This window comes from Pseudophryne corroboree, chromosome 9 (genome assembly GCF_028390025.1).
Source record: "Pseudophryne corroboree isolate aPseCor3 chromosome 9, aPseCor3.hap2, whole genome shotgun sequence".
NCBI classification, from domain to species: domain Eukaryota; kingdom Metazoa; phylum Chordata; class Amphibia; order Anura; family Myobatrachidae; genus Pseudophryne; species Pseudophryne corroboree.
The window spans coordinates 139,544,720-139,788,976 of record NC_086452.1 but is presented as its reverse complement, the minus strand read 5'-3'; the positions used below and the strand labels follow the sequence as shown (position 1 = coordinate 139,788,976).

Here is a 244,257-nt window from a genome sequence, read left to right as displayed (position 1 = left end):
GGGGCATGAGATGCCAAGGCACAGCCCTACCCCCGCCAGTATAAATATTATGTGAAAAATCTCTGAGGAGAAATGCGCCATTGCGGGGGCGGAGCTTCCTCCTCAGTCAGCCAGAACACTGTTCAGCGCCATTTTCTCTCATTCACAGACTGCAGAGAAGAAGCTGGTCCTCCTACACTTCTGAACAAGTATCAGGGTGAAAAAAAGGGGGAGCCTGGGTGCTAATACATATTGTGCATAATATAATAGCGCTTAAAGGTTTCTGTGTACGGAGTACGCGACGCAGGGATTTTGCCTCTGTGTACAAAGTACGCAGCACAGGGATTTTTTCTTTGGCGCTGGGTTGTGAACTGACTGCTCCTAAACTGTGTCCCTCTGACAGATTTTACACCTCCTATCTTTATATTGTATTATAGATAGAAATATTTGGACCATAATTGGTCGATATTTTAAGGAACAGAATAAATGTTAAGTTTTAGATTATTCATTTTCACATCATCATACTGTATATCATGATCTAATATCATTATAATTTTCAATTAAGAGTGCTCCCAAAAAGGATTTCTTTTGTCTTTCCTTTCCCTTTTTTGGTGTAGATTTTCCTGTGGGTCTGTCACCTATAAGTCCCAGTGTGTCTGTGAGTGTGTGTTGTACACGTGTGTAAAACATGTCAGAGGCAGGGAGTTCCTCCCCGGAGGAAGGCATTTTAGGGACACAGAGTTGTAATGTGGTGGCGCTGCCGGTACACCAAGAGCCTGCATGGGTGAAAGAAATACTTGATAGTATGCATCATATCAATGGGAGATTAGATACGTCTGAATCTCATGCTGAGTGCTGGAGAAAATCTGTGGAGGATGTGATTTTTCAGGGCTCTGTTCTTCCATCCGCAGGCGACCCCTCTGGGTCAAATAAGAGACCATTTGCGAATAATTGTGCATACTGATACCGACACGGACACTGATTCTTGTGTCGACGATAGTGACTCCAGAGAAATAGATCATAAATTGGCAAAAAATATACAATATATGATTGTAGCTCTAAGGGAAGTTCTGGAAGTCACTGAAGCCACTCCTGTACCTCAAGAGAAGACTTATTTCTATAAAGAAAAGAAATCCAAGGTCACCTTCCCTCCTTCCCACGAGCTTAATACTCTCTTTGAAGGGATGTGGGTGAATCCCGAAAATAAATTTCGTATTCCCAAGAGAATTCAGATAGCTTATCCTTTCCCGGTGGAGGACAGGAAAAAATGGGAGTCACCCCCTGTGTTAGACAGTGCTCTGTCCAGGTTGACAAAGAAGGTAATTCTCCATGCACCTGGCACGGCTTCACTAAAGGAGCCAGCAGACCGCAAAATGGAGACTACATTAAAATCCATTAATGTTGCCAATGGTACGCTGCTCAGGCCCACAATTGCTTGCGCGTGGGTGAGTTGCACTATTGAAAAATGGTCAGAAAGCGTGTCATCAGAAATTGACACGATTGATAAAGATGAGATACTCCTTAGGTTAGGGAATATCAAAGACGCTGCCGCATACATGCTAGAAACGATGAAAGATATTGGACTCTTAAGTTCACAAGCCGCTACCATGGCAGTATCGGCTCGGCGGGCGTTGTGAATTCGCCAGTGGAACGCGGATGTAGATTCCAAAAGAAATATGGAGGCTCTCCCATATAAAGGTGAGGCCTTATTTGGCGATGGACTGGATGCGTTAGTCTCAGCGGCTACCGCAGGTAAGTCGACATTTTTGCCCTCTGCGCCTGCAATGGCAAAAAAGACATATCACCCGCACATGCAGTCCTTTCGGCCTAATAACTACAAAAAAGCGAGAGGTTCCCCCTTCTTTGCAGGTAGGGGAAGGGGAAAGGGACAGAAGTCCACAGCGGCTCCAGGTTCCCAGGAGCAGAAGTCTACCCCTACTCCTGCTAAATCGAGGCCGCTCGGGTGGGGGCACGTCTCAAACTGTTCAGCCAAGGTTGGATTCTGTCTGGCCTGGATCCATGGCTTTTGCAGATAGTATCCCTGGGGTTCAAGCTGGAGTTTCAAGACGAACCCCCATGCCGATTTTTCAAATCGACCTTGCCAGCTTCTCTTCCGGAAAGGGAAGCAGTAACAGCGGCAATCCAAAAATTATGTCAGGATCAGGTTATAGTCCTGGTACCTTTTGTCACAACAAGTTCCGAAGCTGGGCGGCTTGGTCAGACCGATCCTAAACCTAAAAAATCTGAATCTCTACTTGAAACGATTCAAGTTCAAAATGGAATCACTGAGGGCAGTGATTTCCAGTCTGGAGGAGGGAGACTACATGGTGTCTGTAGACATAAAGGATGCTTACCTGCATGTTCCCATTTATCCTCCTTACCAGGCTTATCTGAGATTCGCGGTTCAGGATTGCCATTACCAATTCCAGATGTTACCTTTTCGGTCTCTCCACGGCGCCGAGGGTATTCACCAAGGTGATGGCAGAGATGATGGTTCTCCTGATTCAAAAAGGAGTCAATATAATTCCTTATCTAGACGATCTCCTGATAAAGGCGAGATCCAGGGAGCAGTGGTTACAAAACATCACACTATCCCTGTCAATACTCCATCAACACCAGTGGGACCTGTTGGACAAGTGGTCGGGATCCCACCTACACATGCACCGGAAGATAATCCTGTCGTCAAAAGCCAGGATTTCGCTCCTGTGGTGGCTACACAGTTCTCACCTACTAGAGGGACGCAGGTTCAGGATTCAGGACTGGGTCCTGGTAACCATGGATGCAAGTCTCCAAGGCTGGGGAGCTGTCACTCAGGGGGAAAAAACTTCCAAGGAAAATGGTCAAGTCAGGAAGCCTGCCTTCACATAAACATGCTGGAATTGAGAGCCATTTACAACGGCCTTCAACAAGCGGTACATCTTCTTCAAGATCATCCCGTGCAGATCAAGTCGGACAATGTAACAGCAGTCGCGTACATAAACAGGCAGGGTGGAACGAAAAGCAGAGAGGCAATGGCAGAGGTGACGAAGATCCTCCTCTGGGCAGAAAGACATGCAAGTGCTCTGTCAGCAATTTTCATTCCGGAAGTAGACAACTGGGAAGCGGACTTCCTCAGCAGACGCGATCTCCATCCAGGAGAGTGGGGCCTCCACCGAGAAGTCTTCGCAGAGGTGACAAGTCTTTGGGGAGTTCCTCAAGTAGACATGATGGCATCTCATCTCACCAAGAAGCTTCAGAAATATTGTTCCAGGTCGAGAGACCCTCAAGCAATAGCAGTGGATGTGCTAGTGACCCAGTGGGTATTCCGGTCAGTGTATGTCTTCCCTCCATTTCCGCTGATCCCAAAAGTTCTCCAGATCATAAGAAGAACAAGGGTTCGAGCAATCTTCATTGCCCCAGAACTGTCCAAGGAGGGCTTGGTACCCAGATCTTCAGGAGTTGCTCATAGAAGATCCTCGGCCTCTTCCTCTTCGCGAGGACCTGCTGCAGCAGGGGCTGTGCGTGTATCGGGACTTACTGCGGCTACGTTTGACGGCATGGCTGTTGAGCACCGGATCCCAACCCGAAAGGGTATTCCTAAGGAAGTCATCCACACCCTTATTTAGGCCAGGAAAGGAGTAACATCAAAACATTACCACCGTATTTGGAGAAAATATGTGTCTTGGTGTGAATCCAAGAAGGCTCCTACGGAGGAGTTTCAGTTAGGACGTTTTTCTCCATTTTCTGCAGGCTGGTATGGAGGCGGGCCTCCGATTGGGGTCAATCAAGGTCCAGATTTCGGCCTCTCTTCCAGAGGTTCAGACCTTCGTGAAAAGGGTTTCTGCACATCCAGCCTCCATTTGTGCCTCCAGTGGCACCATGAGACCTTAACGTGGTGTGGCAGTTCCTTCAATCGGATTGGTTTGAGCCTCTACAAGAGATAGAGTTGAAGTTTCTCACTTGGAAAGTGGTGATGCTTTTGGCATTGGCATCCGCACGGCGGGTGTCTAATTTAGGGGCCTTGTCCCATAAGAGCCCTTACCTGATCTTCCATGAAGATAGGGCAGAGTTGAGAACTCGTTAACATTTTCTTCTAAAGGTGGTTTCATCTTTCCACAACCTATTGTGGTGCGTGCCAGTAATTACTGACACGTTCACTGAGTCAAAGTCTCTAGATGTGGTTAGGGCTTTGAAGGTTTATGTCGCTAGAACAGCTCGTACACGGAAAACAGAGTCTTTGTTTATCCTGTATGCTCCCAACAAGATTGAGTGTCCTGCTTCCAAGCAGACTATTGCGCGATGGATCAGAGGTACGATTCAGCATGCTCATACTACGGCTGGATTGCCATTACCGACGTCGGTGAAGGCCCATTCCACTAGGAAGGCGGGCTCGTCCTGGGCGGCTGCCTGGGGGGTCTCGGCATTGCAACTTTGCCAAGCAGCTACTTGATCGGGGTCAAACACATTTGCTAAATTCTACAAGTTTGACACCTTGGCCGATGAAGACCTCAAGTTCGGTCAATCGGTGCTGCAGGGTCATCCGCACTCTCCCGCCCGTACTGGAGCTTTGGTATAAACCCCATGGTCATGAAGTGGACCCCAGCATCCTCTAGGACGTATGAGAAAACAGGATTGATACCTACCGGTAAATCCTTTTCTCCTAGTCCGTAGAGGATGCTGGGCGCCCGTCCCAGTCCCGTCCCAGTGCGTACTTTACCTGCAGTTTAGTTATTAGAGTTACACAAGTTGTGTTATATTAGTTTCAGCTTGTTGCTGTCATTGATTCATGCCTGTTTGCGTGTGTTCTGTTGAATGCCATGTTGTATGGCATGGTTGAGGTGTGAGCTGGTATGTATCTCACCACTAGTATTAAAGTAAATCCTTTGTCACGAACCGGTCTCTTACCTCTGCGGGTTCTGGGGTTCATCCATTGCCAGTGCGGTTGCTCACGGTGCTGTGTGCCCGTGTGGGGACGCGGCGTGATCAATGGCACAGGTAATGCAGAGGCTGGGAACTGTGAGTGCGGGGACCAAATGGCCTAAGGCACTGCAGTGTGTCTGCTGTATAGGAGGTGGCCATGTTGGAGACCAAATAGCTAATACAGAGCACTTGTGAAAACACCTGTGGGCAGGTGTAAGCCAATCCCGTGCTTGTGCTGCCTTTAAGTAGGCTGGGATTATGTTACTCTGGGCCAGTGCTTTGTTGTATCAAAGCTGTGCTCTAGCTCTGAGCTCTCTCCGTGCATTCCTGTGTGATTCCCGTGGTCCAGATATCGCCTCCGTTCCCAGAGGTCCGTCTGCAGCCTTCACTGCTGAAAGATCCACCGGCTCTCTGCTGTGCTGTCAGTTAATTGCACTCCTATTGGAAATAGTTGGATTCCCAGTGTCCTGCATGAGGTTACCTTGTCAGTCTGCCTATCATTCAAAGTCTGGAGGATTCTGTTTCTCTCAGCTGTTCGTTTGTTCAACTCTGCATTTAACCCATTCATCACCTTGTCTTCTACTACAGTTTCACAGTGATCTCCGGAACCCGCAAGTAACCCAATTCAGTACTTTTATTTGCTATGTTGTCATTACAAGGATCATTCATCTCAGTCTCTCAGTTAACTCTCAAAGCTCCATTGCCAATTCTTACAGTTAATTCTCCATGTCTGCATTAACCAGTTAAACACAATCTGCAGTTCAGCATCAAAGCTTGTTTATATTTGCTATGTTGTCATAACAAGGATAATTCTTCAGTCTCTCAGTTAACTCTTTACTGAATTGTTATTTTGAATAAATATATGAATCGGAACTTTCTTCGTCCTCCCTGCTTTCTTCATAGCCCAGCACCTACACCTGTGGTTGGTCCCGGGTTAACGGTTTCACAAAAACACCCGGGCCTGACAGTAAGCACTGGCCACATGGATCCGTCAAGTGACCAATTCGCAGGAGGCGGTGCTACGTCAGATATCCTTTCCCGTCTGGAAAACCAGGAGTCTATACAGACACAAATAGTGCAGTTTATGCAAACTATGGCAGACCGTTTAGAGACTCTTCATACGGCTATTAAAACGTTCCAAGTCCAGATTCCAACCCCAGATGTCCCAGTTACCACTACAGCTTCTCCTGTGACGCTGCCTACGTCCCGCTTGCAGTTACCCTCTCCGAGTAAGTTTGACGGAACTCCAAAACTTTGCAGAGGATTCCTGAATCAATGCGAGATCCAGTTTGAACTGATGTCTGCCAGTTTCCCATCAGCTCGTTCTAAGGTTGCATATATTATTGCCCTCCTCTCCGGTCAGGCTCTGGAGTGGGCATCACCATTATGGGAGAGAGGTGATCCTATCCTCTCTAATTACAAAGAGTTCGTATCTTCCTTCCGGAGAATCTTTGACGAACCAGGCAGGACCACCTCAGCATCCTTGGAGATTCTCCGTCTACGTCAAGGTTTACGTCCTGTCAGTCAATATATTATTCAGTTTCGCACGTTGTCTTCAGAGTTAAACTGGAATGAGGAGGCCCTGATCGCCGCGTTTTGGAATGGACTTTCAGAAAGAATCAAGGATGATTTAACTATCCGGGATGTGCCAATTAAACTGGATGAATTGATTTCTCTCTGTAACAAACTTGATCTACGTTACAGGGAGCGATGTTTAGAGAAATCCAGGGCAGAGCGATCCAGTCCACGTGATCATCCTAGACCTCGACAAGATTCTTCATCACAGTCTCCAGTAATGACTGAAGAACCTATGCAGATTGGGCACTCTCGCCTCACAGAGGAGGAACGACTTCGTCGTCGACAGGGTAACCTCTGCATGTACTGTGGGTCCTCCGAACATTTAGTTAAATTCTGCAAACTCCGACCGGGAAACTCTCGCCTCCTAGCTTATTCAAGAGAGGTTAAGCTAGGAGTTACTTTAGAATCACGTTCTGGGAATGAGCCAACCTTGTCTATTCAATTAGAAGTTCCAAGTTCTACAGTGAAAGTTTCAGCCCTCCTAGATTCCGGGGCAGCCAAGAACTTCATCTCCTCAGCCTTTGTCATACGGTCTAAAGTTCAAACCATGCCCCTGGAAGCAGCAGTTGCTGTTACAGCAGTGGATGGAAGTCGAATTCCAGATGGTATAATTACTCATCGAACCGTATGTCTCAAGATGAAAGTTGGTGAGCTCCATTCCGAATACCTCTCCTTCTACGTGATTCCCAAAGCCTCTCAAGATGTGATACTTGGTTTACCTTGGCTGCAGAAACATAATCCTCAACTTAATTGGCAAACCATGGAAGTCCTTTCATGGGGTAAATCTTGTACCAATGACTGTGTAGCTGCAATTGTACCTCTTCGGTCAATTAGCCTTTCCGATCTACCTCCGGTGTATCAATCCCTTGCGGATGTTTCCAGTAAGCAAGCAGCAGACTCTCTACCTCCTCATCGTGAATGGGACTGCCCAGTCGTCCTGGTTCCGGGCAAGACCCCTCCTAGGGGACAAATTCATCCGCTATCCATCCCAGAGACGCGAGCTATCCGGGATTGGTCCACTCCTACAACTCTTAAGGGGATTCAGCGATTTCTTGGCTTTGCTAATTTCTATAGGAGATTCATTAAGCATTATTCTACGTTAGCTGCTCCTATCATAGCCCTAACTCGCAAGGGAGCAAATCCTATGAACTGGTCTTCTGAAGCAATCAAAGCCTTCTCTGATTTAAAGCAAGCCTTTGTGTCAGCCCCCATTCTTCGACAGCCTGATTTGAATCGTCCCTTTCTACTAGAGGTGGATGCATCTACAGAAGCAGTAGGAGCTGTGTTGTCACAAGTCTTTGAAGATAAAAAGGTCCATCCCTGCGGATATTTCTCCCGTAAGTTCCTCCCGGCAGAACGTAATTATACAATCGGTGAGCAAGAGTTACTTGCCATCAAGTTGGCATTTGAGGAGTGGAGATACCTTCTAGAAGGAGCTCAACATCGCATTACAGTTTATACTGATCATAAGAATCTTCTGTATCTGCAGTCAGCTCAGTGTTTGAATCCACGACAAGCTCGATGGGCGCTTTTCTTCTCACGATTTGATTTCAAACTCACCTATCGTCCAGGGTCTCTGAACAAAAAGGCAGATGCCCTTTCCCGGTCCTTTGCTTCTTCTGAATTAAATGATGCTACCACGAATCAAGCCATTGTGAATCCTACGTCCTTTTTAATGACTCGAACCTCTCCAGTTCCTCCGCCTGGCAAGACCTTTGTCGCCACAAGTCTTCGAAAACGGCTGCTTACCTGGGCTCACTCCTCTTCCTTCATGGGTCATCCTGGGGTTCTAAAGACTCTCAAATTTATTCAACAGTCTTATTGGTGGCCACGTCTCAAAGCCGATGTCCAAGAGTTTATAGCAGCATGTCCTAAATGTGCCCAACATAAGAGTCCAAGAAGTTCTCCACCAGAGTTTCATCCATTGCCAGCCCTAGAGGTTCCAGCAGCAGATCAAGAGCTTCAACGTCTATCTAGCATCTGGAGTTGTGTACGTAAGTCCTTGGTCAAAACTTCCGCTCGTTATAAATCTTTTGCAGATAGAAAACGTAAAGCTGTACCGAATTACAAAGTGGGAGACCAAGTTTGGATTTCTACGCGCAATCTCAAGTTCAAAGTTCCTTCTAAGAAATTTGCTCCCAAGTTTATTGGTCCATTTCCCATTGTTAAGGTACTCAACCCTGTGTCATACAAAGTCAAGTTGCCACCGTCTTTGAGAATTCCTAACGCCTTTCATACATCTTTACTGAAGCCTTTGATTCTCAATAAGTTCCGTACTACCCAGTCCAAATCTCCTAAAGTTCACTCTTTGCAGAATGAGGAATTTGAAGTTAAAGAGATTGTGGACTCACGTTCCCGATATGGACGTTTACAGTTTCTGGTCGAATGGAAGGGTTACGGTCCAGAGGAAAGATCCTGGGTTTTCTCTGAAGATGTTCATGCTCCAAGACTGGTACAGAAATACTTCTCCAAAAATCCTGATAAGGTTCAAAGGTGTTCGGAGACCACCCTTAGAGGAGGGGGTACTGTCACGAACCGGTCTCTTACCTCTGCGGGTTCTGGGGTTCATCCATTGCCAGTGCGGTTGCTCACGGTGCTGTGTGCCCGTGTGGGGACGCGGCGTGATCAATGGCACAGGTAATGCAGAGGCTGGGAACTGTGAGTGCGGGGACCAAATGGCCTAAGGCACTGCAGTGTGTCTGCTGTATAGGAGGTGGCCATGTTGGAGACCAAATAGCTAATACAGAGCACTTGTGAAAACACCTGTGGGCAGGTGTAAGCCAATCCCGTGCTTGTGCTGCCTTTAAGTAGGCTGGGATTATGTTACTCTGGGCCAGTGCTTTGTTGTATCAAAGCTGTGCTCTAGCTCTGAGCTCTCTCCGTGCATTCCTGTGTGATTCCCGTGGTCCAGATATCGCCTCCGTTCCCAGAGGTCCGTCTGCAGCCTTCACTGCTGAAAGATCCACCGGCTCTCTGCTGTGCTGTCAGTTAATTGCACTCCTATTGGAAATAGTTGGATTCCCAGTGTCCTGCATGAGGTTACCTTGTCAGTCTGCCTATCATTCAAAGTCTGGAGGATTCTGTTTCTCTCAGCTGTTCATTTGTTCAACTCTGCATTTAACCCATTCATCACCTTGTCTTCTACTACAGTTTCACAGTGATCTCCGGAACCCGCAAGTAACCCAATTCAGTACTTTTATTTGCTATGTTGTCATTACAAGGATAATTCATCTCAGTCTCTCAGTTAACTCTCAAAGCTCCATTGCCAATTCTTACAGTTAATTCTCCATGTCTGCATTAACCAGTTAAACACAATCTGCAGTTCAGCATCAAAGCTTGTTTATATTTGCTATGTTGTCATAATAAGGATAATTCTTCAGTCTCTCAGTTAACTCTTTACTGAATTGTTATTTTGAATAAATATATGAATCGGAACTTTCTTCGTCCTCCCTGCTTTCTTCATAGCCCAGCACCTACACCTGTGGTTGGTCCCGGGTTAACGGATTCACAAAAACACCCGGGCCTGACATCCTTTCCTCGAAATGTCCGTCTCCCTGGGCACAGTTCCTATAACTGAGGTCTGGAGGAGGGGCATAGAGGGAGGAGCCAGTTCACGCCCACTGAAAAGTCTTAAGAGTGCCTATGGCTCCTGCGGAACCGTCTATACCCCATGGTCATAAAATGGACCCCAGCATCCTCTAGGACGTATGAGAAATCTGCAGTAGATGTCGCCCTGGGCCGGGGAGAGGCTACAGGTCAAGCGCCACCTCCCCTTTGCTGGACTTCCACCCCAGGTACTAGCGAGCCTTATTAAATGGGGCGTTAGTACACCTGACCTGTGCTCTATTACCCTGGTGGCCTAGTGGGGTCCCTGCTCAGTGACAGTGTCCACGCCAGCGCTGTGACCCATCTACCTATGTCCACGTGATTTAATGGCGGGTCCCGCCTGGGGGACCCTCTTACCTCTTCCCCGTAGCAGCCATGCGAACCTTGAGTCCGACCGTGACCGTGTGCATAAAACTGGAGCGTCTCCGCTGCATATAACCGCAAACAGGCTGCGGGGGTATGCAACGCCGCTTGGGAGGTGATGAAGCTGCAGCGCTTAAGTGTTACCATGACATATTGTGCTGACAGCCCAGTTTTGAAGATATTTTCTGTCAGAAAAAGCTTTTTCAGGGCAGCCCAGTGTAGCCCACCTGCTGCAGACACCATCTGAAAACTGAGCTCACAGTGCCTGGAGGCGGGGTTATAGTGGAGGGCCCAATGCATCCTGGGACAGCCTAAAGCTTTAGCCTGTTGGTGCCTCTGGATCAAGATCCACTCTACACCCCGATGTTTCCCTGTGGAAACCAATGTAACCTGCTGCAGAAAATATGTTACAGAAACACAGCAGATTTTGCTGCACAATTCTATAGGCCTCAATCAGAATTTGCTATGTTGGTTGCCGCAAGAAATAGTCCGAACACAGTCACCCACTGTCATCACTAACAATTAAATCGCACCCTATTAATTTTTAAACCTGCACAATATACAGAATATTTTTTTACTGCACTACTAAAACTCTTGATCGTGGCTGTTAATTGCTGTCAGAAAAAGCTTTTTCAGGGCTGCCCAGTGCAGCCCATCTGTTAAGTGACCTGCTGCTGCAGACACCATCTGAAAACGGACTAGGAGAAAAGGATTTACCGGTAGGTATCAAAATCTTGTTTTCCCACCCTGGAGCTGCCTCACACTCTCCCTCACTCCCTGACTGAGACGCTGGGCACCATCTTATAAGCATAGTTGCGGCTAGTCTCTGGGACTGCAGGGCAAGGTCTACCTTGTAAAGCCGCCTGTATACAGCGCTGTGGCTTTACAGACACTTGAGTATTCCACGTGTCTTTATACAGCGTTAGTTTAGAAAAAGTGTACCTATTACAGGATATATTTTGTACAAGTATTCTGATACACACCTCGGGTCCATATATATATATATATATATATATATACTAGTCCAGTGCAGTTTTATTGTCATAATAATTATCTGCATTGCCTGTGACTGTGTGTGCCTGTATCTGCTGTGTGGTTTCACTTTCATTGTTTCCCAGATATATTTATCACTATATTCTGTAGCCTAGGGGACTAGGGGGCTAATTCAGACCTGATCGCTGCTGTGCGTTTTTGCACAGCAGCGATCAGGTCTGAACTGCACATGTGGCAGCACCGGCGCATGCCAGACAGCCGACGGCTATCTCAGCCCTACGATGGCCTCTTCCTGATTGACAGGCAGAGGCGTTCGTTGGGCGGGAGGGATTGGACCGGCGGCGTTTGGCCGCCGTTTAGGGGGAAGCTACTCATCAAGTACAAAAGCATCGCCACCGTGTGATACTTTTGTACTTGTGTGGTGAGGGGGTAGCCCTGTGCTGGACATCCCCCCACATGTCAGGGAAGCTGATCGTGGATGTGCTAAATTTAGCACATCTACGATCAGGTCTTAATTACCCCCTAGGTGCGTCAGGGTCATATATATAGTGTGGCACAGTATTTACCTATTACGTGAATTCTACTGTGTACTCAGCCATATAATACCGGATTTATTCGCTGGTGTTGTGTTCTGTGTCTACAGTCATATACTAACGGATTTATTTGCAGGTATTGTACTCCTGGCTTTATCGTACTAATTCGCTCTGTTGTTGCATTTGTGTACAATGTCTAACAAGAAGGACAGTAAGTGTGTGGACGCGTCTGCGCCAAAGATTTACCAAAGGGGGAAGCTGTGTATGATGGTCTGTGTACTATGTGTCATACATCTCTTAGTCAGTCCGCAGCTCCTGTAACCAATCAGGAGCCACCCTGGGCTGCATTCACAAACCTACTGGGTACTCTGGTGGAAAGCCTTATGCCCCCTATGGGACCACCTGTGCCATTACAGCCACAAATTGTCCCTATGGTTAATCCACCTTGGGCGGAAAATTTGTCTAAATCATTCCTTGGTCAGACAAAAATCTACTCCAGGTCACTCTAGTGTCTCTGGGTCATCTAAGCAGGCTGCTTCCTCCTCACAATCCACGAATCTCTCAGATGTTTTATCTGAAGAGGAGGGGGAGCATACTGTCCTTTCAGACACTGAATCAGGTGTTTCTAAGGAGGATTCTCCATTGCAAATTGATGTCCCTGCCCTTGTGGTTGCTATTAGGCAAATCCTACAAATCACTGATGATGAGGATTCCACTACTGTGGCTAAGAAAACTGATATGTTTAAACGGCAGAAGGTGGTTAAAAATCTATTACCCCATTCTGACCATTTGGTGGAAGGCAGGAACCCTGGTCTAATCCAGGCAATACTAATCCTTCGGCCTCAAGGGAAAGCAAAAGGTCATGCATACCCGAGACAATCTCGTGCTCCCAAAACTACTCAGCCCAAGGCAAAGCAGTCCTGGGCGGCCCGTCAGCCTGCTTCTAAACAAGACAAGCCTGACACACGACGGGATGGGCCTCCCCCTTCGGGGCCCCAGAGTGGGAGGTCGACTTCTGCAGTTCACCCAGGTCTGGTTAATGACCACTTCAGACGCATGGGTGCGAGAAGTTTTCTCTCACGGGTACGCAGTCTCTTTCAAGGGACGTCCCCTCGCCAGTTTTGCACCACGGTTATCCCTTTGGATCCATTAAAGGCGCAAGCTTTGCAAAAGGTTGTGAGTTCTCACCTGAATACAGGAGTGGTAGTGCCAGTTCCTCTGGCCCAGAGAGACAGAGGTTACTACTCGACCTTGTTTCTAGTTCCGAAACCCAATGGGTCTTTCCGGCCTATACTCAACCTCAAATCACTGAACAAGTTTGTGAGAGTGTCCCAAGATCCGTATGGAAGCACTGCGCTCAATTATACTGGCTATGGATCCCGGAGACTTTATGGTATCCCATGATATACAGGATGCGTACCTGCATATACCTATTGCCATGTCGCATCAGCAGTACCTGCGGTTTGCTATTGGCAACCTCCACTATCAGTTCCAGGCTCTACCATTTTGGACTGGCTACGGCTCCTCTAATTTTCACCAAGGTCATGGCCATAATGACGGCCCATCTCCGTCGCCAGGGAGTCAGGATCCTGCCGTATCTGGACGACTTGCTGATTCTGGCAAGCTCCCACGATGTCCTCCTTAGTCATCTACAACTGATGGTAAGCTTCCTACAAGCCCACGGGTGGCTCATCAATTGGAAGAAATCCTCCCTGGTCCCAGCATGGTGCATGATGCACCTGGGGGCACTCCTGGACACATACAGTCAATGTGAAAAAGTCCTGAGACTTCAAGACAGGATAAAAAGCTTCCTTTGTCAGCTCAGAGTGTCGATACACTCGGCGATGCAAGTACTTGGCCTGATGGTGTCGGCATTCGACATTGTAGAGTACACTCAATTTCATTCTCTGCAGAGGTTAATCCTTTCCAAGTGGGATGGCCTACCTCATTGGATTAAATCTCACATGATCACTTTGACTCCAGAGGTTCTTTTGTCGCTGGCCAGGTGGCTACAGGACCAGCAATTGAGCAGGGGCCATCCCTTCTGGATCCCCGACTGGGTCCTGCTGACAACGGACGCTAGTCTGAAGGTATGGGGTGCGGTGTTGGAGTAACACTCTTTTCAGGATCGTTGGACCAAGGAGGAGTCACTCCTCTCAATAAATGTTCTGGAGTTGCAGGCGGTGTTCAATGCATTGACTCTCGCCCGGCCTCTGGTACAGAACAGACTGGTACAAGTACGGTCAGACAATGCCACTATTGTGGCATACATAAACCATCAAGGCGGCACTTGAAGCCGCATGGCTATGATGGAAGTGTCAAAAATCCTTTGTTGGGTGGAACACCATCTGCCAGCAATATCGGCAGTGTTCATTCCGGGCATCCTAAACTGGGAAGCGGACTTCCTCAGTCGCCAGGATGTGCATGTCGGAGAGTGGAGTCATCATCCAGAAGGCTTTCAACTCCTAGTGGACAATGATGGCGTCTCGACACAATCACAAGGTTCCGGTCTTCGAATCAAGGACCAGGGATCCTCAAGCAGCATTCGTGGATGCACTGGCAATTCCATGGAACTTTCGGGTGCCCTACGTGTTCCCTCCAGTGTCACTCATGCCCAGGGTCCTGCAAAAGTTCAAACAAGAAGAAGGATTTCTATTTCTAGTCGCTCCAGTGTGGCCCAGATGGCATTGGTACTTAGACCTGCAGGGTCTATTGACAGAGCGTCCTCTTCTACTTCCTCAGCGCCCAGACCTCCTCGTACAGGGCCTTTGTCTTTATCCGTACCTGGCCAGGCTGGCTTTGACGGCTTGGCACTTGAGGCAGCATCACTCCTGAGAGACAAATGATTCTCTGAGGCGGTCATCCAAACTATGTTAAAAGCACATAAATTGGCTTCAGCTTGGATTTATTACAGGGTCTGGAATTCTTACTTCACCTGGTGTGCTGATAAGAATTATGATGCATTCAGATTCAGATCTTCCAGAAGTCTGGCTTTTCTGCAAAGAGACCTGGATTTAAGTCTTCATCTGGCCTCCCTCAAGGTTCACATATCTGCCTTGTGGGTATGGTTTCAGAGAATAATTGTGTCTATACCTGACGTTCATGCATTCACTCAGGGTGTCTTATGGATTCAGCCTCCCTATGTCCCTCCTGTGGCTGCATGGGATCTGTCTGTTGTCCTGAATGCCCTGCAAGAGTCTCCATTTGAACCTCTTGAGACGGTGGACCTTAAATGACTCACGGCCAAGGTCTTGTTTTCATTGGCTATTGCCTCTACAAGAAGGGTGTCTGACTTAGGCGCATTGTCCTGTCGTCCACCCTTTCTAATATTTCATTGTGACTGGCAGGTTATTTACCTAAAGTGGTGTCATCTTTTCACCTTAACCAAGAGATTGTGGTTCCGGCCTTTATCTCTTCTGATTTGTCCACCAAAGAGCGGTCTTTGGATATGGTACAGGCTCTCCGTATATATGTGGAAAGGACTACCTCTATCAGGAGGTCAGATTCCATTTTTATTTTGTTTGGTTTTCACAAATGTGGCTGGCCTGCGAATAAGCAAACCTTGGCCAGATGGATTAGAATGTAACATAGTAACTAAGGTTGAAAAAAGACAATTGTCCATCGAGTTTAACCTATTTGTGGTCTCCTATGCAGTCTTATTATAGGACTAGTTATTTTTATGTTAGGACTAGTTAAATTTAACTATAATGCGTGCCTACGCACCATAACCCTGAATATCTTTATCCAATAGGAATTTACTAACCCATTCTTAAAGGTGTTGACTGAGTCCACAGTTACTATTCTCTCAGGCAGGGAATTCCAAACACGTATTGTCCTTACTGTGAAAAAACCTTTTCGCCTCAATGTGCGGAAACTCCTCTCCTCTAACCTAAGCGTGTGACCATGTGTTCTCTGTGTTGATCTTATAGAAAACAGGTCCCTCCCAAGCTCTGTGTATTGACCCCTTATATATTTGTAGATGTTAATCATGTCCCCTCTTAGTCTCCTCTTTTTCAATGTAAACATGTCTAGCCTTGCAAGCCTTTCATCGTATTCCAGCGTCTCCATGCCCTTGATTAGTTTGTTCGCCTGCCTATGAACCTTTTCTAGCTCCAGGATATCCTTTTTGTAATATGGTGCCCAAAATTGCACACAGTATTCAAGATGTGGCCTCACTAGTGATTTATATAATGGGAGTATAATACTCTCGTCCCTTGCATCAATTCCCCGTTTTATGCATGCTAATATCTTATTAGCCTTCTTTGCTGCACTCCTACTTTGGGTACTGCTGCTTAATTTGTTATCTATGTGAACCTCTAAGTCTTTTTCCAGTACAGAATCCCCTAATATTACCCCATTTAGTATGTAGGTGTAATTTTTGTTCTTGCCCCCACAGTGCATTACCTTACACTTGTCTGTGTTGAATCTCATTCTCCATTTTGCTGCCCATGCTTCCAGTTTAGTTAAGTCGTTTTGAAGAGACTCAGCATCCCCCTCCGTATTTATAACCTTACACAATTTGGTATCATCTGCGAAAATTGATACCATGCTCTCTAGACCTACTGTTAGGTCGTTGATGAAAAGTGGTCCAAGTACAGACCCTTGTGGCACACCACTTAGTACTTTAGTCCAATTTGAAAATTATCCATTGACCACAATGCGCTGCTCCCTATTATCTAACCAATTACTGACCCAAGTGCATATTGTGCTCCCTAGCCCTATTTCTTGTAGCTTATAGATAAGACGCATGTGTGGTACAGTGTCGAAAGCTTTGGCAAAGTCTAAAAAGATTATATCCACCTCCTTACCCTGATCCAGGTTCGCACTTACTGTTTCATAAAAGCCAAGTAAGTTGGTCTGACATGATCTGTCCTTCACAAATCCATGTTGGTTCCTTTTAATGACCTTATTTGCTTCAAGGAACTTTTGAATACTGTCCCGTAGAATACCTTCCAATACTTTCCTCACTATAGATGTAAGACTAACTGGTCTATTATCTGGTTCAGCTTTGCTCCCCTTTTTAAATATCGGCACTACCTCCGCTATACGCCAGTCCTTGGGAACCATACCCGATTTAACCGAATCCATGAAGATCAAAAATAGATGTCTTGCTAGTTCAGCGTGCAACTCCATAAGAACCCTCGGGTGAATTCCATCGGGACCAGGAGACTTATTAATCTTTAACTTTTTTAATCGGTCACAGACTACCTCCTCACACAAATAAGCATTTAGCAGTGGGACATTATCTTTGTTGAGATTTTGTGTTAGACCCAGCATTTGGTCCTCTCTGGTAAATACCGTTGAAAAAAACTTGTTTCGTTTGTTTGCTATGTCATTATCATTTTTGATTAAGACTCTCCTCTTGTCCTTTAAAGGGCCTATACTCTCCTTCTTTAGTCTCTTACTGTTGATGTACTTAAAAAAAATAATTGGGATTCGCTTTGCTTTCCTTTGCTACTAGTCTTTCAGTTTCTACTTTAGCCGCTCTTATTCCTTTTTTGCATATTTTGTTACAGTCCTTATAGTGTTGAAATGACTCCGCATCCCCCTCAGATTTGTATTTTTTTAAATGCTCATCTTTTTTTGTCCATGAATTCCTTTATATTTTTGTTAAACCACATTGGTTTGGGATTTTTATTCCTTTTTTTTGCTGCTGGTGGAATAAACTTACGAGTATTATTAATTAGCAGTGATTTTAATACATCCCATTTCTCTGTAGTATTTTTTACTTGAAACAGAATTTCCCATTCAATGTCCCTTAATGCTTCCTTCATCCTGTCAAAGTTGGCTTTGCTAAAGTTTAGAGTCCTAGTTGAGCCAGTATAGGACTGCTTATGAAATAGTGATTGCACAAGCTTATGCGCAGGCTGGTCTCCCAGCTCCTGCTGCTGTTAATGCCCATTCTACTTGGTCTGTTGGACCTTCATGGGCGGCCCGCCGTGGTGCGTCCGCAGAATAATTGTGCAAGGCGGCTACGTGGTCCTCGGTGAAAACGTTTCTTAGGTTCTATGCCTTTGATACTTCCGCCTCACGGGATGCTTCCTTTGGACACCTGGTTCTCATACCCACTAAGGCGCGTCCTCTCCCTTGAGGAACTGCTTTAGGACATCCCCGATGTTTCCCTGTGGAAACCAATGTAACCTGCTGCAGAAAAGGAGAGCTATGATAGACTTACCATGGTTAACGCTTTTTCTGCAAGGTACATAGGGTTCCACAGGGCGCCCACCTTGACGCACCTAGCTTATATGGGTTTGTATGGCATTAGCCGCTGGTCCCTTCTCCTGTCGTTAGAATGTTGTTCTATGTGACTAACATCTACCTTCTCTCTTACCTGCTCCAGCATTGGACTGGTTAACGAACCTGAGCTCACAGTGCCTGGAGGTGGGGTTATAGAAGAGGCCCCAATGCATCCTGAGACAGCCTAAAGCTTTAGCCTGTTGGTGCCTCTGGATCAAGATCCACTCTACACCCCGATGTTTCCCTGTGGAACCAAATGTACCTTGCAGAAAGAGAGTTAACCATGGAAAGTCTCCTTTTTTTGCACTTTGTACTAATTGCTGAGATGGAATCGCCCTGAGAAATTGAAATAAATAAAATCTAACTTTAGGTGTCACGTTCCCGATTAAACTAAAACCATAGAATTCATTCATGATTCAATTATGATTTAGGGGCTAATTCAGTAAGGATTGCAAATTCTGCTAATTAGCAGAATTTGCAATCCTTTTGTTAGCATGCTGGGGGCCGCCCATCGCAGGTCAAGGTCGCCTAGCATGCTGGCTGCCGCTTCTTTCCCCCTTCAACAAGCAGAAATTGCAATCACAATTTCTGCTTGTTAGCAGAAATTAAGGATGCCTCCTGCCAACGTAGCTTAGCTGCACCCGCAGGAGGCCCGCCGCCATATTCCTGGGCATGGCGGCTGCGTGTTATGTCACGCAACCGCCACGATCTTGCCCCCGCACCTCCCCCCGTATGCCGTCCTCCGCCCTGCAATGCTCCGTCTCCCCCCTTCGTGGCTGCCTCTGCCTGAATGAGAGGCAGAGGCGATCGCATTTTCTGTGGCCCCCAGCAGAAAATTTGGGCACATGCGCAGGATGGGCGCTGCGCATGTGCCCGCATTTTTTTCTCAGTTTTTGCAGTTGGATCACACACTGCGATCCAACCTGACTTAGGCCCTTAATGTAGTTCAAAAGGTGCATTTTAACATGTTGTATTATGTTATTCCACCAGGTGGTGCCACATGTACACATCAGTTTCTGTCATAAAAATTAGAAACTTAAATTTGGCAACTGTTTGCAAATCAGGTAAAGTATCTGATGATAATAACACAGTTACTACTCATCAAAATAATGGAAACAACAGATAGCATTCTGCGGCTGTGGCACTGTTATCATTGTTTTGTTGGAAAAATAATGAGGTCTAAAAATAAAGACACACAATCAAGGAAATAATGGCTACAAAGTACTTTAAAATACGTTGTTTCCATACATTAATGACGTGCGTTGAGGTGAATGGCTGTGGAGGAACACAAGGGGATGAGTCTGAATGCTGGGAGCCTGTCTCACCACCTACTCACTAATGCCCCTTTCACACCGCACAAATAACCCGGTATCGACCCGGCATATTGCCGGGTCGGCGAGCGGTGTGAAAGGGGTATTGCCAAAATCGTGGGTCGCCTGACCCGGCAATGTAACCCGGGTATAAAGCGGTGTTATACCCGGGTTGAATACCGTGTCAGTGGCTGCATAAACGGGCTCCCGGGTTGATGCGACCCGGGACCCGTTTACTAGATAGGAAGAGGCGGCGCAGAGATGAGCTCATCTCCCAGCGCCGCCTCCGCCCCCGCCTCCCACTGCTATGGCAACCCGCCTGGCTTATTGCCGTGTCGGGGAAGCCAGCAGCAGCTGCCAATGCCGGATCCCACCCAGGAAGGACCCGCTTCCAATTCCCGGGTGGGATCCGGCATTGGCAGTGTGAAAGGGGTATAACTCTCTCCCCTCACTGCACTAAGCTACAGTGGGGGTCATTCCGAGTTGATCGCTAGCTGAATTTGTTTGCAGCGCAGCGATCAGGCTAAAAAATGGCTGTTCTGCGCATGATTATGTGGCGCAATGCGCACACGCGATGTACGGGCACAATGAATGATGTAGTTTTGCACAGGGTCTAGCGATGCATTTCAGTCGCACTGCTTGCCGCAGAGTGATTGACATGAAGTGGGCGTTTCTGGGTGGCAACTGACCGTTTTCAGGGAGTGTGCGGAAAAACGCAGGCGTGCCAGGAAAAATGCAGGCGTGGCTGGACGAACGCTGGTCGGGTTTGTGACGTCAAATCTGGAACTGAATAGTCTGAAGTGATCGCAAGCGCTGAGTAGGTTTTGAGCTACTCTGAAACGACACAACATTTTTTTGCAGGCGCTCTGCGATACAACCGTACGCACTTCTGCTAAGCTAAAATACACTCCCAGTGGGCGGCGGCATAGCATTTGCGCAGCTGCTAAAACTAGCTAGTGAGCGATCAACTCGGAATGAGTCTCCTACCTGCATCCCTGTGTCTTCTCTTGTTGCTGCTGACTGAGCTCCGACTACAGTGCACTTCCTGGTCACATGACACATTCAAATGTCCATCAGTTCACAAGGCATACCCCCACACTCAGAGACATGCCTCTATTAGCTCCCATTCTGTGCAGCTTCCCAGCTGTGGTGTGGCCCCACCCCTAGCTCTGTAAAGCTCCCAAACACCGAAAAACAGACAAAAATGGTAAATCAGACAAATTGGTTAAATACATTTGATTTAACCAATTTGTCTGCATGACTGTTGGTCAATTGTCATTTTCAAAATTTAAAATCCCACATTTTTGGGTCCCCTACTGAGATAATGAGATATATATTATGTGTCATTATCTCAGCAGGGGAACAAAAAATGTGTGATTTAGAATTTTGGATAAGGGATACACTCAACCTGTACAAGGAACAGAGCTTCAAGCCATTGGGCCTGATTCAGAAATGGACGCAGTTCACATTGCTGCTGCATCCAAAGATGTGAAATATGCTAATGCCACGGGGGCATCTGAGGGACAAACCCGCGCCCTGCCAGTGTCACAGATCCGAGTGTTTTGTCCTAAGAAGCAGCACCGATCGTCTACGAGACCATCGGCCATCTTAGTAACCCTGAGGTATTATTCATTTTCTTTAATAAACTTGGTTATAAAAAAAACATTTCCAGAACAAAGTGCAAACATGATGTACAATAGTTTCTTCATGTAATATTTAAACCAACATTTAACATGTATCCATATTTACACACTTTTCCCCAGTCATCTTAGGACTCACTGCAGGGGGCAGAGTGGAGGTTAGTCACCACAGCATATGCACCAAGGGCCTAATTCAGATCTGATCACAGCAGCAAAATTGTTAGCTAATGGGCAAAACCATATGCACTGCAGGAAGGGGGGGGGGGGGGAAGGGGCAGATATAACGTGCAGAAAGAGTAGATTTGGGTGGGGTGTGTTCAAACTGAAATCTAAATTGCAGTGTAAAGATAAAGCAGCCAGTATTTACCGTGCACGGAAACAATATAACCCACCCAAATCTAACTCTGCACATGTTATATCTGCCCCCCCCCCCCTGCAGTGCACATGGTTTTGCCCAACTGCTAAAAATGTTCCTGCTGCGATCAACTTGGAATTAACCCCATGGTTTTGCCCATTAGCTAACAAATTTGCTGCTGCGATCAGATCTGATTTAGGCCCCAAGAGCGCTGCCATACTTGTTCTCAATGATTGCTATGAGTCTGTAATGTTGGGAACCAAGCTCTTAAGCGGAGATGTGCCAAACCTTCAAGAGAGATAAAGTGGAGAAGTTGCCCATAGCAACCTATTAGCTTTCTAGCTATCGTTTATCTAGCACAGACAATAAAATGGGAAAAGCTGATGAACTTCTCCACTGTATCTCTCTTGAAGGTTTGACACAGACTGTACATCTCGTGTTTGATACATACAGTACATCTTCTTGTGTATGATACAGACTGTAAATGTCCTTGTGTCTGATACAAACTGTATAGCTCCTTGTGTCTGATACATACCGTACATCTCCTTGTGTCTGATACAGACCGTACATCTCCTTGTGTCTGATACATACCATACATGTCCTTGTGTCTGATACATACCGTACATCTCCTTGTGTCTGATACAGACCATACATGTCCTTGTGTCTGATACATACCGTACATGTCCTTGTGTCTGATACATACCGTACATGTCCTTGTGTCTGATACAGACCGTACATCTCCTTGTGTCTGATACAAACTGTATAGCTCCTTGTGTCTGATACATACCGTACATCTCCTTGTGTCTGATACATACCGTACATCTCCTTGTGTCTGATACAGACTGTACATGTCCTTGTGTCTGATACAAACTGTATAGCTCCTTGTGTCTGATACATACCGTACATCTCCTTGTGTCTGATACATACCGTACATCTCCTTGTGTCTGATACATACCGTACATCTTTGTGTCTGATACAGACTGTACATCTCCTTGTGTCTGATACATACTGTACATCTCCTTGTGTCTGATACAGACCGGACATCTCCTTGTGTCTGATACATACCATACATGTCCTTGTGTCTGATACATACCGTACATCTCCTTGTGTCTGATACAGACCGTACATGTCCTTGTGTCTGATACATACCGTACAGCTCCTTGTGTCTGATACATACCGTACATCTCCTTGTGTCTGATGCATACCGTACATCTCCTTGTGTCTGATGCAGACCGTACATCTCCTTGTGTCTGATACATACCGTACATCTCCTTGTGTCTGATACAGACCGTACATCTCCTTGTGTCTGATACATACCATACATGTCCTTGTGTCTGATACATACCATACATGTCCTTGTGTCTGATACAGACCATACATGTCCTTGTGTCTGATACATACCGTACATGTCCTTGTGTCTGATACATACCGTACATGTCCTTGTGTCTGATACAGACCGTACATCTCCTTGTGTCTGATACAAACTGTATAGCTCCTTGTGTCTGATACTGACCGTACATCTCCTTGTGTCTGATACATACCGTACATCTCCTTGTGTCTGATACAGACTGTACATGTCCTTGTGTCTGATACAAACTGTAATGCTCCTTGTGTCTGATACATACCGTACATCTCCTTGTGTCTGATACATACCGTACATCTCCTTGTGTCTGATACATACCGTACATCTCTTTGTGTCTGATACATACCGTACATCTCTTTGTGTCTGATACAGACTGTACATCTCCTTGTGTCTGATACAGACCGTACATCTCCTTGTGTCTGATACATACTGTACATCTCCTTGTGTCTGATACAGACCGGACATCTCCTTGTGTCTGATACATACCATACATGTCCTTGTGTCTGATACATACCGTACATCTCCTTGTGTCTGATACAGACTGTACATCTCCTTGTGTCTGATACAGACCATACATGTCCTTGTGTCTGATACATACCGTACATCTTTGTGTGATACAGACTGTACATCTCCTTGTGTCTGATACAGACCGTACATCTCCTTGTGTCTGATACATACCGTACATCTCCTTGTGTCTGATACATACCATACATCTCCTTGTGTCTGATACATACCATACATGTCCTTGTGTCTGATACAGACCATACATGTCCTTGTGTCTGATACAGACTGTACATCTCCTTATGTCTGATACATACCATACATGTCCTTGTGTCTGATACATACCGTACACACCTTGTGTCTGATACATACTGTACATCTCCTTGTGTCTGATACAGACCGTACATCTCCTTGTGTCTGATACAGACCGTACATCTCCTTGTGTCTGATACAGACCGTACATCTCCTTGTGTCTGATACAGACTGTACATCTCCTTGTGTATGATACATACCGTACATCTCCTTGTGTATGATACAGACCGTACATCTCCTTGTGTATGATACAGACCGTACATCTCCTTGTGTCTGATACAGACCGTACATCTCCTTGTGTCTGATACAGACCGTACATCTTCTTGTGTATGATACAGACTGTACATGTCCTTGTGTCTGATACAAACTGTATAGCTCCTTGTGTCTGATACATACCGTACATCTCCTTGTGTCTGATACATACCGTACATCTCCTTGTGTCTGATACAGACTGTACATGTCCTTGTGCCTGATACATACCGTACATCTCCTTGTGTCTGATACAGACCGTACATCTCCTTGTGTCTGATAGACTGTACATCTCCTTGTGTCTGATGCATACCGTACATCTCCTTGTGTCTGATACAGACCGTACATCTCCTTGTGTCTGATACAGGCTGTACTTCTCCTTGTGTCTGATACATACCATACATGTCCTTGTGTCTGATACAAGGATGTACATCTCCTTGTGTCTGGTACATCTCCTTGTGTCTGATACAGACTGTACATCTCCTTGTGTATGATACATACCATACATCTCCTTGTGCATGATTCAGACTGTACATCTCCTTGTGTCTGATAGACTGTACTTCTCCTTGTGTCTGATACAGACCGTACATCTTCTTGTGTCTGATACAGACCGTACATCTCCTTGTGTCTGATACAGACCGTACATCTCCTTGTGTCTGATACAGACTGTACATCTCCTTGTGTATGATACATACCGTACATCTCCTTGTGTCTGATACAGACCGTACATCTCCTTGTGTCTGATAGACTGTACATCTCCTTGTGTCTGATGCATACCGTACATCTCCTTGTGTCTGATACAGACCGTACATCTCCTTGTGTCTGATACAGGCTGTACTTCTCCTTGTGTCTGATACATACCATACATGTCCTTGTGTCTGATACAAGGATGTACATCCCCTTGTGTCTGGTACATCTCCTTGTGTCTGAAACAGACTGTACATCTCCTTGTGTATGATACATACCGTACATCTCCTTGTGTATGATACAGACTGTACATCTCCTTGTGTCTGATAGACTGTACTTCTCCTTGTGTCTGATACAGACCGTACATCTCCTTGTGTCTGATACAGACCGTACATCTTCTTGTGTCTGATACAGACCGTACATCTTCTTGTGTATGATACAGACTGTACATGTCCTTGTGTCTGATACAAACTGTATAGCTCCTTGTGTCTGATACATACCGTACATCTCCTTGTGTCTGATACATACCGTACATCTCCTTGTGTCTGATACAGACTGTACATGTCCTTGTGTCTGATACAGACCGTACATCTTCTTGTGTATGATACAGACTGTACATGTCCTTGTATCTGATACAAACTGTATAGCTCCTTGTGTATGATACAGACTGTACATGTCCTTGTGTCTGATACAAACTGTATAGCTCCTTGTGTCTGATACATACCGTACATCTCCTTGTGTCTGATACATACCGTACATCTCCTTGTGTCTGATACATACCGTACATCTCCTTGTGTCTGATACATACCGTACATCTCTTTGTGTCTGATACAGACCGTACATCTCCTTGTGTCTGATAGACTGTACATCTCCTTGTGACTGATGCATACCGTACATCTCCTTGTGTCTGATACATACCGTACATCTCCTTGTGTCTGATACATACCGTACATCTCCTTGTGTCTGATACAGACTGTACATGTCCTTGTGTCTGATACATACCGTACATCTCCTTGTGTCTGATACAGACCGTACATCTCCTTGTGTCTGATACATACCATACATGTCCTTGTGTCTGATACATACCGTACATCTCTTTGTGTCTGATACAGACCGTACATCTCCTTGTGTCTGATAGACTGTACATCTCCTTGTGTCTGATGCATACCGTACATCTCCTTGTGTCTGATACAGACCGTACATCTCCTTGTGTCTGATACAGACTGTACTTCTCCTTGTGTCTGATACATACCATACATGTCCTTGTGTCTGATACATACCGTACATCTCTTTGTGTCTGATACAGACTGTACATCTCCTTGTGTCTGATACAGACCGTACATCTCCTTGTGTCTGATACATACTGTACATCTCCTTGTGTCTGATACAGACCGGACAGCTCCTTGTGTCTGATACATACCATACATGTCCTTGTGTCTGATACAGACCGTACATCTCCTTGTGTCTGATACAGACTGTACATCTCCTTGTGTCTGATACAGACTGTACATCTCCTTGTGTCTGATACAGACCATACATGTCCTTGTGTCTGATACATACCGTACATCTCTTTGTGTCTGATACAGACTTTACATCTCCTTGTGTCTGATACATACCGTACATCTCTTTGTGTGATACAGACTGTACATCTCCTTGTGTCTGATACAGACCGTACATCTCCTTGTGTCTGATACATACCATACATCTCCTTGTGTCTGATACATACCATACATGTCCTTGTGTCTGATACAGACCGTACATGTCCTTGTGTCTGATACAGACTGTACATCTCCTTATGTCTGATACATACCGTACATGTCCTTGTGTCTGATACATACCGTACACACCTTGTGTCTGATACATACTGTACATCTCCTTGTGTCTGATACAGACCGTACATCTCCTTGTGTCTGATACAGACCGTACATCTCCTTGTGTCTGATACATACCGTACATCTCCTTGTGTCTGATACATACCGTACATGTCCTTGTGTCTGATACAGACCGTACATCTCCTTGTGTCTGATACAGACCGTACATCTCCTTGTGTCTGATACATACCGTACATCTCCTTGTGTATGATACAGACCGTACATCTCCTTGTGTCTGATACAGACCGTACATCTCCTTGTGTCTGATACAGACCGTACATCTCCTTGTGTCTGATACAGACCGTACATCTTCTTGTGTATGATACAGACTGTACATGTCCTTGTGTCTGATACAAACTGTATAGCTCCTTGTGTCTGATACATACCGTACATCTCCTTGTGTCTGATGCATACCGTACATCTCCTTGTGTCTGATACAGACTGTACACGTCCTTGTGCCTGATACATACCGTACATCTCCTTGTGTCTGATACAGACCGTACATCTCCTTGTGTCTGATACATACCATACATGTCCTTGTGTCTGATACATACCGTACATCTCTTTGTGTCTGATACAGACCGTACATCTCCTTGTGTCTGATAGACTGTACATCTCCTTGTGTCTGATGCATACCGTACATCTCCTTGTGTCTGATACAGACCGTACATCTCCTTGTGTCTGATACAGGCTGTACTTCTCCTTGTGTCTGATACATACCATACATGTCCTTGTGTCTGATACAAGGATGTACATCTCCTTGTGTCTGGTACATGTCCTTGTGTCTGATACAGACCGTACATCTCCTTGTGTCTGATACAGACCGTACATCTCCTTGTGTCTGATACATACCGTACATCTCCTTGTGTCTGATACATACCATACATCTCCTTGTGTCTGATACAGACCGTACATCTCCTTGTGTATGATACATACCGTACATGTCCTTGTGTCTGATACAGACCGTACATCTCCTTGTGTCTGATACAGACTGTACATCTCCTTGTGTATGATACATACCGTACATCTCCTTGTGTCTGATGCATACCGTACATCTCCTTGTGTCTGATACAGACTGTACATGTCCTTGTGCCTGATACATACCGTACATCTCCTTGTGTCTGATACAGACCGTACATCTCCTTGTGTCTGATACATACCATACATGTCCTTGTGTCTGATACATACCGTACATCTCTTTGTGTCTGATACAGACCGTACATCTCCTTGTGTCTGATAGACTGTACATCTCCTTGTGTCTGATACAGGCTGTACTTCTCCTTGTGTCTGATACATACCATACATGTCCTTGTGTCTGATACAAGGATGTACATCTCCTTGTGTCTGGTACATCTCCTTGTGTCTGATACAGACTGTACATCTCCTTGTGTATGATACATACCGTACATCTCCTTGTGTCTGATACATACTGTACATCTCCTTGTGTCTGATACAGACCGGACAGCTCCTTGTGTCTGATACATACCATACATGTCCTTGTGTCTGATACAGACCGTACATCTCCTTGTGTCTGATACAGACTGTACATCTCCTTGTGTCTGATACAGACTGTACATCTCCTTGTGTCTGATACAGACCATACATGTCCTTGTGTCTGATACATACCGTACATCTCTTTGTGTGATACACACTGTACATCTCCTTGTGTCTGATACAGACCGTACATCTCCTTGTGTCTGATACATACCATACATCTCCTTGTGTCTGATACATACCATACATGTCCTTGTGTCTGATACAGACCGTACATGTCCTTGTGTCTGATACAGACTGTACATCTCCTTATGTCTGATACATACCGTACATGTCCTTGTGTCTGATACATACCGTACACACCTTGTGTCTGATACATACTGTACATCTCCTTGTGTCTGATACAGACCGTACATCTCCTTGTGTCTGATACAGACCGTACATCTCCTTGTGTCTGATACATACCGTACATCTCCTTGTGTCTGATACATACCATACATCTCCTTGTGTCTGATACAGACCGTACATCTCCTTGTGTATGATACATACCGTACATGTCCTTGTGTCTGATACAGACCGTACATCTCCTTGTGTCTGATACAGACCGTACATCTCCTTGTGTCTGATACAGACCGTACATCTCCTTGTGTCTGATACAGACCGTACATCTTCTTGTGTATGATACAGACTGTACATGTCCTTGTGTCTGATACAAACTGTATAGCTCCTTGTGTCTGATACATACCGTACATCTCCTTGTGTCTGATGCATACCGTACATCTCCTTGTGTCTGATACAGACTGTACATGTCCTTGTGCCTGATACATACCGTACATCTCCTTGTGTCTGATACAGACCGTACATCTCCTTGTGTCTGATACATACCATACATGTCCTTGTGTCTGATACATACCGTACATCTCTTTGTGTCTGATACAGACCGTACATCTCCTTGTGTCTGATAGACTGTACATCTCCTTGTGTCTGATGCATACCGTACATCTCCTTGTGTCTGATACAGACCGTACATCTCCTTGTGTCTGATACAGGCTGTACTTCTCCTTGTGTCTGATACATACCATACATGTCCTTGTGTCTGATACAAGGATGTACATCTCCTTGTGTCTGGTACATCTCCTTGTGTCTGATACAGACTGTACATCTCCTTGTGTATGATACATACCGTACATCTCCTTGTGTATGATACAGACTGTACATCTCCTTGTGTCTGATACATACCGTACATCTCCTTGTGTCTGATACAGACTGTACATGTCCTTGTGTCTGATACAGACCGTACATCTTCTTGTGTATGATACAGACTGTACATGTCCTTGTATCTGATCCAAACTGTATAGCTCCTTGTGTATGATACAGACTGTACATGTCCTTGTGTCTGATACAAACTGTATAGCTCCTTGTGTCTAATATATACCGTACATCTCCTTGTGTCTGATACATACCGTACATCTCCTTGTGTCTGATACATACCGTACATCTCCTTGTGTCTGATACATACCGTACATCTCTTTGTGTCTGATACAGACCGTACATCTCCTTGTGTCTGATAGACTGTACATCTCCTTGTGTCTGATGCATACCGTACATCTCCTTGTGTCTGATACAGACCATACATCTCCTTGTGTCTGATACAGACTGTACTTCTCCTTGTGTCTGATACATACCATACATGTCCTTGTGTCTGATACATACTGTACATCTCCTTGTGTCTGATACAGACCGTACATCTCCTTGTGTCTGATACAGACTGTACATCTCCTTGTGTCTGATGCATACCGTACATCTCCTTGTGTCTGATGCATACCGTACATCTCCTTGTGTCTGATACATACCGTACATTTTCTTGTGTCTGATACATACCGTACATCTCCTTGTGTCTGATACAGACCGTACATCTCCTTGTGTCTGATACATACCGTACATGTCCTTGTGTCTGATACAGACCGTACATCTCCTTGTGTCTGATGCATACCGTACATCTCGTTGTGTCTGATGCATACCGTACATCTCCTTGTGTCTGATACAGACCATACATCTCCTTGTGTCTGATGCATACCGTACATCTCCTTGTGTCTGATACATACCGTACATTTCCTTGTGTCTGATACATACCGCACATCTCCTTGTGTCTGATACAGACTGTACATCTACTTATGTCTGATACATACCATACATGTCCTTGTGTCTGATACATACCGTACACACCTTGTGTCTGATACATACTGTACATCTCCTTGTGTCTGATACAGACTGTACATCTCCTTGTGTCTGATACAGACCGTACATCTCCTTGTGTCTGATACAGACCGTACATGTCCTTGTGTCTGATACAGACCGTACATCTCCTTGTCACAACAAAACAAAAATAGCAGCGCTAATGTGTGGATAAATTAAAAATTAGGATAAGAAGGATTGAGTGAAAATTTCCATTTAATAGAGTATGAAGTTAAAACCAAATAAAACCATATATATGGTAATAGCTAGCAATTGTTACTAAAAGCCAACCTGATGTTATTTATATTGTGTCACTGACAGCGCTTAGAACACGTCTCCACTATTAGAATCTCGCGTTATCTGCGGAGAGACGGCGGTCATGTGACTGGCATCACATACTCAGGAAGTGACTCTGCTTCCTGTGTTCACCTCGTGGAACGCAAAATGCGTTTCAAACAACGGCGGTGTCGTAATCCACAAGGACCAGGAAACTATCCCCTAGCTTTAGATACTCTAAAAGAATTAAATATTCTACAACTGTGACATCTAATAGCCAGTTATAGGAATGATGACTGAACGATGTTTATTTAATTTTTCGGGTCAGTGTGGAGATATGGCTTATCATACCAAACCATATGTCCCCCGTGACCCGGAAGTAGTACAAGTAAATATTGAATTTATTATTAAAATACAAAGTGTTATGGTCTAATAATGCACAAAATAGAATCTGCTGAGCTGAGTCTGTCCTAGGGTTATGCCCATATTGCAAATAAGGTAAAAGTTTACTGTTTTTAAGGATTTTTAAGTTAATTTGAAGGATTGAGTGAACAGCTGTTGTCTGTTGAGTAATCAATAAGGGTATAAATATCTGGTCAGTGTACCCACACAAATCACCTTTGATAAAGCTGCAGTACCTGCAGCGACACGCGTCAGGAAGCCACTTTTGGGGTCACCAGCTGTACTCATCATATTGCCGAACTGTATCCGGACCAACACTGGAGTTTTTGAACTTTGCAGCAAAACAAAAGAGACATCTAACCCACTGGGACCATCATCAATCCTTCAAATTCAAGGAGGACACCGCACCTATTGAGGACTTTCATAACCAGGCCGGTTCTTGATCTGATGTAAGAGACCTTCTCATGGGACTTTACCTCTAGCGGTTGTTTGGTTAAACTTAAGGGTGAGACTGCGCCGTCAGTCTGTCTCTATTTTCTGCTATCCAGGTTATTGATAATAGGAACGTGATACACTGATATTGGCATTTATCATTGTGACCCCATTTTTAGTAACAATTGCTAGCTATTACCATATATATGGTTTTATTTGGTTTTAACTTCATACTCTATTACATGGAAATTTTCACTCAATCCTTCTTATCCTAATTTTTAATTTATCCACACATTAGCGCTGCTATTTTTGTTTTGTTGTGTTATTGTATGGTTTGGACGTGACTATCCCAAACGTTGTTAGCAGCAGCATTAGAGACACAAGACCCAGTAGCGCCCGATTTTCCAGTTTTGGTAATCCGTTCTTGCTCGTACATCTCCTTGTCTGATGCATACTGTACATCTCCTTGTGTCTCCTAGGAGTCAATCCAATTAGCTGCGAAGGGTGCGCTGTGCCATTGCCGAGCATTTCAACGCCAGCAACGGCACTCAATCTTGTATCCGTTGTGGGCTGGTTTCAGCCTGAATTTGCACAAAACTGCTTGGAGCCCTATGGGGCAGCGAACACTTTTGTGCAAATTCTGGCTGCCGTAAGTGCACCTGCTGCCTTGATCACTCTCACCCGCGAGTTCATAGCGGCTGATTGGATTGATACCCTTGTGTCTAATATACTGTACATGTCCTTGTGTCTGATGCATAATGTACATCTCCTTGTGTCGCATGTGTGAGACATGAGCACAGTCTTCTTATTTCAGAGACCAGAGTCACTATTAGCAGAAGTGAAGGTGCATGGACCACCTCACTTTACAGCTAGATAGACTTGGGCTGATTCAGAGTTGAACACGAGTCCGTTTTGCAGACAGATCTTGAGGTTTTCGCAGTACACTTGCTATGGAACCAAGCACGCATGAGGCTTATTCATACACACCCACATCACATCTCTATTTGCGGCTGATGACGGTAACGGGCATCTGAATGTAGGCAAAGTCTAGAGAGGGCACCAGGGATAGGACTGGTGCAAGTGCACACTAATGATGATGACTATGAATAATAATGCTGGCGGTCCAACCCTATACAGTCGAACCTGTATAAGTGGGAAACCTCTATTCCTGGGAATAATTGTGAAGTGCTGGCATTTTTTAACTAAAAACCTCTTTATTATTAGAAATGACTTTCATAGACACTCAAACCCCTTTCACACCGCACAAATAACCCGGTTTCGACCTGGTATATTGCCATGTCGACAAGGATCGCTGTGCTGTGTGAAAGGGGCCATGGATGAATTCAAAGGTCGCCTGACGAGGTAATTCAGCTCGGGTTATAAGAAGGGTTATTCCTGGGTAATTACTGGATCAGGCGCAGTGTGTACTGATTACCTGGGTCGATGCAACTCGGTACCTGTTCACTGCATAAGATGAGGCGGTGCGGAGATGTAATCTCACAGCGCCACCTCTGCCCCTGCCCCCGATACCGGCTCCCTCCCCGCCCTGGGTAGCAACCTGCCCCGGCATATTGCCGGGTCGGGATTGCAGTGTGTAAGGTCCAATGCCGGGTCGCACCTGGAAAAGACCCGTTTCCAATTCCCGGGTGGGAACCGGTATTGCGATCTGAAAGTGGTGTTAGTGGAAGGAATTATCACCCAGAAGGTGGCAAATGTAAGCAACATGTGCACAGCCAAAGAATGAAAGTGAATCTAAAAAGAGGCTTTTGGATGTGGAGCTGAGGAAGCCCAGAGAGGGACTGAGATAGAGAAGGACTGCTGTGATGCAGGGTCCAGTCAGTGTGTGTGTGCTGAGGAGACAGCAGTGTGACTCATAACTTGATTTGCATTGTTTTGTATGTAATACATAATGTTTGTTTGTAAATACAGGTTTTTGTTAAGAATACATAATGTACATATTATTATTTAGCATTTAGGCACCTCTATAAGTAAAACAACTACAGTTTCAACCAGCATAAGTGAGAAACCGGATAAGTGAGATACCTCTTTAAGTGAGACTAAACGTGCCGTCCCTTAAGATCCCACTTAACCAGGTTCAACAGTAGAAGCGTATAACTCTCGCACTACACTTGCTGTGGAACTGAACATGCATGAGACTTATTGATACACAACAGCATCACATCTCTATTTGTGGCTGAAATGATGGTATTCAGTGTCTGAACGTAGGCAAAGTCTACAGAGGGCACCAGGTATGGGACTGCACACTAATGATGATGACTATGTAACCAAGAGTACAGGTGCTGGTGCTCCAGCCATATACTGTAGATGCATAGATGTGCTAAATATAGCGCTTCTACAATCAGTTTCTCAGACATGTGGGGAGACGCCCAGCACAGGGCTAGTCCACCCCGCATGTCTGGCTCTTCCCCCTCCCCCGCACGGTGGCGATGCTTTTGCACCCGGCGAGTAGCATCCTGCCAGCGCAGCTCCTGCATGCTGGCAGGCGGCTACCCGCCGTGTCCCAGGTCGCAGCAGCTGCGCGTGACGCCACGCAGCCCCGGTGGCCTGCCCCCGCAACGGTCCAGATACGCCAAGGTTTCTATGGGGTATGCGATGCAGACCGACGTATCAATGTCAATATTGGCAACTGCAGCCCCTATGGGCTACACATAGCGGGATGTTGTTCTGGCAGAATTCCCTAGGAACCCTCCACTGGAAATGGCCCCTGTGCATGGCGATGAGAATTACTGCACATGTGCAGAGGCTCGGACACCATGTTTGGAACATCGCAGAGATGGGCACCATCCCGCTGAAAGATCCCGCCCAGATCACATGCATTATATGATCTATGATAATTGCCCCCCCCCCCCCATCATGTGTCTCCCATTACCTTTAAAGTTTATTACATCTATCATATACAAGAAATCAAGTACTATTACTCTTCCAGTCATTCTAGTTTAAGAGAAATTTTTATTGCATTCATTATTCAAAATAGCATAATAAATCTGAAAAGGGCCCTACGTGTATACACAGAATAGCCCTGTGTGGTGCAACATACCTAGACAAAAATAACATTTAACCTTTCAAAATGTCATAATCCATTGCATCCAAGTAACGGTTTTATTGGACATTAAGAGATTAAGAAAATAAAATCTCTGTTTATTTATTGCCCTCCTATAATTAGGAAAAAATAATCAAGAATATTATTTTGTGCGCAGACACAAAAATATCAAGTTTTATGTTAACTGGTGCAGTTTTACTGCTCCTGTAGTTTTGTGGAACAAAAAGATATCAAACCATCAACAAATATGAATCTATTTACATGTTACCATCAAAGCACTGTAATCAAATAAATAAAACTGAATCCCCTTTAGAGCTGAGTCTATGCGTAACACAACAGAAAATCTTCAATCGATGTGATGGAAAATGTTCTAATTGCCCTCCAATGTAAATGAAGGTGAAATTCATTAAATATGCAAAGCAATATTAATTATTTAGGATCAGTGGAGTTCTACTATTTAACATGCTAGGATTATTCCTACCTTCTACTAAAACCGTTTCAATAGTGAAGTGCATAAAAAACACACTATCAAAAAAACCTGAGTGAATATTTCAGAATACCTGCTGGAAATGCCATGTAACAGATTTCTTCCTCTGTCTCATTTAATAAATTATCTGAGGCTAAACCTGTGCCAAATGAATTATTCACAATAGGAGACATTGGAATTAATATGCAAGGCACACCTGTCTTTAACACTCGATGACAAAGAATGTGCAGTCAAAAGGCCAGATTAACGTTTGAGAATGGGAGGTGTATCTGTGTTTTATGATTAATGAAATACACTTTGAATTATTAAAGACTAGATATTATACGCTTCCTATGAGCTCTAGTAATACTGAATTGTTTTTGTGTTTTTTCTATACATAGGCTTGCAGAAAATTAATTTAGAAGAGTATGCCTTATTTATTTGGAATACAGGCAGGATCCCGGTGGTGGCGTTCCCTGCTGTCAATATACTGACGCCGGAATCCCGATACTGCCGGCATCCTGACTAGGTGCACAATCCCGGTACCGGACTCTCGACCACCGAGATCCAGAACGACTTTTTGACCACCCGCCGGATTACAGATCCTTTTTTCTTTGTTTTTTTTGACCTGTTACTACAACTTATTTTTTTCTCAGTACTAAAGCCAATCCAATTTGAGTTCAGTTCTCCCTACAGTTATATTATGCTTTTAGACTTTCAGTTCATCCGGTAATTGAAAGACGTAGGACATCAGTGTAGGCAGTTTTACTCAACATATTGCTCTTTACTTCAATGAAGAGGTAAAGAACCTGTTGTTTAGGTTTAGTTTGCAGCGAATGCAAGATGACGGAGGATTGCAAAGTAGCAATTGCAGGATCTAATACAATCAGAAAATGTTTTTTTTTTCCAAACCAATTCCCTATTTATCCACTAAGTAGGCAATAAGAGGATCAACTAATCCCACGGAGACTATAATTGGCACGTCACTGCAACCTTTTTCTATATCAAATTTGCTCTACATTGGTTAATAAGATGTTGGTTGGCTTGCACCTCTGCACCTGTTTTAGTTATCATCACCAACTTGTATGTGTATGTCTCTTAATAGGTATATGTATATTTTTGCACATCATGAGAAGCTGCCCTTGCATCAACGGCGTAGCTACCATAGGTGCAGACAGTGCAGCTGCTATGGGGCCCAGAACTGAGAGGGGCCCACCTTCCTTGTCAAAGTTACATGTGTTATATAAATTTTTCACCATTGGGTGGTATGTAGAGGTCCTTGCAAACTTTTTAATTGGGGCCTGCAATATATCTAGCTATGCCCCTGGACCTGCTCATTGTAGTGTGGTATAAACTGAACCGGAGGGCATTTTAATGTTATATAATATGAACCGGGGCACTGTAATGAGGCACAATATGAACGGGGAGTACTATATATCATAATGTGAATTCGGAGTACTTTGCAGCATAATGTGCACTGGCAGCTATGAAATGTGACATAGGGTGAAGTTAAGCACTACTACGATTCATAAAAGAAACTAGGGCACTACTATGGGGCATAACATTAAATAAGGCTCTACTATGGTTCAGAAAATGACCTAGGGCACTATTATCAGGCATAAAATTAACAACTGCTGCAGAGAAGTGTCTCTCTAGAAGCATTTGGATGGGGGCCCCTTCAAAATGTTGCTATGGGGCCCAAAAAGTTCTGGCTTGCATAAACATGTCTTTACTGCACTTGTCCTGCAATACCCCACCCTGCCCTGTGCCGCTCTTCCAGTCATACTGAGTTGTGTGAGATGAGTGCAAGTCTGCAGATGCACATGTGTGTTTTGCTTTATGACACTACAGATGGTTTAATGGTCAGCATTACTGCCTCACAGCACTGAGGGCATGGGTTCGATTCCCACCATGGCCCTAACTGTGTGGAGTTTTGTATATTCTCCCCTGTTTGTGTGGGTTTTCTCTGTGTACTACGGTTTACACCCACAATCCAAAAATATACTGGTTGGTTACTCTCAACAAGTGTGCGTATGTTGATGGGCAGACTAAATGGGCCAAGTGGTTCTTATCTGCCATCAAAGTTTGTTTCGGTAGTTCTATGAACATGCTAAGAGCAAATGAAAGCAAACCAGCATAGAACACACTCTGCATCAGCCCCAATGCCATACTATGTGCTGTGCCTACAAATGTCCCAAAAAATATGGTGCCTGCCTATTTAGTTTACCAAAATGGGTATTGGATCACATTCAACTGCAGCAATTCTGTGTCTGATAGTTGTTAGTGCACAGGTTCTCAAACTCGGTCCTCAGGACCCCACACGGTGCATGTTTTGCAGGTCTCCTCACAGAATCACAAGTGACATAATTAACTCCACCTGTGGACCTTTTAAAATGTGTCAGTGATTCATTAATACACCTGTGCACCTGCTGGGTTACCTGCAAAACATGCACTGTGTGGGGTCCTGAGGACTGAGTTTGAGAACCACTGTGTTAGTGCATGGTATTAGGCAGTGGCAAGCAAGGCGTATCTATCACAGAACTAACATTCCCAATTCTGTTGGGTAGAAAAGAGAAACACTATTAACAAAGAGATATATCCATGCCCTGAACACTGGGCACCGTATAACAAGAATAAAGGTCCCACACAGCATTTTTTATGATGTGACCATATTAGATGAGATATTAGATTTTACTAATAAAAGGTGGAGAAATGACATTGCTACGTGTGTGGCCAGATTGAGCAATCCTAGTCAGGGGATCTCTTTTCTGCCCGTGTCTGCCATCAAGTGTCTCAGATTTAGAGCATTTTGTGAGAGGACAAATAGTTCCATGAAAAGATTGTGAAATTATTTTTTAACCACGTCAAGAATCACTGCATACAGTGGGGCAAAAAAGTATTTGGACAGCCACCGATTGTGCAAGTTGACCTACTTAAAAAGGTAAGAGAGGTCTGTAATTTCCATCATAGGTACACTTCAACTGTGAGAGACAGAATCTGAAAAAAAAACCTAGGAAATCACATTGTATGATTTTTAAACAATTTATTTGTATATTCTTGTGGAAAATAAATATTTGGAATAATCAAAAAGTTTAACTCAATACTTTGTAATATAACCTCGGTTGGCAATTACAGGGGTCAAACGTTTCCTGTAGTTCTTGACCAGGTTTGCACACACTGTAGCAGGTATTTTGGACCACTCTTCCATGCAGATCTTCTCTAAATCTGTCATGTTTTGGGGCTGTCACCGGGCAACACGGACTTTCAACTCCCTCCACAGATTTTCTATTGGGTTGAGGTCTGGAAACTGGCTAGGCCACTCCAGGACCTTGAAATGCTTCTTACGGAGCCACTCCTTAGTTGCCCGGGCGGTGTGTTTGGGGTCATTGTCATGCTGGAAGACCCATCTCCAATGCCCTTACTGAGGGAAGGAGGTTTTTGCCCAAAATCTCACGATACATGGCCCCATTCATCCTCTCCTTAATACAGATCAGTCGTCCTGTCCCCTTTGCAGAAAAGCAGCCCCAAAGCATGATGTTTCCACCCCCATGCTTCACAATGGGTATGGTGTTCTTGGGATGCCATTCATCATTCTTCTCCCTCCAAACACGGCGAGTGGCGTTTATACTAAAAAGTTAGATTTTGCTCTCATCTGACCACATTACATTCTCCCAATCCTCCTCTGGATCATCCAGATGGTCACTGGCAAACTTTAGACGGGCCTGGACATGTGCTGGCTTAAGCAGGGGGACCTTTCGGGTGCTGCAGGATTTCAATCCATGACGACGTAGTGTGTTACTAATGGTAACCTTTGTGACTGTGATCCCAGCTCTCTTGAGGTCATTGAACAGGTCCTCCCGTGTAGTTCTGGGCTGATTCCTCACCGTTCTCAAGATCATTGATGCCCCACGAGGTGAGATCTTACATGGAGCCCCAGGTCGAGGGAGATTGTCAGTGATCTTGTATTTCTTCCAGTTTTAATAATTGCGTCAACAGTTGATCTCTTCTCACCAAGCTGCTTGCCTATTGTCAAGTAGCTCATCCCAGCCTTGTGCAGCTCTACAGTTTTGTCCCTGGTGTCCTTAGACAGCTCTCTGGTCTTGGCCATGGTGGAGAGGTAGCAGTCTGACTGTTTGAGGGAGTGGACAGGTGTCTTTTATACAGATAACCAGTTCAAACAGGTGCCATTAATACAGGTAACGAGTGGAGGATAAAAGAGCTTAAAGAAGAAGTAATAGGTCTGTGACAGCCAGAAATCTTGCTGCTTGGTAGGTGTCCACAATAATATACAAGTAAATTGTTTAAAAATCATACAATGTGATTTCCTGTTCATTTTTTTCAGATTCTGTCTCTCACAGTTGAAGTGTACCTATGATGGAAATTACAGACCTCTCTCATCTTTTTAAGTGGGTCAACTTGCACAATCGGTTGCTGTCCAAATACTTTTTTGCCCCACTGTATGTGGATAACATATGCCTGACATGCGCTGTGTAATGCTCTTACAATGGTGAAATTGACTAAATGTGGGTGAAGGGCCCATGGGAACCATAGAACAGGTTCTAGACATGACTTTAATACTGTCAGTATAAATGGAAAGAAGTGAGATCCATGGAACATTTGTGAGGTTAGCACTAGGAATATGTCTGAGCAAAGTGGTGCCTACACTGTGACCCTACTAAAAAACTACTGCATCCAATTATTTTTGATTAAGGCATACTTGTCAATATTATTAAAATCCCCTCCAGGACACTTCCACAGAAGAGCGGTGAAGGTGGTCACTGTGGAGGTGAGAGGTGGTCAATGGGGTCATTTGGCCCTGCCCTCATGTTGCAAATTGAGGCCTCACATACAGGGGCTATGATGATGCGTTTCACTGAGAATTGTGTCATATTGCCACTCATCCAACCTATTTCACTAGGAAGTGCCCAACTCTTCTCTGTGGGTCTTGACAGAAGTTCTGGAGTCTCACAGACATTCCGGTAGAGTTGTCAAGTATGACTTAAGCATCTCTCTGTATTCAAGGATAGAAGGTCCCTTTAGTTCTACCCACCAATTCCTTTCCAATGATCTGCAAGCACAGGAGGTAAATATTCACTCTTTTGGGCATTCATTTTAGTTAATTCTGCTAGCTGAATATGAAACTTGCTTTGTTTAATAAAGCCAAGCCAAGAAGATCTGTCAAATGGGCGATGTGTTTCCTGTCGCTCTTTTAAAAAGACCTGTATCCTTATATCAGCATACCAGTATTACAGGATGCTTAGTAAATCAGACCTAAAGCTTGCTGCTGATTAACAACCTGGAATATCTAAACGGAAAAAAATCTTCTCTCACTCTTGGACTAGTGAGTTAGTGGAAGCTCAGGGTACAAGATGGACATTACAAAGAGGTAATAATGGAAGTTCATTAAATTAAAATGCATTTTATGTCAGAGGGAAAATAAAGAGACATGCGGGTTGATGGATGGAAGACACAAGAAAATATGTTACTTCTATTCAGCTTTCCCATTTTTCTGCGTTTTGGTCAATATCCCATCAGTGTGATAGAGGACTTTGTAGCATCCCTTTGTAATTTTCATCATCCACATGACGTTCATTATATCCAGGGAGATGCTGGAGATTATCCAGGCACACTGTGCACCTAGACCCAGTCTGTGAAATGCCTCCGTCCCAAAGGTGGAGAAGACACGCCCATAGTAAGTGGGTATGACTGCTATTCTGACAATGAAGAAGACGACGGTCATCAGGACTCCATTTAACATGTTAGGCAGAGTATGCTTGGGGTATCCCAAAACTTCAAAGAACCACCTGCGAAAATTCAACAAATGTAACAAATATAATGCTTTACAGATCTGATGGATAATTAAAAACAACAGAAACATCTAAAGAATCACACTATAATCTGCTGGGACATTAACATATGTTCAAATAGTTTCTTTAAAGGAAATTTACATAAAATAAATTAGAGGATTTCTGAATGTTAAAGTTAAAAAATAACTATGCATTGCTCATGTCTTAAGTATCAGTATACAGCAAATTAATAGGAACCCTGCTTGATGCTGGTCAAATGCTGCTCTGCACATCTATGAGTTCAAGTTGAACCTCACTGCACCAGCAGGGTGCATTGAGAACACAGGGGCAGATTTATTAAGCCTGGTGAAGTGATAAAGTGGAAGGTGATACCAGCCAATCAGCTCTTAACTGTTATTTTTTAAACCCAGCCTGTGACATGGCAGTTAGAAGCTGACTGGCTGGTACTTTATCACCTTCTACTTTATCACTTCACCAAGCTTAATAAATCTGCCCTACAGTTCTGAAAGGCACCAGAATTTAAATGACTGACCATGGTAGACATGTGACAGTACACATGAGCAGTACATAGTTAGTTTTTAATTTCTGTGTGGAGACATCCTGTAATTATCTTTGATTATTTACTTGTTTTTTCTTGAGTGCCAACAGTCTTCGATGCAGCTAGGTGCATAACGTAGGCAGTCAAATGACCGCCGGTCGGGATCCCGGCAATCAGGATACTGATGCCAGAATCCCGACACCAGCTGGAATACCCGCGGTCACAGTCCCAACCGCCGGTTAGTTCCCCCACTTGGGTGGTGGTCCATGCCACCACCCGATGGGGAATATATATATAGTGTTCCTTCTAGGACTAATATGGGGCAGGGCGCCGGACTCTGGGGGCATATTGGCGCACGCCCGAAACGGGGGCACGGCCATGTAAATTAGGGGGCGTGGCCACGCTAACGTCATTTTAGTGGGCGGTGCGGCCCACAGACGTTGCTATAGGGGGCGTCTGTGGCCGCCGACGTCACTGTTGGGGGCATGCCCAGCACCTCCGTCGGTGCTCGGCTTCCCCCAGCTCTCTCCCATAGCGTGAATGGATGCCGTGTGCATGCGCACGGCATCTTTACACGCTGGGAGGGCAGGAAGCGGGCGGCTGTTCTAGCAGGGCGCCGCAAAAGGGGCAGGGCGGATTTTGCCTTTAAAAAATTGGGCAGGGCGCGGCGCCCTGCTAAAACAGCCTAGAGTGAACACTATATATATATGTGAAAGCCTTCACTCACTCGCTCACTGACTGACTCATCACTAATTCTCTCACTTCCCGATATGTTAGGAAGCTGAAATTTAACATAGGTATTCTGCAGGTGGGAAATAGGAAAACTTTATAACTAGAATTTGAATAAACCTCCCCTAGGGGGATAAAAAGGGTGTTGACATAATGATGTCATAACCAATGCGTGGCTTGTGTTGTGGGAAAGATAATGCCCAAATGGACAATCATATTAAAATTTCGATTGCACCTCCAGTGTGTGTAGAATGTAATAAACTACAAAAATTAGAAAGCCCTCACTCACTGACACATGCACTGACTGATCACTAATTCTCTTACTTCCCGATATGTTAGGAAGCTGAAATTTAACATAGGTAGTCTGCAGGTAGGAAATAGGAAAACTACATAATTATAATTTTAATAAACCTCCTCTAAGGGGATGAAAATGGGGTTCATGTAATGACGTCATTACCGATGCGTGGCTTGCGTTACGTGAACAATAATAAGATTTTACTTACCGATAAATCTATTTCTCGGAGTCCGTAGTGGATGCTGGGGTTCCTGAAAGGACCATGGGGAATAGCGGCTCCGCAGGAGACAGGGCACAAAAAGTAAAGCTTTTCCGATCAGGTGGTGTGCACTGGCTCCTCCCCCTATGACCCTCCTCCAGACTCCAGTTAGGTACTGTGCCCGGACGAGCGTACACAATAAGGGAGGATTTTGAATCCCGGGTAAGACTCATACCAGCCACACCAATCACACCGTACAACTTGTGATCTAAACCCAGTTAACAGTATGATAACAGCGGAGCCTCTGAAAGATGGCTTCCTTTAACAATAACCCGAATTAGTTAACAATAACTATGTACAACTTATGCAGATAATCCGCACTTGGGATGGGCGCCCAGCATCCACTACGGACTCCGAGAAATAGATTTATCGGTAAGTAAAATCTTATTTTCTCTATCGTCCTAGTGGATGCTGGGGTTCCTGAAAGGACCATGGGGATTATACCAAAGCTCCCAAACGGGCGGGAGAGTGCGGATGACTCTGCAGCACCGAATGAGAGAACTCCAGGTCCTCCTTAGCCAGAGTATCAAATTTGTAAAATTTTACAAACGTGTTCTCCCCTGACCACGTAGCTGCTCGGCAAAGTTGTAATGCCGAGACCCCTCGGGCAGCCGCCCAAGATGAGCCCACCTTCCTTGTGGAGTGGGCCTTTACAGATTTAGGCTGTGGCAAGCCTGCCACAGAATGTGCAAGTTGGATTGTGCTACAGATCCAACGAGCAATCGTCTGCTTAGACGCAGGAGCACCCATCTTGTTGGGTGCATACAATATAAACAACGAGTCAGATTTTCTGACTCCAGCTGTCCTTGCAATATATATTTTTAATGCTCTGACAACGTCCAGTAACTTGGAGTCCTCCAAGTCACTTGTAGCCGCAGGCACTACAATAGGCTGGTTCAGATGAAATGCTGACACCACCTTAGGGAGAAAATGCGGACGAGTCCGCAGTTCTGCCCTGTCCGAATGGAAAATCAGATATGGGCTTTTGTAAGATAAAGCTGCCAATTCTGACACTCTCCTGGCAGAAGCCAGGGCTAGAAGCATGGTCACTTTCCATGTGAGATATTTCAAATCCACCTTTTTTAGTGGTTCAAACCAATGAGATTTTAGGAAGTCCAAAACCACATTTAGATCCCACGGTGCCACTGGAGGCACCACAGGAGGCTGTATATGCAGCACTCCCTTAACAAAGGTCTGGACTTCAGGGACTGAAGCCAATTCTTTTTGAAAGAAAATCGACAGGGCCGAAATTTGAACCTTAATAGATCCCAATTTGAGACCCATTGACAATCCTGATTGCAGGAAATGTAGGAATCGACCCAGTTGAAATTCCTCCGTCGGAGCACTCCGATCTTCGCACCACGCAACATATTTTCGCCAAATTCGGTGATAATGTTGCACGGTTACTTCCTTCCTTGCTTTAATCAAAGTAGGAATGACTTCTTCCGGCATGCCTCTTTCCTTTAGGATCCGGCGTTCAACCGCCATGCCGTCAAACGCAGCCGCGGTAAGTCTTGAAACAGACAGGGACCCTGCTGAAGCAAGTCCCTCCTTAGAGGTAGAGGCCACGGATCTTCCGTGATCATCTCTTGAAGTTCCGGGTACCAAGTCCTCCTTGGCCAATCCGGAACCACTAGTATCGTTCTTACGCCTCTTTGCCGTATAATTCTCAATACTTTTGGTATGAGAGGCAGAGGAGGAAACACATACACCGACTGGTACACCCAAGGCGTTACCAGCGCGTCCACAGCTATTGCCTGCGGATCTCTTGACCTGGCGCAATACCTGTCCAGTTTTTTGTTGAGGCGAGACGCCATCATGTCCACCATTGGTCTTTCCCAACGGGTTACCAGCATGTGGAAGACTTCTGGATGAAGTCCCCACTCTCCCGGGTGAAGATCGTGTCTGCTGAGGAAGTCTGCTTCCCAGTTGTCCACTCCCGGGATGAACACTGCTGACAGTGCTATCACATGATTCTCTGCCCAGCGAAGAATCCTTGCAGCTTCTGCCATTGCCCTCCTGCTTCTTGTGCCGCCCTGTCTGTTCACATGGGCGACTGCCGTGATGTTGTCCGACTGGATCAATACCGGTTTTCCCTGAAGCAGAGGTTCTGCCTGGTTTAGAGCATTGTATATTGCTCTTAGTTCCAGAATGTTTATGTGAAGAGACGTTTCCAGGCTCGTCCATACTCCCTGGAAGTTTCTTCCTTGTGTGACTGCTCCCCAGCCTCTCAGGCTGGCGTCCGTGGTCACCAGGATCCAATCCTGTATGCCGAATCTGCGGCCCTCCAATAGATGAGCACTCTGCAACCACCACAGAAGAGACACCCTTGTCCTTGGAGACAGGGTTATCCGTAGGTGCATCTGAAGATGCGACCCTGACCATTTGTCCAACAGATCCCTTTGGAAAATTCTTGCGTGGAATCTGCCGAATGGAATCGCTTCGTAAGAAGCCACCATTTTTCCCAGGACTCTTGTGCATTGATGTACAGACACCTTTCCTGGTTTTAGGAGGTTCCTGACAAGCTCGGATAACTCCTTGGCTTTTTCCTCCGGGAGAAAAACCTTTTTCTGAACCGTGTCCAGAATCATCCCTGGGAACAGCAGACGAGTTGTCGGCATTAACTGGGATTTTGGAATATTCAGAATCCACCCGTGCTGTTTTAGCACTTCTTGAGACAGTGCTAATCCCATCTCTAGCTGTTCTCTGGACCTCGCCCTTATTAGGAGATCGTCCAAGTATGGGATAATTAATACGCCTTTTCTTCGAAGAAGAATCATCATCTCGGCCATTACCTTTGTAAAGATCCGAGGTGCCGTGGACAATCCGAACGGCAGCGTCTGAAACTGATAGTGACAGTTTTGTACAACGAACCTGAGGTACCCCTGGTGTGAGGGGTAAATTGGAACGTGGAGATACGCATCCTTGATGTCCAAGGATACCATAAAGTCCCCCTCTTCCAGGTTCGCTATCACTGCTCTGAGTGACTCCATTTTGAACTTGAACTTCTTTATGTACAGGTTCAAGGACTTCAGATTTAGAATAGGCCTTACCGAGCCATCCGGCTTCGGTACCACAAAAAGAGTGGAATAATACCCCTTCCCTTGTTGCAGAAGAGGTACCTTGACTATCACCTGCTGAGAGTACAGCTTGTGAATGGCTTCCAACACCGTCTCCCTTTCGGAGGGGGACGTTGGTAAAGCAGACCTCAGGAAACGGCGAGGTGGATCTGTCTCTAATTCCAACCTGTATCCCTGAGATATTATCTGCAGGATCCAGGGATCTACTTGCGAGTGAGCCCACTGCGCGCTGTAATTTTTGAGACGACCGCCCACCGTCCCCGAGTCCGCTTGAGAAGCCCCAGCGTCATGCTGAGGCTTTTGTAGAAGCCGGGGAGGGCTTCCGATCCTGGGAAGGAGCTGCGTGTTGCTGTCTCTTCCCTCGACCTTTGCCTCGTGGCAAATATGAATAGCCCTTTGCTCTCTTATTTTTAAAGGAACGAAAGGGCTGCGGTTGAAAAGTCGGTGCCTTTTTCTGTTGGGGAGTGACTTGAGGTAGAAAGGTGGATTTCCCGGCTGTAGCCGTGGCCACCAAATCTGATAGACCGACTCCAAATAACTCCTCCCCCTTATACGGCAAAACTTCCATATGCCGTTTTGAATCCGCATCGCCTGTCCACTGTCGCGTCCATAAAGCTCTTCTGGCCGAAATGGACATAGCACTTACCCGTGATGCCAGTGTGCATATATCCCTCTGTGCATCACGCATATAAAGAAATGCATCCTTTATTTGTTCTAACGACAGTAAAATATTGTCCCTGTCCAGGGTATCAATATTTTCAATCAGGGATTCTGACCAAACTACCCCCGCACTGCCCATCCAGGCAGTTGCTACAGCTGGTCGTAGTATAACACCTGCATGTGTGTATATACTTTTTTGGATATTTTCCATCCTCCTATCTGATGGATCTTTAAGTGCGGCCGTCTCAGGAGAGGGTAACGCCACTTGTTTAGATAAGCGTGTTAGCGCCTTGTCCACCCTAGGAGGTGTTTCCCAGCGCTCCCTAACCTCTGGCGGGAAAGGGTATAATGCCAATAATTTCTTTGAAATTATCAGCTTTTTATCAGGGGCAACCCACGCTTCATTACACACGTCATTTAGTTCTTCTGATTCAGGAAAAACTATAGGTAGTTTTTTCATACCCCACATAATACCCTGTTTAGTGGTACCTGTAGTATCAGCTAAATGTAACGCCTCCTTCATTGCCAAAATCATATAACGTGTGGCCCTACTGGAAAATACGGTTGATTCGTCACCGTCACCACTGGAGTCATCGCCTGTGTCTGGGTCTGTGTCGACCGACTGAGGCAAAGGGCGTTTCACAGCCCCTGACGGTGTTTGAGTCGCCTGGACAGGCACTAATTGATTGTCCGGCCGTCTCATGTCGTCAAACGACTGCTTTAGCGTGTTGACACTATCCCGTAGTTCCATAAATAAAGGCATCCATTCTGGTGTCGACCCCCTAGGAGGTGACATCCCCATATTTGGCAATTGCTCCGCCTCCACACCAATATCGTCCTCATACATGTCGACACACACGTACCGACACACAGCAGACACACAGGGAATGCTCCTAATGAAGACAGGACCCACTAGCCCTTTGGGGAGACAGAGGGAGAGTTTGCCAGCACACACCAAAAGCGCTATATATATATCAGGGATAGCCTTATAATAAGTGCTCCCCTATAGCTGCTTTGTTATATAAAAATATCGCCATAAATTTGCCCCCCCTCTCTGTTTTACCCTGTTTCTGTAGTGCAGTGCAGGGGAGAGACCTGGGAGCCGTCCTGACCAGCGGAGCTGTGAGAGGAAATGGCGCCGTGTGCTGAGGAGATAGGCCCCGCCCCTTTTCCGGCGGGCTCGTCTCCCGCTATTTTGAGAAATCAGGCAGGGGTTAAATATCTCCATATAGCCTCTAGGGCTATATGTGAGGTATTTTTAGCCTTTATAGGTACTCATTTTGCCTCCCAGGGCGCCCCCCTCCCAGCGCCCTGCACCCTCAGTGACTGCCGTGTGAAGTGTGCTGAGAGGAAAATGGCGCACAGCTGCAGTGCTGTGCGCTACCTTTAGAAGACTGCAGGAGTCTTCAGCCGCCGATTCTGGACCTCTTCTGTCTTCAGCATCTGCAAGGGGGCCGGCGGCGCGGCTCCGGTGACCATCCAGGCTGTACCTGTGATCGTCCCTCTGGAGCTTGATGTCCAGTAGCCAAGAAGCCAATCCATCCTGCACGCAGGTGAGTTGACTCCTTCTCCCCTCAGTCCCTCGCTGCAGTGATCCTGTTGCCAGCAGGAATCACTGTAACATAAAAAACCTAGCTAAACTTTCTCTAAGCAGCTCTTTAGGAGAGCCACCTAGATTGCACCCTTCTCGGCCGGGCACAAAAATCTAACTGGAGTCTGGAGGAGGGTCATAGGGGGAGGAGCCAGTGCACACCACCTGATCGGAAAAGCTTTACTTTTTGTGCCCTGTCTCCTGCGGAGCCGCTATTCCCCATGGTCCTTTCAGGAACCCCAGCATCCACTAGGACGATAGAGAAAATGCCCAAACGGACAATCGGATTTACCAAATTTTTAACACTCATTTATATTTACAAACGTGAAACTCAGGAACTCCCATGCAAAGAACGGGTAGAACAGCTAGTATTTAATAAACAGTACTACACACAGGCCCATACATTTTTAATACACATTTTTCATTCTCTATCACATTTATATCCTTTGTTTTATTTCTCTGTTTTCTCATTCCTTTTACTTTAATACGTATATGGTACTACATTTTTTTATTAATCTTGCAATAAAAGTTACATTTTAATCTCTCTCAAAGTGAACCAACTACAGACACCCCTGTCCGCTCCTTAGAATTAACTTTGTACTTGTGACTGTCCCGCTCACCAATCTGGTAAACATGCACACTTGCCAATTGGATGATATCATATAAATTTGCCCGCTCAGTTGTGATGTCATTGTTGTCAGTTCCTGCAGACATCTGCCATGGTGCAGTTCCGTCGTGATATGTCTGTGAACAACGCAGTTTACAGGCATATCGGCTGCACACACAAACCGATGCACTTAGCGATATATCATTTGTCAGCTGTACTAATGATATATCACATAGCGTGTACCCAGGCTTAGACAGATAGACATGTCTCCACAATGATGCCATTTTCTATAAATTGGTGTGCGTAGGTATAAATCAGGCACATAAAGCAGATGCAGGATGCATAAATAATCCCCTCTCAATACAAAGGACAGCATGATATAAGAATTGTACATTACATTTAGATATAAAGAAGGTTTCTACCTACCGCTGATTGACAAAGGGTGTGGAGAATTCGGCTAAGAGACGGAAATTACCAAAATATGGCAACATTCCTTCACCCTAGAAAGTGAAGAAAGGATGTAAAAATATATGCTGCAAACGTATAATATACAGTGTTCCCTCTTTCTACCACCTACTTTATACCACCTGCTTATATCACAGATTGAAAAGAGTAGTGCATGTGAGATAAATGCTCTCCCAACTGTAAATTATAAGGCTAATTAGAAGTCAATGACATGTTCTGGCTATAGGCCAAATGCTTTTATACGAGTCATATAAATCTTTATAAAGACTTCCAATGTTATATAATAATTATCTCCAAGGGTGAACATTGTTACTTTTTTTTTAATTATTCCTTCAATGCCACAACAAGAACACACAGATGAAAAATGTCTCCATCAGTACTCACTGCCTATACATATATAACCTATAGGAGGTATATATATGTATATGATCTTAATACACTTTTTTGTGTTTTGTGCATAGCATATACAGTACCTGGTGACAAGTGAGGGTGGCATTATAAAGAGGAAGCACTGTATAAACAAGATAAATAATAACACACAATAGGGTAACACTGCAGGATAATGACATACTATAATGTAATTAGTTGTAAATAAGATCTGATGTTAGAAGTAACCAAAGCCCATACGTACCTACTTTGTGCCGCTCCCCTTTAGGAGAGACTGGTGGAGGGGGAAGACACACGATGACACATCCCTGTAAAAGTTGTGGGAGTGATAGGAAGCGGGAGTTGTGATATCACAGGCCCGCAACCTTCAGCAAAATGCTAAAATGTGATCAGTGGGAGACTAAGTTATAAGAGTGCATTACCTACACCAAAGTCACTAAATTTGTGAGTCTCCCAGTCATTATTGGAGGGTATAAAAGCAAATCAGGGAAAATTCATGTGCGCAGCAAACAGAAAACATGCAGCTATAATACCACCGAAGCAAGAATCACACCAATAACTTGCAGTAAGTACATGTAAATATGAAAACTGTAGGTTGGCATATATAAGCGCTCCTTTCCAAAAGATGCATACTACCTTCAGTTTAGCATATCACTATGTACTGTATCAAATTTCAGCAACAAGTACACTATGTTGATTTAAAAAGGAAAATACATTTATTCAGCATAACAGTGGCAAAGATAAGTGCAAACGTCATAAAATACGTAATAATTACACAGATAAAGTGCAACAGTGAAATAAGGGAGGTCCTCCTGGCTCATACCATTAATGGCTGGTGGTGTGAGCAAGCATAAAGGTAGCTAAAGGTCCAGATAGTAGGCAAGCTTAGCTACACACCACCTAGCTTAGGCTGATCATCTATGGAGTCCAATGTGGGGGGATCATTCACCATAGCAGCAATATATAGGCATAAATATAGTGCAACAATGACAAGATAAGAATGGGAATCCTCTTGGCTGATACCCTTAGTACCTGGTGGTGTGAGCAATCATACAGGTAGCTAAAGGTCCTGGATAATAGGCCAGTTTAGCTAGGCTAGCCTGGTCATCTGTGGAGTCCAATGTGGGGGTCCATTCGTCATAGCAGCAGCACAATGCGTTTTGGATGCAAATCCTTTTTTAGGTGCAAGATGCTATGTGTTTACCTACTGATTGGTAGTTAAAGGTTAGAACTGGAAATTGGGTCCAAAAGATCTGTTGTGGATTCCCGCTGTTTGACTTCCACCACGGGAACTGGAAACCGGAAGTCATCACACAGAAGTCGGAATATGTAAATTGCATACATGTTTCGTAAAGGAGCACTTATATATACTTATATATCCTTTTCATATTTATTGGAGGGTATATAAAAAGCCTGATCTCACGGTCACATGACAGCACAAAGCTAAAGCCCTTTGGTGGCAAAGGAGGAGAATTTCCCCTTTACTTTAATGTGTCCTATGGGAGCACTTCAATGCTACTGAATGCTGCAAACAAATTTTGTACCTCATGTGGACTTTCTGTAGTTTACCAAATGAATACCTGTCTGGTATACTGTGTTGTGTGAGATTCTGTGCATATATGGTGGTCCTGTACTAAAATAGTAAGTCATTGGAAGGAAGTTATTAGTCTTATAAATAGTTTACTTAATACTACTGTTCCTTATGACCTTAAATATCTTCTTCTTCCTCTGGATCTCCCTACACCAAAAAAACCTGATGCTTCATGTTGTCTTTGCAATGATGTGTCAGTTAACGGCTGATTGCAAGCAAATTGCTTCTCCTCCTATGCAGTCTACTTTATCCCACATCTGGTACGTCTACCGCGTGGAATACATAACTGGCATCTTTTATCATTCTTCCAATTAATTTGATAAAATATGGATCCCATGGTTAGATCCTTAAAATACCCCATCCCCTTTCGCCTTGTAATAGTTAGCGTTGCATATAGATTTAATTAAATGCCTTTCTTTTGTTTTCTCTTTAGGTTTAGTCAGTAGACTCATCCCATGGATTCATCTCTTCTTTCTCCTTCTCATTTTTTTTCTTTTTCAGTTGCTTTTTCATATTTCTCCAGCCTGCCTTGCCTTTGCATAAGTCATACTTGCCTACCTGACCCTCTCCATGAGGGAGAAAATGCTCTGTTCCTGGACTTTCCTGGTAATGTATGATTGCCATCACCTGTGGTGAGCTAGTTAATTGATAAGAAAGGTGTTTCACCACAGGTTATGGCAATCATACATTACCAGGAAACTCCAGGAACAGAGCATTTTCTCCCTCATGGAGAGGGTCAGGTAGGCAAGTATGGCATAGGTGGACATTTTTTTTCTCTTCTGTTCTCAAATTAAGGTTTAAAATTGGATCATATCTATGTTTCATTGTGTATGGACCCAACGTTTAGTCTGTTTATTCGCTGTAATTTTATGATGTGGATACTTTGGTCTCTGTTGTAATCTTTGATCTACTTAATATTAGAGATGAGCAGGTTCGGTTCCCAGAGAATTGAATTCCCCCAAACATCCTGTTTTGAGCTCGGATACGAGTCCGGCTCGGGACTTCCCGCCAGACTCGGAAGCAGAACGAGGCAAAACGTCATCATCCCGCTGTTGGATTCGCGCTGGTTTTGGATCCCATATAAACAGCCGCGCATCGCCGCCATTTTCACTCCGGACTTGGAGAGTGAGGGAGACAGACTGGCTGTCACTGGTGTTTCATTTGCTCTTACGGCCGGGTGCTGCAGCTGTACATGGGTGTTGCTGTCCTGGCTGTCACTGTGTTGTACAGGGTGCAGGGGCACTGTCCTCCTCGTGTATGCTGTAAAATATAGAGGTGCTATTGGCCCTGTATGTTGTAAAACTTCAGGGGTGCAGTTGTTAAAAAATAAAAGCACACTGCTTCTGTATGCTGTAAAATATAGGGGTACTGCTGTTCAAATAACATTACACTGGCCCTGTATGCTATAACAATTCAGGGGTGCAGTTGTTAAAAATTACAAGCACACTGCTCCGGTATGCTGTAAAATATAGGGGTGCTGCTGTTCAAATAACATTACACTGGCCCTGTATGTTGTAAAAATTCAGGGGTGTAATTGCTAACAATTAAAAGCACACTGCTCCTGTATGCTGTAAAAATAGGATTTTAATTACCTACCGGTAAATCCTTTTGTTGTAGTCCGTAGAGGATGCTGGGGTCCACATTAGTACCATGGGGTACAGACGGGTCCACTAGAGTTTTAAGAGTTTGAGAGTGTGGGCTGGCTCCTCCCTCTATGCCTCTCCTACCAGACTCAGTCTAGAAAATGTACCCGAGGAGACGGGCAACTTCGAGAGAACAATTTTACACAGATAGTGGATATTCACACCAGCTCACACACAAGGCAAACCAAGCTAACTAGTCTGAAACATCAGCAATGGCTGAACAATATTACTTACCAAGTAACAAAACAGTATTTAACCAAGAACTAAGCAGTACTGAACTAAGGGGGTAATTCCAAGTTGATCGCAGCAGGAATTTTTTTAGCAGTTGGGCAAAACCATGTGCACTGCAGGGGAGGCAGATTTAACATGTGCAGAGAGAGTTAGATTTGGGTGTGGTGTGTTCAATATGCAATCTAATTTGCAGTGTAAAAAGAAAGCAGCCAGTATTTACCCTGCACAGAAATAAAATAACCCACCCAAATCTAACTCTTTCTGCACATGTTATATCTGCCTCCCCTGCAGTGCACATGGTTTTGCCCAACTGCTAAAAAATTTCCTGCTGCGATCAACTTGGAATTACCCCCTAAGTACTAACTAAGTACTGCAGGATCACGAAGCGCTGGGCGGGCACCCAGCATCCTCTACGGACTACGAGAAAATGATATACCGGTAGGTAATTAAAATCCTATTTTCTCTTACATCCTAGAGGATGCTGGGGTCCACATTAGTACCATGGGGATGTACCAAAGCTCCCAGAACGGGAGGGAGAGTGCGGAGGCTCACGCAGAACTGATTGACCACACTTCAGGTCCTCACAGGCCAAAGTATCGAACTTGTAGAACTTTGCAAACGTGTTCGACCCAGACCAAGTAGCCGCTCGGCAAAGCTGTAAAGCCGAGACACCCTGGGCAGCCGCCCAGGAAGAACCCACCTTACGAGTAGAGTGGGCCTTAACAGACGTAGGACACGGCAATCCTGCCAAAGAATACGCATGCTGGATAGTGAACCTGATCCAGCAAGAGATTGTCTGCTTAGAAGCAGCACACCCAAGTTTCTTGGGATCATACAGGACAAACAGAAGAGTCTGAATTTCTGTGACGAGCAGTCCTCTTCACATACATTTTCAGAGCCCTTACAACATCCAAGGACTTTGATGAAACTGAGGAGTCAGTAGCAACTGGCACCACAGTAGGTTGGTTGATATGAAATGCCAACACAACCTTCGGAAGGAACTGCGGACGTGTCCGGAGCTCAGCTCTATCTTCATGGAAGCTCTTACAAGACAAAGCCCCCAGCTCCGACACACGTCTAGCAGAAGCTAAGGCCAACAAAGTGACAGCCTTCCACGTGAGAAACTTGACCTCAACCTGCAGTAGAGGCTCGAACCAATCCGAATGGAAGAACTGTAACACCACATTAAGATCCCAGGGCGCCGTAGGCGGCACAAAGGGAGGCTGGATGTGCAGAACCCCTTTCAGAAAAGTCTGAACCTCCGGGAGGGAAGCCAATTGTTTCTGGAAGAAAATGGATAGGACCGAAATCTGGACCTTTACGGATCCCAACCTGAGGCCCATATCCACACCTGCTTGCAGAATGAGTAGAAACCGTCCCAGTTGAAACTCCACCGTAGGATTTTTTTGGGACTCACACCAAGATACATATATTTTCCAAATGCGATGGTAATGTTTAGACGTTACTCCTTTCCTAGCCTGTATCAGGGTAGGAATAACCTTGTTCGGAATGCCCCTCCGAGCTAATATCTGGCGTTCAACCTCCATGCCGTCAAACGTAGCTGTGGTAAGTCTTGATAAGCGAACGGCCCCTGCTGCAGCAGGTCCTCCCGAAGAGGAAGAGGCCTCGGTTCTTCCAGCAGTAGATCCAGAAAATCTGCATACCAAGCCCTTCTTGGCCAGTCTGGAGCAATGAGGATTGCCTGAACTTTTGTTCTCCTTATGAGCTTTAGAACTCTTGGAATGAGTGGAAGTGGAGGAAACACGTACACCGACTGGAACACCCACGGAGTCACTAGGTGTCCATCGCCATGGCTTGTGGGTCCCTCGACCTGGAACAATACCACCGAAGCTTCTTGTTGAGACGAGAGGCCATCATGTCTATTTGAGGTACACCCCAAAGATCTGTTACCTCTGTGAACACCTCCGAATGGAGTCCCCACTCTCCTGGATGGAGATCGTGTCTGCTGAGCAAGTCCGCTTCCCAGTTGTCTACTCCCGGAATGAAGATTGCTAACAGCGCCAATGCGTGTTTTTCTGCCCAGAGGATGATACTTGTTACCTCTGACATTGCAGCTCTGCTCTTCGTTCCGCCCTGTCGGTTTATGTAAGCCACTGTCGTTACATTGTCCGACTGCACTTGAATGGCTCAATCTCGCAGAAGATGAGCCGCTTGAAGAAGACCGTTGTAGACGGCTCTTAGTTACAGAATGTTTATAGGTAGGCCGGCTTCCAGACTTGACCACCGTCCTTGGAAGGTTTCCCCTTGAGTGACTGCTCCCCAACCCCGGAGACTTGCATCCGTGGTTAGAAGGATCCAGTCCTGAATCCCGAACCTGCGGCCCTCCAGAAGGTGAGGTAATTGTAGCCACCAAAGGAGTGAAATCCTGGCCTTTGGTGACAGACAAATTCTCTGGTGCATGTGCAGATGAGATCCCGACCATTAGTCCAGGAGATCCAGTTGGAAGGGTCGAGCATGAAACCTCCCGTACTGCAGAGCCTCGTAAGAGGCCACCATCTTCCCCAGAAGTCGAATGTACTGATGAAGCGACACCCAGGCTGGCTTCAGGACATCCCGGACCATTGCTTGTATCACCAACTCTTTTTCCTCCGGGAGAAATACCCTCTGCACTTCCGTGTTGAGGATCATTCCCAGAAAGGACAACCTCCTGGTTGGCTCCAAATGTGATTTTGGAGGATTCAGGATCCAACCGTGCTCCCTGAGTAGGTGGGTCGTGAGAAGGATGGACTGTAACAGCTTCTCCTTGGACAATGCTTTTATCACCAGATTGTCCAGATACGGAATTATGTTCACCCCCTGAGAACCATCATCTCCACCATCACCTTGGTGAATACCCTCGGTGCTGTGGACAGGATGAATGGCAGGGCCTGGAACTGAAAATGACTGTCTAACAGTGCGAATCAGAGAAAAGCTTGATGCGGCGGCCTAATCGGAATGTGGAGGTACGCATCCTTGATATCCAGTGATACCATGAATTCCTCCTCTTCCAGACCTGATATCACCGCCCTCAGAGACTCCATTTTGAATTTGAACTCCCTCAGAAAGGGGTTTAGCGATTTTAAGTTCAAAATGGGCCTGACCGAACCATCCAGTTTTGGTACCACGAAAATGTTCGAATAGTAACCCTTGTTGCGCATATGAGGTGGAACTGGGACAATGACCTGTCACCCTTCCAATTTTTGGATGGCTTCCAGTAGGATTGCCCTGTCTGCCAGCAAATCTGGCAAGCCTGATTTTAAGAAACGGTAAGGAGGGAGCTCTTAAAATTCCAGCCTGTACCACTGGGACACAATATCTTGCACCCAGGGATCGAGGCCCGACGCTACCCAAACGTCACTGAACCTTCTGAGCCTCGCGCCCACCGGTCCTTCCTCCAGGCCGTGCGGTCCACCGTCATGCTGATGATTTTGATGTACCAGAAGAAAGCTTCTGGTCCTGGGAGCCTGCAGTAGCAGGTTTTTTGGATTTTGCCTGCCCTCCTCTAAAGAAGGTGTTGTGCGGTTTATTCTTTCTTGATATAGGAGTCCAAAAGGACTGTGACATAGCTGAAGAAAAGGGTTTCTTCGTAGCAGGCGCAGCAGAAGGATGAAAAGTTGACTTACCCGCAGTTGCCGTGGAAATCAACGCATCTAGCGCTTCCCCAAATAGAGCCTGACCTGTGTAGGGTAGGTACTCCACGCCTTTCCTGGATTCCGTGTCGTCAGACCATTGGCACAGCCAGAGTCCTTTACGAGCTGAGACAGACATGGAAGATATCCCTACAGCCATCGAACCCAGGTCTTTCATGGATTCCACCGTAAATCCAGCTTTAGAAATCCATGCACAGGCAATGGTAGGCCGTAGTATCGCCCCCGAAGCCGTGTATATGGATTTGAGCGTAGTGTCAATCTTGCGATCAGCCGGTTCTTTCAACACGGCAGATCCCGGGACAGGTAAAACCACCTTCTTTGACGGTCTGGATACAGATGCGTCAATTATGGGTGGGTTTTCCCATTTCTTTTTATCCTCTCAGGGAAGGGCAAAGCAACCAGAGCTGTTCTTGGGATCTGGAATTTTTTCTCTGGGTTTTCCCAGGACTTTTCAAATATAGCATTTAACTCCTTAGATGCATGAAAGGTTAGCAAGACTTTCTTATTGTCCGTGAAGTAAGCCTCCTCAGCAATATTTAACACATCTCTAATGGCTTCAATCATCAACTACACCCCTTTTGCAAGAGATGCCATCCCCCTCAGCACGTCCCCATCACCGTCTACTGTGTCAGAGTCGGTATCTGTGTCATCTTGCATAACCTGGGCAAGAGCACGTTTTTGAGAGTGAGTGCCAGGAGGCCCTGAAGGTGCCGACCCGGACCAAACAGCCATAGAGTTCTGTAAAACCTGAGTTGCAGTTTCATTCTGTGCTACCCTAGTAGAAATCTGAGAGATCATACCCTTAATACAGGTTAACCACTCAGGTTCTCTTATTGGAATCTGTGCTAAAACAGAGGAATCCTGATTACATGGAATGGGATCATCCTGAGAGGACATATCCTCTGCAGCATATGACAGAGTCCCTAGACATGGCGTTTTGTGAGACAACACACACACACACACACACACACACACACACACACACACACACACACACAGACACAGACACACACACACACACACACACACACACACGGAAATGGCAGTTTCCCCCCAAGAATGCCAAGAGAGACACAGAGTTTAGAGCCAACCCACACACAGCGCTTTTTAAGATAAACAACACCCCTTACCAGCGCTAACTGTGCACCTTAATAGGTTACACAGTCTATTACACCACCTCCTCTCCTTCTAGGGGGCCGGTGACTAACTCGCCACGGAAGTCTTCTGGCTCTGTAAGGGGGTTGGCGGCATGCTGCTGGGGTGAGCAATCCCCTGTGGCGGCGAACGTTCGATCCCCTCAGGAGCTCAGTGTCCTGTCAGCGGAGATAGTGGCTCAGACTCCTTAGGGCGGACACTACTCCCCCCCCCTTACTCCCTCGAAGCAGGGAGGCTGTTGCCAGCAGCCTCCCTGTGCCTAAACTCTATTGAAAAAAATAAAACTAAAGAAACTCCTATGGAGATTCCCTAGCTGTGACCGGCTCCTCCAGGCACATTTTCTAAACTGAGTCTGGTAGGAGGGGCATAGAGGGAGCAGCCAGCCCACACTCTCAAACTCTTAAAGTGCCAGTGGCTCCTAGTGGACCCGTCTATACCCCATGGTACTAATCTGGACCCCAGCATCCTCTAGGACGTTAGAGAAATATAGGTGTGCTGCTGTTCAAAAAACTTTACACTGGCCCTGTATGTTGCAAAAATTCAGGGGTGCAGTTGTTAAAAATAACAAGTACACTGCTCTTGTATGCTGTAAAATACAGGGGTGCTGCTGTTCAAATAACATTACACTGGTGATGTATGCTGTAAGAATACAGGGGTGCTGTGAAAATAAAGGGGCACTGTTCTGTGTGCTGTAATAATAAAGGGGTGCTGTCCTGTGAAATGGAGAACAACAATTTGGAGAAAAAAATAGTGGAAGATCAGGAATCACTTCCAGTTCCTAGTACTAGTGCTGAAGCTGCTGCTGCCACCAGTCATGACATTGATGATGCTTTTCCATCAATGTTGTCTGCTAAGGCCGATACCCAATGTCATAGAGGGCATGTAAAATCCAAGAAGCAAAAATTAATAGTCAGAAAAAACAATTATCTTCCGAGAAACGTAAAATTGGCAATATGTCATTCACGACACGAAGTGGCAAGGAAAGGCTAAGGCCTTGGCCTATGTTCATGACTGGTGGCTCAGCTTCTCATGACAATGGAAGCCCTCCTCCCTCTCAAAAAAAAAATACGCTTGTTAAAGCACAGGAAAAAATAAGAATTTACTCACCGGTAATTCTATTTCTCGTAGTCCGTAGTGGATGCTGGGGACTCCGTAAGGACCATGGGGAATAGACGGGCTCCGCAGGAGACTGGGCACTCTATAGAAAGATTTAGGACTATCTGGTGTGCACTGGCTCCTCCCCCTATGACCCTCCTCCAAGCCTCAGGAACTGTGCCCGGAAGAGCTGACACAACAAGGAAGGACTATTGAATCCTGGGTAAGACTCATACCAGCCACACCAATCATACCATATAACACGTGATAGGAACCCCGGTTAACAGTATGATAACAAATGGAGCCTCTGAAGAGATGGCTCACCACAAAACCCGATGTTTGTAACAATAACTATGTACAGGTATTGCAGACAATCCGCACTTGGGATGGGCGCCCAGCATCCACTACGGACTACGAGAAATAGAATTACCGGTGAGTAAATTCTTATTTTCTCTGACGTCCTAGTGGATGCTGGGGACTCCGTAAGGACCATGGGGATTATACCAAAGCTCCCAAACGGGCGGGAGAGTGCGGATGACTCTGCAGCACCGAATGAGAGAACTCCAGGTCCTCCTCAGCCACGGTATCAAATTTGTAGAATTTTGCAAACGTGTTTGCCCCTGACCAAGTAGCTGCTCGGCAAAGTTGTAAAGCCGAGACCCCTCGGGCAGCCGCCCAAGATGAGCCCACCTTCCGTGTGGAATGGGCTTTTACAGATTTAGGCTGCGGTAAGCCTACCGCAGAATGCGCCAGCTGAATAGTGCTACAAATCCAGCGCGCAATAGACTGCTTAGAAGCAGGAGCACCCAGCTTGGTGGGTGCATACAGGATAAACAGCGAGTCAGATTTTCTGACTCCAGCCGTCCTGGAAACATAAATTTTCAGGGCCCTGACTACGTCCAGCAACTTGGAATCCTCCAAGTCCCTAGTAGCCGCAGGCACCACAATAGGTTGGTTCAAGTGAAAAGCTGAGACCACCTTTGGGAGAAACTGAGGACGAGTCCTCAATTCTGCCCTATCCATATGGAAAATCAGATAAGGGCTTTTACAAGACAAAGCCGCCAATTCTGAAACCCGCCTGGCCGACGCCAGGGCCAACAGCATGACCACTTTCCACGTGAGATATTTTAAATCCACAGTCTTAAGTGGTTTGAACCAATGTGATTTTAGGAATGCCAAAACCACATTGAGATCCCAAGGTGCCACTGGGGGCACAAAAGGAGGCTGAATATGCAAAACTCCTTTGACAAAAGTCTGAACTTCAGGCAGTGAAGCCAGTTCTTTCTGGAAGAAAATCGACAGAGCCGAAATCTGGACCTTTATGGACCCCAATTTGAGGCCCAACGTCACCCCTGCTTGCAGGAAGTGCAGGAATCGACCCAGTTGAAATTCCTCCGTCGGGGCCTTCATGGCCTCACACCAAGCAACATATTTCCGCCAAATGCAGTGATAATGTCTTGCGGTGACATCCTTCCTGGCTTTTATCAGGGTAGGGATGACTTCCTCCGGAATACCCTTTTCCTTCAGGATCCGTTGTGTTCAACCGCCATGCCGTCAAACGCAGCCGCGGTAAGTCTTGGAACAGACAGGGTCCCTGCTGCAGCAGGTCTTGTCTGAGCAGCAGAGGCCAAGGGTCCTCTGCAAGCATCTCTTGAAGTTCCGGGTACCAAGCTCTTCTTGGCCAATCCGGAACCACGAGTATGGTTTTCACTCCTTGTCTTCTTATTATTCTCAGTACCTTTGGTATGAGAGGTAGAGGAGGAAACACATAAACCGACTGGTACACCCATGGTGTCACTAGAGCGTCCACCGCTATCGCCTGAGGGTCTCTTGACCGGGCGCAATATCTTTTCAACTTCTTGTTGAGGCGGGACGCCATCATGTCTACCTGTGGTTTTTCCCACCGGTTGACCAGCATTTGGAAGACTTCTGGATGAAGTCCCCATTCTCCCGGGTGGAGGTCGTGACTGCTGAGGAAGTCTGCTTCCCAGTTGTCCACTCCCGGAATGAACACTGCTGTCAGTGCTAACACATGATTCTCTGCCCATCTGAGAATCCTTGTGGCTTCTGCCATAGCCATCCTGCTTCTCGTGCCGCCCTGTCTGTTTACATGGGCGACCGCCGTGATGTTGTCTGACTGGATCAGTACCGGCTGGTTTTGAAGCAGGGGTCTTGCCTGGCTTAGGGCATTGTAAATGGCCCTTAGCTCCAGGATATTTATGTGAAGAGAAATCTCCTGATTTGACCACAGTCCTTGGAAATTTCTTCCCTTTGTGACTGCCCCCCAGCCCCGAAGGCTGGCATCCGTGGTCACCAGGACCCAGTCCTGTATTCCGAATCTGCGGCCCTCTAGTAGATGAGCCCTCTGCAGCCACCACAGCAGCGACACCCTGGTTCTGGAAGATAGGGTTATCCGCTGTTGCATCTGGAGATGGGACCCGGACCATTTGTCCAACAGGTCCCACTGGAACGTCCTTGCGTGGAACATTCCGAATGGAATTGCTTCGTATGAAGCTACCATTTTTCCCAGGACTCGTGTGCATTGATGTACCGACACTTTTCCTGGTTTTAGGATGTCTCTGACCAGAGATGACAATTCCTCTGCTTTTTCCAGTGGAAGAAACACTCTTTTCTGGTCTGTGTCCAGAATCATTCCCAGGAACAGAAGACGTGTCGTCGGGACCAGCTGTGACTTTGGAATATTGAGAATCCAGCCGTGCTGTTGTAGCACTTCCCGAGAAAGTGCCACCCCCACTATCAACTGTTCTTTGGACCTCGCCTTTATCAGGAGATCGTCCAAGTACGGGATAATTAAAACTCCCTTCTTGCGAAGGAGTATCATCATTTCGGCCATTACCTTGGTAAAGACCCTCGGTGCCGTGGATAACCCAAACGGCAGCGTCTGGAACTGATAATGACAGTCTTGTACCACAAATCTGAGGTACTGCTGGTGCGGAGGGTAAATGGGGACATGCAGGTACGCATCCTTGATGTCCAGGGAGACCATGTAATCCCCCTCCTCCAGGCTCGCAATAACCGCCCTGAGCGATTCCATCTTGAACTTGAACCTTTTGATATAAGTGTTCAAGCCTTTTAAATTTAAGATGGGTCTCACCGAACCGTCCGGTTTCGGTACCACAAACATTGTGGAGTAGTAACCCTTTCCTTGCTGAAGGAGGGGTACCTTGACAATCACTTTCTGTGAATACAGTTTTTGAATAGCCACCAACACTGCCTCCCTGGCATAGGAAGTTGCCGGCAAGGCAGATTTTAGGAAACGGCGGGGGGGAGACGTCTCGAATTCCAGCCTGTACCCCGGAGATACTACTTGAAGGACCCAGGGATCCACTTGTGAGAGAGCCCACTGTGTGCTGAAAAACCTGAGACGTGCCCCCACCGTTCCCGGTTCCGCCTGAGCAGCCCCAGCGTCATGCTGTGGACTTACCGGACGCAGGGGAGGACTTCTGCTCCTGGGAACTAGCTGTGTGCTGCAGCTTTTTCCCCCTTCCTCTGCCCCTCGGCAGAAAGGATGAGCCTCTAGCCCTCTTATTTTTCTGGGGCCGAAAGGACTGTACCTGATAATACGGTGCTTTCTTTTGCTGTGGGGTAGCCTGTGGCAAAAAAGTCGATTTCCCAGCAGTAGCTGTGGAAACGAGGTCCGAAAGACCTTCCCCAAAAAGTTCCACCCCTTTATAGGGTAAAACTTCCATGTGCCGCTTGGAGTCGGCATCACCTGACCATTGCCTAGTCCATAACCCCGTCTGGCGGCAATGGACATAGCGCTTATTTTTGATGCCAGCCGGCAGATATCCCTCTGTGCATCACGCATGTATAAGACCGCGTCTTTTATATGGTCAATCGTTAGCAAAATATTGTCCCTATCCATGGTATCAATGTTTTCCGACAGGGAGTCTGACCACGCAGCTGCAGCACTGCACATCCAAGCTGATGCAATAGCGGGTCTCAATATAATGCCAGTGTGTGTGTGTATATAGCTTTTAGGGTACTTTCCTGCTTTCTATCAGCAGGTTCTTTTAGGGCGGCCGTATCCGGAGATGGTAATGCCACCTTCTTTGATAAGCGTGTCAGCGCTTTATCTACCCTAGGGGGTGTTTCCCAGCGTGACCTATCCTCTGGCGTGAAAAGGGTACGCAGCCATTAACCGTTTAGAAATGATCAATTTCTTATCTGGGGAAGTCCACGCTTCCTCACACACCTCATTTAATTCGTCAGATGCAGGAAAAACTACTGGTAGTTTTTTCTCACCAAACATAATACCCTTTATTGTGGTACCAGGGGTATCATCAGAAATGTGTAAAACATTTTTCATTGCCTCAATCATGTAACGGGTGGATCTATTGGAGGGTACACTCGTCTCATCATCGTCGACACTGGAGTCGGTATCCGTGTCGACATCTGTATCTGTCATCTGAGGTAGCGGGCGTTTTATAGCCCCTGATGACATTTGAGACGCTTGGACAGGCACAAGCTGAGTAGCCGACTGTCCAATGTCGTCAAACCTTTTATGTAAGGAGCTGACAATGTCACGTACTTCCTTCCATAAGTCCATCCACACTGGTGTCGACCCCGCAGGGGGTGACATCACATTCACAGGCATTTGCTCCGCCTCCACATCATTATCCTCATCATACATGTCGACACAGCAGTACCGACACCCAGCAGACACACAGGGAATGCTCTTACAGAGGACAGGACCCCACAAAGCCCTTTGGGGAGACAGAGGGAGAGTATGCCAGCACACACCAGGGCGCTATATAACACAGGGATACCACCTATACAGAGTGTTTTCCCTTATAGCTGCCTATATAATATATATACTGCGCCTAAATTGTGCCCCCCCCTCTCTTTTTTACCCTTTCTGTAGTGCAGGACTGCAGGGGAGAGCCAGGGAGCTTCCTTCCAGCGGAGCTGTGAGGGAAAAATGGCGCCAGTGTGCTGAGGGAGATGGCTCCGCCCCTTTTTCGGCGGGCTTTCTCCCGCTATTTTATCGTTTCTGGCAGGGGTTAATATACACCTATATAGCCTCTGGGGCTATATATGGTGTTAGTTTTGCCAGCCAAGGTGTTAATATTGCTGCTCAGGGCGCCCCCCCCCAGCGCCCTGCACCCATCAGTGACCGCAGTGTGTGGTGTGCATGAGGAGCAATGGCGCACAGCTGCAGTGCTGTGCGCTACCTTGGAGAAGACAGAAGTCTTCAGCCGACGATTTTCCGGACCACCTTCTTGCTTCTGGCTCTGTAAGGGGGACGGCGGCGCGGCACCGGTAACGGACGACGAAGTCGGGTCCTGTGTTCGATCCCTCTGGAGCTAATGGTGTCCAGTAGCCTAAGAAGCCCAAGCTACCACCAGTTAGGTAGGTTCGCTTCTTCTCCCCTTAGTCCCTCGATGCAGTGAGCCTGTTGCCAGCAGGTCTCACTGTAAAATAAAAAACCTAAACTATACTTTCTTCTAGGAGCTCAGGAGAGCCCCTAGTGTGCATCTAGCTCAGCCGGGCACAAGAATCTAACTGAGGCTTGGAGGAGGGTCATAGGGGGAGGAGCCAGTGCACACCAGATAGTCCTAAATCTTTCTATAGAGTGCCCAGTCTCCTGCGGAGCCCGTCTATTCCCCATGGTCCTTACGGAGTCCCCAGCATCCACTAGGACCTCAGAGAAAACAACTGTGCGTTCAGAGATATCACAAATCACCAAGGAGAGTCCAAGTGTGTCCCCGGTTGCGATGTCTAGGCCTGACTTTCCCAAGACTGTATGGAAAGATTAGGATCCTACCACCATTTACACGCCCCCTACAACAGCTGGGAAGAGCTCCTCCAGTCCTGTTGCTGATATTGAGATTGAGGATGTCACTGTAGAATTACACCAGGATGAGGAGGATATAGGTGTAGCTGGCGCTGAGGAGGAAGTTGATGAGGATTCTGATGGTGATGTGGTTTGTTTGAATAAGGCACCAGTGGAGACAGTTGTTGTCCGTATGATGAGAAAGCCCATTGTCATGCTTAGGCAAAACCCCAAAAAAGCCACCTCTTCGGTGTGGAATTATTTCTCCACAAATACGGACAACAGGTGTCAAGCCGTGTGTTGCCTTTGTCAATCCGTAATAAGTAGGGGTAAGGACGTTAACCACCTAGGAACATCCTTCCTTATACGTCACCTGCAGTGCATTCATCATAAGTCATTGTCAAGTTTAGAAACTTCGGGTAAGAGCGTAAGCAGTCCACTGACACCTATATCCCTTCTTCCTCTTGTACCCAAGCTCAGGGCTGCCAAGAGAAATCATGGGCACCAGTGCAAAAACTCCCCCCCCCCCCACCGTGGGTGTGGACACAGGATGTATATTTATCTATTTCTATATATACATACTTACTTCCCAACATTGAGGAAGGTGTAAGCAGGACTCCGGCATGTGCGTGGCCTAGGGAAAAGGGGGCATTGCTCAGCAGGGATGATGCGTCTGCAAGCAACACCTCTCAAATACGTCACTTAGGGGGCATGGCCAGCGCTCTGTGAGCTGCTGCCATGCCCCCAGCCCCTCTGTCTCCCGTGAATAGCAGAGTGCCAGGAGCCTCACAACTGCCCCACCCCCACTGCGGGACACTGTGGCCCACAGGGCAGTCCCCAAAAAATGGGACTGTCCCGTGAAAATTGGGATAGTTAGGAGGTATGTATATACAGTAGGTAAATATATATATCTATACAATATATATCTATATAGAAATATATATAGATCGATCTCTCTCTCTATATATATATAATACTAACACTAATGGTAATGTATGGATGCATGTATTATAGAATATTTATATAGAATTTATAAGACAGTCACAGTTCTCAGCTCACAGTGTCGCAGCATAACAGACTAGCTCCCGACGAGGTGAGCAGCCTAGCTGCATATTCTTACAACTGAGCTGCGACACTTCTTAAACCCATTGGCCACGCCCAGCCAGCTGCATGCCTGCCTCTCCCAGTCCCTGCCCACCTCCCGGAGCTTGCTGATTTTGAAGAGGCGGCTGCAGAGACTGACTCGCTAGCAGCGGTGCGGCGGCTGGAAGTGGCTGTGAGGGACAAACAGCCAGGTGAGACATACATACATCCCCCTCCTGACCACTGCTCGCACGCCCGTCCACTGATTTATAATAAAGAAAAAAAAATATCCCACAAAAAAAATGGCTACTGGTGTGCTCTGGCCCGGGCCCCCTGGCATGCCCGGGTAATCTGTACCCCATCCCCCCCTCTCTCGACACCACTGCCCAAGCTCCTGCAAGCTACAGCACCAACTCCCTCAATGTCAATTTCCTCCTCAGTCAGGAACGTAAGTAGTCCTGCAGGCCATGTCACTGGCATGGCTGACAAGTCCTCTCTTAATCTGGAATCCTCTGGAAGATCCTTAAGTGGTACACCTTCTGCTGCTGATGCTGCCGCTGCTGTTGTTGCTGCTGGGAGTTGATCGTCATCCCAGAGGGGAAGTACTTGTATCAGCTAAGCAATTGACTGTCCAACAGTCCTTTGCAAGGAAGATGAAATATGACAGCAGTCACCCTGTTGCAAAGCAGATTACTGAGGCCATAACAACTATACTGGTGTTAGACGTGCGTCCGGTATCTGCCATTAGTGCAGTGGGATTTAGACAGTTGATTAACATACTGTGACCCCAGTACCAAATCCTGTCTAGATTCCACTTCACTAGGAAAGCGATTCCCGGACTGTACAGGGACATTAAGAAAAGTGTCCTCAGTGTCCTGAAAAATGCGGTTGTACTCACTTAACCACGGACATGTGGACAAGTGGAGCAGGGCAAACTAAGGACTACATGACTGTGACAGCCCACTGGGTAGATGAATTGCCTCCCGCAGCATCAACAGCAGCGGCACCAGTAGCAGCATCTCACAAACACCAACTCGTTCCTAGGCAGGCTACGCTTTGTATCACCGGTTTCTGTAAGAGGCACACAGCTGACAACCTCTTACGGAAACTGAGGGACATCATTGCACAATGGCTTACCCCACTTAGACTCTCCCAGGGATTTGTGATATCGGACAACGCCACCAATATTGTGCGTGCATTACATCGGGGCAAATTCCAGCACGTCCCATGTTTTGCACATACAATTAATTTGGTGGTGCAGAATTTTTTGAAAAACGACAGGGGCGTGCAGGAGATGCTGTCGGTGGCCCGAAAAATTGCGGGCCACTTTCGACATTCAGCCACTGCGTGCCGAAGACTGGAGCTCCAGCAAACACTCCTGAACCTGCCCTGCCATCACCTGAAGCAAGAGGTGGTAACGAGGTGGAATTCAACACTCTATATGCTTCAGAGGATGGAGGAGCAGCAAAAGGTAACTCAAGCCTATACATCCCCCTATGATATAGGCAAAGGAGGGGGAATGCACCTGACTCACGCGCAGTGGAGAATGATTTCCGTGTTGTGCAATGTTCTCCAACCCTTCAAACTTGCCACACGTGAAGTCAGTTCAGACACTGCCAGCTTGAGTCAGGTCAATCCCCTCATCAGACTTTTAGAGAGGCAGCTGGAGAAATTGAAGGAGGGGCTAAGATAGAGTGATTTCGCTAAGTATGTGGGACTTGTGGATGGAGCCACCGTGCTCGATCCTAGGTTGAAAGCCTACGTTGTATCTCTCTTTTCGGCAGACACAAGTCTGCAGAGGTTCAAAGACCTGCTGGTGAGAAAATTGTCAACTCAAGCGGAACGTGACCCGTCAACAGCTCCTCCTTCATTTTCTCCCGCAACTGGGGCTGCAAGGAAAAGGATAAAATTTCCGAGCCCATCCGCTGGTGGTGATGCAGGGCAGTCAGGAGCAAGGGTTGACATCTTGTCTGGACTGAAGGAGCTGCCGACAATTACTGACATGTCTACTGTCACTGCATATGATGCTGTCACCATCGAAAGAATGGTGGAGGATTATATGGGTGACAGCATCTAAGTAGGCATGTCAGACAGTCCGTATGTATACTGGCAGGAAAAAAGAGGCAATTAGGAGGCCCTTGCACAAACCCTCCAGTGTGTACTCCGAAAGAGAGTTTAGTGCAGGCGGTAACCTTGTCAGCGATCGGCGTAGGAGGTTACTTCCACAAAATCTGGAGAAGATGCTGTTCCAGTGGGGACAAATGAATACTCTGTGAGGAGGAGGATGTACACACTGAAAGGGGTGAGGAATCGGAGGATGAGGATGACATCTTGCCTCTGTAGAGCCAGTTTGTGCAAGGAGAGATTAATTGCTTATTTTTTTGTGGGGGCCCAAACAAACCAATCATTTCAGCCACAGTCGTGTGGCAGACCCTGTTGCTGAAATGATTGGTTTATTAAAGTGTGTATGTCCTGTTTATACAACATAGGGTGGGTGGGAGGGCGCAAGGACCTAGAAACCTAGAATTTGACGGCAGATAATAACCACTTGGCCCATCTAGTCTGCCTTTTTTTAACCCATATTTTTATCTCAAAACTTATTTGATCCTTATTTCTTTGTAAGGATATCCTTATGTCTATCCCATGCATGTTTAAATTGCTCTTCTGTCTTAGCCTCTACCACCTCTAATGGGAGGCTATTCCACTTGTCCGCTACCCTTTCTGTGAAGTAATTTTTCCTCAAATGTACCCTGAAGCTCCCTCCTTCAGTCTCAGTGCATGTCCTCGAGTCCTATTGCTTCTCTTCATTTGGAGAATGTTTCTCTCCTGGACTTTGTTAAAACCCTTGATATATTTGAAAGTTTCTATCATGTCCCCCCTTTCCTTTCTCTGCTCCAAACTATACATATTGAGATTTTTTTGTCTTTCTGGGTACGTTTTGTGATGTAGGCCATGCACCATTTTAGTTGCCTTTCTTTGTACACTCTCTAATGTATTAATATCCTTTTGAAGATATAGCCTCCAGAATTGAACACAGTATTATAGATGAGGCCGTACCAAATAGCTATACAATGGCATTATTACTTCTTTCTGCTGCTGATTCCTCTCCCAATGCAGCCAAGCATCTGACTAGCCTTCCTCATTACTTTGTTACATTGCTTACCTGTCTTTAAGTCACCTGAAATAGTGACTCCTAGATCCCTTACCTCCTCAGTAGATTCCAGTATAGTGCCATTAATACTATATTTAGCCTTTGGATTTTTGAGACCCAAGTGCATGATTTTGCATTTTTTGGCATTAAACTGTAATTGCAACACTCTTGACCATTCCTCTAGTCTACCTAGATCCTCAGTCATTTGTTTTACCCCACCTGGTGTGTCTACCCTGTTGCATACCTTTGTGTCATCTGCAAAAAGGCATACTTTCCCTTTAATAAAGATATTAAAAAGCACTGGTCCAAGTACAGATCCCTGGGGTACTCCACTGGTAACATTTCCCTCCTGTGAATGCACTCCATTTACCACAACCCGCTGTTTTCTATCCTGCAACCAAGATCATATCCATTCAATAATCCTAGTATCCAATCCCGAATTTCCAAGTTTATTTAGCAGTCTGCGATGTGGAACAGTGACACAAGCCTTACTAAAGTCTAGATAAGCTATATCCACGGCTCCACCTTTATCCATTACTTTAGTCACACAGTCGAAAAAGTCAATAAGATTTGTTTGACATGATCTCCCCCCAGTGAATCCATGCTATTTGGTATCCTGTAAATTGCTGGATTTGAGATTATCTACAACTCTTTCTTTTAAGAGTGTTTCCATCAATTTCCCTGCTACTGATGTAAGACTCACTGGTCTGTAGTTGTTTGCCTCTTCCTTGCTTCCACTTTTGTGCAGTGGGACTACGTTCGCTCTTTTCCAGTCTTCTAGAATTACTCATGTAGCTAATGACTGGTTGAATAATTCTGTCAATGGTGCTACCAGCACCTCTTTAAGTTATTTTAGTATCCTTGGATGTATCCCATCTGGCCCCATAGATTTGTCCACTTTCAGCTTTGAGAGTTCTGTTAGGACCTTCTCCTCTGTATATGTACTTGATTTATTTTCCTGAATATCCCTGCAACTTAACTGTGCCACCTTCCCCTCTCTTTCAGTAGTGAATACTGAGCAAAAATAATTATTGAGATGATCTGCTATTACATTTTATCCCTCAACAAGACTCCCAGTCTCTGTCTTTAGTTTTATAATTCCACCTTTTGTTTTTCTCCTTTCGCTTATTGTTATGAGCCACGGCTGTGGCTCATTCCTGTTTTGCATTTTGGTTATGTATTTTATGTTTATAGTTGTCTTGCAGGCCAGGATTTCCCGTTGCTCTGGTTTAAGAAGACTCTTGTTTGCTGCCGGTGGTGAGTCTGTGTAATTGCAGCTTGTTCCCATGTGTTCAGCCTCACCTGTCTGTTAATAATAATAATAATAATAATTTTATTTATATAGCGCTCTTTCTCCAATAGGACTCAAGGCGCTTAACAGATACATAGCATAATATAGTACAGAAAATAATGAAGTACATTTTCATAAAATACAGAAGCATGAAGATACTAAAAGGGACATTATGGAAATGCTTGAGTAAACAGAAAAGTCTTGAGTCTACTTTTGAAGGATTCTATAGTTGGGGCCTCTCGCACTGTGCGGGGAAGTGAGTTCCATAGAGTCGGAGCCGCATGACTAAAAGCTCGACCCCCGGATGAATTACGGTAGATTCTAGGTACTGCTAAAAGTCCTTCATCTACAGATCGCAGTAATCGAGTGGGGCAGTATGGGGTCAGAAGCTGTTTCAGGTACCTTGGGCCTTGGTCATGTAATGCTTTGAAACTCAGTAAGCCAATCTTGAAGATGATTCGCCATCGTACAGGCAGCCAGTGAAGGGAGTAGAGGATGGGTGTTATGTGGCTAGAACGGGGCTGGTTGGTTAATAGCCTGTCAGCTGTGTTTTGCACCAGCTGTAAGCGCTGCAATTCTTTTGCTGGTAGACCAAGGTAGAGGGCATTACAGTAGTCTAAACGAGATGATACAAATGCATGTATGACTTTTGGCATATCATCTGAGGGAATTAGGTGCTTGATTCTGGCTATGTTTCTCAGGTGAAAGAATGAGGATTTGATTGTGGCTGATATCTGATGTTTAAGTGTCAAGCCACCATCCAGGACAACGCCAAAATTCCGCACACGATCACTGGTCTGTAATTCTGAATCCCCGAGTGTAAGTCCAGTTGGTTGGCTATGCTGCAGTCTTGTCCTTTGATGTTGCGGTCGTATCATAAGGACCTCTGTTTTATCCGGGTTCAGTCGCAGCCAACTGGCGCTCATCCACTCCTGTAGTTCAGCTAGACAACCATTTAGGGTTGCTATTGGGTTATCAGTGCCCGGAGCAAAGGACAAGTACAGTTGTGTATCATCTGCATACCAGTGGTAGACCAGGCCATGGCGCCTGATTATTTCGCCCAATGGGAGCATGTATACTGCACCTCTCAGTTGTGCAGCAGGGCAGCTGCACGACATAATTAATTAGGACTCTCTGTTATATTCTGGCTCAGTGCAATACACAGACGCTGGTGATAGTTCTTGAGTTCTGAGCTAGTCCCTGCCAGTTCCTGAGCTCCTGTCTAGCAGTGTCTGTCTAGCTGCTTCCAGTGTCGGTTCCAGTGTCTGATCCCTGTCCTGCCGTGAAGCGTTCCTGTCCAGAAGTCCTGTGGCTTTGTCTGTGCCTGGTCGAGTATCTGGCTTCTTGGTGTCCACCGGTCTGTCATTTGGGATTCTGCCTGTCCTCCGGTTCTGAGAGTCTGTGTCGGCTACATTGGGGGTTCCTGTCCATTTGCCAGTATTTGTACCGGTTCCGTGAGTAGCGGCTTTGCAGCATCCGTCGGCCTAGGCCGCAGTACTCTTTGGTTATATTTGTTACTGGTGTTTTGCAGAGGGTTCTGCTTATGCTGTCACCGCCGGTACACAACAGTATTATGTCGGCGTGTGGACAGCATTTCCTTTGTTGTTCTTTTCCTTTGGCGGCGTGCCGCACATATATTTAGTTTTAGGGTTGTTAGTAGCCCCTAGCCTTCTGTTTGCTTTAGTTAGAGGTCCCCTTGTTATTATCCTGTCTCGGTTCACGCCTTGTCTCACTCTAAGACCTGGGGGCATCGGAGTTGGGCAGACCTAATCCGCCCTTCAAACGCGGCTGCCGTGGGCCCAAGAAACCATAGTCACTCAGGCGTGAACTGACCACACGGGTGAAACAATGGAGGTAGGGTGCTAGGGGCTATTTCCACACCACACCTTATTTCAGCGTCACATTCTGGTGCTCTGGACTCACTACGCAACATCTTCCTTGTTCTGAGCACCAGGAACCTAACACTTATATACCTAAAAAAAAGTTTTGCCTCCTTTACCCACTGACTGGGCCATTTTCTCCTCAGCTTGTGCCTTTGCACATCTGATTACCTTCTCGATATATCTCTTTGTCTTCATTATTTTGTGTCTGCTTATATTTCCTAAAAGCCATCTTTTTTTTCTTTCACAATATTTGCTACAGTACTTCTTTCGCAAACCACACTGGCTTCCTTTTCCTTGTGTTTTTCCTAACACTTTTGATACAAGGGTCTGTTGCCTTTAATATTGCATTTTTTAATGTTTCCCACCTCTCCTGCACTGCTTCCAAGTTCCTCCACTCTGCCAAAGAATTGCTTACACATTTTCCCATCCCTACAAAATCAGCCTTCCTAAAATCCAACACCTTTGTTTTTGAATGGGATGAGTCAGTCTCTGTCTTTATGCTGAACCATACTGCTTGATGATCACTGGATCCCAGGTTTTCACCCACTTTTATGTCCGATATTCTGTTTCCATTTGTAAGTATTACGTCTTAAGGACAATTCCATCTTGCATCTCTTTTATTTTCTTTGCATTATGTGCTCTTTGGGGCCTAGTTTTTAAAACTGCTATCCTCTCTGCCACTGCAGTGCCAATCCTTGATGGCTTAGGTGTTTGTGCCGCCCACTTGTGTCGCTTAGCTTAGTCATCCAGCGACCTTGATGTACCTCTTTTTTTTTCTTAGCACTATGTGCTCTTTGGGGCTAGTTTTTAAACCTGCCATCCTGTCTGCCACTGCAGTGCCACTCCTAGATGGGCCAGGTGTTTGTGCCACCCACTTGTGTCGCTTAGCTTAGTCATCCAGCGACCTCGGTGAACCTCTTTTTTTATTTCTTTGCATTATGTGCTGTTTGGGGCCTAGTTTTTAAAACTGCCATCCTGTCTGCCACTGCAGTGCCACTCCTAGATGGGCCAGGTGTTTGTACCGCCCACTTGTGTCGCTTAGCTTAGTCATCCAGCGACCTCGGTGCAACCTTTTGGCCTAAAAACAATATTGTGAGGTGTTCAGAATTGACTGGAAATGAGTGGAAATGAATACTACTGAGGTTAATTATACCATAGAATCAAAATGACCCTCAAATTCTGTGATTTTAGCTGTTTGTATGTTTTTTAAAAATCATTCAGATCAAAATCCAAAACCCGAAAGGGTGGTTTTGGCAAAACCAATCCAGAACCAAAACACGAGCAGGGATCCAGATCCAAAACCAAAACACAAAACCCGAAAAGCATCTGCCGCATATCTCTACTTAATATATATTGTTTCTAAAAAATAAAAAAAGAGTGAAGAAGTAAGCCAGTGGAGACCTTGCCAATGGCAACCAAGCAGCTTTGAACTAACATTTATCATGTACATTCTATAAACTTATACGTAACAGCTGAGTGGTTGCCATGTGCAACTTCTGCACTGACTCACTTCTCTAGTCTCCTCACTGCTTCATAGGTCTCCTCCATTGTTTCCTTTACAAGTTTTGATAAATATGCCCCAAAGTTCTTTACAGATGATTTCATAAAACTCCAGTAACTGTTTTCTACTTCAACTAACATTGAAAGGTCAAATTGTAGTAAACATCGATGCCACGTGATTCACTACAGGTAATTGTTAGATGTATTGATAGCTGATAAAACAAGTATGGTGTGAGCTTTGGCATGAACTGTAACAGATCTTATTTGTAGTCTTGACCTTTTGAAAAGGCTACGCTTTGTAATGACTTAATCATCTGAATTATTTTTCACCCAAATAAAGATGCATTTCATTGCGAGTTAGTTAAACAATTTTAGATGACCATTATTTTCATAGCAGTATATAAATGCAGTAGCAAGAGCCTGAAGATAGAAGCAGTTGTGAAACAGATCTAATCATCAGGGCCGTAACTACGTGTGTGCCAAGTGGGCTTGGCACACAGCGCAGTTGCCCTGAGGGCGCACGGCCAGCGGCATGTAATGAGTCAAATTGACTCATTACATGCCGCCTCTGAAGTCTGCGCCGTGCACCGCCGCCGCGCTGTGATGAAGAGAGCAGCGCTGGGCAGGTGAGAAGGAGGAGGAGGGAGGGGGACTGGAGCCGCAGCAGCGCTATGTCATTGGTAGTAAGCGCCGCTGCAGCATCCCCCTCTCCTTCCGTATAGGCTGCCCGGCGCTGCTGTGGATGCGGTTCCTCCATCCCAGCATCCACAGCAGCGCCAGGCAGCCTATACGGAAGGAGAGGGGGATGCTGCAGCGGCGCTTACTACCAATGACATAGCGCTGCTGCGGCTCCAGTCCCCCTCCCTCCTCCTCCTTGTCCGATGCCTGCACAGAGGGAGATGCCAGCACGAGGAGCCTGTTAGCGGGGAGAAGGTAAGTCTCTCTCTCTCTCTCTCATAATGTGTAAAAAGGGGCCTGGCTGCCGCAATGTGTAAAAAGGGGAACTGGCTGCCGCAATGTGTAAAAAGGGGGACTGGCTGCCGCAATGTGTAAAAAGGGGGACTGGCTGCCGCAATGTGTAAAAAGGGGGCCTGGCTGCCGCAATGTGTAAAAAGGGGCCTGGGTGCCGCAATGTGTAAAAAGGGGGACTGGCTGCCGCAATGTGTAAAAAGGGGGACTGGCTGCCGCAATGTGTAAAAAGGGGGACTGGCTGCCGCAATGTGTAAAAAGGGGTCCTGGCTGCCGCAATGTGTAAAAAGGGGGCCTGGCTGCCGCAATGTGTAAAAAGGGGGACTGGCTGCCGCAATGTGTAAAAAGGGGTCCTGGCTGCCGCAATGTGTAAAAAGGGGGACTGGCTGCCGCAATGTGTAAAAAGGGGGACTGGCTGCTGCAATGTGTAAAAAGGGGGACTGGCTGCCGCAATGTGTAAAAAGGGGGCCTGGCTGCCGCAATGTGTAAAAAGTGGGACTGGCAGCCGCAATGTGTAAAAAGGGGGACTGGCTGCCGCAATGTGTAAAAAGGGGGACTGGCTGCCGCAATGTGTAAAAAGGGGTCCTGGCTGCCACAATGTGTAAAAAGGGGGACGCTGTCTGCTGTAATGTTTAAAAGGGGCTCAACCTGGTGTAGTGGCGCTACTGTGCAGCGTAATTTGAATAATGGAGACTACTGTGCACCGTAGTATGAATTGCTATTATTTTGTGGCCACGCCCCTTCCCCATGAAGCCACGCCCCTATATATTTTTCTATCTTGCATGGGGGGGGGGGGGGGGGGCGCCAATGTCGTTTCTTGCACACAGCGCTAAAATGCCTAGTTACGGCACTGCTAATCATTATGGACTGGGTTTATTAATTATTCCCCACATTGAAGAGCACAAACAAGCTAACAACCGTTTCCCTCAGACAGACAGACTGAAAACAACACAACGATCACTTACAGCTAATAAGAATAAATAGTAGTGAAAAAATATAAAAATATTCCCAAGGAATAAACACCCGGAAAACAGAAGATACTCGTACAAAGTGCTGACAGCAATGGAAAGACAATTCACAAGCAGACAGATATTTGAGGTATACGCACAGAGAGGAGTCTGATTTCTTCAATATGAATTGTCTATATGGGCCTAGAAATGACACACTAGGGATCCCTGGTGGGATGTGGTCAAAGTATCAGCTCCCAGCAGGATGCAGACAAAATATCGGCACTATCGAAATCCTGACAGTCAGAAGACCAACAGCGGGATCCTTATGGTCAGAATTATGATGAATCCCGGAGGTAAGTACATGGGTTAGGGTTAATTACTAGGGGGAGGGTTAGGGCGTGGGGGTGGAGAAGGTTAAGGTTAGGTTGCAGGGGGTGGGGGTTTAGGATTAGGCTGTGGGGGGGGGTAGGATTATGCTGTGGGGGGGTAGGGTTAGGCTGCAGGAGGAGGGGGTAGGATTAGGCTGTGGGAGTTGGGTAGGGTTAGGCTGCGGGAGGGGGGGTAGGATTAGGCTGTGGGAGGGGGGGTAGGGTTAGGCTGCGGGAGGGGGGGTAGGATTAGGCTGCGGGAGGGGGGGTAGGGTTAGGCTGCGGGAGGTGGGTAGGATTAGGCTGTGGGAGGGGGGTAGGGTTAGGCTGCGGGAGGGGGGTAGGGTTAGGCTGCGGGAGGGGGGTAGGATTAGGCTGTGGGAGGGGGGTAGGGTTAGGCTGCGGGAGGGGGGTAGGATTAGGCTGCGGGAGGGGGGGTAGGGTTAGGCTGTGGGAGGGGGGGTAGGGTTAGGCTGCGGGAGGGGGGGGGTAGGATTAGGCTGTGGGAGGGGTGAGTTAGGGGTAAAATGCTTATCACCACCTGTCGGGATTCTGGCTGCAGGGATTACGTTGTCAGTCTTCTGACTGTCATTATACCGACTGTCAGGATTTCGTACACAACCCTCTCCAGTCGATGTTGAACTAAAACCTCCATTATCCTTACCCACGTAGTACTTCAACAACAGCTGTCGTAATGGTGGGTACCCAACCTGGATCCAGGTGGCCTTATTCTCCTGCCACATAAAAAGGCTGCTACCCTAGAAAGGCATACTTACAGCTCTGTCAGTGGATACACACCTAAAAAGCAAGAGGTAACTCCAACAGATATGAACAGTCTTTATACCAGTACTTTTACATACTGGTAAATCCACATTGTCAAACACTGAGGCTGCTTGGCTTACACTATTAGTATTACACCTAGACAAGTCAGTAACTGGCTTATTATGTTTGTGGAAGCTGAATATAAGAGTTAAAGAACAAACAACATAGGCCCTCATTCCGAGTTGTTCGCTCGTTCTTTTTCATCGCATCGCAATGAAAATCCGCTTAGTACGCATGCGCAATGTTCGCACTGCGACTGCGCCAAGTAACTTTGCTATGTAGAAAGTAATTTTACTCACGGCTTTTTCATCGCTCCGGCGATCGTAATGTGATTGACAGGAAATGGGTGTTACTGGGCGGAAACACGGCGTTTCAGGGGCGTGTGGCTGAAAACGCTACCGTTTCCGGAAAAAACGCAGGAGTGGCCGGAGAAACGGTGGGAGTGCCTGGGCGAACGCTGGGTGTGTTTGTGACGTCAAACGGGAACGACAAGCACTGAACTGATCGCACAGGCAGAGTAAGTCTGAAGCTACTCTGAAACTGCTAAGTAGTTAGTAATCGCAATATTGCGAATACATCGGTCGCAATTTTAAGAAGCTAAGATTCACTCCCAGTAGGCGGCGGCTTAGCGTGTGTAACTCTGCTAAATTCGCCTTGCGACCGATCAACTCGGAATGAGGGCCTTAGTGTTCTTAAGTTTAGTATTGAGTACTGAGAGTGGGGACATTAGTTGGGGTTAACACTTTTAGAGACACGTTCACTCAGTCCCCTGAGAAAACAACTAATGATATTTATAATTCTATAACACAAAAGTGATGTCAAATATCTATGCAAAATAATATCTGTATAATCAATGAGTCCAGATGTCACTTTAGTGTTCATTAACCCTGAGAGAATCTTCTAAATTATAATGAATAATGCACCCTTTACTGTAACTTATTACAGATATTAACAGTAATCCTGGATGTTTAAGGATTGTGGCCTTGCACCCTCATGCAGTATAGTCACAGCAATCTGAGACTTGTAATCATACCTGTCCACTTTATGGACTGATCCATGCCGAGATCCTGGAGGGGAGGAGTGACAAGTGCAGGGCAGTGGTGCATTTTACTAATAAATTGTGTAAAATAGGGACCGACCTGCCACTTTACTAAGAAAGTAGGCAGGATGCGGGAGGATGGCCTTCCTACTCGGACGTACAGTGTGAGATTCAGAGTTGATCACAGCCATGCAAAATTTTGCAAGGCTAAGATCATTTACTCTGACATGCGGGGGGACACCCAGCATGGGGCTAGTCCGCACCGCATGTCAGGCCCCCCCTCCCCCCCGCACAAGTACAAAAGCATCGCACAGCGGCGATGCTTTCGTACTTAACAAGTAGCCCTCTACCTGCACAGCTCCTGCACGCTGGCAGGGAGCTACTTGTCGCATCACGGGTCGCAGCGGCTGCGTGTGATGTCACGGTCCGGGCATGCCTGCGTTGCCCAGACCGTGCCCCCCAAATGGAGGCCAAACGCCTTTTCTCGTAGTCCATAAGGGATATTAGGGACAGATTATTTTGATGGGGTATAGACGGCTCCAAAGAAGCCAGTACACTTTAAATTTCTTCCACTGGATGTGCTGGCTCCTCCCCTCTATGCCCCATCCCACAGGCAGTTATAGGTAAAACAGTGCCCGAAGGAGAAAGGACTTACTTGAGAGAAGGAACATAACAATAAGGGTGGTGAGATTTACACACCAGCACACTATAATATAACTGGGCCAGCAACGTCTGGCAACAGAAAACAGCAACAGCTGAACAGGAAACACATAAGCGAGAACCTGCAGAAAGTCACCACACAGAGGCGGGCACCCAATATCCCTTATGGACTACGAGAAAAGGATTTACCGGTAGGTATTAAAAACCTATTTTCTCTAGCATCCATAAGGGATATTGGGGACAGATTAGTACGATGGGGACGTCCCACAGCTTCCAGAATGGGCGGAGACTGCTGCAGCACCGCCTGCCCAAACTGGGTATCCTCATTGGCCACGGTATCAAATTTTTAGAATTTCACAAAGGTGTTCTTCCCCGACCAGGTAGCCGCTCGGCATAGTGGCAAGGCCAAGACTCCACAGGCAGGCGTCCAGGTAGAGCCCACAGACCTTGTAGAGTGGTCCTTCAGAGACTTAGGAACAGGAAAGGCTGCTGACACATAGGCCTGTTCGTTGGATAGTAAGCTAATCCAACGTGCAAGAGACTGCTTTGAAGCAGGAGAACCCTTTTTCTGCGCATCATAGAGCACAAACAAAAAATCTGTCTTCCTGACCCGAGCTGTGCGCCTGACATAGATCTTCAAAGCACGCACAACATCCAAATACTCCGGAGGAGCCGAAGCGTCAGAACAGGACGGAATCACAATAAGTTGATCCAGATGAAAAGCGGAGACAACCTTCGGCAGGAACTGCTGTTTAGTCCGGAGCTCCTCTCTGTCCTCGTAAAAGACCAAGTAGGGACTTGTACATGATAAGGCCCCCAATTCTGAGACACGTCTAGCAGAAGCCAGGGCCAATAACATCACCGTCTTCCATGTGAGGTACTTGTCTTCTACCGTCATCAGAGGTTCAAACCAAGAGGACTGTAGAATGCGTTAACACCACATCCAAATCCCAAGGTGCCATTGGCAGCACAAACGGAGGTTGTATGTGAAGCACCCCTTGCAAGAAGGTCTGAACTTCAGGCTGGTTAGCCAACTTCTTCTGAAAGAAGATGGAAAGAGCTGAGATCTGGACCTTAAGACATAAGTCTTTATCCACTCCAGTCTGTAGGAAACGAAGGAATCTTCCTAAGTGGAATTCTGCAGATGGATATGTGCGTTCCTCGCACCAAGAAACATATCTCCGCCAGATATGATGATAGTGTTTTGACGTCACAGGTTTTCTGGCTTGCACTATAGTGGCAATTACTTTTTGGGAAAGCCCTTTGTGAGCTAGGATGTTCCGCTCAACTTCCATGCCGTCAAACAAAGCCGCCGTAAGTCCGGGTAGACGAACGGTCCTTGATAAAGAAGATCCTTTCTTAGCGGCAGAAGCCATGTCCAGAAGAGCCGCGTACCATGCTCTCCGGGGCCAATCCGGTGCAATCAAGATTGCTTGTACTCCGTGATGTCTGATCTGCTTGAGCACCCTTGGGATCAACGGAATCGGAGTAAATAGGTAGACCAGCCGGTAAGGCCAAGGCGACATCAGCGCATCCACTGCACTCGTCTGAGGGTCTCTAGTTCGCGAGCAGTAGCAGCGAAGCTTCTTGTTGAGGTAAGACGCCATCATGTCAATCTGCGGGCATCCCCACATTTCGACGAACTGTTGAAACACCTGAGGGCGTAATAACCACTCCCCCAGTTGTCCACTCCCGGAATGAAAATTGCGGACAGTGCTCTTGCATTTCTTTCCGCCCAGAGAAGTATTTTTGACACTTCTCGCATGCAGGCCTTGCTTTTTGTCCCTCCTTGTCGATTGATGTACTCCACTACCGTGGCGTCGTCCGACTGAACCTGGATCGCCTGATCCCTGAGTAGAGGGAGGCCTGAATCAGAGCATTGTATACAGGCCGAAGTTCCAGAATGTCGATTGGAAGTAGGGCCTCTTGGGCAGACCACCTGCCCTGTTACTGTGGCCCCTGGGTGACAGCTCCCCATCCTCTCAGGCTCGCATCCATCGTGAGGAGGTTCCAATCCTGAATCCCGAAGCGTTGACATTCCAGCAGGTTGGAAGACTGTAGCCACCACAGGAGTGAAATCCTGGCCTGGGGTGACAGCTGAATCATCCGTTGCATCTGACGATGTGAACCGGACCACTTGTTTAGGATGTCCAATTGGAAGGGTCTGGCATGGAACCTTCCGAACTGTATCGCCTCGTACGAGGCAACCAATTTTATACAAAGATGAATGGAAAGTCGAGCAGGTCAGAGAACCCTGCGAACCATCTCTTGAAGTGTTCCCACCTTGTCCTCTAGGAGGAACACTCTCTGAGCTACAGTATCCAGTATCATACCTAGAAACAGGAGCCATTGAGACGGTTCCAGTTGTGACTTCTGTAGATTGAGGATCCACCCGTGGTGAGACAGAAGTTGTATAGTGCTATCTATATGGAGCAGTAGAAGCTCCCTGGAACTTGCTTTTATCAGGAGATCGTCCAGGTAAGGGACAATGTTGACCCCCTGGACTCTGAACTGCAACATCATTTCCGCCATCACCTTCGTGAACACCCTCGGAGCTGTAGACAGGCCGAAGGGCCACGCCTGAAACTGGTAGTGATCGTTCAGGAGGGCGAACCGCAGATAGGCCTGATGAGGCCAAATGGGAATATGAAGGTAGGCGTCCTTGATATCCAGGGAAACCAAGAATTCCTGTTGTTCCAGGCCTGCGATCACTGCTCTCAAAGATTGCATCTTGAATTTGAAAACCTTCAGGTAAGGATTCAAGGACTTCAGATTCAAAATGGGTCTCACAGACCCGTCTGGTTTTGGCACTACGAACAGACTGGAGTACTAACCTTGTCTTTGCTGTAGCAGGGGTACTGGAACAATGGCCTGGACTGGACCAACTTGTCAATGGCCAGTAGTAGCGTAGCACACATATTTTCCAAAGTTGGCAAGCTTGAATTGAAAAATCGTTGGGGAGGAGTACTGTCGAACTCCAGCTTGTAACCCTGAGAGATAAGGTCCCTTACCCAGGCATCTTGGCAGGAACCGTCCCAGATGTGGCTGTAGTGACGTAACCGAGCTCCCACCACGAGATTCCCCTCGGGGTGGGTAGGCACCGTCATGCTGAAGTCTTTGTGGAAGCTGAACTGGTGCTCTGTTCCTGAGAGCCGGCAATGGCTGGTTTCTTAGGCTTACCTCTGGAGCCTCTAGCTGCGTTGGAGGCACCCTGGCCCTAGATCGAAATCTGGAGGGCCGAAAGTACTGAGTAGACGGTCCAGGGTAGGTACGCATAGCAGGCGGAGCCCCTGAAGGGAGAAACGTGGATTTCTCTGGAGATCCATGCGTCCAATTCACCTCCGAAGAGCCATTCACCTGTGAAGGGAAAAGATTCCACATTACGTTTGGAGTCAGCGTCTGCAATCCACTGACGCAACCACATGGCTCTGCGTGCAGACACAGCCATAGAAGTGGTCCTAGCATTAGTATTGCCAATCTCTTTAAGGGAGTCACAGAGGACTCTTGCCATGTCCTGAATGTGTTTTAGGAAAGTTGCAGTAGTAACCAAGGTCATATCACCCGAAAGACCCTCTTGAATTTGAGTAGCCCACGTATGAATGGCATGTGTCATCCAGCAACCAGCAATGACCGGTGTTTGAGCTACACCTGCAGCAGTGTAGATAGATTTCAGAGTGGTCTTAATTTTCCTATTCTCAGGGTCCTTTACCGTAAAAGAGCCCTGGAGCTGGGAGCACCGCCTTTTTTAGAAAGGCGAGAGACTGAGACGTCTACTGCTGGAGATTCTTACCAGAATTTCCTGTCTTCAGGTGCAAAGGGGAAGGTATGAAAAAATCTTTTGGACACCTGACATTTTTTATCTGGATTTTTCCAGGCTAATTTAAATAAATCATCCAATTCCTTGGAATCAGGAAAAGTGACTGTCAGTTTGTCTTGTGGGTGGAAAAATGACTGCTGATTAGCAGCGTCCTCCAGGGGGAGCTTTAACACATCCTCTATAGCCAATATGAGGGGTTCAATACCCTGTGTAGGGGTGGAATCCCCACTAATGGGATCCACATCATCCCCATCAACCTGTACATCATCATCAGAATCTGATAGAATTGCCGGTAAAGCAAGTTTCTGTGCACCTGTAGTAGACAGTGGGGGATGGGAAACGTCAGCCTTGGCAGTAAGGCTAGCCACTGCTTGTTGCAGTTCTTGTGTTTTATTGGCATTGGCAGTGAGCTGAGATGACATATCAGACATCATAGTTTTGATAGCCCCCAGCCAGGAAGGCTCTGGATTCTCCCCCACATTGTTATCAGCATCTTGTGATGACTGACTACACTGCTCACATGATATGGAGCCATACGAAATAGGGGAGAATCTGACATTACATACACTGCATAACTTCTGTTTCACCATTATGAAATACAGATACAATACACATACAACACAGACTGAATACAATACAAGCCTGCCCTATTGCATGTGAGAGGAGACACAGAAGAGAGGACACCAGCGCACCCTACGCTGTACAGTCCCAGTGAGACTGTCAGCGTTTTATGTATATTATATAACAGTGATACTGTCTGTACAGAGAATTCCCCAGGGGAATGTAAACTGTGCACTAATAGCGGCTCTCCCCCTCTACACCCTGTACCAGTGATCCAGCGTGTGAACGTTTAGAGGAGCTGTATGAGGCTGCTGTTGCTGCTTATGCAGAGGAAGGCATCAAAATGCCGCTGAGCCCGCTCTGATGTAGCTCCACCCCCCACAATGGCGCCGGAGCTACTAATAAAGTTTATACTGGCTATGTCTCCAACACCCTTTGTAGCTTCACATAAATGTTTGGTACAAAACCTCCAGCCAGTCTCACGCAGGGGCACCCGCTGGTCCCCCCCAGGAGGGACCCGTACGCCTCACCCGCGCCTCTGATGCACAATGAACCGGGGGACTCCCTAGCGGGGCCCCCGGTTTGTACTCACCATCGATGATCACCTTCAGGCTCTGTTACAGGTGTGCGGCATGCTGCAGCTGTGACAGCTAAGGTGTAGTGCCCCGCTGAACAAACAGCCCCTCAGGATGGTGGTCCTGCAGCGGAGAAGCGGCTCTGCACCTCATGGGGTCGGTGACCGTCCCCCCCTAACTCCCACGGCACAGGTAAGCTGTTGCCCAAACAGTATACCGAAAATAAGCAAAAGTTTAAAAGAAATTGAAGAAAAACTCTGGAGCTTGCAGAGTGTGCATCCTCTCCTGAGGGCACTTTTTTCTAAACTGCCTCTAGGAGGGGGCTAGAGAAATTGTGTGCAAAAGATGGGCATGCAGTCAAGTTGGTGGGCAGTAAGATAAAAATGCAGCCACAAATGAAGTTATATGGAGCTGGTATGGTGATATCCAGAAGGAAAGGGTTCTCAGATGGGGTATCCAGTCTCTAGGTTGACAGTGTCTAGGTCGACCACTATTGGTCGACAGTAAGTAGGTCAACATGGTTTCTAGGTCAACAGGGACTCTAGGTCGACATGTTCTAGGTTGACATGACAAAAGGTCGACATGAGTTAAAAAAAAAATAATCTTCATTTTTTTAACTGTTTCATACTTTACGATCCACGTCGACTGCAATTGGGAATGGTAACCTGTGCCGAGCACAGCGGTAGCAGAGCGAGGGGACACTGTGCACTAATTGGGGTTCCCGGTAAACTTAATGAAGAAAACGACACCCAAAAAAGTGAAAAAACTCATGTCGACTTTTTGTCATGTTGACCTATTACATGTCGACCTAGAGTCCCAGTCGACCTAGAACCCATGTCGACCTACTTACTGTCAACCAATAGTGGTCGACCTCGACACTGTTGACCTAACCCTTGTTGACCCTCCATACTACACCCCTCAGATGGATAGTTAAATAACAATTTGTCTTATAGTTTTTAAGCACGCATTCCAATCTGTTTGTCTTGATAAAGGCCAGTACTCACGGCCCGATGCTGGAGATGTGTGCTGAGCTAACAGCTCAGCACACATCTCTCCCGGCGCTCAGCACAGCGTGATCTGTGCTGAGCGTGCGGGGGGAGACGGGGGGGCCGCTCACTTCACCCAGCGGGTGCATGCAGGCCAATCTAGCAGCAGCGATAGCGATGCGCGGGGCTGCGCATCGCTATCGCTGTTAGGGCTACACACGGAGCAATCTTGCTGAAAATCTAAGCAATCTAGTCAGATTGCTTAGATTATCGCTCCGTGTGTACCCCCCTTAAGTGTTACTGACTTCCTGAAAAGGATCCCAGTAAAAATAATTGTTTCGAAGTCAACTGTCTATAAAACATCTTATCAAAGCTTTGCTTGTGCAATCTATACATTCCTACAGGACTCTGACCTTTGAATGTAAACAGCAATGCCTCCATGTTCGGTTATCTATAACTAAGGGAACGCTGAGAATGTATTCCTGCAGCTGCAGTGATCGATTCCAGGTAATGACACCACTCTATCATTCAGCAGAAAGAGACCCATAACCCATTTTGTTAAAACTATAATTTGACAGCAACTAGTCAGTGGAAAATTAGCAGCCAAGCAGCAGTGTATGTTCCCCTGGTATATATCGCATCCACAAACAGGGGGCCTAATTCAGACCTAATCGCTGTTGTGCGAAATCGCACAGCAGCCGATTATGGAATGACTGCGCATGCGTATGCACCGCAATGCGCACACACGTTGCCAAACAGGGTCATGAGGGTGCAAAAATTTTGATCGCTAGGCGTTCGCAAGGTGATTGACAGGAAGGAGACGTTTGGGGGTGGTAAGTGGCCATTTTCTGGGAGTGTCCGGGGCTGCAAATGATCAAGGGCCTATTGTGAGAAATTGAAGAGGTGTGGCTAATGTGTGGGTGTGTCCAGTGGCATATGGGCGTGTACCCTCCCTACATCATGTCTCCCAAAATACGTAAAAGTAGAAAAACAGCATCCCTTTGTGAGGAAATTCGTAACATACTTTTAATTCTTATGATTTATGGCAGCCGTGTGACCAGCTGGGCAGTTAATCATCATCATGCTGTCATGGTGATGGGCCTATATTTATCTGGGGCCTAGAGCTCTAGCTCCATCTTCCCCATTGTTAATCTGGCCCTGCCTACCGTTAGAGAAGAGCTAACTCTTGCCAGTGTCAGCAGTCTCAGCATAGAGAGTGGAGTCTGACAGAAATTATAACTGGTGATGACTGTCCAGTTGAGTTGCCCCATTAAAGCAGCACCTGCAGAAGTCAGCATTCTAACTTTAGTTTGTGTTATCTAGAGCCTGTATAGACTGGTCATAAGGCCACTGCGGAATTGTGGGGGTAATTGTTCAAATAAACATTTTGGGTTTTCTTTGATGCCCTTCTCAGCTACTTCCAGTCTTATTACCAAACTATTCCACTATACAGAGCTATGAGTTTAACACTCTGTTTATGAGCATTTCAAACACCCTATGCAACATGTCATAGCACAATGTTGTCTTGAAGATGGCCAGGAACCAGTGTTGCATAAGTTACATGAATCCATACATTACTATTTCTATTGCTAATCAGATTCATCAACAACCAACATAAGTCAACACGATACAACACAAAGCTAAAATACATCCTATAGTAACTCAATATATCATCCCCTGCACGCAAACACATGGCTCGGTAGATATACAGGAACATCATGGCGCTATTGTAAGGACCTGGACAACTAGGGGAAAAGCCCACAGTACAGCTGAAGAAAACACGATTATGAGTTGGGCCTAGTGAATTCAGCACCACAATTTTTTGCACTTTGCAGCATTTCTGTACAACATAAAATACAACAGGTACATATTTTTAAATAATATATATTAAATTTTACAATAAAATCGCCATCAGCAATTCACGCTTGTACAGAGAAGGGCTTCAGCACATGCACGCCTGGCACTATTTACTACAATTACTATCTCTACTTATACATGCACACATATAGGTTTAGTGGCAAAGTACTCCAAGGGGTACATTTACTAAAGTTTCTATAAAGAAAGTGAAGGTGATGCCCACAACAACCAATCGGATTCTAGCTATCATGCATTTAGTAGAATCTAGCTAGAATCTGATTGGTTGCAATAGGCAACACCTTTGCTAATAATTTTTTAGTAAACCTACCCCTAAGTATTTTAAATGCAATACACATGCAATTAAATGTCCTCTAGAATACCACTACATTGCTATCATGCAGACAGTTATTAGTACATTTCATAGGAGGCAGAAAGAAAGAAATCCAGCATTCCATGCAAACATTCTCCATTAGTTAACTACCAGGATGGACCAAAATGCATTACTACGCAAGGCATTCCAGGCCTGGTCTGACAGTAAGGGATAACTCAAGCCAAATTAATAAAGAACGACCAAGAATGAGCTTTTGGGCACATTTGGTTTTTTTTAATTATAATAAGAATTTACTTACCGATAATTCTATTTCTCGGAGTCCGTAGTGGATGCTGGGGTTCCTGAAAGGACCATGGGGAATAGCGGCTCCGCAGGAGACAGGGCACAAAAAGTAAAGCTTTAGGATCAGGTGGTGTGCACTGGCTCCTCCCCCTATGACCCTCCTCCAAGCCTCAGTTAGGATACTGTGCCCGGACGAGCGTACACAATAAGGAAGGATTTTGAATCCCGGGTAAGACTCATACCAGCCACACCAATCACACTGTACAACCTGTGATCTGAACCCAGTTAACAGTATGATAACAGCGGAGCCTCTGAAAGATGGCTCACAACAATAATAACCCGATTTTTTGTAACTATGTACAAGTAATGCAGATAATCCGCACTTGGGATGGGCGCCCAGCATCCACTACGGACTCCGAGAAATAGAATTATCGGTAAGTAAATTCTTATTTTCTCTATCGTCCTAGTGGATGCTGGGGTTCCTGAAAGGACCATGGGGATTATACCAAAGCTCCCAAACGGGCGGGAGAGTGCGGATGACTCTGCAGCACCGAATGAGAGAACTCCAGGTCCTCCTCAGCCAGGGTATCAAATTTGTAGAATTTTGCAAACGTGTTTGCCCCTGACCAAGTAGCAGCTCGGCAAAGTTGTAATGCCGAGACCCCTCGGGCAGCCGCCCAAGATGAGCCCACCTTCCTTGTGGAATGGGCATTTACATATTTTGGCTGTGGCAGGCCTGCCACAGAATGTGCAAGCTGAATTGTATTACACATCCAACTAGCAATAGTCTGCTTAGAAGCAAGAGCACCCAGTTTGTTGGGTGCATACAGGATAACAGCAAGTCAGTTTTCCTGACTCCAGCCGTCCTGGAACCTATACTTTCAGGGCCCTGACAACATCCAGCAACTTGGAGTCCTCCAAGTCCCTAGTAGGCGCAAGGCACCACAATAAGCTGGTTCAGGTGAAACACTGACACCAACTTAGGGAGAGAACTGGGGACGAGTCCGCAGCTCTGCCCTGTCCGAATGGACAAACAGATATGGGCTTTTTTGAGAAAAAAACCACCAATTTGACACTCGCCTGGCCCAGGCCAGGGCCAAGAGCATGGTCACTTTTCATGTGAGATGCTTCAAATCCACAGATTTGACTGGTTTTAAACCAATGTGATTTGAGGAATCCCAGAACTACGTTGAGATCCCACAGTGCCACTGGAGGCACAAAAGGGGGTTGTATATGCAATACTCCCTTGACAAACTTCTGGACTTCAGGAACTGAAGCCAATTCTTTCTGGAAGAAAATCGACAGGGCCGAAATTTGAACCTTAATGGGCCCCAATTTGAGGCCCATAGACACTCCTGTTTGCAGGAAATGCAGGAATCGACCGAGTTGAAATTTCTTCGTGGGGCCTTCCTGGCCTCACACCACGCAACATATTTTCGCCACATGTGGTGATAATGTTGTGCGGTCACCTCCTTCCTGGCTTTGACCAGGGTAGGAATGACCTCTTCCGGAATGCCTTTTTCCCTTAGGATCCGGCGTTCCACCGCCATGCCGTCAAACGCAGCTGCGGTAAGTCTTGGAACAGATATGGTACTTGCTGAAGCAAGTCCCTTCTTAGCGGCAGAGGCCATAAGTCCTCTGTGAGCATCTCTTGAAGTTCCGGGTACCAAGTCCTTCTTGGCCAATCCGGAGCCATGAGTATAGTTCTTACTCCTCTACGTCTTATAATTCTCAGTACCTTAGGTATGAGAAGCAGAGTAGGGAACACATACACCGACTGGTACACCCACGGTGTTACCAGAACGTCCACAGCTATTGCCTGAGGGTCTCTTGACCTGGCGCAATACCTGTCCCGTTTTTTGTTCAGACGGGACGCCATCATGTCCACCTTGGTATTTCCCAACGGTTCACAATCATGTGGAAAAACTTCCCGATGAAGTTTCCACTCTCCCGGGTGGAGGTCGTGCCTGCTGAGGAAGTCTGCTTCCCAGTTTCCACCCCCGGAATGAAACACTGCTGACAGTGCTATCACATGATTTTCCGCCCAGCGAAAAGTCCTTGCAGTTTTTGCCATTGCCCTCCTGCTTCTTGTGCCGCCCTGTCTGCTAACGTGGGCGACTGCCGTGATGTTTTTCCCACTGGATCAATACCGGCTGACCTTGAAGCAGAGGTCTTGCTAAGCTTAGAGCATTATAAATTTACCCTTAGCTCCAGTATATTTATGTGGAGAAAAGTCTCCAGACTTGATCACACTCCCTGGAAATTTTTTCCTTGTGTGACTGCTCCCCAGCCTCTCGGGCTGGCCTCCGTGGTCACCAGCATCCAATCCTGAATGCCGAATCTGCGGCCCTCTAGAAGATGAGCACTCTGTAACCACCACAGGAGAGACACCCTTGTCCTTGGATATAGGGTTATCCGCTGATGCATCTGAAGATGCGATCCGGACCATTTGTCCAGCAGATCCCACTGAAAAGTTCTTGCGTGAAATCTGCCGAATGGAATTGCTTCGTAGGAAGCCACCATTTTTACCAGGACCCTTGTGCAATGATGCACTGACACTTTTCCTGGTTTTAGGAGGTTCTTGACTAGCTCGGATAACTCCCTGGCTTTCTCTTCCGGGAGAAACACCTTTTTCTGGACTGTGTCCAGAATCATCCCTAGGCACAGCAGACGTGTCGTCAGGATCAGCTGCGATTTTGGAATATTTAGAATCCACCCGTGCTGTTGTAGCAGTATCCGAGATAGTGCTACTCCGACCTCCAACTGTTCCCTGGACTTTGCCCTTATCAGGAGATCGTCCAAGTAAGGAGTAATTTAAGACGCCTTTTCTTCGAAGAAGAATCATCATTTCGGTCATTACCTTGGTAAAGACCCGGGGTGCCGTGGACAATCCAAACGGCAGCGTCTGAAACTGATAGTGACAGTTCTATACCACGAACCTGAGGTACCCTTAGTGAGAAAGGCAAATTTGGGACATGGAGGTAAGCATCCCTGATGTCCCGGGACACTATATAGTCCCCTTCTTCCTGGTTCGTTATCACTGCTCTGAGTGACTCCCTCTTGCTTTGAACCTTTGTAAGTGTTCAAATTTTTTAGATTTAGAATAGGTCTCACCTAGCCTTCTGGCTTCAGTACCACAATATAGTGTGGAATAATACCCCTTTCCTTGTTGTAGGAGGGGTAATTTGATTATCACCTGCTGGGAATACAGCTTGTGAATTTTTTTCCATACTGCCTCCTTGTCGGAGGGAGACCTTGGTAAAGCAGACTTCAGGAGCCTGCGAGGGGGAAACGTTTCGACATTCCAATCTGTACCCCTGGGATACTACTTGTAGGATCCAAGGGTCCTGTACGGTCCCAGCGTCATGCTGAGAGCTTGGCAGAAGCGGTGGAAGGCTTCTGTTCCTGGGAATGGGCTGCCTGCTGCAGTCTTCTTCCCTTTCCTCTATCCCTGGGCAAATATGACTCTTATAGGGACGAAAGGACTGAGGCTGAAAAGACGGTGTCTTTTTCTGCAGAGATGTCCTTTATACGGCAATACACCTTTGTGCCGTTTGGAATCTGCATCACCTGACCACTGTCGTGTCCATAAACATCTTCTGGCAGATATGGACATCGCACTTACTCTTGATGCCAGAGTGCAAATATCCCTCTGTGCATCTCGCATATATAGAAATGCATCCTTTAAATGCTCTATAGTCAATAAAATACTGTCCCTGTCAAGGGTATCAATATTTTTAGTCAGGGAATCCGACCAAGCCACCCCAGCTCTGCACATCCAGGCTGAGGCGATCGCTGGTCGCAGTATAACACCAGTATGTGTGTATATACTTTTATATGATATTTTCCAGCCTCCTGTCAGCTGGTTCCTTGAGGACGGCCCTATCTATAGACGGTACCGCCACTTGTTTTGATAAGCGTGTGAGCGCCTTATCCACCCTAAGGGGTGTTTCCCAACGCGCCCTAACTTCTGGCGGGGAAGGGTATACCGCCAATAATTTTCTATCGGGGGGAACCCACGCATCATCACACACTTCATTTAATTTATCTGATTCAGGAAAAACTACAGGTAGTTTTTTCACATCCCACATAATACCCTCTTTTGTGGTACTTGTAGTATCAGAAATATGTAACCCCTCCTTCATTGCCCTTAACGTGTGGCCCTAATAAGGAATACGTTTGTTTATTCACCGTCGACACTGGATTCAGTGACCGTGTCTGTGTCTGTGTCGACCGACTAAGGTAAACGGGCGTTTTAAAACCCCTGACGGTGTTTTTGAGACGTCTGGACCGGTACTAATTGTTTGTCGGCCGTCTCATGTCGTCAACCGACCTTGCAGCGTGTTGACATTATCACGTAATTCCCTAAATAAGCCATCCATTCCGGTGTCGACTCCCTAGAGAGTGACATCACCATTACAGGCAATTGCTCCGCCTCCTCACCAACATCGTCCTCATACTTGTCGACACACACGTACCGACACACAGCACACACACAGGGAATGCTCTGATAGAGGACAGGACCCACTAGCCCTTTGGAGAGACAGAGGGAGAGTTTGCCAGCACACACCAAAAAACGCTATAATTATATAGGGACAACCTTATATAAGTGTTTTCCCTTATAGCATCTTTTTATATATTTCTAACGCCAAATTAGTGCCCCCCCTCTCTGTTTTAACCCTGTTTCTGTACTGCAGTGCAGGGGAGAGCCTGGGAGCCTTCCCTCCAGCCTTTCTGTGAGGGAAAATGGCGCTGTGTGCTGAGGAGATAGGCCCCGCCCCTTTTTTGGTGGGCTCGTCTCCCGCTCTTCAACGGATTCTGGCAGGGGTTAAATATCTCCATATAGCCCCCGGAGGCTATATGTGAGGTATTTTTTGCCAAAAAAATAGGTTTACATTGCCTCCCAGGGCGCCCCCCTCCCAGCGCCCTGCACCCTCAGTGACTGCCGTGTGAAGTGTGCTGAGAGCAATGGCGCACAGCTGCAGTGCTGTGCGCTACCTTAAGAAGACTGAGGAGTCTTCTGCCGCCGATTCTGGACCTTCTTCTCTTTTCAGCATCTGCAAGGGGGCCGGCGGCGAGGCTCCGGTGACCATCCAGGCTGTACCTGTGATCGTCCCTCTGGAGCTAATGTCCAGTAGCCAAAGAAGCCAATCCATCCTGCACGCAGGTGAGTTCACTTCTTCTCCCCTAAGTCCCTCGTTGCAGTGATCCTGTTGCCAGCAGGACTCACTGTAAAATAAAAAACCTAAGCTAAACTTTTCTAAGCAGCTCTTTAGGAGAGCCACCTAGATTGCACCCTTCTCGGCCGGGCACAAAAATCTAACTGAGGCTTGGAGGAGGGTCATAGGGGGAGGAGCCAGTGCACACCACCTGATCCTAAAGCTTTACTTTTTGTGCCCTGTCTCCTGCGGAGCCGCTATTCCCCATGGTCCTTTCAGGAACCCCAGCATCCACTAGGACGATAGAGAAATTTTATTATAGAAATTATGAGTGAGTGTTATATTCGTATAACGTGTGTCAATATAATGTTCACACTCCGTTCCAGCCTCATGTACTGGCATTCTGTACTACTAACTGACATTTATTTCTGTTTTTGGATACCGGAACACCAGGTAAAAGATGTATGTATATGACTGAAGCAATCAGTTCATAAAATCCGGCTTTACAAAGTGCTTTAATCACCCTGTTAATCTAATTAGGATTTAAGGTATTATTTGGCATTATGTGCTCTAAGGCAATGTTGATCTCACATCAAATTAGATCACTGTACCAAGCAAGTTCATTCATGGTCAATCTTTCCAACTTGTCTGCTGTACTACTGCAGTATAAGCTAATATAGCACTCACCAGTACATAGTAGTAAGCATACAGAGCTGCCACATGATGGGTCACAAAATATTTATCGCCGATCGCCTTCCAGTAATAAATTATAAGCAACAAGTCTGCAAAAAACAAACAAAAAACATAGTAACTTACAAAACACAATGAAAGCATAATAATATTTACAAACAAATGAAACTACTGCTTTGTTTTAAAATAACATAAAAATAGTAAAATACACAGAGACATAGTTGTTTTTTTGTTAATCCCTATTGAAATAAATGTGAATATAGCCAAATCTGCTTTAACATAGATACTGTATGAAAGAGGGCATGAAAACTGTCCACAAATGGGGTGATACCCCTGCCAGGACGCTAAGCAACAGATTCCCTTTTCAGACTCAGATGCGGCTCTTTGACAATCTGTAACTGGTTCAGTTTGGCTTATACTTGAAGTAATAGAAAAGACAAAAAAAATAAGAATTTACTTACCGATAATTCTATTTCTCGGAGTCCGTAGTGGATGCTGGGGTTCCTGAAAGGACCATGGGGAATAGCGGCTCCGCAGGAGACAGGGCACAAAAAGTAAAGCTTTTCCAGATCAGGTGGTGTGCACTGGCTCCTCCCCCTATGACCCTCCTCCAGACTCCAGTTAGGTACTGTGCCCGGACGAGCGTACACAATAAGGGAGGATTTTGAATCCCGGGTAAGACTCATACCAGCCACACCAATCACACCGTACAACTTGTGATCTAAACCCAGTTAACAGTATGATAACAGAGGAGCCTCTGAAAGATGGCTCCCTAAACAATAACCCGAATTAGTTAACAATAACTATGTACAAGTATTGCAGATAATCCGCACTTGGGATGGGCGCCCAGCATCCACTACGGACTCCGAGAAATAGAATTATCGGTAAGTAAATTCTTATTTTCTCTATCGTCCTAGTGGATGCTGGGGTTCCTGAAAGGACCATGGGGATTATACCAAAGCTCCCAAACGGGCGGGAGAGTGCGGATGACTCTGCAGCACCGAATGAGAGAACTCCAGGTCCTCTTTTGCCAGGGTATCAAATTTGTAGAATTTTACAAACGTGTTCTCCCCTGACCACGTAGCTGCTCGGCAGAGTTGTAATGCCGAGACCCCTCGGGCAGCCGCCCAAGATGAGCCCACCTTCCTTGTGGAATGGGCCTTAACAGATTTAGGCTGTGGCAGGCCTGCCACAGAATGTGCAAGTTGAATTGTGTTACAAATCCAACGAGCAATCGACTGCTTAGAAGCAGGCGCACCCAACTTGTTGGGTGCATACAGTATAAACAGCGAGTCAGATTTTCTGACTCCAGCCGTCCTTGAAATGTATATTTTTAAAGCTCTGACAACGTCCAACAACTTGGAGTCCTCCAAGTCGCTTGTAGCCGCAGGCACTACAATAGGCTGGTTCAGGTGAAACGCTGATACCACCTTAGGGAGAAAATGCGGACGCGTCCACAGCTCTGCCCTATCCGAATGGAAAATTAAATAAGGGCTTTTATAAGATAAAGCCGCCAGTTCAGATACTCTCCTGGCGGAAGCCAGGGCCAGTAACATAGTCACTTTCCATGTGAGATATTTCAAATCCACATTTTTTAGTGGTTCAAACCAATGGGATTTGAGGAAATCTAAAACTACATTTATATCCCACGGTGCCACCGGAGGCACCACAGGAGGCTGTATATGCAGTACTCCTTTGACAAAAGTCTGGACCTCAGGGACTGAGGCCAATTCTTTTTGGAAGAATATTGACAGGGCCGAAATTTGAACCTTAATAGATCCCAATTTGAGACCCATAGACAATCCTGATTGCAGGAAATGTAGGAAACGACCCAGTTGAAATTCCTCCGTCGGAGCACTCCGATCCTCGCACCACGCAACATATTTCCGCCAAATGCGGTGATAATGCTTCGCGGTGACTTCCTTTCTTGCCTTAATCAAGGTAGGAATGACTTCTTCTGGAATGCCTTTTCCTTTTAGGATCTGGCGTTCAACCGCCATGCCGTCAAACGCAGCCGCGGTAAGTCTTGAAAGAGGCAGGGACCCTGTTGAAGCAGGTCCCTTCTCAGAGGTAGAGGCCACGGATCGTCCGTGACCATCTCTTGAAGTTCCGGGTACCAAGACCTTCTTGGCCAATCCGGAGCCACTAGTATCGTTCTTACTCCGCTTTGCCGTATGATTCTCAATACCTTTGGTATGAGAGGCAGAGGAGGAAACACATACACCGACTGGTACACCCAAGGTGTTACCAGCGCGTCCACAGCTATTGCCTGCGGATCTCTTGACCTGGCGCAATACCTGTCCAGTTTTTTGTTGAGGCGAGACGCCATCATGTCCACCATTGGTCTTTCCCAACGGTTTATTAGCATGTGGAAAACTTCTGGATGAAGTCCCCACTCTCCCGGGTGAAGATCGTGTCTGCTGAGGAAGTCTGCTTCCCAGTTGTCCACGCCCGGGATGAACACTGCTGACAGTGCTATCACGTGATTCTCCGCCCAGCGAAGGATCCTGGCAGCTTCTGCCATTGCACTCCTGCTTCTTGTGCCGCCCTGTCTGTTTACATGGGCGACTGCCGTGATGTTGTCCGACTGGATCAACACCGGTCTTCCTTGAAGCAGAGGTTCCGCCTGGCTTAGAGCATTGTAGATTGCTCTTAGTTCCAGAATGTTTATGTGAAGAGACTTTTCCAGGCTCGACCACACTCCCTGGAAGTTTCTTCCTTGTGTGACTGCTCCCCAGCCTCTCAGGCTGGCGTCCGTGGTCACCAGGATCCAATCCTGTATGCCGAATCTGCGGCCCTCCAATAGATGAGCCCTCTGCAACCACCACAGATGAGATACCCTTGTCCTTGGAGACAGGGTTATCCGCAGGTGCATCTGAAGATGCGACCCTGACCATTTGTCCAACAGATCCCTTTGGAAAATTCTTGCATGGAATCTGCCGAATGGAATTGCTTCGTAAGAAGCCACCATTTTTCCCAGGACTCTTGTGCATTGATGCACAGACACCTTTCCTGGTTTTAGGAGGTTCCTGACCAGGTCGGATAACTCCTTGGCTTTTTCCTCGGGAAGAAAAACCTTTTTCTGAACCGTGTCCAGAATCATCCCTAGGAACAGCAGACGAGTTGTCGGCATTAATTGGGATTTTGGAATATTCAGAATCCATCCGTGCTGCTTTAGCACCTCTTGAGATAGTGCTAATCCCATCTCTAGCTGTTCTCTGGACCTTGCCCTTATTAGGAGATCGTCCAAGTATGGGATAATTAATACGCCTTTTCTTCGAAGAAGAATCATCATCTCGGCCATTACCTTTGTAAAGACCCGAGGTGCCGTGGACAAACCAAACAGCAGCGTCTGAAACTGATAGTGACAGTTTTGTACAACGAACCTGAGGTACCCCTGGTGTGAGGGGTAAATTGGAACGTGGAGATACGCATCCTTGATGTCCAAGGATACCATAAAGTCCCCTTCTTCCAGGTTCGCTATCACTGCTCTGAGTGACTCCATCTTGAACTTGAACTTCTTTATGTACAGGTTCAAGGACTTCAGATTTAGAATAGGCCTTACCGAGCCATCCGGCTTCGGTACCACAAATAGAGTGGAATAATACCCCTTCCCTTGTTGTAGAAGAGGTACCTTGACTATCACCTGCTGAGAGTACAGCTTGTAAATGGCATCCAAAACCGTCTCCCTTTCGGAGGGGGACGTTGGTAAAGCAGACTTCAGGAAACGGCGAGGTGGATCTGTCTCTAATTCCAACCTGTACCCCTGAGATATTATCTGCAGGATCCAGGGATCTACCTGCGAGTGAGCCCACTGCGCGCTGTAATTTTTTAGACGACCGCCCACCGTCCCCGAGTCCGCTTGAGAAGCCCCAGCGTCATGCTGAGGCTTTTGTAGAAGCCGGGGAGGGCTTCTGTTCCTGGGAAGGAGCTGCCTGTTGCTGTCTCTTCCCTCGACCTCTGCCTCGTGGCAGATATGAATAGCCCTTTGCTCTCTTATTTTTAAAGGAACGAAAGGGCTGCGGTTGAAAAGTCGGTGCCTTTTTCTGTTGGGGAGTGACTTGAGGTAGAAAGGTGGATTTCCCGGCTGTAGCCGTGGCCACCAAATCTGATAGACCGACTCCAAATAACTCCTCCCCTTTATACGGCAAAACTTCCATATGCCGTTTTGAATCCGCATCGCCTGTCCACTGTCGCGTCCATAAAGCTCTTCTGGCCGAAATGGACATAGCACTTACCCGTGATGCCAGTGTGCAGATATCCCTCTGTGCATCACGCATATAAAGAAATGCATCCTTTATTTGTTCTAACGACAGTAAAATATTGTCCCTGTCCAGGGTATCAATATTTTCAATCAGGGACTCTGACCAAACTACCCCAGCACTGCACATCCAGGCAGTCGCTATAGCTGGTCGTAGTATAACACCTGCATGTGTGTATATACTTTTTTGTATATTTTCCATCCTCCTATCTGATGGATCTTTAAGTGCGGCCGTCTCAGGAGAGGGTAACGCCACTTGTTTAGATAAGCGTGTTAGCGCCTTGTCCACCCTAGGAGGTGTTTCCCAGCGCTCCCTAACCTCTGGCGGGAAAGGGTATAATGCCAATAATTTCTTTGAAATTATCAGCTTTTTATCAGGGGCAACCCACGCTTCATCACACACGTCATTTAATTCTTCTGATTCAGGAAAAACTATAGGTAGTTTTTTCACACCCCACATAATACCCTGTTTAGTGGTACCTGTAGTATCAGCTAAATGTAACGCCTCCTTCATTGCCAAAATCATATAACGTGTGGCCCTACTGGAAAATACGGTTGATTCGTCACCGTCACCACTGGAATCAGTGCCTGTGTCTGGGTCTGTGTCGACCGACTGAGGCAAAGGGCGTTTCACAGCCCCTGACGGTGTTTGAGGCGCCTGGACAGGCACTAATTGATTGTCCGGCCGCCCCATGTCGTCAAACGACTGCTTAAGCGAGTTGACGCTATCCCGTAATTCCACAAATAAAGGCATCCATTCTGGTGTCGACCCCCTAGGAGGTGACATCCCCATATTTGGCAATTGCTCCGCCTCCACACCAATATCGTCCTCATACATGTCGACACACACGTACCGACACACAGCAGACACACAGGGAATGCTCTACACGAAGACAGGACCCACTAGCCCTTTGGGGAGACAGAGGGAGAGTCTGCCAGCACACACCAAAAAAGCACTATATATGACAGGGATAGCCTTATAATAAGTGCTCCCTTATAGCTGCTTTATATATATCAAAATATTGCCATTAAATTTGCCCCCCCTCTCTGTTTTACCCTGTTTCTGTAGTGCAGTGCAGGGGAGAGACCTGGGAGCCGTCCTGACCAGCGGAGCTGTGAGAGGAAATGGCGCCGTGTGCTGAGGAGATAGGCCCCGCCCCTTTTCCGGCGGGCTCGTCTCCCGCTATTTTGTGAATCCAGGCAGGGGTTAAATATCTCCATATAGCCTCTGGGGGCTATATGTGAGGTATTTTTAGCCTTTTAATAGGTTTTCATTTGCCTCCCAGGGCCCCCCCCCAGCGCCCTGCACCCTCAGTGACTGCGTGTGAAGTGTGCTGAGAGGAAAATGGCGCACAGCTGCAGTGCTGTGCGCTACCTTTAGAAGACTGCAGGAGTCTTCAGCCGCCGATTCTGGACCTCTTCTTACTTCAGCATCTGCAAGGGGGCCGGCGGCGCGGCTCCGGTGACCATCCAGGCTGTACCTGTGATCGTCCCTCTGGAGCTGATGTCCAGTAGCCAAGAAGCCAATCCATCCTGCACGCAGGTGAGTTCACTTCTTCTCCCCTCTGTCCCTCGTTGCAGTGATCCTGTTGCCAGCAGGAATCACTGTAAAATAAAAAACCTAAGCTAAACTTTCTCTAAGCAGCTCTTTATGAGAGCCACCTAGAATTGCACCCTTCTCGGCCGGGCACAAAAATCTAACTGGAGTCTGGAGGAGGGTCATAGGGGGAGGAGCCAGTGCACACCACCTGATCTGGAAAAGCTTTACTTTTTGTGCCCTGTCTCCTGCGGAGCCGCTATTCCCCATGGTCCTTTCAGGAACCCCAGCATCCACTAGGACAATAGAGAAATACCTTTCACTGCTAATTATCCAATACCTAATAATCCAATAATACATGATTACACAATCCACCACTGATGTCGTATGAATTGCCGAATTTCATTATTATTCTTGTTTGGGTTTGTGCTGTAATGATCTTATTAAAAGTGTATCATTCCATAAGTGAATCAAGTCAGCGCGTGATTTTCATGTGTCTACACTGGCTTGTGTAAGTAACCAAAATAATATATATAGAACAGAATGATCCAGCACTCGCCCCGTTCCCCAATGGCAAATAATCTGCTCCTGTGCCCTCCAGAACAGGAGCAGTTCCTTCGTCAGCTTCAGAAACAGGCAGCACTGGGAGACTTTTTAATCACGATGCATAAAGTGCTTTAATGCAGTAGTGTCATTAACAGCAGCGTTTCGGGGTCTCAGCCCCTTCGTCAGGAGCTGTCTGGCTTAGTCAAGGACGGGTTTGGTGCATACTTGCCTACCTGACCCTCTCCATGAGGGAGAAAATGCTCTGTTCCTGGACTTTCCTGGTAATCTATGATTGCCATCCCCTGTGGTGAAACACCTTTCTTATCAATTAACTAGCTCACCACAGGTGATGGCAATCATACATTACCAGGAAAGTCCAGGAACAGAGCATTTTCTCCCTCATGGAGAGGGTCAGGTAGGCAAGTATGATTTGGTGGAAGTCCCAGATTTTTTAATTGTGTCGGTGGGGGAATCCCTGAGAAAAAGAAGTAATAAAAGGTCCTTAAAATGTTGGAAAATAATTCAAATCTACCAGGACATTCCCGGTAGATTTGAATTATTTTCCAACATTTTAAGGACCTTTTATTACTTCTTTTCCTTAGGGTTTTCTGCTGTGCGCAGAGCTAAAGATTACCCCACTCAGACCTACAGAACAGATGGTGCTACACTCTCTCTCCAATTCAGGTATTCTGTCTTAACTCATTCCCTGCAAGCAGCATAGAAGCTGAGAGAAGATACAGGACTATATATTTAACATTCAGTGCCTGCTCCTTGTAGAAGCTGACAGCAGATGCAGGACTATACATTTAGCATTCAGTGCTTGCTCCGTGTATACTCTCCTTTCCTCTTCCTCTGCACAGCTGTAGTGAAGCAAGAGGAGGGGACAGCAGATGTTTGGGAACAGTGCTCTGTTTCTTTTCCACACTTCCTGACTCTTATCTATATTTCCACCTCTAATCCATGGCATACAGGGGTCAGGTGCACTCATTCCTTATTCTATGTCTGTGACAGATAGGGAACAGCAGTTACAGGATACCTGTCTTGTGGAATCTCTTCGCTCTAAAATCGTCACAAGCACAGATATAATGGACTTATTGATACTAATTACAAGCCATTTGCTGCAGAGGATTGCTATGTATTACATAGGGAGATTCTATGTAGTCTAATTCATGTGTAAGAGAATAACTGCGTACTGCTTCTAGGTAGAAAACAATGCATAGCAATGTGTTTCTTCATTTATTTTTTGTGTGGCAAATTAATAATGACAAATGAATTGAACATTTTGATGCGAAGCAGAAGCACTTATTTCTGTTATATCAGTTTGAGGACTGTCTGATATAATTTAGGAAGTTATCTTTTACTCTTACACACATTAACTAGGTGTATACAGTATGTATATACCCATAATATCATGCATGACGTATTCCCCTGTACCTTGAGTGACTGTAAAAAAACACCCTGAGGTACATTTGCCCTCATTTGTTGGATTTCACTTTATTTATACATTATGTATTTGTGTTTGCTTATTTATTTATTACCAGTTATTTATTTAGCGCACACATATTCCGCAGCACTGTACAGAGAATATTTGCCCATTTACATCAGTATTGTTATTTTGTGTTCAGCTTTTAATGCATACCAATAAATCTCATTGTTTTTTTAGTTTTATAACAGTATACTCTTTAAGAGTGCAGTTCCCCCAAATTCCCCCAAGACAGTTTCTTTTGTCTTTCTCCGGTGCACTTCCACCAATCTGGACAGGTCTAGCAGTAGATGTTTTAAACAGTGTAAAAAAAATTACTGAATAGCTCAGTATATGATATATACAGTTAAAATTACCTGAGATGAGGTAGCCTGAGGTGATTGCAACATTTAACTTGACCATGTAAGGGTCTCCCCTAGAAAATAAATTGGTTAGATTGTGACACATAAAACAATTGTCGCAATGATAAGTTATATGTTTGCTTTCGAGAAATGACTTGATTGTTTTTACATGCTTTAAAAAAAAAAAAATATATATATATATATATATATATATATAATGTGGCTGTGGATGGCCCGGCACTCCTGAACGCCTGTGTAGTAAATGCTACGGTGCCCTCCGGGTGACTCCAGGTCACTAATATATGGTGTAGATGAACGGCGGCACTCAGACAGACTCCTCAATATGCAAAAATCAGGTCATTTATTGAGACCGTGAAACCGACATGTTTCGGGGCAAAACCCCGTCCTCAGGGTCAAACAGCAAGCTTGCTGTTTGACCCTGAGGACGGGGTTTTGCCCCGAAACATGTCGGTTTCACGGTCTCAATAAATGACCTGATTTTTGCATATTGAGGAGTCTGTCTGAGTGCCGCCGTTCATCTACACCATATATATATATATATATATATATATCTACAGTATATACACACACAGTGCTCTGCCCATCAGCTATATATATATATATATATATATATACTGTATATATATATATAGCTGATGGGCAGCTGATATATATAGCAATAGTATAGAAAACAGATACCAGTGACAAGGGGCGTAGAGAGGGTTTTGTGGGTCCCATAGCAAAATTTTTAGCCTCCCACCCTAACACTTCTAGTGCAACACCTATCTCTGCAGCAGTTGTTCATTTTGTGAACCATAGTAGTGCCATAGTTCACATTATATCACATTGTATGGCTGCCAGTACACATTATGCCATACACTGACCCCAATTCACATTATGCCAGAACATATTATGCCATTGTTCATAATATGCCACATTGTAGTGCCTCCAGTTCAGAATATGCCACATTGTAGTGCCCCCAGTTCAAATTATGCCTCATTGTATTGGTCCCAGTTCATATTACACCACACTATAGTGCATATTATATTATGTAACATTGCAATGCCAAGTTCCGATTATGGCACATTACAGTGCCCACTTACCACTATAACATCCACTACACAAGCAACTTACTGAAAATAAAATGTCAGATAACGGGCTGGACCCAATTGCTTAGCAGACACTTCCGGTAACTTAGACAACTATATCCCCTGATCCGGGACCCTCTAAACCTCTGGGCCTCATAGCAGTACAGCCAATATACCAATCATTATATATGGGATGATCAAAGCACTGTAGAATATGGAGATACTCTATAAGAAATATTCTTCTTCATCATCATCATCATCATATATTTGCCAATATTTAATACACATATGTAGTGGCTGTGGATTATATTGATGATTCCAGGCCAGTGTAATGATTGTATGTGAGATTCAAAAGAAGAAACAGGACAGATACTCAGGAATGTATGTTATAGGCTATTTGCGCAATGTTAATACAAAAGTATGTCTATAGCAGCTTCCTATCATTATCTTTATATAACTACAGACAAGAATTGCAATCGCTCAGCAAATCTAAACTAATCACAGTTCCATGTCACGCACGTTACAGATTATCTGTTGTATCAACATGTACAATGTAACAGTGTACGCAGGCAATGAGAACCATCAGGCAGAGTAATAAAGAGATCTGTGACTTGCACGCAGGATTAATGGGATTTACAAAGATCCCCCGGCCTTTTACTTTCATTGAGTATGATATATGCCTAGAAGGCACACCACTAGTTTGTTACAGACTGCATGCTGAGGGCTGGACCTATTTTTAGGTTTATTAATTTTTAGATTTATTCATTAGGTTTATACATTTAGGTTATACATAGGTTTATATTAGGCTATACATTAGGTTTATACCTATATTTAGGATTATACATTTAAACCACTGTACAATAGACCTATATAGTTCAAAACTGATATAGGATATAACAAATGTATTGCATGAACAAAGAAACAATGACATCATTATATTTAGCCATTCCATTACATGGCAGATGCTGACACTTTGATACTGTGAGGGGAATTCAATTAGCCATGGTTAACTACAGCGGCCAATTGATCCCGGGGGGAAAGGGGGTGGGGGTAATTCAATTGTCCCCAATAGCCGGCATTAGTGGGATTTTGTTTCACCTGCCCTAAGGCAGGAGAATCTAAATCCCTGATAAGTACCAGTTTTTCGAGACTGTGATCGCAAAAAAACACATGGATCCGGGAAATTATCCAGGATCCATGTGTTTTGGCATGAAAAGGGTCAATTTTCCTCCGAAAACAATGGCCTAGAATTGAATGGCCTGATAACACCACTGGGCAAAAAATGTAGATAACACAATTTTTTTCGGACAAAAAATTAACGGGAATAATTTAATCAAATTATGTATCAACTCAACTCTACATTAAAAAGATTCTCCATTTCTGGACCTCAATAGTGTAAACTACAGCTATTGTAGGTATACACTGTGCAATAATCAAGCTGGTCAGTCTGATAATCTCAGTGTGCACAATGCACACAGGGCCCATAATTATCATTTCAAACCAGATGATTGGGTCTGACCTGCTGCATTATATTTGTTCAATATGATGAACCGTTCTATGCACATTTTGTAGTGTGTATGTATTTCCGATCATCTATCCTCGTCTGGTCAGGTCACCGTTCTGTCCCTCTCACCAGGCTGATGAGAGGGACAGAACGGCGACCTGACCAGACGAGGAGAAGATGGGTGATCCATTCTTGGAGCTGGAATCTTCCCTGGGGATTTTTTGGAACATCTATTGGTTCCTTTTATGTGCACCTTATACTCCGTAAATCTGGTAGGAAGCCACCCTCATAAATGTTCGTATGGATGTAACATCTGTGGATTATTCATCATTTCCTTGCCTGGATATTTTATGACGAATTTTTATTATTAAAAAACCTGTTTTTAAGAAATATATGCTTATCTGTTATGAGTGAATCACAGGTTGATAAAGTTATATGACTGATATCGCTTGCAAAATATGCTACACTAGATTGCTCTTTTCTATTTTTACATGTTTATCTATCTGGACACCACATCTCTCATTAATTAAGAAGAAGTTAGCAGATTGAGAGAGCTCCGCCCATCCATAAGTTAAGTAGAAACATATGGTATTAATTTCATTAGGAGGCGCAGAGAAGGGGTTACCCCATTTTTTCTAAATTAATATATCTGAATTATACGTTCTGAAAGATTGTTTTATCACTGAGAAAATCATAAAGTTGGCCGGATCATGAGTGAAATTGTTCAGGTGCAGGGAAGGGTTGGGATGGAAAACTTGTCCGGGAAATTTCTTCAAGCAGCCCTAATGGAGGCGGGGTCTGTTGAAGGGGTTGGGTTTGTTAAATGGCCGGGATCCCTCGCATCTTTTGCTGCAGCTGCGACGTTATTATAATGCCGCTATAAATCGCTTTCCAGGTGTGTAGCTATGCGTCCGAATGTGTGAGGACAGAGACGCCCACTGTCAGTGTCTCCAGATGCTGCAATCAGGCTTTGTGTATCTTTATTCAGTGCGAGCGGCCGCTCCATTAAAACTTGCACCAGCCCCATGCAATGTGCAAATCATTCCTCTGAATATGGCCTCCAATGTAAGTGATTCAGTATCTCTATACGCAGTCACTATCAGCAACACGCACATGTCACTCCAATAACACGCCCATACTGTGTTACATCTGCGTCTGATTATCAAATCCTTGTAAACGCCAAGGAACGCCCAACATATTTCTAATACACTTCCAGGTGCATACATCTAAAAATGTATAGCGACTCTGTACAAACACCATCGGGACCAGCGGCAGCTGCTGCCCGAGCTGCAGCCCCGACCAAAGTGTGCAGGGGGGAGCTGGCCAGCACATATAAACATACATGTGAAGTTGTATGTAACATATGTGCTGGCTTCCTTACCCGGGGATCGGCAGCAGCCGTACGCATGGAAGAAAGACACACAGTGCTCAGCCTATCTATCATCAATAAGCCCACCCCCAGACTCCCGTTGGTTGGTTTCACAGGAGTCTGGGGGCGGGCTTATTGATGATAGACAGGCTGAGCAGTGTATGTCTATCTTCCTTGCGTGCGAAGCCAGCACATGTTACATACAACTTCACATGTATGTTCATCTGTGCCAGGCCAGCTCCCCCTGCACACTTTTTTAACCGGCGCTACAGCCGAGGGGCAGCAGCCGCCGCTGATCGGGACACATGCGCGGTGCAACTGAGACACATGTGTAGTTGAAAAACATTGCAAAATAAAAAAAATAAAAACACATTGTTACCCAGAGGGTGGTGTATGTTACGTATATTCCGGAGGTCAAGGGGGGAGTGGAGGAGGTATTTTATGTAGTGAGCCATAGGAGTGGGGGTGTAAGGTGGGTAGCTTATGTCCCTGGAGGCGGGGGGTATGGTGTCTAAGTCCATGGTTCAGGGAGGGTACGGTTGGTATAGCATGGACCAGGAGGGGGTAGGGTGGGTAGTGTATGTCAGGGGAAGGGAGGGTTTAGGACAGGCAGTGTTGGTCCCTTTGTCCAGGGAGGGGGGGGGGGGGGGGGAGTGTATTTTCCTGGGGCCAGGGGAGGGGAGGGTGTCTACTGTATGTTACAGATGATCTCAGGCTTTGTACATCTACTTTTACTAAGGCATACTGTGCAAACAGCACTTTCCCTATCTTCAGTAATGCCAGCTCTCTGACAGACAGTGTCACCCAGCCAGCCAGTCAATACTTGGTCCAGACAATATCTTCAGCCTGCCAGTGGTGTGCGTCTTATAGAAGCCGGGAGTCCCGGTTAATGGTACCCAGAAGTGTCTGCTAGCCTGAACAGGTGTCATCTTCCGGTCTGCATTCCACAGTGGAACGTTAATCCCAGAATCATGGCTGCCTGCCCAGCAGACGCTTGATTCGGTCTGTAACAATATTAGGTGTCAGAGGCCTAGGCCCTCATGTTTATGCAATAAAAGATAGATATGGTTAATATGAATAAAGAAAAATGTATATATACAAATACAATAGACAATATACAAATAGCAAATATACTCCAGATAAGAATAATTACAGACTTGGTCCAATATAAATCAATTTAAAGATAAATATGTACTTTGGAATATGGCAATAAATTGATTTGTAGTAATCAGCAACATATACTGAACAGTCATATAGTCTGAAAGGATAATTATACCCGGTAATGAAGTGTGGAGCCGCAGGTGGTATAAAGCAGGGTGTGTTCTGGATACGCACCCTGCAGAGCTCCAAAGCTTGTAACCATGTAGAAGTTTCATAGTGGCAGTAAAGTACCTCCTGGCACAGTGGTACGCCAACGCTTTTCGAGCAGCAAGATCTTTATCAAGGCAGAACGAGGGTTCATTGTGGGGAACACCTTATTTATACCTGCTAATCTGGGCATTAAATAGCGCTGGTTGGAAGTCCACAGTGCCACTACTTCCGGTCCATGGGACTTCCGGTTGATCGTGATCATCATCGGGACACACTTGCACCAACTAATATATTTGGGGGAATAGATTATATATCCAGCTAAATAATCCGCACATCTGTTGGTATGCTCCTTCTGAATGTAGCCTGTATCAGACTACCCCCTTGCACCTCAATGATGCCAAATTTGAGATGGCTGTGAGAGGGGTGGGTTAGGGATAAAATACTTACCGGGATCCTTTGGGATGTCCTATCGGGATCCCAATAACATTCCGTTACAAGGTGCCAACATAATTCAATGGCAACTATCAGGTTGGTGAACTACTGGTCCCAAGAAGGCGCCAGGACATGATAGCAATTAAAGAACCACAAGTGCCAGAATGCACAGGCATCATGGGACCACTGGTACTTGTGTCCCAAAACAATTTCACACTGGCCAATGTGGACCGAGAATGATGGCAACTGGTACCTGAGGTCCCAGAACAATGGCCCATTCATACTTGGGGTCCAAGAAGAATGGAAAACTGATACTTGTGATCCTAGCTAAAGAATTATTGAGCTCTCTTGGCGTATCAGAAACACAGCTTGTTCTATGCAGAAACGTTTTATTGCAAGAACAGCACATAAATAATTTAGAAAGAGGTAGAACGACTAATTTGATGGTCTCAAAACAACTTATTTTTCAGTCAGGCTACAAAGCACATAGAACATGTATAAAAGACAGTACCACTTACCAAACTGGGTCCTCATTGACAGCATCATCATACACTAAAATATACAAGCAGAAACATCCGACCACCAGCGCATGGAATGTTGATACAGTCCTGGGGAAAGGAAACAAAGTGAATGTAAGGTTGGAGGACCTATTTATGATGTCATGTAATTTACAGTACTTGATTCTTGAAGCAAAATTGAAAAAATGGCTACAAAACGGAGGTCAATATGCACTGTAAACATAGTTTATTTCTTATACCCCTTTCACACCAGCACCTCTGAACATGGGTTTTTGGCAAATGAACACGCATAACCTGTGTCCATGTGCGGTGTGAAATGTGCCAGGGTTGAAATACCAGCTCGAGTGACCCGGTATTTAAACCCTGCTCTTGAGCAGGGTTGAACTCGCGTTCAACCCGGCTCACTGTATGGTGTGAACGAGAGCCAGGTCGATGCGACCTGTTTCCCGTTCACTCTCTATGAACGGGCGGCGCTTGGACATCATGTGATCTCCAAGCGTGCACCCGCCGCGTCACCGCTGACGTCAGCAACCCAGCAATATGCCGGGCAGCTGATTGCGGTGTGAAAGGGGCCTGAGGCGGGTCGCACCCTGGGAGCTCCCGTGTCAGGCTCCCAGGTGCGACCCACCTCAGGCGGTGTGAAAGGGGTATTAGACATACAGAGTTAGTACTTTGTTGGGCCACCATTTGCCCTTAATATGTCTTCAATTATTGTAGACATGGATTCCACTAACTGTCGTATGTTTCCTGGGAAATATCAGCCCAAGTGCGATGAACTGTATCTCCATAATGTTGCCTCCACAGTCGCAGTTAATTTCTCAACGTTCGGGATTCCGGCAGTCAGAATCTCGACAAATGCTCGGTGTTCCCTCTCAGTTGGTGGGTCCACGAAGCAAGCCACCAAAGTGTGGCGTGCACACTATGAGCCCGCGAGGGAACTCGATGCGCTGCTGTTGGGATTCCGGCGTCAGAATTCCAGCGTTGGGATTCCGGCATCGGTCAGGATCCCGGTCATCTGGAAATCATAATGAATCCGCCTCCACAGCCTGGAATGTTGTGATGATGCAAGAATGGTCCCTGCTTCCGAGTTGTTGCCTCCATATCCTTACTGCACTATCTGCATGGTGTAATTGAAAATGTGATTTGTCAGACCACATGACCCATTTTCAATAATTTACTATCCAATTCCTGAAGTGATTGGAGGTGTTTCACCTTCTTTTTTTTTTAGCAGATAGCAAGACCGGCCTATACAATGTAATGTATGGTGTACTGTTCGTTGCGATCATCTTTACTTGAGGCCTTATTCAAGTTTGTTAGCAAACCAAAAAAGTAAGCAATTGTGCAAAACCATGTGCAGTGCAGGTGGGGCAGATGAGAGAGAGAGAGTTAGATTTGGGTGTGGTGTGTTCAAACTGAAATCTAAATTGCAGTGTAGAAATTAAGCAGCCAGTATTTACCCTGCACAGAAACAATATAACCCACCCAAATCTAACTCCCTCTGCACATGTTACATCTGCCACACCTGCAGTGCAACATGGTTTTTCCCAAGTGCTTACATTTTTACTAATAAACCTGAATAAGGCCCTTGGTGCACTGTTTCCCGTCCGTAGGACTGAACAAGTCTGCCCAATCTCTGTTCAGCTCAAGTATCCAGTCGCCGTTTGTGACCATAGAGCTCGTGCTCAGACCCAGTGTTTTGTCTGCTGGACCACTTTGTGCGCACTTTAGCGACTGCCGCCCTCAAACAATTCACCAGTGTAGCAGTTTTGCATGCTTGCACTGCTGCTGTGATTGCCAATGATCATTCCATGCTCATGGTCGGTCAGGTCACATAGTTTGTCCATTATTTTATACGTGATACTTTCATTAGTCTCTGCTTACCTTCACCTTTCTGTTGTTGTACAGATTCAAACATGCTATGTCAGCATTATCTCCAGCAGAGTTCTCAACCTCAACACTCAAATTTTTCTAACAGGTCATGTTTTGAGGGAATACATGCGGGGGACCGGCAGACGGAATGTCGGCTGTCACTATACTGATAGCGGCATCCCGTCAGCGAGTCCCCTTGCGGGCTCGCTGCACTTGCCACAGGTTATATGCCATGGACCCACCACTGGAGAGGGAATACCGAACTGCGGACACCGGAATTTCCCCCGCTGTCAGGATTCCGGCATCAGTATTCTAACCGCATCCCGTTTTGAGGATTTCTGTCTGCGGAGCAGGTGGGCTAATTAGTGACTCAGCAAAATCGATGATCTCACCTGTGCATGATTAAAGAAATCCCCAAAACATGACCTGTTGGCGGCAGTTGGGGACTGGAGCTGATCTGCGGCATAGCTACTTTGCATAAAATGTCCTGGTAGTCATGATAATTTGGCCATTCAGTGTATTTCACCGTTATAATGAACGTATTCACTAAGCTGTACATTGGGATTTAGACAAAATAAAAAATGATAAATCATTAGGATTTGACAAACTCTATGGAAATTGATTTTGTATATAGAACATACTCCAACTAAAATGTAATCTGGAAAATATAATATAAAATTTAGGATTTATTGTCAGAATTGTTTGTAAATGGATCCTGTTAACACCTGGGGTGTCAAAGTGTGGTGAAATAAATACATAACATAAAACAGCCTATTTGTCAAGTTTTTTTTACATTAAATTCTAATATGTTTATTCAACTGCATTTAATACATAAAATAAATAATAAGATTTTACTCACCGGTAAATCTATTTCTCGTAGTCCGTAGTGGATGCTGGGAACTCCGTAAGGACCATGGGGGATAGACGGGCTCCGCAGGAGACTGGGCACTCTATAAGAAAGATTTGGTACTATCTGGTGTGCACTGGCTCCTCCCTCTATGCCCCTCCTCCAGACCTCAGTTAGGATACTGTGCCCGGAAGAGCTGACACAATAAGGAAGGATTTTGAATCCAGGGTAAGACTCATACCAGCCACACCAATCACACCGTATAACTCGTGATACTATACCCAGTTAACAGTATGAAATATAACAGAGCCTCTCAACAGATGGCTCAACAATAACCCTTTAGTTAGGCAATAACTATATACAAGTATTGCAGACAATCCGCACTTGGGATGGGCGCCCAGCATCCACTACGGACTACGAGAAATAGATTTACCGGTGAGTAAAATCTTATTTTCTCTGACGTCCTAGTGGATGCTGGGAACTCCGTAAGGACCATGGGGATTATACCAAAGCTCCCAAACGGGCGGGAGAGTGCGGATGACTCTGCAGCACCGAATGAGAGAACTCAAGGTCCTCCTCAGCCAGGGTATCAAATTTGTAGAATTTAGCAATTGTGTTTGCCCCTGACCAAGTTGCAGCTCGGCAAAGTTGTAAAGCCGAGACCCCTTTGGGCAGCCGCCCAAGATGAGCCCACTTTCCTCGTGGAATGGGCTTTCACTGATTTAGGATGCGGCAATCCAGCCGCAGAATGCGCCAGCTGAATTGTGCTACAAATCCAGCGAGCAATAGTCTGCTTAGAAGCAGGAGCACCTATCTTGTTGGGTGCATACAGGACAAAAAGCGAGTCAGTCTTCCTGACTCCAGCCGTCCTGGAAACATAAAGTTTCAAGGCCCTGACTACATCCAGTAACTTGGAATCCTCCAAGTCCCTAGTAGCCGCAGGCACCACAATAGGTTGGTTCAAGTGAAAAGCAGATACCACCTTAGGGAGAAACTGGGGACGAGTCCTCAATTCTGCCCTATCCATATGGAAAATCAGATAAGGGCTTTTACAAGACAAAGCCGCCAATTCTGACACACGCCTGGCCGAAGCCAAGGCCAATAACATGACCACTTTCCACGTGAGATATTTCAAATCCACAGTTTTAAGTGGCTCAAACCAATGTGATTTTAGGAAACTCAACACCACATTGAGATCCCAAGGTGCCACGGGAGGCACAAAAGGGGGCTGAATATGAAGCACTCCCTTTACAAAAGTCTGAACTTCAGGCAGTGAAGCCAGTTCTTTCTGGAAGAAAATCGACAGGGCCGAAATCTGGACCTTAATGGAACGCAATTTTAGGCCCATAGTCACTCCCGACTGTAGGAAGTGCAGAAACCGACCCAGCTGAAATTCCTGTTGGGGCCTTCCTGGCCTCACACCACGCAACATATTTTCGCCAAATACGGTGATAATGGTTTGCGGTTACTTCTTTCCAGGCTTTTATCAGCGTAGGAATGACTTCCTCCGGAATGCCCTTTTCCTTTAGGATCCGGAATTCAACCGCCATGCCGTCAAACGCAGCCGCGGTAAGTCTTGGAACAGACAGGGCCCCTGCTGTAGCAGATCCTGTCTGAGCGGTAGAGGCCATGGGTCCTCTGATATCATTTCTTGAAGTTCTGGGTACCAAGCCCTTCTTGGCCAATCCGGAACCACGAGTATCGTTCTTACTCCTCGCCTTCTTATTATCCTCAGTACCTTTGGTATGAGAGGCAGAGGAGGGAACACATAAACCGACTGGTACACCCACGGTGTCACTAGAGCGTCCACAGCTATCGCCTGAGGGTCCCTTGACCTGGCGCAATATCTCTTTAGCTTTTTGTTGAGGCGGGACGCCATTATGTCCACCTGTGGCCTTTCCCAACGGTTTACCAACAGTAGGAAGACTTCTGGATGAAGTCCCCACTCTCCCGGGTGTAGGTCGTGTCTGCTGAGGAAGTCTGCTTCCCAGTTGTCCACTCCCGGAATGAACACTGCTGACAGTGCTAGTACGTGATTTTCCGCCCATCGGAGAATCCTTGTGGCTTCTGCCATCGCCATCCTGCTTCTTGTGCCGCCCTGTCGGTTCACATGGGCGACTGCCGTGATGTTGTCTGACTGGATCAGTACCGGCTGGTTTTGAAGCAGGGGTTTTGCCTGACTTAGGGCATTGTAAATGGCCCTTAGCTCCAGAATATTTATGTGCAGGGAAGTCTCCTGACTTGACCATAGTCCTTGGAAGTTTCTTCCCTGTGTGACTGCTCCCCAGCCTCGAAGGCTGGCGTCCGTGGTCACCAGGACCCAGTCCTGTATGCCGAAACTGCGGCCCTCTAGAAGATGAGCACTCTGCAGCCACCACAGTAGAGACACCCTGGTCCTTGGAGACAGGGTTATCAGTTGATGCATCTGAAGATGCGATCCCGACCACTTGTCCAAGAGGTCCCACTGGAAGGTCCTTGCATGGAACCTGCCGAATGGAATTGCTTCGTATGAAGCCACCATTTTTCCCAGGACTCGTGTGCAGTGATACACCGATACCCGTTTCGGTTTTAGGAGGTCTCTGACTAGAGATGACAGCTCCTTGGCTTTCTCCTGCGGGAGAAAAACTTTTTTCAGTTCTGTGTCCAAAATCATCCCCAGGAACAGTAAGCGAGTGGAAGGAACCAGTTGTGACTTTGGAATGTTTAGAATCCTGCCATGCTGTTGTAGCACTTCCCGAGATAGTGCTACTCCGACCAGTAACTGCTCCCTGGACCTCGCCTTTATAAGGAGATCGTCCAAGTACGGGATAATTAAAACTCCCTTTTTTCGAAGGAGTATCATCATTTCTGCCATTACTTTGGTAAACACCCTCGGTGCCGTGGACAGTCCAAACGGTAGTGTCTGGAATTGGTAATGGCAATCCTGTACCACAAATCTGAGGTACTCCTGGTGAGGAAGGTAAATGGGGACATGCAGGTAAGCATCCTTGATGTCCAGGGATACCATGTAATCCCCCTCGTCCAGGCTTGCAATAACCGCCCTGAGCGATTCCATCTTGAACTTGAATTTTGTTATGTAAGTGTTCAAGGATTTCAAATTTAAAATGGGTCTCACCGAACCGTCCGGTTTCGGTACCACAAACAGTGTGGAATAGTAGCCCCGGCCTTGTTGAAGTAGGGGTACCTTGACTATCACCTGCTGGGAATACAGCTTGTGAATGGCCTCTAGCACAGCCTCCCTGCCCGAGGGAGTTGTCGGTAAGGCCGATTTGAGGAACTGGCGGGGGGGAGGCGCCTCGAATTCCAGCTTGTACCCCTGAGATACTACTTGAAGGATCCAGGGATCCACCCGTGAGCGAGCCCACTGATCGCTGAAATTCTTGAGGCGGCCCCCCACCGTACCTGGCTCCGCCTGTGGAGCCCCACCGTCATGCGGCGGATTTGGAAGAAGCGGGGGAGGACTTTTAGTCCTGGGAACCTGCTGTGTGTTGCAGCTTTTTCCCCCTTCCTCTGCCTCTAGACAGAAAAAACCTGCCTTTTCCCCGCCTGTTTTTCTGGGGTCGAGAGGACTGTACTTGGTAATACGGTGCTTTCTTAGGCTGTGAGGGGACATGGGGCAAAAATGCAGACTTCCCAGCTGTTGCTGTGGAAACAAGGTCTGAGAGACCGTCCCCGAATAACTCCTCACCCTTATAAGGCAAAACTTCCATGTGCCTTTTAGAATCTGCATCTCCTGTCCACTGCCGAGTCCATAAGCCTCTCCTAGCAGAAATGGACAATGCACTTATTCTAGATGCCAGCCGGCAGATCTCCCTCTGTGCATCTCTCATGTATAAGACTGAGTCTTTTATATGCTCTATGGTTAGCAATATAGTGTCCCTGTCTAGGGTGTCAATATTTTCCGACAGGGAATCTGACCAAGCAGCAGCAGCACTGCACATCCAGGCTGAAGCAATAGCTGTTCTCAGTATAACACCAGTGTGTGTATATATAGACTTTAGGATAGCCTCCTGCTTTCTATCAGCAGGTTCCTTTAGGGCGGCCGTATCCGGAGACGGTAGTGCCACCTTTTTAGACAAACGTGTGAGCGCTTTATCCACCCTAGGGGGAGTTTCCCAACGTGACCTATCCTCTGGCGAGAAAGGGAACGCTATTAGTAATTTTTTTGAAATCACCAATTTTTTATCGGGGAAAGCCCACGCTTCTTCACACACATCATTCAATTCCTCAGATGGGGGAAAAACTATTGGTAGTTTTTTCTCCCCAAACATAATACCCTTTTTTGAGGTACCTGGGTTTATATCAGAAAGGTGTAATACCTCTTTCATTGCCTCAATCATGCCACAAATGGCCCTAGTGGACATTAAATTTGACTAATCGTCGTCGACACTTGCATCAGTATCCGTGTCGACATCTGTGTCTGCCATCTGAGGTAGTGGTCGTTTCAGGGCCCCTGACGGCCTTTGAATCGTCTGGGCAGGCACGAGCTGAGAAGCCGGCTGTCCCGCATTTGGCATGTCGTCAAATTTTTTTATGTAAGGAGTCGACACTTGCACGTAATTCCTTCCATAAGTCCATCCACTCAGGTGTCTGCCCCGCAGGGGGTGACAACACATTTATAGGCATCTGCTCCGCCTCCACATAAGTCTCCTCATCAAACATGTCGACACAGCCGTACCGACACACCACACACACACAGGGAATGCTCTTAAAGGAGACAGGACCCCACAAAAGCCCTTTGGGGAGACAGAGAGAGAGTATGCCAGCACACACCAGAGCGCTATAATAATGCAGGGACTAATTGAATTATGACCCTTTATAGCTGCTTATTGTATTAAACTGCGCCTAAATTTAGTGCCCCCTCTCTTTTTTACCCTTTCTGTAGTGTAGACTGCAGGGGAGAGTCAGGGAGCTTCCTTCCAGCGGAACTGTGAGGGAAAAATGGTGCCAGTGTGCTGAGAGAGATGGCTCCGCCCCTTTTTCGGCGGACTTTTCTCCCGCTTTTTTCTGTATTCTGGCAGGGGTAATTACCACATATATAGCCTCTGGGGCTATATATTGTGGTTATTTTGCCAGCCAAGGTGTTTTTATTGCTGCTCAGGGCGCCCCCCCCCCAGCGCCCTGCACCCTCAGTGACCGGAGTGTGAAGTGTGTATGAGGAGCAATGGCGCACAGCTGCAGTGCTGTGCGCTACCTTGGTGAAGACTGAAGTCTTCTGCCGCCGATTTTCCGGACCATCTTCATGCTTCTGGCTCTGTAAGGGGGACGGCGGCGCGGCTCCGGGAACGAATACCAAGGACGGGTCCTGCGGTCGATCCCTCTGGAGCTAATGGTGTCCAGTAGCCTAAGAAGCCCAAGCTAGCTGCAAGCAGGTAGGTTCGCTTCTTCTCCCCTTAGTCCCTCGATGCAGTGAGCCTGTTGCCAGCAGGTCTCACTGTAAAATAAAAAACCTAATTTAAACTTTCTTTCTAGAAGCTCAGGAGAGCTCCTAGTGTGCAACCAGCTCGGGCCGGGCACAGAAATCTAACTGAGGTCTGGAGGAGGGGCATAGAGGGAGGAGCCAGTGCACACCAGATAGTACCAAATCTTTCTTATAGAGTGCCCAGTCTCCTGCGGAGCCCGTCTATCCCCCATGGTCCTTACGGAGTTCCCAGCATCCACTAGGACGTCAGAGAAAATAGGATTTTAATAACCTACCGGTAAATCCTTTTCTCGTAGTCCGTAGAGGATGCTGGAATCCATTTTAGTACCATGGGGTATAGACTGTTCCGCAGGAGCCTTCGGCACTTTAAGACTTTTCAACAGTGTGAACTGGCTCCTCCCTCTATGCCCCTCCTTCAGACCTCAGTATAGGAACTGTGCCCGAGGAGACGTACATATTCGAGAGAGGATTTACTAACAAACTTGTGGCAATATTCACACCAGCTCACACCATATACAAAAAACATGTCGGCTAACATGGCCTTTAACATAACTCATGCCAACCAGCATGTATAACGTAACAGCAACAGCTGTCAACTTCTAAACACAAGTGTGTAAAAAATTTTTTAAACGTACTCAGCAGGAAAATGGAGCACTGGGCGGGAGCCCAGCATCCTCTACGGACTACGAGAAAAGGATTTACCGGTAGGTTATTAAAATCCTATTTTCTCTTACATCCTAGAGGATGCTGGGGTCCATTTTAGTACCATGGGGGTATACCAAAGCTCCCAGTATGGGCGGGAAAGTGCTAATGTTCCTGCAGAACTGACTGACCAAATTTTAGGTCGTCAGCAGCCAAGGCGTCAAACTTATAAAACTTAGCAAAAGTGTTTGCACCTGACCAAGTAGCAGCTCAGCAGATTTGCAATGCCGAGACACCCCGGGCAGCCGCCCAGGACGAACCCACTTTCCTTGTAGAGTGGGCTTTCACCGAAGTCTGTAACGGCAATCCTGCCATGGAATGAGCGTGCTGAATGGTACCCCTGATCCAGCGCACAATAGTCTACTTAGAAGCAGGACCCCCAATATTGTTGGGGTCATAGAGGGCAAACAAAGATTCTGTTTTCCTTACCCTAGCCGTTCTTGCAACATAAGTCCTCAACGCTCTGACGACATCCAAGGACTTTGGGATGGCTGAGGTGTCAGAAGCCACTGGCACCACCACTGGTTGGTTGATATGAAAAGAAGACACAACCTTCGAAAGAAAGTGCTGACGTGTTCTCAGTTCAGCCCTATCTTCATGAAATATTAAGTAAGGACTCTTGTGTGACAGAGCTCCTAACTCAGACACTCGTCTGCCTGAGGCGAAGGCCAACAGCATGACCACTTTCCAAGTGAGAAACTTCAACTCTATCTCTTGTAGAGGCTCAAACCACTCCGATTTAAGGAACTGCAACACCACATTAAGAACCCATGGCGCCGCAGGAGGCACAAAGGGAGGTTGGATGCGCAGAACCCCTTTCACGAAGGTCTGAACCTCAGGAAGAGAAGCCAATTGTTTCTGAAAGCAAACTGACAAGGCCGAGATCTGAACCTTGATAGATCCTAATCTCAATCCAGCATCCACACCCGCCTGTAGAAATAGGAGAAGTCGTCCTAATTGAAACTCCACCGCAGGAGACTTCTTGGATTCACACCAAGATACATATTTTCTCCAAATACGATGGTAATGTTTGGACGTTACCCCTTTCCTGGCCAGAATAAGTGTGGAAATGACTTAATTGGGAATACCCTTACGGGCTAGGATCTGGCGCTCAACAGCCATGTCGTCAAACACAGCCGCGGTAAGTCCTGATAAGCTAACGGCCCCTGCTGAAGCAGGTCCTCGCGAAGAGGAAAAGGCCGAGGATCTTCCAGTAATAACTCTTGAAGATCTGGATACCAAGCCCTCCTTGGCCAATCTGGAGCAGTGAGTATTGCTCGAACTCTTGTTCTTCTGATGATCTTGAGAACTTTTGGAATAAGTGGAAGTGGAGGAAACAGATACACCGACTGAAACACCCACTGGGTCACCAGTGCATCTATCGCTTTTGCTTGTGGGTCTCTCGACCTGGAACAATATTTCTGAAGCTTCTTGTTGAGGCGTGATGCCATCATATCCACTTGAGGAACGCCCCAATGACTTGTCACCTCCGCAAAGACTCCTGGATGGAGAGCGCCTCAATATTTCTTTTGGATTCTGCGTCAGCATTCCATTGGCATATCCAGAGCGCCCTGCGGGCTGAAACCGCCACAGCAGAGGCACGTGAGCCCAGTAAGCCTACGTCCTTCATAGCCTCAACCAAATAACCTGCAGAATCTTTGATATGACCTAGAATTTGCAGCATGTCATCTCTATCGACCGTGTCAATATTAACAATCAAGTTATCTGCCTACTTTTCAACTGCGTTACCTACCCACGCAGAAGCAATTGTGGGCCTGAGCAACGTACCCGTAGCAACATAGATGGACTTTAAAGTCGTCTCTAATTTGCGGTCAGCAGGTTCTTTTAATGAAGCTGACCCTGGGGCAGGTAAAATGATTTTCTTTGACAACCTAGAAACTGAGGTGTCTATCATTGGGGGTGGCTCCCACTTACGCCTATCCTCTTCTGGGAAAGGGTACGTTACCCGCAACCTTTTAGGGATGGCAAATTTATTTTCCGGGTTAGCCCAGGATTCCTCAAAAATTTATTTAAGTTCTTAGATGGAGGAAAAATCACCACCTGTTTTTTATTTAATTTAAAATAATCTTTTTCCTCAGGTGGAGGTGTTGTGTCAGGAAATTCCAACACCTCTTTTATGGCGACTATTATACACTGAATGCTCTTAGCCAGTTTGGGATCTACCCCCCTAAAATCCCCAGTGTCGACTTCAGTGTGTCAGTGTCCCTTTGCATAATTTGGGCCAGGGACCTTTTCTGGGAACTGGAGTGGTCCCGAGTGGATGATGTGGAACAATCAGCAAATAGAGCATCTTCCACAGACTGCCTCCAATGCTTTGTCTGTTCCTCAGACTCAGAGAATTTCTTTGCTAGTTGAGCCATATTACTCTGCAGCTTTCTCACCCACACAGGCTCAGAACACTCTTGTGCCTCTAACATGGGTTCCTCTGGGAAAGAGCTTTCTCTAGACATGTTACACGCGTGTATAATCACACCACTCACACAAACATGGGAGCTAATGGGGACAGACCTACACTAATGTCTGTCAGCGGGACCCAGAGGGAATTGCCATTCCACACCACGCGCCCTATATGTATTACATACAATGAATATACATATATACCAAAACATCGCTTTTAATCCAATGTGAAGCCCGCAGACTTCAACAAATTATGTGCTCCCCTCCCCTTCTATAACACCCTGGTATATGTATCAGCGATGTGTGAGGAGAAGTAACCTGCAGGATCAGCGCTCCGGCGTCTCTGTGAGGAGAAAATGAGTGTTACAAGCAATTCTGAGGTGAAGCCCCGCCCCCTGTAATGGCGCGGTTCAGCCACAGTAATATTTATACTGGCGGGGGTAGTGTACATCAGCGGCTTACATGTATGTACATTTTGCCAGTGAGAGTAAGGATTTATCATGCCCCTCAGAACGCCCCCCCCCCCCCCCTCGCGCTCTGCACCCTGTGCTGAGAGACATGTTGCTGCGCAGCGTCCCGCGCTGCGCTGGTACCTTTATGCCGCCATGATGACCGGAGGGCCCCTCTCTGCAGGTCTCCGGTAAATACTCACCAGCCTTCTGACTTCTGCTCTGTTAGGGGGTGGCGGCAGTGCTGTGGCAGTGAGCAGCAGCCAGGCAAGGGCTGTGTTCAGTACCCTTCAGGAGCTAAGGGTGTCCTGGTAGCGGAAGCAGAGCCATTGAACTGATGGAGAAGTTGGTTCCTACTCCCCCCCCCTAAGTCCCACGAAGCAGGGAAGCTGTTGCCAGCAGCTTCCCTGTAAAATAAAAAACCTAACAAAGTCTTTTCCAGCAGAACTCTGTAGAGCTCCACTGGTGTGCATCCAGTCTCCCGGGCACATTTTCTAAACTGAGGTCTGGAGGAGGGGCATAGAGGGAGGAGCCAGTTCACACTGTTGAAAAGTCTTAAAGTGCCGAAGGCTCCTGCGGAACAGTCTATACCCCATGGTACTAAAATGGACCCCAGCATCCTCTAGGACGTAAGAGAAAAAAAACTCTAGGGAGTTGCCACTTACACCTCAGCAAAATCTGCATATCTAGAAGTAGAGATAAAATACTGGCGGCGAGATGTAATGGAGTCCGCGATCGCTGGAGGTGCGGGGTGCCAGACGATATTGGACTTTTTTTTAAAGAGGCAATCACATACAAGGCAAAGCCATGGCTTGTAAGTGATTGCCCCTTTAAAAAACGTTTGAGATAGGCCGGTTATCTCAATCATGGGGGATATTGAATTGTCCCCACTAAATTTGTAAATTTTTTTGCAATTTTTACCTGATGTTTCGCATTTCGGTATTCAAAAGGTGGCGAAAAGTCCCCGAGAAGTGCTGCTGGTGGCCGCACTTTGGAGACAGTTGAATATCCCTGATGAGGTCAATTAGCTGTGGTGAATTACCGCAGCTAATTGAATATCGCCCTATCTAATGCACAATACCAATATGGGGTCAAGTGCACAATGTCTTTACATATGGGGACGACATGTTTCTGGAGGAAGTTCTAATAAAACTGTTCATTTTATTGCTTTCTAAAACCAAAAAGTATAATCCTCCTTTATATATCTGGTTCCAAGAAGGCCCATATACCAGCTACTCCTTCTCCTTTCGTCGCTCTGTACCGCAAAGCATCACATAAACCTGCTTGTGGTTGCCAAGAGAGGGGAACGCTGAATTCCCCACAGGCACATCAGATTACTCTCAGAGATACCAGTCAGTGAAATTCAAAGCTTAAAAGCATATGTGCATTGCAAGGAAAGTCAAGCCAAGAAATGTCTTATTATAAAACTTCGGAAGTTCCCGGATATTCTGAGACCCAATCAACATCCCATATGGCACAGAAGATCCACGTACTGTATTCAGTCTGTGCTAAATAAAGAAAACGTTTACAGCTTCTTCTTCATATACAGAACTAGGCATACAGTACAGTGGATTATGCATGCAGGATGTTATTCACTGTCAGTTAATTATTACTGCTGCTCCAGCTGTGAAAGGCGACATATAATCAATGCAAACTATGTTGTGCTAATGCAGCTCAGCTTGTAGTACGGATAAAGGTCTATTCTAAACTGGAATGTACTATGGGACTGAGCATAGCGATCATGTAGCCTTATGGAATAAACATGCAAAATATGAGGTCTGCATGCTCCATGATCAACGAGGTCAACGTCAGCAGACCACGTACTTGTCATCAATGATACCAAAGACCAACTGCATTCCAGATGTATATGAGATGTGGATGCCCCGCAGCTGGAACTTGTAATAACTGTAGTAGGGTGATGTAGTTAATATCTTTGCAGTCACCATCCTGACTGTCAGAATCTCTATGGTAAGTACTGGGGTTAGGGTTAAGCACTAGGGGGAGAGTTAGGGTTAGGCTGCAGGGAGGTGGATAGGTAGGGATAGGCTGCAGAAGGGGGCCGCTAGGGTTAGGCTGTGGGAGGAATGAGTTAGGGTAAGGGTTAAAATACTCACTGGGATCCGTCAGGATTTTGACAGATATGATGCCGCTGTCAGCATTCTGACCGTCGGGATGGTGCCTGCCGGAATATCAATGCCATCCCGTAGTAGGCTCATTGATTCCATTTTATAAATAAAACCACTACATAGCTTTAACCCATCTGTCAGATGCACTCTCCAGTGGAGTTGTATCTAACATTTACCTAAACTCAAAGCTGCCAGTTGCTGTATTTGTGATGAATACTCTCCGCAGACACAGCGGTATATGGTATACGTGCCTCTATTGTTGCCTCATTGTGCCGACATCTGCAGATTTCAAATGCACTCTGCATAAGGTGTTGTACTAGGGAAGTATCTAACACATGATTAGGGGGGGGGGCGTGCAGGAAACAGACATAGATATCTCCTGCTTTCTGGCCACCAGCCCTCACAGCAGCTGCCCCCATAGTTTTCTATGAGCACCTTAATGCCTGCATTGGCAAACGTCATCTTCAGTGGCGCAACACTGCCAAAGAGGGGTCTTGCAAATCCTACTCCTGTGGGCTGGAGGACATCACCATACACATTGCTGGCTCTTTCCCTTTCCACATGCACAGCTGGAAAGCCTCACATGCGGAGTGGATGCATGGTGGTCCATATGTGGGACAGACTGCCTGATGCAGTGGATGCATGGAGGTACATAGGTGGGACAGACTGCCTGATGCAGTGGATGCATGGAGGTACATATGTGGGACAGGCTGCTGATGCAGTGGATGCATTGAGGTACATATGTGGGACAGGCTGCCTGATGCAGTGGATGCATGGAGGTACATAGGTGGGACAGGCTGCCTGATGCAGTGGATGCATGGAGGTACATAGGTGGGACAGGCTGCTGATGCAGTGGATGCATTGAGGTACATATGTGGGACAGGCTGCCTGATGCAGTGGATGCATGGAGGGACATAGGTGGGACAGGCTGCCTGATGCAGTGGATGCATGGAGGTACATATGTGGGACAGGCTGCCTGATGCAGTGGATGGATGGAGGTCCATATGTGGGACAGGCAGCCTGATGCAGTGGATGCATGGTGGTCCGTAGGTGGGACAGGCTGCCTGATGCAGTGGATGCATGGAGGGACATAGGTGGGACAGGCTGCTTGATGCAGGGGATGCATGGAGGTACATATGTGGGACAGGCTGCCTGATACAGTGGATTCATGGAGGTACATATGTGGGACAGGCTGCCTGATGCAGTGGATGCATGGAGAGACATGGGTGGGACAGGCTGCCTGATGCAGTGAATGCATGGAGGTACATAGGTGGGACAGGCTGCCTGATGCAGTGGATGCATGGAGGTACATATGTGGGACAGGCTGCCTGATGCAGTGGATGCATGGAGAGACATATGTGGGACAGGCTGCCTGATGCAGTGGATGCATGGAGAGACATATGTGGGACAGGCTGCCTGATGCAGTAAATGCATGGTGGGACAAAGGTGGGACAGGCTGCCTGATGCAGTGAATGTATGGAGGGACATAGGTGGGACAGGCTGCCTGATGCAGTGGATGCATGGAGGTACATATGTGGGACAGGCTGCCTGATGCAGTGTATGCATGGAGGTACATATGTGGGACAGGCTGCCTGATGCAGTGGATGCATGGAGGGACATAGGTGGGACAGGCTGCCTGATGCAGTGGATGCATGGAGGTACATATGTGGGACAGGCTGCCTGATGCAGTGGATGGATGGAGGTCCATATGTGGGACAGGCAGCCTGATGCAGTGGATGCATGGTGGTCCGTAGGTGGGACAGGCTGCCTGATGCAGTGGATGCATGGAAGTACATATGTGGGACAGGCTGCTTGATGCAGGGGATGCATGGAGGTACATATGTGGGACAGGCTGCCTGATACAGTGGATTCATGGAGGTACATATGTGGGACAGGCTGCCTGATGCAGTGGATGCATGGAGAAACATAGGTGGGACAGGCTGCCTGATGCAGTGAATGCATGGAGGTACATAGGTGGGACAGGCTGCCTGATGCAGTGGATTCATGGAGGGACATAGGTGGGACAGGCTGCCTGATGCAGTGGATGCATGGAGAGACATGTGGGACAGACTGCCTGATGCAGTGGATGCATGGAGGTACATATGTGGGACAGGCTGCCTGATGCAGTGGATTCATGGAGGGACATAGGTGGGACAGGCTGCCTGATGCAGTGGATGCATGGAGAGACATATGTGGGACAGGCTGCCTGATGCAGTGGATGCATGGAGGTACATAGGTGGGACAGGCTGCCTGATGCAGTGGATGCATGGAGGGACATAGGTGGGACAGGCTGCCTGATGCAGTGGATGCATGGAGAGACATATGTGGGACAGGCTGCCTGATGCAGTGGATGCATGGAGGTACATAGGTGGGACAGGCTGCCTGATGCAGTGGATGCATGGAGGTACATAGGTGGGACAGGCTGCCTGATGCAGTGGATGCATGGAGGGACATAGGTGGGACAGGCTGCCTGATGCAGTGGATGCATGGAGAGACATATGTGGGACAGACTGCCTGATGCAGTGGATGCATGGAGGTACATATGTGGGACAGGCTGCCTGATGCAGTGGATGCATGGAGGTACATATGTGGGACACGCTGCCTGATGCAGTGGATGCATGGAGGTACATATGTGGGACAGGCTGCCTGATGCAGTGGATTCATGGAGGGACATAGGTGGGACAGGCTGCGTGATGCAGTGGATGCATGGAGAGACATATGTGGGACAGACTGCCTGATGCAGTGGATGCATGGAGGTACATATGTGGGACAGGCTGCCTGATGCAGTGGATGCATGGAGGCACATAGGTGGGACAGGCTGCCTGATGCAGTGGATTCATGGAGGGACATAGGTGAGGCAGGCTGCCTGATGCAGTGGATGCATGGAGAGACATATGTGGGACAGACTGCCTGATGCAGTGGATGCATGGAGGTACATATGTGGGACAGGCTGCCTGATGCAGTGGATGCATGGAGGTACATAGGTGGGACAGGCTGCCTGATGCAGTGGATTCATGGAGGGACATAGGTGGGACAGGCTGCCTGATGCAGTGGATGCATGGAGAGACATATGTGGGACAGACTGCCTGATGCAGTGGATGCATGGAGGTACATATGTGGGACAGGCTGCCTGATGCAGTGGATGCATGGAGGTACATAGGTGGGACAGGCTGCCTGATGCAGTGGATGCATGGAGGTACATAGGTGGGACAGGCTGCCTGATGCAGTGGATGCATGGAGGTACATAGGTGGGACAGGTTGCCTGATGCAGTGGATGCATGGAGGTACATATGTGGGACAGGCTGCCTGATGCAGTGGATGCATGGAGGTACATATGTGGGACAGGCTGCCTGATGCAGTGGATGCATGGAGGTACATAGGTGGGACAGGCTGCCTGATGCAGTGGATGCATGGAGGTACATATGTGGGACAGGCTGCCTGATGCAGTGGATTCATGGAGGGACATAGGTGGGACAGGCTGCCTGATGCAGTGGATGCAAGGAGGTACATAGGTGGGACAGGCTGCCTGATGCAGTGGATGCAAGGAGGTACATAGGTGGGACAGGCTGCCTGATGTAGTGGATGCATGGAGGTACATATGTGGGACAGGCTGCCTGATGCAGTGGATGCATGGAGGTACATATGTGGGACAGGCTGCCCGTATCCTGATGATTTACATTGTTACATTTCATCAGAAACATTCTTAACTGAAGTATACTTATTGCTGCGATATGCCATGTTAAAGATTATTAATATACTGGGGCAGACTGCAAGTCAAGTTTTTATCCACTCTGCTTTTTTCATTTATTTATTTTTTTAGCAAAAGATACAAATGACAGCATGCACTGGGAGTGGTAATCTCATTAATAAAAAGGGAGGGGGGACAACACTGCGGTTGGCAATATGCTACGTTACTACTTTCACCTAGGCCACTGCTTAGGAACTGGCATTATAAGCCTTACATACAACATGTAGTAAAACTGCATTGATCATCCCTGAAAATAGAGGGTTGATAGTAAAAGCAAATGAAGCTTAAGCCCAGCACAGTACATCATTCTTTGCCACAAATTAAACTTTATTCCTCAGTTTTACCTGGAATTCCATTCAATCTTCTGCTTTGCACTGAGCTTACTGAAGCCAAGAGTTAAACGCGTTGAGAGCCAAGAGCTTCCTAAATAGAACAGGAGCTGAGATACGGCAAAGCTCGTGGCAGAGATGCAGAGTGTCAGTGTGCTGAAATTAGGCATAGTAACCTGTGTGAAGAAGAGATACAGATTATATAACGTATTGCTAAATATCAGATAGTATAATTTATACCTCTTTTCCACTGCTGCAATAACCTGGGATTTTGCCCGTGGTTGCGGTGCCAAAGGGTCCTTGAAAACTAGTGACCGGAACACGAACAGGGAAGCTACCAGGGTCGGACCCAGGAAGCCTGTAGTGTAAACGGATCACCAGCGTTTGGAAATGATATCATCTCCAAGCCCCAACAGAACAGGGTTTACGGTCATTAGGCTGACAGTCATTAGGTCGACCACTATTGGTCGACATTCACTAGGTTGACATTGACATTAGGTCTGCATGAACTAAGTCGACATGGAAAAAGAGGTCGACATGAGTTTTTACACTTTTTTTTCATTTTTTGAACTTTTTCATACTTTACGATCCACGGGAACTACAATTGGGAAGGTAACCTTTCGCTCGCCATGTGACGGTACGCGGTGCACAAATTGGGATTCCCTCGTCACTTTACGAACAAAACGACACAAAAAAAAGTAAAAAAAAATCATGTCGACTTTTTCCCCATGTCAATCTTGTACATGTCGACCTAACGACCATGTCGACCAATAGTGGTCGACCTAATGGACTGTCGACCTAAATCTTGTTTACCTAATGACCCATACGCCAGAACAGAAAGACAGCACATGGGAGCAGTCTGACAGGGGTCTACCCGCCAATACGGCGGATCCAGCCTGCAGTGTGAACGGGCTCTGACTCGGCTCTGACACAGGTTGGACTCGCATTCGAAAACAGTGGTCAGACCTGTCATGTTGGTGGAAAAGGGGTATTATACTGCTGCAATTACCAGCATCACATGTATTTGCAGGAGTTCTCTTCTGTGCTGCATTGCTTATACTCTTTGACACATTAACTCCTCTCCTTGAACTGTGGCAGCATATTTGAAGACAGAATTGATTATACATTCTAGACACAATGGGTGGAATTCAAATGTTTGAAAAGTCGGTTGGGTGTCTGTTTTTTCCTGTCAATTAGATAGGAAAATACAGACACCCAACTGACTTTTCTAACATTTGAATCTCCCCCAATGACTTTACTTAGCAGTGTTAGGGATATTCTGCAGGGGGTGTGAGCATCATATACTGCTTAAAATTTCCTTGACATATGAATGGGTAAACATGTAGTGATGACAAACAAGGGGTGAGTTCGATGCCAGTTGGCATGGCATATCTTGCATGAATTGCCGTGTGCATGCCCAGAATGGGGTGGGCACGCATATGCGCCCTGCAGAGTAGTGTGATTCTGCCACTTACTCTTGCTTGCCATCCACCTTTTTTTGGGGCGGGGAGAGCTTTTCAGCGCACTGGGTGTCACAACCCCAGTGATGACTCTGGTTACCGTTGCCAAACAAATGGACCCTCTAGCCCTGCATATGGGCTGCAATGTGCTATTTTTAGTGCACTTTTGTTTTACTTTTACGATGATTTTGCTATCATAACATAATACTGTAAATGATGAACATCAGAACAAAGCAACATTTGATATTTTGACATTTAAAAAGGCAATTATTTCAATAAATCATACTTTTATAACTTTTACATCTGAAAAATAACAGCATGTAACAGATTTGAATGCTAAATATTATTCCAACCCTTCTGTGCCTACAGATTACACCACATTCTACATCACAATCCAGTGAGGAATGATCACAGTTGGCTCCTGGTACTTTCCTATCACATGCACAGCTGTCAGAGCTATACACCGGTCAGCTCAAAAGACCACTGTCAGTAAGACGTGCACTCATCCCTGAACATAAAGGGCACTGAGGGCCTGTTTCGAATGCAATGCCGAGGTTCATGTAGTGGAGCTAATTTTCCTGCTACGTGTGCGTGAAGGACCCTCAAAACTCCTACGACGCATGCATTACACAGTGTGTATGGCTGTATGCACAAAGGCACTGTTGTAATCAGTGCCGGCCCTGACCTATTGGCACCCTCCACCCCGTCGGAAAAAGATGATACCTTAAAGCAGTATCGCACCTCCAGCTTACTCTGGGTGAGAAAGATTTTAGCGGGAGCCTGTTAAATTGCAACCGCCCCCACGTATTAACATTCCCGGCCCGAATGTGTCTTCCTCCCAGGTCCGCCTTCCCCTCCTCCTGCCAGCCAGCTCCACTTCCTGCATGGCCCACCTTCCTCCTCTACCTATAGGCGTATCTATAATGGGTGCAGGATGAGTGGTGCACACAGGCCCCTAGGTCCAGGGGAACCCAGACCACACACCCTGCACCCATGTTCAATTAATTACTTTTCTGCAGTCCTGCGTTGTCGCTGCAGCAAAAAAAACACTCAGAGACTTCCACAGCAGCCATTTTCCCAGTGATTCGCATATGCACAGTAGAGATAACTAATCTGCGAACCTGGCAGGCGACATGTTTCCGGAGACCAGCATATGCGCAACAGAGATTAGTCGCTGAGAACATGGCAGGCGCCATATTTCCAGAGACCTGTGCATACACAGAGTCTACTGCGCTGCAGAGAGGAAGGTGCCCACATGCAGTGTGCACATGGTCCCCCTCCTTTCTTAAACCACCCACGCCTCTACCCAATGCACCTGGACACTCCTGCCTGTCACCTTCTTCTTCCCGCCCCACCTTCCTCCTCTTCCCAACTTGCCTTTGTCTTCCTACCAGCTCTGACTCTTTCTTAGTCTGCCTACCTCATCTTCCCTACCCGCCTGTGTCCTTCTCCAGGCTGCACCTCACCCTCCATTCTCATCTTGTCACACAGGTGCCCTCCCCACTCCATTCACTCTCCTGTCTGGATTCTTTTTTTCAAGTTGTTATGGCTCTTCTGACTCCCTCCATCACTCAAGGCATGTGTCCTGTCTGCCTTTGAGAAAGTCACGTGGAGCGTGACGAAACCGGTCAGGACTCCTCAATTCTTTTTTACCTACTGGACTTCTACACTCTGCCTAACAAGCATTTTGCACGACAAGCACTTTCACCTATACTTATAGACCGATCTTGGCCTTGCAGCCCCTGCAGCGGCTTATATTCTCTGCACGCCGCAGCTGACATCGAGGCCCGCCGAGCGGCATTGGTAACTCAGTCTCCATAGCGGCTCCTTTATATCTCCAACAGCGTCTCTGTGTAGGACTCCGCCCGGTGCAAGCCCTGCACTCTCCCTCCCAGTGACAGCTACGTGGTGGGCAACGCAGGATAATTAAACCGAGGACGCTCGGTTAGAAACCAGCTCACGGGAGAGGTAATTTTGACTTTATCTGACATCTGAATATTTCTACATACCGGAGCTCCATTAATACATTCATGGGACTGCAGTTACCAGTCTAAAACTTATGAATTACTCCACATTCTAACTATTCATTCATATCCAGGATCATTGGCGTTTCTATAATGGGTGCAGTGTGTGTGAGGCACACGGGCCCCCAGGTCCAGGGGGGCCCACCCCGCACCCATTTGCTTAATACTTACCTCTCTGAAGTCTCCCATCGAAGCCATCCCTTTTTGGCAGCACAATAGAGTTTGAACACTAGGGGGAACAAACTCTATTGCGCCTGTTGAAACCCCCAGAAATATGGCATGGCGGCCATTTTTCCGGAGTTTTGCGCATGCACAGTAGCAAAATCTTCGGGAAAATGGCCGCCGTGTTCCCGGAGGTTTGCGCATGCGCAATAGAGTCTGGTCTCAGACTCTATTGCCGCTGCGGAGAAGGATGGCACCGCCGGGGGACCCAGGAGAGGTAAGTATTAAATGCTGTGCCTCGGTCAGAGAGGAGGGGGCCCCTAAAGCAGAAGGCTGCACACGGGCCCCCTCCTCTCTTAAAACGCCCCTGTCCAGGATACGATACTGTTTTCACTTGTTGGATACAAATGTTGCATATTGTTACCGCTCACATCACATGTGCTTGTTTTATGTGATATCCAGTATAGGGTATTTTACTATTTTTCCCTATAAGGTTTAATGTCCAGACTATATGTTTTATTGTATGTAATTTCCTTCATTGTCATATTAAATTTTTCTTTATAATTTATCTAAGCATACGTCAGCTTTTGTTCATGTTTCCAATTTCATTGCGCAGCTGAGTTCTTTTTTTCAATCTATGTGTCCTGTCTGCACCTCTAGCTGCTTTCCCTCTAAAGCTAGGTCACCCTAGGTAAGTGCCTAGGTTGCCTATGTCCAGGGCTGACCCAGGTCAGGACTGACATGCACAGTATGTATTGGGAAAGGTTATCCGGACTATAATCTACACTAAAAAGTTCTACAGTCAATAGGTCTACCACTAATGGTAGACATGCATTAGGTCGACACGGTCAAAAGGTCAACATAGAATAGGTAGACATTGGGAAAGGTCAACAGTGTCAAAAGGTTGACATGTAAATGGTCGACACAAAAAGGTAGACATCATTTTTTATTTGTTTGGGTGTGTTTTGTCACTTTTCTGCCACAAACAAGCCCCATTAGTGTACCACGTCACATTAGTGACATTTTTAGTGTAAATCTAATAATCCGCACCCTTGCGAAAGTGCTGGGAGTTCCCTGGGCGTTGACCAGGAGGTGACTATTCAGGTGCATCACTGTGCATGTATATACAGTAACTCACTCCCTCTGATGTGAAAAAGATCTACTTGAATTCTAAGACAAGCATTAGGGCAGATTAATCCATTGTTTCCACTTGAATACAAAATGCTTGATATTCTGACAGCAGCGATAAGCACTATCCAGGAAATGGAAAGCAGAAGGCGCATCTAAATCCACTCTTCAACGGGGAGTCAGCTGTGAATTCTATCAACGTGCATTTGGCCAGCATACAGAACTGTTTTACACCCTCAGTTAAGTAGTGCGCAGCAGCATCTGCAACACTGGGCATTAAGAAGAATTTACCAAGAGAAGCATTAGGGAATATTAATCCATACTTTCCAAAATGGCTATAACCTGATTGGAGGTGGCTATTTTATTTATCTGTTATATATTGACTTGCATACAAGGCATGTTTCCAAAAAACCTTCCTGCTAATTTCCTGACTTGTGCAGATTGCAATATGTTCTTTCATGGCCTTTTGTTTGTTCCGAAAGAATATACACTGCTCAAAAAAATAAAGGGAACACTAAAATAACACATCCTAGATCTGAATGAATGAAATATTATTATTAAATACTTTGTTCTTTACATAGTTGAATGTGCTGACAACAAAATCACACAAAAAATAAGATTTTACTCACCGGTAAATCTATTTCTCGTAGTCCGTAGTGGATGCTGGGGACTCCGTAAGGACCATGGGGAATAGACGGGCTCCGCAGGAGACTGGGCACTCTATAAGAAAGATTTGGTACTATCTGGTGTTCAACACATTTGTTTTTATACTATCTGGTGTGCACTGGCTCCTCCCTCTATGCCCCCCCTCCAGACCTCAGTTAGGATACTGTGCCCGGAAGAGCTGACACAATAAGGAAGGATTTTTTGAATCCCGGGTAAGACTCATACCAGCCACACCAATCACACCGTATAACTCGTGATACTATACCCAGTTAACAGTATGAAATATAACTCTCAACAGATGGCTCAATAATAACCCTTTAGTTAGGCAATAACTATATACAAGTATTGCAGACACTCCGCACTTGGGACGGGCGCCCAGCATCCACTACGGACTACGAGAAATAGACTTACCGGTGAGTAAAATCTTATTTTCTCTAACGTCCTAGTGGATGCTGGGGACTCCGTAAGGACCATGGGGATTATACCAAAGCTCCCAAACGGGCGGGAGAGTGCGGATCACTCTGCAGCACCGAATGAGAGAACTCAAGGTCCTCCTCAGCCAGGGTATCAAATTTGTAGAATTTTGCAAACGTGTTTGCCCCTGACCAAGTAGCAGCTCGGCAAAGTTGTAAAGCCGAGACCCCTCGGGCAGCCGCCCAAGATGAGCCCACCTTCCGCGTGGAATGGGCTTTTACAGATTTAGGCTGCGGTAAGCCTACCGCAGAATGCGCCAGCTGAATAGTGCTACAAATCCAGCGCGCAATAGACTGCTTAGAAGCAGGAGCACCTATCTTGTTGGGTGCGTACAGGACAAAAAGCGAGTCAGTCTTTCTGACTCCAGCCGTCCTGGAAACATAAAGTTTCAGGGCCCTGACTACATCCAGTAACTTGGAATCCTCCAAGTCCCCAGTAGCCGCAGGCACCACAATAGGTTGGTTCAAGTGAAAAGCAGATACCACCTTAGGGAGAAACTGGGGACGAGTCCTCAATTCTGCCCTATCCATATGAAAAAATAAGAATTTACTCACCGGTAATTCTATTTCTCGTAGTCCGTAGTGGATGCTGGGAACTCCGTAAGGACCATGGGGAATAGCGGGCTCCGAAGGAGGCTGGGCACTCTAGAAAGATTTATGACTACCTGGTGTGCACTGGCTCCTCCCACTATGACCCTCCTCCAAGCCTCAGTTAGGACACCGTGCCCGGACGAGCAGACATAATAAGGAATGATTTAGAATCCCGGGTAAGACTCTTACCAGCCACACCAATCACACCGTACAACTCGTGATACTATATCCAGTTTGACAGTATGAAAACAACTGAGCCTCTCAACAGATGGCTCAACAATAACCCTTTAGTTAACAGTAACTATGTACAAGTATTGCAGACAATCCGCACTTGGGATGGGCGCCCAGCATCCACTACGGACTACGAGAAATAGAATTACCGGTGAGTAAATTCTTATTTTCTCTAACGTCCTAGTGGATGCTGGGAACTCCGTAAGGACCATGGGGATTATACCAAAGCTCCCAAACGGGCGGGAGAGTGCGGATGACTCTGTAGCACAAAATGAGAGAACTCCAGGTCCTCCTCAGCCAGGGTATCAAATTTGTAGAATTTTGCAAACGTATTTGCCCTTGACCAAGTAGCTGCTCGGCAAAGTTGTAAAGCCGAGACCCCTCGGGCAGCCGCCCAAGATGAGCCCACCTTCCTTGTGGAATGGGCCTTTACAGATTTTGGCTGTGGTATGCCTGCCACAGAATGTGCAAGCTGAATTGTACTACAAATCCAGCGAGCAATAGACTGCTTAGAAGCAGGAGCACCCAGCTTGTTGGGTGCATACAGGATAAACAGCGAGTCAGATTTTCTGACTCCAGCCGTCCTGGAAACATATATTTTCAGGGCCCTGACAACGTCTAGCAACTTGGAGTCCTCCAATTCACTAGTAGCCGCCGGCACCACAATAGGCTGGTTCAGGTGAAACGCTGACACCACCTTAGGGAGAAATTGGGGACGAGTCCTCAACTCTGCCCTATCCATATGGAAAATCAGATAAGGGCTTTTACATGATAAAGCCGCCAATTCTGACACTCGCCTGGCTGAAGCCAAGGCTAATAACATGACCACTTTCCACGTGAGATATTTCAGATCCACGGTTTTAAGTGGCTCAAACCAATGTGATTTTAAGAAACTCAACATCACGTTGAGATCCTAAGGTGCCACTGGAGGCACAAACGGGGGCTGAATATGCAGCACTCCTTTTACAAAAGTCTGAACTTCAGGTACTGAAGCTAGTTCTTTTTGAAAGAAAATCGACAGAGCCGAGATCTGTACTTTAATGGAGCCTAGTTTTAGGCCCATATCCACTCCTGCTTGCAGGAAATGCAGAAATCGACCTAGTTGAAATTCCTCTGTTGGGGCCTTATTGGCCTCGCACCATGCAACATATTTTCGCCATATACGGTGATAATGGGTTGCCGTAACATCTTTCCTGGCCTTAATAAGCGTAGGAATGACTTCTTCCGGAATACCCTTTTCCTTCAGGATCCGGTGTTCAACCGCCATGCCGTCAAACGCAGCCGCGGTAAGTCTTGGAACAGACAGGGCCCCTGCTGTAGCAGGTCCTGTCTGAGCGGTAGAGGCCACGGGTCCTCTGATAGCATCTCTTGAAGTTCCGGGTACCACGCTCGCCTTGGCCAATCCGGAACCACGAGAATTGTGTTTACTCCTCGCTTTCTTATTATTCTCAATACCTTTGGTATGAGAGGCAGAGGAGGGAACACATAAACCGACTGGTACACCCACGGTGTCACTAGAGCGTCCACAGCTATCGCCTGAGGGTCCCTTGACCTGGCGCAATATCTTTTTAACTTTTTGTTGAGGCGGGACGCCATCATGTCCACCTGTGGTTTTTCCCAACGGTTTACCAGCATCTGGAAGACTTCTGGATGAAGTCCCCACTCTCCCGGGTGGAGGTCGTGTCTGCTGAGGAAGTCTGCTTCCCAGTTGTCCACTCCCGGAATGAACACTGCTGACAGTGCTAGTACATGATTCTCCGACCATCGGAGAATTCTTGTGGCTTCTGCCATCGCCATCCTGCTTCTTGTGCCGCCCTGTCGATTTACATGGGCGACTGCCGTGATGTTGTCTGACTGGATCAGCACCGGCTGGTGTAGGAGCAGGGATTTTGCTTGACTTAGGGCATTGTAGATGGCCCTTAGTTCCAGAATATTTATGTGAAGGGAAGTCTCCTGACTCGACCATAGTCCTTGGAAGTTTCTTCCCTGTGTGACTGCCCCCCAGCCTCGAAGGCTGGCATCCGTGGTCACCAGGACCCAGTCCTGTATGCCGAACCTGCGGCCCTCTAGAAGATGGGCACTCTGCAGCCACCACAGTAGAGACACCCTGGTTCTTGGAGACAGGGTTATTAAGCGATGCATCTGAAGATGCGATCCGGACCACTGGTCCAACAGGTCCCACTGAAAGATTCTGGCATGGAACCTGCCGAAGGGAATTGCTTCGTAAGAAGCCACCATCTTTCCCAGGACCCGCGTGCAGTGATGCACTGATACCTGTTTTGGTTTCAGGAGGTCTCTGACTAGAGATGACAACTCCCTGGCTTTCTCCTACGGGAGAAACACTTTTCTCTGGACTGTATCCAGAATCATACCCAGGAACAGTAGCCATGTCGTCGGAACCAGCTGTGACTTTGGGATATTCAGAATCCAGCCGTGCTGGTGCAGCACTTCCTGAGATAGTGCTACTCCCACCAACAACTGTTCCTTGGACCTCGCTTTTATTAGGAGATCGTCCAAGTACGGGATAATTAAAACTCCCTTTCTTCAAAGGAGTATCATCATTTCCGCCATAACCTTGGTAAATACCCTCGGTGCCGTGGACAGTCCAAACGGCAGCATCTGAAATTGGTAATGGCAATCCTGTACCACAAATCTGAGGTACTCCTGGTGAGGATGGTAAATGGGGACATGCAAGTAAGCATCCTTGATGTCCAGGGATACCATGTAATCCCCCTCGTCCAGGCTTGCAATAACCGCCCTGAGCGATTCCATCTTGAACTTGAAATTCTTTATGTATGTGTTCAAGGATTTCAAATTTAGAATGGGTCTCACCGAACCGTCCGGTTTCGGTACCACAAATAGTGTGGAATAATAACCCCGGCCTTGTTGAAGTAGGGGTACCTTGATTATCACCTGCTGGGAATACAGCTTGTGAATTGCCGCTAGCACCGCCTCCCTGTCTGAGGGAGCAATCAGCAAGGCAGATTTTAGGAACCGGTGGGGTGGTGACGCCTCGAATTCCAGTTTGTACCCCTGAGATACTATTTGCAGGATCCAGGGATCCACCTGTGAGCGAACCCACTGATCGCTGAAATTTTTGAGGCGACCCCCCACCGTACCTGGCTCCGCCTGTGGAGCCCCACCGTCATGCGGCGGACTTGGAAGAAGAAGCGGGGGAGGACTTTTGCTCCTGGGAACCTGCAGTTTGTTGCAGCCTTTTTCCCCTACCTCTGCCTCTGGACAGAAAAGACCAGCCTTTTCCACGCCTGTTTTTCTGGGTCCGAAAGGACTGAACCTGATAAAACGGCGCCTTCTTAGGCTGTGAGGGGACATGGGGTAAAAATGCTGACTTCCCAGACGTTGCTGTGGAAACTAGGTCCGAGAGACCATCCCCAAATAATTCCTCACCCTTATATGGTAACACTTCCATGTGCTTTTTTGAATCTGCATCTCCTGTCCACTGGCGAGTCCATAAGCCTCTCCTAGCAGAGATGGACAATGCACTTACTTTAGATGCCAGTCGGCAGATTTCCCTCTGTGCATCTCTCATATATAAGACTGAGTCTTTTATATGGTCTATGGTTAACAGGATCGTGTCTCTGTCTAATGTGTCAATATTTTCTGACAGTTTATCTGACCACGCAGCGGCAGCACTGCACATCCAAGCTGACGCAATAGCTGGCCTAAGTATAATGCCTGTGTGTGTATATACAGACTTCAGGATCGCCTCCTGCTTTCTATCAGCAGGTTCCTTGAGGGCGGCCGTATCCGGAGACGGTAGTGCCACCTTTTTAGACAAACGTGTGAGCGCTTTATCCACTCTAGCTGGTGTTTCCCAACGTGACCTATCCTCTGGCGGGAAAGGGAACGCCATTAGTACCTTCTTAGGAATTACCAATTTTTTATCAGGGAAAGCCCACGCTTCTTCACACACTTCATTTAATTCATCTGATGGGGGAAAAACTACGGGTAGTTTTTTCTCTCCAAACATAATACCCTTTTTAGTGGTACCTGTAGTTATATCAGAAATGTTTAACACCTCTTTCATTGCCTCAATCATGCAGTGAATGGCCTTAGTGGGCATCAGGTTTGACTCATCGTCGTCGACACTGGTGTCAGTATCAGTGTCGACATCTGGGTCTGCTTGAGGTAGCGGGCGTTTTAGAGCCCCTGACGACCCATGCGACGCCTGGGCAGGCACGAGCTGAGAAGTCGGCTGTCCCACATTTGGCATGTCGTCGATTTTTTTATATAAGGAGTCTATACGTGCACTCATTACTTTCCATAAGCCCATCCACTCAGGTGTCTGCCCCGCAGGGGGTGACATCCCTTCTAAAGGCATCTGCTCCGCCTCCACATCATTATCCTCATCAAACATGTCGACACAGCCGTACCGACACACCGCACACACACAAGGAATGCTCCGAATGAGGACAGGACCCACAAAAGCCCTTTGGGGGGACAGAGTGAGAGTATGCCAGCACACACCAGAGCGCTATATAATGCAGGGACTAACTGAGTTATGTCCCCTATAGCTGCTTTTTATATTATATATATATATTGCGCCCAAATTTAGTGCCCCCCCTCTCTGTTTTTACCCTGTTCTGTAGTGTAGACTGCAGGGGAGAGCCAGGGAGCTTCCTTCCAGCGGATCTGTGAAGGAGAAATGGCGCCAGTGTGTCTGAGGGAGAAGGCTCCGCCCCTTTTCTGCGGCCTATTCTCCCGCTTTTTTCTGGATTCTGGCAGGGGTATTTTCCACATATATAGCCTCTGGGGCTATATATTGTGGTATTTTTGCCAGCCAAGGTGTTTTTATTGCAGCTCAGGGCGCCCCCCCCCAAGCGCCCTGCACCCTCAGTGACCGGAGTGTGAAGTGTGCATGAGGAGCAATGGCGCACAGCTGCAGTGCTGTGCGCTACCTTGGTGAAGACTGATGTCTTCTGCCGCCGTTTTTCCGGACCTCTTCTTGCTTCTGGCTCTGTAAGGGGGACGGCGGCGCGGCTCCGGGACCGAACACCAAGGACTGGGCCTGCGGTCGATCCCTCTGGAGCTAATGGTGTCCAGTAGCCTAAGAAGCCCAATCCGGCTGCAAGCAGGCGAGTTCGCTTCTTCTCCCCTTAGTCCCTCGCTGCAGTGAGCCTGTTGCCAGCAGGTCTCACTGAAAATAAAAAACCTAAAACTATACTTTCTTTCTAAGGGCTCAGGAGTGCCCCTAGTGTGCATCCAACCTCGGCCGGGCACGAAATCTAACTGAGGCTTGGAGGAGGGTCATAGTGGGAGGAGCCAGTGCACACCAGGTAGTCATAAATCTTTCTAGAGTGCCCAGCCTCCTTCGGAGCCCGCTATTCCCCATGGTCCTTACGGAGTTCCCAGCATCCACTAGGACGTTAGAGAAATCAGATAAGGGCTTTTACAAGACAAAGCCGCCAATTCTGACACACGCCTGGCCGAAGCCAAGGCCAATAACATGACCACTTTCCACGTGAGATATTTCAGATCCACAGTTTTAAGTGGTTCAAACCAATGTGATTTTAGGAAATTCAACACCACATTGAGATCCCAAGGTGCCACGGGAGGCACAAAAGGGGGCTGAATATGAAGCACTCCCTTTACAAAAGTCTGAACTTCAGGCAGTGAAGCCAGTTCTTTCTGGAAGAAAATCGACAGGGCCGAAATCTGGACTTTAATGGAACCCAATATTAGGCCCATAGTCACTCCCGACTGCAGGAAGTGTAGAAAGCGACCCAGCTGAAATTCCTCTGTTGGGGCATTCTGAGCCTTACACCACGCAACATATCTTCGCCAAATACGGTGATAATGGTTCGCGGTTACTTCTTTCCTGGCTTTTATTAGCGTAGGAATGACTTCCACCGGAATGCCCTTTTCCTTTAGGATCCGGAATTCAACCGCCATGCCGTCAAACGCAGCCGCGGTAAGTCTTGGAACAGACAGGGCCCCTGCTGCAGCAAATCCTGTCTGAGCGGTAGAGGCCATGGGTCCTCTGATATCATTTCCTGAAGTTCCGGGTACCAAGCCCTTCTTGGCCAATCCGGAACCACGAGTATCGTTCTTACTCCTCGCCTTCTTATTATTCTCAGTACCTTTGGTATGAGAGGCAGAGGAGGGAACACATAAACCGACTGGTACACCCACGGTGTCACTAGAGCGTCCACAGCTATCGCCTGAGGGTCCCTTGACCTGGCGCAATATCTCTTTAGCTTTTTGTTGAGGCGGGACGCCATCATGTCCACCTGTGGCCTTTCCCAACGGTTTACCAACAGTAGGAAGACTTCTGGATGAAGTCCCCACTCTCCCGGGTGTAGGTCGTGTCTGCTGAGGAAGTCTGCTTCCCAGTTGTCCACTCCCGGAATGAACACTGCTGACAGTGCTAGTACGTGATTTTCCGCCCATCGGAGAATCCTTGTGGCTTCTGCCATTGCCATCCTGCTTCTTGTGCCGCCCTGTCGGTTCACATGGGCGACTGCCGTGATGTTGTCTGACTGGATCAGTACCGGCTGGTTTTGAAGCAGGGGTCTTGCCTGACTTAGGGCATTGTAAATGGCCCTTAGTTACAGAATATTTATATGTAGGGAAGTCTCCTGACTTGACCATAGTCCTTGGAAGTTTCTTCCCTGTGTGACTGCTCCCCAGCCTCGAAGGCTGGCATCCGTGGTCACCAGGACCCAGTCCTGTATGCCGAATCTGCGGCCCTCTAGAAGATGAGCACTCTGCAGCCACCACAGTAGAGACATCCTGGTCTTTGGAAACAGGGTTATCATTTGATGCATCTGAAGATGCGATCCCGACCACTTGTCCAAGAGGTCCCACTGGAAGGTCCTCGCATGGAACCTGCCGAATGGAATTGCTTCGTATGAAGCCACCATTTTTCCCAGGACTCGTGTGCAACGATGCACCGATACCCGTTTTGGTTTTAGGAGGTCTCTGACTAGAGATGACAGCTCCTTGGCTTTCTCCTGCGGGAGAAACACTTTTTTCAGTTCTGTGTCCAAAATCATCCCCAGGAACAGTAAGCGAGTGGAAGGAACCAGCTTTGACTTTGGAATGTTCAGAATCCTGCCATGCTGTTGTAGCACCTCCTGAGATAGTGCTACTCCGACCAGTAACTGCTCCCTGGACCTCGCCTTTATAAGGAGATCGTCCAAGTATGGGATAATTAAAACTCCCTTTTTTCGAAGGAGTATCATCATTTCTGCCATTACCTTGGTAAACACCCTCGGTGCCGTGGACAGTCCAAACGGTAGTGTCTGGAATTGGTAATGGCAATCCTGTACCACAAATCTGAGGTACTCCTGGTGAGGAAGGTAAATAGGGACATGCAGGTAAGCATCCTTGATGTCCAAGGATACCATGTAATCCCCCTCGTCCAGGCTTGCAATAACCGCCCTGAGCGATTCCATCTTGAACTTGAATTTTGTTATGTAAGTGTTCAAGGATTTCAAATTTAAAATGGGTCTCACCGAACCGTCTGGTTTCGGTACCACAAACAGTGTGGAATAGTAGCCCCGGCCTTGTTGAAGTAGGGGTACCTTGACTATCACCTGCTGGGAATACAGCTTGTGAATGGCCTCTAGCACAGCCTCCCTGCCCGATGGAGTCGTCGGTAAGGCTGATTTGAGGAAACGGCGGGGGGGGGGCTGCGCCTCGAATTCCAGCTTGTACCCCTGAGATACTACTTGAAGGATCCAGGGATCCACCCGTGAGCGAGCCCACTGATCGCTGAAATTTTTGAGGCGGCCCCCCACCGTACCTGGCTCCGCCTGTGGAGCCCCACCGTCATGCGGCTGATTTGGAAGAAGCGGGGGAGGACTTTTGGTCCTGGGAACCGGCTGTGTGTTGCAGCTTTTTCCCCCTTCCTCTGCCTCTAGACAGAAAGGACCCGCCTTTTCCGCGCCTGTTTTTCTGGGGTCGAAAGGACTGTACAGGTTGAGTATCCCATATCCATATATTCCGAAATACGGAATATTCCGAAATACGGAATTTTTTGAGTGAGAGTGAGATAGTGAAACTTTGTTTTCTGACGGCTCAATGTACACAAACTTTGTTTAATACACAGAGTTATTAAAAATATTGTATTAAATGACCTTCAGGCTGTGTGTGTAAGGTGTATATGAAACATAAATGAATTGTGTGAATGTACACACACTTTGTTTAATGCACAAAGTTATTAAAAATAATGGCTAAAATTACCTTCAGGCTGTGTGTATAAGGTGTATATGTAACATAAATGCATTCTGTGCTTAGATTTAGGTCCCATCTCCATGATATCTCAGTATGGTATGCAATTATTCCAAAATACGGAAAAATCCGATATCCAAAATACCTCTGGTCCCAAGCATTTTGGATAAGGGAGACTCAACCTGTACTTGGTAATACGGTGCTTTCTTAGGCTGTGAGGGGACATGGGGCAAAAATGCAGACTTCCCAGCCGTTGCTGTGGAAACAAGGTCTGAGAGACCGTCCCCGAATAACTCCTCACCCTTATAAGGCAAAACTTTCATGTGCCTTTTAGAATCTGCCGTATCTTGTCCACTGCCGAGTCCATAAGCCTCTCCTAGCAGAGATGGACAAAGCACTTATTCTAGATGCCAGCCGGCAGATCTCCCTCTGTGCATCTCTCATGTATAAGACCGAGTCTTTTATATGCTCTATGGTTAGCAATATAGTGTCTCTGTCTAGGGTGTCAATATTTTCCGACAGGGAATCTGACCAAGCAGCAGCAGCACTGCACATCCAGGCTGAGGCAATAGCTGGTCTCAGTATAACACCAGTGTGTGTGTGTGTAAATAGATTTTAGGATAGCCTCCTGCTTTCTATCAGCAGGTTCCTTTAGGGCGGCCGTATCCGGAGACGGTAGTGCCACCTTTTTAGACAAACGTGTGAGCGCTTTATCCACCCTAGGGGGAGTTTCCCAACGTGACCTATCCTCTGACGAGAAAGGGAACGCCATTAGTAATTTTTTTGAAATCACCAATTTTTTATCGGGGAAAGCCCACGCTTCTTCACACACCTCATTCAATTCCTCAGATGGGGGAAAAACTATAGGTAGTTTTTTCTCCCCAAACATAATACCCTTCTTTGAGGTACCCGGGTTTATATCAGTAAGGTGTAACACCTCTTTCATTGCCTCAATCATGCCACAAATGGCCCTAGTGGACATTAAATTTGACTCATCGTCGTCGACACTTGCATCAGTATCCGTGTCGACATCTGTGTCTGCCATCTGAGGTAGTGGTCGTTTCAAGGCCCCTGACGGCCTTTGAATCGTCTGGGCAGGCACGAGCTGAGAAGCCGGCTGTCCCGCATTTGGCATGTCGTCAATTTTTTTATGTAAGGAGTCGACACTTGCACGTAATTCCTTCCATAAATCCATCCACTCAGGTGTCTGCCCCGCAGGGGGTGACATCACACTAATAGGCATCTGCTCCGCCTCCACATAAGTCTCCTCATCAAACATGTCGACACAGCCGTACCGACACACCGCACACACACAGGGAATGCTCTTACAAGGAGACAGGACCCCACAAAAGCCCTTTGGGGAGACAGAGAGAAAGTATGCCAGCACACACCAGAGCGCTATAATAATACAGGGACTAACTGAATTATGACCCTTTATAGCTGCTTATTATATTAAACTGCGCCCAAATTTAGTGCCCCCCTCTCTTTTTTACCCTTTCCGTAGTGTAGACTGCAGGGGAGAGTCAGGGAGCTTCCTCCTAGCGGAACTGTGAGGGAATAATGGCGCCAGTGTGCTGAGGGAGAAGGCTCCGCCCCTTTTTCGACGGCCTTTCTCCCGCTTTTTTCTGTAATTCTGGCAGGGGTAATTACCACATATATAGCCTCTGGGACTATATATTGTGGTTATTTTTGCCAGCCAAGGTGATATTATTGCTGCTCAGGGCGCCCCCCCCCAGCGCCCTGCACCCTCAGTGACCGGAGTGTGAAGTGTGTATGAGGAGCAATGGCGCACAGCTGCAGTGCTGTGCGCTACCTTGGTGAAGACTGATGTCTTCTGCCGCCGATTTTCCGGACCATCTTCATGCTTCTGGCTCTGTAAGGGGGACGGCGGCGCGGCTCCGGGAACGAACACCAAGGACGAGTCCTGCGGTCGATCCCTCTGGAGCTAATGGTGTCCAGTAGCCTAAGAAGCCCAAGCTAGCTGCAAGCAGGTAGGTTCGCTTCTTCTCCCCTTAGTCCCACGATGCAGTGAGCCTGTTGCCAGCAGGTCTCACTGTAAAATAAAAAAACTAATTTTAAACTTTCTTTCTAGCAGCTCAGGAGAGCTCCTAGTGTGCAACCAGCTCGGGCCGGGCACAGAAATCTAACTGAGGTCTGGAGGAGGGGCATAGAGGGAGGAGCCAGTGCACACCAGATAGTACCAAATCTTTCTTATAGAGTGCCCAGTCTCCTGCGGAGCCCGTCTATTCCCCATGGTCCTTACGGAGTCCTTAGCATCCACTAGGACGTTAGAGAAATTATCAATGGAAATCAAATTTATTAACCCATGTAGGTCTGGATTTGGAGTCACACTCAAAATTAAAGTGGAAAAACACACTACAGGCTGATCCAACTTTGATGTAATGTCCTTAAAACAAGTCAAAATGAGGCTCAGTAGTGTGTGTGGCCTCCACGTGCCTGTATGACCTCCCTACAATGCCTGGGCATGCTCCTGATGAGGTGGCGGATGGTCTCCTGAGGGATCTACTCCCAGACCTGGACTAAAGCATCCGCCAACTCCTAGACAGTCTGTGGTGCAACGTGGCTGGATGGAGCGAGACATGATGTCCCAGATGTGCTCAATTGGATTCAGGTCTGGGGAACGGGCGGGCCAGTCCATAGCATCAATGCCTTCATCTTGCAGGAACTGCTGACACACTCCAGCCACATGAGGTCTAGCATTGTCTTGCATTAGGAGGAACCCAGGGCCAACCGCACCAGCATATGGTCTCACAAAGGGTCTGAGGATCTCATCTCGGTACCTAATGGCAGTCAGGCTACCTCTGGCGAGCACATGGAGGGCTGTGCGGCCCCCAAAGAAATGCCACTCCACACCATTACTGACCCACTGCCAAACCGGTCATGCTGGAGGATGTTGCAGGCAGAACGTTCTCCATGGCGTCTCCAGACTCTGTCACGTCTGTCACATGTGCTCAGTGAGAACCTGCTTACATCTGTGAAGAGCACAGGGCACCAGTGGCGAATTTGCCAATCTTGGTGTTCTCTGGCAAATGCCAAATGTCCTGCACGGTGTTGGGCTGTAAGCACAACCCCTACCTGTGGACGTCGGGCCCTCATACCACCCTCATGGAGTCTGTTTCTGATCGTTTGAGTAGACACATGCACATTTGTGGCTTGCTGGAGGTCATTTTGAGGGCTCTGGCAGTGCTCCTCCTGTTCCTCCTTGCACAAAGGCGGAGGTAGCAGTCCTGCTGCTGGGTTGCTGGCCTCCTCCACGTCTCCTGATGTACTGGCCTGTCTCCTGGTAGCGCCTCCATGCTCTGGACACTACGCTGACAGACACAGCAAACCTTCTTGCCACAGCTCGCATTGATGTGCCATCCTGATTGAGCTGCACTACCTGAGCCACTTGTGTGGGTTGTAGACTCCGTCTCATGCTACCACTAGAGTGAAAGCACCGCCAGCTTTCAAAAGTGACCAAAACATCAGCCAGAAAGCATAGGAGCTGAGAAGTGGTCTGTGGTCACCACCTGCAGAATAACTCCTTTATTGGGGGTATCTTGCTAATTGCCTATAATTCCCACCTGTTGTCTATTCCATTTGCACAACAGCATGTGAAATTGATTGTCAATCAGTGTTGCTTCCTAAGTGGACAGTTTGATTTCACAGAAGTGTGATTGACTTGAAGTTACATTGTGGTGTTTAAGTGTTCCCTTTATTTTTTTGAGCAGTGTACATTGGAGTAGCCCATGGGCTTCACATTTAAGCAGCTGGCATATCCAACAGTATAGCAGCCCCCACAGAAACCAGGCAAAAAACAATGTTCCACTGTGTCTGACATCGCCACTGCATCCAAATGAGAATCAGGTCCTTAGAGATTGCAGTCATTTTTGGCGGGATTTTCAGCAATTTCAGGTTAATATATACACTCCTATATATGTTACTATATAAACACATATTGTACTTTATAATGTGGAAACACAAATACATACCTCCCAACTGTCCCGATTTTCGCAGGACAGTCCCTTTTTTTAGGACTGTCCCACCCGCGGGCCGCAGTGTCCCGCTGTGGGGGGGTGGGGCAGTTGGGAGGCTCCTGCACTTGACAGGAGGGGGCATGCCATCAGCTCACAGAGCGCTGGGCATGCCCCCTCAGCGATGAAACTGGGGGCGTGGCTCGTGACCGCGGGCCCTCCCATGAAGTCAGGCCCCCCTTTCCCGTTGGCCATACCCCTTTTTGGGCGTCCGCGTGCTACAGACGTGCAACTGTCCCTCCTTCACTGCCCATCAAGTTGGGAGGTATGTAAATAGGATAATGTGAAGTGAAATGCAGCTATACTCAAAATGATAAATACAGGGTGTTTCAAAAACATAACCCTGATTTGAAATGGCTATATCTATGCAAACATGAACAGCCCATGAATGAAACATTTACCACTTGATAGGGCGGGGCAAAGCATTTCAAATGACTACCGCTAGATGCCTCTCCCAGTGCACCAACAGCTATGGCGGCCCCAGGACCCAAGATGGCGACCCCACAGCACAAAGGTTTTGGAACAAATTCAACTACAACATTTACATGATTTTAGCTGTTTTTATCCATATTTAAGAAATCCAAAACCCAAGATTCTGATTTTCAATCCGAATTTCGAACCAAAACACTTGAGGGTGGTTTTGCAAAACCAAAACACAGTGATGAAAGTAGGACCAAAACCAAAATTAAAGACAAAACATGATTAAATTAGAACCAAAACACAAAACTCTAGCTTTAATACTGTATATTGTATGAAAAAGAAAAATAATGTATCTGTATTTTCTACATATTTTTATGATATTCCTTCATATCTCTTTGGATGTCCAATGAGCAAGTGAGGGGAGCGTGAGGAAATTTATGTGCTCCACACTCTATTGCGTAATGATGCACAATGCAAGGGCAAGGCATTGGCAGGCTGAAAGTCCTCTTCTCAACAACACATATGCTAGTGCCAGCCCTGATTGTATAGGGTCAGCAATGTTAATCCTTCATCAGAGTACTCTGATGAAGGATTAAACTCTGAAACGTTAGTACTGTACTGGTGGTAGTGCAGTGTCTTTATTTGTATGTATAAGTCCGGTGAGTACCACCTCTAACAAATGGTCTGTCTCACTTCTTTAGGATAGCACCGGGGCCGTTGTAACGTCTATCAGGAGTGCAGGGCTCTGCTGCAGTTATATATATATATGTATAAGTGTATAACGTGCTCTACCTGGTGCAATGTGTATAACGTGCTCTGCCTGGTGCAATATGTATAATGTGCTTTACCTGGTGCAATGTATAATGTGCTTTACCTGGTGCAATGTGTATAATGTGCTCTGCCTGGCGCAAAGTGTATACCGTGCTCTATCTGGTGCAATGTGTATAACGTGCTCTACCTGGTGCAATGTGTATAACGTGCTCTGCCTGGTGCAATGTGTATAACGTGCTCTGCCTTGTGCAATGTGTATAACGTGCTCTGCCTGGTGCAATGTGTATAACGTGCTCTGCCTGGTGCAATGTGTATAACGTGCTCTGCCTGGTGCAATGTGTATAACGTGCTCTGCCTGGTGCAAAGTGTATAACGTGCTCTGCCTGGTGCAATGTGTATAATGTGCTTTACCTGGTGCAATGTGTATAATGTGCTTTACCTGGTCCAATGTGTATAATGTGCTCTGCCTGGCGCAAAGTGTATAAAGTGCTCTACCTGGTGCAATGTGTATAATGTGCTCTGCCTGGCGCAAAGTGTATACCGTGCTCTACCTGGCGCAAAGTGTAGAACGTGCTCTATCTGGCGCAATATGTATAACATGCTCTACCTGGTGCAGTGTGTATAGGAGGTTCTACCTGGTGCAATGTGTATAAGCAGCACTACTGTGTGGTGTAATGTGAATTGGTACTATTATATGGTCACGCCCCTTCCCCACAAAGCCACGCACCTAAAATGTGTCAAGTGTTGAAGTGCGCCTGCGGCGCGCAATTCACATACCTGCATATAATCAGGTCTTCTGAGCAGTAATCCTGCCCACTTTACAGACCCCACCCCCTCAACAGACCTCACCCCTATTAGGGCTGCTTCCATAAATTTCCCGGGCTGGTTTTTGATCCCAATCTGCCCCTTAGGCCAAGTGTGTTGGGTCCTCCTGCCACAGTGCAGGGCTGGTGCCTCTATACATATGAAATTGGATACATTTCTGTGTACGCACAATTTATAGCCCCCACTCATCAGACGGCCTGTTTCCCGGATTCTCCATTCCGCCAGCACTGCCGTGCAGATTCAGTGATCAGCGATCATCGGCGATCTGTCAGGAAATTGGGTAAATGAAACATGTTACAATTGGGATGTAGTCATGTGATCGGCTGCCGGGAACCCGGGGGTAAGGATACTGATGCCGAAATCCCGACCACTTCAAATGCCGACAGCCGGGATGCCGATGAACAGACACCCATAGAGTGGGAATAGAACCTGTGGCGAGCTCAGCGAGCCTGCAAGGGGCTTCATTGCACTCGGCATACTAGCGGCAGGGATCCCGGCGTTGGTATGCTGACCGCTGGGATCTCAACCACCAGTCACCCAACCCCAGCCCGTTAAAAATGCCAGATTTGCAAAGGTCAGGATCAAGGAATCAGGATTTTTTAACATGTGTAATATTCCCGATTCCCCGACCAGGCCTTCGGATGCTAGGGGCATTGCTCCAATACATCTGTAATGTATCGGGGCCATTAGACACAGGTGAAGTTGTGAATGAGATGCTCACAATTCTGTATAGCCTATAACTGCATACGCCCGGCTACGGAGCCTGTGTAGTGCAAAACACTGCAAGGTCAGTCAGCAAAACGGACTTGTAGTGGCTCCCATGTGTTCCAGCTGGTATCTGGTCCTTAGGTCGACAGTACTTTGGTCCACAGTCATTAGGTCGACCACTATTGGTCAACATACATTAGCTCGGCATGGTCTATAGGTCGACATGGTCACTAGGTCGATATGAACAAGGTCGACATGAGTTTTTCACAATTTTTTTCCCATTTTTTTTAGCTTTTTCATACTTTACGATCCACGTGGACAACAATTGGGAACAGTAACCTGCCCGAAGCATGGCGAGCGAAGCAAGCCATATGAAGGGACACGGTGCACTAATTGGGGTTCCCGGTCACTTTACGAAGAAAACTACACCAAAAAAACCCTGTAAAAAACTCATGTCGACCTTTTTCCATGTTGACCTAACGAGCATGTCGACCTATTTCAGGTGTCGACACTCACTGTCGACCAAGTGACTGTCGACCTAGTTACTGTCTATGCTATGATTCACACCCGTTCAAGCTAATGCTCAGTACAGGAAAGATGCAGTTCCCAGCATGTGCAGATCAAAAGCGGGGAGACCTTACAATGCAGTAGGTAACATGCAGGGAAACACAATAGTATTCATTGCTCCTGCAAATAATGTATTTCTACATTCATTTTGACACTTAAATATCTCAACTTAAAGGGCCTGATTCTATTTAGGACAGCGCCATGACCGTGTCTGCTGCAAGCACCTCTGCAACTTTATGCTAATACTACAAAGCCCTTTACTGGTGGACATCCGTGCATTCCAAATGTGCAGGGACTGAGATACACACTTTAGTGCATCTTTAGACACTACATTAGCCTCACCATGGCAGCCCTATGGAGACATGCCTGCGACTTTCACATAAGACGCAACATTGTGCACACCCCTTACTACAGCCCAGGAATGCCTCACACATTTCTAATATTTATTATTATTTATTATTATCCTTTATTTATATGGCGCCACAAGGGTTCCGCAGCGCCCAATTACAGAGTACATATGCACATAATCAAAACAGGAAAACAGTGACTTACAGTTGAAGACAATATAGGACAAGTACAGGGTAACTAAGCATATTTACACCAGTAAACAACATAGAGATAAGTTCCAGGTGGCCAAAAAACTGCGGGATCTGGGCAGTTGAGGATTATTAAAGTAAGAAAAGTATAAGCACATGAGGGAAGAGGGCCCTACTCGTGAGAGCTTACATTCTAAGCTAAGGGGTAGACAGACAGGGGTGACACAGATGGGGTACATAGAGAGCGTGGAACAGAGGGTTAGGATGAGATTTGGCTGGGTTTGGAAAAGAAATGGGTCTTAAGAGCCCGTTTGAAGTTTTGTAGAGAGGTGGAGAGTCTGACGGGGAGAGGTAAAGAATTCCAGAGAAAGGGAGCAGCACGTGAAAAAGCTTGGAGATAGGAGTGGGAGGAAGTAATCAGAAGACAGGAGAGTCGGCGTGCATTAGCAGAGCGAAGAGGACGGGTAGGAGAGTAAAGGGAGATTAGGTCAGAGATGTAGATGGGAGAGGAGTGGGTGAGTGCTTTGTGAGTGTGAAAAGTTTGAACTGGATTCTGAAAGGGAAGGGAAGCCAGTGAGGGTCCTGTAGGAGAGGGGAGGTAGACGTAGTGCGTTTGGTGAGGAAGATGAGCCGTGCAGCAACATTGAGGATAGATTGGAGTGGAGAGAGGTAATTGTCAGGGAGGCCAGTTAGGAGGAGATTACAGTAGTCTAGTCTGGAAATAATCAGTGAGTGAATAATGATCTTAGTGGCATCCTGGGTGAGAAAAGGTCTGATTCTGGAAATGTTTTTGAGATGAAAATCACAGGTTTGTGAGAGGTGCTGAATGTGTGGTTTGAAGGAGAGGGAGGAGTCAAGGTTTACGCCAAGACAGCGTACTTGGGGGCTTGGGGAGATAGTCGTGCCATCAATGGATAATGAGATTGTGGGAGGTGATGCTGTGCGGTAGGGTGGGAAGATGATCAGCTCAGTCTTAGACATGTTGAGTTTAAGAAAGCGCTGGGACATCCAGGAATAGATAGCAGAAAGACAGTTTGAGGTACGAGTGAGGAGAGCCATAGAGAGATCAGGGGAGGAGAGGTAGATTTGAGTGTCATCAGCATAGAGGTGGTATTGGAAGTTAAAAGAACTAATGAGTTCACCTAAAGAGGACGTATAGAGAGAGAAAATAGGATTTTGGTTCTTACCAGGTAAATCCTTTTCTTTGAATCCATAGGGGGCACTGGAGTACTCTTGGGATATGGACGGCTTCCGTAGGAAACAGGGCACTGAATATTTAAATTTAGAACACTCCACCCCTCCATATCCCAGAGTACCTCAGTGTTTTTTACTGAGCCGAACAGGAGCTATAGAGAGGTTGTCAATGGAGTATTACATATAACATAACGGACAACAACGAAGTTGACACATAACGTTACTGACAACTAAACAGTTGACACCATAACCAGCACTTGATAATTTGAACCAGTCGGTGAGAGTGTGTTACCATAAGATCCCCTGAACTTACCACAAACCAGGTAAAACTGCTCTGGGTGGGCGTCCAGTGCCCCCTATGGATTCAAAGAAAAGGATTTACCTGGTAAGTACCAAAATCCTATTTTCTTTTTCATCCACTAGGGGTCACTGGAGTACTCTTGGGACGTACCAAAGCTTCCCCCGTGGGCGGGAGAGCTGTTTGGCACCTGTAACACTAGGCGGCCAAAGCTAGATGCTGATGCCGCAAACGTATCAAACTTGTAAAAGCGCACAAACGTGTGCATTGAAGACCATGTAGCTGCACGGCAAAGCTGCGTCGTAGAAGCTCCACGACCAGCTGCCCATGAAGTTCCCACAGAACGTGTGGAATGAGTTGTTACTGATGTAGGCGGCTGTAACCTAGCATGAAGGTAAGCCTGACGTATGGTCAGTTTTATCCATCTGGATAAGGTCTGCTTAGACCCTGGCCAACCCATCTTGGCAGCATCATAGAGAACAAACAACGTATCCGTCTTACGAACTGTAGACGTTCGGGATACATAAACGCGTAAAGCGCGTACCACATCCAGAGTTCCAGAATGTGCTGCCAACACAGGAACTACTATTGGTTGATTGATGTGAAAAGATGACACTACCTTTGGTAAGAAAGCGGGATTCGTCCGAAGTTCCGCTCTGTCATCATGAAACACCAAATACGGTGGCTTGCATGACAAGGCACCCAAATCTGAAACACGCCTTGCCGAAGCTACGGCTAGAAGAAAAATTGTTTTCCAAGTGAGAAACTTTATATCCACTTGCTGTAAGGGTTCAAAATATGAAGACTGTAAGAAATCTAAAACCAGATTCAAGTCCCATGGCGCTCTAGGTGGAATGAATGGAGGCTGTACTCTGAGGACACCTTGCAGAAAGGTGTGTATAGACGGCAATAGAGCCAATCTTCTTTGAAAGTAAATTGACAAAGCAGATACCTGCACCTTTAGTGTAGATAAACGCAGTCCTCCATCTAACCCCGTTTGTAGAAATAACAAACGACGGGATAACTTGAAAGATGATGTCGGAAACTTTCGAGTTTCACACCAACCTATATAGGCACGCCAAATTCTGTAATAATGAGCTGCCGTAACTGGCTTCCTAGCACGTAACATGGTTGGTATAACAGATTCCGGAATGCCCTCTCTTCTCAAGAGGGCGGTCTCAACAGCCACCCCGTCAAACGCAGCCGCGCTAAATCGGGGTAAAGGAACAGACCCTGTTGTAACAAGTCCGGACGTAGAGGGAGCGGCCAAGGATCGTCTGCGAGTAGTCCGTGGAGATCCGAGAACCAAGCTCTTCGAGGCCAATGAGGAGCCACTAGTATGACTGTGACAGACTCTCTTTTGATCCGTTTTAGCACCAGAGGGAGCAGCGGAAACGGTGGAAACAGATACACTAGGCTGTATGGCCACGCGATTGTGAGAGCATCCACCGCCCACTGCCTTTGGATCTCTCGTTCTGGACACATACTGGAGTGTTTGGTGATTGTGGCGAGACGCCATCAGGTCCACCTGAGGGTAACCCCACCGCTGAACCAACATGTGAAACACCTCTGGATTTAACGCCCATTCTCCTGGATGAAAATCCAGACGGCTGAGATAATCCGCCTCCCAGTTGTCCACTCCCGGAATGAACACTGCCGACAATATCACCTGGTGGTATTCTGCCCAATTGAGGATTCGAGCTACTTCCCGCATTGCCATGCGGCTTCTCGTTCCTCCTTGTTTGTTGATGTATGCGACTGCCGTTGCGTTGTCTGACTGCACTTGGACAGTCTGAGAGCGAAGCATGTGTACTGCTTGTCGTAGTGCATTGTAAATTGCGCGGAGTTCCAGGACATTTATAGACAGCAATCTTTCGTGATCCGCCCAGAGACCCTGTCGCTGACAATTTTGAACTACAGCTCCCCAACCTCTGAGACTCGCGTCCGTCGTTAGAATTATCCAATTCCAGCCGCCGAATAGTTTCCCTGCGGTTAAATTGTGTTCCTTGAGCCACCAGAGTATAGACACCCTTGCCCTTTGGCGACAACCTCACCCTGTGGTGAATCTGCAGATGCGAGCCCAACCACTGTGCGAGCACATCCAGTTGAAAAGGACGTGAGTGAAATCTTCCGAACTGAAGCGCTTCGAAAGCCGCCACCATTGTTCCTAAGAGGCGAATGCACAAATGTACCGAGACTGTGCGTGGCTTGAGCACTAATTGTACTAGATGGCGAATAATCTGTACTTTCTGTTGTGGTAGGTAAATTCTTTGATTTACCGTATCGAGAATCATACCTAGGAATTGAAGGCGTTGAGACGGAATGAGATGTGATTTTTTGAAGTTGACAATCCAACCGTGGTGAACTAGTACCTTGTACGTTAGTAGCGCATGTTGGAGAAGCATCTGTTGAGACGGGGCTTTGATGAGCAGATCGTCTAAATACGGAACTATTGTCACTCCCAGGGATCTGAGATGAGCTATCATCACAGACATCACTTTGGTGAATACCCGAGGCGCTGACGATAGGCCAAACGGTAGAGACTGAAACTGGTAATGGTTTTGGCGTATTGCAAACCGCAAGAACCTTTGATGAGGCTGCCAAATCGGAATGTGTAAGTACGCATCCTTGAGATCTAGCGCAATCATGAATTCCTTTGGCTCTAAACTTGCAATCACTGAGCGCAGAGATTCCATCTTGAATCTGTAGTAAGTTACGTACCGATTGAGACCCTTTAAGTTCAATATTGGCCTGACTGAGCCATCCGGCTTCGGTACCACAAACAGAGTGGAATAATAACCCTGACCCTGTTGGTGTACAGGGACCGGAATCAAAACTGCTGAATCCAGTAGGGACTGAATGGCAATTTGCAGAACCGCCCTCTTGTCGTCCGACAGAGGCAGTCCTGTCTTAAAAAACCGCAGTGGCGGAAGACAGTCGAACTCTATTTTGTAACCTCTTAACACTAAATTGCGGATCCACCCATCCGCGGATGTCTGGAACCACGCCAAATGGAACGTCTGAAGGCGTGCTCCCACAATCGGAGAACCGAGATGGGCTGGTAGCCCGTCATGCCACTGGCTTGTCGGTAACCTTAGCGTCCTGACGACTTGTGTTGGTTTGTTGGAAACCACGTCCACGACCACGTCTACCAGGCGTCGCTGTTCCTCTGCCACGTCCGCGAAAGGACTGAGGTCTAAAGGATTTGAACGCAGGTCCAGAGTACCTCCGTCTTGGTACCGGTGGAGGCAATGGTAAGAAAACCGACTTTCCTCCCGTAGCCTCAGAAATCCATGTGTCCAATTCAGGACCAAACAACTTCTTGCCACCGTACGGTAACGCCTCTATACCTCGTTTGACCTCTGCCTCCGCTTGCCAAGAACGCAGCCAGAGTGCTCATCGTGCCGTAACTAGCGACGATGAAAGGCGAGAAGTGAGCTGACTGACGTCAGTAGAAGCTGTGCAGAGATACTCCGCAGCCTCACACATTTGATCAGCAAGAAGTATAAGGTGTTCGTCATGTAGGGCAGACTTGAGTTCTGTTATCCATACTATTAGCGCCTTAGTGACCCAGATGCCAACCAAGCCAGGACTCAGCAGCACTCCTGCTGCTACATACATGGACTTTAGCATAGTTTCTACTAAAAAAAAAAAAAATATTCAAAAGAATTGTGGACCAAGCCACAGACCTGTTGCTACTTCGAGCACAGAAAAAACACTGAGGTACTCTGGGATATGGAGGGGTGGAGTGTTCTAAATTTAAATATTCAGTGCCCTGTTTCCTACGGAAGCCGTCCATATCCCAAGAGTACTCCAGTGACCCCTAGTGGATGAAAAAGAAAAGGAGAGGACCAAGAACAGAGCCTTGGGGGACACCAACAGTTAGTGGAAGTGGGGGGGAGGTAGCATCATGAGAGGAGAATACACTTCTACTGTGCGTCCACATCAGTACTGCAACTCTGTACATAGGCAAACACAGGGGGGATTTCCGGTTGCCCGGAAACCCCCTCCTCTTGGCCAGTGGCTCAAATTATTATAGCAATATTATATAATATGATTACTAGAGCTGCTGCCACATCATGCAGTTTAAGAGACAGAGCAGAGCTGCTGCACATGCCCAGTGGTAGCAGCTTATTCTACCTAGTTTGCCGTGTGTAGATCTGAGTCCCAATCAGTGCACTGGATCAGAGAGCAGCTACTAGGAAGAAGAGACAGGAGCCTTACCATGAGGTGGGAGAATGTGTGCTTAGAACGTGCAGCACTGGTTCTATTGTTTGTGTATTTATGTATTATTTAAATATGTTTGCTACAGCCTACATACTATTGCCCTAGATATTAATACTGTATTCCATGCAGTATCCAGTGTATAAAAAGACCAAGGTTTACATTAAAATCCACGGTTGTTACTAGGGTCTTCTACCGCTCCTCCAGACTCCCGCACTTGCTCCAATGTTCCGCAGAGTGGGAGATTGTGGACTGCATTTGGAAACCTCCCTCTAAAAATCCTGAGTTTGCCACTGGTGTAGGCACAAAATCAGACACAGGCGCAGTGCAAACCAGATGCACCCACAGGCAGAACACATAGCTCTACTGTGTCCGACTCAGGCCCCAATTGTGCTTCAGCCAAGTAATGTCAAGTAAAGCAGTGAAAGGATACAGACAACCATTTCCATGCTTATAATGCCTTTCCATTTACAGCGCAAGCACTGATACCGTTTTATCTATCTGCTGTATCACTACATTCACTTTTATGAAGAGGGATACAACCAATGCATCAATCTATCAAACTGCTGTGGATCAAAGAGAACACGAAAACAGGAGAATGCAGCCCTGTCCATCAATGTCAATGTGAAGCATAGGAGTTTAGATATGATGTTTTCTACAGTATTTTATTTATGTGGAGAAGAACTAACGAATAATTACATATTTAATGCCTGAAGGGATCTTGATTGATTCTAAAGCCATCTACTTCATCAAACAGGTCTATTGTAATGGTCCATTATAAAACATCACTAAATAATATGAAATGATTAATGAAACAATAGTTGCTGACGTTTAGTAATACTGCTCTGTCCTGTAACCCATTTTCTAAACTGCACTAGAATAATGGCAGAATCAGGTTACTACGGGTTACAACAATGTTTTTTTCTGTGCACCAAGGGTTATTCATTTGGGTTGCATTTCATCAGCCAATTGCATAATTTAGTGCCATCAGCAAAGAATGAAGCAGCAGGTGTTGATTGGCTTAGAGCAGGGGTGGGGAACCTTTTTTCAGCCAAGGGCCATTTGGATTTTTTAAACATCATTCACGGGCCATTTTTTAAGCGCCCGTCCACCCCCTGGAAAGTAGGTGTGGCCTTACACATAATGCCCCCATTAGTACTCCTTACAGATAATGGCCACAGTAATAGAGCGGTTGTACAGTATATCACTCCTAATCAAGCCCACACTGTCCCACACATGACAGAAAACACACACACACACACACATGTTGCCCCCACAGTGACATAATAAAACACATTGCCCCCACTGGAGAATAATAAAACATATTCATTGCCCACCCTGAAAAAAAATAAAATAAACTGACCTGGTATGAAGTGAAGGCAAAGTTATGTGGCAGAACTTGCACTAAAGTGGAAGCTGGCTCCTCGGATCCTCATCCACTCCCTCATCTTCGCAGCAGTCTGCACTGGCACTGTAGTGTGTGGGCAGCCTCTCTGCTCCATCGCTCCTTCCCGCTACTGGTTTAAATGTGTGAGGCTGTGAGTTGCTGAGCCTCTACAGTAGTTCCAGCGCTCTCTCCCGCTGCAGCCTTAGCTCAGTTGTGTGAGCAGTGCTGCCGGCTGCCTCCCCCCTCCGCCGATCTCTATTGATCTGCGCTCCTCAACACCCCCCTCCCCCCGCCGGTCTCTGTTTAGCTGCTGACTGCCTCCCCCCTAAGCCAATCTCTGCTCAGTCAGGCAGCGCAAAAGCAGAGCCACCGGCGGGTGCCCCACAAAGCCATGCACTGCATCAAGGGAGATGTAGTTTTCTCACACAGTACACTGAATACAGTGCAGTGTGATAAAACTACATCTCCCAGGATGCCGTGCGCGGCGGATGGCTTTACACCTCGGCGGCTGTCTTGCGGGCCGGTCAAAATGCTTTGCCGAGCCGGATAAGGCCCGCGGGCCGGAGGTTCCCCACCCCTGGCTTAGAGAATGGCACATGACTGGATGTTAATCAGTGAGTTTTACACAATGACATCTCATTATTCCTCTCATGCAAGGAACACCCATTGAGTCTGTCTCTCGCGCACACTGGCTAATAAATTATGTCATTTTGTCAGGCAGGTCCTACCCAAGCATATACAGTTTAATTTAAAGGGAATGATTATATTTATATTATGTATATAAAGAAGAAAGAACACACAGAGAGTGAATTCCTGAACTAATGAGTATGAGTGGGTCGGGAGTCGTTACTTTGCTTGCTGTAAAAATTCATTCTTGACCATGAACAGTGATAGAGCAGTGGTATCAGACTGTCTAACTGCCCATGAAATGGCAAAATGGCAGCTTACCATTACCAAGTAATATCTTTTGAATTACACCAGAGGTTCCCAAACGCGGTCCTCCAGGCACCCCAACAGTCCAGGTTTAAGGTATATCCATGGCTCAGCACAGATGGTTTGATCAAATTGACTGGCGCTAATTAAGTCACCTGTGGCCAAGCATGGATACATTTATCGTGTCCTAGCTCAACTCTAAATTGTAGTGTAAAAATAAAGCCATCTTGTATTTATGTGCCAAATGAGCAACCATTATTTTCCCCGCTGGACCAAAAAAGAAAATGTACATGGACCCCTTGCATGCAGGGCGGTAGAAAGGTTTCACGGGCCACGGTAACGAAAGGGGTTGTTTCCTAATTGTAGAGGTATGGTCACTCCACCTTTGAAAGAACATAATGCACATTACAGTACTTCTTATAGGTTCTTCTGCTGGCAGGTACCTCTGTAAGAGCACTGTACAAAATGTGCATAAGTGTGCGTGGCCGTTGTCATGTGGGCTGGTATTACCTACCTGTGCACTCATACAGTGATAATTAACCACTGCCTGTCTGTGTTCCTGTGCGAACACCCACTTTATAAATCACTTGATCCAAATTAGTGTAGACCTCCCAGTATGATCTGTCAACTCTCTTTTTTGCTCATTCAAGTAGTATTTCAGATCTTTTGTTTTTACTTGTTTACCCTATATCTACAGTGCATCTAGAAAGTATTCACAGTGCTTCACTCTTTCCACATTTTGTTATGTTACAGCCTTATTCCAAACTGGAATAAATTAAGTTTTCCCTTAGAATTCTACACACAATACCCAATAATGACAATATTACAAAAAATGTTTTTAGACTTTTGCAAATTTATTAAAAATAAAAAAAACTAAGAAATCACATGTACATAAGTATTCACAGCCTTTTGCTCAATACTTTGTTGATGTACTTTTGGCAGCAATTACAGCCTCAAGTCTTTTTGAATATGATGCTACAAGCTTGGCACACCTATATTTGGGCGGTTTCGCCAATTCCTCTTTGCAGCACCTCTCAAGCTCCATCAGGTTGGATGGGAAGTGTCGGTGCACAGCCATTTTTAGATCTCTCCAGAGATGTTCAATCGGATTCAAGTCTAGGCTCTGGCTGGGCCACTCAAGGACATTCACAGAGTTGTCCTGAAGCCACTCCTTTGATATCTTAGCTGTGTGCTTAGGGTCGTTGTCCTGCTGAAAGATGAACCGTCGCCCCAGTCTGAAGTCAAGAGCCCTCTGGAGCAGGTTTTCATCCAGGATGTCTCTGTACATTGCTGCATTCATCTTTCCCTCTATCCTGACTAGTCTCCCAGTTCCTGCCGCTGAAAAACATCCCCACAACATGATGCTGCACTACCATGCTTCACTGTAGGGATGGTGCATGGTTTCCTCCAAACATGACGCCTGGCATTCACGCCAAAGAGTTCAATCTTTGTCTCATCAGACCAGAGAATTTTGTTTCTCATGGTCTGAGAGTCCTTCGGGTGCATTTTGGCAAACTCCAGGCGGGCTGCCATGTGCTTTCTACTAAGGAGTGGCTTCCGTCTGGCCACTCTACTATACAGGCCTGAGTGTTGGATTGCTGCAGAGATGGTTGTCCTTCTGGAAGGTTCTCCTCTCTCCACAGAGGAATGATGTAGGTCTGACAGAGTGACCATTGGGTTCTTGGTCACTTCCCTGACTAGGGCCCTTTTCCCCCGATTGCTCGTTTAGACGGCCGGCCAGCTCTAGGAAGAGTCCTGGTGGTTCCAAACTTCTTCCATTTACGGATGATAGATTCCACTGTGCTCATTGGGACCTTTAAAGCAGCAGATATTTTTCTGTACCCTCGAGACAATCCTGTCTCTGACATCTACAGACAATTCCTTTGACTTCATGCTTGGTTTGTGCTCAGACATGCACTGTCAAGTGTGGGACCTTACATAGACAGGTGTGTACCTTTCCAAATCATGTCCAATCAACTGAATTTACCACAGGTGGACTCTAATTAAGCTGTAGGAACATCTCAAGGATGATCAGTGGAAACAGGATGCACCGGAGTTACATTTTGAGCTTCATGGCAAAGGCTGTGAATATTTATGTACATGTGATTTCTTAGTTTTTTATTTTTAATAAATTAGCAAAAATCTCAAAAAACTTTTTTCACGTTGTCGTTATGGGGTATTGTGTGTAGAATTTGGATGGAAAAAATAAATTTATTCCATTTTGGAATAAGGCTGTAATATAACAAAATGTGGAAGAAATTAAGCGCTGTGAATACTTTCCGGATGCACTGTATCAAATGGGTCACTGCCGATGATAGAAATGGTTTCGCAGTGATTTGCTGGTTCCTGCTGGCGATTGGCAAAAGCTTCTCTGTGATTATTTAACAAGAATCATGCAATCCTTCTACTATTATCCTCATCTCAGGATTGCTGACCACAAAATAATAAGATTTTAAACCTACCGGTAAATCTTTTTCTCGTAGTCCGTAGAGGATGCTGGGACTCCGTAAGGACCATGGGGATAGACGGGCTCCGCAGGAGACATGGGCACCCTAAGAAAGACTTTGACTCTGGGTGTGCACTGGCTCCTCCCTCTATGCCCCTCCTCCAGACCTCAGTTAGAGAAACTGTGCCCAGAGGAGATGGACAGTACAAGGAAAGGATTTTTGTAATCCAAGGGCAAGATTCATACCAGCCACACCAATCACACTGTATAACTTGTGATATACTACCCAGTTAACAGTATGAAAAACAACATAGCATCAGTCCAAGACCGATGAAACTATAACATAACCCTTATGTAAGCAATAACTATATACAAGTCTTGCAGAAGTAGTCTGCACTTGGGACGGGCGCCCAGCATCCTCTACGGAATACGAGAAAAAGATTTACCGGTAGGTTTAAAATCTTATTTTCTCTAACGTCCTAGAGGATGCTGGGACTCCGTAAGGACCATGGGGATTATACCAAAGCTCCCAAACGGGCGGGAGAGTGCAGATGACTCTGCAGCACCAATTGAGCAAACAGGAGGTCCTCCTCAGCCAGGGTATCAAACTTGCAAAGGTGTTTGACCCCGACCAAGTAGCAGCTCGGCACAGCTGTAGTGCCGAGACCCCTCGGCAGCCGCCCAAGAAGAACCCACCTTCCTAGTGGAATGGGCCTTAACCGATTTTGGTAACGGCAATCCTGCCGTAGAATGCGCCTGCTGAATCGTGTTCCAGATCCAGCGAGCAATAGTCTGCTTTGAAGCAGGGCCGCCAACCTTGTTGGCTGCATACAGGACAAACAGTGCTTCTGTTTTTCTGATCCTAGCCATTCTGGCCACGTAGATTTTCAAAGCCCTGACCACATCAAGGGACTCGGAATCCTCCAAGTCACGCGTAGCCACAGGCACGACAATAGGTTGGTTCATATGAAAGGATGAGACCACCTTAGGCAGGAATTGAGGACAGGTCTGCAATTCCGCTCTATCCATATGGAAAACATGATAGGGGCTTTTATGTGATAAAGCTGCCAATTCCGAAACTCGCCTAGCCGAAGCCAAGGTTAACAACATGACCACCTTCCAGGTGAGATATTTCAACTCCACTGTCTTAAGTGGTTCAAACCAATGTGACTTAAGGAAACTTAACACCACTGTCACACGCCAGAGGCGGCGTTCGCCGCGCTTACCCCTGCGTGTCTGCTGGTCTGTGTTGCGGCCTCCGCCTTCGGTGGGCCACGGGCTCCGGCATCTGGCTGGCGCGGCTCCCAGCGGTTCTCCAGGGCATGGGCGCCGCCATGACACCCGGCATCACGTGGACGGGGGGCAGGTGACGTCATCAGACTGCTCCACCAATTCAGCGGTGGCGGGAGATTCAAAGTCAGACGCCGGACAGAGCCTCAGCGCCTGAGTATCGTCTTTCCCTGACGTGGATGCCAGCGCTCTTGTTCCCGGCAAGGATCTCTGAAGTTGTACTCCAGTGTCTCCGGCATTTACCAGGTGCCAGTTCGCTGCCCGGTTCCAGTGTATTCAGCGGCCGGTGTATCTCTCTGCGGTTCAGTCACCAGTGCTCCTAGGAATCAGCGTGGGCTGCGGGCCCTAAATCACTGTTCTCAAGTTCTACGAATCACCAGCGTCTTAAACACTGCACTTCAGTTCTTCACGTCATCAGCGTCTCAGTCACCGTTCCCAAGTTCTACAAATCAACAGCGTCTTAAACCACTGCACTTCAGTTCGTCACATCATCAGCGTCTCAGTCACCGTTCTCAAGTTCTACAAATCAACAGCGTCTTAAACCACTGCACTTCAGTTCTTCACATCATCAGCGTCTCAGTCACCGTTCTCAAGTTCTACAAATCAACAGCGTCTTAAACCTCTGCACTTAAGTTCTTCCAATCATCAGCGTCTCAGTCACCGTACTTACTTCTACAAATTATCAGCGTCCTAAACCCCTGCACTTAAATTCTTCAAGTTACCAGTGTCTTAATCTCCGCTCACAAGTTCTTTAACCATCTGTGTCTTTAACCACCATTTACAAGTTCTTTAAGTTATCAGTGACTTTTAAACATCACCCACAGTTCCTTCAGCCACCAGCATCTCTAATATTGCTCACAAAACCCTACAATGGGTCTGGACATTCCCTCATAAGTTCCTTTATGATATATGACTTTAAGTTGTTCTTTTCCTGCAATAAAGCTCTTCAATATTTCAACAAACCTTACTGTCAGCGTCCTGTATGAGGAAGTCCTATATTAGGCCACCCCTGTTCCGGCTCAGTTGTGGTTCCTCTTCCCAACCATCAGAAAAATCCCCGAGTCCACAACACCCTCAGTCTAGGCCAGTGACAGTATACTCAGGCCACATGGACCCGGGGAATCGGAACCCAGAAGCAAGTACCATGCAGGACCTGGTTTCCCGAGTACAGAGTCAGGAAGCAGCACAGAATCAGGTGATGCATTATCTCCAGGAATTATCTGGCCGGCTGGATCAAATCCAGACCTCTCTGGCTTCAGTGGTTCCAGCTCCAGCTCCAGTATCCGCTCCAGTGATTGTCTCTAGCAATGTTCAGTCCTTGACTGGAACCAGGTCACGCCTTCAGCTTCCCACTCCTCCTCGTTATATTGGGAATCCAAAGAATTGCCGTGGTTTCCTCAATCAGTGTGAGGTACATTTCGAACTCCTCTCACATAACTACCCTACTGATCGGTCTAAAGTGGCATACATTATCTCTTTGCTTGAGGGTTCAGCGTTGGAGTGGGTGTCACCGTTGTGGGAGCGATCAGATCCGTTAGTTTCTAGTTACACCAACTTCATCACGTCATTCCAAAGGATCTTTGATGAGCCCGGCAGGACGACCGCTGCTTCTGCTGACTTGCTCCGAGTTCGTCAAGGCTCTCGTACAGTGGGACAGTATGTGATTCACTTTCAAACTATAGCTTCAGAATTGTGCTGGAATAATGATGCCCTTCGGGCTGCTTTTTGGAACGGGCTCTCGGATCGTTTAAAGGACGAGTTGATCACTAGAGATCTGCCAGATTCCTTGGAACAGTTGATCTCACTCTGTGTAAAGGTGGATCTTCGCATGCAGGAACGAGGTGGTGAACGTAGTCGGTCAGACCTGTCGAGATTCCGATCTCTTCCATCTAAGCAAACAGTTATTTCAAGTCCAGACGAACCCATGCAGATTATTCGGTCTCGGCTGTCCTCAGAAGAACGTCAGCGCCGTCGTGAGGGTAGACTCTGCCTCTACTGTGGAGCGGCGGATCATTTTCTCAAGTTTTGCAAGTCTCGCCCGGGAAACGGGCAGTCCTAGCTTGTTCTGGAGAAGTCGAGCTAGGGGTTTTTTCTCAATCTTCTCCGGCAGTGGACTGTTTACTCTCCGTGTCTTTGTTTTCTGAGTCTGAAGTCAAAACCGTTAAGGCACTGTTGGACTCAGGGGCTGCGGGGAATTTTATTTCACTTTCCTGTGCCCAGAATCTGGGTTTGAAATTACGGTCGGTCGAACGACTGATTACGATAACTGCTATTAATGGTACCCAAATTCCTAATTGTCTGATTTCAAGTCATACTATGCCAATCAAGCTGCAAGTGGGAGCTTTACATCAAGAACATCTGGAGTTCCTTGTGATTCAGAGATGCCTCACGATCTCATTCTTGGTCTTCCCTGGCTCAAGCTTCACAACCCTCACGTCGACTGGAGGTCGACACAGATAATTTCTTGGAGTCCATTTTGTCATTCGAATTGTCTCACTCCTGTCTACCCGCTTCGAGTATCTTCCAAGTCGGACGAAGAGCTTATTCCAGAGGTCTATCGGGAGTTTACAGATGTGTTCTCGGAACAGGCGGCCGATCAGTTACCACCACATAGACCCTGGGACTGTCCTATTGAGCTCATTCCGGGGAAAATGCCACCTCGGGGTCGCACTTATCCTTTATCAGTACCCGAGACTCAAGCTATGTCAGAATATATCAAGTCTAATCTGCAGAAGGGATTCATCCGCCCCTCTACTTCCCCGGCGGGAGCAGGCTTCTTTTTTGTGAAGAAAAAGTACGGAGGCCTGAGGCCATGTATCGACTATCGTGGTCTAAATGAAGTCACCATTAAGAATAAGTATCCTTTGCCGCTCATCACTGAGCTTTTTGATAGAGTTCGCGGAGCTCGAGTCTTCACCAAGCTCGATTTAAGGGGAGCTTATAACTTGATACGTATCCGACAAGGGGACGAATGGAAGACGGCCTTCAATACTAGGGACGGGCATTATGAGTACTTGGTAATGCCGTTCGGCCTCAGCAACGCCCCCGCCGTCTTCCAGGGATTCATTAATGAAATCTTTCGGGATATGTTACACCTTAATGTAGTGGTATATTTGGATGACATCCTGATATTTTCAAAGAATCTCACTGAGCACAGAGTACAAGTTAAGGAGGTACTTCTTCGGTTGCGAGAGAACCATCTATACGGCAAGATTTCCAAATGCACCTTTGAGGTCTCCTCTATTCCATTTCTGGGTTACATTATTTCAGGCACAGAGTTGCGTATGGATCCGGAGAAACTTTCTGCTATTCGGGACTGGACTCAACCTCTTTCCTTGAAAGCGGTGCAACGATTTCTAGGGTTTGCAAATTACTACCGGAAATTCATAAGGGGTTTCTCTATTATTGTGGCGCCTATTACTGCCCTAACCAAGAAGGGGGCTGACCCAAGCCATTGGTCCTCTGAAGCCGTAGCAGCGTTCGCTCAGTTGAAGGCAGCCTTTATGACCGCTCCGGTACTTGAGCAACCAGACTTTTTAAAACCATTCTTTCTGGAAGTTGATGCTTCTACGGTAGGCATTGGTGCCGTACTTTCGCAGTACGCTCCAGATGGGAAGTTACATCCATGTGGTTTCCATTCTCGCAAGTTCTCTCCTGCTGAACTAAATTACACCATTGGAGACAAAGAGCTGTTGGCAATAAAATCTGCCTTGGAAGAATGGAGATATCTTTTGGAAGGTGCTAAACACCTAATTACGATTTTCACGGATCACAAGAATTTGCTGTATCTCAAGACGGCCCAGTGCTAGAATCCCCGTCAAGCAAGATGGGCGCTCTTCTTTGCCCGATTTTCGTTTGTCATTAAGTACCAGGCTGGAACTTTTAAAACACCAAGGCGGATGCCCTATCCCGTTCCTTAATGGCTTCGGATGAGGAGAATTCCGTTGAAAAGGCTTTGATTCTCAGTCCAGTTTCTATTTCAGCGGCTCCCACCGCGTTGGGTCCTCCTCCTGGAAGAATGTCTGTGCCAGCTAAATTTCGACCAAGATTGTTGCAGTGGGCTCACATTTCCAAGTTTTCTGGCCATCCTGGAGTTCAAAAGATGTGGGAATTTCTACGAAGATCCTACTGGTGGGACACTATGAAGAAGGACGTTCAAGAGTATGTCAACTCGTGTCCTCAATGTGCTCAGCACAAAATTCTTCGTCTGCCTCCTGCGGGGTTGTTGCACCCATTGTCCATTCCTAAGAGGCATTGGACTCATATCTCTATGGACTTTGTTACTGAACTGCCTCTCTCTAAGGGTCATAACACCGTCTGGGTGATTATCGACCGATTCTCTAAGATGGCACATTTTGTTCCGTTGACCGGGTTACTATCAGCTTCTAAGCTGGCTTTGTTATTTATTCAGGAACACTTCCGCCTGCACGGGTTACCTCTGGAAATAGTTTCTGACCGAGGGGTACAGTTTACGGCAAGATTCTGGAGAGCCCTCTGTACGGCCTTACAAATAAAACTCAAGTTTTCATCCGCTTACTATCCACAGACCAATGGGCAAACTGAACGCGTCAATCAAGATTTAGAGACTTTTCTCCGTGTTTACCTCTCCCCCTCGCAAGATAATTGGGTGGAGTTGTTGCCCTGGGCCGAGTTCGCCCATAATCATCTATATCACTCTTCGACTGGTGAGTCTCCATTTTTCATTAATTATGGATTTCATCCCCAAGTTCCAGAATTACCCATTTGTCCTCCGGAAGAAGTTCCTGCTGCAGCCTCTACTCTCCGGCACTTCAGTCAAATCTGGAGTCGAGTTCATGCCAACCTCAAGAGAGTTTCTGGCCGCTACAAGTTCTTCGCGGATAGGAAGCGACGGGCAGCTCCTCAATACAAGGTTGGTGACAGGGTATGGCTCTCTACCCGCAATCTCCGTTTGAAGGTGCCCACTATGAAGTTCGCTCCAAGGTTCATTGGTCCTTATCCCGTGTTACAAATCCTGAATCCGGTTGTTTGCAAATTGGGATTGCCTTCCCATCTCCGGATACCAAATTCCTTCCATGTCTCTCTTCTTCGTCCTCTTGTTTTGAACCGGTTTCATTCCAAGTCCCCAAGGCCAACCTCTGCAGAGGCTGAAGAGGGTACGGACTTTGAAATCAAAGCTATTCTAGATTCTCGCTATCTTCACAAGAATCTACAGTATTTGGTGGAATGGAAAGGTTTTGGCCCCGAGGAAAGGAGCTGAGTCAAAGCTACTGAAGTTACGGCTCCCCGACTGGTGCGGATTTTCCATTCCAGACATCCAACAAAACCTGGAAAGTGTCCAGGGGCCACTCCTGGAGGAGGGGGTACTGTCACACGCCAGAGGCGGCGTTCGCCGTGCTTACCCCTGCGTGTCTACTGGTCTGTGTTGCGGCCTCTGCCTTCGGTGGGCCACGGGCTCCGGCGTCTGGCTGGCGCGGCTCCCGGCGGTTCTCCAGGGCTTGGGCGCCGCCATGACACCCGGCATCACGTGGACGGGGGGCAGGTGACGTCATCAGACTGCTCCGCCAATCCAGCGGTGGCGGGAGATTCAAAGTCAGACGCCGGACAGAGCCTCAGCGCCTGAGTATCGTCTTTCCCTGACGTGGATGCCAGCGCTCTTGTTCCCGGCAAGGATCTCTGAAGTTGTACTCCAGTGTCTCCGGCATTTCCAGGTGCCAGTTCGCTGCACCGGTTCCAGTGTATTCAGCGGCCGGTGTATCTCTCTGCGGTTCAGTCACCAGTGCTCCTAGGAATCAGCGTGGGCTGCGGGCCCTAAATCACTGTTCTCAAGTTCTACGAATCACCAGCGTCTTAAACCACTGCACTTCAGTTCGTCACATCATCAGCATCTCAGTCACCGTTCTCAAGTTCTACAAATCAACAGCGTCTTAAACCACTGCACTTCAGTTCTTCACATCATCAGCGTCTCAGTCACCGTTCTCAAGTTCTACAAATCAACAGTGTCTTAAACCTCTGCACTTAAGTTCTTTACATCATCAGCGTCTCAGTCACCGTTCACAAGTTCTACAAATCAACAGCGTCTTAAACCACTGCACTTAAGTTCTTCCAATCATCAGCGTCTCAGTCACCGTACTAACTTCTACAAATCATCAGCGTCCTAAACCCCTGCACTTAAGTTCTTCAAGTTACCAGTGTCTTAATCTCCGCTCACAAGTTCTTTAACCATCTGTGTCTTTAACCACCATTTACAAGTTCTTTAAGTTATCAGTGACTTTTAAACATCACCCACAGTTCCTTCAGCCACCAGCATCTCTAATATTGCTCACAAAACCCTACAATGGGTCTGGACATTCCCTCATAAGTTCCTTTATGATACATGACTTTAAGTTGTTCTTTTCCTGCAATAAAGCTCTTCAATATTTCACCAAACCTTACTGTCAGCGTCCTGTATGAGGAAGTCCTATATTAGGCCACCCCTGTTCCGGCTCAGTTGTGGTTCCTCTTCCCAACTATCGGAAGAATCCCCGAGTCCACAACACCCTCAGTCTAGGCCAGTGACAACCACGTTAAGGTCCCAAGGCGCCACCGGAGGTACAAAAGGAGGCTGAATATGCAGTACTCCCTTCACAAAAGTCTGTACTTCAGGTAATGAGGCCAATTCCTTTTGAAAGAAAATGGATAAGGCCGAAATCTGAACTTTTAATGGAGCCTAATTTTAGGCCCATATTCACTCCAGTTTGTAGGAAGTGAAGAAAACGGCCCAGGTGGAATTCTTCCGTAGGAGCATTCCTGGCCTCACACCAAGAAACATATTTTCTCCATATTCGGTGATAATGTTTAGATGTCACGTCCTTCCTAGCCTTTATTAGCGTAGGAATGACCTCATCCGGAATACCTTTTTCCGCTAGGATCCGGCATTCAACCGCCATGCCGTCAAACGCAGCCGCGGTAAGTCTTGGAACAGACATGGACCTTGTTGTAACAAGTCCTGCCTTAGAGGAAGAGGCCACGGATCTTCTGTGAGCATTTCTTGCAGATCCTGATACCAGGTCCTTCGTGGCCAATCTGGAACAATGAGAATTGTTCTCACTCCTCTTTTTCTTATTATCCTCAACACCTTGGGTATGAGAGGAAGAGGAGGAAACACATAAACCGACTGGAACACCCACGGTGTCACTAGGGCGTCCACAGCTACCGCCTGAGGGTCTCTTGACCTGGCGCAATACCTTTGTAGCTTTTTGTTGAGACGGGATGTCATCATGTCTATTTGGGGTAGTCCCCACCGACTTGCAATCTGCGCAAAGACTTCCTGAAGAAGTCCCCACTCTCCCGGATGCAGAGCGTGTCTGCTGAGGAAGTCTGCTTCCCAGTTGTCCATTCCCAGAGTGAACACTGCTGACAGAGCGCTTACATGATTCTCCGCCCAGCGAAGAACTCTGGTGGCTTCTGCCATTGCCACTCTGCTCCTTGTGCCGCCTTGGTGGTTTACATGAGCTACTGCGGTGATGTTGTCTGACTGGATCAGAACTGGTCGATTGCCAAGTAAGATCTCCGCTTGACGTAGGGCGTTGTATATGGCCCTTAGTTCCAGGATGTTGATGTGAAGACAAGTCTCTTGACTTGACCAAAGTCCTTGGAAATTTCTTCCCTGTGCGACCGCTCCCCAACCTCGGAGGCTCGCGTCCGTGGTCACCAGGATCCAGTCCTGAATGCCGAACCTGCGGCCCTCTAGAAGGTGAGCACTGTTTAGCCACCACAGGAGAGATACTCTGGCCCTGGGGGACAGGGTGATCCGCTGATGCAATTGCAGATACGACCCGGACCATTTGTCCAATAGGTCCCATTGGAAGGCCCTTGCATGGAACCTGCCGTATGGAATGCCTACGTATGTTGCTACCATCTTTCCCAGAACTTGAGTGCAATGATGTACTGACACTTGTTTTGGTTTCAACAAGTTCATGACTAGAGTCATGAGTTCCTGCGCTTTTCCCTTCGGAAGAAAAACCCTTTTCTGGTCTGTGTCCAGAATCATGCCCAAGAAGGGCAGACGAGTTGTAGGATTCAGCTGCGACTTTGGAATATTGAGAATCCAGCCGTGTCGCTGTAACACATTCAGTGAAAGTGATACGCTGCTCAGCAACTTCTCCCGTGATCTCGCTTTTATGAGGAGATCGTCCAAGTACGGGATAATTGTGACACCCTGCTTGCGCAGGAGCACCATCATTTCCGCCATTACCTTGGTGAAAATTCTCGGGGCCGTGGAAAGCCCAAACGGCAACGTCTGAAATTGGTAATGACAATCCTGTACCGCAAATCTCAGGTACGCCTGATGAGGAGGATATATGGGGACATGCAGGTATGCATCCTTTATGCCCAGAGATACCAAAAAATCTCCCCCTTCTAGGCTGGCGATGACCGCCCTGAGTGATTCCATCTTGAACTTGAACCGTTTTAAGTAGAGGTTCAGGGATTTTAAATTTAAAATGGGTCTGACCGAACCGTCCGGTTTCGGAACCACAAACAGAGTTGAGTAGTATCCCTGCCCTCTTTGAAGCAGGGGAACCTCTACCACCACTTGTTGCAGACACAATTTGTGAATCGCATGTAACACTATCTCCCTTTCCAGGGGTTGTTTCGGTAGGGCCGATTTGAAAAACCGGCGAGGAGGCACTCTTCGAATTCCAGCTTGTAACCCTGGGAAACAATTTCTATTGCCCATGGATCCACCTGTGAGTGGACCAAGACGTGGCTAAACAGTCGAAGACGTGCCCCCACAGGAGCTGACTCCCTCAGGGGAGCCCCAGCGTCATGCGGTGGATTTAGCAGAGGCCGGGGAGGACTTCTGTTCCTGGGAACTAGCTGTGTTGTGCAGCTTTTTCCCTCTGCCCTTACCTCTGGCAAGAAAGAACGATCCACGTGCTCTCTTGTTTTTATTGGAACGAAAGGACTGCATTTGATAATGAGGCGCTTTCTTAGATTGTGAGGGAATATATGGCAAAAAATTTGATTTACCTGCCGTAGCCGTGGAGACGAGATCCGAGAGGCCCTCTCCGAACAATTCCTCACCCTTGTAAAGCAACAACTCCATATGCCTCTTTTAGTCGGCATCACCTGTCCATTGCATGTTCCACAGGACACGTCTAGCAGAAATCGACATAGCGTTGACTCTAGAACCCAGTAGACTAACGTCCCTTTGGGCATGTCTTATATATAATAAGAATTTACTTACCGATAATTCTATTTCTCGTAGTCCTAAGTGGATGCTGGGGACTCCGTCAGGACCATGGGGGATAGCGGCTCCGCAGGAGACAGGGCACAAAAGTAAAAGCTTTAGGATCAGGTGGTGTGCACTGGCTCCTCCCCCTATGACCCTCCTCCAAGCCTCAGTTAGGATACTGTGCCCGGACGAGCGTACACAATAAGGAAGGATTTTGAATCCCGGGTAAGACTCATACCAGCCACACCAATCACACTGTACAACCTGTGATCTGAACCCAGTTAACAGCATGATAACAGCGGAGCCTCTGAAAAGATGGCTCACTACAATAATAACCCGATTTTTGTAACAATAACTATGTACAAGTATTGCAGACAATCCGCACTTGGGATGGGCGCCCAGCATCCACTACGGACTACGAGAAATAGAATTATCGGTAAGTAAATTCTTATTTTCTCTGACGTCCTAAGTGGATGCTGGGGACTCCGTCAGGACCATGGGGATTATACCAAAGCTCCCAAACGGGCGGGAGAGTGCGGATGACTCTGCAGCACCGAGTGAGAGAACTCCAGGTCCTCCTCAGCCAGGGTGTGTCCCTGACCAAGTAGCAGCTCGGCAAAGTTGTAAAGCCGAGACCCCTCGGGCAGCCGCCCAAGATGAGCCCACCTTCCTTGTGGAATGGGCATTTACATATTTTGGCTGTGGCAGACCTGCCACAGAATGTGCAAGCTGAATTGTACTACACATCCAACTAGCAATCGTCTGCTTAGAAGCAAGAGCACCCAGTTTGTTGGGTGCATACAGGATAACAGCAAGTCAGTTTTCCTGACTCCAGCCGTCCTGGAAACCTATATTTTCAGGGCCCTAACAACATCTAGCAACTTGGAGTCCTCCAAGTCCCTAGTAGCCGCAGGTACCACAATAAGCTGGTTCAGGTGAAACGCTGACACCACCTTAGGGAGAAAACTGGGGACGAGTCCGCAGCTCTGCACTGTCCGAATGGACAATCAGATATGGGCTTTTGTGAGACAAAGCCGCCAATTCTGACACTCGCCTGGCTGAGGCCAAGGCCAACATCATGGTCACTTTCCATGTGAGATATTTCAAATCCACAGATTTGAGCGGTTTAAACCAATGTGATTTGAGGAATCCCAGAACTACGTTGAGATCCCACAGTGCCACTGGAGGCACAAAAGGGGGTTGTATATGCAGTACTCCCTTGACAAACTTCTGGACTTCAGGAACTGAAGCCAATTCTTTCTGGAAGAAAATCGACAGGGCCGAAATTTGAACCTTAATGGACCCCAATTTGAGGCCCATAGACACTCCTGTTTGCAGGAAATGCAGGAATCGACCGAGTTGAAATTTCTTCGTGGGGCCTTCCTGGCCTCACACCACGCAACATATTTTCGCCACATGTGGTGATAATGTTGTACGGTCACCTCCTTCCTGGCTTTGACCAGGGTAGGAATGACCTCTTCCGGAATGCCTTTTTCCCTTAGGATCCGGCGTTCAACCGCCATGCCGTCAAACGCAGCCGCGGCAAGTCTTGGAACAGACATGGTACTTGCTGAAGCAAGTCCCTTCTTAGCGGCAGAGGCCATGAGTCCTCTGTGAGCATCTCTTGAAGTTCCGGGTACCAAGTCCGTCTTGGCCAATCCGGAGCCACGAGTATAGTTCTTACTCCTCTACGTCTTATAATTCTCAGTACCTTAGGTATGAGAAGCAGAGGAGGGAACACATACACCGACTGGTACACCCACGGTGTTACCAGAACGTCCACAGCTATTGCCTGAGGGTCTCTTGACCTGGCGCAATACCTGTCCAGTTTTTTGTTCAGGCGGGACGCCATCATGTCCACCTTTGGTCTTTCCCAACGGTTCACAATCATGTGGAAGACTTCCCGATGAAGTCCCCACTCTCCCGGGTGGAGGTCGTGCTGAGGAAGTCTGCTTCCCAGTTGTCCACTCCCGGAATGAACACTGCTGACAGTGCTATCACATGATTTTCCGCCCAGCGAAGAATCCTTGCAGTTTCTGCCATTGCCCTCCTGCTTCTTGTGCCGCCCTGTCTGTTTACGTGGGCGACTGCCGTGATGTTGTCCCACTGGATCAATACCGGCTGACCTTGAAGCAGAGGTCTTGCTAAGCTTAGAGCATTGTAAATTGTTCTTAGCTCCAGTATATTTATGTGGAGAGAAGTCTCCAGACTTGATCACACTCCCTGGAAATTTTTTCCTTGTGTGACTGCTCCCCAGCCTTTCAGGCTGGCATCCGTGGTCACCAGGACCCAGTCCTGAATGCCGAATCTGTGGCCCTTTAGTAGATGAGCACTCTGCAGCCACCACAGAAGAGACACCCTTGTCCTTGGAGACAGGGTTATCCGCTGATGCATCTGAAGATGCGATCCGGACCATTTTCCCAGCAGATCCCACTGAAAAGTTCTTGCGTGGAATCTGCCGAATGGAATCGCTTCGTAAGAAGCCACCATTTTTCCCAGGACCCTTGTGCATTGATGTACTGACACTTGGCCTGGTTTTAGGAGGTTCCTGACTAGCTCGGATAACTCCCTGGCTTTCTCCTCCGGGAGAAACACCTTTTTCTGGACTGTGTCCAGAATCATCCCTAGGAACAGCAGACGTGTCGTCGGAGACAGCTGCGATTTTGGAATATTTAGAATCCACCCGTGCTGTCGTAGAACTACTTGAGATAGTGCTACTCCGACCTCCAACTGTTCTCTGGACCTTGCCCTTATCAGGAGATCGTCCAAGTAAGGGATAATTAAGACGCCTTTTCTTTGAAGAAGAATCATCATTTCGGCCATTACCTTGGTAAAGACCCGGGGTGCCGTGGACAATCCAAACGGCAGCGTCTGAAACTGATAGTGACAGTTTTGTACCACGAACCTGAGGTACCCTTGGTGAGAAGGGCAAATTGGTACATGCAGGTAAGCATCCTTGATGTCCAGGGACACATATAGTCCCCTTCTTTCTGGTTCGCTATCACTGCTCTGAGTGACTCCATCTTGATTTGAACCTTTGTATGTAAGTGTTCAAATATTTCAGATTTAGAATAGGTCTCACCGAGCCGTCTGGCTTCAGTACCACAATATAGTGTGGAATAATACCCCTTTCCTTGTTGTAGGAGGGGTACTTTGATTATCACCTGCTGGGAATACAGCTTGTGAATTGTTTCCAATACTGCCTCCCTGTCGGAGGGAGACGTTGGTAAAGCAAACTTCAGGAACCTGCGAGGGGGAGACGTCTCGAATTTCCAATCTGTACCCCTGGGATACTACTTGTAGGATCCAGGGGTCCACTTGCGAGTAAGCCCACTGCGTGCTGAAACTCTTGAGACGACCCCCCACCGCACCTGTTTGTACGGCCCCAGCGTCATGCTGAGGACTTGGCAGAAGCGGTGGAAGGCTTCTGTTCCTGGGAATGGGCTGCCTGCTGCAGTCTTCTTCCCTTATGGGGACGAAAGGACTGAGGCTGAAAAGACGATGTCTTTTCTGCTGAGATGTGACTTGGGGTAAAAAAGGTGGATTTTCCAGCTGTTGCCGTGGCCACCAGATCCGATGGACCGACCCCAAATAACTCCTCCCCTTTATACGGCAATACTTCCATGTGCCGTTTGGAATCTGCATCACCTGACCACTGTCGTGTCCATAAACATCTTCTGGCAGATATGGACATCGCACTTACTCTTGATGCCAGAGTGCAAATATCTCTCTGTGCATCTCGCATATATAGAAATGCATCCTTTAAATGCTCTATAGTCAATAAAATACTGTCCCTGTCAAGGGTATCAATATTTCCAGTCAGGGAATCCGACCAAGCCACCCCAGCGCTGCCCATCCAGGCTGAGGCGATCGCTGGTCGCAGTATAACACCAGTATGTGTGTATATACTTTTTAGGATATTTTCCAGCCTCCTATCAGTTGGCTCCTTGAGGGCGGCCGTATCTGGAGACGGTAACGCCACTTGTTTTGATAAGCGTGTGAGCGCCTTATCCACCCTAAGGGGTGTTTCCCAACGCGCCATAACTTCTGGCGGGAAAGGGTATACCGCCAATAATTTTCTATCGGGGGAAACCCACGCATCATCACACACTTCATTTAATTTATCTGATTCAGGAAAAACCACATGTAGTTTTTTCACACTCCACATAATACCCTTTTTTGTGGTACTTGTAGTATCAGAAATATGTAACATCTCCTTCATTGCCCTTAACAAGTAACGTGTGGCCCTAAAGGAAAATACGTTTGTTTCTTCACCGTCGACACTGGAGTCAGTGTCTGTGTCGACCGACTGAGGTAAAAGGACGTTTTAACGCCCCTGACGGTGTTTGAGACGCCTGGACAGGTACTAATTGGTTTGCCGGCCGTCTCATGTCGTCAACCGACCTTGCAGCGTGTTGACATTATCACGTAATTCCTTAAATAAGCCATCCATTCCGGTGTCGACTCCCTAGAGAGTGACATCACCATTACAGGCAATTGCTCCGCCTCCTCACCAACATCGTCCTCATACATGTCGACACACACGTACCGACACACAGCACACACACACACAGGGAATGCTCTGATAGAGGACAGGACCCCACTAGCCCTTTGGGGAGACAGAGGGAGAGTTTGCCAGCACACACCAAAAACGCTATAATTATACAGGGACAACCTTTATATAAGTGTTTTTCCCTTATAGCATTTTATTATATATATACATATCGCCAAATAAGTGCCCCCCCTCTCTGTTTTAACCCTGTTTCTGTAGTGCAGTGCAGGGGAGAGCCTGGGAGCCTTCCCACCAGCATTTCTGTGAGGGAAAATGGCGCTGTGTGCTGAGGAGAATAGGCCCCGCCCCCTTTTCGGCGGGCTTCTTCTCCCGTTTTTCTGAGACCTGGCAGGGGTTAAATACATCCATATAGCCCCCAGGGGCTATATGTGATGTATTTTTAGCCAGAATAAGGTACTATCATTGCTGCCCAGGGCGCCCCCCCCAGCGCCCTGCACCCTCAGTGACCGCTGCTATGAAGTGTGCTGACAACAATGGCGCACAGCTGCAGTGCTGTGCGCTATCTTATGAAGACTGAAAAGTCTTCTGCCGCCGGTTTCTGGACCTCTTCACTTTTCGGCATCTGCAAGGGGGTCGGCGGCGCGGCTCCGGGACGAACCCCAGGGTGAGACCTGTGTTCCGACTCCCTCTGGAGCTAATGGTGTCCAGTAGCCTAAGAAGCCAATCCATCCTGCACGCAGGTGAGTTCACTTCTCTCCCCTAAGTCCCTCGATGCAGTGAGCCTGTTGCCAGCAGGACTCACTGAAAATAAAAAAACCTAACAAAACTTTTACTCTAAGCAGCTCTTTAGGAGAGCCACCTAGATTGCACCCTTCTCGGCCGGGCACAAAAATCTAACTGGGGCTTGGAGGAGGGTCATAGGGGGAGGAGCCAGTGCACACCACCTGATCCTAAAGCTTTTACTTTTGTGCCCTGTCTCCTGCGGAGCCGCTATCCCCCATGGTCCTGACGGAGTCCCCAGCATCCACTTAGGACATCAGAGAAATATATATAAGACAACATCTTTTACATATAAATATATATATATATATATATATATGCTAGGGACAATAACATGGTATCCTTAGCTAAGGTTTCAATCTCCGCTGATAAGGTATCTGTCTACGCTGCTACAGCGCTATAAACCCATGCCGACACAATCGCCGGTCTGAGTAGTGTACCAGAATGTGTGTAAATGGACTTCAAAGTACTTTTACTGCATGCTATCTGCAGGATCCCTGAGGGTAGCTGTAAAGTCAGCGCTACCTTTTTGGGTAAACGTGTCAATGCCTTGTACACCATAGGGGAAGATTCCCATCGTATCCTGGCCCCATTAGGGAAAGGATACTCCCTGAGAATTCTTTTTGGGTTGCTGCAGCTTCTTTTCTGGAGATACCCGCTCTGTTTCTTCATGAGAGGAGGGAAATTTACCTCAGCTTTCTTCCCCTTAAACATGTGTACCCTCGTGTCAGGGACAGATGAGTCATCAGTGATATGCAAAACATCTTTTATTACAACAATCATATATTGAATACTTTTCTGCCAGTTTTGGCTGTACTTTGCATTATCGTAATCGACACTGGAGTCAGACTCCGTGTCGATATCTGTGTCTATTATTTTGGATAGTGAGCGTTGTGAGACTCTGAAGGTCTCTGTGACACAGGGACAGGCATGGGTAGATTCCCTGTCTGTTCTCTAATCTTTTGTGTAATAAATTCATCTTAGCACTTAATTTCACATATCCAATCAGGCGTCGACGGAGACACCACACACACACACATTTGCTCCATCTCCTCCTTAGGAGGGCCTTTTACCTCAGACATGTCGACACACACGTACCGACACATCACACACTCGGGGAATGCTCTTCTGAAGACAGTTCCCCCGCAAGGCCCTTTGGAGAGACAGAGAGAGAGTATGCCAGCACACACCCCAGCGCAATATGACCCAGGAAAAACACAGCAATTTAATGTTTACCCCGTAGCGCTGTTATTATTATCTGCGCCGAATTATGTGCCCCCCCTCTTCTTTAAAACCCTCTCTTCTACCGTGGTATAAGCAGGGGAGAGTCCGGGGAGCTTCCTCTCAGCGGTGCTGTGGAGAAAACATGGCGCTGGTGAGTGCTGAGGGAGAAGCCCCGCCTCCTCGGCGGCGGGCTTCAGTCCCGCTAAAAGTGTAAAATTGGCGGGGGCTCATGCATATATACAGTGTCCAGCTGTATATATGCTCTCTTTTGCCAAATAAGAGGTTTGTATTGCTGCCCAGGGCGCCCCCCCCTGCGCCCTGCACCCTTACAGTGACTGCCGTTTGTGAGGTGTATGGGAGCAATGGCGCACAGCTGCAGTGCTGTGCGTTACCTCAGTGAAGATCAATGAAGTCTTCTGCCGCCTCTGAAGATCTTTTCCTCTCATACTCACCCGGCTTCTATCTTCCGGCTCTGTGAGGAGGACGGCGGCGCGGCTCCGGGACGAACTCCAGGGTGAGACCTGTGTTCTGACTCCCTCTGGAGCTAATGGTGTCCAGTAGCCTAAGAAACAGAGCCCTGAAACTCAGAGAAGTGGGTCTGTTTCTCTCTCCTCAGTCCCTCGATGCAGGGAGTCTGTTGCCAGCAGGCTCCCTGAAAATAACAAACCTAACAAAAATGCTTTCTTACAGGAAACTCAGGAGAGCTCCTAAAATGCACCCAGCTCCTCTGGGCACAGTATCAAACTGAGGTCTGGAGGAGGGGCATAGAGGGAGGAGCCAGTGCACACCCAGAGTCAAAGTCTTTCTTAAGGCCCGTACACACTGGTCGATATATCGGCCGTTCTCTTGAACGGCCGATATATCGCGGGTCCGTCGGCCAGTGTGTACGGCCGATACGTCTGTGAACTCCGTCGTTCACAGACGTATCGCGTCGGCCGCGCAGCACAGCCGACGGCCAATATATCTACCGATATATTGGCGCGTCGCTGTGTGTGTACGGGGCGGTCGTCCGACCGCCCGTACACATGCTGCGGCGGCCGGCGGTGATTGACAGTTGAACTGGGCGGGCGGGCGCCCGCCCAGTTCATGACGTCAGTCTCCCGACGGATCGGGCAGTGTGTATGCACAGCACACTGCCCGATCCGTACATAGATATATCTGCAGATCAATTGATCTGCAGATATATCTATTAGTGTGTACCCACCTTTAGGGTGCCCATGTCTCCTGTGGAGCCCGTCTATCCCCATGGTCCTTACGGAGTCCCAGCATCCTCTAGGACGTTAGAGAAAAATGAAATAACAAAAAATGCTTTATTAAAATAAATCTTTTAAAACATTTTGCATTTTTTATATTTATATTCTATTTTTAAACAAGACTTTCAGTTCTACTACACATGGATAAGGCAGGTACTGCAAATGCGCATATAAAAGGTCCAGGCCCAGTAAAGTGCTGGTTATAGTTCAGCTGACGATGTTTCTAAATGATGGCGATAGAGCTGGTTTTCCACTGATGCTTATCATGTAGCCGGTACACTTGTACGGGCTACATGATATGGCATACAATACTTCGATTTCGACCGCATCTGTGAGAGAATTCAAGGGATTGTATGCACATTTAAGGTACCATGCGACGCGATGCGCGGGCACACCGCATCAATATCGCGTCTCATGATAGTATGTGCTGCACTTAATATTTATCGCATCACAGTGCGATTGTATGTGTTTCTAAAAACACATGCGATATATCACACTGCGATGCGCGATAGGCACCCGCCGGCCAGAGGCCGCTCCCACTTGGCGGTGACGTGCCCATCACGTGATTACCATGCAATCTATCGCATGATTGCATGGTAATCACTTTGGCAGTTCAGGCGCAATTTCATCGTACCTGAACTGCCGATGCGATGCCCCACGATGTCGCGTCGCGGGCCATCGCACAAGTGTATGGGTACCATCACAGTGATCGAAAACCAGCCCTATCGCCAGATGTTAGTGGGCTCATATGACAGATCATCTCAGATGCATGCCAGAAAGTGACATGAAAGCGGACTACACATTTATCAGGCAATCACCTTAGAGATCAATAATCCATTACCAATGTGATGTGAAAAGATGCAAATGCAATGTATAAAAAAAAAAAAAAACACATGCACATGACATGATACCTTAAAATTAACCTACAGCTGATATAACAGGACCTGTTGGAAAAACTGCAGTAGGTTCCTTTGCTGCGTCAGCTGCCAACGAAAAGATTACCTGCACGCCCTATCATCAGGCACAGGGACTTAATTAAAGGATAAGTCTAGTGAAATATTATGCTGCCTAAATAAAATCATTATGCTGGGCACTAAAACTAACTAAGGTAACTTCCCTTTAAATATGTCATTGGCTTGTAACAGTTTAAAATACACTCTGTTGCTGACATTTGATGGGTCAGTTATGGACTAACATTCCCCAGCAGCCATGGAAATGGGATGCGGTCGGCATCCTGGTGGTCAGGTGACTGACCCCGGAATCTCGACTCTCTGCAGAATCCCAGCGCCGGAATCCCGACCGAAGTCATCTCGATGGTGAGTATTGGGGTGAGGGTTAGGGGGGAGACAGGTATTGTTAGGTACCACAGGGGGGAGGTTAGCTGTAGCCGCCACCCCCTGTGGCCTTAGCCCTAGCTGCCACCCCGGGCGGGTTAGGGTAGGGGGCAGGGGAAGGGTAAATAAATGGTCCGGTCCCCTGTCTGCATTGTAAAAGTCGGGATTCCGCGGTCAGTCATGTGATCGCTGGCATCCCGACCACCAGCATTTAGTATTACACCCAAGGGAATAAACAATGCAGCCTACAGTCTATTTACATGGCTAATAATGTTAATTATTAGTAATTGACTTTGGCAATGTCAACATTAATAATGTCAACATGGTGATGTCGACAGATGACAGGTCAACATGTTGATCATGTCGACATTCAACACATCGACACTGATGAACTGTCAACATAGTCATAATGTGGACAATACATTTCTAGGGTATCTAATACTAATCCTACGCATAATGTTGACATTTTCACTATGTCGGCACATCATGTGTTGTCATTTTTATCCATGTTGACATGTATGATATGAACATGATAACTGTAGACATTCTGATGTTGACATTATGGGGGGTATTCAATTGTTTGAAAAGTCAGTTGGGTGTCTGTTTTTTCCTGTCTATTCAGTTGGGTGTCTGTTTTTTCCTATCTAATAGACAGGAAAAACATACACCCAACCGACTTTTCAAACATTTGAATTCCCCCCAATATGTCAAATAGCAGTAACAGCGTGTGTCTATGTATTGAGCTTGCAGCTTTAGGGGTATATTTATCACATTCTGCATTTTTTTATATGGATGTGATATCTTTTGCGCAAATTCGCAAACTGAAAATGTATATTTAGATTTTCATGGATGTTACTATTGCCAGGAGACGGAGCTCGGTAAGTGCCCATCCTGGCAAAAAGCTGGTTAGGGTCCACGGCACACACTGCGCATAGGCGGCACATGGTCACCTTGTGCAGAGGAGAGGGGGAAGGACATGGATGGAGATAGCGGGGCATACCTTCAAATGCCATGGAGGCTGCCTGCGGCTGCTGTTGGAAAAGTAGGGGACAGAAGCCAGGGCCGGTGGCAGGGGGGGGGGGTCAAGGCAGGGCCGTCCATTCGTATGGGCTCAATGGGCCCTTGCCCAAGGGCCCCAGGAGTCTAACGGCCCTATGCTGATAGCTGACGGTCCCCTCTTTCCAGGGGTACCAGATTTTTGAAAACCAGCCCTAGAGAACCTGAGATATTTGACTTCTAAGCAGTGGTCCCCATCTGAGACCGTTACTTGTTCTTCTCAGCCAGATATCTCGGATTCTGTCTGACTTAGAGTTTTTCCGAGGGTATACTACAAAAGCTGGGACTCTCCCCTTTTGGTGGACACTGGCAGCTTGTCTCTACTATGCCCAGAACCAGAGATATCAACCTTCCAGCAGCTGGTCCCTGCTCTAGCTCCACACGCCTGGTATGCAGTTCTATATACTCATTGGTGGATTGCTCTGACTCCTGATCTCTGATCCCCAAGTCCCCAGTACCTCCTGAAAGGTGGGACTCTCTGGTGTTTTACCCCATTGAAAGTTAAGAAATCTATTACCAGGAACTGGAGATATCTGCATTCAAGCAAGCAGCCCTCCCACCAAAAAATAATGAAAAATAAGCCCACTCCACTGTCCACCCCTCCCGTGTATTAAACCCTGCCCTACCACCCTGTAAGTTATATACCGGTGCCCCTTCATTCAGCACAATGCCCCCTTCTACAGTTTGGTGTTCTCCCTCCTGCCCCATCTCCCACTATCTGTGCAGTAAAGGAGTAATTAGCAGAAATTACTGCTCCAGGTCCTACATGCTGAGCGGAAGATAGAACACCCCCTACCACCTGCGGGACATCAAAGCTGCGGCTGATAGCACCCTCCACCCCTACCGATAGAGGATGGGTGGGGGCCCCAGTGCATTACTTTGCCCAGGGGCCTACACTGCTGTTAAGACGGCCCTGCGTCAAAGGGGACACCTGTACCAGGCCCCAAGCATCAGAGGGGCCCCAAGGATACGCCACTTAGTACCTGGCAGGAATGTGAGCTGTCTTGTCCAAATGGGGCAGCGAGCTGTAGGCGGTGTGGGCACAGCCTCAGAGTGACAGAAGCCTCTCACACACAGTGACTGTGCAGCGTGAGTGTGGCCCGCTCTTCCGGGTCCAGCTCTGTTGCAGGCAGTTAAAGGAAATGGCAGCAGCTCCGCTGGCCAGGATTCCCCTTGCCTTGCGCCGGCCTTTTCTGATAGGGTGTAAGCGCCGCATGGTACCTGCTGTGCAGTGTTCGGGTCTGGATACTGGGGAGTGCAGCGCAGGAAGTCTCTACCCGGGGTAAGAGTAGATTGGTGAGGGGACACAGGGCTATGGAATTGGGTGGGAGAGCTGGGAATGCAGCATGGAGTCATTGGAGAGAGACAGACTGTGGAGTGTGTGGGGAGGAAGGAGAGATATACATATTTATATATATATGTGTATACATAAATAATAAATATATCTATATATATTTATTTATTAACAGTTTCTTATATAGTGTACCAAATTCAGTTGCACTTTAATATATATAATCTGAGGGGGCCCCAGGAATATCACTGTACCGGACCCCAAGATTTATGTTGCTGGCCCTGACCGCAGCAGATATCAAATATACCGTATCTGGGCCCTCATTCCGAGTTGTTCGCTCGCTAGCTGCCTTTAGCAGCATTGCACATGCTAAGCCGCCGCCCTCTGGGAGTGTATCTTAGCTTAGCAGAATTGCGAACGAAAGATTAGCAGAATTGCGAATAGAAAATTCTTAGCAGTTTCTGAGTAGCTCCAGACTTACTCCTACATTGCGATCAGTTCAGTCAGTTTCGTTCCTGGTTTGACGTCACAACACACCCAGCGTTCGGCCAGACACTCCCCCTGTTTCTCCAGCCACTCCCGCGTTTTTCCCTGATACGCCTGCGTTTTTCCGCACACTCCCAGAAAACGGTCAGTTTCCACCCAGAAACACCCACTTCCTGTCAATCACTCACCGATCAGCAGAACGATGAAAAAGCTTTGTTACGCCGTGAGTAAAATACCTAACTTTTGTGTAAAATAACTAAGCGCATGCGCTCTGCGAACCTTGCGCATGCGCAGTAAGCTACTAATCGCAGTATAGCGAAAATCGGCAACGAGCGAACAACTCGGAATGACCCCCTTGGTGTGATCCCGCCATAGTACATCTGAGGGACACTAAATAAGTGTGTGTACCCCCAAAAATGTCTGTTTTGGGGGAATGTCCTGCAAATATTTAATGATAAATAAGCCCCTAAATCAGGAGTTCAATTTAAAGTATCAGAAAATGTTTTAGTAAGTTTTCGTTCTCAGCACAACAATTTTACTTAGGCAACACCATTTTTAATGAGGTTACTCTCTAAAAGGAGCCATATGCACAAAAATGCTGTAACTCAAATCAACCAGATTCATTTATTTTTCAAATAAAGGTTGGTTATACCCCTTTCAGACTGCCACCTATGAACATGGGTTATTGGCACATAAGCGAGCAAAACCCACGTTCAGGTGTGGTCTGAAAGGTGCAAGGGTTAATACCAAACGAGTGACCTGGTATTTCAACCCTGGTCGCGAGCACACTGGGAGCTCCCGTGTGCGACCCTCCTCAGGCGGTCTGAAAGGGGTATAAGAAAGTTGGAGCACGTCCCTACCTGGTAATATGGGTTATACATATCATTATATTAAATTAAATACACTTGATTAGGGGGGTAATTCCAAGCTGATCGCAGCAGGAAATTTTTTAGCAGTTGGGCAAAACCATGTGCACTGCAGGGGGGGCAGATATAACATTTGCAGAGAGAGTTAGATTTGGGTGGGTTATTTTGTTTCTGTGCAGGGTAAATACTGGCTGCTTTATTTTTACACTGCAATTTAGATTGCAGATTGAACTCACCACACCCAAATCTATCTCTCTCTGCACATGTTATATCTGCCTCCCCTGCTGTGCACATGGTTTTGCCCAACTGCTAAAAAATGTCCTGCTGCGATCAACTTGGAATTACCCCCTATGTTCTATTATTTAAGTTCTATGAGGGTAAAGAAAACTTTTACATATACAAATACAGTCAAACATTTATAAAATGCTGCTATGCATGAGAAATCTGGACTGTTACCGATTCTTTCCTTTATAGAGAAGGTCCCAAGTGGGTCACAGTGTCCATTAAGCTGTGAGTTCCAGTAAAGAGGTTCCTCCAGAAAAAGTTACATTCATTAGATAGCTGCGCTGTTTATGTTGTAGCAAAATGAGTGAAGCCTCTGCTAGTTCTCCTGTTAGTCAGCAGACCGATCAAATGTCACTGCACTGTCATGCTGCGTGCCAGTCTTGAAACTACTAAACACATTTCCCAACATCTGCAAGATGAGCCGCTTGTGCATATGTGTTATAGAGCAGTAACTCAGGCTATCATTCACTAGAACATGTATCACAGCCAGCCTGAGAACAGCACTATGCAGCCCAGGCCACCACTGTCAATTTTCCAGTGAATCAGTTTATGGAAATAGGGCCTTATTCAGGTGTGTCAACAAAAGCACACTAATGGGCAAAACCATGTTGCCCTGCAGGTGGGGCAGATGTAACATGTGCAGAGAGAGCTGGCTATACACTTAAAGCATACCTTCCAGCATCTAAAAATGTGTGCCCGCGACAGGTGCGTGGCGAAGCCGCACCGGAAATGGGGCGTAGCCTATTTTAAAGCGGGCGTGGCTTTGCAGGAGTGCCACGCTCGCGAGACAGGCCCCCCATTTTCGTCGCTGAGATGGCATGCCCAGCGCTCTGAGAGCTGATGGCATGCCCCCTCTTCGCATGTGCACAGCGTCTATTCAGCACTGCGCAGCGAGTGACCGGAGCCTTCTAACTGCCCCCCACACACACACACACCGTGGGCCACTGTGGCCAGCGGTTGGGACAGCGGGACAGTCCACAAAATACGTCAATGTCCCACGAAAATCAGGACAGTTGTGAGGTAAGCTAAAGATTTATCTGTCCAGTCAGGCTGGTTGGAATGAAACTCTAGTAATGGATCAGAGTAAATAACAATTACCATTTCCTCCTAAACACTGGAAAACAGACAAAAATGGTCAGTCACACATATATCGATTTGATTAACCAATTTGTCTGAATGACCTATTTGTCAGTTTTACGGCATTTAGAAGCAAAATAATGGTCAATTGCCATTACCAGATTTTCATTCCAACCAGCCAGATTGGACAGATAAATCTTTAGGTGTATGGCCAGCTTTTTGGTACCCATACACTTGTGCGATGTCCTGCGACGCGACATCACGGGGCATCGCACCGGCAGTTCAGGTGCGATGAAATCGCACCTGAACTGCCAAAGTGATTACCATGCGATAGATCATATGGTAATCACGTGATCGGCACGTCACCGCCGAGTGTATATTGGGCTCTACTGTGCGGTGCAATGTGAATTGATATTATTCTGTGGCCACGCACCTTCCCCATGAAGCCACGCACCTATATATTCCACTAAAGGGCGACAAAATATATACTCACATACCAAAATAATTAGGCTCGGGCCGGCCCTGACCGTAAGGTAACAGTGTGTAAATAGTACTAGGATGACAAACCTAAAGTCATTAAAATAGAGCCAAGTAAGTGCTGCCTGGCACCTGCTACACAAATATCTTACCTGAATACAGACACGTACTTTTTGCAACAACATGAAGGAATCCTTATATCAGAGATAGGCAATATGTGCCTTGCCAACAGTTACAGAACTACAAGTCCCAGTTTGCAAGGTTTAGGCCATAAAATATTGTGGTGAAGCATTTGTAACTTAACTCTGGGAATTTGTACAATAGACCAGGAGCAAGATAGAGATAACCACCTCTCATTTGAGTACACAAAATATTGTATAGCTTGGTGCATACAGTACAAATATGGTTAAACCATAACAGCAAAAGTGCAGTAGTAAACTTAAATGGAACGTGCTTAACATTCACAAGCTCTAGAAACTTGTCCTAGAGTGATTTAAATCTAGATCCACTCCTGCATCCTCATCTATCTATCTCTATATATATACAGTTCTATGCACCTGATGGTCCATGTAGGCATTATACATAGGTAAAGGATACATTTATATAATGTGTTAGTATTAGAGATGTTAGGGACCCATCTAATGACGTTCACCTGGAAGCGGTGGATGGGCCCACATATTTGGCCAAACATGTGCTAAGAACTTAACTTATACTCCATGTGAATTGTATGAAAGTTATAAAAATTATTTTGACTATGAGTATTCTTAGTGCATTGTGTATCACAATTTTTTTTTAATCTTGTATGTTACTAGAAGCCTCAGCATGGCCGCACCTTTTATTATGTTTAAAAATAGGGTGCGCAGTTCAGGTCCCCCTATTTCCATTATACAAAGGTGCAGCAGTATATACTGCTTGAAATTTGGTGAGTTTTGATCAGATATATGTGGACAAGGTAGGCAGGGGAGACAGAGCCTCACCTGTCATACTCCAGTATACTGTACTCTGGAATTTAGATAATAGAAAGATATTTGTAATATCAGCAGAGGCCCAGCCACACCTGCCTCACCTGAATGGCGATCTGACTGTGTGTACGGGCGGTCACGTACATGTGGTCCGGAGACCACTGGTGACTGACATCTCAACTGGGCGGGCACATGAACATGCCCTCCCAGTTGTAACGTTAGGCATGATACTTCAGGCAGATGACTGGTAAGTGTGTATGCACAGGCCAATTGTCAGTTAGGTCGGTGGATTAGCCAAACAGCCGATCCGTCGGCCAGGTGTGTACCCAGATTTAGGCCCAGATATATCAAGCCTTGGAGAGTGATAAATAGCACGGTGATAAAGTACAAGCCAACCAGCTCCTGTCATTTTTCAAACACAGCCTGTGACATGTCGGTTAGGAACTGATTGGCTGGTACTTTATCACTGTGCTATTATCACTCTCCAAGGCTTGATAAATGGGGGCTTTACTCTCCTTTTTATGTTGTGAGGCGGGGGGTATAATGTGAAAATGCACAGGGTGATTTAGAGTTATGAAAGGGTGCATCCAGGGGTGGATTAAGAGTGGAGGGGGCCCATGTGCAGCCTCCGTGCCAGAGCCTAGGTCACATGCACAGGTCTCCGGGAACATGGCGCCCACACCTTGCACCCATTATAAATGCGCAACTGGGTTCATCTGAGTCCATCTCTAAAATACAGCTGGCCATTATGTGCTTGATACAGAGCTGGAAGTAGGTAGGGGTTTGTTACAAGTCATCATCATCAGCAAGCACTTGCGCCTTGTCTATAGAGGGTGTATTTTTGCTTACATCCAGGTCTGTACAGGACACATTTGCATGAACACCCCCTCACTGGCAGTAAGCCAGTGATGGCGTACTTGTGAGCATCCATAAGTAAATATCCATAAGAGCGTCCATTTTGGCACATGCGCAGTGCGAATTCATGCCAGATAGGCTCCACAATAGGGTGTACACTCAACTCCGCCTCAGTGCTTGCAGTGCAACATGGTTTGCTCTGCTCCCAAGCAAAAACTGTACCTACCTCAAATAACTAAAAGGAGAGGAGTCACATATACAGAAGAAAATAAGATTTTACTCACCGGTAAATCTATTTCTCGTAGTCCGTAGTGGATGCTGGGGACTCCGTAAGTACCATGGGGAATAGCGGCTCCGCAGGAGACTGGGCACAGCTAAGAAAGAATTAGGACTACCTGGTGTGCACTGGCTCCTCCCACTATGACCCTCCTCCAGACTTCAGTAAGGATACTGTGCCCGGAAGAGCTGACACAATAAGGAAAGGATTTTGAATCCCGGGTAAGACTCATACCAGCCACACCAATCACACCGTATAACTCGTGATATTATAACCAGTTAACAGTATGAACATAACAGAGCCTCTCAACAGATGGCTCAACAATAACCCTTTTAGTTAACAATAACTATATACAAGTATTGCAGACAGTCCGCACTTGGGACGGGCGCCCAGCATCCACTACGGACTACGAGAAATAGATTTACCGGTGAGTAAAATCTTATTTTCTCTAACGTCCTAGTGGATGCTGGGGACTCCGTAAGGACCATGGGGATTATACCAAAGCTCCCAAACGGGCGGGAGAGTGCGGATGACTCTGCAGCACCGAATGAGAGAACTCAAGGTCCTCCTCAGCCAGGGTATCAAATTTGTAGAATTTTGCAAACGTGTTTGCCCCTGACCAAGTAGCAGCTCGGCAAAGTTGTAAAGCCGAGACCCCTCGGGCAGCCGCCCAAGAAGAGCCCGCTTTCCTCGTGGAATGGGCTTTTACAGATTTAGGCTGCGGCAGGCCAGCCACAGAATGCGCAAGCTGAATTGTGCTACAAATCCAGCGAGCAATAGTCTGCTTTGAAGCAGGAGCACCCATCTTGTTTGGTGCATACAGGATAAATAGCGAGTCAGTCTTCCTGACTCCAGCCGTCCTGGAAACATAAATTTTCAAGGCCCTGACTTCGTCCAGTAACTTGGGAGTCCTCCAAGTCCCTAGTAGCCGCAGGCACCACGATAGGTTGGTTCAAGTGAAAAGCTGATACCACCTTAGGAAGAAACTGGGGACTAGTCCTCAATTCTGCCCTATCCATATGGAAAATCAAATAGGGGCTTTTGCATGACAAAGCCGCCAATTCTGCCACCCGCCTTGCCGAAGCCAAGGCCAAAAGCATGACCACTTTCCACGTGAGATATTTTAAATCCACGGTTTTGAGTGGCTCAAACCAATGTGACTTTAGGAAACCCAACACCACGTTGAGGTCCCACGGTGCCACTGGAGGCACAAAAGGAGGCTGAATATGCAGCACTCCCTTGACAAATGTCTGAATTTCAGGCAGTGAAGCCAGTTCCATTTTGGAAGAAAATCGATAGAGCCGAAATCTGGACCTTAATGGAACCCAATTGTAGGCCCATAGTCACCTCTGACTGTAGGAAGTGCAGAAATCGACCTAGCTGAAATTTCTCCTTTGGGGCCTTCCTGGCCTCACAGTATGCAACATATTTCCGCCCTATGCGGTGATAATAGTTAGCGTTCACTTCTTTCCTAGCTTTAAATAGCGTAGGGATAACTTCCTCCGGAATTCCCTTTTCCTTCAGGATCCGGCGTTCAACCGCCATGCCGTCAACGCAGCCGCGGTACGTCTTGAAACAGACAGGCCCCCTGCTGCAGCAGGTCCTGTCTGAGCGGCAGAGGCCATAGGTCCTCTGAGATCATTTCTTGGAGTTCTGGTTACCAAGCTCTTCTTGGCCAACCCGGAACAATGAGTATAGTTCTTACTCCTCTCCTTCTTATTATTCTCATTACCCTGGGTAAGAGAGGCAGAGAAGGGAACACATACACCGACTGGTACACCCACGGTGTTACCAGAGCGTCCACAGCTATCGCCTGAGGGTCCTTGACCTGGCGCAATATCTTTGTAACTTTTAGTTGAGGCGGGACGCCATCATGTCCACCTGTGGCCTTTCCCAACGGTGTACAATCATTTGGAAGACTTCTGGATGAAGTCCCCACTCTCCCGGGTGGAGGTCGTGTCTTCTGAGAAAGTCTGCTTCTCAGTCGTCCACTCCGGGAATGAACACTGCTGACAGTGCTAACACATGATTTTCCGCCCATCGGAGAATCCTTGTGGCTTCTGCCATCGCCATCCTGCTTCTTGTGCCGCCCTGTTGTGTACATGAGCGACCGCCGTGATGTTGTCTGACTGGATCAGCACCGGCCGGTGTTGAAGCAGGGGTCTAGCCTGACTTAGGGCATTGTAAATGGCCCTTAGTTCCAGAATATTTATGTGTAGGGAAGTCTCCTGACTTTTCCATAGCCTTGGAAGTTTCTTCCCTGTGTGACTGCCCCCCAGCCTCGAAGGCTGGCATCCGTGGTCACCAGGACCCAGTCCTGTATGCTGAATCTGCGGCCCCCTAGAAGATGAGCACTCTGCAGCCACCACAACAACGACACCCTGGCCCTCGGAGACAGGGTTATCCGCCGATGCATCTGAAGATGCGACCCGGACCACATGTCCAACAGATCCCACTGGAAAATCCTTGAATGGGACCTGGCGAATGGAATTTCTTCGTAAGAAGCTACCATCCTTCCCAGGGCTCGCGTGCATTGATGCACCGACACCTGTATACGTATTAGGAGGTCTCTGTCTAGAGACGACAACTCCTTGGACTTCTCCTCCGGGAGAAACCCTTTTTATCCTGTTCTGTGTCCAGAACCATATTCAGGAACAGTAGACGCGTCGTAGGAACCAGCTGCGACTTTGGAATATTCAGAATTCAGCCGTGCTGTTGTAGCACTTCCCGAGATAGTGCTACTCCGCCGAACAACTGCTCCCTGGACCTCGCCTTTATAAGGAGATCGTCCAAGTACGGGATAATTATTTCGGCCATTACCTTGGTAAATACCTTGGTGCCGGGGACAGACCAACGGCAACGTCTGGAATTGGTAATGACAATCCTGTACCACAATTTTGAGGTACTCCTGGTGAAAAGGGTAAATAGGGACATGCAGGTAAGCATCCTTGATGTCCAGTGATACCATCTAGGCTTGCAATAATCGCCCTGAGCGATTCCATTTCGAACTTGAACCTTCGTATATAAGTGTTCAAGGCTTTCAATTTTAGAATGGGTCTCACCGAACCGTCTGGTTTCAGTACCACAACATTTTGGAATAGTAACCCCGGCCTTGTTGAAGGAGGGGTACCTAGATTTCACCTGCTGGAAGTGCAGCTTGTGAATTGCCGCCAGTACTACCTTTCTCCGAGGGCAGCAGGCAAGGCTGAGGTGAGGTAACGGCGAGGGGGAGTCGCCTCAAACTCCAGCCTGTATCCCTGTGATACTATTTGCAGAACCTAGGGATCCACCTGTGGGCAAACCCACTGGTCCCTGAAGTTCCCGAGACGCGCCCCTACCGCACCTGTCTCCACCTGTGGAGCCCCAACGTCAAGCGGTGGACTCAGAGGAAGCGGGGGAAGATTTTTGATCCTGGGAACTGGCTGCTGGTGCAGCTTTTTCCTTCTTCCCTTGTCTCTGTGCAGAAAGGAAGCGCCTTTGACCCGCTTGCTTTTCTGTAGCCGAAAGGACTGTACCTGAAAATACGGTGCTTTCTTAGGCTGTGAGGAAACCTGAGGTAAAAAAAAATTTCTTCCCAGCTGTTGCTGTGGATACGAGGTCCCAGAGACCATCCCCAACAATTCCTCACCCTTATAAGGCAGAATCTCCATGTGCCTTTTATAGGCAGCATCACCTGTCCACTGCCGGGTTTCTAATACCCTCCTGGCAGAATGGACATTGCATTAATTCTGGATGCCAGCCGGCAAATATCCCTCTGTGCATCCTTTATATATAAGACAACGTCTTTAATATGCTCTATGTTAGCAAACTATTTTCCCTGTCCTAGAGTATTAATATTATCTGACAGGGTATCAGACCACGCTGCATCAGCACTATTTATGCTGAGGCAATTGCAGGTCTCAGTATATAACCTGAGTGTGTATATACAGACTTCATGATAGTCTCCTGCTTTTTATGAGCAGGCTCCTTCAAGGTGGCCGTATCCTAAGACGGCAGTGCCACCTTTTTTGACAAACGTGTGAGCGCCTTATCCACCCTAAGGGATATCTCCCAACGTGACCTATCCTCTGGCGGGAAAGGGCACGCCATCAGTAACTTTTTTTAGAAATTACCAGTTTCTTATTGGGGGAACCCACGCTACTTTACACACTTCATTCATTCATCTGATGGGGGAACAAAACACTGGCTGCTTTTTCTCCCCAAAAATAAAACCCCTTTTATGTGGTACTTGGGTTTATGTCAGAAATGCGTAACACATTTTTTATTGCCGAGATCATGTAACGGATGTTCCTAGTGGATTGTGTATATGTCTCAATCTCGTTGACACTGGAGTCAGACTCCGTGTCGACATCTGTGTCTGCCATCTGAGGTAACGGGCGCTTTTTTGAGCCCCTGATGGCCTTTGAGACGCCTGGGCAGGCGCGGGCTGAGAAGCCGGCTGTCCCACAGCTGTTTTACGTCATCCAGCCTTGTAAGGAGTTGACATTGTCGTTTAATACCTTCCACCTATCCATCCACTCTGGTGTCGGCCCCACAGGGGACGACATCCCATTTATCGGCCTCTGCTCCACCTCCACGTAACCTTCCTCATACCACATGTCGACACAGCCGTACCGACACACAGCACACACACAGGGAATGCTCTGACTGAGGACAGGACCCCACAAAGTCCTTTGGGGAGACAGAGAGAGAGTATGCCAGCACACACCAGAGCGCTATATAATGCAGGGATTAACACTATAACTGAGAGATTTTTCCCCCAATAGCTGCTTGTATAACAATATTGCACCTAAATTTTGTGCCCCCCCCCCTCTCTTTTTAACCCTTTGAGCCTGAAAACTACAGGGGAGAGCCTGGGGAGCTGTCTTCCAGGTGCACTGTGAAGAGAAAATGGTGCCAGTGTGCTGAGGGAGACAGCTCCGCCCCTTTTTCGCTGACTTTTCTCCCGCTTTTTTATGGATTCTGGCAGGGGTATTTATCACATATATAGCCTCTGGGGCTATATATTGTGATATATTTGCCAGCCAAGATGTATTTATTGCTTCTCAGGGCGCCCCCCCCCAGCGCCCTGCACCCTCAGTGACCGGAGTGTGAAGTGTGTATGAGGAGCAATGGCGCACAGCTGTAGTGCTGTGCGCCACCTTGGTGAAGACTGATGTCTTCTGCCGCCGATTTTCCGGATTTCTTCTTGCTTCTGGCTCTGTAAGGGGGCCGGCGGCGCGGCTCCGGGACCGAACACCAATGGCCGGTTCCATGCGGTCGATCCCTCTGGAGCTAATGGTGTCCAGTAGCCTAAGAAGCCCAAGCTACCACCAGTTAGGTAGGTTCGCTTCTTCTCCCCTTAGTCCCTCGCTGCAGTGAGTCTGTTGCCAGCAGATCTCACTGTAACATAAAAAACCTAACATATACTTTCTTTCTAGGAGCTCAGGAGAGCCCCTAGTGTGCATCCAGCTCGGCCGGGCACAGGATTCTAACTGAAGTCTGGAGGAGGGTCATAGTGGGAGGAGCCAGTGCACACCAGGTAGTCCTAATTATTTCTTAGCTGTGCCCAGTCTCCTGCGGAGCCGCTATTCCCCATGGTCCTTACGGAGTCCCCAGCATCCACTAGGACGTTAGAGAAACATGTAATACAGATAGTGATTGGAGAATGGAAGCTGGTCGGTCAGCATTTCTTTGGTTCTGGATCATCAATGTTGGACTCCATTATATGATAAGCTTAGTATGTGTGAGGGGATGGGTATGTAATGCCAGCGGTCAGAATCCCAACAGCGACATCCTGACGGTCATAATGCCAATGGATCCCGGTGAGTATTCTGACCATCGGGATCCTGACCTCAGGGATCCTGATTACATCCCTGGGTAAGATGTTATGCGTGAGATTTAATTAAGAGTCTTTGCATAAACCAGGTTACTAAGACAGAACACCCTTGCTCATTTTTAACAGGACCTTTATGGGGTACAAGCAAAAATATGATAGATAACCCTTGCTGAATTAGCGCAAGAGGTTCTGACAGAACCCCGCTGTTAATTGAATCTCTCCCTACACCAGGGCTTGACAAATTTTTCTAAAATCTAGGAGCCAGGATGAAAGTGTAGGAGCCAGAGCACCCCCCCCCCCCCCCCAAACAAAAAATAAGATTTTACTTACCGATAAATCTATTTCTCGTAGTCCGTAGTGTATGCTGGGGACTCCGTCAGGACCATGGGGATTAGCGGCTCCGCAGGAGACAGGGCACAAAAATAAAGCTTTAGGATCAGGTGGTGTGCACTGGCTCCTCCCCCTATGACCCTCCTCCAAGCCTCAGTTAGGATACTGTGCCCGGACGAGCGTACACAATAAGGAAGGATTTTGAATCCCGGGTAAGACTCATACCAGCCACACCAATCACACCGTACAACTTGTGATCTGAACCCAGTTAACAGTATGACAAACGTAGGAGCCTCTGAACAGACGGCTCACAACAATAACAACCCGATTTTTTTGTAACAATAACTATGTACAAGTATTGCAGACAATCCGCACTTGGGATGGGCGCCCAGCATCCACTACGGACTACGAGAAATAGATTTATCGGTAAGTAAAATCTTATTTTCTCTGACGTCCTAGTGGATGCTGGGGACTCCGTCAGGACCATGGGGATTATACCAAAGCTCCCAAACGGGCGGGAGAGTGCGGATGACTCTGCAGCACCGAATGAGAGAACTCCAGGTCCTCTTTAGCCAGGGTATCAAATTTGTAGAATTTTACAAACGTGTTCTCCCCCGACCACGTAGCTGCTCGGCAGAGTTGTAATGCCGAGACCCCTCGGGCAGCCGCCCAGGATGAGCCCACCTTCCTTGTGGAATGGGCCTAGACAGATTTAGGCTGTGGCAGGCCTGCCACAGAATGTGCAAGTTGAATTGTGCTACAAATCCAACGAGCAATCGTCTGCTTAGAAGCAGGAGCACCCAGCTTGTTGGGTGCATACAGTATAAACAGCGAGTCAGATTTTCTGACTCCAGCCGTCCTTGAAATATATATTTTCAATGCCTTGACAACGTCCAGCAACTTGGAATCCTCCAAATCGCTAGTAGCCGCAGGCACCACAATAGGCTGGTTCAGGTGAAACGCTGACACCACCTTAGGCAGAAACTGAGGACGCGTCCGCAGTTCTGCCCTGTCCGAATGGAAAATCAGATATGGGCTTTTATACGATAAAGCCGCCAATTCTGACACTCTCCTGGCTGAAGCCAGGGCCAGTAGCATGGTTACTATCCATGTAAGATATTTCAAATCCACCGATTTGAGTGGCTCAAACCAATGGGATTTGAGAAAATCCAAAACTACATTAAGGTCCCACGGAGCCACTGGGGGCACAACCGGGGGCTGTATATGTAGTACTCCTTTTACAAAAGTTTGGACTTCAGGAACTGAAGCCAATTCTTTCTGGAAGAAAATCGACAGGGCCGAAATTTGAACCTTAATGGACCCCAATTTGAGGCCCATAGACAATCCTGTTTGCAGGAAATGTAGGAATCGACCCAATTGAAATTCCTCCGTGGGGGCCTTCCTGGCCTCACACCACGCAACATATTTTCTCCAAATGCGGTGATAATGTTGTGCAGTCACCTCCTTCCTGGCTTTTACCAGTGTAGGAATGACCTCTTCCGGAATGCCTTTTTCCCTTAGAATTCGGCGTTCAACCGCCATGCCGTCAAACGCAGCCGCGGTAAGTCTTGGAATAGACACGGTCCCTGCTGAAGCAGGTCCCGTCTTAGAGGTAGAGGCCACGGATCTTCCGTGAGCATCTCCTGAAGTTCCGGGTACCAAGTTCTTCTTGGCCAATCCGGAGCCACGAGTATCGTTCTTACTCCCCTTTGCCGTATAATTCTCAGTACTTTTGGTATGAGAGGCAGAGGAGGAAACACATACACTGACTGGAACACCCACGGTGTTACCAGAGCGTCCACAGCTATTGCCTGAGGGTCTCTTGACCTGGCGCAATACCTGTCCAGTTTTTTGTTGAGGCGAGACGCCATCATATCCACCTTTGGTTTTTCCCAACGGTTCACAATCATGTGGAAGACTTCTGGATGAAGTCCCCACTCTCCCGGGTGGAGGTCGTGCCTGCTGAGGAAGTCTGCTTCCCAGTTGTCCACTCCCGGAATGAACACTGCTGACAGTGCTATCACATGATTTTTCGCCCAGCGAAGAATCCTTGCAGTTTCTGCCATTGCCCTCCTGCTTCTTGTGCCGCCCTGTCTGTTTACGTGGGCGACTGCCGTGATGTTGTCCCACTGGATCAATACCGGCTGACCTTGAAGCAGAGGTCTTGCTAAGCTTAGAACATTGTAAATTGCCCTTAGCTCCAGTATATTTATGTGGAGAGAAGTCTCCAGACTTGATCACACTCCCTGGAAATTTTTTTCCTGTGTGACTGCTCCCCAGCCTCTCAGGCTGGCATCCGTGGTCATCAGGACCCAGTCCTGAATGCCGAATCTGCGGCCCTTTAGTAGATGAGCACTCTGCAGCCACCGCAGAAGAAACACCCTTGTCCTTGGAGACAGGGTTATCCGCTGATGCATCTGAAGATGCGATCCGGACCATTTTTCCAGCAGATCCCACTGAAAAGTTCTTGCGTGAAATCTGCCGAATGGAATCGCTTCGTAAGAAGCCACCATTTTTCCCAGGACCCTTGTGCAATGATGCACTGACACTTTTCCTGGTTTTAGGAGGTTCCTGACTAGCTCGGATAACTCCCTGGCTTTCTTCTCCGGGAGAAACACCTTTTTCTGGACTGTGTCCAGAATCATCCCTAGGAACAGCAGACGTGTCGTCGGAAACAGCTGCGGTTTTGGAATATTTAGAATCCACCCGTGCTGTCGTAGAACTACTTGAGATAGTGCTACTCCGACCTCCAACTGTTCTCTGGACCTTGCCCTTATCAGGAGATCGTCCATTTTCTTTGAAGAAGAATCATCATTTCGGCCATTACCTTGGTAAGGACCCGGGGTGCCGTGGACAATCCAACCAGCAGCGTCTGAAACTGATAGTGACAGTTCTGTACCACGAACCTGAGGTACCCTTGGTGAGAAGGGCAAATTTGGACATGGAGGTAAGCATCCCTGATGTCCCGGGACACCATATAGTCCCCTTCTTCCTGGTTCGCTATCACTGCTCTGAGTGACTCCATCTTGATTTGAACCTTTGTATGTAAGTGTTCAAATATTTCAGATTTAGAATAGGTCTCACCGAGCCGTCTGGCTTCAGCACCACAATATAGTGTGGAATAATACCCCTTTCCTTGTTGTAGGAGGGGTACTTTGATTATCACCTGCTGGGAATACAGCTTGTGAATTGTTTCCACTACTGCCTCCCTGTCGGAGGGAGACGTTGGTAAAGCAGACTTCAGGAACCTGCGAGGGGGAGACGTCTCGAATCTCCAATCTGTACCCCTGGGATACTACTTGTAGGATCCAGGGGTCCACTTGCGAGTGAGCCCACTGCGTGCTGAAACTCTTGAGACGACCCCCCACCGCACCTGAGTCCGCTTGTACGGCCCCAGCGTCATGCTGAGGACTTGGCAGAAGCGGTGGAGGGCTTCTGTTCCTGGGAATGGGCTGCCTGCTGCAGTCTTCTTCCCTTTCCTCTATCCCATGGCAGATATGACTGGCCCTTTGCCCGCTTGCCCTTATGGGGACGAAAGGACTGAGGCTGGGGGACGAAAGGACTGAGGCTGAAAAGACGTTGTCTTTTTCTCCTTTATACGGCAATACTTCCATGTGCCGTTTGGAATCTGCATCACCTGACCACTGTCGTGTCCATAAACAACTTCTGGCAGATATAGACATCGCACTTACTCTTGATGCCAGAGTGCAAATATCCCTCTGTGCATCTCGCATATATAGAAATGCATCCTTTAAATGCTCTATAGTCAATAAAATACTGTCCCTGTCAAGGGTATCAATATTTTCAGTCAGGGAATCCGACCAAGCCACCCCAGCGCTGCACATCCAGGCTGAGGCGATCGCTGGTCGCAGTATAACACCAGTATGTGTGTATATACTTTTTAGGATATTTTCCAGCCTCCTATCAGCTGGCTCCTTGAGGGCGGCCCTATCTGGAGACGGTACCGCCACTTGTTTTGATAAGCGTGTGAGCGCCTTATCCACCCTAAGGGGTGTTTCCCAACGCGCCCTAACTTCTGGCGGGAAAGGGTATACCGCCAATAATTTTCTATCGGGGGAAACCCACGCATCATCACACACTTCATTTAATTTATCTGATTCAGGAAAAACTACAGGTAGTTTTTTCACACTCCACATAATACCCTTTTTTGTGGTACTTGTAGTATCAGAAATATGTAACACCTCCTTCATTGCCCTTAACAAGTAACGTGTGGCCCTAAAGGAAAATACGTTTGTTTCTTCACCGTCGACACTGGAGTCAGTGTCCGTGTCTGTGTCTGTGTCGACCGACTGAGGTAAAAGGACGTTTTAACGCCCCTTACTGTGTTTGAGACGCCTGGACAGGTACTAATTGGTTTGCCGGCCGTCTCATGTCGTCAACCGACCTTGCAGCGTGTTGACATTATCACGTAATTCCTTAAATAAGCCATCCATTCCGGTGTCGACTCCCTAGAGAGTGACATCACCATTACAGGCAATTGCTCCGCCTCCTCACCAACATCGTCCTCATACATGTCGACACACACGTACCGACACACAGCACACACACAGGGAATGCTCTGATAGAGGACAGGACCCCACTAGCCCTTTGGAGAGACAGAGTGAGAGTTTGCCAGCACACACCAAAACGCTATAATTATACAGGAACAACCTTTATAAAAGTGTTTTTCCCTTAAAGCATCTTAATATATATAATCATATCGCCAAATAAGTGCCCCCCCTCTCTGTTTTAACCCTGTTTCTGTAGTGCAGTGCAGGGGAGAGCCTGGGAGCCTTCCCACCAGCATTTCTGTGAGGGAAAATGGCGCTGTGTGCTGAGGAGAATAGGCCCCGCCCCCTTTTCGGCAGGCTTCTTCTCCCGTTTTTCTGAGACCTGGCAGGGGTTAAATACATCCATATAGCCCCAGGGGCTATATGTGATGTATCTTTTAGCCAGTATAGGTATTTCATTGCTGCCCAGGGCGCCCCCCGCAGCGCCCTGCACCCTCCGTGACCGCTGGTGTGAAGTGTGTGACAACAATGGCGCACAGCTGCAGTGCTGTGCGCTACCTCATGAAGACTGAAAAGTCTTCTGCCGCCGGTTTCTGGACCTCTTCACTTTTCGGCATCTGCAAGGGGGTCGGCGGCGCGGCTCCGGGACCGGACTCCATGGCTGGGCCTGTGTTCGATCCCTCTGGAGCTAATGGTGTCCAGTAGCCTAAGAAGCCAATCCATCCTGCACGCAGGTGAGTTCACTTCTTCTCCCCTAAGTCCCTCGTTGCAGTGAGCCTGTTGCCAGCAGGACTCACTGTAAAATAAAAAACCTAAAAACTTTTTCTAAGCAGCTCTTTAGGAGAGCCACCTAGATTGCACCCTGCTCGGACGGGCACAAAAACCTAACTGAGGCTTGGAGGAGGGTCATAGGGGGAGGAGCCAGTGCACACCACCTGATCCTAAAGCTTTATTTTTGTGCCCTGTCTCCTGCGGAGCCGCTAATCCCCATGGTCCTGACGGAGTCCCCAGCATCCACTAGGACGTCAGAGAAATAATAACAATTAAATGATAATAATAACAAACTCCCCCCGCCACAGCCACATTCCTGAGCAGCTCCCCCCCCCCCCCCCAGGTAAACCAACCCCCATGGCCACACAGCTAGGGGGGTACCCTCTGGCATACCAGCCCTCTGCATTCACACTGCAGTGCAGCTAGCAGCTACCCCACAGGCAAACAAGAACCCCTCCCCTGCAGCCACATTAATGACCAGCTTAAGCAGCTAACCCTCATGGGCTACCAACCAGAGCCGGGCATAGGCATAGGCAAACTAGGCAATTGCCTAGGGCATTTGACATGCCTAGGGGCATCAGCAGCTTCTGCTGATTAAAATGATACTCAGCATGCCTATATTCTGTGTGTAGCATTTCATATGCAGATACAGCCACAGTCTCACACAGTATATAGGCATGCTGCATATCATTTTAATCAGCAGAAGCTGCGTGTGCATCCTAGCCACATAGCAATGCTAATAAGATGCATTTTCATTAATAAAATGTGCCCGACGTTAGCATTGAGGCAAGATTTATGAGGACACATCTGTATCCAAGCAGAGGCAGAGGTTACAGTGTTAGTGGCAGTGTGAGTGCTGTGTGTGCGTGAGTGGGTTGGTTGTGCAGTAGTGTTCTGAATATGTGTAAGGAGCATTATGTGTGTCATGTAAAAATGCATTAATAATGTGCAACATTTGTGTAAGGGGCACTATGTGTGTCATTATGTGTATAAGGGCATTAATAATGTGCGGCATATGTGTCACAGGGTACTACTGTATGTGTGTCATTATGTGTATAGGGGCACTAATAATGTGCAGCAAATGTGTAGGGGGCACTATGTATGTCATTATGTGTATAAGGGTATTAATAATGTGCAGCATATGTGTAAAGGACATTATGTGTAAAAGGGCATTAATAAAGGTTGTCATAATGTGTAAGTTGCATTATGTTTATAAGGACATTAATAATGTGTCTCATATGTGTAAGCGGCATTACTGTGTGGAATTATGTGTATAAGGTGCTCTACTATGTGGCATTGCGTATAGAAAGGACACTACTGTGTCGTCTAATGTGAATAAAGAGCAATAGGGTGTGGTGTAATGTGAATAAGGAGCAATTCAGTGTGATGTAATGTGAACAAGGGGCTCTACTGTGAGGAGTAACGTTTATAAGGTAAAGTGATACTACTGTGGGATGTAATAGGAATTATGGACACTATCGCATGATCGAATGTGAATAAAGTTGCAGTACTGTGTGGCGTAATTGGAATTGGGGTTACTATTGTGTGGCCATGCCCCTTGCCAGCAAAAACACACTCCTTTTTGGGCTGTGCGCCAAATGTGCGAACTGTTCCTATTTAAAATAATGAGATTTTACTTACCGATAAATCTATTTCTCGTAGTCCGTAGTGGATGCTGGGGACTCCGTCAGGACCATGGGGATTAGCGGCTCCGCAGGAGACAGGGCACAAAACTAAAGCTTTAGGATCAGGTGGTGTGTACTGGCTCCTCCCCCTATGACCCTCCTCCAAGCCTCAGTTAGGATACCGTGCCCGGACGAGCGTACACAATAAGGAAGGATATTGAATCCCGGGTAAGACTCATACCAGCCACACCAATCACACCGTATAACTTGTGATCTAAACCCAGTTAACAGTATGACAAACGTAGGAGCCTCTGAACAGACGGCTCACAACAATAACAACCCGATTTTTTTGTAACAATAACTATGTACAAGTATTGCAGACAATCCGCACTTGGGATGGGCGCCCAGCATCCACTACGGACTACGAGAAATAGATTTATCGGTAAGTAAAATCTCATTTTCTCTGACGTCCTAAGTGGATGCTGGGGACTCCGTCAGGACCATGGGGATTATACCAAAGCTCCCAAACGGGCGGGAGAGTGCGGATGACTCTGCAGCACCGAATGAGAGAACTCCAGGTCCTCCTCAGCCAGGGTGTGCCCCTGACCAAGTAGCAGCTCGGCAAAGTTGTAAAGCCGAGACCCCTCGGGCAGTCGCCCAAGATGAGCCCACCTTCCTTGTGGAATGGGCATTTATATATTTTGGCTGTGGCAGTCCTGCCACAGAATGTGCAAGCTGAATTGTACTACACATTCAACTAGCAATCGTCTGCTTAGAAGCAAGAGCACCCAGTTTTTTGGGTGCATACAGGATAACAGCAAGTCAGTTTTCCTGACTCCAGCCGTCCTGGAAATCTATATTTTCAGGGCCCTGACAACATCTAGCAACTTGGAGTCCTCCAAGTCTCTAGTAGCCGCAGGTACCACAATAAGCTGGTTCAGATGAAACGCTGACACCACCTTAGGGAGAAACTGGGGACGAGTCCGCAGCTCTGCCCTGTCCGAATGGACAATCAGATATCGGCTTTTGTGAGACAAAGCCGCCAATTCTGACACTCGCCTGGCCGAGGCCAGGGCCAACATCATGGTCACTTTCCATGTGAGATATTTCAAATCCACAGATTTGAGCGGTTTAAACCAACGTGATTTGAGGAATCCCAGGACTACGTTGAGATCCCACAGTGCCACTGGAGGCACAAAAGGGGGTTGTATATGCAGTACTCCTTTGTCAAATTTCTGGACTTCAGGAACTGAAGCCAATTCTTTCTGGAAGAAAATCGACAGGGCCGAAATTTGAACCTTAATGGACCCCAATTTGAGGCCCATAGACACTCCTGTTTGCATGAAATGCAGGAATCGACCGAGTTGAAATTTCTTCGTGGGGCCTTCCTGGCCTCACACCACGCAACATATTTTCGCCACATGTGGTGATAATGTTGTGCGGTCACCTCCTTCCTGGCTTTGACCAGGGTAGGAATGACCTCTTCCGGAATGCCTTTTTTCCCTTAGGATCCGGCGTTCAACCGCCATGCCGTCAAACGCACCCGCGGTAAGTCTTGGAACAGACATGGTACTTGCTGAAGCAAGTCCCTTCTTATCGGCAGAGGCCCTGAGTCCTCTGTGAGCATCTCATGAAGTTCCGGGTACCAAGTCCTTCTTGGCCCATCCGGAGCCACGAGTATAGTTCTTACTCCTCTACGTCTTATAATTCTCAGTACCTTTGGTATGAGAAGCAGAGGAGGGAACACATACACCGACTGGTACACCCATGGTGTTACCAGAACGTCCACAGCTATTTCCTGAGGGTCTCTTGACCTGGCGCAATACCTGTCCAGTTTTTTGTTCAGGCAGGACGCCATCATGTCCACCTTTGGTCTTTCCCAACGGTGCACAATCATGTGGAAACAACTTCTCGATGAAGTCCCCACTCTCCCGGGTGGAGGTCGTGCTGAGGAAGTCTGCTTCCCAGTTGTCCACTCCCGGAATGAAAACTGCTGACAGTGCTATCACATGATTTTCCGCCCAGCGAAGAATCCTTGCAGTTTCTGCCATTGTCCTCCTGCTTCTTGTGCCGCCCTGTCTGTTTACGTGGGCGACTGCCGTGATGTTGTCCCACTGGATCAATACCGGCTGACCTTGAAGCAGAGGTCTTGCTAAGCTTAGAGCATTGTAAATTGCTCTTAGCTTCAGTATATTTATGCGGAGAGAAGTCCCCAGACTTGATCACACTCCCTGGAAATTTTTTCCCTGTGTGACTGCTCCCCAATCTTTCAAGCTGGAATCCGTGGTCACCCGGACCCAGTCCTGAATGCATAACTGTGGCACTTTAGTAGATGAGCACTCTGCAGCCACCACAGAAGAGACACCCTTGTCCTTGGAGACAGGGTTATCCGCTGATGCATCTGAAGATGCGATCCGGACCATTTGTCCAGCAGATCCCACTGAAAAGTTCTTGCGTGAAATCTGCCGAATGGAATCGCTTCGTAAGAAGCCACCATTTTTCCCAGGACCCTTGTGCAATGATGCACTGACACTTTTCCTGGTTTTTGGAGGTTCCTGACTAGCTCGGATAACTCCCTGGCTTTCTCCTCCGGGAGAAACACCTTTTTCTGGACTGTGTCCAGAATCATCCCTAGGGACAGCAGACATGTCGTCGGAGACAGCTGCGATTTTGGAATATTTAGAATCCACCCGTGCTGTCGTAGAGCTACTTGAGATAGTGCTACTCCGACCTCCAACTGTTCTCTGGACCTTGCCCTTATCAGGAGATCGTCCAAGTAAGGGATAATTAAGACGCCTTTTCTTTGAAGAAGAATCATCATTTCGGCCATTACCTTGGTAAAGACCCGGGGTGCCGTGGACAATCCAAACGGCAGCGTCTGAAACTGATAGTGACAGTTTTGTACCACGAACCTGAGGTACCCTTTGTGAGAAGGGCAAATTTGGACATGGAGGTAAGCATCCTTGATGTCCAGGGACACCATATAGTCCCCTTCTTCCTGGTTCGCTATCACTGCTCTGAGTGACTCCATTTAGAATAGGTCTCACCGAGCCGTCTGGCTTCAGTACCACAATATAGTGTGGAATAATACCCCTTTACTTGTTGTAGGAGGGGTACTTTGATTATCACCTGCTGGGAATACAGCTTGTGAATTGTTTCCAATACTGCCTCCCTGTCGGAGGTAGACGTTGGTAAAGCAAACTTCAGGAACCTGCGAGGGGGAGACGTCTCGAATTTCCAATCTGTACCCCTGGGATACTACTTGTAGGATCCAGGGGTCCACTTGCGAGTGAGCCCACTGCGTGCTGAAACTCTTGAGACGACCCCCCACCGCACCTGTTTGTACGGCCCCAGCGTCATGCTGAGGACTTGGCAGAAGCGGTGGAAGGCTTCTGTTCCTGGGAATGGGCTGCCTGCTGCAGTCTTCTTCCCTTACCTCTATCCCTGGGCAGATATTATGGGGACGAAAGGACTGAGGCTGAAAAGACTATGTCTTTTTCTGCTGAGATGTGACTTGGGGTAAAAAAGGTGGATTTTCTAGCTGTTGCCGTGGCCACCAGGTCCGATGGACCGACCCCAAATAACTCCTCCCCTTTATACGGCAATACTTCCATGTGCCGTTTGGAATCTGCATCACCTGACCACTGTCGTGTCCAGAAACATCGTCTGGCAGATATGGACATCGCACTTACTCTTGATGCCAGAGTTTCGCATATATAGAAATGCATCTTTTAAATGCTCTATAGTCAATAAAATACTGTCCCTGTCAAGGGTATCAATATTTCCAGTCAGGGAATCCGACCAAGCCACCCCAGCGCTGCCCATCCAGGCTGAGGCGATCGCTGGTCGCAGTATAACACCAGTATGTGTGTATATACTTTTTAGGATATTTTCCAACCTCCTATCAGTTGGCTCCTTGAGGGCGTCCGTATCTGGAGACGGTAACGCCACTTGTTTTTATAAGCGTGTGAGCGCCTTATCCACCCTAAGGTGTGTTTCCCAACGCGCCATAACTTCTGGCGGGAAAAGGTATACCGCCAATAATTTTCTATCGGGGGAAACCCACGCATCATCACACACTTCATTTAATTTATCTGATTCAGGAAAAACCACATGTAGTTTTTTCACACTCCACATAATACCCTTTTTTGTGGTACTTGTAGTATCAGAAATATGTAACATCTCCTTCATTGCCCTTAACAAGTAACGTGTGGCCCTAAAGGAAAATACGTTTGTTTCTTCACCGTCGACACTGGAGTCAGTGTCCGTGTCTGTGTCTGTGTCGACCGACTGAGGTAAAAGGACGTTTTAACGCCCCTGACGGTGTTTTAGACGCCTGGACAGGTACTAATTGGTTTGCCGGCCGTCTCATGTCGTCAACCGACCTTGCAGCGTGTTGACATTATCACGTAATTCCTTAAATAAGCCATCCATTCCGGTGTCGACTCCCTAGAGAGTGACATCACCATTACCGGCAATTGCTCCGCCTCCTCACCAACATCGTCCTCATACATGTCGACACACAAGTACCGACACACAGCACACACACAGGGAATGCTCTGATAGAGGACAGGACCCCACTAGCCCTTTGGGGAGACAGAGGGAGAGTTTGCCAGCACACACCAAAAACGCTATATTATACAGGGACAACCTTTATATAAGTGTTTTTCCCTTATAGCATTTTAATATATATATACATATCGCCAAATAAGTGCCCCCCCTCTCTGTTTTAACCCTGTTTCTGTAGTGCAGTGCAGGGGAGAGCCTGGGAGCCTTCCCACCAGCCTTTCTGTGAGGGAAAATGGCGCTGTGTGCTGAGGAGAATAGGCCCCGCCCCCTTTTCGGCGGGCTTCTTCTCCCGTTTTTCTGAGACCTGGCAGGGGTTAAATACATCCATATAGCCTCCAGGGGCTATATGTGATGTATTTTTAGCCAGAATAAGGTATTATACATTGCTGCCCAGGGCGCCCCCAGCAACGCCCTGCACCCTCCGTGACCGTTGGTGTGAAGTGTGTGACAACAATGGCGCACAGCTGCAGTGCTGTGCGCTACCTTCATGAAGACTGAAAAGCCTTCTGCCGCCGGTTTCTGGACCTTCAATCTTCAGCATCTGCAAGGGGGGTCGGCGGCGCGGCTCCGGGACGAACCCCAGGGTGAGACCTGTGTTCCGACTCCCTCTGGAGCTAATGGTGTCCAGTAGCCTAAGAAGCCAATCCATCCTGCACGCAGGTGAGTTGAACTTCTCTCCCCTAAGTCCCTCGATGCAGTGAGCCTGTTGCCAGCAGGACTCACTGAAAATAAGAAACCTAAAAACTTTTTCTAAGCAGCTCCTTAAGAGAGCCACCTAGATTGCACCCTGCTCGGACGGGCACAAAAACCTAACTGAGGCTTGGAGGAGGGTCATAGGGGGAGGAGCCAGTACACACCACCTGATCCTAAAGCTTTAGTTTTGTGCCCTGTCTCCTGCGGAGCCGCTAATCCCCATGGTCCTGACGGAGTCCCCAGCATCCACTTAGGACGTCAGAGAAATAGGGGGTACAAACACCAAAATAAGGACTGCTATGGATGAGGGGTGGTGGTGCTGGGAAAGAGGTCAAGGTCAGAGGCGGAACCAGCGGTGGTGCTAGGGGGCACCAGCCAAAATCTTGCCTAGGTCATCATATTGGTTAGGGCCAGCTCTGCTACCAACCACTCCACAGCCTCCGACCGGGCAAACAATACCTCCTACCCTGCAATCCCCGGCCACGCATTGACCCTCTTACTGGAGATCTCTATGCAGAGTTTGGAGACAGCAGACAGAGCAAGATGGGACAGACAGGCACAGCAGTCAGCGCAGGCCGGGACAGACACTCAGCACATGCACTCCTGTGCAAGAAATGGCTTCCGCAATACAGGTACACCTCCAAAAATCTCAGCTGCGGCTGTTGAGGCTGAAGAGGATCTAATTCCTACCTCCAAAATGTGGTAGCCAGGCAGCAAAATCTAGGGGCCATGGCTACCTGGGCCCTGGGATTTGTCGAGACCTGTCCTATACTATATACTGTCTATATATTCTTCAAGTTAGTGTGCAGTAACATATATTTTGTCATAATGTGTACAATATAGTATTTTCCTTAGGGACTGCGAGTGTGTTTTACTGCAAAGGTTTTGTGTTGCGTGTTGTAAAGGCCTGGAGTGTACGTTAATGCACTAAAAAAAGCATGAAAAGGATGCTAGCAGGGCATGTAAATAGCCTGACAAGTGTGAACTCACTGCAGCCATGTGCACTCATTCTCTGCAGCCATGCACACTCACACTATGCAGCCCTGCACACTCTTCACTCACATTCTGCAGCCCTGCACACTCACACTCTGCAGCCATGCACACTCACACTATGCAGCCCTGAACACTCACACTATGCAGCCATGCACACTCTCCACTCACATTCTGCAGCCCTGCACACTCACACTATGCAGCCCTGTACACTCACACTCTGCAGCCACGCACACTCACACTCTGCAGCCCTGCACACTCACACTCTGCAGCCCTGAAAACTCACTCTGCAGCCCTGCACACTCACACTCTGCAGCCATGCACACTCACACTATGCAGCCCTGCACACTCACATTATGCAGCCCTGTACCCACACTATGCAGCCCTGAACACTCACACTATGCAGCCCTGCACACTCTCCACTCACATTCTGCAGCCATGCACACTCACACTATGCAGCCCTGTACCCACACTATGCAGCCATGCACACTCTCCACTCACATTCTGCAGCCCTGCACACTCACACTATGCAGCCCTGTACACTCACACTCTGCAGCCACGCACACTCACACACTGCAGAACTGCACACTCACACTCTGCAGCCCTGCACACTCACACTCTGCAACCATGCACACTCACACTATGCAGCCCTGCACACTCACATTATGCAGCCCTGAACACTCACACTATGCAGCCCTGCACACTCTCCACTCACATTCTGCAGCCCTGCTCACTCACACTCTGCAGCCTTGCACACTCACACTCTGCAGCCATGCACTCTCACACTCTGCAGCCCTGAACACTCACACTCTGCAATTCTGCACACTCACACTCTGCAACCCTGCACACTGCAGCCATGCACACTCACACTCTGCAGCCCTGAACACTTACACTCTGCAGCCTTGCACACTCACACTCTGCAGCCCTGAACTCCCACTCTGCAGCCATGCACACTCACACTCTGCAGCCATGCACACTCACCCTCTTCAGCCCTGCACACTCACACTGCAGCCATGCACACTCACACTCTGCAGTCCTGCACACTCACACTCTGCAGCCCTGCACACTCACACTCTGCAGCCCTGCACACTCACACTATGCAGCCATGCAGACATACTCTCTGCAGCCACACACACACACACACACACACACACACACACACACACACACACACACACACAATAACTGCAGCGTTGCGCACTTTACTCTGTAGCCATGCCTGAGCCAGCAAACTTACCCTTCTCCTGAGCCAGGCTGCTCATCATGGGCCTCATCATGGGGGCTCATCATGGGCCTCCAGTACGGCAGAAGTGGCAGCAAGCAACAGGCAGCAGCTGGCAGGAGATAGGACTGAGTCCCTCCTTCACTTTGATGCACAGGCAGGTGGGCAGACAGGCAGGCGGATGAGCAGGCAGAGGACGGGGTTCCCTTTTACCTTGAGGCAGTAGTGGTAGGTGGGCCAGCACTAGGACAGGGCCCCCTTTCACATTCATGCAGCATTGGCAGTAGCAGCCGGCAGCAGAAGTAGCGGTGGCAGACACCCGTAGGACCCCATTCACCTTGCGGCAGTTGTGGCCAGCAGGCCCTATTTCCTCTCATACTGTCCAGGCCCGGGACTGCTGTACCCACCTGATGGCGGCCCTGTATACAGGAAATACTACTGTATGCATGCAACCTACAAGAGGTTGGGACAGCTAACACATCTTCACTTGATTCATGCAGTAAATACAATTGCAGCAAACCTATATTTTAAATTTAAATGAATTGTGCAAGTTGCAGACTTTATATTACAATAAGGTTTCATAATGATGTAATACACCCGTACACCTAGATATTAGGGAAATATAACATAGGTAGAGTGGTGACGGCCTGTGGCCTAGAAGGAGGTTTCGACAGGTAACACCAGAGGCCTTGAAGAAAGGTAACTAATTACAGTGAACCTATTCTTACAATTCCTGTGAACTGGTTTTTCCATTTTGTGAATGGAAAGAATTCAAGGAACAAAACAGACTATATTAAGAGGAGTGGCGGCTGGGCATGACTTACTTTTTCACTGTCCAGAGTAGTGCAGGGAAAGAGTTCCTGAAGAGAGTACAGCTGTAGACGAAGCAGTTTAAGTCTAGGAGGACAGGGAGGATCGGATCGCTGGGCAACAATGAATTCGGTATCAGAATCAGTGAATATTTAATTACCATTAAACACAATAGCAAAAAAGCAATATGTGTAATCCTGTTATGCACACTAGGTATATATCTGCTGAGTATTTATATTCATCGCTGATAGAAAAAGCTTATACTAACTTATGTATTGACAAGCAGAGTGATTAATAAAAAATAAGATTTTAAACCTACCGGTAAATCTTTTTCTCCTAGTCCGTAGAGGATGCTGGGGACTCCGTAAGGACCATGGGGATAGACGGGCTCCGCAGGAGACATGGGCACTGTAAAGCTTTAGAATGGGTGTGCACTGGCTCCTCCCTCTATGCCCCTCCTCCAGACCTCAGTTATGACTGTGCCCAGAGGAGACTGACAGTACGAGGAAAAGGATTTTGTTATCTAAGGGCGAGATACACACCAGCCCACACCATACACACCGTACAACATGGTATACAATAACCAGTTAACAGTATGAACAAAACAGCATCAGCCAGAGGCCGATCTCAACTTGTACTTAACCCTTAAGTATGCAATAACTATGGTGGTCATTCCGAGTTGTTCGCTCGGTAAAAATCTTCGCATCGCAGCGATTTTCCGCTTAGTGCGCATGCGCAATGTTCGCACTGCGACTGCGCCAAGTAAATTTGCTATGCAGTTAGGAATTTTACTCACGGCTTTTTCATCGTTCTGGCGATCGTAATGTGATTGACAGGAAGTGGGTGTTACTGGGCGGAAACAGGCCGTTTTATGGGCGTGTGGGAAAAAACGCTACCGTTTCCGGAAAAAAACGCAGGAGTGGCTGAAGAAACGGGGGAGTGTCTGGGCGAACGCTGGGTGTGTTTGTGACGTCAAACCAGGAACGACAAGCACTGAACTGATCGCAGATGCCGAGTAAGTCTGGAGCTACTCAGAAACTGCTACGAGATGTGTAATCGCAATATTGCGAATACATCGTTCGCAATTTTAAGAAGCTAAGATTCACTCCCAGTAGGCGGCGGCTTAGCGTGAGCAAATCTGCAAAAATCAGCTTGCGAGCGAACAACTCGGAATGACCCCCTATATACAAGTCTTGCAGAATGTTTCCGCACTGGGACGGGCGGCCAGCATCCTCTACGGACTAGGAGAAAAAGATTTACCGGTAGGTTTAAAATCTTATTTTCTCTTACGTCCTAGAGGATGCTGGGGACTCCGTAAGGACCATGGGGATTATACCAAAGCTCCAAAACGGGCGGGAGAGTGCGGATGACTCTGCAGCACCGATTGAGCAAACATGAGGTCCTGATCAGCCAGGGTATCAAACTTGTAGAATTTTGCAAAAGCGTTTGACCCCGACCAAGTAGCTGCTCGGCAAAACTGTAATGCCGAGACGCCTAGGGCAGCCGCCCAAGAAGAGCCCACCTTCTGAATGGAATGGGCCTTTACCGAATTTGGTACCGGCAATCCAGCCGTAGAATGAGCCTGCTGAATCGTGTTACAGATCCAGCGAGCAATAGTCTGCTTAGAAGCAGGAGCGCCAACCCTGTTGGCTGTATACAGGACAAACAGTGCCTCTGTTTTCCTAACCGTAGCCGTTCAGGCTCAATAAATCTTTAAGGCCCTGACTACATCCAGGGACTTGGAATTCTCCAAGGCCCCATAGCCACAGGCTCACAGTAGGTTGGTTCATATGAAATGACGAAACCACTTTAGGCAGACATTGAGGACGAGTCCTCAACTCTGCCCTATCCGCATGGAAAACCAGATAGGGGCTCTTGAAAGACAAGGCCGCCAATACGGACACCCGCCTCGCAGATGTCAAGGCCAATAACATGACCACTTTTCAATTGAGAAACTTCAATTCAACTGTTTGAAGCGGTTCAAATCAGTGTGACTCAAGAAAACTTAACATCACGTTAAGGTACCATGGTGCCACTGAGGGCACCAAAAGAGGTTGGATGTGCAACACTCCTTTTACAAAAAAACTGGACTTCTGTGAGAGAAGCCAATACCTTCTGAAAGAATATGGATAAGGCAGAAAGCTGCACCTTCACAGAGCCTAACTTTAGGCCCATATCCACTCCTGTCTGTGGAAAATGGATAACACGTCCTAGCTGGACATTCTCAGTAGGAGCATTCTTGGCTTCACACCAAGACACGTATTTTCTCCAGAAACGGTGATAGTGTTTCGACGTAACATCTTTTCTAGCTTTAATAAGAATAGGAATGACCTCCTCTGGAATCTCCTTTAGCTAGGATTTGGTGTTCAACCGCCATGCCGTCCAAAGTAACCACGGTAAGTCTTGGAACACGCACGGCCCCTGTAGTAGCAGGTCCACCCTGAGAGGAAGGCCCCTGAAGATCTGCATATCAGGCCCTTCGAGGCCAATCTTGAACAATGAGTATCTTCTTCACTCTTGTTCGTCTTATGATTCTCAATATTTTTGAGATGAGAGGAAGTGGAGGGAACACATAGACCAACTGAAAACACCCACTGTGTCCCCAGGGCGTCCACCGCCGCTGCCTGAGGGTCCCTCGACCTGGAACAATACATTCAAATCTTCCTGTTGAGGCGTGATACCATCATGTCTATTTGAGGAAGTCCCCAACGACTTGTCACCTCTGTAAAGACTTCCTAATGAAGTTTCCACTCTCCTGATGGAGATCGTGTCTGCTGAGGAAGTCTGCTTCCCAGTTGTCTGTAATGAAGACCGCTGACAGTTTGCTTCCATGATTTTCCGCCCAGCGAAGAATCCTGTTGGCTTGTGCCATTTCTGCTCTGCTTTTTGTCCCGCCCTGGCGGTTCACATGCGTCACGGCTGTGACGTTGTCTGATTGGATCAGAACAGGTAGGTTGCGAAGAAAATTCTCCGCTTGTTTGAGGCCGTTGTAAATGGCCCTTAATTCCAACACATTGATTGTAGGCAAGCCTCTTGGCTTGACCGTATTCTCTAAAATTGTTTTCCTGTGTGACTGCTCCCCATCCTCGGAGGCTCGCGTCTGTGGTCACAAGAACCCAATCCTGAACGTCGAACCTGCGACACTCTAGAAGGTGAGTACTCTGGAGTTACCACAGGAGAGAGAGAGAGACCCTGGCCCGGGGAGACAGGGCAATCTTCCAATGCATGTGCAGGTAGGACCCTGACCACTTGTCCAGAAGGTCCCACTGAAAAGTCCTTGTGGAATGGCCTCGTAGGCCGCCACCATCTTTCCTAATACATGAGTGCCTTGATGAACCGACACTCTTTTTTTACTTTAACAGGTCTCTGACCATGTTCTGGAGTACTTGGGCTTTTTCCTCTGGGAGAAAGACCTTTTGTTTTCTGTGTCCAGAATCATGCCCAAAACAACAGTCGAGTTGTTGGAACCAACTGCGCCTTATTGTAGATTTAGGATCCTGCAGTGTTGTTGTAGTATTCTCAGGGAGAGAGATACGCTTTGTAACAATTATTACCCTTGAACTCGCCTTTATCAGGAGATCTTCCAAGTACGGGATAATTGTGACGCCTTGCTTGCGCAGGAGCACCATCATTTTCACCATTACCTCGTCGGGGCCGTGGAACGCCCAAACTGCAAAGCCTGAAACTGGTAAGAACAATCCTGTTCAGCGAATCTCAGGCCCGCCTGATGAGAAGGATATATGGGGACATGAAGGTATGCATCCTTTATGACTAGTGACACCATAAAAACTCCCCCTTCCAGGCTGGAGATCGCTGCCCGGAGAGATTCCATCCTGAATTTGAACCTTTTCATATATATATATATATATATATATATATATGTTCAGGGATTTTTAGATTCAGAATGGGCCTGTTGTAGCAAGGGAACCTTGATAATCACTTACTGATGATACCGTTTCTGTATGGCAGCTGCCACTGTTTCCCTCTCTGGGGAGGAAATTGGCAAGACCGATTTGAAAAATCGGTGCTGAGGCACATCTTCGAATTCTAGTTTGCATCCCTGGGATACAGTATCTACTGCCCCAAGATCCAAGTCCGACTGAACCCAGACTCGGCTGTGCCCCCACCGGCGCGGACTCCCTCAGCGGAGCCCCAGCGTCATGCAGTGGATTTTCCAGAGGACGGGGAGGGCTTTTGTCCCCGGGAACTAGCCGTAGCAGGCGCTGTTTTCCCTCTACCTCCACCTCTGGCGAGGAAGGAAGAGCCCCAACCCATTCTGGACTTATGCGACCGAAAGGACTGCCTCTGATATTGAAGTGTTTTCCTTTGCTATGGGGAAACATTAGGCAAAAAGAAGATTTACCCGCGGTAGCTGTGGTAATCAGATCCGCGAGGCCCTCCCCAAATAAAACTTCACCTTTGTAAGGCCAAGCCTCCAAATGTCTTTTTGAATCAGCATCACCTGACCATTGGCGGGTCCACAGGGATCGTCCAGCAGAAATTGCCATGGCACTGGCTCTTGCACCCAACAGCCCAATATCTCTCGCAGCTTCTCTCATGTGTAATGCTGCGTCTTTAATGTGACCCAAGGTCAACAAAATGGTATCTTTATCTAGGGTGTCAATGTCAGATGACAAGGTATCTGCCCACGCTGCAGCTGCGCTACCCACCCATGCCGACGCTACTGCCGGCCTTAGTAGGGCACCCGTATGTGTATAAATCGATTTTAAGGTAGTTTCCTGTCTGCGATCAGCAGGATCCTTGAGCGTTGCCGTATCCGGGGATGGTAGTGCCACCTTTTTTGACAAGCGCATTAAAGCCTTGTTCACGGTGGGTGGGGAATCCCACCGTAACTTGTCCTGGGAGTGGAAAGGTTACGCCATAATAATTCTCTTGGGAATCTGCAGTTTCTTATCTGGGGTTTCCCAAGCTTCATTTTGACCCTCAGTATTAAGTGACAGCAGGGGAGAGTCCGGGGCCGCTTCTCTGCAGCATGCTGAGGAGAAAATGGCGCTGGTTAGTGCTGGAGGATCAAGCTCCGCCCCCCGACGGCGGGCTTCGGTCCCGCTGTAAATCTTTATACTGGCGGGGGATTTGGAATATATAGCCTCTACAGTATATATATGTACTTTGCCAGTGTTATCTGAGGTATATTTGCTGCCCAGGGCGCCCCCCCCCCCCCCTGCGCCCTGCACCCTTACTGTGGTGCCTGTGTGTGTGAGCTGGGAGCAATGGCGCGCAGCGTTACCATTGCGCGTTACCTCATGAAGATCTGAAGTCTTCAGCCGCCTTTGAAGTCTTCTTTCTTCTTATACTCACCCGGCTTCTTTCTTCCGGCTCTGTGAGGAGGAGGGCGGCGCGGCTCCGGGACGAACGGCGAGGGTGAGACCTGCGTTCCGACTCCCTCTGGAGCTAATGGTGTCCAGTAGCTTAAGAAGCAGAGCCTATCACTGAAGTAGGTCTGCTTCTCTCCCCTCAGTCCCACGAAGCAGGGAGCCTGTTGCCAGCAGTGCTCCCTGAAAATAATAAACCTAACAAAAGCTTTTTCAGAGAAACTCAGGAGAGCTCCCCTGTAGTGCATCCAGTCTCCACTGGGCACAGGAATCAACTGAGGTCTGGAGGAGGGGCAGAGAGGGAGGAGCCAGTGCACACCCATTCTAAAGCTTTACAGTGCCCATGTCTCCTGCGGAGCCCGTCTATCGCCATGGTCCTTACGGAGTCCCCAGCATCCTCTAGGACGTAAGAGAAATTGTAAATGCCGCTTAAACTGGTACATGTTATAAGGGTATGCGGTCATGTGACCGCCACTCGGGATCCCATACAACCGCCGGTAAACCAAGCGATCAATTGCCCGACAGACGGCATGCTAACTAACAGGGGCTATTCCCACTCATGGGTGTCCACGAGAGTGGGAATAGAACCTGAGGTGAGCGCAGCGAGCCTGCAAGGGGGCTCTGTTGCGCTCGCCCCCCCCCTTCCCCGGCATTCTGCGGTCGGGATGCTGTGTCGGTATGCTGACCTCCGGCATCCCCACCGCCGGTCTCAAGGATATGTGGGAAGGGGATTCAGTTCTTTATATTGTGTCCCTGTGACGTCTGGCTGTGTACATGTCCGGGTAAGTATTGCTTATTCTATGCACTTTACGTGATGGGAGGAAAAATGAGCAGAGATACATCGGCGTAGAAACCCTTCATGAACAACCGCTGTCCCTGCACGTTACATCCCTGGATTACAGGAGGAGTATTTCACATTTTTTAAAGACTCCTCTGTTGAATCTGACACTGCGCATACTGGACGGAGGCTGTGGGGGGTATGGGACTCAGGGTCGACACCTACTGGTCGACAGTTGCTAGGGCGACACTAGAAATAGGTCGATATGGTCATTAGGTCGACATGAAAAAAGCTCAACATGAGTTTTTCATGTTTTTTTGTGTTGTTTTCTTCGTAAAGTGACCAGGAACCCCAATTAGTGCACCGTGTCCCCTCACATGGCTCGCTTCACTCGCCATGATTCGGGCAAGGTTACCATTCCACGTGGAATGTAAAGTATGAAAAAATAAAAAAAATTGAAAACTCATGTCGACCTTGTTCATGTCGACCCAATGGTCACGTCGACCTATTTTTAGTGTCGACCTATTCACTGTTGACCAATGGGTGTCGACCCGAATACCGCTGTGGGAGTGGGATCGGAAGATCCCTCTTCTACAAGAATGCCTCCATAGGCCTAAAGCATTTTACATTATCTGATAATGGCAAAATGGGACCAAACTCTGCAAAGCTTCACTTTTCAGAGTTTTTTACATAGAGGTAAGATGGTAGTCCCCATTGATAACAATGGGGACTGCAATCTACACAGATAGTTTATATATATATATATATATATATATATATATATATATATATATATATATATATATAAACTATGTGTTTTCTTTTTCATTTTACTGGAATCTCTTTTTAAACAGGCCCCTAAATGCGGTTAATCGGGAAGAAGTTATGTAGGGCACAAATGAGAACAAGGGTTAATGCAGCGGGAAAACACATGTCAAATAGATGTTATAGCATGTCACAAGTTAAGATTGGTTCTGTATAGATTTTTACATTCATTCATGCCCAGAGAACAGAACATTAATTGCTTTTAAATCTGCTTTTCCATCAGTAGAATTAGTGCGCAGCAGTTTTGAAAAGCATTCAACATTTGCCTAGTTATTCAAGGTGGCCTTAAAGAAAACATAAATTACAATAGTTTTCTTTAAAACACCTAAGTGTCTAACATCACATATATACAAAGTTTTGTCTGTTTATTATACATTTTGTTCAAAGGGATTTGGCATATTTTTTCCACTTTTAACTGTAGTGCTTAGTGTAAATTCTCAAACTGTATACATTTAACACAAAGGGTACTTAAGGTTGTTAGATATAACTCAAACACAAATAAATGTAGTAATTAAAAATAAAAAACATTTAAAACTGTAAGCGATTTAAAAAAAAATTACTTGTTTGGTATAAACTTACTCAGATTTTCATTAGTACTTTTAATATATTTATAAATATTAGAGTGTACTTTGTTTAAACAAACACACTTTGGGGATTAATTAGTAAATATTTACCATCCCATAGGGTTATGAGTGAAGGAAGAAAGAAGATAGAGCCTGAAGTAATAAATATACAGCATTCTGCATATGAAATCTATGACTAGCAGCACTGCCTTGGTAAACATGAATCTATACACTACATGATATGGTTTCTCATCATTAATGAAATCCAGTCAGTGGAGTTATAAGACTGGCATCCTTATATGAGTCGTTGGAACACTGCATTTCCTGCCATAGAACAGGTGCACAATGCAATTACAAAATGCCAAAAATCGAATAAAAATAACCCAATAGAGGTGTTAAATTAGACCTGCTCTGCTCGGACTTGTATGCTTTATTATTTCAGAAACCGTTAATATTGCAGAACAAATCACAGTAACAGCAGAGGGAAAACATTTCTCCATGATGAAAAGCCACTGTGTTCAGGACAATGGATTAAAGGCTTAATAAAAAAAAATAATGACAGACTAAAAATAAACAAATGATTCTTGGAGAAATGAGTGACAATAGTGGCAGACATGAGGATTAGAGGCCTAGCAGCCATCAACAGTGAATTACCTGCTATCGGGGGTCCTACATGTAGGCCAGTGTGGAGCTGTGATGGGCTCATTGCTGTCCTAGCTGCAGGCAGGGACCATGCTGGATGATGTAGTCAGTGGGATCCAGGAAGCAACAACAGCAGCAGCAGCAGCGATGGAGGCTGCACATGCAGCAAGCTAGGCTGGAGCTCAGTCTGTTCCCAGGCACAGTGCTGTGTGTATGTGTGACAGTGATCTCTGTGCCTGACGCCCCCTCCCTGGGCCTCATTGAGCAGGAGGAGGCGGTGATCACAGTAAAGACAGGGGGATGCTGCTGCTGCAGCTATAGGAAGACTGGTCTATGCAGCATATAGCAATATAGCAGCTGGATCATGTTTCATCTCTGGTGCTAACCCCTGCTGTGCCAGGCAGACCTGCACTCTATGGATATGGCTCTTACTATGCAATGCTGCTTGGGATGAAATCAGATGCACCAAGGTGGCATATAATAACCAGCAACTGCACTCAGCTAACGCCAAGCATCAAATTGGCACAATTAAATGAAGAGACAAAATGTATGACCATTATCTAAAGAAATACATTTTATTTTTATTTTTAGGGACATTTATTTATATAGCGCCGACACATTCCATAGTGCTTTACAATTGTGAACAATAAAGAGTAATAGAATGAGACTGGGTAATAAGAGGTACGAAGGCCCTGCTTGCAAGTTTACAATCTATAGATTGTGTACATTGGGTCTGATTTATGCTTGTAAGTAAAGCAAGAAAAAAATAAAAATAAAAAATAAAGTAACTTCGTGTCTGGAGCAAAACCATGTTGCCATGCAAGGGCACATATACATGTATATTTTTCTGTGCAGGGTAATTACTGGCTGCTTTTGCATGTAGCCCCCAAATGTTAGACAGCTTTATTTTTACACTGTAATTTAGATTTCAGTTTGACCACACCCCACCCAAACGTAAATCGCTTTGCACATGTTATATCTGCCCTACCAGCAGTGCAACATGCTTTTGCCCAGTTTGTTTTTTTGCTTTACTTACAAACGGGCGGATTGGCCATAGGGCTCACCATGAAGATTCCTGGTAGGCTGACTTGTCTGAGGGGGCCTGTTTTGTGTGTAGTCATGTGGTCCCCCCCCCCCCCCCCCCCCACATGACAGGCAGCCCAATGCACTCAGTACACTGCTTTGTCCCAATTCATTCTATTATACCATCTCTGCAGTACAGTAACTCTGCCATCCAGTGATGCTGCCATGGCTACACAGTATGTTTTGTCCCTTGTGCTGCCCATGTCAGGTCACTTCTACAAAATTTTACAGGGCCACTTTTAGTTCCCAATTCGCCCCTGATCTAAGACACAACTACGGAAAAAGACACAAGCAAGGATGCAATTGTGTACAATATGGCACTATGAGGAGGGATTCTGTCCCCCTCAACAGACCTGCCCCCGCCCCCCCCCCCCCCCCCCCCCTTAAGGCTGCTTCCATTAATTTCCCGGGCTGGTTTTCATCCTAATCCACCCCTGCTTACAAACATATATCAGGCCCTTTGTTGTTCAATCACAATCACTCACTGAAACGTGATCACCAAATAAAAGGATAAAAAGATCACTGTTAAAGCATTTTGTCATATCAATTACATTTATGTCTAATTAGGTAATACTGGAGACGCATCACAGTAATGGAATCTGACAATGAAATGGTTAAAATCTTTGTTGCATCTGTTAATTTACAGTGTGAATCCATCTAGTGGCCAGTCAGAGGTATTACATTATCATGATGGAGATGGCTGGGGCAAGGGTCACACCAGGATGGGAAAACAATGGCAGGGACAAACAAAGATGGGAAAGAGAGGCATGACAAGCATGTAGATGGAAAAACCAGGAAAGACAAATAAGTGAGACACAAGACAAAGAGACATGGGAATACAAAGTAGGAGATGTAGAAGTAACTTGGGAAAAATAGAAAAGGCAGTTTAGCAACTGAGATTAACAAAGTACACTTTTGAAAATGGGGAGACGAAAGAAGGCTCTTGTGTGGGCGCACTCTTGTAGAAGAAATAAATTTGATATGATAATTGAGATGAAATATTTAAAACATAACTTTTATTAGTTTTTTTACAATATAAGGTTCTTCCCTGAGATCTATCCTTCAAAATGCAACATAGAAAGCATCTTGATAAATAAAATGTTCTGGTCTCTTATTGGTAAAGAGTGTGTGGAAGGGTTGTAGACATCAGTGGGTCATACCCCCGTTCCCCTTGACCAGTGCAGACTTGCTGCATTAATGGAACCACGGGGTGGTCAAGACACAAAGATATATAGGACTATGCTCTTTGGCTTATATGTGATTAGAGTAATGATCTTAAGTCACTCCTCTAAATATGAAAATGATGATACAGAAAGATTTGCATGCATCTATCTGGATGCGAGACAGTGATAATGGTAGAGAGAAGTATTTAAAATCACGAAAATGGTGCCAGTGACCAATAGGTCTAAAAGTTACTGGATAGAAGAAAGTGGTGATACTGCTGTTGGTGTTGCTGCCACATAAATGAGGAAAATCCTGCTCTACAACACCAGGTATTCACAGGTGGTCTCCCTTCCTGGTACTGACCTGGCCCAACGCTGTTTAGCTTCCAAGATCAGACGAGATCGGGCGCTGGCAGCGTGGTATGGTAGTAGAGAGTTTAGTGTGAACCCCAATGAGAGTGCACCTATTTAAGAATGTTGAAGATTTAGGACCGACAGAAAAGTAATAGAGACAGGATCGTGGAAATGTGTGGATCTGCTTTTCACGTTAGACCCGATTCCAAAATTCCCACTCACGTGGTGCAATGTACCGGGAATCGTGAATGAGAGTCCACGAAAATTGGTGATCTATAGAAGATGAGGTTATAAGAATTGGCACTGTTAATTACAGTCAAAGAAATCCCTGACTGCTGATATGTTATGATTTGTCCAAGCAGACAGTAAATGATAAGGAATATTAGATGAACCAGGTGAATATGTAGTCACTGTAGAGATACAGTTTTTTTCTCAAATTAAGGAGGAGGTCCCAAAACTGTACAGACATATATCTGTTAACAAAAGGCATTAACTAATGAGTCATAGGATGTTTGCCTCTTGACCTCAGATAGGATGTTAGATGCTTAACACATATGGTAGATACATGCTATTTATATTCATACATCAATTACTAAATAGGCAGAAATAGGAAGAAATAAGAGCCAAAAACACTCTTAAAAATAACAAGTATATATTAATTATATGCATAAATTGGTGAAACTTTGGATATTAACTGCTTAACTTCCAACAGGGTGCTAAATGTTAGGTATATGATAATACAGACCCCTCATAATTTACCACTATAATACACACTAAATGCAAGATAATTAAAGCAGCTCTGCTGAGATTTGCAGTGGTAATTGCTATCCGTGGCATGCAGCCACAGGATAGTGGAGCTTACGGTTTCACCAGAGATATGAGAAAGCCAAAAGGAGCAAGGAGGTAGAATTGGTTAAATGCCAAGATGCGGTTGTGTCGACGAGACCCCTATTCCTGGATGCGGAAGACGCGTTTCGCCCTAAGGCTTGTTCACTTCCGGGTTCCGTGTGGTCCGGTGTGGGGAGCGGGCTTTTAAGTCCGCCAACGGTAGAGCTGTCCAATCCGGAGGTGTCGTGTGGTGGGTGTGATCTGCCCGTGTAAGCGGTTACTAGGAGACCGCATTAATGACGGCAGATCCGGGAGGTGAAAGATAATCCCATATCGCGAGATCGCGGACGCCATTTTGGTTGCGGGAGCAGTACCAATTGAAAATACTGTTAGTGTGGGCAGTTGCTAAGAGACTGCATTGGCAGAGCTTAGGACGACAGATCCGGAAGGTGAAGAGTAATCACACCGCGAGATCGCGGACGCCATATTGCGTGTGAAAGTGAATACCAATTGTGATTACTATTTGTATGGGCGGTTGCTAAGAGACTGTAGTAGCGGAGCTAAAACGACATATCCGGAGGACTGAGAGCATTAAATAGTGATTGATCACCATTTTGAATATGGGAATGATATGCCATAAGTTGATGGCAAGTGCTCAAATTAGCAGGGTTAAATTGCTTCACTGTGAAAGTAATGTTGCAATTTGATGGTAAAAAGCAGCATGATACTAAGAAAAGTATATGAGACCCTTAGAAGGAGGATAAAATAAATAATGAAAAACCAACATAAAAGGGTATATATGCGAAATGGACGTGCCTGAGATGAGCGATAGTGAGTGGAGGGTGAATGCAAGAGTTGAAGGATCATAAGATGATGAATGCAATATATGGGTTGGTGTGACTCAGGAAAGGTTACTGTTGTGATACATGTGGAAAAGGGTGTATGTGTACGGTGAAAAAACCATGATAAAATGGGAAGAGGTGAGAGGTATTGCTATTGGTGCACATTGTGCGGTGAACCCAATAAGACATGGATGAATAGGAGAGGTGGGGGGTAGGTGTGCCCGGTTTGCTGTTGGTACCGGGAGGCCGGGAGTAGGGGGGGGGGGGGGGAAGTAAAAGGAGGGGGTTTATGGGGATGGTTATGGTTTAGTGGAGAGGTGATGGGGGGAGGCGGTTTTAATGGGGGAGGAAAAAGGGGAGGGTTTTTTTAATGGGGGGGGGGGGGGGAAGGGGGGAAAGGTTAAGGTATTTGGTCGGGGTGCTGGAATGTGAAGTTAAGGTATTGGAGTATTGTAAGTTACAGTGGGGGAGGGGAAAAAAAAAAAAAAAAAAAAAGTGGGGTGAGTGGTGAGTGATGGCTGATGGTGAAAAATTAATGGAAGGAATAGGGAATTAGGAGGAGGAGATATGACTTTGTGTCAGAGTGTATTGTTGGTAAAATATATGGTAAAGGATTATCAACAGGGGGAATAAAATATACATAAAATAAATGCATTAGAAGTACATGTGTGTAGGTAAGCTGTTAAGATAATATTGGATTAAAAGTGATTACTATTCTAGAGATGTAAATAATAAGTGAAAGGCAGGTGAGACATACTTTACAAAAAGACTCCGTAATTGATGGTTTCATTCAGACCGAAGGGTTTCAGGCAGTTCAAGCGGAAGATCCATTCACTCTCCTTTTTAAATAGTTCTTTGGTTAGGTCTCCTCCCCGTATTCCAAGATGTACTCGATCTAAGCAGAAGGTCTTGAACCCTTTAATGGATCCTTTATGAACAAAATTGAAATGTCTCGCTACTGATGTAAGCTGTTTCATTCTGTTGAGATCTCTGGAAGCATTGCGGATGTTACCAAGGTGTTCTAAGATTCTTTCTTTCCATTTGCGTGTAGTCATGCCTACATACTTAAGATTACACTCACACGTTATGCAATATATCACCGCCTGCGTATTACAGTTAAAAAAGTGTTGTAACTTGACCACCTGGTCAAACCTGTCGGTGACCATGTTGGTTTGCAGGATTTGAGGGCAAGATTTGCAATGGCCGCAAGGGAAGGAACCTGTGATAGAAGGTTTTTTGGTGTTTGAGGAGATCAGATGGCTATGCACTAGATGGTCTCTCATATTTTTTGATCTGCGCCAGCTCATTTGTAGTGGGGAGTCGAAGAGGGGTGCCAAATCTGGGTCCAATTGTAAGATGGGGAGATGTCTGGTTATTGCTTCCTTCAGCTTCCTCCATTCAGGGCAGAAAGTTCCAATGAAGCGGACGGTATCTTCCTGCTCAGTACTCTTACTTTTCTTTCCGAAAATCAGACTCTCTCTTTTGGTTGCTGCAGTAGCGGTGTATGCCCGTTTGAGTGAGCGTCTGCTGTAGCCTCTATCCAGGAGACGGTTAGTTAGTTCCAAACTTTTGGTTTTGAAGGTAGAGTCTTCTGAGCAGTTACGTCTCAAGCGTAGGTATTCCCCTTTGGGAATGTTTTCCACGGTGGGCGGAAAATGAGAGCTTGTTTGGTGAAGGAGACTGTTAGTTGCAGTCTCCTTACGGAATAATTCCGTTTCTAGGAAGCCTGCATTGGATTTGTAGATACTAAGATCTAAGAATGGTACCCTTGTTGGGCTGATGAAGTGTGTCAGGGTAATATTAAGTTCATTTTGATTCAGAATCTGAATGAACTCCAAGAGTAAGCTCTTATTACCATTCCAAATCAAGAAGACATCATCGATGTATCTTAGCCACAGTATTATGTGTATGGTATATTTTTCATTACGGGTGTTGAAAACATGGAAGTGCTCCCACCACCCTAAAAAGAGATTTGCATATGTAGGTGCACATGCTGCCCCCATAGCAGTTCCCCTGATTTGTAAGAAAAATCGGTCTTGAAACACAAAATAATTTTTGGAGAGAACAAAGGTGAGTAACTGTAGAAGAAAATCAGAGAAGTCATTGGAACCCATTTGGTCCAAAAAGAATTTGGTTGCAGACAAACCTTGATGGTGGTTGATGCTGGAGTAAAGTGCCTCAACATCCAGGGTCACTAAGAGGAAATCATCCTCGAAGTGGATGTCGTGAATTTTTCGTAATAAGTCGGCTGTGTCTTGTAAATAAGATGGTAAATCAAGGACGAAATCGCGTAGATGTAGATCTAGAAAGCGACTCGGCTGTTCCAGAAGTCCTCCATTACCCGACATTATTGGTCTGCCTGGTGGCACCTGGATGTCTTTATGAATCTTCGGCAGAAGATAAAAAGTTGGGGTTCTCGGGTTTTGGACAGTCAGATATGCTGCTTCTTGTTTTGTAATTGTTCCCTGTGTAGCAGCCTCTTGTATTAAAGAGGTATAGGCTTTTTGGATCCTTTTTGTGGGGTCACTGAGAAGTTTCTGATAGCAGAGGGGATTAAGCAATTGTCTATGTGCTTCCGTGACATACATTTCTAATGGCCATAGAACAATGTTGCCACCCTTGTCCGAGGGTTTGATAATTACGTCTCGCCATGTTTCCATCTCACGTAATGCTTTCCTTTCTTGGAAGTTAAGATTTCTAGATGGATGTTGGTGGGAAATTTTGTTTCGGACGTAAATATCGTCAAATTCTTTCGACACCCTGTTAAGAAAAACTCTAATTTCTGGGCTGGTATTATCGGGTGGGAAAAATGAAGACTTAGGTTTACATCTGGCTCGGCAAGGAATGCTATCTTGTTTGTTTGATTCCATTAATAGGTCCTCCAAGGCTTGGACTGTTTGGAGCTCTTCAGGGGATAAGTCTGTGATACTATCACTATCTTGTCTTGCATGGTGTTTAGCAAAGAACTTTTTTAGAAGGAGTTTTCTGCCAAATAATCTAAGATCTTTCTCCCAGGAAAATCTGTTGAATGATCTAGAGGGTGAAAAAGAAAGGCCTTTGGCCAAAACATCCATGTGTACAGATGTAAGGGATCTACCAGATAGGTTTATGACCTGTAAGGAGGATGAAGACGGGTGAGTTATCGTAACGTCTTCCTCTGTCGGGCCGGATACCTGGCGGTCTTCGATGTGTCCCAATCGGGGTTGCGTCTGTCGCCTCTTCTTTCCCCCCCGCCGGGTTTTCCTTGATTTTTGACCCGGCCTTTTTGTTTCGAACCCTGGCCTAAAAAACGTGGGGAAAATTCTCCTTCTCCCTGATTGAATCTGGTGTTGTCTGAAGTCTCACTCGATGAATCTCCACTATTTGAAGATTCAAATTCTGAGAAAGTCGAGTCGTCCCTCTGTCTTCGATTTCTGCTCTGGGGTATGGAATTCCACCTGAAGATGTCCCCACGTGAGAAATCTCGTTTGTCCCTGATAAATTTGTTCCGCTTCCGATCTACTATTGTTTGTTCATAAAGCTTCAGTTCTTTTTGATGTTTCTCAAAAGCTGTCTGAAAAGACAAATCTTTTTCCCAAATTTCTAGATTATGACCCAATTCCTCTATTTCTTTTTCCACTTGATCTATGAGTAATGTGTCATGTTTGACCAGAAGATGTAATAATTCTTGGGAGCACTTCAGGAGTGCTGTCTCCCACTCTGTCTTCAAATTCTCCGTAGCCAGTGGAAAGGAGGGAAATATTTTGGGTCTCAACCCCCGGGGCACGATCTTGTGTTTAATGTAATTCTGTAATGTGGTGATGTCCCACGATAAACGAGTCCTTTTCTGTAAACTTTTTTGTAATCTAGAAAAGGTGGTTTTCCAGTCAGAATCGATAGGGGATTCTTCAAAGTTTTCTGAGAAGAAATCACCAAAAGTTTCCGGGTTTTGTCGTTTTGTTAGCTCCGCTTTGAGTGAAAAAGTGGTCATAATAGAAACTGCTTCAGGAGATTAAATAAAATGTTACTGCTAAAAAGGACAGATCCGGTTAGGGAGACGTTATCATATAGTAAGATAGAAGAGACCGTGCCAAGGATCAGAGACTGTTTTTACAACAGTAGAGAGTACTATACAGAAACCTAGAGCGATCCGGCAACTTTGGTTTTTTCTTCTCTAATTTCAGTATTATTCCTAATTAGTCAATCCGGTGCCGGATCGCTCTAGGTTTCTGTATATTAACAAAGTACAGTAAGAAACAGAATATAACTTTAAAGAGAGCAGTACAAATATATTAAAGATACACAAAACCATTCACCTGTTCTGGCACTTAATAGACTCATAATGGTCGGCTTGTTTCAATTGAAACCACGCCACTACCCCACCCTATTAAAAGGAAAACTGAGTTTTAATTACCCACACTGCTTCCCTTTTTGAAAGTCAATCATAGGTGTCGGAACACGCGGGAGGGCAAGGGAGTGGCTCATCCCCCCAAAAAATATTTGAGAGGCACCAGTAATGTACTGGGTAAGGGAAGGGCGCAGTGCAGCCACCATCTAGGGTTACCACGGGCAGGATGGAGATAACCCCCCTTTTTCAGCTGCTCCACCTCCTCGCTCCCCACAGCCCTCCCTGCCCATCTCCAGAGCTCTTCCTTTGCCCTGCACCTAGCTCTAGCACCTACAGTATGTGGATATTTACTGTAGGATGGATCCTCCTCTGACCAGCAGACCAGCTCTGTGTCCTTCTCACTTCCCACTTCATATGTTCCTTCCCTTCCTCCCCCTCAGCTACCCCTTTGTCCTTTCTCCTCCCCACCCCCACCCCTCCCCCCTTGCAGCCCCCTAGGCCCAAGATAGCTGGGCAGTACGGATGCTGTAATGGTTAGCATTACAGCCTTACAGCACTGAGGTCATGAGTTCAATTCCCATCATGGCTCTAACGGTGTGAAGTTTGTATATTCTCCCAGTACTTGTGTGGGTTTCCTCCGGGTACTCTGGTTTCCTCCCACAATCCAAAATATGGAATTTTGGTACTCACTGATAAATCCTTTTCTCTGAGTTGCTGTTTACAGTGGGGTATAGACGGGGTCCAAGAGGCAGTGCACTTGAAATTTAATGTATGTGATGGCTCCTCCCTTATATGCCGCCCTTCCCCCCCCCCCCCAGTCAGACCCAGTTCAGAAAAACTGTGCCCCGGAGAGAACGGACTATACTGGAGAGGAGGAAAGTAAAGAGGACAGAACAATCATAGAACAGAAAACAAATAATAACAGAACCACAGAACTGAATAGCTGATACAACCAACCAAACAAACACACAAGTGAAACAGGTCTGCGGTAGGAAAACAGCACCGGGTGGGCATCCAGTATCCCGTATGGACTCCGAGAAAAGGATTTATCGGTAAGTACCAAAATCCCATTTTCTCAGTCATCAATAGGGAATACTTGAGTTGCTGTTTACAGTGGGGATGTCCCAAAACTCCCATTCCGGACGACAGTGTGCTGTGAACCCTGCAAGACAGAACGTCCGAACTGAGTGTTAGACGTTGCTAAGGTATCAAACCTATAAAATTTAACAAAAGTGTTACTTCCCGACCAGGTAGCAGCACGGCATAATTGCAAAGCGGAAACTCCACGGGCAGCCACCCAGGAAGAACCCACCAAACGGGTAGAATGAGCCGTAATGGAAGAGGGCAGGGGCTTAGACGCCCAAGAATAAGCCTGTTGTATGGTGAACTTGATCGAACGAGCTATAGATTGCTTGGAGGCTGACCTATCTTAATAGCATCATAGAGGATAAACAGGGAGTCAGTTTCTCCAGCTGACCTCTTCCTGTAGATGCGAAGGGCCCTCACAACGTCCTGAGCCCTTGAACCTGAAGAGGCAGGTGAAAACACCGGAAACACAATGGTTTGGTTAATATGAAAGGCTGAAACTACCTTAGTTAGAAAAGCCTGCCGAGTCCGTAGTTCAGCTCTGTCAGCATGGAAGATTAGGTATGGAGGTTTACATGACAGGTCCCCCAATTCCAAAATCCTTCAAGCAGTTGCCAAGGCAAGGAGAGTAGCCGTCTTCCATGTGAGATATTTGAAATCTGCCGACTCCAATGGTTCAAAGAGTGAACAATGAGGAATTCCAGGACAAGAGCCAAATCCCAAGGAGCAGTAGGTAGAGTAAATGGGGGCTGGATAGCGCAGAACTCCCTGCAAAAACATCTGGATGTCTGGCAGCAGGGCGGATATCTGTACCTTTAGAGACCCTAGTCGTAAGCCAGCAACCAAACCTGTCTGCAGGAACCGAACGACTCAACCCAACCGGAAAGTTATGGAGGGATATCCTTTCCGTTCACACCAGACAACATACGCCTTCCAAATGCGGTGGTAATGCTTGGAAGTAACCTCTTTCCTGGCTCAGAGCGGTATCCGGACTCCAGGTCGACAGCAAAAAGGTCGACACACCTTAGGTCGACGCCAATTGGTCGACACACCTTAGGTCGACATGGACAAAAGGTCGACATGGACAAAAGGTCGACAGGAACAAGGTCGACATGAGTTTTTCACGATTTTTTCTTTTTTGGAACCTTTTCATACTTAACGATCCACGTGGACTACGATTGGAACGGTAATCTGTGCCGAGCGAAGCGGTAGCGGAGCGAAGGCACCATGGGGGTCATTCCGAGTTGTTCGCTCGTTATTTTTTTCGCAACGGAGCGATTAGTCGCTAATGCGCATGCGCAATGTCCGCAGTGCGACTGCGCCAAGTAAATTTGCTATGCAGTTAGGTATTTTACTCACGGCATTACAAGGTTTTTTCTTCGTTCTGGTGATCGTAGTGTGATTGACAGGAAGTGGGTGTTTCTGGGCGGAAACTGGACGTTTTATGGGTGTGTGCGAAAAAACGCTACCGTTTCTGGGAAAAACGCGGGAGTGGCTGGAGAAACGGAGGAGTGTCTGGGCAAACGCTGGGTGTGTTTGTGACGTCAAACCATGAACGAAACTGACTGAACTGATCGCATATGCCGAGTAAGTCTGGAGCTACTCAGAAACTGCTAAGAAGTGTCTATTCGCAATTCTGCTAATCTTTCGTTCGCAATTTTGATAAGCTAAGATTCACTCCCAGTAGGCGGCGGCTTAGCGTGTGCAAAGCTGCTAAAAGCAGCTTGCGAGCGAACAACTCGGAATGACCCCCCATGCCCGAAGCATGGCGAGCGAAGCGAGCCATGCGAGGGGACGCGGTGCACTAATTGGGGTTCCCGGTCACACTACGAAGAAAACAACACCAAAAAAACATAAAAAACGCATGTCGACCTTTGTCGATGTCGACCTTGTTCCTGTCGACCTTTTGTCCATGTCGACCTTTTGTCCACGGCGACCGAAGGTGTGTCGACCAATTGGCGTCGACCTAAGGTGTGTCGACCTTTTTGTTGTCGACCCTGAGTCCCAGACCCCTCAGAGCATGGTGGAAATCATTGTATGCGGTATGCCCATTCTTGCTAGTATTGCCTTTTCAACAGCCACGCCATTAAACATAGCCGCTGTAAGTTTGGATAAACGAAAAGACCTTGCTGAAGAAGATTTTCTTAAAGAGGAAGGGGCCAGGGTTTGTCGACGAGAAGAGCATAAAGGTTGGCATACCACTCCCTGCAAGGCCAATCCGGAGCAATGAGAATTGCCACCACTCCCTCCCGTTTTATCAGTTTCAATACTCGAGGAAGTAGCAGGAAGAGAGGAAAGATGTAGATCTTACGGAAACACCAAGGAGCTGTTAGCACATCCACCGCTATTGCTCCTGGATCTTGTGTCCTTGAACAATACTGCTGGAGTTTTTGGTGTGGCAAGACGCCATCAAATCGATCTCCGGTCTCCCTCAACAAGCAATTATCTGCTGGAATACCTGAGGGTGGAGGCCCCATTCTCCGGGGGTCTAAATCCTGTCTGCTTAAATAATCCGCCTCCCAATTGTCGACTCCTGGAATGAAGATTGCTGAAATAGCGGAGGATCCTGGTTACTTCCATCATAGCTGCTCTGCTCTTCATTCCGCCCTGGCGATTGTCGGACTGTACCAGAACAGGACGACTTTGTAGCAGAGGAAATGCCTGGCAGAGGGCGTTGAAGATCGCCCTAAATTCCAAGATGTTGATTGGGAGAGCGGCCTCCCATCTGGACCAACGACCCTGAAATTGAGAGCCCTGAGTCACCTCCCCCAACCTCTGAGGCTTGCATCTGTGGTCAGAAGGATCCAATTCCACATGCTGAAAGACTGATCTGCCAACAGATGTGAGCTCTGTAACCACCACAGTAGAAACAGGCGAGAGTGAGTTGAAAGGCGGACTTACTGATACATGTGGAGGTTTGAACTCGTCCATTTGGAGAGTTGATCCAATTGAAATGGGCGGGAATGAAATCGTCCGTATTGAATCGCCTCGAAGGAGGCTACCATCCTGCCTAAGAGGCAGATGCAGAGATGCATGGAAACTTGACGTGGCTGCAAGACCAACTGAACCATGGCTTGAATTGCAGTGTCAAGTATCAATTCAAGGAACTGTAGCCTTTGTGTATGTTTCAGCTGAGACTTTTGAAAATTGAGAATCCACTCGCGTTGGATGAGCAGATTCAGAGTGAGTGTTATGCTGCGGAGTAGTCATTCACTGGACAGTGCTTTTAAGAGTAGGTCGTCCAGGTAAGGCACAATATTTACCCCTTGTAGTCATGACCTTTGTGAAAACTCTTGGTGCTTCCAGGGAAGGGCCTGGAACTGATACTGAGATTCCTTGAGGGCAAAACAAAGGTATGCCTGATGTGGAGGAAAGATTGGGATGTGGAGGTAGGCATCCTTGATATCCAAAGATACCAAAAATTCCTGTTCCTCCAAACCTGAAATTACCAGTCTCAGCGATTCCATCTTTAATCTGAAAACCCGCAGATAAGGATTCAGGGATTTCAGAGTCAGGATAGGCCTGACTGAGCTGTCCGACTTGGGCACCACAAACAAATTTGAGAAGAAGCCTTTGTTGCAGTGGTGAGGTGGCACTGGGACCACCACTCCCTGATCCAGCCTGTGATTGGCCTGCAGCAGGCTGTTTTTTTCTTTTAAAACTGGCAAACCAGAGGTGAAGAATCTGTTTGGGGGAATAGTCTCGAAGTCGATTTTGTAACCTTGACGAATGAGATCCCTGACCTAGGCGTCTTGGCAGGTGCACTCCCAGACATTACTGAAGTCCCACCTTGGAATCCCCCTGGTGGGAGGGAAGACTGTCATGCGGTGAGCTTGGCAACTGTCTTCTGTTCTTATTGAGTCGCAGCAGTAGTTTCCGTCCTTGACCTCTTGTACCTCTAGAGGCGTGTGATGCTGCTCTGGCTGTACCTTGAAATCGTGAGGGATGAAAGGACCGAAAGGAAGGTCCAGAATAGGTATGTAGAGGAGGTGGAGCTGCAGAAGGATAAGTGGACTTACCGCCTGTAGCCTTAGATATCCACTTGTCTAATTCGTCCCCAAAGTATCGCCCGTGTAGGGGAGCCCTTCAACCCCTCTTTTCGACTCTGCGTCCACCGACCACTGTCGAAGCCACAAAGACTGGTGTGCCAAAACTGCCATAGCAGATATTCTGGAAGTAAGCAGATCAATCTCTCTGAAAGCCTTGCACAGATACACAGCAGATTCCTGGATGTGCTGTGATAAAGTGATTAATTCCTCCTGGGGCATATCGCCCTGAATGCCAGAAGCAATCTTTTGTGCCAAGGCCTCTATGGCCCTATTAACTCAGCAGCCTACTATTGACGGGCGTAGAGAAACCACCGCTGCCGTAGATATATATTTAAGGGTGTTTTCCAAATTACGGTCCGATAGATCTTTAAGTGAGGTAGCCCCTGGGACCGGAAGCACAATCTTTTTCGATAACCTGGATACTGACGGATCCACTAGAGGAGGATTTTCCCAACGCTTTCTGTTTTCCGGAGGGAAAGGAAAAGAATACGTTTTGGTACCTGAAACTTCTTGTCCGGGTATACCCAGGCCTCATGAAATTGGCTATCTAATTCCTGCGGTACAGGAAAAGTTGCCAAGGTTTTCTTTCTTTTTTTTTTACCGAAAAAAGAAGTCTGTGTAGGTTCAGCCTCTTTATCAGGGAGGTGTAAGACATCCCTCACAGCCTGTATTAGAGCAGCCACCCCCTGACAAGAAGCATGAGTCTTCAACCTGTGATCTAGGTCAGTCTCCTCAAACTCACCTTCCCCCAGGATCGGCTTATCATTATCATCCGATGCATCAGATTGCAAGACCACAGGGAGTAAACGCTTCTTTGACACAGACTTAGGTGAACTGTGTTATGCTGTGCCCATTGTAGTGGATAAAGAGGGTAATTCAGATCTAATCGTAGATGTGCTAAATTTAGCACATCTACGATCAGTTTCTCTGACATGCGGGGGATGCCACGCACAGGGCTAGTCCGCCCCGCATGTCAGGCCCTACCCCCACCCCTGCAAGGGTGCAAAAGCATCACACAGCCAGTAGCTCCATGCCTGCACAGCCCAGCTGCGCTGGCAGGTGGCTACCCGCCGCGTCCCGGGTCGCAACAGCTGCGTGTGACGTCATGCAGCCGCGGTTGCCCCTTCAATGATACGGACACTCCAACGGCGCTCTAACGCCGTTAGCACGCCCCCCTCCTGCCCTGCGACCGCCTTTGCCTGTCATTCGGGCAAAGGCGATCGCAGCCCTGAGATGCGGCAGCGACTGGTCGCAGCTAATACAGAGGACAGATCAGAAATAACAGCAGTAAGTGTCGACAGCCAGGCCGGTGCAGAGTCCTGAGCCATGCTGTTTGTGAATCTGACGCCTCAGTACATTTTTCACAGAATAAGGAAATGTCAGCAGATGTTTGAGTAAATTTAACTGAACATCCCTTGCAAGTGAACAGCTTCTGTGATCATTTTGATGCAGTACCTTTCCCTGCCATTCTCACAGTAATCAGGCACACAGAAGTAAACACAAAAGGGTATCAGACACAGTCAGCTAAACGGGTTGATTTACCGACAGACACAATACCAACGGTCATAATCCCGACAGCCATTGACCGACTGTCAAAATACCTACATGGTCAAAATACAGACATTCATTATGCCTACATTTGAAATGCCGACATGCATTTTTTAAGGAACTTGTGGCCAAAAAATAGACTTGTTCATACTTTACCATCCCAGTGGACCTGGAGGGGGAATATCATAGTCCCTGAAGCCGCGAGCCATGCGAGGGGACGCGGTACACTTAGACGGTGTCCATGTCGACATTGACATAAAAATCCAGAAAACCTCATGTCTGTATTTTTACATGTCGGCATTTCAAATTTCGGTATTCTGACTATGTCGGGGAGGGAGCGCCTGTCACTGCTGCTGCCTACCCCCCGAAATCCTGCTAACAGGTCCCCGGGTGCCAATCACCCCTCTTCAGCTAATAACAGGATGCGGCAGGTTGTAGGGGGCTCCAGCTCTAGCCCTCTCATGGCTGAGTGTAAGTGACCCCGGGACTGGAGTCCCAGCAACCAGGGATCCGGGTGCCTACCACTTAATGTGGGACCGGGTCCCCCCCAAAAGCTCCCATGCTGCAGAACTGAAGAAAAATAAATAAAAAATAATAATAAAAGGAAAAATCTCTGGAGACCTCCACAGTGGGACCAGCTCTGAGGACACTTTTTCTAAAACTGGGTCTGATGGGGGGAAGGGGGGGGGGGGAGCACAGAGGGGAGGAGCCGGCACACACACACACACACACACACACACACACACACACACACACACACACACACACACACACACACACACATTAAATTTAAACTGCACCGGCTCTCAGGCCCCATCTATACACCACTGTAAACAGCAACTCCAGTATCCCCTATGGATGACTGAGAAATATACTGGTAGGTTAATTGGCTCTCAACAAAAATAGCCCTAGTGTGTAAGTGTGTGCACGTGGTAGGGAATATAGGCCTTAAGCTTCACTGGGGCAGGGACTGATGTGAATGCCAAAAATATTCTCTGTAAAGCGCTATGGAATATGTGTGCGCTATATAAATAAATGGTAATAAATAAATATTGATATTATTTATTTATTACCTGATGGGCGACCCCCAGCATGGAAGACTAAGGAGTGCAGATTCTGCAAAAAAGCAGAATTTGAAATCCTTACTGAATAGGGTCCTATATTTTGGTCCACCCCAACCTAAAAATGTTGTGGTGCCCATGTAGTCAATATTTTGTTTATGTTGCATATTATCAGTGGGAAAAATATTGGAGTGAACCTTTAAACATAGAAACATAGAATTTGACGGCAGATAAGAACCACTTGGCCCATCTAGTCTGCCCCTTTTTTTTTTTTAGAACAACACAGGACAGAGAAAGATTGTCTCTTTGTTGGCGCACTTAAGGAGAAAGAAATTTATGTTTTTTGATGTAATGATTGCCTTGTAATTGGCATTGCATGTGTGGGGAAGTTGCACAGTGAAACCTAGTTTATTATGTCATGTTCACTGGTGTTTACCACCTTTGATCATTTGACCATTGTGGTCAGGTGTACTATATCTTTACATTTAGTGAGGTGTAGTCATGGTGTAAAGGACACAGTGTGATTCCTGATTAGTAAAAAAAGAAATACCAAACACTGAGCAACATCCCTAAACAGGTCATTTCAACTTTAAACTTGTCATTTATTTTGCACGGTCTGGACATGGCTACTAATAACAAATGCACAGACAAAATTCTTAAAGCTATGAGTGCAAATGCTAGGAGCTTGGGAGACAAAATTTCAGAACTAATTGCGATAATGACAAGGGATAACCTGGATTTTTTCGCAATTACAGAGTCGTGGTGCAATGAAAATCATGACTGGGACATAGCTATACCAGAATACAATTTACTTAGGAAGGATAGAATAGGAAGAATAGGAGGAAGGGTAGCAATGTATGTGAAAAAAGCATAAATGCTACTTTAATACAAAATATTGAAGACAAAACTGAGGCCCTTTGGGTCACCATAGAAACCGGGGAGAAGGACATTATTCGCATTGGGGTGATCTATAGACCACCAGGCCAGGAGCAGGATTTGGACAGGAACCTATTATTGGACATCACTAAAATGGCTTTAAAGGGAGAAGTCATAATCATGGGAGGCTTTAATTTACCTGATATAAATTGGGAGGGGTCTTTTGCAAGTTCAGCTACAAGTGGCAAATTTCTAAATTCCTTACAGGGAGAATCTCTCAAGCAATTGGTGAGGGAGCCCACTCGCAAAGACTCAATATTAGATTTAATTCTTACAAATGGTGATAGGATATCCGACATATATGTGGGTGAGCACCTGGGATCCAGTAATCATCAAGCAGTATGGTTTAGTATAAAGACAGGATCCAACTCCTGTCACACAAAAATAAAGGTGTTGGATTTTAGAAATGCTGACTTTGCAAAAATGGGGAGATGTTTAAGTGATTCATTGGTGGACTGGAGGAACTTGGAAGGAGTGCAGGAGAGGTGGGAAAAACTGAAAAGTACAATACTAAGGGCAACAGACCTTTGTATCAAAAGGGTTAGGAAAAACACCAGGAAGAGAAAGCCAGTGTGGTTCACAAAAGAAGTAGCAACTAGTGTGAAAGCAAAAAAGATGGCTTTTAGGAAATACAAACAGACTCAAAATAATAACGGCAAAGAGGTGTATCTTGACAGACGGAAGGATGCTAAGAAAGTGATCAGACATGCAAAGGCAGAAGCTGAGGAGAAAATGGCCCAGTCAGTAGATAAAGGGGGCAAAACTTTTTTTAAGTATATAAGCGAAAGGAGAAAATCAAATGGAGGAATAATAAGACTTAAGACAGAGAGTGAGCATTTGGTGGAGGGAGACAAGGCAATAGCAGATCACCTAAATAATTATTTTTGCTCAGTATTTACTACAGAGGAAGGGATGGGGCCACAGTTAAGTTGCAAGGACATTCATAAAAATGAGGCAGATGAAAGTACATTTACAGAGGAGAAGGTCCTAACAGAACTTTCAAAACTAAAAGTGGATAAATCAATGGGACCAGATGGGATACACCCAAGGATACTCAAAGAGCTAAAAGATGTGCTGGTTACACCTTTAACAGAATTATTTAACCAGTCACTAAATACAGGTGCTATTCCAGAGGACTGGAAAAGAGCAAATGTAGTTCCACTGCACAAAAGTGGAAGCAAGGAAGAAGCAAGTAACTACAGACCAGTAAGCCTTACATCAGTAGTAGGGAAAGTAATAGAAAAACTATTAAAAGAAAGAGTTGTGGAATATCTAAAATCAAACAACTTACAGGATCCAAAACAGCATGGATTTACTGGTGGGAGATCATGCCAAACAAATCTTATTGACTTTTTTGACTCTGTGACGAAAAGAATAGATCAAGGGAGAGCTGTAGATGTAGCATATCTAGACTTTAGTAAGGCATTTGACACTGTCCCACATTGCAGACTGCTAAATAAACTTGAAAGCGTGGGGGTGGATTATAAAACAGTTAAATGGATAAGAACCTGGTTGCAGGATAGGAAATAGACAGTTGTAGTGAATGGAGTTCAATCTATGGAGGGAAATGTTACCAGTGGAGTATTCCAGGGATCTGTACTTGGTCCAGTTCTCTTTAATATCTTTGTTGGTGACATTGCAGATGGTATTGAAGGGAAGGTATGCCTTTTTGCAGATGATACAAAGATATGCAACAGGGTAGACACACCGGGAGGTGTAAAACAAATGATTGATGACCTAGGTAGGCTTGAGAAATGGTCAAGAACGTGGCAACTACAGTTTAATGCTAAAAAATGCAAAATCATGCACTTGGGTCTCAAAAACCCAAAGGCTAAATATTTTATCAAGGGTACTATAATGGAAACTACTGAGGAGGAAAGGCATTTAGGAGTCACTATTTCAAGTGACTTGAAGGCAGGAAAGCAATGCAACAAAGCAATGAGGAAGGCTGTCAGGAATCGACTTACCAGGCTGACATCCGTCCGCCGCTGCGGACTCCGTCCTGGCTCCCTGCGGTCACCTGTCACCTATGCCCCTGCCATGGGACATCATCAAGGGCCTGGGAACACTCCTGAGACAGCGGGCATGTAGCGCGCCGCGTCCCTGCTAGGCCGCAGCGTGGGCGCCGCCATGACAGTCTGTAAACAGCCAGTATACTGCGGCCAATCCGGTGCTTGGCCGCACCCACTTTCCTTCACTCATCCAATCCCTGTGCACCATGGGGTACATAAGAGACTGCAGGATCAGTCTGCAGGCATCCTGGACTTTGTGTCTCTCCAGCGACCCATGTGAAAGGATCTGTTCCTGTTCCTCCTGTGTTCCTGGTTCTCTGCTTAAGAACTTGTACTCCTGGTTACTCTGCACAGCTCCGTGGAACTTCAAGGCCCAGCAATACCTGCAACCTGCAAATAAGGCTTCACACTCATCACCACCTTGTGTGCTTCAGCCTGCAGTTGAAGACTGACTCCAGGTGTGTTTCATTCCTCCACCTGTGATACAGCTTGCTGCTGCCAGTGCCTCATCACCTGCACTGTGAAGTCAGACTCCTGCCTCTGCTCAGGTTTGCCATTCTACACCTTGCTGCCTAAGTTTCCTGTTTTAAAACCTGCACTGGTTTCCAAACCAGAACCATTTCACAAACACTTGTTCTTCTGTTTATATATTACCGGATATTATTTTCTCAAGTCATCTGTCATCCATTGCCATAGACTTTCAGTTATCATACTGAGTGATTGACTTTATTCATCTGTTATTATTGTTTCTGCTACCATTCTGTGTTATATCATCTGCCAAATAAAATACCATTGCGCTCATGCGCAGGAACGTTATCCAGCCTCCTCGTTTTCTCCCATCTACCTCCACTGACCCACTAGCGCCCCCTCCGGGGACACAGCCCAAACACAATCTGACAGTAAGTCCAGGATCGATGGACTCGGATGGTGGACGGAGTGTGGGGTCAGAGGCCTTGCAAAATCTGGTCTCTCGTCTGGATGGTCAAGAGGTTGCGCAGCAGCAGATGCTTCAATTCCTGCAAGGGATGTCCTCCCGATTAGATACACTACAGCAATCCCTGCCTAGTGTACTCTCTCCTACGGTTCCTGTTACTCCAGCACCTGCCAGTGCTGTGAGTCCTTCTATGCCGGCTGCATCAGCTCCAGTGTCACGTCTGCATCTGCCCGTGCCGAGCAAGTATGATGGCAGTCCTAAATTATGTCGCGGGTTTCTCAATCAATGTGAAATACAGTTTGAGTTATTGCCACATAATTTCCCCACGCCAAGATCCAAGGTTGCCTACATCATCTCCTTACTCTCTGGATCTGCTCTGAGTTGGGTGTCTCCTCTGTGGGAACGTGCTGACCCTCTGATTAACAACTACACAGACTTCGTGTCAACCTTCAGACGGATCTTTGACGAGCCTGGTCGTGCGACATCAGCTTCGGCAGACCTGATCCAACTTCGTCAAGGTACCCGAAGCATGGGACAATATGTCATCCAGTTCCAGACGTTGGCTGCAGAGGTTCAGTGGAACAACCAAGCTCTGGTAGCAGCTTTCTGGCACGGACTCTCGGATCGGATCAAGGATGAACTGGCGACCCGTGACATTCCTGTTCAACTGTCTGATTTGATCTCCCTGTGCATTAAGTTGGACTCTCGCATCCGCGAACGCAATAATGAACGCGCTCGGAGTGAGCCACGCAGATCAAGGTTCATACCTTCTGTACAGTTCCAGTCTCCCTCTTCTGACGAGCCTATGCAGATAAATAGGTCCCGCCTAACTCCTGAAGAGCGGGCAAGAAGAATACGTGAGAGACTCTGCCTATACTGTGCTGCTGCGGGCCATCAGATTAACTCCTGCACGGTGCGTTCGGGAAACGCCAGATCCTGACTTGTAAGGGAGGAGTCAAGTTAGGATCTTTCAGTCAAGCTCCTTCTCAACAAGACCTCATCCTTCCAGTGATGCTAGAGACTCCAGTTGGGCTCCAGTCTGCGTCAGCATTAGTGGACTGCGGTGCTGCAGGAAACTTTATCACCCAAGCTGCGGTAAATAAATTTTGCCTATCTACCTGTGAACTTTCTTGTCCAGTTTACATTACTGCTGTGGATGGTAGTCGAATCTCCAAGGGGAACATTTCTCATCAAACTGTTCCAGTAGTTCTGGGAGTTGGATTTCTCCATTCTGAACTGATTAAGTTCCTGGTCATCCCTCAAGCCACCCAGGAGATTGTCTTGGGCATGCCCTGGCTCCAGCTACATAATCCACAGTTTGACTGGTCAACGTTGCAGCTTACCTCATGGGGTTCACATTGTCATCAATCCTGCTTAGCCCAAGTGTGTCCCATTAAGTCTACCGAAGTAAAGACACAGTCAAGTCTCCCAGCAGCTTATCAAGACTTCTCAGACGTCTTCTGTGAAAAGGCTGCTGATATCCTGCCGCCCCATAGGGAATGGGATTGTCCCATCGATCTCCTTCCTGGCAAGAAGCCACCTAGGGGGCGCACCTACCCGTTGTCTGTTCCTGAAACTGAGGCGATGAGTAATTACATCAGAGAGAATCTTCAGAAGGGATTCATCCGTCCGTCATCATCTCCCGCTGGTGCAGGTTTCTTCTTTGTTAAAAAGAAGGATGGAGGACTGCGTCCATGCATTGACTATCGGGGTCTCAATGACATTACTATCAAGAATAGTTATCCATTACCACTCATTACCGAATTATTTGACAGAGTTAAAGGAGCCCGCATCTTCACCAAGTTAGATCTCCGCGGTGCCTATAATCTCATCAGAATCCGGAGTGGTGACGAGTGGAAGACAGCTTTCAACACTCGAGATGGCCATTATGAATACCTGGTAATGCCATTTGGGTTGAGTAATGCTCCAGCAGTGTTCCAACACTTTGTGAACGAAATCTTTCGTGATGTCCTGTATAAGTACCTCGTTGTTTACTTAGATGATATCCTTATCTTCTCCCAAGACCTTCCATCTCATCGTCTACAAGTTTGTGAAGTTCTCCGACGTCTTCGTGAGAACCGGCTCTACGGGAAACTATCTAAATGCACCTTTGAAGTTCCCTCTATACCCTTCCTGGGTTATATAATTTCCGGATCGGATCTTCAGATGGACCCGACAAAATTGGAAGCTATTGCCAATTGGTCCATTCCAAACTCTCTCAAGTCTATCCAGCGATTCCTGGGTTTCGCCAACTACTATAGAAAATTTATTCGAGGATTCTCCACTATCATCGCTCCTATTACCAACCTGACTCGGAAAGGGGCAGACCATTCCAACTGGTCAGAAGAAGCCTTGGCAGCCTTCCAGAAGATCAAGCTAGCCTTTATGTCTGCTCCAGTGCTGTCTCAGCCAGATGTCAACAGACCATTCGAGTTGGAGGTAGATGCCTCTACAGTTGGGGTTGGAGCTGTTCTCTCCCAGAAGGGATCCGATGGGAAAGTCCACCCTTGTGGATTTTATTCTCGAAAGTTTCTTCCTGCAGAAGCTAACTACTCCGTGGGAGATCAAGAACTACTGGCGATCAAGCTGGCTCTCGAGGAATGGAGATATCTCCTAGAAGGGGCCAAACATCCGTTTAATATCTACACGGATCATAAAAACCTGCTATATTTAAAGGCAGCTCAGTGCCTTAACCCTCGCCAGTCCAGATGGGCTATGTTTTTCTCACGTTTTAATTTCAAGCTTCATTTCCGCCCAGGTTCGCAGAATGTGAAAGCCGACGCGTTATCCCGATCCATGGAATCTGAAGAAGGAACATCTGACTCAGTACCACATTCCATCCTGAGTCCCGTGGTTTTCGCTGCATCTCAAGTCTCCCCAGCTCCTCCTCCTGGTAAGACTTTTGTTTCCCCAGATCTCCGTCCCAAGTTGCTATCTTGGGCTCATCAATCCAAGTTCACTGGTCATCCTGGGGTCCTGAAGACCTTCAAGTTCCTTTCTGCTACATATTGGTGGCCAAAGATGAAAATGGACATCCAGGATTTCGTGGCATCCTGTCCTAAATGTGTGCAGCACAAGACTCCTCGTCAGTCTCCAGCAGGTCAGTTACAACCACTGTCTATCCCTAGTCGTCCCTGGTCACACCTGTCCATGGATTTTATCACCGACCTTCCTCCTTCTCAAGTACATAATACCATTTGGGTTGTAGTGGACAGATTCACCAAGATGGCTCATTTTGTTCCTCTCCAGGGTCTCCCTTCTGCCCCAAAACTTGCCCAAATCTTCCTACGGGAGATTTTCCGCTTACATGGTTTACCCTCTGAAATAATATCTGACCGGGGGGTACAGTTTGTAGCGAGGTTTTGGAGGGCCCTCTGTTCTGCCATGCAGGTCAAACTGAAGTTTTCATCTTCATACCATCCTCAGACGAATGGGCAGACAGAGAGGGTCAATCAAGAACTTGAGACTTTTTTAAGATTATATGTTTCATCTTCCCAGGATGACTGGTTCGATCTGCTCCCATGGGCCGAGTTTGCCCACAACTTTCGATACCATACTGCCACTGAAACGACACCATTCTTTGCAGTATATGGGCAACATCCCCGTGTACCTGATTTCCAAGAACTCCCTCATATGGATGTTCCTGCTGCCACTACTGCTCTGACTCAGTTTTCATCTATTTGGAGAAAAATTCACGTTTCCCTCAAAAAGGCCTCCAGTCGGTACAAGGTCTTTGCCGACCGCAAGAGACGTGCGGTTCCCCATTTGAAACCTGGGGACAAGGTTTGGCTATCAACCCGTAACCTCCGTCTCAGGGTCCCATCCATGAAGTTTGCACCACGCTTCATTGGTCCTTGCCCTGTCGAAAGAGTCATCAACCCAGTGGCCTATAAATTAAAGTTACCATCTTCCCTTCGTATACCTAACGCTTTTCATATTTCTCTCCTCAGACCTCTAGTCCTAAACCGCTTTCAGAATACTCTTCCAGTAGGTCCCAAGGTTCGAACTCAGCGGGGCGTGGAATTCGAGATCAACAAAATTCTGGACTCCCGTTGCCGGTATGGACGTCTCCAGTACCTGGTCGATTGGTCCGGTTATGGCCCAGAGGAGAGAAGTTGGGTGAATTCGTCCGATGTCCATGCTCCTAGGTTGGTCCGTGTCTTCCACAGCACTCATCCCTCCAAACCACGTGGGTGTTCGGTGTCCACCCCTAAAGGAGGGGGTACTGTCAGGAATCGACTTACCAGGCTGACATCCGTCCGCCGCTGCGGACTCCGTCCTGGCTCCCTGCGGTCACCTGTCACCTATGCCCCTGCCATGGGACATCATCAAGGGCCTGGGAACACTCCTGAGACAGCGGGCATGTAGCGCGCCGCGTCCCTGCTAGGCCGCAGCGTGGGCGCCGCCATGACAGTCTGTAAACAGCCAGTATACTGCGGCCAATCCGGTGCTTGGCCGCACCCACTTTCCTTCACTCATCCAATCCCTGTGCACCATGGGGTACATAAGAGACTGCAGGATCAGTCTGCAGGCATCCTGGACTTTGTGTCTCTCCAGCGACCCATGTGAAAGGATCTGTTCCTGTTCCTCCTGTGTTCCTGGTTCTCTGCTTAAGAACTTGTACTCCTGGTTACTCTGCACAGCTCCGTGGAACTTCAAGGCCCAGCAATACCTGCAACCTGCAAATAAGGCTTCACACTCATCACCACCTTGTGTGCTTCAGCCTGCAGTTGAAGACTGACTCCAGGTGTGTTTCATTCCTCCACCTGTGATACAGCTTGCTGCTGCCAGTGCCTCATCACCTGCACTGTGAAGTCAGACTCCTGCCTCTGCTCAGGTTTGCCATTCTACACCTTGCTGCCTAAGTTTCCTGTTTTAAAACCTGCACTGGTTTCCAAACCAGAACCATTTCACAAACACTTGTTCTTCTGTTTATATATTACCGGATATTATTTTCTCAAGTCATCTGTCATCCATTGCCATAGACTTTCAGTTATCATACTGAGTGATTGACTTTATTCATCTGTTATTATTGTTTCTGCTACCATTCTGTGTTATATCATCTGCCAAATAAAATACCATTGCGCTCATGCGCAGGAACGTTATCCAGCCTCCTCGTTTTCTCCCATCTACCTCCACTGACCCACTAGCGCCCCCTCCGGGGACACAGCCCAAACACAATCTGACAAAGGCAAGTCAGATGCTTGGTTGCATAGGGAGAGGAATCAGTAGCAGGAAAAAAGAAGTAATAATGCCACTGTATAGGTCATTGGTGCGTCCCCATCTGGAATACTGTGTTCAGTTCTGGAGACCATATCTCCAGAAAGATATAAATACATTAGATAGTGTACAAAGAAGGGCAACTAAAATGGTGCATGGCCTACATCACAAAACTTACCCGGAAAGGCTGAAAGATCTTAACATGTATAGTTTGGAGGAGAGAAGGGAAAGGGGGGACATGATAGAAACTTTCAAATATATCAAGGGGCTTAACAAAGTTCAGGAGGGAAACATTCTTCAAAGGAAGAGAAGTATTAGAACTCGAGGACATACACTGAGACTGGAGGGGGGAGGTTCAGGGGAAATTTACGGAAAAATTACTTCACAGAAAGGGTAGTGGATAAGTGGAACAGCCTCCCATCAGAGGTGGTAGAGGCTAAGACTGTATAGCAATTTAAACATGCTTGGGATAGGCATATGAATATCTTTACAAAAAATTAAGGTTCAAAAAGGGTTGAGCTTGCCTAAAGGATAAAAAAAAGGATGTCCTCTGCACTAGAAAATTTTTGACATTTTTAGTTTGAATGAAAGTTTCCCCAAATTTTACGATTATACGGAAGTTGTATCACCATTCATCATAGGGGGTGCTACCATAGACAATAAATTACAGAACAACACAGGACAAAGAAAGATTGTCTCTTTGTTGGCGCACTTAAGGAGAAAGAAATGTATTTACATTTACTATGAATAACTAGTTTCATTAAAAAATAACTTTTATTAGTACTATTTTAAAATATTGCAATTGAGAAACATAAATGTGAAAAAATGTGTACAAATTTGTGTAAATTCCGTGAATAAATTCACTGGTGCAAATAAATAAAAACTGATTCACAATGCCTGATTTATCTGCTCAATTAATTGCATCTTAGTTTTGTGGATCGTGAATAATACACGGTAACTGTATATAGGATTAAATATTATAAGCTCTCATCAATGTGGTTACCTGGACCCCTTACTGCTGACAGCGGACCCTGTAACACCCTCTCATTATCATACATATATAATAAGAGCACAACTGATTGTCACAACTGGCATTACTATCAATCCCTGAGTATCTAGGACTTCGGCAATTATGTATAAAGATAGGTCCCGTCAATTATGCAGGATGGTCCATTTTTTCTTTTTCCACAAATCTAGTGGATAATTGTGAATATAGATATTTAATTATAGATAATTGTCACAATTCTGCCACATCCAGATTCCCCGTTAATATCGTAGGGTGTATTATATACAAGATGTGGTCCACAATCACGCAGGCTAAATATTGCCCACCACTAGATATGATGGGAGACTATATCCCAATAACAATTTTTGAAATATGGGATTTGGAAAAAATATCCCCAGTTATGGTCCTATATACAGTGATTACTACACCGTGTATAAAATAAGATTTTACTCACCGGTAAATCTATTTCTCGTAGTCCGTAGTGGATGCTGGGACTCCGTAAGGACCATGGGGAATAGCGGCTCCGCAGGAGACTGGGCACAACTAAAAGAAAGCTTTTGGTCTAACTGGTGTGCACTGGCTCCTCCCTCTATGACCCTCCTCCAGACCTCAGTTAGGATACTGTGCCCGGAAGAGCTGACACAATAAGGAAGGATTTTGAATCCCGGGTAAGACTCATACCAGCCACACCAATCACACCGTATAACTCGTGATACTATACCCAGTTAACAGTATGAACAATAACTGAGCCTCTCAACAGATGGCTCAACAATAACCCTTTAGTTAAACAATAACTATATACAAGTATTGCAGACAATCCGCACTTGGGATGGGCGCCCAGCATCCACTAAGGACTACGAGAAATAGATTTACCGGTGAGTAAAATCTTATTTTCTCTGACGTCCTAAGTGGATGCTGGGACTCCGTAAGGACCATGGGGATTATACCAAAGCTCCCAAACGGGCGGGAGAATGCGGATGACTCTGCAGCACCGAATGGGCAAACTCTAGGTCCTCCTCAGCCAGGGTGTCAAACTTGTAGAATTTAGCAAATGTGTTTGACCCCGACCAAGTAGCTGCTCGGCAAAGTTGTAGAGCCGAGACCCCTCGGGCAACCGCCCTAGAAGAGCCCACCTTCCTCGTGGAATGGGCTTTCACTGATTTAGGATGCGGCAGTCCAGCCGCAGAATGTGCAAGCTGAATCGTGCTACAGATCCAGCGAGCAATAGTCTGCTTTGAAGCAGGAGCACCCAGCTTGTTGGGTGCATACAGGATAAACAACGAGTCAGTTTTCCTGACACTAGCTGTCCTGGAAACATAAATTTTCAGGGCCCTGACTACGTCCAACAACTTGGAAGCCTCCAAGTCTTTAGTAGCCGCAGGCACCACGATAGGTTGGCTCAAATGAAAAGCTGATACCACCTTAGGGAGAAATTGGGGACGAGTCCTCAATTCTGCCCTATCCATATGGAAAATCAGATAAGGGCTTTTACATGACAAAGCCGCCAATTCTGACACACGCCTGGCCGAAGCCAAGGCCAACAACATGACCACTTTCCACGTGAGATATTTCAATTCCACGGTTTTAAGTGGCTCAAACCAATGTGACTTTAGGAAATCCAACACCACGTTGAGATCCCAAGGTGCCACTGGAGGCACAAAAGGGGGCTGAATATGCAGCACTCCCTTAACAAAAGTCTGAACTTCAGGTAGTGAAGCCAGTTCTCTCTGGAAGAAAATCGATAGAGCCGAAATCTGGACCTTAATGGAACCCAATTTTAGGCCCATAGTCACCCCTGACTGTAGGAAGTGCAGAAAACGGCCCAGCTGAAATTCCTCCGTTGGGGCCTTCCTGGCCTCACACCACGCAACATATTTTCGCCAAATGCGGTGATAATGGTTTGCGGTCACTTCTTTCCTTGCTTTAATCAGCGTAGGAATGATTTCCTCCGGAATGCCCTTTTCCTTCAGGATCCGGTGTTCAACCGCCATGCCGTCAAACGCAGCCGCGGTAAGTCTTGGAACAGACAGGGCCCCTGCTGCAGCAGGTCCTGTCTGAGCGGCAGAAGCCATGGGTCCTCTGAGATCATTTCTTGAAGTTCCGGGTACCAAGCTCTTCTTGGCCAATCCGGAACAATGAGTATAGTTCTTACTCCTCTTCTCCGTATTATCCTCAGTACCTTGGGTATGAGAGGAAGAGGAGGGATCACATAAACCGACCGGTACACCCACGGTGTCACTAGAGCGTCCACAGCTATCGCCTGAGGGTCTTTTGACCTGGCGCAATATCTTTCTAGCTTTTTTAGGCGGGACGCCATCATGTCCACCTGTGGCCTTTCCCAATGGTTTACAATCAGTTGGAAGACTTCTGGGTGAAGTCCCCACTCTCCCGGGTGGAGGTCGTGTCTGCTGAGGAAGTCTGCTTCCCAGTTGTTCACTCCCGGAATGAACACTGCTGACAGTGCTAACACGTGATTTTCCGCCCATCGGAGAATCCTTGTGGCTTCTGCCATCGCCGTCCTGCTTCTTGTGCCGCCCTGTCGGTTTACATGGGCGACTGCCGTGATGTTGTCTGACTGGATCAGTACCGGCTGGTTTTGAAGCAGGGGTTTTGCCTGACTTAGGGCATTGAAAATGGCCCTCAGTTCCAGAATATTTATGTGTAGGGAAGTCTCCTGACTTGACCATAGTCCTTGGAAGTTTCTTCCCTGTGTGACTGCCCCCCAGCCTCGAAGGCTTGCATCCGTGGTCACCAGGACCCAGTCCTGTATGCCGAATCTGCGGCCCTCTAGAAGATGAGCACTCTGCAGCCACCACAGCAGAGACACCCTGGTCCTTGGAGACAGGGTTATCAGCCGATGCATCTGAAGATGCGATCCGGACCACTTGTCCAACAGGTCCCACTGAAAAGTTATTGCATGGAACCTGCCGAATGGAATTGCTTCGTAGGAAGCTACCATTTTTCCCAGGACTCGCGTGCAGTGATGCACCGACACCCGTATTGGTTTTAGGAGGCCTCTGACTAGAGATGACAGCTCCTTGGCCTTCTCCTCCGGGAGAAACACTTTTTTCTGTTCTGTGTCCAGAACCATCCCCAGGAACAGTAGACGTGTCGTAGGTACCAGCTGTGACTTTGG

At 47.0% G+C, this 244,257-nt stretch overlaps 1 protein-coding gene and 1 non-coding gene across 6 annotated transcripts; both read right to left on the bottom strand.

Annotated features, from left to right (window-relative positions):
• Nucleotides 1-39,256: 39,256 nt before the first annotated feature.
• On the bottom strand, nt 39,257-214,984 carry TLCD4 (TLC domain containing 4). Of its 5 annotated transcripts, XM_063939833.1 has the most exons (8): nt 214,685-214,984; nt 145,847-145,942; nt 124,712-124,872; nt 106,787-106,876; nt 100,580-100,638; nt 92,394-92,488; nt 48,835-48,908; nt 39,257-40,646 (listed from the first exon to the last, which is right to left on the bottom strand). In XM_063939833.1, the coding sequence occupies exons 3-8, from the start codon at nt 124,864-124,866 to the stop codon at nt 40,331-40,333; spliced, it is 789 nt and encodes a 262-aa protein (XP_063795903.1). In that variant the 5' UTR covers nt 124,867-124,872; nt 145,847-145,942; nt 214,685-214,984; the 3' UTR covers nt 39,257-40,330. The 5 variants fall into 5 exon arrangements, with proteins under 5 accessions (XP_063795903.1, XP_063795901.1, XP_063795902.1 ...); XM_063939831.1 differs by lacking the exon at nt 145,847-145,942 and having other exon boundaries at nt 214,685-214,982; XM_063939832.1 differs by lacking the exons at nt 145,847-145,942; nt 214,685-214,984 and adding an exon at nt 181,716-181,918.
• Nucleotides 214,985-217,233: 2,249 nt separating this feature from the next.
• LOC134962999 (5S ribosomal RNA) lies at nt 217,234-217,352 on the bottom strand. The gene has a single exon (XR_010188082.1). It is a non-coding gene; the product is annotated as a 5S ribosomal RNA (ribosomal RNA).
• Nucleotides 217,353-244,257: the final 26,905 nt, after the last annotated feature.

Bases quoted from the DNA above. Each gene is read 5' to 3' on its own strand.
- TLCD4 (XM_063939833.1), bottom strand. From the start codon at position 124,866: ATGCCTAATTTCAGCACACTGACACTCTGCATCTCTGCCACGAGCTTT. The intron at 92,489-100,579 runs GTAATTTTAACT...TGTTTTTTGCAG, and splicing joins CTCAGGCTACCTCATCTCAG to ACTTGTTGCTTATAATTTAT. The intron at 40,647-48,834 runs GTAGGTAGAAAC...GAATTTTCGCAG, and splicing joins ACACCCTTTGTCAATCAGCG to GTGGTTCTTTGAAGTTTTGG.